A 288358-nucleotide genomic window follows, 5' to 3' on the forward strand; every position below is an offset into this window, starting at 1 on the left:
CCCATCATATGTCAAGGAGATAAACAACTATCTGACTTTTAGAAGGTATCTGAAGGCAGCCCTGTTAGGGAAGTTTTTAATGTTTGATGTTGTATCGTGTTTTAATATTCTGCTGGGAGCCAACCAGAGTGGCTGGGGAAACCCAGCCAGGTGGGTGGCGTATAACTAATAAATTATTATTAAACCCATCCAGGTTGGTGGCCATCAGCACATCTTGTGGAACCAAATTCCATAGTTCAGCTGTTGTATGAAGGAGTTCCAGAATAGGGATGGAAGGATCTGCCATTTGCCAAAAGTGCAGCATTTCAGAAATGGTGCTTACAACCGTGTATCAAGACCTTTGAATTCTCAGACAACCCCATCAAACACATATAAAGTCTCATTTGGCACGATGAGAAAACTAATCCTGTCCATTAATCGTCACTACAAAAATGTAGTGAGCAAGCACATCAAAGTCAATACAGCAACAGTCCAGGGCCTGCTTTTTATTTATTTAAAAAATCCCTGCACATAGAAGACAAGCATGCCAGGGAGAACGCTAAGCTCGCTGCATGCTAATTTTCTGGGCTGGGTGATTTTATTTCTCTATTGCATGTGAGTCCTTTACTCTGCAGAATGAACTTGTACAGCACAGCCCCAGGCACAAAATTATAATCCAAGTGAGAGCTTGGTCAAAGACCCATTGGTTTAGAGGATGCAAACTCCCATGTTATCAGTCTAGGCCTTCAGTATTTATTCTTGGAATTACCAATGGGGGGGCAGAAAAGAAAAGAAAACCTTTGTTAAATACTCTCAAAATTACAGAATCAGGGTCCATTTTACAAGTTCTTAGGAGGGGGGCAAAAAATGCCAAAAGAAAAAATGACAAGGGTTAAGGCCATATATATCCTCCCGGGCTGATTTCACACCTTGGCTTCGCCCTGCTAGTAAATCCATTTTATTTTGCTACACTTTTGGCAGAAGAATGTTCTAATAAGATTTCTGCTCTGAGAGCATAGACCACTGACACCCTGAGTATAAGATTACCTCCTCGCCTCCGACTCTTAAGAGCGCCGCATGTTAGCAGAGGTCAGGCACGCAGTCTTGCTACTGGCGAAGTCACAATGGAGGGCCATGGCTCGGGGCACAATTGTAAAGCTCAAAAGGGTACCCCCCCTCAAAAGGAAGGATAGATAACCTATTTACCCAGCTGTCAATCCTACCTGGTTGGGGTAGAGATTGAGAAAATATGTTCAATTTACACCTCAAGGAAAAATACAAACGCAAATGTATGTGTGCAGCACAGGATTTTTTTATGGCTTTCGGGAAATCTTCCATCCTATGAAGAATGGGGAATAATACAAGGCAGCCTTCTATCTTACATTCCCGTCCTCTATTTGAACAGCTACCTGACTCAAGTATGGTTTAAGGATAAAGAACCAGAAAAGAGAGAGCACGAACCTTTAAGCTGCCCAGCCACAGTTAACACCTGGGCAGCAGACTGAACCTGCATGTCACCTTGTCAGTTTTCCTCACTTTGGTGAGATGTATTGCATTTTAATTTAAATTACAATAATGACTTCTGCATTTTATGCAGATCATTGTCCTCTTTCTTTTGGCGATATATTATCAGAGTACAGACACCTTACATGTGTGGGGTTTTTTAGGGTTTTTTTTAACACTCCTTATGTGGGAACTGGACGGGATTCTTCGCAAATGCAAATGCCTTAGGTTTCTCAAAACCTATAAAGATACTACTCAACAAGGAAGGTTCTCTTCAGAGCACACCGGAACAAAAGTGAGTTGGTTCTCAAAGTTTCGCTTTTTAAAAATTTGTGGCTGTAAGTAAATCCAAGTGATAGCTGCCCTCCAAATCAAAAGTCAGCAATTATAAAAATCCCACAGTTCATCTTCTCTGTCTCTCCATCTCTGGCAGGCAGGTGGTAAATCCAAATTCAAATCCCAATTCTTATGTCCTTTCTACACAGTTCCACCACCAACCTCTCTCTTCTTCAGCCTCTCAGTGTTATCAAAGCTGTCCTCTTCTCAAGGCCACACCGGGACCTTTGGAAAGCAGGAGTCTGGTTAGTTTCCACAGCTGGTGCATCTGGCCTGTTGCTATACAGTTTCCAGGCAATAAGGTTGCCTTGCTTGCTTCTGGCATGGAATATGGCACGACAGAACACAAGATGACCAAACCCAGCCACTTCATCTCATGCCAGTAACAGTATTGTTCTTAGTGATGCATAAGTGATCACCATACAGTGATATAATTGTGGAGTTGGGTTGCACCTTGAGGGCTATCAAGTCCAACCTTCTGCAATGCAGGAATCCCAACTAAAGCATTCGTGACAGATGGCGATCCAACTTCTGCTTAAAAAGCTCCAAGAAATGAGAGCCCGCTGGCCTCCAAGGGAGATCATTCCACTGTCGAATAGCTCTTACCATCAGAAAGTAATTCCTGTGGTTTAGTTGGAATCTCTTTTCTTGTAACTTGAATCCACAACTATTAGGGGCTGGGGGATCTTCGGGACCCCCCCCCCAATAAAATATTTGAGACGGCTGCTCCCCAAGTTGATGGACATTGCCATTCAAATGGTGTGTGTGCATTGCATCATGTGATTGATTACGTGGGGCGGGGCTTACCTGGCCCCCCATATTTTATTCAAGTTGGCACCTCTGAATCCATTGGTTCAGGTTCTAGCCTCCAGAGAAGGAGAAAACAAGCTTGCTCCATCTTCCATGTGCCAGCCTTTTAGATATTTGAAGATGGCTATCATATCTCCTCTCAGTCTCCTCTTATCCAAGCTAAACATATGCAACTCCCTCAACCATACCTCATAAGTCTTGGTTTCCAGACCCTTGATCATCTTGGTTGCCCTCCTCTGCACACATTCCAAGTTGTCAATATCCTTCTTAAATTTCTTCCCTTGATCTGGACAGTAGACTTCTGTTGATGCAGTCTGGAATAACATTGGCTTTCCCCCCTGCTGCATCACACTGTTGATTCATGTTAAGTTTGTTGTGTATTTATTATTATTATTATTATTATTATTATTATTATTATTATTAAATAAAATTTCTATCCCACTCTTCATCCAAAGATCATAGGTTGGTTTACAGTATAAAAAGACAAAAATACATACTATAATAACAAATGAAAACAATATTCAGACAGTATTATAATTTACTAAATAATACCAAAAACCCTAGATCCTTTTCACATGTACTACTGGCAAACCAGTATGTTTCTACAACTGGTTCTTCTTGTCTAGGTGTAGAACCTTACATTGGTCCCAGCTGAAATTAATTTTGTTAGTTTTGGCCCAGTTCTCCAATCAGTTGAAGTCATCTTGAATCCTAATTCTGTCTTCTGTGGCACTGCATGTAACAAAGCACGAACTAAATATGCTCATTATTTACTGGTTTGCTGGATGAATGCAAACAGAAAGCATTTCCTTTCGATTCCAAAACACAAATCTCTCTGAAACATACCAGATTGTATTTTAATGGCTCTTTAGCCACTAGGGCGCAGTAATGCACAAACTACTTCCAGGCTTGCAGTATCCTTGGCAGAAACTAAGAAGCTTATAATGTTGCACAGGTTCCCCACACCCCCCCTTTAAAAAAAAATAAATCATTATTTCATTTGTAGAAGAAAATAGCTTACAAAGCAACATGCTGACCAAACTTTGTGAGTGAGATTTGAAAAAAAGTCTACAGCTATCCTCCCCCCCCCCCAAACCCACAATCAAACTTAAAAACAAAAGCACAACTTCTGGCATTTTAAAGACTTACAGATTTATTGTCGCATCAGCTAGAACAACACACAAATCACAGCCATCCTTTCGTTTGTCAGTTTATATTAATTTCATTTAAGGTCCAGCTCCCACCGCCTTATCTCTCATATCTACGGCCACCACGGACTTATTCGTTGTTGACGTGTTTTAATCCTTTTACATTTGTGTTACAAATACAGGATGTTAATTAAATACCTTAAGTTTATTCTTTGGTATCTATTGATTGGTCAGGGAATGTATTCTTTAGGGAGATTCAGGATAAGGGGGGAAAGTGCTTCTTTGCACAGTACAGTGGTACCTTGGTTTGCAACAGTCTGGTTTGCATACGTTTTGGATTACAAACACGTCAAACCTGGATGTTCGTGTCCCGGATTGCAAACTTTTTTTTGGATTACAACCCATTTTTTTGGATTACGAGCAAAAAATTTTTTGGAGGCCCCATTGGGTTACAACCTGTTTTGGTTTACAAATGGGCCTCCGGAACGGATTATGGTTGTAAACTAAGGTACCACTGTACACAGTTAAACTATGGAATTTTCTACAATAAAATGCATCGATGGCTGCGTACGTGAACAGCTTAAAAAAAAAGATGATTTGACAAGTCGATGGAACATAAAGCTATTAATAGCTGCTAGGCATGGTGCTTGTATATTGGCTCCAGTGTTATATGGTTGTATATAAGGTAAAGGTAAAGTCCAGTCGCGGACGACTCTGGAGTTGCGGCGCTCATCTTGCTTTACTGGCCGAGGGAGCCGGCGTCCAGCTTCCAGGTCATGTGGCCAGCATGACTAAGCTGCTTCTGGCGAACCAGAGCAGCGCACGGAAACGCCGTTTAGCTTCCCGCCGGAGCGGCCCCTATTTATCTACTTGCACTTTGACGTACTTTCGAACTGCTAGGTTGCCAGGAGCAGGGAAGGTAGCACTGAGTTAAAGTCACTCGGCGATATCTTTATTCCTCTGGTAAAACATATTGTGCAAGTGAAACATTGTTGCTCCCAGGAAATGCATAATAAGCAGATTGCTGGTAATTTTGTGGCACGACAGATTGCGGAATCTGTTGCGGAATGAGTTTCTCCCAGCACAACTGGTGCAAGGGTTTCCTCTGTTATCCACTAGCACAGGCATAGGCAAACTCGGCCCTCCAGATGTTTTGAGACTACAATTCCCATCATCCCTGACTACTGGTCCTGCTACTTAGGGATGATGGGGGTTGTAGTCCCAAAACATCTGGAGGGCCAAGTTTGCCTATGCATGCAGTAGCACAAGAGCCCCTGTGGGAGTGGATGGAGAATGTCGGCGCACATGTTGGAGATGCAAGGTGGTTAATGCAGATATTCTACATATCTTTTGGACTTGCCCTGAGGTAAGTAAGTTCTGGCTTGATGTTATAAAAGAACTTGAAAGTCCTATATGACTTGAAAATGTTTAAAAATACTTTTGTTAAAAAAACACCAGAAGAAGAGTTTGGATTTGATATCCCGCTTTTCACTACCCGAAGGAGTCTCAAAGCGGCTAACATTCTCCTTTCCCTTCCTCCCCCACAACAAACACTCTGTGAGGTGAGTGAGGCTGAGAGACTTCAAAGAAGTGTGACTAGCCCAAGGTCACCCAGCAGCTGCATGTGGAGGAGTGGAGACGCGAACCCGGTTCCCCAGATTACGAGCTTTTTTGCTGGGTATAGTGGGTGAAGAGATACCAAGGGAAGATAAAATACTGTTTATGTATGCAACAACTGCAGCAAAGAATTCTTTTAGCCCCAAAATGGAAACAAGAAGAAGTACCAACGAAAGAAGAGTGGCAGATGAAGATGGTGGACTTTGCAGAACTGGTGAAGCTGACAGGAAAAATCCAAAACCAGCATGATCAAGTACGGTATTCCGCAAGGACTGGAGTAAATTTATACGATATCTGAAAGATTATTGTAAACAATTAACATCACTAGCAGTGTTGTCTGAAGACTTGTAATGAGAAATTTTTTATCTTTATGTAAGTATTTAAATTTTGAGCCATTTTGAAATGAGTGTAATTAGAAATGGAAAACGTACAAAATGCAATGATATAAAGATTAATTGTGAAAGTCATGAGGCGGGAGAGAAGGAAGTCAATAGGCTCTAAAGAGCCAGGGTGGCGAAGCGGATAATGATGATGTGAATGTAGAATATTAATTGGAAAATAAATAAAAATTATATATTTAAAAAAATAGAAAGAAAGAAAGTCCTATATGGAGTGTAGCCTATATGGTTCAACTGATCAATATGATCCAAGTAAGAGAGGGTAGTGAGGATTATGAACATTTTATTTAAAAATGGATTGTTTTTTATTATATGTTGCTGCAATAAGGTACAAATACGTATCAATTTGTATGTGCTGCCAGGAGCACTTAGAGATTACTCATCTAACTTAATTTACTTAATTTTAATGGGATTTATGAAGTTTTGCAAAAAAGCAATGCCACCAAGTTAAAAGAACTAGATTTTGCAAACATCTTTCCTCTTGTCACTCTATTTGTGTTAATGAAAATTGTTTTCTCTTGTTGTTACTTTGACTATTAAGATACTATTGTGGTATTACCGTTCTGTCATGCTTAAAATGCTAAATATAGTGTTATCGCTGATGTATAATGCTTAGAATCTTAAATAAATAAATAAATAAGGGGTTGGTTTTTGTTTTTTTGTTTTTAAAAAGGAGGAACCATACTTCCAATTTTAGACAATGAGACCTAACTTGGCTAATATATATATATTTATAAATACAGTGGTACCTCAACATATGAATTTTTCGACTTAAGAATGAAAAAAGTGCCCACACGCCTACAAATTTTTCGACATCCGAAGGACATCCGTTGGCGGTTTTAGATGGGGTTTAACTCGACTTACGAATTTTTCCGAATTTTTTGTTTCCAATGCATTCCTATGGGGAAATCGCTATTTTCGACTTACGAATTTTTTGACCTACGAATGTTTATTCGGAACGGATTAAATTAGTAAGTTGAGGTACCGCTGTATATAACCCTTTTGTTTTCATTCAGCCAACATAATAATATCATATATGGATTTTAGCAAGTGTTTTATGCATTCTATTTTAAAGACATATAAAGAATTACAGTAATCCTGTATTTAAGGACATCTTCCTTGCAAAAGTTGGGAGAAATTGGTGGAATTATATTTGCAACCATCACATATTTTCTTATTTTTAATTATATCCAGTCTTTTTAGTGTGAGGTACTACTTGCAAGATACTTTATGTCGTCTTTCTTTCAAGATTATAAAGGAGCCAACTAATTGCTTTCCATTCATATTCTGGAATCTCTTCCTCTCGCTAGGCTCTCCGCATTTTTATGTGAAATTGTTACATTAACCCCCTCCCCCTTTTAAAATAATAATAATATATAAATGTCGTATTCGATTTTTATTTGTGGGGATTAACAATGCACACACCCCTCCCAAATTCTCTTAGTTTTGTCACAGAAAGCAAATCTCTAGCCGGTACGATTATAATCAGGAGGAAGTGTGTGTGTCTTCATCACCACCTGTAGCTTAAGGGAGATGATATCATTCCTGGATAAATTGGGGGGAAGAGCATCCTCTCACTCCTCCATTCTTGGCACTTCCTTTCCTTCTAATTTCCCCCTACTTCCTGCCCCTTCCTACTCCGCTCTTTTCCGTTCCTTCCTTCCTTCCTGACTGTCTTTCTTTATTCATTCATTCTCTTCTCTCCTTCCTGTTATCTTCCTTTCAGTAAGAAAAAGTTCATGCGGAATGGGTGCTCCAACTGCTTGCCATATGCAGCATGAAGAAGCGCTTGGAATATAACCCAGATTTTTGTCACACTTTATCCTTGGGACGGGTAGAAAGGGACGGGATAGGGACTTAGAGGTCGGTAGGAGAACATCTTTAGGATGAGAGAACTCCCCCTGCAAAGGACGTTGAGCTCAAAGAGTCCCGCTCTTTCTATGTGCAGAAAGCCTCCATTGCGCATCAATGTGAGGGTGTTGGCTGTGAGCCTCACCAGTTTCAATCTCTCAAACCATTATACAGGAAAATATTTTATGAAATTATTTATCATAGCAGCAGCGTACATGCACAACCACTTTTCCTCAGCTGTGTGCCAACCTGTAAGCAAAAGATTACCACAGGATGGCAACACATATATTTTGGGCTTTTACGAAACTGAATTGGATGCTTCTCGAATACAGTACCATTGCAACTGGTGGGGTAGGAGAGCTGAAAACAATGCCAATATGTTTCACATCTGGCAACCAATGCACCAGCTCCATCTGGTACGCAGGCTGAGACCCTACCTGCCCACAGACTGTCTCTCCAGAGTGGTGCATGCTCTGGTTATCTCCCGCTTGGACTACTGCAATGCACTCTACATGGGGCTACCTTTGAAGGCGACCTGGAAACTACAACTAGTCTAGAATGCGGCAGCCAGACTGGTGACTGGGAGTGGCTGCTAAGACCAAATAACACTGGTCATGAAAGACCTACATTGGCTCCCAGTACGTTTCTGAGCGCAATTCAAAGTGTTGGTGCTGATCTTTAAAGCCCTAAACGGCCTCGGCCCAGTATACCTGAAGGAGCGTCTCCACCCCCATTGTTCAGCCTGGACACTGAGGTCCAGCTCCGAGGGCCTTCTGGTGGTTCCCTTACTACGAGAAGTGAGGTTACAGGGAACCAGGCAGAGGGCCTTCTTGATAGTGGTGCCCGCCCTGTGGAACACCCTCCCATCAGATGTCAAGGAAATAAACAACTATCTGACTTTTAGAAGACATCTGAAGGCAACCCTGTTTAGGGGAGTTTTTAATGTTTGGTGTTTTATCGCATTATTATTATTATTATTATTATTATTATTATTATTATTCTGCTGGGAGCTGCCCAGAGTGGCTGGGGAAACCCAGCCAGATGGGTGGGGTACAAACAAACAAACAAACATCCCTTTGGTTTCAGATAGTACATGGGTAGAAGAGTCTACAAAGCCCGGGACACAAATTTTCACAGCCACCTAGTGGCTATGGTGGCTCATTTACCAGAAGTAATGTATTTAGCATTAACTCTGGAAATGTATACTCAATTCTGAGCAAACTGAGCCTCCTAGAGCACAATAAACACCAGGAGGCTTACTCTGGCCAGAACAAAGTATTCCAGAGTTACTGCTAAATACATTACTTCCGGTAAGTGAGCACCATAGACCTGGTGGGGTGGCCTGTGGCGACAGAGGTCTTATAGGCAGGACCAATAAGGTCACATGGGTGGGCCCAAATGGTTCTGGCTTAGACACTGAATAACTGTAGCTGTGGAAGTACTTGATGCCTAACTAAACCAAAAAGTGTCTCACCTAGTTTGAGAAGGGATCCCCTACTGCCACAATTCCTAGAGTGGGTCAATGTCACAACCACCATACATTACTCAGAAATAAGCCCCAATAGATAGCATGGGGGTGGCTCCCAGATGCGACTGGAACTTGAACTGGTTAGTCTTAAAGGTGCCACACAGAATCGCTAACAAGCCTCTCCCAAAAATCTTTCAACCCCATGGGAAAAAGATTATCCTCACACTCCCAACTTATTCCCTTCTGTGCCTTTCTTCCAGAATGTGGGCGGATGTTAAATGGACTAGGCCAGCTGGAGACTTGGGTCTCCAGCTGCTTTGGGACTACAACTCCCATCACCCCTAGATAGCAGGACCAGTGGTCATGGATGATGGGAATGCTAGATTGTGAAATGGAGTGTTCCACAATCTGTAGCGTTTACCAGGGTCTGGCACATTTGCGTTGCGTTGCTTTGCTTTCTGTGCCTGGCAACTCCTGGCTATTAGCAGAGTTCAAAGCCACAGCGGAAACTTGTGTGTAACTGCCAAGGCAGCACAGCAATAATTCACAGAAGCGTTGTCTTCTTAACGAGCTGAGTTTATTTACAAAAACAATAAATCTTCTCCCGGAGTGCTCAGTTCCATGACTGCTCCGGTCGGTGAAAACGAAACCAAAAAGAACAGCACACACAGACAAAGACCAAAAACCCGTATGTGAACTGCCTACACAGTGACCAGTGCGTCACAGCAGAGCACTTAACTCTTTAGGCTCTGATACTCTCCACAGGGAATTGTAGTCAGAAAGCAGGTGGAGACCCGATTTTGGGAAACACTGAACTAGGAGACCAAGGTTAAAAATCACCACTTATCTATGACTAACTAGGTTGGTGAATAAGGTTAAGCAGGCCTTTCCTGTGGTCGCATCCCAATTGTGTCTCCCATAGGAGGCTCATTTGACCTTCTTTTTTTAGATTCTGCTGCCTAGTAAAGACAACTTTGAGATTTTTAATGCTGGGTCCGATGTTTTACTGTCGAAGTTGGCTTTTACAACATTGTCAAGTAAGCCACCTTGAGAGAGTTTTCCTCGAAGAGGTGGCCTATAAATATTTTAAAGTCATAAAATAAAAGGAATCTCTGCCACGCTGTCTCTTTTGTGGCTTTAAAAAATTATGGTTTAACAGTTTGGATCATTTGTGGTGGCTTTATTGCATTGCTTGATGTTTGAGCACCACTTTTATAGTGACAAGGCCAAATGCATTTTATCAACAAGCGACATAAAATAAAACGTATACCAGGATGCGATGCACACCCGAGGGATCCATGCCAAATACAGTTCCTCTTTCAAAGGCATCCCTTGTCATAATGGTGTGGTAAAATATGTGCTCCCCACTACGTATCCCGGTTCCTTTGCTTCAACTTTGTGAACCTTGGTCAAAACGGCCCTCAAAGTTGTAAAGACGGAGGGAAAGACTATGAAACTATGTGTATCTCTGCACTAGGGGCTGAGCAATCCCAAGTTAACTTACCTATATGAAGAAGAAGAAGAAGAAGAAGAAGAAGAAGAAGAAGAAGAAGAAGAAGAAGAAGAATCTTTATTTGAATCAGCCACTAGCAATAAAATAAAATAAAATAAAATAAAATAAAAATGTACTGAAAATAGGTAAAAACTTAACTATGGAGAATACATTTTGGGGGTTTACATCAATAATCAAATAATAGATCTTATTCTAATTGCCCCTGCTAAAAACCTTGCAGTTTTTGCTGTCACCTGATCATCTTGATCTGCTAAAAGAAAGGACACAGTAGTAATGGTTGAGCGACCCAGCATGTACAATAATAGAGGGGTAATACAGTAACCTCACTCCTCAAATCTTTATAAAGAGTGCAGGCCAGAAGCACATGAGCCACTGACTCAATACTGCCATCTCCACAGGGACATAACCGTTTTCCCAGTTGAATTTTTTGAAATTGACCCTCACGTAAAGCCAAAGGCAGTACAGTATATTCAATCTTGCGAAAGTGAAAGCGCGCCTGTATTTTGGAATCGTTAAATTTTGCAGATAGTGTGCCCGAGTGTCAAAATGACTAGGTGGGAAATAGTCATACCATGGACAAAATTTCCTTATTGTGGCCAGATTATTCTGTCACTCGATATCATATAGGCGCTGTCTAATTAAATTATTTGCTTTACTGAAGCCCAGTGTTAGTTAACTGTTGAGGTGATAAACCAGAAAAGTAAAGCTTTTGGTTGACAATTTTAGTCCAAGCGCTCTCGTGAACTTACCTCTATGCACTTGGCCAAACTGCACTGGAGACATTCATCTCCACTGCCCTGTGTTACGATACCTGACTAGATGTGCTAGATTATTTTCTTCTCTGCGTGCAGCTGTGAATGCTAGTGGTGCCATTCCACACCCTCAGACGATCCCCCAACATCTGTGAGTGAGAGGCAGCTGCCATTCTCCTTGGCGGGAGCTGCAGAAGCTGGAACCGTGTGTGGAAAGGATGTCAGAGGTGTCAGAGCTTTGGGGGTAAAGAAGGCTAAGGGAGTGAAGTCACTGTAACAGGAACTGTTGTCTGCCTGTCCATCTGTCTGTCAGCATGAAGTTCTGAGTCAATAAATACCAGCCAAAAACGTGTGAGTCCTGCTGACCCACAATCCTGCTCTCTGTCTCTGGAGAAAATAAACAGGGGTTTTTGGGAATGCTAAAGTGTTGTGCCGTCTTCAGAGCTGCCATTGTATTTGCATTTCTCTCAAATAATATTCAGTAATGTTAAGTCCCAGCATCTTCCGTGAGTTCCTTAGTTAGGCTGTGATCCTAAACAGACTTACTAGGGAGCAGGCCTCCCTGAACACCGTGGAAATTACTCCGGAGCAAACATGCATAGGATTGCGTGGTAGGAGAGTATAGGATAACCCCTTCACCCACTTTTAAGATGAAATAGGAGAAGTTCCCTATCTATTCTGGAGGGGTATTTCCCTCCCTCATGCTTACATTGTAGGCATGTACATCTCATTTGTGAAAATTAAATTGTAGCCATGCTGCTGCTCTCTCCCTAGTATCTGGGGGCAAAATATAGGCTAGATAGTTCGCTGTTGTTGGTACCACTTCCTTCCAAACAGAATGAAATTGTGACTCTGATACATAGCTTAACAGACCTATTTCATTATTTCCTATGCATGAAATGGACTCATGGACCTCAACAACTCAAGGTATCTGGTTAGAGTAGTTCCACAAGCTATAGGAAACTGCCACGCACACATTCCACAATGCTCTACTTTCTAGTAAGGTCTGAAAATGGGACAATCATTCCGTGTTCCTTTAAAACCTGGGTCCTATGGCTTGCTGACCACAACATGCAGCAAAAGCAGCATCCTCCAAAGAAATTCGCAGTCTCCGAGGGATGGGGCAGATGCTCTCTGTATGCACAGAAGGGGGTGCTGTTCCACAGGGCCGTGTGCAGTTGGCTGCGTTCATTTTGCAAAAGCAGACAGCAAATCTGAACACCTGCCCAGCACCTGAATTCCATCATGCCCAGTATTTATTTGTTCTGCATTTCGCAAAATCCATCCAGGTAGCCCCAGTTCTGGCCCATTTTCAAGACCTGTCGAAAGTACATCAAGATTCCGCGGGGAGCATGTAATAGTGTTAACTGTTGACAATTCCAGTAACTGAGAAGAGAAATAATAATCAAGATTGGGGAAGGGGAATGAATTCCCTTTCTTTGAGAAAATAACAGATTCCCTCCATAGCCACGGTAGGGCCAATAACTGGTTGACGAAAAAGAGGAGGAGGAGGCCATGGATGTAATTTATTTATTTTCATGTTATTTAGTTGTTCGGAGTACTTTCTATTCAGCTCTGGAATCCTTGCAAGAACTGTGCAAATAGTATTGCTATATTGCAAACGGGAGGAGGGTCTGACCAAAGCCAGCTAGCAAGTTCATAGCGAAGGTGGGATTTGAAAACTACACTTTCAAGCTCACACTCTCAGTCACTATGTTGTACAGGGTCTCATAAGGAATACGAGAATTAGAAATCTTCGCCTCCAAGGATGTCAATCTCGAGCCATTTTCTGAGTACTAAACCATCTCGGTCACTGCCTTTAAAAAAATCTAGAAAGTGCTGAGCATGTAGGCAGGTTTAAAACAACAACAACTTTGTTTTAAAGGGTGGCGGAGCCTTCTTTGCTCCTAGGTAATCACTGTATGAACTCCATAAGGATATGGTTAAATTGAGTATTAAGATGGTTGCACTTTAAGAGGAGGAAAATATGTCAATCACAGTTTGCCTTTGACAAAAGGAAATTCCTTGAAACTGAGAATGGAGAGGGAGGGAGAATGTCTCCTCATGTGGGTGGCCAGGAAACTTGAGGCCACCCTAGTACGAGAAAGAGAGAAACTAAGAGACACGAGGATTGGGGGGGGGCGCGCTGGGGGCTGGGGAAGTCTCACCAGATTGAATTCTGCCCCAGTGCTGTGAGACGTTCACACCAGGTCTTGTGAGAATATTAACAAGGTTACAGGAGAGGGGCCTTTAGCCTCAGGAATTATTAGTGAGTATGGAACTGTATTTGCACAAACACAACCAGATGCAGGGTGCCAAATGTCCTACAGATGTGAAAGGAGCTGGAGTGTGCTACATATCTTATGAGCTTTATGTTGATCAAAACCTCAGTTAAGACAATCCACAAACAACGGGGGAAGGGAGGGGAGGGGAGAGCGAAAGTCCTCCTGCAAAAACTGCACTTACCGATCTATTACGGGGTCATTCCCTTCTAGAACCACTAATGTTGCCCCAGAGACCAGGCACGTTGTTTTCAGAATATGTCTGTTATTCATCTAGTTTTGGAAAGAGGAGTCTCTCTTATGTTCTTTTTCAACTGCTGTTCTGATCGTCCCAAAAACAATTTCCTACAAATTCAAACTTTTATGCTACTTGGGGTGGGTTGGGGTGGAGGGGGGGATTTGTCCTATGAAACCTGTCCATTGTCTGTTGTCCAAAATTAGTGTTACCGAAAATTGTCAATGATACCAATGTAAATATATTGTCAAAAGAATTAGTCTTCTATAGGATCTTGGCAGCACAGATAGTAATTGCACCACAATGGAAAGCAGCCCAAAATCTTACACCAGATGCTAGTTACCACTCACTCTGGAATACAGCTATAATGGAGAAAATCATGGATAATTTGAAATTTTGACAAGAACTTCTAGACAGTTTTTATACGCTTTGGCATTCCTTTATGACACATACAGTGGAACCATCATTTTCAAGACATCCCTCATTACAAGCCTGGCAAATATGTATTATAAGAAAAACTGCTCCCTTTCCCTTATGGGGTATTCCAAAGCCCATATAGAGTCCTTAAGTGGGTCCCCTATTGGTAGGAGAAAACAGAGGCCAACCAGAGAATATTGAGAAGCAAATAGGCTTTTGAAATTGCCCACCCTGTAGCTCAAGACCACCCCCCAAAACATCATACATACATCACAGAAGGAGGTGGTCTACAGCAGAAATCCTGTCTGCCAGGATACCTGATAATGGTCACTGATTGCATACCTGGGCAATCTGGCAATCTGGCCATCTTTTGTGATGGTTAATACTTTAGTTCCTGAGTCCAGGTCACAGGCTCACCCTGTTCATATACAAATATGCCCTTAAGACAGGATTTGTGAGCAAAGAGACAATGGGAATGCTTTCCCCCATTTGCCTCTCTTACCGCAGAAGAATATTTGAGGTCCTTGGGAGAGTCAAAACGGCTTCAGGATTTCTCTCCCGTACTATTTCAGAAACGTGGTTCATATATTTAGATATTTGTGCATTTATGAATATTTATTCTATATTCGAGACCTAAAAATTCTTATAGCATATGGAACTATACTAGAGGATCAAAACTCACAGCTGGGAAGCTGCTATCTGAATGTTACCTGATGCAATATCACCTACAAGAGCTTCAGGTCTCCTTGAATATCGATAAGGGACATTTAAGGGACTGGTTCTTTGGAACTGAAGCAAAAGGTCTTAACTATGATTACTTCTTCTCAGTGTTAACCAGGGTGCCACTTACTAAATCAGCACCAGGGGTGCCATTTGAATAAAATATGGGGGGGGGGGCAGGTAGGCCCCGCCCCACATAATCTATCACAAGGCACACACTATTTGAATGGCAATGCCCATTAACTTTGGAGGGGCCCGCCCCTTTTATTCAGGGGCAAAGAGACCTCAGCCCCTAGCAGTTGGCTCCTATGATTGGCACACTTTCGAGCCAGATATTTGACACACCTCCTGTATGCCTTGATAAGAGTCGCCTACACAGAACTATGCCAATTTTAAGCTGTATTTCAGTCATTTGCTGAACTTTATGTTTTAAAGTATTATATATTTTGATGTTAGCTGCCCTGAGCCCGGCTCTGGCCGGGGAGGATGGGATATAAATAGAATTTAGTTGTTGTTGTTGTTGTTGTTGTTGTTGTTGTTGTTGTTGTTATGTGGCAGCACCCATACTTTGGAATACTATTTACATCAGGCAGGCATCTTCACTGTACTCTTTTTGGCACCTGCTTAAAACATTTTTGTTCAGAGAAGCCTCTCCAGATAAGTAGAATGTCAACACATATTTTAATCTGTTTTTAGTTTATCATTGTTTTACTTATTTTTTTGTATGTTTTAAATAGCTGTTTTTAACCATTTCACTGATAATTTTATTGTGTTGTTGTTTTTGTAAACCGCTTAGAAGGTGTGTGGATTCCCCCCCCCCCAGTCATGTGGTATATAAATTTTATGAAATAAATAGATATAAATAATAATAAATAAAAGCTGGAGAGAAATCCCCAGGTGTCATCTCCTGCTTTTAGCTCTCGGTGATGAACAGCAGCTGTCTGTCCTAAACTACTAGGAAGCCATTTACCCTAGTGAAGGATGGTTCCCCACCTGCCTTCCATAACCGTTCAGAGAATCCACATTTCCATCATTTATTTCTTAAGACCTTTCTGGCACTGCCATTCCCAAGGATATAATTAAAATGTAAGAGTAGCCTGTAGTTGTTGCTATTAGATGTACGATAATGAAGGCGTTTTCATGATCTGGGAGGTAAACTAATCTATGTTTCGGGGGGGGGAAGCATGGGGTCCTTAACACCAGGGCTTTTTTCAGCCGTAACTCACCGGACTCAGTTCTAGCACCTCTCAGGTAGATGCCATTGCCACTATAAGAGACTAAGGGAGGCATTCATGGTGAGTTCCGGCACCTCTTTTTCTAGAAAAACAGCATTGCTGAACACTCTCTACCTTCTAAGCAATTACCGTACGTCCCTGGGTCTATAGTACATGACATTCAGGGGAGGGAAAGCTCAATGTTGTTATATATAACAATGTTGTCGCTGTCGCTGATGAGGAACAAAAACGCGATTATACATGCTTTTCAAGTTTGTTACCACTGATCCTTCTGAATTCTCAGATACCCCGGACTGAAGGTGTGCATCTGGGGAAGGAAAGAACCCCTTGATGTTCCAAGACATGGAAACACAATCCTTGTTGAGGCACAGATGTTTGCAATAGAGAACTTTCGCCCAGCAAAGTTCTGTTTTCAATCTACATATGACAGGAAACACAGATTTGAAATGAATAGAAAGAACAGAGAAAGCATAATGGATGATAAAACAACAGCATGTAGGAAAGATGTCCTTTCTTACTTCACTACCATGCCCCCCCCCAAAAAGAAGAAAATTACAGATGGAAAATGTAGAGAGAAAATCGCAACAGCAAACCAAATAGTTTTGCTGTCCTGATATTTATTGCTTAGCTTTCTCAGTTTACTTGCTAGCAACAGCAAACCGTTGTGACATTTCGCTGTGTAAATCTTTGTAAATATTTTTAAATGAACCTATGCGTTCAATTTCTCTGGAATCTTGAGGGCTGCAAGATGTGTCCATTCAGCTCTCTCTGAATCATTGTTTGTATGAAAGTAATGATCAGCTATGTCAATCATCCGTCACGCCTCTACTAGCAAACTTGAGTGATCAAGTGCCGATCGGTTTGGAAGCCACCCAAAAGCAAGGGAGTGGCTTCTACATACTTTAGGGACTCCCTGGCTATAGTATGCACAGTTCCAAAACGAAAGAGGTTTTTAAAACCACAAAACAGCTGACAAGAGTGCAATCCGTTGAAAACCCAAATAGCCATTTGTTTCAATCCAGCATTAAGGAAAACAGTGTGGGGTGGAGGCACTCGGACACGGAGCTTTAAAGAGCAGGCAAAAGGTAGGTGTGGATGGATGTCATACCTCAAATGAAATTTGGCTGCATAGCTGCTCCTTCTGATATTCTCTTCCCCTCGTTCCTTTGAACCACTCCCTTCCTCTTCCAGCCTCCGTTTCCCAAGCACCTAGGTCTTCCACTCATCTTTTCTTTGGACTCTCTGCATGCCCAGTCTTTTGGGTCAGAAAAAGTTCAGCCAATGGAAGACAGAGCTTCTGGGGATCATACCAGCTCAGACATCAGTAGATGTGACCCTTTGGTTGGAGTAACTGAGCCAATGACAGTTAGAGCTCTTTCTGATTACCAGCCCCTCTTGACAGCCAAACTCAACAAAATAATACCTACAGACTGTTTATATTCAAAAGCCAGTGACTACTACGTTAAAGGGGAAAGAAGAGTTTGTGCAACGTTCCAGTAATATCCAATTGTTGCACTGTGAAAACAAACCATTTTGTTGTTGTTGTTGTTGTTGTTGTTGTTGTTGTTGTTGTTGTTGTTGTTCAGTCGTTCAGTCGTGTCCGACTCTTCGTGACCCCATGGACCAGAGCACGCCAGGCACGCCTATCCTTCACTGCCTCCCGCAGTTTGGCCAAACTCATGTTAGTAAACAAACCATTAGTTAACCAATTGACAGCCAGTGTGGTGTAGGTTAAGATCAGTGGACTCGTAATCTGGTGAACCGGGTTCGCTTCCCCGCTCCTCCACATGCAGCTGCTGAGTGACCTTGGGCTAGTCACACTTCTCTGAAGTCTCTCAGCCTCACTCACCTCAAAGAGTGTTTGTTGTGGGGGAGGAAGGGAAAGGAGAACGTTAGCTGCTTTGAGACTCCTTCAGGTAGTGATAAAGCGGGATATCAAATCCAATTAAAACCAGCTAGAATTGAAATATTTTACATTGGTAAAGCACTTTTTTAGTCAACATGAAGAACACTGCATATTATTGTATAAAAAACATCACATATCCTGTATCGGTATTTAGGTGGCCCATCTATAATTGAATTATACAGCCAACTGCTTTAAATTAATGTATTATTACATTAGATCCTATCTGATCAGAAAGAATGTCTAACCGTTCTGTGAGTCTATGCACCTACAGATATCAAGACACAGCATCCTGCATTAAAGATTTTTTTTTAAAAAAGGTGGGGGAATAGCATTTAGAAACATTTATTGTCATTTTGAGGGGGGAGGGGGTCTCTCAGCATATACACCCAACACTATATGAATGCTGTGAGAATGTGTCATGATTTATAACAGGAATCATAACAGGGCTCATTTGATATTCTAGGTACAGTTTCTCCTGGCAGAAGCAAGGATGACGTCTCCAATTTCACTAGGGTACACAATTCTCAGTCCATGTGTAAAGTTATTCCCTTAGACCTTTATATATATATATATGCACTGTTTTTAAGAGTATTTGTGGCCGGGTTTTAAATACAGTTAATATACCGTAACAGCACAGTATGTTATCAACACATCAAATAGTCCATCTTTTAAAAGCATTAGGTCTTTGAGATGCATATGTGGAACAGAGGCTCATTTAATTTCTAAAAATAAGAGCCATTCAGTTTACAAAACCAGTGAGTAGACCACAAGCACCTATAAGCTCCTGGTTGGAAAATCCTGTCCTTCCTACACACTCTGGCCCATACACTTGTGGTGTATTTCAGATATTCATTGCTCTGTACATGAAATAGAATTATCGTGCCTGAAATATTTTGGATTTCATTGAACCTCCTGGTTCTACCATTAACTTTCTATTGGCAAAAAAATAAAAAATAAAAAAAATCCTAAATGTGTACAATTTTCAGGGCCAGCCCAAAGCATGTTGTTGCCAGAAAATCCAAATGGAAGTCTCCACCTACAAATGCTAATTAAGCTGGGGGCACAGTCTGCTGGGAAGTTCTCCTGTGCAATTATCAGCTGTGTTAATAAGCTGAGTTTGCCACTGTTGATGGGCCTAGTTCTTTTTTAACCATGTGTCTTGAGGCCTGACGCTGGGAACAGTTAAGGAGAAGAAGCCAGAAAATGGAAAGTGCCCCTTCTTCCAACCAAGCGATTCCAGGTTGTTCTATCAATGAGCCATTACATCTTAGTTTGCTGTTTCTTGATGTTAGGGTGGTACATTCAAAAGCAAATGTATTCTGGGACTTGATCCTAAATGAGGGCGTTGCTCTGGCCTACACTGCTGAGATCTAAGAAGACATAAGTCTGTCTCAGCAGTATTGTCACCCCAAATTCTGCATGCAGCATTAATTTAAGCTCCATGGCAGGGAATGGGAGATTGGGTGTTCTGCTGAGATTCTATCTCCTTCATTCTCCAAGCTCTTTGTCTAGCAATGTTATACTTGGTAGTGGGTACATGGACTGATTGGGGATTTTGTTGACACCCCACCCAGCTGCCTAACAACCACATTTTCTGCACTGTTTCAAAACTCAGAAAAATCTGTTTGACTAGAGAGAATGTATCCTGTTCCGTTAGGGCATCAGATTCACAGGGGAAGTGGACACAGGCTGATTTTATCTCCTCTGGGCAGGCCCTCAGTCAGGCTGAGTCAAGTCACACACATCAGGTCAAGGCAGGTCAATTACAGGTCTGAGAATTCAGGACCATGGATAGGTCCCAATGGGACCAGCTGCCTTGAATTCTTGCCCTGTACAGTGGTACCTTGGGTTATGAACTTAATTCATTCCAGAGGTCCGTTCTTAACCTGAAACCATTCTTAACCTGAGGCACCACTTTAGCTAATGGGGCCTCCTGCTGCTGCCGCCGCACAATTTCTGTTCTCATCCTGAGGTAAAGTTCTTAACCCGAGGTACTACTTCCAGGTTAGCGGAGTCTGTAACCCGAAGTGTTTGTAACCTGAAGTGTTTGTAACCCAAGGTACCACTGTATTGCTGCTGTAGAAGGATGTTAACTCAGCAGAGAACTGAAGCCATCTGAAGACTTATGTAGGCTGACAAGGCCTGTTCTATAGAGAATGCCTATGCTATAAGAAGGTATCCCTGGATGGAGCAGTCAGTACCTCCTCCTATAGCTGTTAAGCCCAACCAAACTTTACAATTTAATATCCCAATGTTCATGTTATAAACCCTGAGGATCATCTAGTCCAGGCATGTCCAACAGGTAGATCGTGATCTACAGGTAGATCACTGACCATCTGTGGTAGATCACTGGTAGATATTGGCTCCCCCCAAAGAAGCTGAACAACTGTGGCTCCCCTAAAAAAAGCTCAACATTTTACCTCCTCCTTGAAAAAACTCAACAATTTTGACCCGAAACCCAAAAAGGGGGATAAATCACTGCCAGTTTTTAACTCTATGAGTAGATCTCAGCCTCTTGGGAGTTGGCCACCCCCAATCTAGTCCAACCCCCTGCAATGCAGGAATATGCAGCTGTCCAGTATGGGGATTGAACCTGCGACCTTGGTGTTATCAGCATCATGCTCTAACCAACTGAGCTATCCACTCTTCCTTAGGCTGTACATTAACATTATAGGTACATCTTCTAGCAGGGTTGTGGGGAGCGATGGGGATGTTCTGCTAGAGGATCAGTGTTCAAACTTAGGGTGAGTGTGTCAGGAGTAGGGAGGGGAGCTAATAGTAGGGCTGGCGTCCCTGATAAATGCTTAAAGCATTTAAATAGAAATTGAAGGAGAACCTAAAAATGTGGGGAGGGCGGGGGCACGCCACCTCAGGTTGCTTGTAATTTGAGCCTGGCGTCTGCTGCCCCATGTGGTTTGAAGATGTTGCACTACTAAGCCTCCATATGTGTGCAATCAAAAGAGCCTTTGTTTCAAGATAAGTTTATTTCAAAATGGAAATTAAGCCTTTGTAATTCAAACTAACCTTAAAAACATATTGCTGACTGTGGTGGGGAAGAACATAGAAAAGGGGGAAGGCAATTAAGCGGTCAGTTGTATTTTTATTTAGGCTTTTACCTCTGAGTAAGTGTTACAGTCTGCTATGATGCAGGTGGGGTTGTGAGTTGTTGGTTTCAAATAATGCTGCTGTGGGTTCAATCCAAAGCCAATCACACACACATATTTTTTCTTCCATGAAGGAAAATGTTCCATTCCATGAGCATTCCTTGTTATTCACATGTGGAATTTCCCTACACATTAAGAAGGAGGCACTACTGTTTCAGAGTCTACACTCACCAGTTTTGCGCTAAACTGTGTCCGAGTCCAGTAGTGTTTTGCTGCTGTTCGGTACACCAGATTGCACAAGGTGACCTGGTCCACAAATCAGATTGCATGATCTGTCACTTTTTATACTCCACATTCTCAGTTTCTGCAGAGGGGAGGGGAAAAATTAGATTTCATTAGACAATGTTCTGAATGATCAGTTTGGATTGAACTCTTTCCCGGTTTCTTCTCCCATCGGTTGAGATCTCCTGATCAAACCCCTTTTTTGAAAGTTAGGCAGGAAGATACCAGGGCAACCCTCCTTGATCACAATCATCTGTCATCTTCATTGATAACTATCTAAATCTATCTTGTGTTGTTCTTTATATAAAAAACTTTTTCTAAAATGATCTAAGTAACAGAAACTTTACTTTCTGTCAGGGTTCTTCTTCTTCATTTACTCTAACATGCTAGCTTTCTGTGGGCAGGGGGTTTTGTTTTTCAAAATGGGGTAGCATCCAAACTATATATATAATGAAAAAGAGTGTGTGTATCTCTCTCTCTCTGTGTGTACTAGAGATAGGCAAGAGAACTCAAGGTGGGTATGATCAAGCCAACTTGTTTGCGGTGGGTACAGTCATCTGGGCAAAGCAGGTTTTAAAGCACTACAGAAACTTGGAGAACTGGTGGCCAGAGACTATAGGGAGATGTGTGCAGCATAGGCGTTAAGCAATCTATATTATTATTATTATTATTATTATTATTATTATTATTATTATTATTATTATTATTATTATTATTATTATTATTATTATTTCAAATGGAGGCCAAGGCAGTCAGCCTTGAAAACTGAGGGAATAGCTTAGTCGGCAGATGCACGAGATTCTTTAATCTCAGGGCGGAAATATTCCTGCTGCGTTGCGGAATCTCAGCCTCGGGGCGGAAAGCGGGGGCAAAGGAGAAGGAGGAGGAGGAGGAGGCGAAGGCGAAGGCAATGAATGACCTAGTGCGCACGCGCGGCGTCACGTGACCGTCCCCACCTTTCCAACATGGCGGCGCCCAGTTCTTGCGTCCGGGCGCTTCACCTCATACAGGTAACAGGGCTCAGGAAATGCAGAGAGGGAGAAACGGCGCTCCGGGTCGTGGTCCCTTCTTGGAATGAGAGAAATGCGGGAGCCGAGGGGCAGCTATCGTATGTCCTGCCCCTATGGCTGCGTTTTCTGGCGCTTTCCTACCCCGCTGCTTGGCGAGACGAATAAAAGGCTGAGGGGCACCGGGAGCCGCTCTGGCGGTAGTGCGGTTGAGGTTGGGGGCGGTGTTCTGGATTCGAATCCCCCACGCGGCCGCGGTGCTTGCGTGGCGAAAGTGGGCTAGTCGCCGCCTAGCGCCCCCGCCCCGCATCCACCTCACGCTGCCCTTCAGTGCCTTGGGATAAGAACGAGGCAAATGAAAAATGAAAAAGAGTGTGTGTACCTCTCTCTCTCTCTGTGTATAACATTTCTATACCACATTTTCCTTCCAGGGAGCTCAAGGTGGCGTACATGGCTCTCCTATTCCCCTTTTAATCCTCACAACAACCCTGTGAAGTAGGTTAGGTAGCTAAGAGATGGTGACTGGCCCTAAATCATCCAGGGAACTTCATAGCTGAGTGGGGATTAAACTCTGGTCCCCCAGGTTCCATGCTTGCAAGTCATAAAGTGGTATTCATGGTGCAGAGCAATTTATTTCTGACAGTTTTTGATAGATTGGTGGTAGTGGTGGTAGTGGGACTAGGAAGTAAACAGTAACAACAGTTCCTTCTGGCTGTTCAAAGTGTCTCCTGTATATAAGGGTGCAGTTGTGCAGGGGTTGTACTTACTAAGCAAAAGATAGCTTCATTGCAGAGGGTTGGACTTAATGACGATCGTGGTCCCTTCATATTCTACAATTCTATGATTCAGTGAAAGAACATTAAGAGCATTGCAAGAAAGAGCCCATCGTAAGGGACTTTGCAAAACTAACTTTGGTGCCTGTAAGTCTAAATGCCTAAGCATCTTTTCTCTTCTTTTTGTCCATTCAACAGCTAGTGGCTGCCTGAGTACAGACTGTTAGCATTCCCTTTTTCCTCCAAGTCCTCTTTCCCTCAACGACTCACAAAACACAGGCTGCAAGACTGCCACCTGGCCTTTTTTTAAACTGCACAAAGAACATCAGCAAATTTTGTTTTTTTCTCTTGTATTTTTATCCTCTGAGAACTGCCTTGAGACCTTTGAATTAAAAAATGGTATACAAATTTAATTAATAAATAATAACAATAGTAATGATAACAACATGATGGTGTTTTTAATTAGTCTCAATGCCAGGGACGACTGGAGAGTATTAGGATGGCTCATTAGTGCCTCTTTTCTATCAGAGAAGTGTATTTGGAGTGGAAGCCAGAAACCCAGCTGCACTCCAGCTACCAAGCTATAACCTATTGTTTTGTTGCTGGTGTTAGCAGACAGAAAGCCTCAAAATGGGGCATTTCAGGGGCAAGGTGTTGGTGGCATTGGATCCAAAGCTTTGCAGATACCCTGAGGGGCCTCTTACACCATACTGAAATGTATATAGAAAAAAATGACTGTTTTGTGCAATATTGGCAAAAACAAGGGGCTTAATTATCCCTAACTGCAATCTTTGAGATTGCAGGCATGAGCTCCAAACAAGGTTTCTGCTCTACATTGGCTGTGTCCTGAACAGGAACACACCTCTTTGTAGTTGGAATACACTGTAATACTTTGCTGTGATTCTCTGTTTGTTCCTTCTGATACAAAGCAAGTAGTTGGGTGTATGTCAGTTTGGGAGTGAAGCATCTTCTAAAATATAAGGTAGTGGTTTCCACACAGTCAAGGGACTCCCTAGGTACACAGAATTAGTTTGAAAAGAGAAAGAAACCCAAGAAATGGCCTAACAAAGGCTTATGGGTTTCCAGGACCTACAGAACATTGAGGGCAGCTGGCCTGTGGCCTGTCGGATGGGGGAGAGAAAGAATTAGAAAGAATAGCTTTTGGTAAGTATAGTGATTCTGAAGTGAGAATTACAAGTAAAGGGATCTGTGCCCCAAGGATTTAAAAAAAACCTCTCCCTGCATACTGTTTGTGGTAGTTTCAGTAGTATGTATTCAGCAGTATTCTTATTTGCCAGAAACACCCACTACATGTGCTATAAAGTACTAAGTTTTACAAATATCAGCCAGTCATGAACATGAGTCATCTGGTACTTTATAGCACATTGGAGGAAGTTTGTTGGGGGTGTGTGTAGAAAAATAAATAGCAGTGTCCTCCCACTCTAAACTCCTGAAACCTCCTACCCCCGTGAGTCTTAAATTACGAGGTTCCTTTTTCACACTGGTCAATTTCTGAACAAGAGCACTCCTGTTAAGGGGCTTGGAACACATTGGACACACCTTTAGTTGCAGGACCCCAATCCACTTGTCTCTTTTAATACTGAGCTTCAGTCATGTTATGCTTGTCATTTTGGAAACAAAATGGGGCCAGCCAAAAATGAGGTGGTAGTTTCTGCATTTTCAGAAGACAACTCAGTTAAAGCAAAAGTGGCTTCAAAAATTCATGAAAAGTTGAATGTGTCAAATAGGGAAGGCAGTTGCTCTGCTTCAGCCCTTGATGGTATCCTAGCAGTAACTATTAGGTTGCCATTATGTTAAAAATGTTCCTCGCACAACTTATATGACAAGGTTTCAGCAGTGGAGGAGAGGAGCAGTGTTTGTTTATTTTTCACTCTAGAAACCCTTATACAGTGTAGTGTTCAGGTTCGAGATTGGCAGATACAAACATAAGCCTTTAGTAGTCTTGCATCCTTAAAGGTAAAGGGACCCCTGGCCATTAGGTCCAATCACAGGCGACTCTGGGGTTGCGGCGCTCATCTCGCTTTATTGGCCGAGGGAGCCGGGGTACATTTTCCGGGTCATGTGGCCAGCATGACTAAGCCACTTCTGGCGAACCAGAGCAGCACACAGAAATGCCATTTACCTTTCCGCTGGAGCGGTACCTATTTATCTACTTGCACTTTGACGTGCTTTCGAACTGCTAGGTTGGCAGGAGGAGGGACCAAGCAACGGGAGCTCACCCCGTCATGGGGATTCGAACTACCAACCTTCTGATTGGCAAGCCCTAGGCTCTGTGGTTTAACCCACAGTGCCACCCACATCCCTAAGAGTCTTGCATCCTAATCTCACATAAATGTGCATAGAAATGAGTCATTTATTTCCCTAGGACTTAATTCCATGTAAGTGTGCTTAATCTTTCATTCCTAGTCCTAAACACTTGTTGCTAGTTTTCCCATCTATAAATATCAAGGAAACATCCGTGTTTATAGTGATGCAGTACCAAGGTGTTTGGTATTCCCCACTCTAAATCATTTTTTGTTAGCACACCAAGTGGCTTACAACCAAAATGTTTATCAATGAAAATTGAATTTCTGGTGTTTTCTCACATCCACGTGTAAAGCCAAAAGGGTTTTGAAGTCCTCTGTCTTCCATTGTGAAGCAGCTGCCAGGATCTAAAATAAAAATATACAAAATATTGATAAAGTTTGCTGTCCCGTTGTTAGCATAACTTCCTAGATTTCTCTGGCAAGCAGATGTTTCTATGCTTGCATGCCTGCTGGAAAACGCTCAAATTTGGGCTTCGTCAAACATGTTGGAAAAGGGAGTTTCAAAGTCACTGAAAATGAAAGCCCTTGTTAATCACACCTGATGGTACAGAGGCTACCATCAAGCAGTTGGCCTATTTGCGATAGTGGTAAGTCCCAAAGTGTTCTAGAAAGTATAGGTTAAAACAATCAGAATTGTGCATGATTGGCAATAGGAAGCCAGTGCGCACAGCAGATCATAAGTGTGTCCTGTTCCAGAGACTCACCCTGTGGTTGCTGCATTCTACACTACCTTTAGGTCACTGATTCTGCAGTTTGAAATGTTTAATAATGGGTACAGAAAGGGAATAAAGCTTCTGAGATGTTTCTCGGAATAACTTGCCAGGGAGTAAATTTCCTCTTCAGAACTTAGTTGGTTTACACTTCCAAACAGTATTTCTAGTTTCAAATATAGATGAAGTTTAAACCATTGTTAAAGATGTGCACATAGAAGGTTTTCTATAATTTCCAAATTATTTTGAGTGGTTTGTGGGCATGTGTAAGAAACAGACGTAAGAACAGCCCTTCTGAATTTAACCAAATGTCCATTTACTGTGTAATTCTTTGGATGTTAACTCTGAAGAAAATCCCATTTAGTTCAGCGCCACTTACTTTGAAGTGCCTTTTAAAATCATTTTATCCACAGCAGACAGCTGATGGCTTCTGGAAATCTTACATGAAGGGAGTTAAGAAATTGGAGCACCCTCCACATGCAGATACAGGCTTTGTATATTTATACAGGGATAGGATTCTCTAGGCTCTATTAGGAGATTTATGTATTTTTGTGAATTCCCCTTTAGTGTGTTGGAACCCACAAAATGGGTCACGCTTCTGCTTAAGTTGGGTCTTATCAGTGGTATCACCACTATTTTAATTTGTTTGATTGTTTATATTGTTTGGAAGAGAAGGGCAGAAGAGAGAAGAGGAGAAAAACAGGAGGAATGTGCAGAGGAGGGGGAGAATATTACCTAAGCATATGGTAAAATTTTGAAATGATGCCAGGGAAATATTGGAGATTGCTGATCTAGTATCACTTTTCCTTATTCTTTGCTTTCGGTCTTCACAATCTGTATTAAGTGTTTTTTATGTGGGTTTAAACTACTGCACTGTAATATGTGAATTGCCCTGAGTTTCCATTGAGATTGTGTATAAAATAGGATTTAAAATATGCAAGAATACAAATATTTTATAAATATTACAAATATTGTTTCTATTATTATTTCCCCGACTTATAGTGGTAATGGGTATTTGATGCAGTTAAATGACAAGTTTAAATAGATTTAACAATGCAGTCCTAAAGAAATCAAAAGTAAGTCCTGTTGATTTACTGTGCAATCCTAACCTTCTACATAAGTCCCATTGAATTCGATGGGCTTAGTCCCAGGTAAGTGGAGTTAAGATTGCAGCCTTATTCTCAGGTATAATATATGCTGAGCTTGTGTGCGTGATTTACTTGAGCTGCAGGCTGCATCCAAAGCTAGTCCTACTCAGAGAAGGCCCACTGAAATGCATGGACACAACTAACTTGCATTCGTTAATTTCAGTGGGGTCTGCCCTGAGTAGCACTGGCTACAACCCCTATGTTTGCTAGCAGATCCAGACTTCACATTCTTCAGTTCAAGGTAAGAGTTTGCACACAGGTTTCTCTCTCTCTCTCTCCCTCCCTCCCCCCCCCCCCCCCCCCCCCGCGCTCTTTCCTTCGGTCTCTCGGCAGTTTCTCTTTGTCTGACTGATTTGAAAATTCATAACTAGCAAACCAACTAAAAACATGTGGAACTCTGTGGCTCAAATTATAGCTAAGTAACAATAAGGGGGGAGTCTAAGCATGATCCTTCTCCATTTCCTGAGTTGCTGCCGCCTCATTAATCAGGGCTAAAGTGGTATAAGCGAAGCAGCTTGCGTTGTCGCTGGCCCAGCGGCTTCTTCGTCCCCTTCCCCACCCCCTGCGTGCCTTCACAGTAGGGAAAACTAGAGAGGGAAACCATCAATCTTTCTTGTCGCACATGTCAGCAGCGATCCGCTCCTCTCTTCCTGCGTCCTTTCTCTCTCTCCTGCTCGCCTGCATACATATGAGCGTGCGCACACAAACACACCTGTATTTAAAATTAGCTCTGCGACCCTATCGTTTCCTTACCTGCTCTCTTTAAACAGATGGATAGATCTGTAAACTGGAATCTTCTACTCCAAAGTGCAAACAAAATCCAAAGAAAAGGCTCAAAGCCAGCTAACACTGACTTACCTTGACAGTTAACAGCAAGTGCGCCATAACTGTATTTCAAAAAGAAAAGAAAAGATTGGAACAGTTTGTTTAATCTGCACATTAATGGCCATATCACTTTGGCTGCCTAGTAATACTAAGGTTCTCAAAATCTGTATGTTAGAGATCTTTTGAATATTCCTAACTAAATTCCACTCCATTTTTTTTTATATTGCTCATAAAGATGAATAAATAAGAAACGTGTAAAGGCAATAGTGTAGTTGACACCTGTTCCACCCCCCCTCCCCGTTTCTGTGCTTGTATCTACTATGATACAAAAATGTAAGCAGGCAAAGCTTTCTTCATGTGGAAAAAGTAGAGGGGAAAGCTTCACGTGCCGTATTTCTGTGTTAGATTGTTAATAGCTCAGAAGCTGAGCCAGTTAAAAAAGCAGAGTTGGAAGCCCAGTACAAAGACTGGGAAACCACCCAGTAAAAACAACTGACGCACCACACTGGAGGACTGTCGTACAATGGAAGTGAAGCTTATTGGTGTCTTCTAGAAAGACGCTCTGTCTTAAGCTATTCTGCCTCACAGGGTTAGTGTGAATACCACTTTTCCTCATTCTACAGAATTACTTTGTGGAGCTCATAACATATACAAGTGGAACCTGCAACAAAATATTGCTGTGCAGAGTGGTCAGGGTTCCAGCCAGCCAGCCAGCCAGACCACCGTTAATGATACTCCATTATATTTCTCTTCCATTAGTTTTCCTTTTCCCTTTCCACATCTGCCAGTCAGCCTTCCGTTAGTACCAAGCGTGCTCAACCCTACTCAGTAGGCTGTTTTGCAGCTCTCCGCTCTCCTTTAAAGTTCTTTTATTCTGCATGCATGTACTTCTGCAAACCTTTGAGTTTTCCCAAGCCTGTTGATCTTGTGGGTGGCTGGTGCCATTTTGCCTATATCAGGATCCGCACTCAGCAAATGAATTTGTTGTTCTTATGTAGGATCTTATGCCCCTGTTTCCAGCAAAGGTTGAGGTATTTTAAGACTGGTCACAAAACTGTACTATGCAGAATTCTGCAATGCTAGGGGATTTTTTTTTCTCTGGACAGAAATGGTAATTCTTGAGTGGCTGTAGTCTGAGTTGGCATCTCCTATGGCTTATATTTCTGCCCATTGGGAACTCTTGAGAAACATACTCCTTTTCTCTCTTTTTAATCCTTTACTAACTCCAGATCTTTTGAGCATGTGGCTCTGATGTCCTGACCTCAACATTTCAGTCAAGCACATTCCAGCCCTATGATTTCATGACACCAGACTGAACTCCCTGCTATGTTGCCTTCTGACTCTTGCAGGGTGAATAAACAGTGAGTGAAGCCTGTAGCAGGGCAGTGTGGCTTTTAGCACTATGATTTCAGAATTCTTATTTTTAATGAATATTATTTTAAGTTGAAATGAAACGCTTTGTGCAACTCGTATTTTATTATTAATGAGGTATCAAATGCAGAAAAACATTGTGCAATAATAACTGAAGCGTTACAAGTATTTTAAAAACCATCAGCACAAGGAAAAACTTCATTATTGCATCGTTTTGCCAAAACTATCAATAATCTACCACTTATATTCCCCTCATTACACAATTGTAATGGCGCGATTTATTAATCTGAGACCATTATATATTTATATTTCTTTCCCGCATGATTCATTTTATCTCCCCTGTGCCATAGCATGTGTCAAGCACTTTAATATTAAAAATGTGCCACCAGTATTTGTAATTTAAAGTTAAGTTTTGAATCCAGTTCCATTGATTTTGTCACTAGCTACTCTGACCATTGGGAGTTAATGTGGTATTGCTCTTTTTGAAATACACAATCTGTTTATTAAATTCCACTCTACTTGAACCTCTTAGGCTGGAGTTTGTGCCCACTCACCTGAAAGTACGCAGAGAAATCTGAGTAGACATTTGTAGGATTACACTGTTAATCAGATAGTGTGTCATTCAACCTCTTGGCTCCCGTTTGATGAATGGTTACTTTAAAAAAAAAAAAACCCACTGCTTTATCACTGCCATTTATTTTTCTAAGAGGCTTTCATTATCTGCTGACATAATATTTTGTTAACATTTTGTGGATATATCAAAGTAATTTCTTAGCTTATACTTTCTTTTATCCTTATAAAGTTTTATCTACAGTCAGATAACAGTACAGTTGTACTGTGTTGGAGCATATGTAATTTCCTTCATCCGTATCCAGTTTGAGCTCAGTATTTTTATAAAGGATATAGCAGGTTTGTGGGAAGATGAGGCACCTTGGATACAGATGTACTGTAACTATCGTGCACGTTCCTACTTAGGCTGTAACTACTTGCACTTAACGAGCTTTCTCTGCTGCAGCTCTTAATGACTGAATGAGTGAATTGTTTCTCCGATGCAGAGAGCCGGTCAGGGCCGAGATAGTGATAGTGAGGACATTATAGTGAAAATAAGATTCTCAGTTAGAATCCCTAATAGTAACTTCACCTCTTCCCAGCTTTAAACATCAGCACATGGAAAATGTTTTAAATAAAAAATTATTTCCAGTTGATTACAGGGTAGGGTATTGTTATTGGAGTGTTTGAAGTGGAATAGATCAGACCCTGGCAAGCTTGGGATGGAAGAAAGCAAATGTTGTAATTTAGCTAAACTGTGCATATGTGATTCTTTTAATCTCTCTTCCCCCTCGACAACAACAACAAATTAGTTGTTTCCAGGCATTTAATCATTTCAGTTGTTTCTCTATGAACTCTCTCTAACCAATATATTTTTAGTTACAGGTGGGTAGCCGTGTTGGTCTGCCATAGTCAAAACAAAATAAAAAATTATTTCCAGTAGCACCTTAGAGACCAACTGAGTTTGTTCTTGGTATGAGCTTTCGTGTGCATGCACACTTCTTCAGTGTGCATTTTTTGTTATTGCTGAAGTATCCATAATGGGTCACGGTATTCAAGGTGTAGTGTTTGATTGTGCACTTAGTGCAATAACTCCTTCATTGTCCCCCCCCCCCCGCTTCACATCATACTACACCTTTAATTAGCAAATTGCAAGTGTTCTGCATATTAAGGAAACCTTGCTGTTTTCTTCAAGATAGCAGATTTCCCTTAAAAAAAAAACCACCCAGCATTTTTCTGGTAGGAAAGAGGGTATGTGTCTACCACACAACACTGCCTTTTACTGAGTCAGCCTATTGATTCATCAAGTTTAGCGTTGTCTCTTCTGACTGTTGCTGACTATCCAGGGTCTCTGTCAGAGGGTCTCTCCCTGCCTCTTCTCTCTTTCATTCTGTGACCCTTTTAACTGGAGATATCTGGGACTGAACCCAGCATCTTCTGAATGCAAAGTGTGTGTGCTTTACCGCTGAACCACAGCCGCTCCAGCAACTGCCCACTTCTCCACATGGCAGATTACTTCTGAAACTGGGAGGGGTTTCAAAAGCTGCTGGTGGTATGGTGTAGGATCTGTTGCATTTACGAAGTAAATACGAATTTGACAGTGTTTCCTGAGGCACCTCTTAAGGGTAGGATTATGAGCAGAAGAAAGGGTACCCTCTTTCCGTAGCATCAAGTAAAATACCGTATTTTTCTGTGTATAACACTAGGTCCCCCCCAAAAAAATAAAGTCCAAAATTAGGAGGTGTCTTATACACAGATAGTGCCGAGGGTGGATTTTCTTAAAGCTGTCCCCCAAAATCGGGGGCGTCTTATACATTGGCGTCTTATAGACGGAAAAATACGGCATGCCCTCTGTCCTGATATAATTTGTGCTTTTTTCACTCCTATTCCACAACATTGGCTGCCACATATGGAGAATGCAACTCAGCAGGGTGATGATGTTAGACAAATGTGGGAATTTTTTTTCACTATCCGTTACAGAGGAGGTGAATATGACACTGGGATGCAGTTTTGTGTAGCAGCCCTTTGTATTTGGAGAAACAGTCTTGGAAGAAGAAGTATTACATTTGAACATGAGCTTTGGTTAACAATTGAAAGTGGAAAGTAAAATGGGCCACCCAGAAAGTTGCTTTCCTTTTTAGAGATCAGTCTGTCAGAGCTCACTTATGATTGATGATTTAAGCGGATTCTTTAAAAAGACAAATACCAAGTTATATCTCAGGGTTTGATATATATATAATGTAACTGTTTGGACTGCCATACTTTTTAGAGTTTCCTTCTTGAGTCAACAAGAATATTTGTCTCCCGTGGGAATAAGGGAGATGGTTAATATCCGAAAAACATTCTGGCATACAGAGAAAGAAAGGACTAGCAAAAAAAAATGAAATAACCAGAGCTGGAAATAATGACACTGCCATTACAGTTTTTTGAGGACATGACAACATTCTTTCTTGAGTGTCAGCTACGGTATTTCCTATGAAGGTTTTAGCCGAATAATCTCTTCAGCTGTTTTTGAAGTGTATAACCTGATGCTGTGAATTCTTACTCAGAAGAGATTTCCACTGTGTTCAGCAAGGCTTACACACAAGTAACCATGCTTAGATTTGCAGTCTTCGAATAGCTGTACGTAACTGGTATCGTAGCAAACCTCCAGTCTTCCACTGAGAAACAGCAGTGGTTTATGTTCTTTATATTTAAGCCTTGCAATTTTGTTCCTGTTCCCACCAGTCAAGCAGTTGGTTTAACAAAAACACAAGTCTTCACCACCTAAAGCTGACTAGGAGGTGTTTTTTTTTAAAAAAAAAATTAAACCATAATGTGTAAGTTATTATAGTGCTGTTGTGATGTTTTACAATATAATAAAAGTTTTTTTTAAAAAAGATAGGATGCTGATCCAGGGACTTACAGTCTAAATTTAGAGGGAGGGGTTATGCAGGTAAGCAAGATACAGAAATAAGCAAGTACAGATGCACTTACTAAGGCTTTGTTTCAGCTGAAGATGAGGGTTGTGGGCCCCAGTAAAAGACTATGTGGGGGAAGAAGTGTGCAGGGTTAAGAGGTGGTGCATCCAACACTATAAATCTGTATCACTTGTAAATTACTTATTTTTAATTTTATATTTTGCTTACACAAACCATTGACATTTTTGTTAACAACTTGCACATCACTAAAAGGTAGATTGCCAAGATCCCCAGCAATTTTCAACTGTTTGTCTATTATTATTATTATTATTATTATTATTATTAATTAAAAATGACTGCCTTAGAATAATACATCACAACTCTGTCAAACTGTGGAAGATTGAGCTGCTAGGGCACAATCCAATTTAAAAGCTGCATGGTCAGAGTCCTTTTGAAATGGACAGAAGCTCATATCAGCCTCCAAAGTGCTGCGATTGAGAGTAATTGTGTAGTTTACCGTATGCTCAGATACCCATACTGCCTGTATTTGTCCTATGTGTTTGCAAAGAAAGTTGCAGGTATGTACCTGGGAACTTTCATATTGTTTGGTTACCTGTGATTGTTTGCTCCGCTAATGATTAATTAAATTATGGCTTGGCTCCAGAATAAAGGTCTGAAAAGGATTTTCTCTGGGATTCAACCAACCGGGATCCCTCATCTGGGAAACTACCTTGGTGCTATCACAAGCTGGGTGAAGCTACAGGAAGAATGCAGCTCTGTATTATACAGCATTGTGGACCTCCACTCCCTCACCATACCAAGGGAACCAACAGTTTTACGCACGAGCATCTTAGACGTCACTGCTGTTCTCCTTGCCTGTGGCATCAGTCCGCAGAAGTGTTTCATTTTCCAACAATCCCAGGTCAGTATCTCCCTCTGGTTCTGCATCTGATTTCAGTGGACAGAGCATAGCTCCACTTAGACCACACATCTGTTATTATCTATATATGTGCTTTAGAAGTCAAAGCCAGGTTTGGATAATTTTTTAGGATACTTACTGTGGTCAATAGATAAATGAGATGTGAGGTTAAATCACAGAACTTACCGGTAATAGTTTTGCAGAAATTCCCCCCCCCCCCATCTTGCATCTAACAGATTGTACAAAAGGGAGAAACCTCCAGTATATTATTTGATTATTGATGTAAACCTCCAAAATGTATTTTGTATAGTTAACTATTTACCTCTGTCTTCAGTATGTTTTATTTTATTGCTATGGCTAGTGGCTGATGCAAATAAAGATTCTTCTGATCTGATCTGGGGTATATGCAGGTTAGAATTTTGAAAACCGCACTGCCTTAACTGGTGAGAGAAGTCTGTCGGCTATATTTTGAAATGAGACCTTCTGTGAGATAATTCCATTGGCTCGGTTGCTGATGAATTAACAGGATGTGTAAGGGCGTTCTGACTGCTCAGAATGTTTTGTTTTGTTTCGTCGAAAAGTCGGCATCCAGAGCTTAGGAACAGATGTTAATGGAAAGAGTGGAACAAAGTAAGCAGTACCATTGAGTGTTGATCAGATGTCTGAACAGTATGTGAGTTTGTCTGCATGAGTAGTATGTGAATGAAAAAATGAGAGAGCGAGGGAAGAGGGTAGGAATGAAGAGAGGTTATTAAACACAAGAAAGCACATTGGCAAATATGCATAACTCTCCATTTGCTAGTTTTTGTTTATTTAATTCCTTGGACACTCTTAGTGAGAGCCAGTGTGGTGTAGTGGTTAAGAGCGGTAGACTCGTAATGTGGGGAACCAGGTTTGCGTCTCCACTCCTCCACATGCAGCTGCTGGGTGACCCTGGGCTAGTCACACTTCTTTGAAGTCTCTCAGCCCCACTCACCTCACAGAGTGTTTGTTGTGGGGGAGGAAGGGAAAGGAGATTGTTAGCCGCTTTGAGACTCCTTCGGGTACTGAAAAGCGGGATATCAAATCCAAACTCTTCTTCTTCTTCTTAGTTCTTAGTGTGAAATTACAACAACCATAACAATTTCTAACAGCTGCAAAATTAATAACTGAATGGTATGTGATTGCTTTTAAAAGGTTTTAGTTGTTCTGAGTGTTTTGAATGGGCTTGAACTGTTTTTAAATGGTTTAAATATGCCTTTTTTAAACTTGAACTCCTTTAACCTTTTAATGTTTACCTCCCTGGACTCCTTTGGGAGGAAGAATAGGATACAAATGTAATAAATGCAATAAATAATAATCATGGTTTAAAGAACTGACCCAACACCCCTGAATAAAACCAATAAAGGATACAACTAAAATAACATCAGAACAAAAACCCTGCAACATTTGATTTCATAATAAATGTATTTCGTTATAAGAGAGGGAAGGAAAGTTAACTTATATGGGACAAAAAGGACTAAATGGAGAACGTCTAGCCTAATCCAGCCAAAAGATGTTATACACTAGAGAATAAACAGATCATCCAAACTGTACTGTATTGCCATAATGTTTCAAAACTTTCGTTTTATTTTAGAACTTAACAATGTATTCATAATATTTACCTGTTTACAAATGTATAAGGAGAGTCCTTTGGGAGCCACTGCATTGGTACTCAGCAGCAAAAAAAATCCTCTTTTTGAGTCCAAATTGCAAAATTGGCACACTTTCTAGGTAAAGGGTGTCACCTTCCAAAGTCTAGAGAGATATTCCAGGCATCAGGAAAATGTTAGTGTTCTTGTTTGCTCCTGTTGGCGAACATCAACCATCAGTCAATTGGCTTGATAAATGAGATCACTCAGCAACTGCAATAAAACCTTCTATTTAACTATTACTGTCATCTCCCATCTACATTGTATTTCAGAGATAGGGAATTGCTGGCCCTGGGGGCCTCCCCATCTGGTCTGTAGCTCCCCCCCCCCCCGTAGCAATTAGCTCTAATAGAAGACCATTTTCAAATGTACTTGCTGCATGGGGCAAGGACGATCTTTGTGGAGATTATCTGGGGAGGGAAAGACTATAGCGGATAGACAGCGTGGTGGCTTCCCAGCAGCTGAGTCACTGCTGCTTACCAATAAGGAGAGGGGCAAGGCAGCGGGGAGCTGGGAGTAGTGCAAAAGCTGCAGCAGAAGCAGCCTACTGCTACTGCTGGTGTGTTTGCACTGTGCTGACCCCCCTGCCAAATTGCCCCTCCCACTCTCCTTCCCAATAAGCAGCAGCGACTGTTGGGAGGTCAGGTGAGCATCACTGTGCTTTCCACTACTGCTGTAGTGTTAACCCTCCCAAGCTGCATTCTCCATGAAAATCTCCCTCACACAGCAATTATGCTTGTAGGCGTGGGGAATGAGAATCTGCATGTATGTGTGTTGTGTGTGAATGTAAGTGGCTGTAAGGGTGTTTGTGAGTAAGTAAGTGAATGAATGGTGTCCATTGTGTGTGATAGGTGGGAGAAAGCATGCGAGAATGTGTGAGATAACGTGTGAGTGTCCCTGCCCACTTTTGCATTTTGTCCCGCCCATCACTAGCACAGACCCCCCCCCACCCCCCATGTGTCTCTCAGGCTGGAGAGGTGTTGCCCACCCCTGAGCAGTAGGCCGAATGTTGAGCTTCAGTCTAAATTGAGAATTCACATGAAGCTTGGTGACTGACTGTGGGAATACACTTCGTGGGTTCCTTTGAACCCGCGATTATTTGTTTAATTTAATGATTATTTGTGTACTACTTTATGCAGTGTTTTTCAACCTTTTTTGGGCAAAGGCACACTTGTTTCATGAAAAAAATCACGAGGCACACCACCATTAGAAAATGTTAAAAAATTTAACTCTGTGCCTATATTGACTATATATAAAGTAATTTTTCAATTTTCCCCACGGCACACCAGGCAACATCTCGCGGCACACTAGTGTGCCGCGGAACAGTGGTTGAAAAACACTGACTTTATGTATACTTCCTCACAAAAGTGAAAGCAAAAGTAAGACTCAGTGGGCATTTTGCCACTGAGATCACTCCGCCTAAAAGTTTAGTTCCAGAGGTTTTTGAAGTTGTCAATGGTCGTTTATTCTGCTTCCCGCCTTTTGGGGGGGCAGCAACAGCGTTCCTATTGGTAAATTTATCGATCATGATGTCACACTTTGTTATCAATAAAAGGCTGTGGCTCCCCGTGTTGGTGGGTTGTTAAGTTGGGGATTCAGTTAGAGATAGACAGGATTGAACAGCCGTTCAGTTAGACGTTAGTCTTTTGTTGCTTATCTTCAGTTTAGTTCAGTTTAGTTTAAGGGGTTTTTGGGGCTGAGGGTTGGACGGGTTGGAAGCGCGCGTAGGTTTAGTTAGGGTCTAGCTCGCGGAAGATTTGGCGGTAAAGGTTAGATAGCCTTTAGACCTAGCATAGGTTTAGCTTGCGGAAGATTTGGCGGTATAGTTTTAGTTAGCCTTAGCATCGCGGAAGATTTGGCGGTGTAGGGACTTTTAGTTTAGGGGACTCTTAGAATAGCGGTAGGTCAAAGTCAGTGTAAGAGCCTATACGGGTCAGCCAAAGCCATAAAAGAAACATTGGTGTCTGTCTTTATTGGGGAAAAGGTTCTGATTTAATTTTAAAAATGTTAGGGGTTTCACTTAGTGCTTTAACTTTGCCCTTAGTTTAGTCGCCTTTGCTTTGGTAACAGTACAGGAGGTCGCAAGTGGTTTCAAGTTTAGTTTCGAGGCATCTATTCATTTCCGACTTACTCACGCACCTTCAGATTTTGAGGCTTGGCCGGCGCCCGTGCCAATACGCACGTGGAATGCTGGCCGCAGATCCCCGGCAACTGGTATCCCGTGTGTAGGTGGCCTAGACTTACACACGGGAAGCTCCAGCACCGAATCCCCGCAACTGACCTCAGGCCAGGGTTGTTGGAAGGTAAAATGTATACTGCCCTGAGGAAGGGTGAGACACACATGTTAAAATAATTTAAGACACAGTGCATTGATTTGCTTATTTAAAAATGAGGCCGGGGGGGAAAAACCCCCGCAAGGGTGGATTACAATAAACAATAAAATACAGCAACCGAACAGAAAGAAGCACCAGAGGACAGGAAGCACTACTCTCAAATACAGTTGTACCTTGAAAGTCGAGTTGTACCTTGAAAGTACGTTGACAGATTAGAATTGAGGACTTCTGGAATAACTGGATGAAGGGCTGCAGAGGAGGAGAGCAACTGTGACTGCCTTGAGTAGAAGGGAACACCTGAATCCCAGCAAAAAAATACTGAATTTTTGCCCAGTAAGATTAGCTCTAGGGATGCAACATATTGGATGATCACATCTTTGGGGAAATCAGCTAATGGACATAGCTTGCTTCCTAAGGGAAACAATAAATAGAGGGATTTGTAATGCTGATGTTCTTCCAAGTATTTTTAGCTATGCTGCAGGAAACATTTTCTGAGAAAGATAATATCTATACGGAAAACAGGCTTTTCCATCAGGAGACACGAGAGGTTTTGAGCTGCTGCATATTATGTCACTGCCACTGCCTTGGCCTAAGTTTCTAGCAAAGTTTTCATTTAGTTGGTATTCCGCTAGCAGCACCTTTTGCAGTGTAGTCCTGGGCATGTCTACTCAGAAGTAGGTCCTGCTGAGTATAATGGGATTTAGTCTCTGTGCATAGAATTGCAGTCATTGTCTAGGATTTGTCGTTGTGGAAACTGGCAAAGTGTGTGATTCGGACAAAAGAAAATCAACCACTTTTCATTACCGGTACATATGCAACCTGGACAGTACTTTAGCATTTAATTCCTAGGGGCGTTGGTTTTGCCATCCTTCTGACCACTATGAAAACATCTGGCTGTTGCTGTTTGAGGATTAGCGAATTCTTGGCTGTAGATATCTTCTACGGTATGGTAAAGGATGGGCTAAAGAAAGGAAGATCCTCTAGGCAGAGGAAAGTGGAAATCATTAGTACTGATTGCAACATGCAGTGAACAGTTGCCAAATTGGAAATAGAGTCCTAGTTTCAGGAAAGCCCATTAGACCACTAATCTACAAGAGTCATGGGTTAATGTGCATTAAGTACTTGTCCTGTCATGTAGAAGTAAAAAGGTTTCCCCTGAAAGGTATGCCTTTGCTGCTTCCATCACCATCACATGCCAATAGCACAATGCAAACGATCCCCCCTTCTCTCTTTTATAACCAGCCCCTCTGTTTCTGGGCCTAATACTAGCTGCATTTTGTTCTGATGTTCAAATCAGCAAATGATATGATTAATTCTTGCCCCCCAAACCAGAATCAGAAACCATGGTTTCAAGCGGGTTTCTGATTCCTGTTTGGAGGGCATATAATTCACCATGTCATGATTAATTGCAAACTCTGGCTATGCTAGCAAGGAAAAAGGGAGGCGGGAGGAATGTCTGGTTTGTAGGGTTCCCTAAAAGTAAGCCTTTGTAAACCATGTTGATTTCTGGTCGCATTAAAAATAACTCGGCAATACTTTATCTTTCAGTGAAAAATTTCAATTTTTAAAAACTTTTTCTTCTGGAGTAAAGAAAAAACATAGAACATTTTGAGATTGTATACAGAAAATTGTTATTGACAGAGGTAGGGATTTCCTCTCGTTCACGTAGTTTTCTTTGGTGGTGATAGCATGCATGTTGTATTTGTATTATAAACTTGCACGGTAACCTCACCAAAATGCTGGAGAGGGTGCACATCCACAGGCACATGCCTCCACCTGTGGTGGGAGTGCCCCAAAATCCAACTATTCTGGACAACAACCATACAAGAAATATGTAAAATAACCAAGCAAGTATTAGAAATCACCCCAGAATTGGCCTTACTAAACATCTTCCAAGACAATAATGCCCACTTACACCACAAAGAACTCATAACCCACCTACTTTCAGCAGCCAGAAACATCATAACCAGACACTGGACAGACCTGTCAAGAGTAAGCATGGACCAAAGCTATGAAATAGTATGGGAAACAGCCTTACTAGAAACATTAACCAATAAGCTGAAACTGACACGGGGACAAATAGAAGAAGACGCCTTCACCCTGGTATGGCTCCCCTTTATCACACACACAGCCCAACAAGACAATGACAAAAATCCACCAACAGCATACAAATCAATATGGCTAACCTGATCCAAAACACCCACCCACCCCACTCACACCTGAAAACAAAGACCACCACAGCCAACCACAAATAAACAACCACACCCTAGGCCAACCCCAACCTCTATCATCACCAAAGGAACACAAGTGAACAACAGAGAATCTGCACAAGCAACGCTGACATCAAACCCTACGTATATTAAGTAAAATAGAAACATCATCATCCGATCCCACCCCCCACCCATCTTTCCCCCCTTTCCCCTTTTCTTCCTAATGTCTCAACAAATGAAACTGATTTGTAAAAATGTTACATGGGGGGGGGGGGAATACGAGAGAGAGACATTGCACATACTTTTGTAAATCAAGAAAATCTTTAAAATAAATAAATAAACTCGCACGGTGTTTGCCATCTCTAAGATGGTAATTTTCAGAAGGTGCCTTCAGTCAGTTCTGGATATTTTGAGTGTTAATTTTGCTTTTGGTGTTTGAACAGCTATAGCTTTATGCCTCAACTTTCAGCTCAGCAGCTCTTTCTCACTATCTTAACTTGTGAAATCCTGTGCAACCTTTGGTACAAAGGCAGAGAGTGTGGCGCCCTCTAAACATTGTGGACTACAGCTCCCATCAGTGCCAGCATGCATGGCTGATGGCTAGGGATGGTGTGAGTTACAGTCCACAACATTTCGAGGGAACCATTTGCATTTGCAGATGAAGCTCAGCAGGTGTGGGTCTTGTCAGTATCTGGGTGAGGGACCACCTTGGAGCTCCATGTATGTTGCCTTAAATTCTGCGATAGAAGAAAGTCTGGATAGGAATGCCCTAAATAAATAAATTGCTTGGGGTGGGGTGCAATCAGTAGGTCTGATTAGGAATTGTTATGTCTTCTGCCTGGAGATTTCTCATTTAATGTAAGAAACCACCAAGAATGGAAGTCATTAAAATCCTTATTAAATCAAGTGTCTTATCAGTGGGGAAAATAAGTCTATTATTATCCCTTAACACGGCTGTGTTTATTTGGTTGATGGATTAAAATTAGAGGGGCTTTAATGTAAACTGATGCTGTCATGCCAGAGTGGTGATTGTTGCATGACCCTATAAATTGCGTCTTTTGTTGCTCTTCCTTTGATGTTCTGTGCCAGGGACTGCAACCTGCCAGCCATTGTTGAAGGACTCAGTGAAACAGTAAGGAGCTCTCAGTTCTTCTTTGGCGTTCCCTAGTGCTTGGCCATCTCCAACCCTCGGGAAACATTGCAGCCGATTGTAGTACTCCTTCCTGCTTCCTGAGCACTTTTATCTGGACCTCAGTGGTTCTCAGTGATGATGATAGGCAGTATGGGATGGGTGGCCACATTCACTCTTTCAACAGCAACCAGTGGCATGTAGTCCCAGAGGGCAGTGCACTCCTTGGCCCAAAAAGGTTAGCCACCCATTTTATTTTTTATATATAATTAAAGATTTATTAATTTACAAAAATACATGCATTGTCTCTTTTTTCAAGTTGCGTTTTTTACAGATCAGTTTCATTTGTTGTAAAAGAAAAGAACTCACTCTGAAACTCACTTTCAGGTGGTACCTAACACCAAGGTAACTAGCGCTAATACACCCAGCAACCTCACCAAAATGCTGGAGAGGATGCACCTCCACAGGCACATACCTCCACATGTGGTGGGAATGTCCTGAAATCCAACTCTTCTGGACATCAGTCATACAAGAAATATGCAAAATAACTAAGCAAGTATTGGAAGTCATCCCAGAACTTGCCCTACTAAACATCTTCCAAGATAATAATGCCCACTCACATCCCAAAGAGCTCATAACCCACCTAGTCTCAGCAGCCAGAAACATCATACCCAGACACTGGAGATACTTGTCAGAAGCATGGATCAATGGTATCAAATAGTGTGGGAAACAGCTTTATCGAAAAAAAATTAGCCACCCATTTTATGAGAACCTAAGAGCCTGCTAGACCAGGCTAGTGGTCCACCTAGTCCAGCATCCTGTTCTCACAGCAGGCAACTTCCTATGGGAAGGGCATAAGCAGGACGTGAGCACATCAGCGCCCACCACTCATGTGGTGTCATGGCTAGTGGTCATCAATAGCCTTATCCTCCATGAATTTGTCAAAATTTCTCTAAACCTATGTGGTTTCCTGTTTGACTTGATTCTGACTGTAATCTTTGACTAATCAATATTTAAACTTAAGTTTATAAAAGAGAAAACTGAGGGAGAGGGAAATGTTGTTTTCCGAAGGTTAAAGGTCTGAAGTGCAGGTTTCTTCCTTAGTGTATGCCTCCATAGTGTGAGAAAAGCAGGGTGGGGGGAAAAACAATGATTTTGTAAAAAATAAAATAAAAATTAAATCAGATTTTTAAAAATTGAAATTGGATTTTTAAAATAATATGCTTTTGGAGGAAAAATCTTTCTAAAGATAGTTTTCTATTTAAGTTACATTATAGTCCAAAGGCTATTCATCAGGAAATAAAGATTTATTTTAAGTTTTCCTTGTGTGCTAAAACTCAGTCTATTTTTTTAAAAAAAATGTTTAACCACATCAGTTAACAAACATGGATACACATGCTAAATGTTATTGTTTTAGTTAAATACATTGTTATTAAGGAAATGGTTGGTTTTTTCCCTTGCAATAAATTACAGCAGAAAAGTTGTTAGCTTATTAAACCTCACAATAATTTCATAATTATTTGTCTATGTATTTCTAATAGTATAACCAAATCAGTAATTTTTGATATAACTGTAAAAACTACTCTGAAAATTTATTATTCCAAAAATGAAACCTTCATCTTGTTGTAAGTATTAATATTATATCAGCAAGAATGAGACTTTCTGTAAAAAAATGATTTAAATCAAGTCTTACTGACTAGTGATTTAAATCGTGTTTTAAATCGATTTGATTTAAATCAAATCCACCCTGGAGAAAAGTGTAAAGGTACTTTTGCTATCATAAATCATTTGAAGTTAGCTTCCTCCTCCCCCAAGTCAAGCATAGAATCTCTCAGCTTTTCTTTCCTTCTTTAGCATCACATGCTGGAAACCAGCAGTTCTTTTAGAGAGAACTGAAGGTGGTAAAAAAAAAACCCATTGTGCCACTGTTGTTCCGGCTTTGCAAATATTTGAAGCACTAACAAAAACCTGCAGAATCTATGGACAATTAGGGCATCAAATGGGTGTGTGCATACCAGAGGCAATGCACACTCACCCCACAGTCTTCAGCTGTCTTTTAAGTATTGTCAGTCTCCAGTCTCCTCCTGTGAAACATCCATTCACTTGGCCTCTGCCAACCACTTCATGTTTTCTAGGATGAAGTGATAAACTGCTCCAGTTTGAGTTCTATATTTCGCGTGGACCAGCCATCCACAAGTGATGCGCTGTCCTTCTACAATGTGTTAATGTTAGCATTACCTAATGCATTGAGCAGTGGGTCTGGGCAGCAGGACCAAATATTTGGAAGGGTGTGTGTTCTGAGAGAGAGAGAGAGAGAATGATGCAGTTGTTCCAACCATATTTGGACCTGTTGTTGCATTTGAGATCAGCATTCTGGTTAACTCTGGTGGGCTAAAATGCAATTTCACAGTTCCTCTTGAAGCTGAGAAAATATACTTTGCCTGTCCCTTAGGGTAAAGAGATGGAGGTCTTTGTACAATTATGAGTCAGACAATGACTGAGAATAAAGGAACGAAGGACTGGGCTTTCAAGGCAGGAATTTATCCTCCGCCTCTCGCTTTCACTGTGTAGCAGATTTCTTGGCTCTAAAATTTTGAAGTACTGGGCTGCCCTGGAGAAAATGCAACACATTTGATTGTCTGGTGAAGCGCCACTTCATAGAATCATAGAATTGTAGAGCTGGAAAGGAACCCAAGAGACACCTAGTCCAACCCCCAAGCACCAACAGGAAAATGGGTGTGTATGGGAGACACTCTTCGTGTGTGTGTGTGTGTGTGTGTGTGTGTGTGTGTGTGTGTGTAAATTTTATGTTTTACAATTTAAAATACTCGTTTTACATCCTTAAGATATCAATGACTTTTCTTCTTCTCTTTCCATGGTTCATTTTACATATAATAAATCCCCGCATATTTTACAAAAACTATACAGTATTTCACTATTGCATCCATCAAAACTTATTTACACTGTTGAATTTAACTTAAAGCTGCCAGCGTTTTCAGCTGTACACAATTATTTCCCATATATTCAATAAACGTTTTAGAACCTTCTTTAAACACATCTTCTTCTTCTTCTCTTATTCTATATGTTAAGTCTGCGAATCGTGCATATTCTGTCAACTTAAGTTGCCATTCTTCTTTGGTTGGGACCTCGCTCGTTTTCCATTTTTGGGCTAACGAAACACGAGCCGCAGTAGTGGCATACATAAATAACCTTTTTTTGAAATTCCCTTTTTTCTCTGTCAACGGTACCATTCCACCATTCGTGCTCTGTAAGAAAATAAAATAAACAAATAACAGGAATCGGTGAACTAACCCACTAATCATACTGCAGCATACATAAATAACCTTTTTTGACACCTGGGAATTTCAGTCTGGATTATCCCCAACAGAAAGGACTCTGGGTTTTTTGGGGGGGGAGTACTTTGAAACATTCCCCCCCCAATTTATTATGGATCATTTCCCAATACTCTTTTACCGTTTTACAAGTCCACCACATATGGGGAGACACTTGCTCTTTGTCTTCTCCATGTGCTCATGTTGAGAGCCCCACTTCGCTCCTAAAGTGTATGAGAGCCCCATTTTCTTTGTCTCTTTGCCTTTTCCATGCTGTCTATTGTGTCGGAAACCTGATTCATTCACACCCTCAGTGTGCTGCTGCAACAACCCCATGCTTCATTTGGCCACTTCAGAGGGTTGCCTGGAAGTGAAAGAAAGAGGATATGTCATTCTCACCAGCTCTTATCCCCCATGGATCTACGTAGCACAGATCTGTACAGAAGTAGTTGTGTAATAACTTTAGTGTGGCGCTTCAAACGACCTTTCATTTTTAATGGCTTATATGCTACTTATGGGAAGGGTAAGTCTCCCAGTCAGCCCCTGGCACCTCCAGATCAAAACAGTCACAGGTAGTATCCTTGGGAAAGACCCCTGCTTAAGATGTCGGAGAACTACTCCTGGTCTGAGTAAACAGCATCGGGCTAAATGGACAAAGGGCTTGATTCAGATGTCACAGATTGAGCAAGGTTTGAGTGTTGAACAAGCTGTGCATGCTCATTCCCTCTTCCACTTCCTGGTTTGCAGTCAGCGTAGTTCAGGGGTCAGCAACCTTTTTCAGCCATGAGCCGGTCCACTGTCCCTCAGACCATGTGATGGGCCAGACTATATTTTGAAAAAAAAATAAGAACAAATTCCTATACCCCACAAATAACCCAGAGGTGCATTTTAAATAAAAGGACACATTCTACTCATGTAAAAACACACTGATTCCCTGACTGTCCGCAGGCCGGATTTAGAAGGCAATTGGGCCGCATCCGGCCCACGGGCCTTAGGTTGCCTACCCCTGGCGTAGTTGATGGTCCAACACAAGCAAACTGGTTATCTGTCACAGGAGTGACAGATCACACAGTTCAAGCATGGAGTTAACTGTTTATTAGCAAAAGCACAACCTCCACAGACTCGGTTGAGTGTCAGGCCTAATGACTTGAGCAGCTCATTCCCAGTGGTCTTCCTCCATGAAAATCAGTTGCCGAGACTGAATATCACCGCCTCTTCACCACAGTTTTTTTTCCAAGCAATCAGAGACTGCGCCTGTGTAAAGCCAACCTTTCCTCCATCCATTTCTTGCCTCTTCTGGTTCTGGGAGATGTGGGGAGGGCAGCTTGTTGCAGGTGGAGGGGGAGACACCCAGCCTGTCTCATCTCTGCCTCTTGGCCTCCCTCATTCCACTCTCCTGCTTCAGCTTCTGCCTCTGATTCTGGACTGCTCTCTGCCACAGACTCTCCCCGCTCACTAAGCCCTATTACCTCTTCAACTTCTGACACCTCCTATTCCCAGTCTTTTCCCTGTGACCATTCATCATTGCCCTACCACCACTCCCCAGGCTCTGAGCCTTCTTCCCCTGCTGGTTCCTCCCATCATTCCTCTGCGCCCAACCAGTCCATGACATTATCATAGAAAGACAGCTCTATATGTTCATAAACATGCTGTCCTTGTTTGCAAGTGGGGACTGCTACTAGGGCTGTGCTTTTGTGAAAACCCTTTGTACCTAATTAATTGCCTATCTTGATTTGTTTCAGGTGCCTGAGCATGCAGAGCTTGGCTGGATTCTGGGATGTCTTACAAGCATGCCACGCCTGCAGCACTTTCCACAATGGAAGGTGAGGTTTCTGCGAGTCTTTCTTAGCTTAGTTGGCAGGTGGGCTATCCCTGTTCAGCTGTTACACAGGTGAAGCCTTTAGGCCTGCCCTTGTCATTGCCTGGCTCCTGCCATCTTCTCTTGTGCTCATCGTAGCTGTCCTCAAATAAAAAATAAAGGTATTAAGCCAAGTGCATGTGTCTTCTTTTTCTTCACATAAATAGGTGAAGAATGCCAGCCAAATGAATGAAGGAACAGTTGGTCTGTTTACCTATCCTGTTCTTCAAGCCGCAGATATTCTCCTCTACAAGTAAGAGTCAGAATGCACAGCTCCATAACTTATAAATGAAGGCCACTGTGATATAACCAAGGGGACTGAATAGTTCAGGAGTTGTGGTGAGATTGTCCTTTTCATTCTGTAGTGAATCAGTGTCCCTTTCTCACTGACAGGTTATCTGGTGGACATTATGATTGTAGCTAATCTGTCATTGATAATCCATGAATTACCCGCTAAATCTAGTGGTTTACTTCAACAGTGGTGTTGTGTTTTTTTCTGAAACAGTTTGAGTGAGCAGATGTGAATGACCTCTCTCCCCCACACAACATTTTTATTTTTCTCTTTCTGTTGGAAGGTCAACCCATGTTCCTGTTGGAGAAGATCAAGTCCTGCACTTGGAGCTCACCCAGGATACAGCCCGGCGCTTCAACAAAAAATACGGAGAATTCTTTCCAGTGCCCACAGCCATTCTAAGTTAGTACGGTACAAAACCAAATGACTGCCTGTTGAGTAAAGTGAATTGGCTTGGGGAGCTTTTGAAGAAGAAAGAGAAGGGTGGAGATAGCCAGGTGCCAAAGTAAAGGAGTACAAAGGGAAACAGAGGCTGTCAAATGCAGCTTTTGAAAAAGTATGGCATGTGTTTAATCTTTGCTATTCCAGTACTAGGTGTTGCCCCGACTTCTTTTGCTATCCTTTTCAGCAGTCCTCCATAGAGTACAGTCCTACCTTGGAAGTCGAACGGAATCCGTTCTGGAAGTCCGTTCGACTTCCAAAGCGTTTGGAAACCAAGGTGAGGCTTCCGATTGGCTTCAGGAAGCTCCTGCAGCCAGTCAGAAGCTGTGTCGGACATTTAGGTTCCAAAGAATGTTCACAAACCAGAACACTCACTTCTGGGTTTGCGGCGTTTGAGAGCCAAAAAGTTTGACTCACAAGGCGCCCGTCAACCAAGGTACGACTGTATTATGCATTTCACTGTGCCCGTAGCATCTTCCAGACACTCTTAAGAAAATGGGCTTTCATATGTAAAAACAGGGATGCCTAATAAAAGTTTTCTGTAGGGAAGGAGGAGGGCTGGTTGGAGGCTTTGTTCTAGGGAAGGCTCAGTTCTGCGGGGCTTGAACCCACAAACCTGAGCTGTTTGTATAGGTCAATAGTATTATCCCTATAATGCAGATTGGAGGTGAAAGGCTGAGGCTTATAGCGGCTTGCCAGAGGCCACCTAGTGAACCATAGCAGAGTTGAGATTAGAACCCAGGGCTTCCCGATATGTCGCTTAGCCACGTAGTCACTCTGTTGCAGAGCTCTCTTCTGTAATTGCATTTTCTCTTGATTTTAGCCGAATCAAAGAAGATCAAGTCACTCAGAGATCCCACGTCCAAGATGTCCAAATCAGACCCTCAGAAGTTAGCCACTGTGAACATAACAGACAGCCCCGAGGAGATAATGCTGAAATTTCGTAAGGCTGTCACAGACTTCACCTCTGAGGTGACCTATGACCCTGCTCACCGCCCTGGCGTCTCCAACCTGGTCGCTGTTCACTCTGCTATAACAGGACTCAGCACGGAGGAGGTGGTACGTCAGAGTACTGGCCTTGATACCGCTCACTACAAGGCAGTGGTAGCAGAGGCAGTCATTGAGAAACTTGCACCAATTAGAAGTGAATTTGTGAGGCTAAAAGAAGACAGATCTTACCTGGAGAAGGTTTTATGGACCGGAGCAGAAAAAGCCAAAGAGCTTGCAACCCCCGTATATTCAGAAATCAAAAGATTGGTGGGATTGCATTAACCTCAAGGAAAAGCAACTAGTGCCTTTCATAATCTGAGTTCAGCCTTGGTTATCTTGACTGATTTTGGATCCATGAGTAACCGAATCATTACCTCAGGCACATTAAATGGACCAGGCTTGGAAATTGCAAAGAGCTAAATAAGCAGACATCCGAGCTAAAGAGTGCTTTTCTCCCTGCCTCTACCCCCAAAAAGATTTGAGCTGATGAAAAAAAACTGAATCATTTCTGCATGAGAAATGCAGCTTTTCTGTGACCTATTTGTTTTCTGGAAGGAACCTGTGAAAATTTCAGCCTTTGGTACATGTCCAGCCAAAGCCTGTATAGACTCCTCAGTCATTGCTCTGTGAACCTGAACACTCTGTTGATCAGAGTGTCTGTGGGGCAAGTGTCATCCCTACCACTGGCTCTGGCTGGTCCCCCTGGCAGTCTTAAGATGTTTTCTCACATTACATTTTGTACTCAAGTATAGATAGGTGGGTACTAAATGCATTCCATCTCCATGTTACAAGATGCATCGGTGGAGGAAATGCCATTCATCCCTATGTACACAAAATACACTCCTCCCATCCCAAAATACACTGGGAAAGGATCGGCTCCAGGCTTTGGCATGTTCGATAAGGGAAGGTTGAGGTTTCACGTGTGTGCCCTCAACGGAAATAGCGGGCATGTTTTTTGTACTTCTGTATCAGTACCAAAAGTACATAATTGCTCACCAACTGAATTCCTGCATCTTTCCAGGTTATGTTTGCGAGTTTAGTTGAAAAGTTATTTATCCAGTGCGAGGGAGAGGTGATCTAGCTTGGCAGCACAGTCACTGGCTTGTTGCTGTATTTTCACATGTAACAAAGTTGTTCCCAAGCAGGACATGTGAACAAAAGGCTATGGTCCCAGAAAAGTTTAGTGTTTACTGAGTTCACATGTGGCACCTTGGGCCCCGTTCTCCACCCTTTGCACTCGGATCCTCTCATTTAGCAGTGCTGGGTGACCCAGAGAAAATGAGAAATGAAGTTGCCACAGCTTCTTCCTCTGTTGACTCATCTGTGTGTCTGCTCCCATTCCACTCTAATGTAGGTGGGTAAAATGTAGAATCCTGATCATGACTGTAGGACAAATGGAAGCGATAGAGGGAGGGACAGGTAGGAGAAGCTGTGGCCTCTCAGAAAAAGCCAAAGCAGCAGCCACACTTTCTCCACCAGAGGCACCTCCACACTCAGGTGCTGGCCCGAGCAGGCTGCATCTCATCCCTCTAAACAGAGGCACCTTCAAGCCTTGCCCCAGAATCTCCAGCAGCCTGTTTTTGCCCCTTTTCTCAACCTGGTGCCCTCCAAATGTTTGGGTGAATCAGTCTCATGAGTTCCAGACAACAAGGCCAGTGTTGAAGGACGATGGTTATTGTACCCAAGTTGCAGAAGGAATAGGCCTAATGCCTCATGTGCCACGCACAATGTGATGCTTCCCCAGTGTGGTGTAGTGGTTAAGAGTGGTAGTCTCGTGATCTGGGGAACCGGGTTCGCGTCTCCGCTCCTCCACTTGCAGCTGCTGGGTGACCTTGGGCTAGTCACACTTCTTTGAAGTCTCTCAGCCCCACTCACCTCACAGAGTGTTTGTTGTGGGGGAGGAAGGGAAAAGGAGAATGTTAGCCGCTTTGAGACACCTTCGGGTAGTGAAAAGCGGGATATCAAATCCAAACTCTTCTTCTTCTTCTTCTTCTTCCCCGCTGGGCAAGAGGATGTTAAAAGTGGTGGCTTTTGAGAGGCTGCTCTGCTCTGCTCATGCCAGATGCCAGATTGCAACCAAAGGCTCTTCTGTACACTTAAAACTACTGTTTGGGTTGTGGAAGCATCTTCCTGGCTCTATTTGAAGCAATAAGAAAAATGGACAAGCCAAGCTAGCTTGGTGGGAGAATAATGCATTGACGCAGAATGAATTTATTCAGAATCGGGAAGAGCAAATGCTGTATTCTGTTTAAAACTTCGGAAGAGGGTAGAGTAAAACTATTGAAATAAATAATGAATTGTACGCAAGACTGAAAGAAACATTTATTGTTGATTTTTTTAAAATAAAATAAAATAGCAGTGTGTAGTAATCCACAGCATAAACTCCGGGGTAGGGGGGCTTCCGTTTGTCTGAATTGCTCAGCTCAGCTCGCCTCTCCTAGCTTTCCTGCAAAACTTGACAGCTGCCGGACACACTCTGCAGAGAGAAGACTGAAGTGGTGGCTCATAGGCTGTCACCGTAGCCTCCCCTTGGCCACCAGAATGCCATCCCACCACATTGGCAAAGACTACGTTGCGGTGCTAAAAGAGCGGGGGAATCTACGCTCAGAGAATCCTTCTGCACCAAGAAAAAAGAAAGAAATTCTGCAACTCTCTTTAAATCATATGACAATTTAAAATTGTCTCTTAGAGTACCCAGTTATCTAATATTGCACAACTTTACTTCTGCTAGTCATGGCATGGGTAAGAAAACTTCAGCCTCATCACTGATGTCTGGGGATTTTATTCATTTCTGTCTTGCCCCACCATCCTGTCTTTCTGGCTTCTGCGATATCAGCAAGCTCAGCGCCTGCCTGTCAAGCATACATTTGAGCTAGAAATTTATCCCCCTACTCCTCTTTTTTATGATAGCTGAGGTTTTCTGGAATTCTGCATCCACTGTCATGTTCTGTGTTTCCATGAAATCACAACACACTCCCCATAGCAAGAAGACTGCTTCTCTTGGTATTCATTGTGTGGGGGTGGAAGCCCTGCAACCTGCAGCCAGTTTTGTGTTCGTTTTCTTTGTGGGTAGGTAAGCTCTCTGGGGTGTAAGGGGTGTTAGGGGAGGGGTAGTACCTCAGGGGGGGACACTGTGCTCCTTCTGGGGTAGTTTGTTCCACATTTGGTCTCCACCTTGCACTCAGCTCTCACCTGTGCTCCTAGAAGCTGTCAGCATGTGACAGCAGCCACACTCCAGGAAACGACTTTAGTTGGCCAGCTAAACCAGATGGGGCTCAAACCCTTGGTGAATGAGAGACTTCCCCTGTGTCGGGGACTGGGCAGTGGAGGAATGGTGGGTCACCTCCCCAGCTTGACCTTTCCATTGAGGAGGAAGAACAGGACAGTTCAGATTTACAACAGGGGTTTGAGGGAGGTCACAGCTCAGAGGCAGATGAGAGGAAAAGTTGGGAAATAATGGGAGAGGAGGAGGAAGCAGCACCAGGAGGGCGACAGCTGACGGACACAGTGTCTATAGAAAGCATTCCAGACCGCCACCCCCCCCTCCAAGAACCTGGCGAGCCTTGAAAGTATGAGAGCAAAGAGCTCAAAGACAGAGGGCACTTAGCACCCATAGGAGAGACACTGAGCTTGACAAATGAGGAAGTGGGAGAGACGGGGGCTGGAGATTCACTCGGGACAACGCCATTATCCAAGACGCTGGGTTCTATAGGCTCTCTCTGTAAATACTGAATAAAAAGCGGACGGTAAGAAACATTTCCTTGTCTTTGTACTTTCCTGGGCAAGCAGCCGGGAGTTGCTGGCAAAAGCCTGACCCTGTATGCAAAGACAGGCTCTGGCAAATTGAGTAGATGGGACCAATAGTGGGTCCAACAGCCAAGGTGGCAGTTTTTGCCTGTACTGTAGAGGGAACAGGGGAAGCAGATAGGGCTCATCAACCTGGGAAGGAAGCCCATCTAGGAGAAGGAGTACTCTGATCCTAAACCTCTGCTGAATTGTGGGATACCTTCAGGAAAAGAAAAGGCTAAGGAGTAAACCCTACACAAATCCAGAGTACAGTACCTAAGACGGATTGATGGTGCCTTGTACATTTCCTTCCCGCAACTACTGCAGCTAAGCTGGTGCAAAGTGTATTGTTCTGCTTTCCTTTGGACCACATCAGCCAGGCTGAAAGAGAGGCCTTGCCATCTGGGCAGCCCAGGACCTCCAAACACACTGCTCAGGCTTGCACCCCAGGGAGGCCACTTTGGTGCTGCGAACACAGCGGTTTGACCACCCTCGGAAGTGCACTCCATTGTCTATCTACGCACACAAGATGCCAAGAACAACAAGGATAAACTCTGGTTCTCCGTAAGCTCCCATCTTTCCTGACCATCGACCATGCTGGCTAGGGCTTGTGGGAGATGGAATCCAGTAGCCTCTAGCTGGTGTGAAACTAGGCTTTATTTCACCCAGGTCAAAGACCCATTTTGGCGCGCGCACACATGCCCTTGTGCATTTGAGTACACACACAGAGAGACTGAGCCTCAATGGCATGCCTCTGGAGGCTTCATTTGGGGCCAAACACCAGGCTAGACCCCCTCGTGGCTATGGTACTGGCCTCTAGAGGACGCAGTTTCCCCACCCCTGATTTACTGCCGAGCATTGTGGTGGACTGTCTCCACTTTTACATACTGAAACACCACTATAGGTACCAAAAAGTATTACCATAACTAGGGCAGTGTTGTGGCACGGCACCTCTGTAATGATGGCTGTTGATGAAGAGATGAGAAAGGGTAACTCCTCTTCTTCCCTGCCTCTGCAAAGTTTCCAGTGTACAAAGGTACAGCTTCCTCAACCTTACAATATGAATTTGGCTGTAAGAAAGAGGTCTTGGTTGCAGCGCAGCTAGGGGGTGAAGTGCTGCTCGAGGTGGCCACCAGGGGGTAGTATAGTCTAAAACGCGGAGCTTTCTGAAAAGTCACCACAAACACATGGAAAAATTGAGAAATCACAGACAGCTCCGGAATGGTGCATAATCGCTCAGGTTTGGGCACCGTTTCACACATTACACAGCAACAAGCATGGGATTGCCACTGAGCGTACACTCCACGGGCAGCTGCAATACAAAATACTATATAAAGAAAATAAACCAAACCTAGCACACCATATAAGAGGCATATTTTCAAAGCACCTGCTTAACACTTTCCATTTTGGGGTGTATACCTGAACAAGGTAATGTCTGAAGCAGCCCCTAAGCATCCAGGTCAAGTAATCAGCCCCTAAAGGCACCCTGATCTGTGCCTATAGGTTTGCTGCATCCCCACATTTGGATTAAGACCAATGCTGACATTAATATTTTAATACAAAATACATTTTTAGAACCAGAGAAGTCAAACAGGGACATCCAGGGGAAAGGTGGTTTGTGTCTTGGGCTGCCCCACCTTCCCCCACGATGTTGTCGTCTTCGTCGCATTCCCACTTGTTACTTGGGATTTTTGCTATAATTAATTAAACATAACAATAGATTCTCTAGATTGGGAACTTTCACGAAGCAGAGAGAGAAGAGCAAAAAGGGAAAAATATTGTCCCTTTGGTTCCTTTCTGTTGCCCCTCCCTTTACGGTTAAAGCAAAAGCAAATAAACAAAAAATACTTGATACAAACACAGTTCGTTTCGGGACGATATCAATTTACAGTGAATAAGTGAGCAGCAAAATCATTTACATAACTGCAAAGAAAAACCATTTGAAAGGGATACAGTTCAAAGCAACATTGCATATATATATTTTTAATGATCCAGACCCAGGTTTGCTGGTGCCAGGTTTGGGACGTCTCCAAAGGACTTTATAAGGATCCCAACAAGCATGTTTCTCTGAACTGCTGGACACATCTGGGGATTGGGAAGGCGGGAGGGGAATTGGACCCTGGAATTATGCCCCACAGATTTCAGTACATGGTATTTAATTTGAGGTGAGTGCCCAGAACCGAAGTCTCTTCTCCAATTGCATTTCTAGTCACCGGGTCTTTCTTCTTCTGTCATACAGGTAGAGCGTGAGGCCCCTTAATCTCAGGGCCGTGGGTTCGAACCCCAGATTGAGAGAAAGATTCCTGCCTTGCATGGAATTGGACTGGATGACCCTTGTGGCCTCCTCAAATAAAATATTTGAGGGCCCCCCAAGTTAATGGACATTGCCATTCAATGGGTGGGTGGGTGTGTACCAGGTCATGTGAATGATTGTGCAGGGCGGGGCTTACTTGTCCCCTCCCACCAATATCTTATTCAAGTTGGACCCCTGGTCTGCAGTCTCATCTTCCAAACCAGAGGTTGCCTCTCAACAATTCGGAGCGAGAGCCGCCGCTCTTGATAGGCTTCGAAATGACACTTTCAACGCGCAGGACTGAGGATTTGGGGCCCTACTACGCCCACCCGGCACGTCGAGCCTATTTCGTTGTTTGTATTATACTGTCAACAATCCATTGATTGAGTGATTGATGTTCCCACCCGTCAGGGCGCAGAATTTGGGAACGGGAATAAAATAGTAGACGTGCTAGAGGGTGGCTCTCGAGGTCGCTGCACCTAGCCCATCGCTCCCCGCGATCTAGACGTCCTTGGCTCTCTGGACTTAACGGCGGAAGCGCCTCGGCTTCTGCCTCAAATCATTGATCGTGGGAAAGTGCATTAGGAGCGACGGAGCGCGCAGAGAAGACGAAGGCAAGCGCAAGAACCCGCCGAGCTTGCTTGCCAGAAGTGAACGTGGGGGGGGGGGTGCAGCTGGGTGTCTGCGATCCCTCTTCCCAGCTGCTCTCAGCCCCCCGAGACTTTTTCTCCCCGCTGTTTCTAGCTTGCTCCGATGCAAAGCAGAAAAGGAAACACGCGCGCACACAAGAGTTTCTCTCCCTCTCCAAGGCAGGTTATTTCTTTGGAGGGCAGCCACCAAATCCATTGTCTGCAAAGGATGCTTGATGGGTTGGAGAGTGGGAGAGAGAGGAGAGGCGGGGGGGGGGGATCACTTTGAAGTCCCCCCACAACTGTTGCAGCTCCAGTTCTTTCCCCACCCGGCTTGGGTCTCCAGATGCACGGAGAGAGATCGTTGCTTTGATCTCGGAAAGCAGCAATTCATTCATTCGTTCGTTTCGTTTCATTTGGGGTGGGGGTGGGGAAGAAACGTGGTTGCGTAACTGAGAGCATAATGGCAACCATGCAGGGGGATGAGGTCATTGTGGAGGGGGAGGGGAGGGGAAGAGAGCTGGGGAGCCCAGCATGGGTGTAGCCAGGGCGGGCAGCAGCTGCCCCCCCAAAATCAAGTAAATCAATAAAAATACTTGACTGAGATTCTGCCCCAACATGAAGCCTGTTTTCCCCAACATAAATCGTGGTCACGCCCATGGAGCTGGGGGGGGCTCTGTGGAGGGTGGGGTGGACTGGACAGGTCGGGGTGCAGCAGGAATTTTACCTAGTTCATCAGGGTTCGCTTAACCTTCTAGCCTGCTGTCACCCACCCCACCCCGAGCAGCAGACCCAAAGCCTTGAAACTCAGGTGCTAGTGATGGGCAGAACGGTGGGGAGAAAAGAATCTAAGCGAGAAGCTTTGGATTGAGCAAATCTTCTCCTAAGGAAGAACCCCGAACGAAGTTTCCTGCTCCTCGCTAACTTTTCTCCCTGCTCTGACCTCTGGCTTCTGCTGGAGCAGATGCTTTTGCCTGCCTGGAAAGGAAGAAAAACGCTACGAAGGCCAGCTTCCCCGCGTCCACTCCTGACTTATTATTTTTGCTGGAGTTAAAATCAATCAATCTGCGTATATCGTAATCGACATTAAAAAAAAAAGGTATAGAAACTTCATAAAAGAAAGTAAGAACTTTCCCCTGCTCTAGCCTCCTGCCAATAGAGCTTGTCGAAGGTTGATTTGTGATTAACTGGTGAGCGTGGTGTACTGTACAGTATTCCCCAAACGCAGCCAAGTTCGCTAGGCGGCGCTCAACAGCAACCTGTTCTGGCGGAACTGGCGCCATTTCCGGATGGAGTCTTTTATTGATTTATTTGGTTTGTTTTAATTTGAATAGCTATTGACCTTTTGGGGAGAGTTCGAGTTATCTCGATTAAAACTTTATTTCTTAAAACGTTTAGGAAAGTTACAGGTAGGTAGCCGTGTTGGTCTGCCATAGTCAAAACAAATTTAAAAAAATCCTTCCAGTAGCACCTTAGAGACCAACTAAGTTTGTTCTTGGTATGAGCAGTTATTTGAGGACACCAAGCAAAATTCATTGGAGCACGTTGGATTTTAAAAGAACAGCACCACGATTATAAATCCTTAACCACAAGTGTGATAAGTTAAATAACAAGTTCAGTTTAAAATGCCAGCCACGAATCCCGGCTAAAAAATAAATTGCACATGCGAATTAATAAAGAAAAACGCTCGGCTGTCATGAGGATCAGCACGTTTGAATCGAATTAACGTATTTCATGGGTATATTTCTATGCCCGTCTTTAACCCAGTGAAATGGAAACCTCAGCTCTGCAGATAAAGACGTCACTGGGCAAGCGAACTCTTCTCAAGCGAGAGCTAATGAAAGGGCCGGTCCACCCATGAGGCGACAGAATCCACAGGGGCAGCAGATCTCAATGTAGATCTTCACTCACCTCTAGTCTTCTCCCCTAGTGGGGAGTGGGAGGGGTGCCGTTTTGTGGTTCCCTTCAGGTGCCAAAATGTCTTGGGCGGCCCTGATGAATAGGCACTCCCAGCCAGGAAGGGTTTTCATATCGCATCCCTGAGGTACCCTCAGGGCAGATACCCAAGCTGCAGAACCCTGCACGTCAGAATGGGAAGCAGACCTGCACACCACCACCGCAGCCAAGCCGAACCCCCATTTTTGAATTTGAAGCAATATTTACTATTTCAAGGGCGGGGGGTGGTGGGGGCTCCATTAAGTCCAGAGTCTAAAATTATCTACTCCCATCGCAACTCATCCCCCGCCCCCAAGGATTTTCACCATCAAAGGCGGAGGAACCGAACCTTTATAACTTGCTCGCCGTGCGGCAGAGTTTGGTTTGAGATCACTTCAACCGCAGCGCGCCTTTGGGGCTGCAGCGAAGTTGTCCTGCGCGCCCCGGGTGCCTCCTGGTGGGATCTGCGGCGCTGGCGGATTAAACGCGGCAGACAAAGCAAGTCGAGGCAATTGCCTGAGCTCTGGGCTTCGGAGAAAGCTGCAGCCCAGGCCTCGGTTTGCAGGGGGAAGGTTCCTTCGATTTATCACACAAACGTATTATTCCGCCCTTTCTCCCAGGCCAGGGGTTTAGGGCGACATACTAGTATTTTCTCTCTTCCACCACCCAGGTTTCGCCGCAGTCAGCCTCCTCGGCAATTCTAACAGGGCTCTCCACAACCCAATTCTAGCCACTGCATCTATTTCCCATTTTTATTCTCTCTTCCTGCACAACTGCATGTTGACTGAACTTTTTTTTTTTTTTTTACGCTTCGACACTAAGATGGGCTTTGCACTCCTTCATGTAGGTCCGAAATGATCCGATCCTGGAATCACCAGCTCTTAAATTTATGCCCCTCCGGCTGCTTTTTCTTAACGAAAATGGCCGGGGGGGGGGCACCTCGAGGGTGTTACCAGCTATATGCGCCAGGGAAATGTAGGGGGCGATGCAAGATTCCACTAAACCAGAAAAATGGGAAAGAAAAATATTGTTCTGTTCTCTTTATCTAGACAGCCTTTCCTAACACCACAATCCGTACGACTAACCGCTGTTTCTCGCCACTAAAGGCGTGGATTTGTGTTGCTGGAGGGCAGAATTCTCCCGTTCTTTCGCCTGCAATGCGCTCTGCAGGGCGCGGATTGGATTTAAAGGATGGGGACTTTAGGTTTATTGGCAACACGGGCTGTCATAAAAACAGTTACTCCGCAACGATCCTGTTCACGATGGAGACTAAACACGCAATCCTAGTCTCAGGGACACCGCGCATTTTAGAGTAAGGTAAAGATAAAGGGACCCCTGGCCGTTAGGTCCAGTCGCCGACGACTCCGGAGTTGCCACGCTCAGCTCGCTTTACTGGCCTACAGTTTCCGGGTCATGTGGCCAGCATGACTAAGCTGCTTCTGGTGAACCAGAGCAGCGCACGGAACACCTTTTACCTTCCTGGCGGAGCGGTACCTATTTATCTACTTGCACTGCGTGCTTTCGAAGTGCTAGGTTGGCAAGAGCAGGGACCGAGCAACGGGAGCTCACCCCGTTGCGGGGATTCGAACCGCCGACCTTCTGATCGGCAAGCCCTAGGCTCTGTGGTTTAACCCACAGCGCCACCCTTACTTTAGAGTAAGGCGGCACAAACAAACCTGCAGCTTGCGTTTCCTTGAACTTCATGGGGCACTGCATACATCCTAAACTTAAGCGGCCTGGAAGCGTGAGGATTAAAGCGAGCGTGCTTAGTTCGTACTACACACGGTTCCGAATCTAAAAACTTGGAGTGAACTGGATAGTCATAGCTGATGAGGCTCAAAACTAGCCCGAACCTCGCCTGATTCTTTCACAGGCCGTTTTAAAGGACTGTTACTTTAAAGAGTGTGATAAGTTGCCAGACTGTGGGCTCGCGTAGGCAACGGCCAAACTCCAGGGATTAGATTTTAACGTTAGATTTTAACGTTGTTTCATTGAAATCAACGTTAGATCGCGGGTAACGTGAGCATCAGTTTATTTTTTAAATCCAATTTTGGTTGCTCGGCACAGATTAAGGAATTTAGGCGTTGAGGACCGTCTCGGTATATTTTCATCCCACTGCCTTGAAGCAATGTGCAGGAGACAACAGGACAGAGACACGCGTCTTTCTGTCGCACGCGCTTTGGTCTCGGAAAGAACCAGCAGTTACAGGTAGACACAGGCTCCATCTCGCGGAAAGCCCTATGAAAATGGGTGGGAACGGAGCAAAAGAAGCAGCGACTCCCGGGCACTTCAGGGAGCCCAGCTGGTCTCCCCAGTCTGTGCATTTGCTTGGGCAAGAAAGGGGGAAATAGTTGCGCTATTCTACCCTAGCAAGATCCATTGGGACTGATTTCAAAGTAATTGCGCGTAACATTGCGCTTTGAGGGGACGGTGGCTGTGCTCATAATACACCTCTAAAGCACATCCCGAAGCGCTTTCTTCCCCTCAAAGGATGCTGGGCATTGTAGTCCCCCCGTTACATTTCGCAGCAACTTTGAACATAGGCCTACTGCAGAACCCAGATTTCTTTGAGAGGAAGAATGTGCTTCAAAGATAGTGCATGTGTAAGTGGAGAGGTGGCTAGAACGGGGTGAAAGAGAAGCACCGAAAGAAAAGACGCTGGTTAGCAGTGGAGCACAAGCGTCATTAGAGGAGCGCATCAAAGGCCCTGGCGTGCTCTGGTCCATGGGGTCACGAAGAGTCGGACATGACTGAACGACTGAACAACATCAAAGGCCCGGAGAGCGGCAGCCAAAGCCCCTGGAGAAACTGTTTCACTACGACGCCTCGGCAGGCGAAGGAGTGTTTCGGGGAAGCAGCCCAGAAGCAACACATTCCCTGGAAGTTGTTGCGCGCCCGCGGCCAAACAGGGCTGCGCGGACGCGGCCACCAGCCGCCGCCTTCTCTCGTCGGGGCGGCCTCCTTGCTGGGCGCCCGGCTCCATTTCTCTCCCCGCGCACGCAGGCATCCTTCTTCTGCAGTGGCGAAACAGGCGCGGGCGCGGAGGGCAAGGCAGCTCCCTTTTGCGCGCCCTAGGACGCAAAGGGAAAGCAATCTCGCCGCCGGAGGTGGCGGAGCTCTGTGCCTCTTGCTCCTCGAGCGCAGGACGCGGAGAGCTCACAGGGAGATGCAGAAGTTGATCTCCCTGCTAGGGTGCCAACTTGAATAAAATATGGGGGGGGGAGGTAGGCCCCACCTCGATCACAAGAGGAGGCACACACAGCACTGGAATGGCAATGCTCATCAACTGGGGGGGGGTGGCCCCTTCAAATATTTTATTGGCCGGGAGGCAAGGGACCTCAGCCCCGGGAGTCCTGTCAAGCTAGCTGCTCCCACAGCCAATCGGAGTAGGTGGCATTTATTAACTTACTGGATAGGGGAGATCAAAGGGTCGGCGCTTAAGTCTGTAATTGAGCCTGCAGGGGTGATCCAATGCTTTTTGCTGCCTGAGGCAGAACAAGTAGGGCGCGGGCGCGCACACTCGAACCTATCCTCTTGGAACACAACACCTGCAGTAAAATGCACCCACACACCTCACAACCGCCTTTTCACCTCTCTGGCTACTATATAAAATAAAATAAAAACACAACGATAACAAAATAACAGTTCCGCGGTCATTTTATGACGTCCCAAACCAGCTGCCTAAGGCCCCTTCCTAATTGGAGGGCCGGCTCTGTGGTGTGGCGTGGCCCTGCTTTAGAGAAGACGGCCCTCTGTTGTGACAGGCTTGTCACGAGTGCAGCCCTCTCTTTTGAGGGTGCCTTATTTTGAGGGCTGCCCAGCCCAAACCGTTCTTGACATCCGCCTTTCTCCGGAGACAACGGAACGCGCCTCCAAGAGTTCAAAAAGAACAGGAGAATCGCAGCGCCTGTCGTGGCTGCAGAGACCAAATATGCAACTGCTGCCTCCCGCGTTTTGCTTGTGCTGCGTTAGCCAGCACGGAAGGGACCTGGAGCAAGCCTGGGTGGTGTGTATCGTGTGTATCCTGGGCTTCCCAGAAGACAATTCAGCCTCTCCGATGGCGTCCAAAGGAAAACAGAGCAACTACCTTTGGCACCAGCTTGGCTGCAGGAGTTGCTTGAAGGAGGTGTCTCTAAGGCGCCTTACAGACTCCAGCCCCAAAACAAGGAACCACGTTTCCGGGCCTCTACGAGGGGGAGACACAACAAACAGCCTCTCGGGAACCCCAGGCCTCCCTGCCTCGGCCTCGGAAAGGGCTTCGAGGGGACCGGGCTGCTGCCTTACGGAAGGCCGGGTCAGAGAGGCGCCGGGTCGGCCTTTGTTTGGCAAAGGGCCGCAGCGCCAATCTTGGGGTGGCCTGCGGTCGCTCGCTGCCGGTGAAAGGCGGCATTCAGGGCCTTCCTGGGCGGCGGCGTCTGCAATTGAGCACCGGGAGTGTCCGGCTCGGAGGGGCGGAAAAGTTTGCTCGGCGCGCTGCTGAACTCGGCCTGCGAGTGGGAAAAGTGTTGGTGGAAATGCTCCGGGGCCGTTTTTTGTGGACGGGATATGGAAATGGCGAGTCCGGAGTCTCCGGCGAGAAGACTGATCTGCAGCTCGCGCTGCTCACAACCAGGATGGCAATTTGAAAGCGCCATCCGTGGGGATGTTTTGCCATTTAAAGCGCTTAGTGGAAGGGGTGGGAGAAAAGGAAGAGGCCAATTGCTTTCTTCCCTTTTCTGCCCTGCATCTATTACAGTAACACTCGAAATGCGCCTTTCCTTCCTCGTGTTTTATTTATTTTTTAATGAGAACCGAAAACTTGTACCGATAAGTATGCACATCTTTCCTTTCTTAATAAATAAATAAATAATAATCCCCATTTCTAGATTCACATTCATCCAAATGGCCTCACAGTGGCTCAGAGCCTCTTCCACTGCATTTGCACGCCTGAGATTTAAATTGGCTTCCCCCCCTTAAAAACCAATTGATATTGCAGAGGTAAAATGCAAACACTGGTCAGAAGACTGAATTTTGAGTTTCTCTTCCTTGGCTTTCCATCTCACATTTTCATAACTGGTGAAACTAGAGTGAGAGAAGCGCTCTTCAAGGGTCTTGTGTGAAAATGTGTTACAGCACAATTCTTTGTGAACTTACTCAGAGGTAAGTCTTAAGTTCAACAGGGTTCCCCCACTCATTAGAAAATGTGTTGAAGTTTGCAGTTCTGAAGATGCCCAACTTTTGCAGGTGATGATGCATTCCAGGAAAACAGCCATTTAACGGAATGGCCAGAATCTCAGTCACAGCTCTCCATAGGCTCAAAGGGGTCAACTCTCCTCTGCCATCCCATCTTCTGCACAACTCTAGCAAATTTTAAGTGGGAGAGCTGCAGGAAGGGTGGACGGTGGAGGAAAGCATGTCATTTGGCCTTTTGATTTCAACATCAATAAGTTGTTTATACAAAATAAAAAAATTCCTTCCAGTAGCACCTTAGAGACCAACTAAGTTTGTTCTTGGTATGAGCTTTCGTGTGCATGAAGCTGTCAATTATAATTATAATGTCAATTTCGTGTACTCTGAAGCTGTCAATTATAATTGCATGTTCTCCTCTGGCTCAGCTGCATGGCAGTCCAACTGAGATCTGGACAGGATAGCACCTGATTTAGCTATCATACACTTTACTAGAGAAATACAGTATAAGTGTCTTCCATCTTCTGGTCTATAGTAGGTGTAGAGTGGTGAGAGTGGAAATGTAGTCTAACTTCAGGGAGGTCAGAAGAGCTAAAAAATAAAGTGGAGAAGAGGAGTGGAGCAGGAATTCCAGCAGTGCAAACCTAAGTGTTTTAACTCAGAAGTAAATCCCACTATACTCAGTGGGATTTTCTGCTAGTAAAAATGCTTAGTGTTACAGCCCCAATTTTTTATTAAGGGAGTTTAATTACTAAAGCGAGCATCTGAAACTGATCTTTAAAATCACTTGAGGTGGAGGGGAAGAGTGTGCTTCCTCACAAATTTCTACAGCTTCTCACAAGCCTAAGGATAATATCTACATGATAACAAACTGGGCCCTACACTATTTGACCCACATCAGTTGTTTTCAATTGCTATGCACAATAATTACTACTTGTATGCTGGCAGGTTTTTCAGAACAGGAATAATTTTCATGATTCCAATGAATTGTTACTCAGGGTGGGAATGATCTGAATCTGCAGAAGCTCTACAACGTGGACCGTTCTCAGAGCCTGGAAACTTGTGCAACATGTGCAAAGGCTTGCAATGTGACACCATCATGTGTGTTTTGCATAGGTTTCTGCCTATGCAGCAGGGCTTGTAGGTCATTGGATGGAGGTCAGTCATAACTGCCTTGGGAAGATCATTCATCCTGATAGGTGGCTTTTAAAAAATATATTTAGAAACAGTTTTTTTAATGGACTTAACAGCAACAACTGTACCTCATTGTTAGTTGCCTGGCCCTGTCAAAGCAAAAATGTTAAATATACTGTATTTTAGGAAATGGCCTGCTCTGTCACTCTGGTCTGTTGACATACAATGTTGCTGTGTACAATATGGAATGGTGAGGTTTCTTACTTCAGGACAAAAGTGTCCAAATCAGCTACAGTGTTTGCTTAATTTGAAATATGAAATGAAATCTCAAACTTGGATTAAAAACACAAATGAAATAGTACATTCAGAATTTGAAATAATATTTTGACAGCAACAGATGAAAGGCAGCAGTCTTATGCATGTCAACTAAAATAATAATAATAATAATAATAATAATAATAATAATAATAATAATAATAATAATAATAATTTATTTGTACCCCGCCCATCTGGCTGAGTACCCCAGCATAGAACCCAGCTGATAGGCCCCTTTTGCTCTGATGATGTCACATAATGAAATGAATGTGGGGGTGTCTTTATATTGAGTATTTCAAGAAACTGGATACCACTTAGAATTAATTAGTTAACTGAATAGCATAGCAGGAGCCTTCCCTTCTGGAATTTCTGGAGGCCAAATTGCAGGTGATACTCAATTGACTTTTGTGACTTCTGAACACCACAACAGTAAAGGGGAGTTTTTGGTGGCGGGTAAACTTGGCCAAAGAACAAAAACAAAAAACTTTTTTTCTCATGCCTACTTAACCATGGTCCTTCAAAGATAGATTACCCAGAAAGCATGATAGCATTCAGCCTCAAGCTTTGACAGCAGGTGCTTTGGAAGCCAGTCTAACTAAAAATAAGAAGTGTGTTTAAAAAAAATGGAATAAACAAAACAAAACAAATACAGTTGCGGGTCCTCTACTGAAAAACGCAGTGTGCAAATCTTTGCTACAGACGTAAGTGTGCAGGGAAGGGTGCTGCTGCTATCCAGACGGTGTCAGAAGTTAATGGTTATTTTAATAAAACCGAGATGTGCAGAGCCCAATCCGCTGAAGGTGGAGAGGGCGACGGGGAGAGGGAGACGGGGCAATGTGGGGTGCAGGAGAGAGAATGCACGGAACAGGGATCTCTTGTCAAGAGATTTCCTGCAAATGCTGCGCTGTGCTTCTCGCCATGGAGCAGCATTCATCAGCTGCAACATTCTCAGAACTGCGTTTGTGAAATCAACGTTATCACCACCAGAAGGGCGAAGAAAACCGTCGCAACTATTGAAAGCAAAGATGAAATTATACATTGTTGTCCCCGCCCCTTATATGAGCTTTCTTAGCTCTCCAAAAAGCAAGGAGGACAGCTCCATCATTTGTTTTAAAATAAAGGAAAAGAAACCAGTTCGACCTCTGCCTTCTCCCTTTATTCTTAAGAATGCAGCGCTTTGTCTAAGAGAGAAATTATTTCTCGCAAAAATTCAGCCTCAGGGTGCTGGATGCCCAGTTATCCAGCCACTATCTCAGCCGAACTCTTAGCAAAGGCGTTGCAGGCCCCAGCCTCTGGGAAGTTCTCCTGAACCAGCCCCATAGAAACGAACGTCGGTTACTGAAAGGCACCGAGGGGCAAGAGTGCTTCTGGCACTTTCTCTTGTACGCAGCTTAATTCGTTCTTCCAGATCCCCTAAACCAGAGTTCAGCGCCCCGCTGCCCTTTCTCGCTCTGCGCGACGCTGGCCTGGCCTCTCCCCAACAGCTCTTTCCATAAAAGACGCCGGAGAGACTTTCCACTGCGCGGCTTTCCGCTCGAAAACCTCTAAAACTTTACTGCGGAGAGGGATTGAAGGCCTGAGGGAAACGCCGTCGAGATTTCTCACTAATGCAGCCTGAAGCAGAGGGAGCCGCCGTTGCATTTGATCTGGTCTATAACGGAAAAGTACCGAAAGCGCGCTGGCGAAGCCTCCGTTCGCACTCGGCTCGGCCCTTACGCGCCACTTATGGATCACGGAGCTTTAGCCCGTGCGCTAGGCCCTCCGAACGAAGCAGCCCTTTGCGCTCCACTCTGGCCTCTCGCTTTGCTCAGCCTCCTTCCAAATCCATCCTCACCCACGTCTTGTCCAGCTCTCAGATGGTGACAAAGAGGGGCCGCTTGCCTTTCGCCAGCTGCTTCCACCGGCCTTCGGCTTCGACCACGCCGGACACCCGCTCCTGCCTCCTCGGAAAGCAGGGGCACCTGCCCGCGCACCCTGGGTGCCATCCGAGTGTGTGGCATCTTCTCTGGCCATGGCGCAAAGCAGAGAGAGAGGTCGCCTTTGGGATGGCGCTGCAGATCGCGCGGATTCCACCGGGGCCGTTGGGGAGGTCGACACAGCTAGAGAGCAAAGTTCAACCTAGAAACAGCCCCCTCCCTCGGGAGGGACGGGAGGGGTGCGTGCAATGGGGTAGGAAACTGCGCAAAAAGGCGGCAGTTCCCTGGCCTTTGTTTAAACAGTCCACCGCCCTCACCGCTTCGGCGTTAGGAGGTGGGGCTGCTGACAACAAAACGGCCTGCGGCTGATCTCCCCTCTGCGCTTTTTACTCTTCTGCGCAATCCCCTTACCCAAAGGTTCACTAAGCTTGAATAGGGCTGCCGGGGAGCTTGCCAAGAGGTCAGCTGCCTGTGGGTGAGGATTCAGAGCCCCTTCCCCACACGGGCGCAGGGTCCAAAAGGGCAAGTGCTGTAGCCTAAGAAAAGCAACCAAGGCCCTGTGGCACCTTGGGTACTTCGGGAGACCTTGATGAAATGGGTCCAGCCCACGAAACCCGTTCAGGTCGGGTCGCAGCGCACTACCCTTTCAGGGTGTCTCGGCTGTTTTGACTGCAGGCGGAGAGACGCGAGAATCGGACGCACAAACTGCTCCAATTTGCAAGCAGTTTTAAGCGAAAGCAGCTGCATGTAAGGCGACTCGGTCCCAGCCAGGTCCATGTAACTAATTGGCCGGAGTCGACCCAGGCTTTGATTTTGGCTGTCCGGTTAAGGAGGAAGTCGGGGGGGGGGAGCGGAACAAGAAAAGGCAGGCTGTCTGGTTGCCTCGAAATGAGATGAAGCTCATCGCGGCTTGGTAGGCTCTTTAACCTTTGGGCTGACGGAAACCGAATTAATGCTGCGTCTTGGACCCCAAAGCTCCGTTTCAAGTGGAACACCCTCCCCTTCCCTCTGTTATCCTTTTAAAAGTAATCCGTCTTTTGGGGAAAATATGGGGAGATTCTGCTTTGGGTCTGTAGAAACAGAGGAAGCCCCCAAACACCCCCCCTCTCCCATTTCAGACAATTATGTTTGTCCACAAAAGCGGAAAGACAAAACAAACCCCGGCCAAGTCCTCACCGACGCCTGCTGCTAAACCAGAGGCGGAGGGTAATAAAATCAAAAGGCAACCTGGTGGCTCGGTTTTTCTAAGCGCCCCCCACGCCAACCCCCGTTTCTAGTAACGCACTCAATCGAAGTTCCCCCTTTCCTGGAGAAAAACAGATAAATTTATGAAGGGATAGCTAAGAGAATAATTACAGGGGAAGGCCGTTAAATTTTATTTCGAATTCCCAAAGGCAAAAGCTGACATTTTATTGCAAACATCTGGCGGGCTTAAGGAGGCTGGCATGGGGTTGGTTCCAAACTCTTAATGCCGGTGTGTGTTTTAATTCGGAGCAAAAAGGCAAGAGAAGCCTAGTCAAAACACGCTCCCACTATCCCCAAACCCTATTTGCTCAGTTAACAAAAAAGGGGGGGGGGATTTAGCAAGAATCCTTTGTGAAGTTCTCTTGCGCACACCTCGCGGAGCTGCCTAGAGTGCTCTTGAGCTGGTGTGGTGGAGCGGGGCGCGGGCTATTGACCAATACAGTCTACTTGGGAGTAAGTCACTCTGAAGAAGCTCAGGCTCCTGCAGCAGATGAAAATGTCAGTCAATGCCCCCCACCCACAACCTCTTAAAATCTCACTTGCTAGCTGTCCTTAATGGAAGCTATTCCTCGATGCCCACCTCATCCTCTCCCCACCGGGCATAATGGAACTGATCTACTTTTACGGGGCTCTTATAGCCTAACGAGGACTGCCACAAAATAATATTTGCGACGCCCTTTGAACAACCCGAAGGCGCGACGCAAATAAATGCAGCATTCTTCTTCTTCCATGCAAGTTGGGAGGGAAGGAAGAGGGCGAGAGAACCTCCATAATAACTAGCTAATAAGAAGGAGGCACTGGGCTTGGGGGTGTCCCATAAAATTGCAGTCGGAGGCCTGCTCTTTACAGTCCTCATAAATGCGCCCCTTTGCCAGCAGGCGCGGGGATATCAACGTGCTTGACATTCCGAGGGCAACCAGAGCAATTGGGCTGAAATTAATCTCGCCTCTTAAACTAGCGCCGGGCCCGGCTCCTCCACCCGCTTTTAAAGACCATCTAATAAGGTAGTAAAGGACCATAAATCACAAGAACGCCAGCCCACCCCGCCGGCCGGCCCCGCTGAGCGCTCTACAGCTATTGCGCAAGGTCCCCTTACTTAGCCAAGCCTGGTACAAATCGCCCCCCCCCAACAAGTTCTCCCCCCCCCTTCTCCCGGATGGGCGAACTAACCCTCCCCTTTGTGGGAATGGGGTAGTTGGTGGTGCTACTACTTATAAGCGTTTTAACCGGCTTTAGTGCAAAACCCTCTTCTCCCATCCGTGGTTTTTGAAGTACATTTATTGAACGGTGCGCTTCGCTGCTTCAGCTTGGTTACGTAGAGGACGCAGCTTTCCCGGGGGCAGCCCGAGCCCCTGCGGGGGTCTACTCTGAAGTAAACCCTGCTGGGCGCAAGGTTGAGATGGGAAACCTGGATCTGCCCTGCAGCATCTCAGATCGCAGGTGGAAGCCAGTCTGATGGAATTATCCTTCGCACCAAATAAAATAAAAATGCTATGTGCCCATAGCATGCCAAGTGAAGCTCATTATGCGTGCAGCGTTTTCTTCCTGCTTTGTTTTTTTTGTGGGACTCGGGAGAAGCACACAGGCAAATGAATCCATTCCTGGGGTCTCTGAGCTGGTACTGCCCAGACACAGGCTTACCATCTCAGCGCGAAACGGGCCTAAGGGTGCGCAAGACTGCAACTCTGGGCTGGGGTTTCCAGGTTTCAAAAACTAAAGGTATTATCACTCCTGAGAACATGAAGCGGGAGAATAAAGGCTCTCATCAGATATAATCGCTCATCTAATCGGTCTGGGGTGTGTGTGGAGCGAGTGAGGGGTACTGTGATAGATGTTTCTCCTTTTGCAAGGAAGAAGAAATAGAAAATCCCATACAGCAAAGGCTTCAGGTGGCGAGATGGGAGCGATTGTCAGTAAACAGCTAATTAATCCGAAATTGATCCGAAATGACCGACGGCGGTGTTTACACATAGGCCACCACCTAAAAATTGGTGGGGGGACGGGACGACCTCTGGGGTCCTCCCAATGTCCTGGAACTGACCTCCGTCCTCGCAAAGACTTTCAGGAGGCAGCCCCGCTCTTAGGATGCCGCGCAACCTCGTGGCGGTCTCAAGGCTAGTTTATGCCATAATAAACGTGTTAGGTGCCACGGAGTTCTTACTCTCACTCCCGGATAAATGTGTTTCGGAGTGGAGGCGGGTCTCTCAGAAGTTAAACAACAGAAAGAAAAACCCGAAGGAAGGACAGAGATGGGCTCGGAATCGTGACCTTGGTAGGTGAGCGAAGTCTAGGAGAGCGATAGGGGAGGGGGCGGTGAGTTGTCAGTCTGGGTGGGCGCTATCTCACGCACATCCAATCCCATTTAATTATATGGGATTTACTTCCGAGTAGAAGAGCTGTTCGCCCCCGTATTTTATATACGCTCCAGATTTGCTAGCAATCACTGCAGCCCGCCTTTTCCTCCGCGGTTGCCTGGTCGATTTTGACTGCATCGTCTGACCACTTAATTTTGGATTAATTTCTGAAGCGCGCGCAAGTAATGCAGGCAGTGGAGGTCGAGTAAATATTTGTCACCTCTGGAGCCTTAAGGAAAAATCGACTTAAATATGTTTTCCAAACTGCGAAGAAACACCAAAGGAATTTAGCGCGCTTTTGGCATCGCCAAATCAGACTGAAAGAGGCGCAGAGTGGCCATAGTCGCTCATCTTCTTATCGCTGCGTGCATATTATTATTATTAAAACAAAATACTACTTGCACTTAGTTGGACGTCCGTAGCACAGATCCCTGAGGGCCAGCCCAGGTACCCTAGTGCAGGCCACTTGTTCTGGGATCGTGATGTGGGCGAATGAAGCGCATAGGCCATAAGGCAACATGCAAGAGTAAATGAGATTTGGTTAAACTCCTTTTCATTTCTATGCTTGCTTTATCACCAGTCATTAAATGGATAGGAACTCAATCCCGTTAGTTTCCACTTAACTTGCGTACACATCAGTGTGCATAGGATGGGGGGGGCAATTAAGGAGTCTCACTCAGCGCCCCCCCCCAACTCGAACCCTGTTTATTTACTTGCAAATCAGTCCAGGTGACTAGCACTGAATTGAATGGACCCATGTGCGTGCAGAGCATGCACACGCAAATATAACTGGCTCCAGTGAGCCTTTAATCTCCTGTAAATGTTCTTAGGGTTGCAGCATTGAAGTGTCATGGAAATCGAAAGAACTTGCACCCAAGATTAAAAAAAAATAATTGGCAGTGTCACTGCCTCTTCTGAGAGCGCTTAAATTTTCCTCACAAAGCTTTCTGTTACATAAACACTATCAAAATCCGCCGGTTTTACAAGGATTAAAGGTGAGTAGATAATTCTGTCTATTTTAAAGCCAGGATTTTGGTTTTAGAAAGGGCCTCCTAGGATACGAATGAGCAACTTAAAAAAAGCTAGCCAAAACGTTTAAAAATTCTTCATTTCCTTTCCCCAGGTAGCTCCTATTTTCCTTCGTTTTTTGTTTTAAAACAAAAACGAGCCCCTCAGCTATATTTGTCTACCCGCCCTCCCCAAGCATCTATTCCTCTCCGAAAGAGCCTTTGAATTGCAGAGTCCGCTCAAATACTGAGAGAATCGCGCGCACTGACGCCCGCCATTCCTTCCCTGACACGCCACGGTTGCTTTTGCGCGGAGGAGGACCCGAGCTTTCGCCCTCCTCTGGCTGCTTTGGCGGAATTTAGCCTCCTGCAAATTTCGTGCGATTCCAAGGCTGGCGAAAGAGAGGATATGAGTGCAAAAAACTGACGAAGAAGCCCCGCTTTCTTGGCATGGTGGGTCACCATAGTCGGGGGATGTCTAATCGAAAGAAAAAGACGGCGAGGGGAAGAGTTTGGTGCGCGCCCGCGCGTTATTTGGTGCTGTCAACTCCGAGCCAAGCAGCCCTCCCAACCAAGCCACCGCGAGGCACCGCGCCCGCCCGCGGGATACCTTACCTGATCTTCGCCGGGCTTTCCCAGCCTCCTCCCCGTCGGTATTTCGGTCTCAGAGGACCTGAAATCCATCCGAAGAAGGGAGGTTTGTGCCTTAGGCTGCATTTGGCCCCAGCAAAAGTCTGGTTCAGCCGGGACCGCAATGAGAAGCTGCCTAGCTAGCCCCGACGGACGCGGCTTTCTAGGTAGCTGGCTGCCTGGATGTCCCTGCGTCCTTTCTGCCGTCCAGAGCAGCAGCCTGCGAGCGTCGGTTATGACAACTTCGCCTTTGTCTGCTCTGGATGCAGGAGAGGCTTGGTGCAAGATTCGCGCGCGCGGCTGCCTGCCTCCCTGCGTTCCCTGCGTCTCTTTCTCTCTCTCCACGCTGTGGGATTATTGGGCAGTTTGTTTCTCTGTTTCTGTGTCTCAACATAGAAGGGCGTGTAGGGGGAATGAAATGTAGCAATAAAACAGAGCTGGACATTTTATTAAAAAATGACGTCTCCGCTTCGCTTTTGCTCAGATTTATGAACTGGGAAATTTGGTTAAAATAAAATAAAATAAAATTTCCTCTCCATAAAGAGGCCGATTCCAGCCCAAACCCCAAAACCAGGCAGCCCAAGCCTCTGCATGCTTTACTGGCAAGTAAATTCTGCGGGAATAATTAGGGTTTAATTCGAGGGGAAATGCACAAGATCGCAGCCTGCCTTGATTTCACTGGGACAGATTTTTACTGCCGGCTCCTGTGCGCTGATTTCGTCGGGAGGCATCCCCAAGCTAGAGAGTTTAGAATCGCAGCCTTCGCGACGGCCTTCACTCTGAGATCAACTTAAAAGTGGCTGTTACCTTGGGCTAGATCCTGCCCACGTCTTTTATCGCATCCACCTTTTTGTTGCTGTTTGCAGTGCTCTTTCTCCCCCATCCCCAGTAAACCTCTTTGAGTCCGTGGGAATGTGGCCTGTAAGTCTTGCAGAGCGATAATCAGAATTATGCGGATGGGTTATTAGTATGGTCAATACATGCCATACATTATGAGATGTAAAGAGGCGTAGAAAATATGTTTAGGATAGGATATAGGATAGGAAACATCGAATAGTCGTAGCCGTCATACCGAGATATAGAAATATATTGTGCCTCTGTTGATTTTTGATTCGGTCGTTGTGATTATGCATTTTGGACGCACACCTGAAATAGTTTTCTAAGGCCGAAGATTTTTACGGACAGTTCCTTCTCCCGTCCACCCATCAACCTACCAACATCGAAGTTTGGCTGGATTGAAACCAGTTTAAATCTCATCCAATAACGCCAAAAGAAGCTATTCGCGCGCGCGCATAACTTTGCACTCGGGCGGAATTCCGGATCAGGCTGCTTAAACAGGACTTCGCATGGAACTGCCAACCCTGCATAACGGACTTCCTTTTCCTATATATATTGGTTAGTACATTTTAGAAACCTCGCTGCTGCTCCCCCAAACCTCGCGGCTTTAATTCGCTTGAAGGAAAAAGTAGCATTTGCAGAAGTGGAAAACGAACCATCCTGCATGCGGTCCTCGGCGTTTTCGATTTTTCTCCGCATATTTGGGGGGAGCGGGTGGGGGAGAATCTTATGCAAGCTGCCAGGGATGAGGGTGGGTAGGTGGGGGCTACCATCTGGGGCAGGGTGGGCGGCTGGGCGCCGTCTCTGCTTGTTTTTGGAGGGAGAGAAGGGAGAGTGCTGCTCGGCTACCGTCCAGCAAAGGGTTAATTCCTCGCGCAGCTGCCCAGGAGGAGCCAAGCTGGGAGAAGCAGCCCGGGCGCTTGGCCCGCCCCTTCCTCATTGGCTCCGGGGCGCCGAGGTCCCCGGTCTGCGCGCCTTCCCATTGGGCAGGGGCTTTGCGGCTCTCTCCTGACAGGCGCGCACAGCCTGGTGGTGTTGGGGGGGAGGGGAGAAGAAAGTTCCCCAGAAGTTTGGATCAATCAGAGGGAGAGAAAGGAGGGGGGGGGAAGAGAGGAAAGAATGAAGCGCAGCCTGCAAGCGCCGCGACTCTGAGCGGCGCCGGCGATCCGGGCGGTCGGTGGGTCGTCTGCGCTGCTCCGCGGATCCATGTAGCGTCCAGGCGGCCGCTGGGCGCTCTCACGTCGGGGCAGCCGCTCCGCTTGCCTCTTGCTGGGGCCCGGCCTCGTGAACCAGCCAGCTAGCCAGCGTCGCCCTAACTCCGGCCAGCGCTTGGGCAGCTGCCGGCGTGCCTGCCCCTCGGGCCGCGGGACTCGCCAGGAACGCACTCACCCCGTCGGGCGGCTAAAATGAGCGAGAGGAGGCGCTCGGCAGTGGCCCTCAGCTCGCGAGCGCACGCCTTCTCCGTGGAGGCCCTCATCGGCTCGCACAAGAAAAGGAAGCTCCGTGACTGGGACGACAAAGGCCTGGATTTGTCCATGGACAGCCTCAGCCCCGACGGGCAGCTGCCGGACGCCGACGACCCCGCCCAGTGCCTGGACCTCAACGCCAACGGTGAGTGGCCTGGACGGGGTTGGATTTGGGGAGGGGGGGAAGGAAGGAAGGAAAGGGTCCGCGGACGCGCCTTGGGGCGGCTGGAGAGTCCTCTTGGCACGCGGCAGCCGTGGCCAAATGCGAGACCAGAGCCCGTCCAACGAGACAGACGTTCGTTTTTGCCTGTGTAGGCTTGACCTTCCGCCGACAGGTGTTGCTGGAGGGGGCCCGGAATAATGCCCGGATTTTTGGAGGTTCCTGGTGGAAACCATTCAGGCTGCAGCCGACGGAGACACCTTTTGGAAAGGTTAATTTAGCACAGCCTCCCCGCAGAATGGTAGCGTTGGAAGCGACCCACAGGGCCGTCTCGTCCGACCTCCTGAAATGCAGGAATCGCCTCAATTTTGCTTGTGGTTTTTAATAGCCGTCGGGGAAACTGTATCTCTTGAACCCTGGCCCGGGCGTCCCCAGGGACTCGGCCTCCCCACCCCTTGCCTTGCCTTCCTCTTGCTGCCAGGCAGCCCCTTCGCCCCGCCGGGACAGGAATAGACCGGCTGATGGCTATTAATAGCCAAAAGCATCAAGGCAAGCCTCGCCTGGCATCGAAAGAGCGCCCTCCGAAGGGCCAAGCGGCGCTGGGTGGGCGACGCACGCTCCATGCCAGCTCGCCACTGCCGGGCCTGGGAGAGATCTGGGAAAGGGGCGCCTCCTTGCGCGCTCCTACCGCGAACATATCCCAGGATGGAGATTCGGGACTCCGAGCGCGGAGAAGTCTGGGGTAGTTCACTCAGGGACGCAATAGGACCAGGCCTTGGGCCCACGGGCGGGAGCTGGGCTGCGGGTCCTGCGGGAAAGAGGCGCCGCGATTGGCAACCCAGCTTGGAGACTTTTTTCGTTCAAGCGGCTCCTCTCCAGAGTCCTTGGCAGGCGAAGCCAGCGCGGAGCCCGGCAGCGAGGATGGACGGAACGGGGTCTTGCGACGACCGCATCCCACCCCCTCCTTCCCCACAAAGCTCCAGCGGGTTCGGTGTAGTGTTAGCAAAGACTTATCTACTTCTTCACGTCGGTTCCTCTTCCTCATCCTGGTCTTTCAGGACGCATGCCATATATCTACTATATTTATATATTTGTAGCTGTATCTGTAGCTGTATTTGTGATCCGTATACATATGATTCTAAGCAGCCTTACTCAGAAGTAAGTCCCTACGTGTATGCATAGGATCGCAGCCTCCACAAATAATTACATGACATCCCAGGTGATCGTTTTGAATTTTCAGCTTTTTAACCGTTTTCCTTCCTGTAAATTATATTGTGTCTTCCAATGACACTATTGCGAGAAAGGGTTTTAAAAACGGCATTTGATGGAAATCCGCCCCCCCCCGGTTTGGCTGCATGTGTCAAATCACTTCAGTTATAATTCGAACGACGGTTGTTTAATTACTGTAAATATTTTTTTTTTAAAAAAAATAAGGACTTCAAAAGTAGGAAAGAGCTGAAAATCTGTAATTTCCCCAAAAGTAATTTTTCCCTGTTGCAGTAAAAGCGAAATCCCTTTTTCTTTGAGTTAAAACCTTAAGTCAATTCGTGTGCCTAGGAATATAAATACAGGACAGAATTACCGGTGGATTGTTTAATGAAACTGCCTGCTCGAAGTCAGTCCCTTGCTGGGAGGATCGAGAGAGCTGTCGAGCCTCCAGCGGGGCTTAGATTTCCACGTAGCCAAGGATCGAAGTGTCTTGCAAGTCCTTTTCCCGATTCCTACACTTTCCCTCAATGCGATGATGATTAAAAAACGAAACAAAATCCCTATTCTGACCTCTCCGCTGTAGCCGAAGCTCCGTCGGGGAACGGCTAGTAGCAACTCGCTGGGATTCGGCATGATTTTTGGATTTTGCCGTCCAGTCTCGGAAAAGCGCAATTCCTTGGGACGTTTTCCAGCCACTTCCTCGAGCAGTAAGTGGAGCTTTGCGCAGGAGAACTGCCCGGTCAATCAGTCTCTTAAATTATTATGGCTTTCAGTCGGATTTGCAATCCGCGGGCCTTTCCCACCTTTGCCTCACGGGTGAATTATTTCAACTCAGTAGGACAAGGCCCGTCTCCCAGGCCTGTTTCCGGAGGGCATCCTCTGCTGTGAATGGGCATCCTCCTTACCCCTCTTATTACTTCTGCTTCAAGTGGGGTGATTTTTTAAAATAAATAAATAAATTGGAGGGCTCGTCTTAATTACAAATGTCTTAATTATGCTCTGCCTTGGAAATAATTAGCGAAATTAGCGGGTGCGGGCGGGACAGCAACTTCCTTGCCCCTCGTTATAGGCCTAGCCTTCCAAGTCTCCTGGAACCGCATTTAATACCCCTTCCAAGCAGCCTTCGGAAAGAGACCTTGAGAAGAAAGGCGTTTGGGATTCCGGAGGCGAAAATTGATTTTCTGCAGGGGCCGCGAATCCAGACTTGGGTTTCGAGCGTTCTTCCACAAAGTAAAGAATATAGAGAGATCTATCTGGGGGATTCCTTCCCCGCCCGCCCCCAACAACCCCCCCCACCGCTTTACCCCACCCCCCACCTCTCGGAGTAGGGCGCACATTGTTCAACTGTTTGCAGTCCCGTAGAACTGAGATGTTTTTCAACTTAGCAGGACCGACGGCAATCCCTGCCCCCCCCAGGGGATTCATTTCGAAGGAACCCCCCGGGCTGAGGGTCGGAAAAGGAGAATTGCGAAGGGAAACGAGAGGTCGAGGCGAGGGGCTTTTGCGCAAAGCACCAAACCAGAACAGAAACAGCGACTAGCTGCAGCAAGAAGATAATTGTTACCAAAAAAATAAAATAAAAAACCACAAAAGGCAAATCGTTAGGGGGAAAGAGCCCATTGCAACAGCCGCCTAGATCCCGAGATTATCACGATCATTATTGACATTTATTTCTGACGCCAACTTTGTGAGCGGCGGGAGGGAAGTACAGTATAGCTTACTTAAACCAAGAATGGGGTGTATGGGGGAATTTCGCTGCAATGATAAAAAGCACAAGGCGAGACCTGGCTGTTGCTTTTTAACGAAACCCGCTCTATACACAAGAAGCGTGGCTGGTTTCCTGTTGTCTCTATGCAGCGGGCCACGATCTGCGTTCTGCGCCAGGCCTCAAATTCAGCGTTCATTGTATTTGCAGCCGTCCTCTAAAACACCGGATCATAGTTGAAAATTCTTAAAGAGCTTTGGTGCTGTTGCCGAGCCACTCAACCGAATGCGTCCTTGAAGAAACGTAAAACACGGCTCTAACTTCGCACCCAGTCTTTTCTCCCTCTCCTCCCCGTCATAATTTGTATTTCTCCTCCCGCGAGGGCTTTTCCCGCGACCCGTAAACCTGGCAAGTCATCTGTTTCCCGGTTCTTGCCGCTGCAAAACGCGCGGGGCGTTTGCGCCAAACTTGCGCCGGCCGAGAACTACTCTCTCTCTCTCTCTCTCTCTCTCTCTCTCTCTCTCTGTGTGTGTGTGTGTGTGTGTGTGTGTGGCGGGGGGCACATTGGGGCGACGGATGATTCTCTTTACCTAAAAGGGCGAGTCCAGTTTGGAAGAAGTTTGGCTGGCTCCTCGGTTTGTCTGGATTTCTGCCTAACCCAGTTTGCCAATTTCTCCCCGGTGAAAGCGACTACCGGTAGTTTAGCTGAAGCAGCAACCCTTTCGGGTAGGATGCGCAGTCAATCCGGAGGGCTCGGTTAATCCGAGGCACAGCCTTGGAAAAAGAGAAAATTGTTCTTGCTTCTCGGGGTCTTTTTCCTTAAAAAAAAAAATAACACTGGAGAGTCTGGAGGCATATTTTTCTTTAAATCGAGACATTTTAAAATATTTCTTTCTGACGTGCTAATCATCTCCCCAGTCGTTCTGTACACAGTCGACACTGCAAGAAGAGATGCCAGCGGAAACTAAGGATTCGGAAGTCTCTTCAGAAAACAAACAAACCTGGGAGCAAAACTATATATGATCTTACGTGTGCTTCCTTGCATTTTTCGGGCTAGTGATGGTGGGAGGGTGGGTACCGTTTTCCACAGCGATTCCACTTTCTATTAATCTCTCAGCCACACGCCACCTTTTTGATGTTGTGTTCCCCCCCCCATGTGCTTACGACCTTCTCCTTCTCCTTCTCCTCCTCCTCCCGCCCTCAGCGCCGCACATGTGTCCTAGGTGCAGAGGTTTTTCACACGTAGTTTATGCCCTCGACTGATGTATGCAACGATCTGGGTGGGTTTGGGGACACCGATCTGACACTGGCAGTAGAAAATTGAGTAGAACGGGGCGTCGGCGGCGGCCCTTTCTAAAAGTGGGCGCGCAGGGAAAAAGCTTGTGAAAAGGAAGGAGACGTTCTTCCCAAGTCAGACTGGGATGGTGGGGCAAGTGGAGGAACAGTCCCCCTCCAGGGTCAGCCAGTGGGGGTCCTCTTCGAGAGAGAATTTAGCCCTTTTGAATTGTGACAGCAGGAGGTCTCCACACACACCTCAGGATCCTACCCCGTTCCCAGATTTTCTTTCTCCCAGAGGAACCTGCCCCTTAGTTTGGGATCGGCTCCGATGAATCTGTGGCAACACAGCCCAAACTACAACCAACGTAAGGTGAGCGATTTAGATGCTTTATAGTTGTGCAATCCTACCCATAATTATCCCGAAAGTTTCATTGAAATCAACGAGATTTTCTTCCAGACGCATGCAAATTATCAGCCTGCTGGAATGGAAATTGGTGGGATTTCAAACAAATCCCCAAATGCTGTGTTTATTTTCATTAAGCTCAACGAAGGTATGGCTTCGTGCTTGGCCCGCTGGCTTGGAAGTATCCATCTCTGGATTATGTGCCCCTAAACACATTTAGGTCAGATGCACAAAATTTAAATCTAAGCATGTTTCCTTAACTGGGTGGATAGTTACTACTTTCTGTGCCAAGTAACTGTTTGCTAACCTGTTTCAGAGCCCAGCAAAAGTGCCAAAATTTGAGCAGAATTATACTCCCATAACATTCACCACGCTGTTGGAATAAACACAAAATAAAATAAAAAATTCTTTCCAGTAGCACCTTAGAGACCAACTAAGTTTGTTCTTGGTATGAAGGTATCTGAAGAAGTGTGCATGTACATGAAAGCTCATACCAAGAACAAACTTAGTTGGTCTCTAAGGTGCTACTGGAAAGAATTTTTTATTTTATTTTGTTTGGACTATGGCAGACCAACACGGCTACCCACCCGTAACTGGAATAAACACAGTTGGAGTTAGCTGGCTGTGCTCACCAGTTATATGTTGGGGGTCAAAGTTGCCAGCTAGGACCTATAGTTGATCCTATCCATATTTATGGTTATCAGGTCCCCGTGTTTTTAGTGGGTCTTGCTTCCTAGTGCCTTTGCCTAGCACCACATCTTAATCAGCCGCAGCCCAAGAAGCTTCAGTTTATCTGGGTTGCAGAGCAGGCTGTGAGTTTGTTATGAACAGCTGTCCATCATAAAATGTGGACTGTGTAAATGGTGCTGGCCATCACAGTGTGCATTAAAATAACCCCTCTAGAGGTCAGGGCAAGGCAAACGGGAAGATTTTCTCCCAATATGGTTCCCTTTTATCTCTTTTATGTTGATGATAACTCAGAGAGGGGGTTACATAAACCAGAGAACTACCAACTAGTCCATCTGTTTTTGTTAATATAGTTTTAGTGGTTGTACTTTTAGGTCCAATAATCAGAAAGAACAGAAGAAAATTAAACCTCCTCTTCTTCGTCTTTGCCCAACAAAGGTTTTACTTATATATTCATTGTGAGTTCACCTTATTTTTTTGGTTTCTTTAATGTTCTATTTGCATTTCTCAACTTCATTGTGAAGTTGTTTTGGTGAAGAGGGCTTTGCTGTCTGTCTTATTGCTGGGCAGCATCTCTCTGTGGCATAATGGTTCTCTTGAGAGAGCTGTAGGTCAAGTTTAATTTTACAGTTTAACTGAAAGGTCACAATGATAAAATGTCAAACAAAGGAGGTATGGTTCAAATGAATGTGTCTGTAGCCTAGCAAGAATATGCAGGGGTTTTTTGGCTTCAGTTTCTGAGCAGCCATTGCAAATTTTGAGATTTGCTTTGTGGCACATTTCTCCTGATTTTATTTTATATTTTATTTAAAAACAACAACCAAACTTTGTAAAATCAAAAAAATTAGCTACGGCCTTCAGGCAGTGGTGTAGCAAGGGCGGGGCATTGGGGGACGGTGTGCCCCGTGTTTCAGCCTGGGGAGGGTGATACTCTGCAACCCCCCCCGCAAGTGCGACTCCCAAGCCGCTGCCCGGCAGCCCTTCCGTGTGAGAAGCCGCCACACGGAAGGGGTGCCAGGCAGCGGCTTGGGAGTCCGGGTGGACTGCGCATCTCTGCAGCAGCCCGCAGGACTGTGCATGTGCGGATATGTGCAGTCTGCCCAGGCTGCTGCGGACATGCGCAGTTTGCCCAGGCTGCGCTCCGTAGCGCATGCGTCATGACGTCATAATGCATATGCTATGGAGCGAGGCCCTGCCCCCGGGGGGTGCCGCTTGGCTTGCCTCTGTCTTCAGGTTCATTACAGATGGTTCAATGGAATACATAATGAAACACTGTTTGAATTTCATTGGCCCCACAGATGCATAATAATAATAATAATAATAATAATAATAATAATAATAATAATATATTTATACCCCACCCATTTGGCTGGGTTTCCCCATCCACTCTGGGCAGCTCCCAGTAGAATATTAAAAGCACCATAAAACATTAAAAACTTCCCTAAACAGGGCTGCCTTCAGATGTCTTCTAAAAGTCAGATAAGTCAGTTTACTTAACATCTGGTGGGAGGGTGTTCCGCAGACGGGTGCCACTACCAAGAAGGCCTTTTGCCTGCTTCCCTGTAACCTCACTTCTCGTGGTGAGGGAACCGTCAGAAGGCCCTTGGAGCTGGATCTCAGTGTCTGGGCTGAATGATGGGGATGGAGATGCTCCTTCAGGTATACAGTATGTCGTTCAACTGGAATTTTCCAAGAACAGCGATCAGGATATTGTGGAAGACATTACCTGGTGTCTGAATTGGTACCTGAAGCCAGTGGAGGCTGGTCCACTATGGTGAATGGGGCACTGTTCCGCCAACCTTAATCAGCCTTCAGCCAGCCCTCACCTAATTGCCTCCTTACTTACAACTGGCCTAGAGACTCCTGCTTAGTCTCAGTGCTGCCCTCAGCAGGAAAGAGACAGGAGTCAAAGCTAGAACGAGGTGGCTCTGCCTCTCATTGGCTGAGCTTGCTCTTGCCATTGGCTCTTGCGCCACCTACTGCTGACATCCCTGTCTTCTGCCCTATCATTCCCAATGGACACCAGCCCCCCCCCCCCACAGCTGGAAGCAAAGCAACAATGGCACCCCTCTCCTCAACGCGAGGTGCAATATACCCAAGGCTAACCAAGGTATTCTGGACCTCTGCCATTCTAGCAGTAAAAATACAATAATAAAAAACAAGTAATGAACAACTTGCTGCCTTTTTGCTTTGAATTTCTTGGGGAAAGTGAAACCAACAACAACAACAACAACAACAACAACAACAACAACAACAACGTCTCCACCCCCACGGCCATCAGCTGTGTCTGAGGCTGTCTAATGGTAGGGTCAATCTAAGATGGCAAATTAATCAAGGGACTCAGTAGGTAAAGAATGAAACTCTTAATCTCAGGGTTGTTGGTTTGAGCCCTACGCTGGGCAAATGAATGAATGAATCGGTTTATTTTGGTCACTGACCCGATTGTATGCTGGGCAAAAGATGCCTGCATTGCAGAGGGTTTGATTAAACGACCCTCGTGGTCCTTTCCAACTCTGCAATTCTATGATTTTATGAAAATAACTTTCTAAAGCATGACTAGGTTTTGTAGGGTGAGGGTATAGTGAAAATGCTGTGGTTTGACTCGACTCCATATCTAAGCTAGGGAGAAAATGCTTTCATCTCTTATGTAACCAATGTTTTGATTGATCTAGGCTTCAGTATCTTTAATTCTGGGGATTGATGCCCCTAATTTTAATGCCCCCTTTCCCTATTTGACTTTCCAGTAACTGCTGCTAATATCCCTGCCTCATTCCAGAAAAGTTTAAAATAACACATACAGAAGGACCTAAAAGCGCACCATTTTATCGGCATAAGTCTCACTTCTGCTCCAATACATGCTGTGGGTGTTCCAGGCAAAGTTGTTAGGAATTTATTTAGTGAGATTTCCAGCCGTTTGGTCTCAATCAAACCCCAAGCCACAGCATCGTAATGGGGGGGGGGGGGAAGAAACCTCTGGTTTGAGCACTCTCAGGGATGGGAGGATCAGACCACTCCCTTTCCTCTGCCAAACCCAAGAATAGCTTGTGAAGACTGAGTAGCTTTTAGCTTAGCTCACATCATTGCTCCTGTTTCTGCAGATGTCACCCTTGAATTGACAAAGTAATGGACTTGCCCAACGATTTGATCATCTAGGGCCCTGTGTGTGACATGCAGTCCAATCTCGAAAAGCAGCCAGTTTTATTTCAGTGTAATTAATATATAACTGCTCTCTCTGCCAGATTGCCTCCCTTCAACCTTTCAAAAGCCTTCTCGGCCCTGTGTGGGAGTTGTAATATAAAAGTGTGTGTGTGCTTGTGTGTAACCCTAGACGACTGTCTAAGCAATCCTCATAATACTACAAGATGTGCCCAAATTAATCTCTCTTGCTCTTCAGCCTGACACCTCAGCTTCAGCAGCTGTGGGAGGGATATTTATAAAGTTGACTGCCATTCTGCTTGGCCTCTGACTCTTCCCCCTGATCCCAAGCTGGAGGCTGTTTGAGGCATAGCAGGTGGTTAGGGTGGCTGCCTAACAGTGCTCAGAGCCTATTTGTCTGTTTGTTTATTGCTCCCATGGGGAAGGGAAACAAGGAAGAATCTCCAGCACATTCGATCTGGGAAGTCAAGTTGCCCTCAGCACAGTTCTCCCCCCTCCCTTCCCTTCCCTTCCCTCCCCCGCTCGCTCCATTGCACACCGATACCCATTTTGGGAGGCTGTAGATGAATCGGAGCTGAAAGCACTAATTCAGTTAATCAGCACATTAGCCAATTAATTCATGAACTGCAGATCAAGGATGACAGGTTTTAACTGGACTGTCTCCCGTGATGATTAGTTAGCGCTGATGACAGTATAAGGAATCTATTTGACTTCCTTGGTCTCAAGTACGTTTGGCTGATTATTCCAAAGGTTTTTTTTTTTTTTTGGTAAACATTAAACTTATTGGGAGATTGTAATAGCCGTTTATTAGGTTTTAAATGCTGAAGTTGTATTAGACGCTTAATATGAATTAAATATCCTCATGTGCATTGATTGAGATGCACATCTAGTTAAATGATCTGTTCAAAGTAGGGCTGATTCACATAACTTTGGCGGCTGCTTATTTTGAACAGGTTTGCTTTTTCTTATTTTTGCGGTGACCCATTCTGGAAATAAACCCAAGGAAGGCTGAGCGAGTTAGCTTTTTATTTTCTAAAGAAACATTTAATAGTCTGGGACATATAAGGAGCTTTGTTCGGGGTTTGTACAACCGCCACACAGCTGAACATGTATGTGTAGTATCAAAATAAGAATCTGGAAAAAATAAGAATCTGACCATAAAGATATATAGGAGTTTAAAATATAGCTGCGGTCAGACCTCTCTTTGTATGAAGGAGGTGTGTGAGTCTAGGAGTATGATAGAAACTCAGTACAAATGGCTGCCCAAACAAGCAGAAGTCTAGGTTGGAAAGTAAGATGTGCTGATAAAATTGCACTGATGACCCAACTACCAAAATTAAAATGATTTTTAGGAAAATGTGGTTGCTTTTAAGGGGCATGTGAGTAACTGGAATGTTTAGGTAACTCACTTGCAAATAAAAGGGAGATGGAAAAAAATAAAGAAACATGTACTTAGTTTTCTGTGCACGGAGAATCAGGAAAAGGAGATCCTTTGTTCCCGGTAATTTCCTGAAGGCAGAGTTACGGTTGTGTGAAAGAGGGGAGGAGATAGTGAGAACAACTGATGCAACTTCTGCACCTCACTTATATCCCAGACCTTTTGCTTATGTGGTTCATGTGGGAATGTTGAGGGTGGCAGGAGAGGATATGTTGATTATTAATACCTTCCTAACTTGCGCTCGCAAGTTTCTTCACTTAGCAGAGTGCATTCCCCCTTTACGCAACAAAAAACTGGTTGCAAACTTGTGTGAGTTTCTTAAGACCAGGTTTCTTCAAACTCGGCCCTTCAGCTGTTTTTGGCCTACAACTCCCATGATCCCTAGCTAGAAGGACCAGTGGTCAGGGATGATGGGAATTGTAGTCTCAAAACATCTGGAGGGCTGAGTTTGAGGAAGTCTGGTTAAGACAACAAACAATTCCATCTGGCTTGCCCAGATTGAGATATGTTCTATTATTCCTGGTAAGACCCCTTTGAATCCCTCCTAAAAGAATAAAGACACCAGTCTTATTCATAAGTAACAAAAAGTAGTTTTACTCATGATCAGGCAGAGCACGGTGTGATCCCTGAAGGCAGGCTTTAGGCTTAAAGTTACAAACATGTACAAACAGGTTTACCCCATATGGGAGATCACCTGGGGGACAGCTGGCTGCTGGCTGGCAGGTGAATCAGGATGTTCGCAGGACGAAAAAGAAGATTGAAGAGAGGAAGGTGGCAGCATGACTTGGCCTTTTACCAGGTCTGGAAAGGTCACACCCATCTACTAGTCATATGCAAAGAAGGTTGCTCCAGGCCAGGAGGAACAGGAAGTTTCGACTGGCTGGACCAACATCCCCTGCATGACCACTCTAGCAAAACAAGGAATGTTGTACTTGACTGCTCCCAGTGGATTACATCCCGCAGTTCACTTCACTCACAACTCCGGCTTTTCATACCGATAGATGTGCTTGAAATAACAAATATAATGATGCAATAATAGTGCCTGTTGATGCTCTTAGAATCTTTGGTAAACCTTTACATCCCAAGAAATAGGCAAATGTCCTTGCTTTCCCCAGTTCTTTGTATCAGCTTTCGATTGCACCAAAAGAAAGAAAGACCATCACATCTAAGGAGCAGCATAACAATGACTGTAAGAGATGAGGGAAGCTGCCATATACCAAATCACACCATTCGTTGTTGGTTATTGTCTTCACTGATGGACGTAAGCTTTCTGCATGCATAGTATGAACTCTACTGCTGAGCTAAATCTTAAAGCATCACAAAGCCATTTCCTGCCATATTATTGGAAACAGGTGGCAAATGAACTTGTATATCTTGACTGCTGGCATCTAGTCATCTGAAAAGTTCATTTCACTTAATTGAACCCAAGAACCTGCAATATTTCTGTAGGCCTTGTTGAGAGTGTCAGGTGCTGTATATTCTAATTCTATTAAATACTCGGTGATTGTGAGCACTGGAGGAAAAGGAATACAGTATGGAAAGTGTTACATAGCTAATTTGTCCATAGACGTTTCCAGTTTTGAGCTTCATGATCAATCAAGGGGATGTTGTTCTACACAATGCTGCAAAGGTTCCCTGCCACCTCCTTTGATACTCTGATACCCACAGAAATTAAACTGGGGTTCTTGGGTGGAAGGATAGTTCATGTATAGGCAGTATATGTCCCAGTAACTTCAATCCTAAAAAAGCTCAACAACTTTGGGGTAAAATTGTAATTGCCTTCACGCATGTTCACTTCATCAAATCTGGCCCTCTTTGAACAAAGTTTGGGCACCCCTGAAAATGCATATGATTATCTGAACCTGGTTAGACTATCAAATAGGGAAAAGTCTGCCCGTTGGAAATTAAAATGAAACTTCAGCTCTCAGAGACTACATTGTATATATGGAAGGAAACATTTTCTGCAGCAAATAATACTGTACCAGCTGACACCCCATGGTTATTGAAAGGACTGTCAGCACCAACTACAGGATGTATTTCCCTAAATGTTAACTAACTAAGGACACAAGCAAATCATTTTCTGTCCCCTTGAAATAACTGGAAACGAAAAGTATTTAAATTTGGCCAAATTATCCCCTAAGTATTATTTTGTTTATGACTTGTGTGCCCTGTCCTTCCTCTAAGGAACTGAGGGCGACACACATAGCTTTTTCTTCCTGCTTGATTTTCACAGCAACCCACAGAGGTAGATCGGACAGAGACTGTGGTTGTTACAAAATTACATGGCAGATAAACACATCTGGAGCTGCCCAGATGTGAATCAGTATAGCAGCCTAGGCATGCGCCCCAAATTTGGTCAGGTTCATTCAACTTTGACCTCTGAGTCTTGAGAATGGAAGAAGCGCGTGTCTCCAAAAGAATCTGCATCTCATCCTCCTGCAGAATCCTCACTTCTAGGCCTCTGAAATTCCTTTTATACGGAGGAGAACTAGGCAGAGTCTGCACATGCAGCAGAATGAGGTATGAAGTAGGTGAGAATGTGGTTGTAGAATGCTTCCAGCAATACCACCCAGAAGGGTGCCACTTTCCCTGCATAAAAAACAACAACTATAAATAGTGATAATACACTGGCGTAGCCCAGGATTTTGCCTGCTAAATACCCGATTTCTATTTGCAGCAAGGTTTTATTTCTTTAACACAGTGAAGCATTAAAAATTGTGATTCACCCCTCTCCACCTGCAGTCCATTCTTCTGTTACCTCATTCTGTTGTAGATTTTTGGATTGCCATAAGGATGCAAGTAATAAGTTTTTGTGTGTGTGTGTGTGTGTGTGGGAGAATCCTACAAATGCGCTCAAGGCTGCAAGAGGTGTCAACTGATGTCTTCATTTAGAAAGATTACATGCATTTTAAATACCCCCCCCCCCGTTTCCGCACAATATTATTTTATTGCATCTGTAGGAGCAGGAAGAAGTGGGATTCAGAAGACATTCCTGTCTGGACTGTGATTTCTAAGCAAATCCAAAGAGGTTTGATTACAAGCAAAAGTCAAAGATTGACTTACAAATCATCTATCACGGCTCCCTTTCCTCACTTGGGCCTGAGTTATTATATCAAATATCAACACAACTTGGCCTCTTCGAGAAGCGGCACCCGGCCCTATTCATATCTGTCTTTGGCGAAACTGATGTTTTTTTCAGATGGAAAAGCTGGGAGGGTGCAAAGGAGGGGACAGTCTCAAAAACGCCAGAAAATGCTTTATTGCTTTGCAGCCTGTTCCTGAAGCCCCCTAAAGCACTGGTTTGAGTGAGTAAGAATTTATTGCATTAGGAGTTTGAAGAGTTCGGCTCTTTAGGGTTTATATTTTAGTCTTTGGGGTAGTAACATTTCTCTGTCCCCATCTTTTGTTTACAGGTTTCTGTTCTGCATTAGAAAGTTTATACTGCTTGATTGTATTCCTGTTTCTAAGGGTTTGAAGCAGCTTACAATGTAAAACAATTACCACTACTTGTTTTCAGTTGCAAGTTTAGTATAGGCCTGCTTCCATAGGTTACTGTAGCATTTGTGCTAGCTTCTCTAATAAACTGTAAAAGCTACAGATTAAGATGAATTTAAGTCAATTCACATTTTCTTCATTTTGTCTGTGTATATGCATGCATAGGTGGTCGCTAGAATATATCAAACTACAGTATACCAATGAAGTTTTTCTAGTGCTAGCAAATATTTTGGAAGTTGCCATGGTGCAAAGGAAAGGACAGGTTCCATTAGTATCCAAAATGGATTAAAAAAAAAAAACAATAGTAGTAGTAGTAGTAGTAGTAATAATAATAATAATAATAATAATTAATGACACATCTGTAATGCAGACGTGTTGTATTTACAAGTGTTTTGTTTTTAGTGCAGATTGCATTCTGGAGTTTATTTTTTAATGAAAGTCAGATAAGTATACCGATTGTGAATTTGAATTTGTGATATGAATTGGATCATGAACTCTTGCTATTTCTTGACCCCACTCAAATGGCTGCAGAGAGAATATGGCTTTTGGACTGCTATTCATAATCAAACAAGACATGCTTTTCCAGAATAGTAGAAAAATATGGTAGTCAACAAATTGGCACATTAAATACTTAAATTACGTTGTATCTATATTCCTTGGGGCCTAGCAATTAACTCAAAGTACATGAATTCTCTTTTTAAAATATTTTTTTAATTCGAAAATAAAAAGCTTACAACCACCATCACATATTCCCTGTTACATATATCATTTTGCTTTTATATCACGTTCTTAAAAGTTCTTAATACTTCTTCAAATACCACTTTCTATTTCCCTCCCTCCCAACTTCCCCTCACCCATGTGCGATCTTGTTGGTATTTATATTGTTGTTTCTTGGTGTGTTATCAGTTGTTTGTACTTAATAATTCTGTCCTTTGTAATATTATCCTCTACCCTTGCCAGTAATTCCTTTTATAATTATATTAAAATTTATTTCCATTTCCATATTTTTCCATATATGCCTCTTCGCACTCCCACTCTCTCTTAACTTTTTGCTTAGAGCTGCATCTAATTGAAGCCGTTAATTTTGCCATTGCCATAAATTCGCAAATCTTGGTTCTCCATTCTGATATTTCTGGTATTTTCCCTGTTTTCCAATTCTTTGCCACTAGTAGTCTCGCCGCTGCTGTCCCGTAGAGGAATATGTTCTTTTTGTCTTTGGGAATATCATCGGTTATTAAGCCCATCAGATATGCTTCTGGCTTCTTGAGAATTGTGCTCTTAAATATTCTTTTTAGCTCTTCATGGATCTTAGTCCAGAATTGTTTGATCACTTTACACCCCCACCACATATGATACATTGTTCCCACCTCAAAGTGTGGAATGATATTTTTTAAACCAGCAACTGTAGAAATTATTTTTTTGTTGATTATAGTACTAATGTAATTACCTGGACATAGTTGGGGCTTTTTTGGGGTGTGTGTGTGTGTAGGGGAACATTGTATTTGATTGCTTGTATTTGATTATATGTTCTTATATTCAACAAATAAAATATTAAAGTACATGAATTTATGTTAAGTCAATTCACATGATGGAAAAAAACCCAACCAGTCCCAAGAGTTATCTCCCGGCCCCATCCACACTTTACATTTAAACAATTATCACGACTTTCTCTGAAGAATCATGGGAACTGTAGTTTGTCAAGGACACTGAGAGCTCTTAGGAGACCCCTATTCCCCTCACAGAGCTACAGATCCCATATTTACCTGGGAACAAGGATTGACTGTAGTTCTTGGAATAAGGGTCTCCTAACCACTCAGTGCCCTTAACAAACTACATTTCCCAGGATTCTTCAGGGGAAGCAACGACTATTTAAACTGGTATAATACCGCTTTAAATGTATAGTGAAGATTGTGCCCATCATATTCAGTGCAGGCCCATCAAAATCAATGGACAATTTACTTAAGTGTATTGATTTCAGTGGTTCTCTGCTCCGAGTAGGACGTAGTGAAATCTAGATTCTGTCCATGCAGTAAAGTCTCCAAACATTTTATTTTATTTTGTGCACCATCCTAATAGCTACTTGGTGAAAGGCGGGTGGTTGTTGTTGTTGTTGTTTATAAAAAAAATGCCTAATAATAAAATAAATGTCTCAATTTCACAACTAAATCAATGTTTAGCATATGGTGGGAGTCATGCTTTTATGAATTTGTGCAATTGCATGGAAATTAATCTGGCCACAAGATGGAGCAAACAGTTTCTAGAAGTGTGTGAGGTGAGTGGGGAAAAAAATATAGGACCCACCATCGCATGCACTTACTAAGAATGTCTCTGTGGGGCAATCAGATACCCCTATTGCATGCAATTGTGTTCTCATAAACCATTACTGGGTTGTGTGTGAATTAGCCCAAGCTCACTTTGCAGGTTGCCTGTCTCACACCACCCATTCTTTCAGTTGTTTAAATTTGTAGCATGCTACTTTCCAAGGGTTTTAGCAGATAGCAGAACTTAAGTATAGACATAAGGATAACTTCTTGGTGGATTGATCACTTTGCAGTTGTAGGAAAGGGATCTCACAGTCAGCTTGCAACTTAGGAATGCTGCAAGGTAAGAAATACCTGTGTGCTGCCTTACGGTCAACGGTCCACAAATCGTGTCAAGCATCATTGCGGCCCATTTTGGCTTCCATCCTGTCAGCATTCGCCACTTGAGTTGGCTATTAGAAACAACAATGCTATGCTTCTTATTGCCTTAAGATAATAATAGAAAATAATAGATAACCCGAAGGACATTAGAATAATAATTAGAAGACAATTCACTAAACGTGAGGGGGTTGGGAAACCCAGTCAAAAGAAAACGAATCACCTTGTATGTAAACACCATGAAACTAAATAGAAAATTATTTCCAGTAGCACCTTAGAGACCAACTGAGTTTGTTCTTGGTATGAGCTTTCGTACACGAAAGCTCATACCAAGAACAAACTCAGTTGGTCTCTAAGGTGCTACTGGAAATAATTTTCGATTTTGTTTCGACTATGGCAGACCAACATGGCTACCCACCTGTAACTGGAACCATGAAACTACACATTGCCTTCCTAGGATAATAATAATTAAGCAACATTTATATTATTTTCTGGGAACGAAACCCAACATTCTGGGTTCTGTCGAATAAAATGCCTATTTAATTTCCTACCCAATTAATTTTCTACTGGAAGAATGATCTGTTTTTCAAGCAGCCCGACAGTACAGTGTTTTATGGCATACGTTTTCACGGGTCTCTGGAAGAGTCTCTGATTCATCATAGGCTCCTCCTGCTGGAGGGGGGAGGCATCAGTTTTTTGCAGTTTTCCTTTCCCTCTCCTGCAGCCTCCAGTGCTATCCCACCCCCCAGGATGTTCCAGAAGCTCCCCATAACACTCTGAAGTTGCTATTGCAGAGGGAAGACGGATTCTGCAACAATAATCTCTCCCTTCCTCCAGTATCCTGTTACTGGAATTTCACTCATAGGAAGCCTGGGTGTACAGCCCACAAATGCAGTTTTTCCAGACTTGATGATCACTGAAACTCTTTGCCCATGGAGTCTGGAAAAGCTACATTTGGGTTTATTTCTTTTTAATCAGAACCTACAATGATTCTGGGCATGTAAGCATACTTAGCTGGCATAAACTCTGTTGGACTCAGTGAACATGCATCAATGCCCTTCTTTTTGCATTTCTAACAAAGCTCTTCCAAGGAACTTTTATCCTTTCAAAATAATTGCCCCTTTCTTCTAAATTGCTGCAACTGCTTGCCTGCCTTTCATTACTATGTGGTGTGTGTTTGTGTGGAGGGGAAGACTGCATTGCGGGGTAGAATGACAAAACCTAGCCAACATCCCTGACATTCCCGGAGAAGGGCAAAGTGTGTTTGTGTGTAGAGTTTCTGCCCTCCCTCAACATCCTGCCTATTATAACGATAAAAATATTTTTGGAATAGATTTCTATATAAAACCAGGAGTCGACCAATGTGAGCTCTTTTTATTTATGAGGAAATGTTCACCTTTATTATGGAGACATTTTTTTCTAGCTACCACAGCTTGTAAACCAACTGGGTGCTTGCCTCATGAAGAAAAAAATGGGGGACATCGATTCTTAATTCCCTCCCAATTTCTGCATTGCTCTGCTCCTTCAGCTCCTAAGCTTTCTCTTTATTTAATTATTAACAGGGTTATCTAGTAGACCAGGGGTCGGCAAGGTTTACCTCGCCTGGGCCGGTTCACTGCAGCTGACATCCGTCCGTGGGCTGGATCGTGTATGTGTGTGCCTGCGATTTCTGGCATCTGCATCTTTAGCGCAGTGTGCAGGGACTCGCCGAGCAGGCGGCTCAGTTCGGGGGCGGCTCGTGAGCCTGTTAAACAGCCCTAATGGGCCGCTTGTGGCCCATGGGCCTTAGGTTGCAGACCCCTGTAGTAGTCAATTGGTTTAAATGCATTTCTCTCTTGTCTGGATTGAGAGCCAGTGTGGTGTAGTGGTTAAGAGCAGTGGACTCGTAATCTGGTGAACTGGGTTCGATTCCCTGCTCCTCCACATGCAGCTGCTGGGTGACCTTGGGCTAGTCACACTTCTTTGAAGTCTCTCAGCTTCACTCACCTTACAGAGTGTTTGTTGTGGGGGAGGAAGGGAAAGGAGATTGTTAGCTGCTTTGAGACTCCTTTGGGTATTGATAAAGCAGGATATCAAATCCAAACCTCTCTTCTTCTTCTTCTTCTTCTTCTTCTTCTTCTTCTTCTCATCCATACAAAATGTTCCCTGCACATAGAAAACTATCCCTTTATTTGTTTATAAATTAAAATAATTATATACTGCAAAATAATTATATACTGCCTGCTATGCAGGCATCTCGAGGTGGCATACACTAATGTCACTAAAATATAATACAAAGCACAATTGCATTTACAAAACACAATACAGATAAACAAAGAAGCAGTCAGTGAATGTTCTAAGAATGTCTGCAATGCCTGTTGTCAATAGCCAGCAAAGGCTGTTCTTGAAGTTGTTCCAGTTACAGGTGGGTAGCCGTGTTGGTCTGCCATAGTCGAAACAAAATAGGAAATTCTTTCCAGTAGCACCTTAGAGACCAACTGAGTTTGTTCTTGGTATGAGCTTTCGTGTGCATGCAGGTACTTGAAGTTGTTGTTGTTGTTGTTGTTGTTGTTGTTGTTGTTGTTGTTGTTGTTGCTGCTATTGTTATTGTTTTGCATGCACTGGAATTGTATTACTACTGGCACATGACTTACCAGTATCTCGGGGGGGGGGACTATTCTACTGGCACAGAAAATATCTTTTCCTAGCTTAGAGAGATGGCCAGGCCTGGCCTCTTTCCTCCTGCCATGCAAGTTTTTACTGTACAGAAAAGTGTTTAAGAAGGTTATTGATAAACTGGAATGTGTGCAGAGGATGATAAAGGGCCTGAAAACCAAGCCTTATGAGGAACGGTTGAGGGAGTTGGGCATGTTTAGTCTGGAGAAGAGAAGACCGAGAGATGATATGAAAGCCATCTTCCAATATCTGAAGGGCAGTGTCACATGGAAGATGGAGCAAGCTTGTTTTCTCTTGCTCCAAAGGGAAGACAGTAAGAGCTGCCCAGTAGTGGTATCAACTTCCTCGGAAGGTGAGGGTTTTAATTGTAGGTTTTAAAACAGGGGTTGGGTGGCCATTTGTCAGGGATTTTTTTAATTGTTGGGGGTTGAACTACATGACCCTTGGGGTCCTTTCCAACTCGACTGTTCTCTGATACTGTGTGAAGCTCCCCCATGTAGTTGTGCAGGCTAGATGCAGGTAGGCTACCTCAGGGAGAAGCAGGTAATAAGAGTTTTATAGGTTTGAAGGGAACTGAGGGGAAGGGAGTAGAGCATCTGATCAATATACTCTGAGCCTGTTCATCCCTGGTTTTGCTGGTGTGCTTGCTGGCTGATTGGTGAGGAGACCGTTCTTTGCTGTGGGAGAGGTAGAGCTGGGTTTCCCATGCTGTTTTCGCATTCAGTTTTCGCACTGGAGTCCGCTTTCATTCAGCATAGCTAGGAATGTCATCAACATAATAAACCATGCAAATAAGTCTGTTGGCTATTTTCTGAATGTTGGTTTCAACTCTACTGACTCGCTGAGTGTGGAGAAGGATTTCTCTCTGACCGTTTCTAATTAGCAGTGCGGCTCCTAAAAGGTGAAACTGAAACTGGTACGAGCGTTCAGGACTGTGTGTAATTAGCCACAGCCCATAATGTGATTGCTTTTGGCAATCTCCTGCTAGCTAAGACTAATAAGGGGAACTTGGAAAATGGCCGGTTTTTTGTTGCTGACAGAAAACGGACATGCAAATGATATTGACTCTCATCTATTAGCTGTGTAAGCTAGACTTGCCATATCCTGAAGAGCAAAAAAGCCCAAGCCACTGCTAGCCTGAGCTGGGGAAAGAAGTGCATGGGCATGTGGGGCTGCTGCGCCCATGAGCCTCCTTTCCCAGCTCGGGCTGGCAGCAGCCGCGGTGTGCAGAGCAGCTCAAGCCCAAGTCGCCTGAGCCCCCCAAACCCGGACATTTCCTTTAAAATGTAAAAATCCACCCAGATGGGAATTTTGGTCCCACAAAAGAGGACATGTCCAGGTATTCCCGGACTCTAAGCTGAACGTTAGATATTTTACTCTCTGACAGTTTTCACTTCCTGTTTACACACTTTGTTTTTGTGGTGCTTTTCATGGCCACAGACAATCCAATTTGAAACAGAAAACGGTACGGCTGTATCTGCGAATGGTTCACAAGGATTACTTGTTCTTCTGACCCGTCCGTTGCTATCTTTCAGAATTGGATTCCTGCCTGCCTTAGTTTACGTTGCCTTCTCTTTCCCCTTGACTGCCATCTCTCAAACTTGATCTGTGCCTGCCCTTGACCACATTTCTCTCCTATTTGCCTCACATTGACACCCAACACCCCATTGGACCTGATCCCTGGCTATTTGCAGGACTGGCTCCACTGTGCCCTGGCAGCACTGCACAAATAACTTCTCTATGTGTCTTTAGCATGGCAATTCAGATGCATGTGCCGCATTGTGCTCTCCAGCACCAGTTTTATTACAGTGAAGCTTCACAATATTTTAAACAGGCACAATAACTAGTGCTATTAAAGTAAGAAATGAAGTAGTCCATGCCTATGTGTCTGAGAGATCTGGGAAACTATTAAAATAAGTCATTAAAACAACACATGGGTCTAAATTCTTGAAGCACTTTTATTTCCTTCTATAAGTAAAAATATCAATCAAAAGTTTTCGGGGTAGGGATTTTCTGTGTGCTGGTCTTTCCAGGATATGCAAAAGAATTCTTTTCTGTTTGCCGTCAAAGAGCATTGGACAGTGTTTCTTTCCTCCCAGTCATACTTCTGTTGTTTTACTGTTCACATTTATTTTCTTCTACTATGGGGTCAACAGGACTGGTCTTTATAATGCTTATAAAATTCTGAGTGGGTGGTAGGAAGCCTGGGTTCCTAACTCATCTCCATGTACAATTCTGTAATAACACATAATAAAATAATAATAAACCAAAGTTAGAAGGTAACAGATTGCACAGGTTTCCAAATAAAGGCTTGAATAACTCATTTTAGTTACAAACTCAGCACTCAGTGTTTTAAGCTATACAGTCATACCTCGAGTTGCGTACACTCCATGTTGCGTACGTTTGACTTATGGACCTCCGCAACCTGGAAGTCCTCCCTGGAGTGTGTGTGATGCACGGGTGCGCAGAAGCATTCTGCGCACTTTGCGCATGCGCAGAAGCGCAAAAATGTGCAAACTTCCAGTTTTTTTTGGTTTTTTCCGGGGCGTTCGTGCTAAGCGTGTTACGTAGCGTGATCCGGAACGGATCGCGTGCGTAACACGATGTACCACTGTAGTCGCTATTATGTTTCTCTAGTTTAGTGATTAGTCATGAATTTGAAGTTATGTAAGTAATTTATACAATGTGCTGTATAAATTCTCTAAATCAGGGACGTCTCTGGAAAATAGGGACACTTTGAGGGTCTGACACATACAAATCCTGGGCAAAAATCTTGGCCAGCCAGCCAGCCCCCCCCCCCCACTACAGCTCTGCCTAACTTTGTGTGTGTGTGTGTTTGTGTCACCCTTCGCAGTCACAAGAATATCTAATCTGATCCAGTCAGCCTTCCAAATATATTTAGGAATGTGCTTCAGTTTTGGGCAGTGTGTGTGTGTGTGTGTGTGTGTGTGTGGAGTCTTTGGATGGCCAGCCTTTTAATAAAGCTGTGCCAAGGTTTTAGGCACAAAGAAGCCCAGTGAGAATTTCTCCTTTGCTCGACTCATTCAAATGAGTGGGCTCTGTGCAAAAACATTGCCATCTCCATACTATTTGCAAAGCAGATCTTCCCACCTGCTGATTTTGGTCTTTTTGCTGCCACCAGTTACAAGTTCTCCCTTGCTGGACAGCTTTGCAGATCGTTCAAAAAATGGCTGTGCCAGTGTGGCTGATGGCAGTACTAATGAAAAGACAATCATGTGTGTGCCTTTTGTAATTGCTTGTGAAAGTGTTTCCCATTCAGATAGGCCATGGAGGATGAGTCTGGAAGGGCACTAACTAACAGTTAGAAAACACAGGGTTGTAAAAATAGGTTTCTTTTGTGAGAAAGCAGTTTTTAAAATGGTTATGTTAGAGCATACTCTTGACCCTTCTGACACCTTTAAGCCCCCCCCCACTGGGCAAATAGCAGCTGTGGGATCCACTTAGAACAGGAAAGAGTTAATTTCATCTTTCTGCAGCCCCAGTCCAACCTGCCTCATAAGGCTACAGTTAACTCAACACACCCAACCATAGGCACATATTCTTGCCTAGTTTGATACTTCCTGTCCCTGCAGGGGGTTGGACTAGACCAGTGTTTTTCAACCTTTTTTGGGCAAAGGCACACTTGTTTCATGAAAAAATCACGAGGCACACCACCATTAGAAAATGTTAAAAAATTTAACTCTGTGCCTATATTGACTATATATAAAGTAATTCTCTTGAATAGGAATCAAATAAACAGATTTTTCCCACGGCACACCAGGCAACATCTTGCGGCACACTAGTGTGCCGCGGAACAGTGGTTGAAAAACACTGGACTAGACGATCCTCAGAATCACTTCCCATTCTACAGCTCTCTGAAAAGCTCTTACATTTTAACAGTGTTTGGAACGTGTGGTGTCACTGAATCCATAAAGGTCTGCATTTGCATAAAATATATTCAGACTGTGCTAGATCCCATTGACAGGAGGAAATGCAACAAAGCTTGCGGCCTTCTGAAAAACCCAGGAAATTTCCTTTTGGCCTCTTCCCCTGCTCCCCGCCCCCACCTGCGCCACCATTTAATGCACGAACAACGGAGAAATGAAAGGAAGTTATGGTGTGTTCTCTGCATCTCTCTCCAGGTTTGGAACAGGGAAAGGTTAAATGACGACGAGATTTGAATGGCAGCAAGCCATCAATTTTGGCTCCTAGGGTTCTTTTCTGTCCTAGCAGTTGTAGCTATTTTATGTGGCGTGCCATTTCGGCAGCGCAGAGAGAGAGATGCTGGCACTGATCTTTAACACATGTGGAAAATACGGCTAGGGAGTGAAGCGTATGGAAAACATATTAATCTTTTTACAACCAGGAGATCCATGTTTGCTTCTTTGCACTCTCCTCGCTGCTTTCGACTCCGCTGCACATTTGGAAGCTCACCCCTCCCCTCCTCTATGAAAAAAACAAGAGACAAGGGGCCCAATCCACCAAGAAGCTCTTGCCCGACTACTGTTCATTTTCGATGGATTTTGTTTGTTTGCGCAGGAGAACTTCCTGGCTGATCGTACTCATTCGCACTGTTGAAATGGATCAGAGCAGCATAAGAGGAAGGTACCAACATAAACAGCATCGCCAACCCAGATTTAACCCAAATTGCATGATTGGCTTGCATTAAAAGGAAAAAACAACAACCAGAATAACACTGTAAAATGTGCATGGTTAATATGAGTCTCCAGGTAATATAGTGCAAGCATAGTATCCAGGAAGGTTAAAACATCTCTATGTAAGGTTTTGGTTTTAAGATGGTTAGATTTTTCACAAAATTATGAGCTGGAAATGTTGAGGAAGATGGGTTTTGCTCTGAGTTTTTGCTAAAAAATATTTCCAGTGAGGTCTTTCTGTAATTTGGGAAACATTTCTTTCCTATTCTGGATTCTCTGATCTGATGCCCGGACACATGAGCAGCTGGACAGTAAGCGAGACCCTTCGCATTATCCTAACACCCAGTGGGATTTGATAAGACTGATCGGGCAATCCTATAAATGTCTACACTACCCAGAAGTATGTCCCATTGACTTCTGTAAGACTTACTCCTAGGGGAAATTGTAGTACTTACTTAGGTGCAAGCCCCAAGTGAGCTTGAGCTTGCTGGTCCTTGATTCTGATAGGATTGCATTATATCCCAATCTTAACACCAAATATATCAGATTGTACTGAATAAGAAGAAGAGCCCACAATATATTTTGCAATGCGAGTGGGAAATGACCATATCATTTCTAAAGGAGAGTATGGGCAAAGGAAATTATCACAAAATTTGTTGTTGTTGTTGAGTCGTTCAGTCGTGTCCGACTCTTCGTGACCCCATGGACCAGAGCACGCCAGGCACGCCTATCCTTCACTGCCTCTCGCAGTTTGGCCAAACTCATGCTAGTAGCTTCGAGAACACTGTCCAACCATCTCGTCCTCTGTTGTCCCCTTCTCCTTGTGCCCTCCATCTTTCCCAACATCAGGGTCTTTTCCAGGGAGTCTTGTCATGAGGTGGCCAAAGTACTGGAGCCTCAACTTCAGGATCTGTCCTTCTAGTGAGCACTCAGGGCCGATTTCCTTGAGAATGGATAGGTTTGATCTTCTTGCAGTCCATGGGACTCTCAAGAGTCTCCTCCAGCACCATAATTCAAAAGCATCAATTCTTCGGCGATCAGCCTTCTTGATGGTCCAGCTTTATTTATCACAAAATAAACCAGGGCTATTCACATCAGTGCTAGAAATAGGTTGGAGCTAAGGTGGTTTTGTTGCCCGCCCACCCGCCCCGGACCTTGTCCATTACAGTTTGTAAAATCAGGTAGGACTGGACATTTGAACCTTGAAGGTGGCTAATGCCTCTGTGAGTGAAGGTATGAACCCCAATAGCTTGAAGAAACTTAATTCCTATCTCATGGTTTCTGATAACTACCCCAGCATTTGGGGGCAAGCTATTGGAGTGGGTGGTTCTTCTCAGCTCCAGGTAGCCTGTGATGTTGCAGGTTGTTTTGATCCATTCCAGTTCAGCTTCATGCCTGGTTCTGGGATGGAAACAGCCTCGGCCACCCTGGTGAATGACTAGCCCAGTGGACTAGCCCCTGGACTTCTCAGTGGCTTTCGGTATCACCCAGCCTAGTATTTCTCCAGATCAGTTGCCTGGATGAGGCCTGCTTCCAGTTTTTGTGGATTTGAAGTCTCAGAATGTGGTGCAATTGCCCTCCAGGTTCCTTTCTGTCTCCAGGAGAGCCAGTGTGGTATAGTGGTTAAGAGTGGTAGACTCGTAATCTGGTGAACCAGGTTTGATTCCCTGCTCCTCCACATGCAGCTGCTGGGTGACCTTGGGCTTGTCACACTTCTCTGAAGTCCCTCAGCCCCACTCACCTCACAGAGTTTTTGTTGTGGGGGAGGAAGGGAAAGGAGAATGTTGGCCGCTTTGAGACTCCTTAGGGTAGTGATAAAACGGGATATCAAATCCAAACTCCTCCTCCTCCTCCTCCTCCTTTTCTTCCCTTCTACATGAAATGACTTGGGAAACTCGACTGGAGGTTTGGGCTGATGTGAGGACGATGCCTGCTTGTCTGCTTGTTACTGAGCTGTGCTCTGATGTTTTTGTTGTACATATGCATTGAATTATGGTATTTGTGGAGCTGGTTTTTTGTGGATTATTTTTACCGGCTTCTTTAAAATAAAAAACCTGTTGTAACTGTATTAATTGTACTCTGTCTTGGGACCTCTGCCACTTGGTGAGAGGTGACATAAAAACATTTTAAGCACATAAGTAAATGAATGAATGAATAGATGTCTTTTTGAACTGGATTTGTTTCTCTTTCTGATCTTTGCTCGTTTCCAAGCACAGTTCAAAATGTTGGTGCTGACCTTTAAAGCCCTAAACGGCCTTGGCCCAGTAGTAGTAGTAGTAGTAGTAGTAGTAGTAGTAGTAATTATTTATTATTTATTATTTATTCCCCAGCCACTCTGGGCGGCTTCCAACAGAATATTAAAATGCAATAGTCTATTAAACATTAAAAGCTTCCCTAAACAGGGCTGCCTTCAGTATACGTGAAGGAGCACCTCCACCCCTATTGTCCTGCCCAGACACTGAGGTCAAGCTCCGAGGGCCTTGTGGTAGTTCCCTCCCTGCGAGCAGTGAGGCTACAGGGAAGCAGGTAGAGGGCCTTCTTGGTAGTGGTGCCCGCAGAGAGGGGAAGTACCTGGATTCTTTGTGGTCAGCATTTTAACCAAGTCTTTATCCACACTTCCTTTTGTCTCACTGCTTCCCGTGCCTGGGGAAACTGCTCTTTAGTGCTCAGCCAGAGAAAACAGTGATTTGGGTTCCCCCCCAGATTCATCACTCATCATCACTTTTAATTTCTATACCGCCTTTCTGGCTTACAATACTCAAGGCGGTTTACAAGCTGAAGAAACAAAAAATGTACATCTTATAACAATCTAATGCAATACAAAAACATGATAATAAAACATAGCTTTAAAATAAGCAATCAAATAAAGTAACGCTCAACAATCATTAGAATAGCATAGAATAATAATACCAGCATATAAAAATTAAACAGAAACCCACTCTTAACAATTACAATAAATAATTTCAGAACTACAATCAATATACAACAACGGCATGCCACAGTATATAAAATAATACAATACAAATTGAGAAACAGAGACTGGAGGGTGGGGCAAGGCAGGTGGAAGAAGGCCTTGCCTGATGGAGTCTCTTGCCATTTCTTCCGATCTATGGCTAGAGTGGGGTTTCCCTTGGAAAGGAGCAGGGCAAGGGGAAAACTGCTCGGACGCATGCTTTCTAAGCGCAGCGCAAGCAGAAGTGTAGATAGAAGGTAAAGGGACCCCTGACCATTAGGTCCAGTCGTGTCCGACTCTGGGGTTGTGGTGCTCATCTCACATTACTGGCTGAGGGAGCCGGCGTACAGCTTCCGGGTCATGTGGCCAGCATGACAAAGCCGCTTCTGGCGAACCAGAGCAGCACACGGAAACGCCGTTTACCTTCCCTCCAGTGTGGTACCTATTTATCTACTTGCACTTTGACGTGCTTTCAAACTGCTAGGTGGGCAGGAGCTGGGACTGAGCAACGGGAGCTCACCCCGTCGCGGGGATTCGAACCGCCAACCTTCTGATCAGCAAGCCCTAGGCTCTGTGGTTTAACCCACAGCGCCACCCGCGTCCCCGCGGAATCCTTTTGCCCAAGGGACAGATGACAAAACATTCAACCAAATGTACGAGAAAACCTAAGCAAGCAGGGAATGACTTTGAATTCCCAAATCTACTCTTTAACTATGCAGTTTAACAGCAGGCAATATCAGAATGACTAAAAGAGCAACATAAATTCTGCCAGCTATTATGAAAGCAATAAGCTGTTCTGGCACTTTTTAAGTATTTTTCTTCTTCTGGGCAACAGTTAATTGAAGGATGGGTAATATATATATATATATATATATATATATATATATATATATATGCGCAATAATGGGGCGGTTCCATTTAGTTCCAAAAGAATTATAATAATAATAATAAATTCAACCAGTTATATAGAAAAGTAATAGCCGGCACAATTGGTCAGAGATTTATCCTCCTGATAGGTTGAGGGATATAGCGAATTCTATCCAATACTTCCCATTGACGCAACTGCAGAAGCATGCAATGTAAAGAGACCTGTAGGCCCAGAAAGAATTTGCATAGCTGGAGATTTCACCTTGTTAAAGACCTTTCCCGCCAGAGCTCAAAGCTGCTTCTAGCATTGTCTTGGCTCCAGCAGGTATTTTTGGCACACAGTCTTGCCTCATGTAGCTTTATGAGTTTGCTCTTCCCTTAGGCAGCAGAAAGTGGCTTGGCTCAGGCAGTGTCTTTTGGTAACTAGTAAGGAGCGATACATTAGATACATTATCATTTTTTGTGTGTGATATGTGTCTGTCTGTCTGTCTGTCTATCTATCTATCTATCTATCTATCTATCTATCTATCTATCTATCTGCAGGGATTTTCTGCCATTTGGATTTGATGCCCAGGCACCAACATTCCTGCTTTTGGGCTGCACCAAAACTCACAGGACTCTGAGAATCCCAACGATAATTTGTTGGCGAAGCAACAGCATGCAACCTAGGGGAGTGTTTCCTGTGCTCCTTGCGTGCTCCTGGCATGGGCTCACGTGTATGCAAAAGCCATCATGAGTCACAGATTCCCATATTAAAATGTTTGTTTTCAAGGTTAAATTTATACCGGGTGTACCACTATAAGCAGTTAAAATTACACTGTGGCCTTTAAATGTTTTTATAATAGAATTAACCTCCATTTAGCTAACGTACCTGAAGCGTTTTAAGAAGAAAATGCTGAAGTGCGTATTTAAACCCCGTGCCGAGGGGTCAGCTATGCAAAAATGTGCAAAAATGTATACCAAGCCAGTTGAGTTTGCCCATGCCTTCCTCTTTGATTGCCCTGTTACTATTTTGCTAGTTCTCCCTTATCTCTCTTCTCTTATATCTCAACACATCCCTATCTATGGCCCTCCAGTGCCACCACCCTCAACAGCCTGGAGCAGAGGCGCCAGGTTGTCCCCAAAATTGAGGGGTCCCAGCGTGTGCTTGATTCAGAGTGGGCCCCTCCCCTCCCCTCCCCTGTGATGACCTTTGATTCCCTCCCTTGTTCCCAATGTAGATCTTTATCCAGTGCTGGATTTACGTACAGTGGTACCTCGACTTACAAAATCAAGCCGTTCCGAAGGCGTGCTCGTAAGTCAAAATCTTCATAAGTCGAAGGCGCCATCTCAGAATGGGAAAAAAATTCGTATGTCGAAGAAACCACATTCAAAACTTCGTAAGTCGAGGTATCGTGCCGCCGCTTTCCCTTCGTAAGTTGAAAATTTCGGAGGCGGCGGCCATTTTTTCGCTTCCGGAGGTCATTCAGAAGTCGAAAAAATACGGAAGTCGAGGTACCACTGTATAAGCTAAACAAGCTATAGCTTAGGGCCCCACTCTCTTGGGGGTCCCCAAAAAATTTAAAGGAAAAAAAAACCTGGATGTACATTTCCAAAATAATAAGATAAAAAACAAATAAAATAAAACCTACATACAGCAACAGTGTTTTGTGTTGTGTAGGCTCCTATGATGTAAGTAATGGGCCCCGCCTGCTAGCCTGCTCCCTAAAATATCACTGGTTTGCTCATTTCTATATATAGGGTGCCTACATTCTGCATGTGCAAATGGCTTTAGATTCCTATGAGGTCCATAAACTACCATATAGCATATATTCAACACAAAAACAGTGACAATTTGTTGTTGACAAAGGGCAGCTGGACATAGAAAGGGCCCCATTACCTTCAGTAGCATAGGGCCTCATCAAACCTAAATCCGGCCCTGTCTTTATCCCACTCCCTTGGTCCTAATGTAGGTCTTCAGTCGCCCCTTCTTCCCTGGCAGGATGTGTGTGCTATTTTGTGGTTCGCCTCAGGTGCCCAAGTGTCTTGGGCTGGCCCTGATTCATGTTTCCCCAATGTATCCAGAGTTTCTACTCCAGGGGTAGGCAACCTAAGGTCCGTGGGCCGGATGCGCCCAATTGCCTTCTCAATCCCACCCGCAGACGGTCTGGGAATCAGTGTGTTTTTTCATAAGTAGGATGTGTTCTTTTATTTAAAATGCATCTCTGGATTATTTGTGGGGCCTGCCTGGTGTTTTTACATGAGTAGAATGTGTGCTTTTATTTAAAATGCACCTCTGGGTTATTTGTGGGGCATAGGAATTCGTTCATTATTTTCCCCCAAAATATATTCTGGCCCACCACATGGTCTGAGGGACGGTAGACCGGCCCACGGCTGAAAAAGGTTGCTGACCCCTGTTGTACTCTCTAAAATATAACAAGCTGGAAAATGGAGGCTCTCTCCCAGCCACTGAGAGACCAGGCCATTGGAAAGATGTCTTGCCCTTCTAGGACAGGCAAATTTATCTTGTGATCCTCAGATGATGCAGTCGGATTAGGCTTTATTAAACCTCCTGGGCCTTTTAGGACAAGGATTCAAGATTCTCCTGTTTTCCTTTTGTCCATTCCATCACTGCATGTGATCCTCACTTATTCAAGTGAGCGCAGGGTGTGTGTATTTTCTATTGGCTGGAGCAGAATCACAATTTCCTCTTTCGAGCGTCCAGGGCAACTGATATTTATAGACTTTTTCCTTTCCTCTTCCTGCTGAGCAGCCTCCCAGCTCAGTACTTTGAAGTGTCATCTATGTTTACCCACTTTTTATTGCATGTTATGGCTAACCCCTGCTGCTGCTCCTTTTTTTAAACCTGAGCCAAAACCAGTTTCTGGAGGCTGCAGTTGGAATTGTTATGAGAATATAGGCCTACTGCCCGGCAGATTTCAGACAACAGACTTTGCACCTGTTCTCCTAGTCAGGCTGAAAGCACCTGAAATTTAATGTCACTGCCCTGTGTCAAATGTACTGTATATGGTAATTTTTTAATTTGGGCTGTACCTCCAAGGAGAAATGACTCCTTTGTGTAAGTGATGAGCTATTTTCTGTTTGGAGTTGCCTCTTGCACCAGGAAGCACAAATTAGGGAGGCTTGCATTAATACATGAAGTAAATGAACTCCAAGATCCGCAAGCCTCTTGACAAATGCTTTTAAGATTGCACATGGCTACTATATATATTTTTCAATTCTGGTGATCATAGAATCATAGAATTGTTGAGTTGGAAGGGACCACAAGGATCATCTAATCCAACTACCTGCAAAGCAGGAATCTTTCGCCCAACGTGGGACTTGAACCCACGACCCCGAGATTAAGAGTCTCATGCTCTACCAACTGAGCTATCTCTCAGGGGTAATCTGTCTAGTGATTTCATTGTGGTTTCATTGTCCCTATGTAATTTGCCCTGGGACCTTTGGGTAGGGCTGCCATACATCTGATTTTTTTTTGCACATATACAGTATGTGATCTGTCCGTTGGAAATAGCATCCATGCGTTAATTTCTGAAAACTGGCAAAACTGTCCAGGGAAACACGAGCATATGGATATGGTGAATTTCCTAATAAATAGCTCAAAAACTTTTTCTTTCTTTCTTTCTTTCTTTCTTTCTTTCTTTCTTTCTTTCTTTTGCAAAAGAAGCGCTCAACAACCCTGGCAAAAAGGAAAAAGGAACGGTCACTTCTTGAATTATTGCAACCCAACCTTTGGGCAAAGGGGAGGCAATATGTCTCATAAATAAATAACTGGTCGGGTGGAAGCCGAGGAGCCCAACCGTAGGTGGAGTCAGTGCAAATGACTGGTGGATCCAGCTAATTCTGTTTTTGCCCCCATCCTCCTCCCTGCTGAGTTTTGCAAGGGCAAAACTGAGACTGAAGAGGAGGAAGCAGATTGCCAGGGCAGCTTGCTGGACTGGTTGTCAGAAAGGAGGCAGGTGGGTTTGGAGGAATCGAGATGGAGGTTGTTGGGGGCAGTGCCCCGCTTGCCCTAAACGGGCTACAGGTAGCCTCCACTGATAGTTCATTTGGACTTCCCTATGTGTCCCAGGAGACTGTTGTCTTTTTGGTGCCACGTCAAGCCTTTTGATCTGCTCAGGTGTTTCGATACCATTTATTTTATTGGTAGAGATTTTAAGTGGGTTTAACATCAGCGCTGTCGCAAATTGCTCTGCTGTTTCAAAATTTTCATGAGAGGTTCGCGACTTTAGTTTCAGACTGCTGTGGAAATCCTTTTGAGAGTTGAAGAGGAAGGTACAAATGTTTGCTCCCCCAAAAAAAGATTTGGGAGGGTGCGGGGACACCCCCCCAAATGCGTAGTAGCTGTGCCTGTTCTGCCTGAATCCATGGATCTTTCTCCAGCGCAGAGCAGAGGGGAATAATAATAATAATAATAATAATAATAATAATAATAATAATAATAATTCTGAGAAGATTTATAAAAAGGCAACTGTAACAAAATGAATTATTGTGAAAATAAGAGGTGTTTTTTTTATAGGGGGGCAATTTTGTCCTTGCTCAGGACACCATATTATTGAAGTCCATACCTGCTCTCTGGATCCATGGGGTGTCCCCCCAAAAACAGACCTCAGTGCTGGGTCCAGCTGCCACTCCCATCTTGGAGACAGTATGCAGCCAATATAGCCATCATGCCTGGCAGACACTAATATTCTTTTCCTCCTTGAATTAGGGTCTTTGAGATTTAGGGAATATATAGCTGTTCTTTCAGTTTTGCACAAGCCTATTAATAATCACCGCCGAAGAATTGATGCTTTTGAATTATGGTGCTGGAGACTCTTGAGAGTCCCATGGACTGCAAGAAGATCAAACCTATCTATTCTCAAAGAAATCAGCCCTGAGTGCTCACTGGAAGGACAGATCCTGAAGTTGAGGCTCCAGTACTTTGGCCACCTCATGAGAAGAGAAGACTCCCTGGAAAAGACCCTGATGTTGGGAAAGATGGAGGGCACAAGGAGAAGGGGACGACAGAGGATGAGATGGTTGGACAGTGTTCTCTAAGCTACTAACATGAGTTTGGCCAAACTGCGAGAGGCAGTGAAGGATAGGCGTGCCTGGCGTGCTCTGGTCCATGGGGTCACGAAGAGTTGGACACGACTGAACGACTGAACAACAACAACAATTAATAATCACTGTTCAGGTTTCTTGCTTTTTTGGGGGGGCAGTGGCATCTAAATCTTGTGTCTCCGCTTCAGTATCCTTATGCAGCTGCTGTTCCTTCCAATGGGGCTTGGGCAGGAGCAGTGCCAGATTTACATACAAGCTAAACAAGCTATAGCTTAGGGCCCCACTCTCTTGGCCCCCCCCCCCAAAATGAAAGGAAAAAAACACCTGGATGTACATTTCCAAAATATAAGATAAAAAACAAATAAAATAAAACCTACATACAGTAACAGTGTTTTGTGTTGTGTAGGTTCCTATTTTGTTATGTGCAAAAGGCTTTAGATAGCTATTAGGTCCATAAATTACCATATAGCAGGCACGTCCCAACAGGTAGATTGTGATCTACCAGTAGATCACTGGATGTCTGTGTTAGATCACTGATAGATCAGTGACTCTCCCCAAAGAAGCTCAACAACGTTGGCTCCCCTAAAAAAAAGCTCAAAATTTCTGTCCTGCACCCCTCAAAAAACGGGCCTTCCTCATTCCTAAAAAAACTCAACAACTTAGACCTGAACTCCTCAAAAGGGGGTAGATCACTGCCAGTTTTTAACTCGGTGAGTAGATCGCAGAGACAATTTGTTGTTGACAAAGGATAGCTGGGCATATAAAAGACCCCATTACCTTCAGTAGCTTAGGGCCTCATCAAACCTAAATCCGGCCCTGGGCAGGAGAAAAATAAGTGGTCCCTGCTAGATGCTTTCTTTCTTGATAAAATAATAAAAACAAGTCCTCATAATGCGCTCTTGCAGATCCACTTGGGTCAACATCAAAGCCTAAAAACTGGGTCTGGCCAGGTGCTGTTGTTCAGACAAAGGATCTTGGTTTCCACTGCAAAGGCTTTGGGTGGTCACCTTGCTTGGCACATGCTCCACATGGCTCTCTGGGTAAAAGAGCAAAGGAAGGTGTTTTCTGAGCACTGCTGTCTGTAGGACTTTCACCATCTCTTTTTCTTGTCAGGGCAAGGAAGGCACCATGCAGAGAGAGAGGGAGGGAGGGAGGGAGAGAGAGAAGCATGAGGCAGAGATCTGTTGCACAGGCAGGAAACTTGCTGCTTGCTGTTAAGAGTCGTATCCTCCAAGAACTCCGCTTTCCCAAGTGCCAGGAACAGGGGATACTTTGGGAGAAGCCCTTTGAGGTTCAGAGCCTGAATCACGGTGGGAAGAAATGTGTTCGAAAGTGGCAGGAACTCCTCTTCCGTAGGCTTCAAAGAGGAAATCACTTCTGATTGCCAGAGTCTGAAGCTGGTAATTTAATAGGGAAACTCTGCGTCTCCTATTGGGTTGGCGTTACTTCCCTGTGTATTGATTTTTTCCACCCACCCCCAGAGCCCGTTTAAAAAAATATATGCACAAGGATATTGAAAGCAGAAACTTCTGGTGTACGGTTTGGATGAAAGGGAAAAGGGAGGTGGGCGAGTGGATGGGTGGGTGTGGGGGGAATGTGGTGTGTGTGCCCACGTCAACTTTTGCTGGAAAAGTCACGTCAAGCCTATAAACACTGCAAGATGCAGAGAAGCCAAGTGTCCTGCTGTGTTTCCCCTGGTCTTTCCATCTGTGCCTGCCGGAGGAGGAGGAGGAGGAGGAGGAGGAAGAAGAAGAGAGGGCAGCGCGGGCGAGAGCAGGACCCACTTCTCTCGGAAAGATAAAGCAAACACACAAACCAGCCAAACCCACAGCTGGGTGCAAAGACAAAAATCTCCTGCCTATAGAAAACAGAATGAAAATTTAAACACTGCTCCCTCCCCCATGAATAACATTATTTGTTTTGCAGTTGTTATAAGGAAAAACTACTCCTTTCCCTTATGAGGCATCCAAGAGCCCGTATAAAGTCGGTTCCCTATCATTAGGACAAAATAACAGAGGCCAACCAGAGAATATTGAGAAGCAAAGCGGCTAGAAAGCCTGATCTTTATTAAACTGTTGCAACAGGTTCCTCACTCACCACATGCAGAGAGGGAGGAGAACCCGGAACAATGGTGCGCAAGCCCTTATATAGACTTTTGAAATTACCCACCTTGTAGCCCAAGACCCCCCCCCCCAAAAACCCCATCATACATACATCACAGAAGGAGGCAGTCTACAGCAGAAATCCTGTCTGCCAGGATACCTGATAATGGTCACTGATTGCCTTACCTGGGCAGCCTGGCCATTCTTTTGTGATGGTTAATACTTTAGTTCCTGAATTCAGGTCACAGACTCACCCTATTCATGCATAAATACGCCCTTAAGACAGAAGAGGAATATTTGAGGTCATTGGGAGAGTCAAAACAGCTTCAGGACTGTTCTCCTGTACTATTTCAGACACTTGGTTTATATACTTATATATGTGTTTGCCTTGTAAATTTATGAACATGTATTTTAAATTCGAGACCTTAGAATTCTTATAACCCAATTTTATTGATTCCACCGACACTTTAAACAGTTGGGGGACCCCAATACCTGTAGGAGTCACAGGAGCCAACTCCTTGGGCCCAAGGTTCCTTTAGCCCCCTCAATAAAATATTTTAGGGGGCTACTCCCCTCAAAGTTGATGGGCATTACCATTCAGGGTGTCACTTACCTGGGCCCCCCAATATTTTATTCAAGTTGGCACCCCTGGTAGGAGTGCTTCTTCCTAGACTGGCTTTCCTGTGTCTTAGGTTCTTCAGGGGAGGCTTCTAGTTGGGTAAACTTCATTAGGTGACAATGTGGGACAGAGTCTTCTCTGGGCTGGCACCGCCTCTGTAGGAGACCTTTCCATTAGGGGCATGTGTGACTGGAACCAACACAAAAAGTCATGTAAGCAGCAGGCCAACACTCATTTAAAAGGAATTTAAAAATACAAAATTGATCAGACTCTGTTCTCATCTCATCTCATCTCATCTAATATCTAATCTAATCTAATATGTTCTAGTCTCTTCTGCTTTTGTGCTTTGTAATGGCCTCTGTAGTTTTCATGGATGGTGCTCCCTCCCCCCAGTGGTCTTATATTGGATTTGTTTGTTTCATTTTTCTTCATCTACAGGGGTATCTCTGTAGATGAACGGCAGTCCAGAAGCCTGCTTTTGCTTCTTTAAGGCTGCCACCTTGCATAAACTTACCTTGGTAAAAGACTCACTCCATCTAACAGCCCATATATACTTTCATGTAAGCAAAAATAGGCTTGTGCCACAGGTATTTCACCAGGTCAAAAGCCCTTTAATTGAGATCGGGAGAGAAATGTTTTCCAGTGGTCCCAATTTGTTCAGTCGTTCAGTCGTGTCCGACTCTTTGTGACCCCATGGACCAGAGCACGCCAGGCACGCCTATCCTTCACTGCCTCTCGCAGTTTGGCCAAACTCATGTTAGCAGCTTCGAGTGGTCCCAATAGCTATACTTTAAAAACAAGTTGCCGCTCAGAATAACTTAAATAAATTGCCACCCAACGCCTTTGTGTGAAACGAAATAAATAATATACTTCTCACTGCCTAAGTCACCATTGTTCCTGATGTTCAGGAGTGGAGGAACCTTCTGAAAAGCAAGCAGCTACTGTATATGTATATACCGGTAGATACTCTATAAGCCATAGTCTTCCTCTTTCAAAACCGCAGATATGAAGCTCTAGGCTTTTTAAAATAGCCTCCACTTTGGGCATTGATGGATTGTGTGATTCCACCAGGGGGCAGTGGTGGCCACCAACTCAGATATGGTTTTAAAAGAGGATTAGACAAATTCATGGCGGATAAGGCTGCCAATGGCTTCTACCCACAATGGATAGGTGCTACATCCGCCTTAGGAGGTAGTATGTCCCTGACCACCAGTTGCTGAGAATCGCAAGTAGAAAAAGTGCTATTGCACTCCGTCAGGTCCTGCTTGCAAGCTTCCCATGGGCTTTGGCCATTGTAAGAGAAGATTTTACTTTCTTGGGCTCCATGATCGCTGCAGATGGTGACAGCAGTCATGAAATTAAAAGACGCCTGCTTCTTGGGAGGAAAGCAATGACAAACCAAGACAGCATCTTAAAAAGCAGAGATATCACCTTGCCGACAAAGGTCCGTATAGTTAAAGCTATGGTTTTCCCAGTAGTGATGTATGGAAGTGAGAGCTGGACCATAAACAAGGCTGATCGCCAAAGAATTGATGCTTTTGAATTATGGTGCTGGAGGAGACTCTTGAGAGTCCCATGGACTGCAAGAAGATCAAACATATCCATCCTTAAAGAAATCAGCCCTGAGTGCTCACTGGAAGGGCAGATCCTGAAGTTGAGGCTCCAATACTTGGCCACCTCATGAGAAGAGAAGACTCCGTGGAAAAGACCCTGATGTTGGGAAAGATGGAGGGCACAAGGAGAAGGGGACGACAGAGGATGAGATGGTTGGACAGTGTTCTCGAAGCGACTGGCATGAGTTTGGCCAAACTGTGGGAGGCAGTGGAGGATAGGGGTGCCTGGCGTGCTCTGGTCCATGGGGTCACGAAGAGTCGGACACGACTGAACGACTGAACAACAACAACAACAAAGAGAAGGATGCTGGACTGGATGGGCTGCTGGCCTGTTCTAGCAGACTCTTCTTGTATATTTAGGCCCTCCAGATGTTTGGAATGGCAACTCTCAGCCCCAGCCAGCATAGCCATACTGGAGGGTACCAAGTTGGGAAGGCTGTTGTAAGGCATGGTAAAAGGTAAAAGGGACAGGGGTGGCGCTGTGGTCTAAACCACTGAGCCTCTTGGGCTTGCTGATCAGAAGGTCAGTGGTTCGAATCCCCACAACGGAGTGAGCTCCTGTTGCTCTGTCTCAGCTCCTGCCAACGTAGCAGTTCGAAAGCACGCCAGAGCAAGTAGATAAATAGGTACCACTGTGGCGGGAAGGTAAGCAGCATTTCCGTGCGCTCTGGCTTCCGTCACAGCGTTCTGTTGTGCCAGGAGCAGATTAGTCATGCTGGCCACATGACCCAGAAATCTGTCTGTGGACAAACGGAAGCTCCCTCGGCCTGAAAGCAGAGATGAGTGCCGCAACCCCATAGTCGCTTTTGACTGGACTTAACCGTCCAGGGATCCTTTACCTTTACCTTTAGTAAGGCATAAGGCACCACCATAGTAAGATGGCTCAGGCTTGAGCCATGGCACCCAAGGGACCTTTGCTGTTGGATAGCTGAGCCGTTTCCTTTGGTAATTCCAAGCAGAGACGAATAACTTGTTTCCACCTTGGTCCCAATTTTTGCATTCATAGCTGTATTAAGTATCCGATAAAGTTGTGGCCGGTTTAATTCCCACACCCACCTCTCGCTGCCATTCTGCAGTGCTAGAGCTTGCAGTCATGGCAGCTATACAAATCAAAACAGTGCAGCCAATGGCAAACTGAGAGATACCTTAAGGGATTTCCAATCGTTTGTGTTGAAATTTTGCCCACTATGTGTTTGATAGCTTGGGATTTTTAAGGGTAGCATATGAAGTTGTTCCAGCTGTAGAAATTTGCTTGGTGTGAGTGTGTGGGTTTGAGTTTGATGGCAGTTTCCTTCACCCCACCCCACCCCCCCTTTTAACTTGCTCGGTTTGAAGAAGGAAGAATCTCCCCTGGGATTTGATTGATATGGATTTGGCAGCTGTAAATTGCTCACAGCACGCTGCAAAGTCTGTCCTGCGAGAGGTATGTTCAGTTCCATTGAGATTTCATGGTTGGGGAAAGGAAGCTTTGTAAGAGAACAGAGCAGATGTGTCTTTCAGCTGGCTCATGCCTGTGCCTTTTGCAGCGAGCATTTTCCTGGACTGCGTTGATCTCCTGGCAAGCTTGTAGAAAAGATGGCTCTGAAGAATCGTATTGAGGATGAACTTTAAACTTGGGGTGTGGGTGGGAATCCAGAGTGCTACAGAAGTGTTAATGCAAGCAGATTCAATGTTAGAAAACTTCCCAACAGTAGTTGCTCAGAACGGTTGTGCAGAATCTTGATACTCCCCTAGTGGCAATTTTTTTAAAAAAAATATACATATCTTTACAAACACAACATTGTGTCAAAGAAGTTAAAAGGAAGCTTGTTCTGACTGCAATTTAAAACTCTTTCAAGGCATTGCATTCTTTTGCAGAAGGTCATGCAAGGGCATTGTTAATACATTATTGTGTGTGACATGAGAGAAACAGCTAGATTTGCAAGATTGTGATTTCCCCGTGATGTGAAATGCAACTGTAAGGGCTATTATCTTTGCAAATATAACCGCAAAGCAACAAACACCAAGTTGTGCTCTGAGTGGGGAAGAGCACCCCTTTGTGTTTTTGGCATGTGTGTGTGGTGGGAAGGCACTGGTAGCTGAGGTGAACAACCCTTGTCACAATTGTTTTGTCAGCATGTGAGTTGTGGGTTCAGGGGCTACAGATGCAACACTTTCAGAGCAACACCCCCCTTTAAATTATGTTGGTTGTAGCTGCAATCCTGCTTTGGCAGCTGGGAAAGCTGGACAAATTCATTGAAGATGAAGGTAGTGTCTTGCTTCAGTGGTGGGTGCAGGAACTGGTTTGCTCCTTTTTAAAAGGTCATTTTAATTTTGCTACGTATTATATGTACACAGGTTAAAATTAAAGCATGTAGAGTTTAAAAAATCAGGTCCAAGCAGTATCTTAACAGGTATACTGTAGGAGCTTCACTGGTTACCAATTTTTTTTTTTGTGGTGCTGGTTTTTACTTGCAAAGCCTTGACTGGCCTGAGTCCAGGATGGCTGAAGGGTCATCTCCTCCCATGTGTAGATGTGTGGCGTCCAGCTGTGGTATGGTACAACTCATACTGCTTTTTAGCCTGAAGTTTTCCCCTAAAGCAGTGAACAACATCAATATTAATACAAAAGAAACACACAATGAAAGTATGATACATAAAAGACAACAATCAAAACAACATAAAATGGCAGCAGGATTTTCTTTTTCTTTTTTCGAAATCATTTTTATTTGGTTTTACACATACAAAGTTATACACAAATAAAAAACGAAAAACATATCCATATAAAGAGATTCCTTCGAATCTCCAGATTTCCTCCCACCCTTCCATGGAGTCCCCTTTTAAACATTTATTACTGCGTATTCTTCCATACTCCAATTTTTATATCAAACCGTATTGCCCATGGTAGTTGTTACATTACAAGCGAGATCAAAATCCTGCTAATGTTTCCATCTCCTCACAGTGGTCTCCTAAATAACTTGTAAAATTTCCCCATTCTTTTATAAAGTTATTGTCCTCTTGATTTCTGAGTTTTCCAGTCAGTTTTGCCATCTCGGCATAGTCCATCAGCTTGGTTTGCCATTCCTCTCTGGTAGGGACTTTGTCTTCTTTCCATCTCTGGGCAAGTAACATCCGGGCGGCTGTTGTTCCATACATAAAAAAGTCTTTTCTATTCCTTTGCGATGTCTGTACCTGTAATTCCTAATAGAATAGCTTCTGGTTTCTTAACAAAGGTTATTTTAAGCAATTTTTTTCATTTCGTTATATATCATCTCCCAGAAAGCTTTTATTACCTTACAAGTCCACCACATATGATAAAAGGTACCTTCCTTTTGGCAGCAGGATTTTCAACATCATGAAAAGAACCAGAATGTCCCAAGGAAGGTGCTGCATAGCAGAAGCAGCTTTTGAACTCTCTTCCATTTCTGATGTCTAGACTACCTGTGATCCACCTGGAGAAGGAACTGGCAAACCACTCCAGTATTTTGCCGAGAAAATTCCATGGACATAAAAAAGGAGAAGCTTTGAGAAGAAATTGAGAGTTTCCAAGGCATGCTCTGCTTCATGGGGTTATGGAGAGTCAAACATGACTAAGACGACCAAACAACAAATTTCTGATGTCAGGGGCTGGTTGGATGAGGAAGAGTGGTGGGAGCCACTTGCCCAAGAGCCCCTCAGGGAGGGCACAGAAGATGATGATGTAGAGCCTGGATCATGGTGGTGGGACATGGAAGAGCAGTCTGGGGAAGGGGCGAGCTGGGAGGTGCTAGAAGCATGGGGTCTGAGCAGTCAAGCGGGGTCAAGAGAAGGTGGTCTTCCAGGACAGTATTAGAGGCTGAGAGTCACAGTGTGAGTGAAGACTTAGACAGAGAGGAGTCAGAGGTTGACCCGGCTACACAGCAGCAGGACAATCCCAGTCCTGCTGGCTCTCCTTTCCCTCCGACACTCTACTCAAGGAGAGTCCAGAACATTGCTGAGCAATGGGCCAGACAGGCCCAGAGCTTGCCCCCTTGATGTAGCCTTTGTCCGCTTGGGAGGAATCAAAAGAGGATCAACTCTGTTGTTATTTTCTGTTAATAAAAAGCTAATTGTATTCCATGTCTCCCATGCTTCCCTGCCCTGTGCTTGGCCTGGGCTCACTTGACAGCTCCTTGACATCTGGCAGACTTGGAGAACGAGAGGCTCCTGTGCTCTTCTGTATTACTCAAACCTGGCGCATCAACTGAGGGGCTTGTTTTAAGTACCTGAGTGGAAAAGACTGGCTGGTTAGCAGCTGGTAAAGAGACATACAGCAGCTCCCTCCTTTGGGTGACTCCTCTTGCAGAAGCCAGATTGCCCTCAACCATGGAGCCATTCTCTGTTTTGGTCCTGCATTGATAGGATTCATTCCCACTCAAGATCTTCTAGATCTTCAGATTCTTGGATCATTTATTAAGATTTTTTCTTTTGAGCCAGGCTTTTAGCCCTCATAATTTAGAGAGTTCTGCTGGCTTTGCATCATTCTCCCTGCTGTTAAGATAATGCTGCTTATTCCATTTGCCTTTTGCTTTGGGCTGTTTTATTGGGGTTTGGTTTTTCTCCTTGTTGGCCATATTATTAGCCACTTTGAATGCTCGTTTGAGCTGAAAAGCAAATGATACACCCTAAAATCAATTCATAAAAAGCCCTTGCCCAAAGGCTGACTACCTAAGCAAAGATGAGATGCAGGAGAGAACAGGAAGGGATGATGGGAACAGGAAGTGATGTGAAATGGCCTTCCTCCTTGCCATAATGGAACCTTCATAATAGTTGTTGGAATTGTTGGCATCTGTCAAACCATCATAAGAGTGGAAAATAATGACAAGTTGAGGGAAGTTCCCTCGTTTGCTTTATGGAAACATTAAGTTGCCAAATGCCAGGCCACAGAATTTAATCTTATCTCCATCCTTGTCTTTAGCAGACGATGGAGGTGGAAGCAGGAGACGTGATCAGCCTTCTACAATCTAGTCTCTTTCAACCAATATGACTGTGCTGACTGAGGCTGATGGGAACTGTACTCCAAAAGTTCTGGAAGAGACCAGGTTGGTGGAAGGCTGACCTATTGGTAAAACCAGCGGTTGGTTGATAGGACAGATACCAAAGTGCAGGAGCAAATGTTCAGTTAATCTGTAGTCTCTTAGGGTTTCTGCCTTTTTATTTTTAAAGCTTTCACTTATTGATTGAACTGGTTTTTGGCAGCTGTAAATGGCATGCTGCAAGGCCTCTCCTAAGAGATGCCTTCAGTTCCATTGAAGACTTTGAAACCTCCCTTCCCCCAAAAGGGACTTTTGGCAAGGGAGAAACACACTCTGTGCCACTGGACACCTGTTGTGAGGCATATTGCAGTGTGCTCAACATATGTGCCCAGCTGAGGGCTGGCAAAGTGGGAGGGTGGGAAACTCTCAGTTGACTTCCTATGGGGATTGACATCTGTGTGCATTTAATTCTGTGTGGAGGGCTTGTGCCCTAATTTTGGATGCAAGTTTGCATTGGGAATTCAGTGTAAATTTAACACATTAACTGCCATGGGCTTTGCCCTAATATTGCACGGGTTCATGCATCTATAGGAGCCCAAAAGTGTTAGAATGCATTATGTAAACATTAGAACAGACTATATAGAGACATAAATGGGACGCGGGTGGCACTGTGGTCTAAACCATTGAGCCTAGGGCTTGCCAATCAGAAGATTGGCGGTTCGAATCCCCGCGATGGGGTGAGCTCCCGTTGCTCTGTCCCAGCTCCTGCCAACCTAGCAGTTCGAAAGCACGTCAAAGTGCAAGTAGATAAATAGGTACCACTCCGGCGGGAAGGTAAACGGCGTTTCCGTGTGCTGCTCTGGTTCGCCAGAAGCGGCTTAGTCATGCTGGCCACATGACCCAAAAGCTGTACACCGGCTCTCTCGGCCAGTAAAGCGAGATCAGCGCTGCAACCCCAGAGTCATTCGCAACTGGACTTAACTGTCAGGGGTCTTTACCTTAATATAGAGCAGGGGTGGCCAACTCCCAAGAGGTTGAGATCTACTCACAGAGTTAAAGACTGGCAGTGATCTACCCCCTTTTGGGGGGTTCAGGTCAAAGTTGTTGAGCTTTTTTAGGAAGGAGATCCCTGTTTTGGGGGGTTACGTTAAAGTTGTTGGGTTTTTTTAGGGAAGAGGAAGGCCCCATTTTGGGGGGGCAAAAATGTTGAGCTTCTTTGTGGGGAGCCAGTGATCTACCACAGATGTCCAGTGATCTACCAGTAGATCATGATCTACCTGTTGAACGTGCCTGATATAGAGACATAGAGGGAAATCTATATCTTTGACCCAACTGACAGAAATTATTTGTTGAATTCCTTTTCTCATGAGAAACAATATAGGATTCCATTCTTTCTTAGGCAGGGAGGTTGCTTAAAAATCCAGAATAATTAGGTGATGTTTCATCAGCAGAACATTTTCTGTCAAATGACAAAAAATTCATTTTGCCTTCTTGAACCCCATGACTCGAAAACAGCTTTTGATAGCAGTTTTTGAGCAAACAACTGTGTAATATATTTCAGTCACACCCACGTCTGCCTGTCTCTTGTTCAGTCTTCTCTGATCATAGGTCTACTACGGAAAGCTGCTGTTACAAATGAAAACTATTTGATAAATTAGATGTGGCTGAATCATGGCAGTCTTGAGCACATTATAGCTGCACTGGCATAGTGCCTAAGAGATTAAGCTACAAATGAGGGATTCCCCAGCGGAAACTCCATTCATTCTCCCATGAACTTGTAAGGCTGGCATTAGGTAGGCTATAACCTCTCTGTCTTAGTCTCCATTCACAATAATCCTGACCTACCAGCCTGAGCTATTGCAAAGGTTATGGCCTTATAAGCTATCTGAAGTGTTTTGACAATCCAAACAAGTCAGGTGGGAGGCACAGAAACCCAAAAGAATGCAAAAAGAGAGCAACCAGTTCTCAAAAGTGCCAGTGATGGATGTTCATTGTAGGTTTCTTTCTTCAAATGTAGACTTAGAGCTTCTGAAGCAAGCTCCTTTGGGAGCCAAATGGGCAACAAGCAGAGTTTGTGTGATCTGCTTCAGAAAGTCTAGGCTTGCTGCTCAGGAAGAAACTTTATTTCTGAAATGTGTTGAGCTACAATAAACATTAACGGGTGTCACTTTTGAGAACTAGCTTCTACCTTTTTGCATTCTTTGTGAAGTATTTTGAATGCTCTAAAAAGCCAAATACAGTACTGTTCTTTGGAAGTAAGGCCCACTCTAATCCTTGGGACATCTTCCTTAAAAAAAAATGAATTAAAAAATTATTTTTTTAAATTAAGGTTTATAGAGAAAAATACAAAACCTAATATCTTTTCCCTTAAAAAAAACCAAACCAAGACTTTTATCTAGATACAATAAATACACAAAAAGGAAGGGAGGGAGAGAAAAAATAGAGAAAGAGGAAGAAAGAATGAAGAGTAGAAAAGAGGTTAAAAGAGAAACACAGGAAAATAAGATTTGGAAAATAAAGAACTTCCTATTCTTCATTTGTCTGCTATATAAAAACAATATTCACTTTCTATAAACAAATATTATCTTCAATCCTTAAATTCATATATCATTATTTCTTTTTTCTTTTTCATGCAAAAAGTCTATGTGAGCTTTCCAGTCCTTAACAAATGTTAAAGAAAATGACTTTTCTCTGATTAAACATGTCAATTTCACTTTTGAAAACTAGGTTCTCATTTTTTTGCATTCTTTGTGAAGTGTTTTGAACACTCTATATAAAAGCCAAGTACTATTCTCTAATCCCTGGGACATCTTTCAATTGATATGAACTGCTTACATTTCCTGCACTTGTGACTCCAATATATTCTGTATGAGAGTCACGCATTTTGGTTGCTTGTATATTTGTATTCTTGTTATAGTGACATGGATAATGCTTGTTAGATGGTTTGCTCTCATGTTTTTCAAAGCGGTCGATAGTTAAGTCAATGAAACATGGGATGTGGCAATATGGGATGTGTCATTTCATATTGGTGTCCGTGATAATCAGATTTTTGTTTAATGTGTACAAATTCTCTAGGCTGGTGGAAAACCATTTCCTTGCGCTAGCAATACATTGCTGAAGTTCTCACTTCCTATCTGTGCAAACGACCAATAAAAGGAAAGAAAACTGAATACTGCTTGTCTGTTTTTATTTATAAGTAAAAGGACTGGAGGCTTAACATTTTATCAAAATGAAAATCCTAGGGAGGGGCCAGTGATGTTGCTTAGAGTATATACTATTTTATTTATTACACTTGTATACCATCCAATAATACTTTCAGTGCAGTTTACAAGTATAAAAACATGTACTCCACCTTTCGGTTCACAAGGCAACTCACAATAATAAAAAATGAAACTGCAAGACGAACATGGAAACGATCACACCAAGAAGTAGCAAATAGCACTATAATGGAATCCAATAACATCACATTATGCTTGGTGAAATAGAACTAGCTCTTATGGCTCACTTGAAAGCCTTAATAGAGGGAACCAGCTGGGCATCTCTATGAAAGGGATTTACCAACCCAGGGGGCCATGACCAAGAGGGCCCTGTGCTGCCTTCCATCTTACCAAACCTCAGAAGGCCATGGAAATATTCACAACAGGGCCATGGCCTCCACAAACATTCGGTGTTTGCAGAGCAGTTTTGGAAAATGGTTTAGCACAAGGCATTTCTTTCGTTCAACCCCATTGTTCTGTTTCCCCCTCCTTTGTTAGCCAGACTTTTATATCCTAAGACCCCTGCAAAAATCTAGGTGTCCCTTGAAATAACAATTACTTTCCCAATAATTCTTCCCATATGTTCGCCATCCTTCCTTATGCAGCTTTAGTGCAATGTGGTTATTTTCTCAAGGAAGAAAAAAAATCATTGTTCCAGAAATTATAATAGAGGAACAAATAACATATATTTGCAAAGAAAGCTCTGCCAAAAAAAGCCCAAAACCAAAAGCAACACCCATTATTTCTGAGATACTAAAAAGAAGGAAAACAAGCGTTTTGTCTAAAAATACCTAACTGCAAGAGCAACATATGTGGCATGACATATGAGTAACCAGAACATTATTTCTCTGGTGTTGAGTGAATTTTCTTTCTTTCTTTTCCTCCCATCTCCAGTTGGAGTGCTCCATTATTGTGCATCCTGAATACATTTCTTGCTATTTATATTTTATATTGTGGGCAATTTCATACAGCTGCTTTAAAACTTAACGAAAATTCCAGATGTCATGTTAGGAACAGAAAACCAGAAACCAGATTGTAAATCACAACAATAGAATGCATATAATAAAAGAGATGCCATTTCACTCGTCTTTCTTTATTTTATTTTATTTTTTAAATCCTTATGCTGACTTTTCTTTATGCCTTCCTTCTGTGGGGAATTTTAGAAATTGATAGTTTGATCTGGTGTGCTCTCTCATTTGTTTAGATTCAGAGCAGAGTACGGGCTCAGACACTGAAGCATTGGCTGAGAGGACATCCTGCTCGTTTGACACGCACTCTGACCTCACACCCAGCGGCCCCATCTCTCAACCACCTCCTACCTCATCCATGGAGGAGATCCAGGTGGAACTGCAGTGTGCTGACCTCTGGAAAAGGTTCCATGATATTGGCACAGAAATGATCATCACTAAAGCAGGCAGGTAAGATGAAGGCATCCCCTCAGCACAAGACTCTGAGTTTCAATGTGCAGTTGGCTTAATGAAATAGAAAGGTTGTCACAGTATCGTCCGTGCATTGTCGCAAACTCATTTCCCAAGGATGTCAAGGATTGAAGCTTGGAATGGGACTTTCCCCTTACCATAATGAGCGTTCCCCACATCAAATGGGGTGCGCCTTTTGCGTGGTCACGAGTAGACCCATTGGATCACGGTGGCAGCTCCTGGCAGTTGGTCTGGCTTCGCCTTCCCCAGGTTGGTATACCTGTGGACTCCACCTACTCTAGCAGCAGCCCAATCCCGGCTGGCAGAGCCGTCTCATCCATAGAGGCCGGTGGCGCGGCGCGCCAGGGCGCTGGGCACCCCAGGGGCGCCCCCGCGAGCCCGCCGGCATACCGGGCTCCCCCTCCCCAACCCGCCCCCGCCCCCACAGGCAGGCGGGCACTCGCGCGCCGGCGGGCGGGCTGTAAGCCGCCCGCCCTCGCCTCCCGGAGCCCCAGCTGGAGCGCTGGAGCGGCGCGGGGCTTTGCGCGACCTTCCAGCACTCCAGCTGGGGCTCTGGGAGGCGAGGGCGGCCGGCTTGCAGCCCGCCCGCCCGCCCCTCATCCTTCGCCCGCCGGCGCGCGAGCACCTGCTCCAACGCCACGCCCCTCACCCCCCGCTCGCCCACCCCCCCCTCCCGAGGGGTGGCCAGCGCAGGAGGGAGGCGGGCGGAGAGGCGGCAGGCTGGGGGCGCCGAGGGATCACTGCGCCAGGGCGGCTGATCCCTCTAAGACGGGCCTGCCGGCTGGGGAGGTGTTGCCAGGGGGATTGGCCAGGTAGAAGGAGGGATTATACAGTACACACAATAGAGCTTGAGTCATACTAAAGTTGTGGCCAATTTAACCCCATAGAACGTTGTCATGAGTCGTTATTTCCCTCAGGGGCTGCCCCGGGGTACGGGGGACTTCGCCTGGCTGCGCAATAGCCGTGCCTTAGCTTAACATCCATGCTGCTCTGGAGGCAGCCCTGCCTGGCAGTATGTTTCACAACAGAGATACAGTGGAACCTCAGTTTTCGAACGTAATCCGTTCCGGAAATCCATTAGACTTCTGAAACGTTCGAAAACTGAAAACTGAAAGCGGAAGCCTGAGTTCAACAGGGAAACTCTAAACAGAAGCTGTACCGGACATTCAGGTTCCGAAAAACGTTCGAAAACTGGAGCATTTACTTCTGGGTTTTCAGCGTTTGGGAGCCGAATCAGAGCCGTTCGAGAACTGAGGTTTGACTGTACCTAGGAAATATGAGGCATCACTGTATATAAAACCTTTCATATTTCATCTCTTAATCCTAGCTATGGCCATACCAAAGCAACTGTTGCCATATGGGTACGTGTTTAGGTGTGTATGCATTTATACATATGTGTATATTCATTCAGAAGGGTGATCGTTAAAAAGAATAACACTAAATTATTTTATTTATTTGTTTATTTTGTATACTGCCCTTCATCTGTAGATCTTAGGGCAGTTCACAGCACAAAAACACAAGATAGAAACAAACAAACAAAAAAGCATAATAAGAACAAGAACAAAACAATAACCTGCTTCCTCCAAAATATATATTATTAGTACTGGTGCCTTACCATTGGCCAGCATGAAACCTTTAGTGCTGATTTTAAAGCATTTCCAATGGTAATCTATATATGCCAATACAAAAAAACTCACGACATTTGGAAGCTTGTAGAACTGCAGCATTAAAATAATAATATGAAAACATCCAATAAAAGCAATTGGGTGATGATGCCTTCAGAGGCACCCAGTGGTCTGTTATCTTTTAAACTGGCATTGCATATTCCAGCCAGTTCCCATTTTAATTCCAATTAATTTTCATTTTTGCAAATAATCAGCACCTTGGACAGAGAAAGAACTCACCAGGCTGTAATAGTGTTCAGTCACTTAACACGAAGGAACGTTGGGGGGAAGAGATTCAGCCTCTTCTCCCCCACTGTTTGTTTTTCTTTATCTTTTTTGTTGTTGCTCTCCTTTAATTCCCTGAATTTCGTAAGAAGAACCAAGTGTAAGGAATGTTTGTGGCCTGTATTATGGTCCATGTGACACTGAGCTACTTCTCCATATGAACCCAATGGGTTTGGAGAAGTTTCAACAACCCACATCTTAGAAGCCAATTCTTACCTGTCTCAAGGCTCTCCTTTTCCCCATGAGTACAGGTAATAATCTAGTTTTTATCATTTGTTTTAGACCGTACATCAGGGGTCAGCAACCTTTTTCAAATGTGGACCAGTCCACCGTCCCTCAGACCATGTGGCGGGCCAGACTATATTTTGAAAAAAAAGAGAGAATGAATTCTTATGCCCCACAAATAACCCAGAGAGGCATTTTAAATAAAACCACACATTCTACACATGTAAAAACACCAGGCAGGCCCCACAAATAACGCAGAGATGCATTTTAAATGAAAGGATACATTCTACTCATGTAAAAACACACTGATTCCCGGACCATCCACAGGCCAGATTGAGAAGGCGATTGGGCCGCATCCGACCCCCAGGCCTTAGGTTGCCTACCCCTGATCTAGAGATAATTTTCCCCCTCCCTCTCTTACCCCAAATAAATTGACTGACGGTACATTCAGGACATTTCTCAGCCACACAGATTTGTTGTGAAGATAGAACAAGGGAGGACAGAGGCCAACATTACACCACCACTCTGAGCTCATGGCAGAAATGGTAAAATAGAAACGTCATGGCATGACTTTAAGCTTAGGGAATTCGTTGCAGCATTTTGGTCTGGCTTTAAAAACCTTCACCTCCTGATCCAATGAGTGTGATCTACACATAAAAGCAAGCTGTTGCACATGTGTGCAATGGATGTGGGTGTTGGGAGTGCACCTGATGCACAGTTTCATGATGCTCATCCAGGTTCTGTTGAATTAGCTGGATGAAACTGTGTGTGTGTGTGTGTGTGTGTGTGTGTATGTATAGATGCACCTCGCCCTATTGAGTTGCTAGTTGTGCACAAGACCAATCCATCCAAGACTTGGGGACTTCCTGATGATTCCATATAAGAAAAATAATTTGTGTTATATTATTGTTGAATGCTGATTTTGGAGTGTGTTATAGTTGCTGCTGTTCTTTTGATTAGGATTAAGAATTCTGCATATGAATTTTAATGTCCTTTCCTGTTTGTTGTTGGGATATTGTTGTACGTTGTTGCTTTGTTACTCTGGTTTTCTTTTCTTTTTTTCTAATGAAGAGTAGTCTATAAATGAGATGAGGTATATATAATACTTGAGTACAGGTAGGGTTGTATGAGGCCCTACTATTTTAAACTCTTTTAACTGCATACTTGTGCTGTGTTCCGGAATGTAATGGCGTTTGTGTGTGCCGGGAGCAAAACCATTGTGCCTTTGCACTGAACTTGCACAGTTGTTTGTGTAGATTGTTCACACTGGCTGCGTGAAGGTTACCTTGTCTTAGCCTGAAAATCTTAACCAATTGACATCTATGGGAAATCTCCCATGACTTAACTTAGGTCAGTTTTTTTTTTTAACTGGTTTTCCATCCTTTGAACTATGATCGCAGCTGGCTTCGTTCTCCCCTCAGAAATCTGTACTGCAGTGCTTAAAAATCTCTTGGGATTCTGTATAGTGGTGATCCCAGGCTCCAGGACCAGCTGGCTCCTAGCAGCTGCTTTTGCTGTCCTGCGCCCGATGCTTTCTGCATCCACGAAACTCTTTGGCATCTCACCCACTTTCAGGCATGGCGTGCCTGATGGATTTGTAGGACTTGTTGCCCTGTTAGATTACTTATCTTGTATGTCTTGCTGCTTTGTAGACACTTTGCGGACACAGGTCTCTGAGCAGGGGAGCTGCTCCTGCGTAGGGAGAGAGGAAATCAGTACCCGAGACTCCATTATGCTTACATGCCATTTCTGTGTCTTATTTCTCGGGTAAAACATTCATGTGAAATGAACTACTGGAGCCAGGGCCGGATTTAGGTTTGATGACACCCTAAGCAACTGAAGGTACCGTAATGGGGCCCTTTATATGTCCAGCTGTCAACAACAAATTGTCACTGTTTTTTCTATTGCATATATGCTATATGGTAATTTATGGACCTAATAGGTATCTAAAGCCATTTGCACATAACAAATAGGAGCCTACACAAAACACTGTTGCTATATGTAGGTTTTATTTTATTTGTACATCCAGTATTTTTCCTTTAATTTTTTTGGGGGCCCCCAAGAGAGTGGGGCCCTAAGCTATAGCTTGTTTAGCTTATACATAAATCCCGCACTGACTGAAGTGCTCATTTTGGCAAAGCAAATTTCATGAAAACCTCCCACCCCACAGCGAAATGCATCCAAGGAGCCCCTCACACTGTTGGAGGCTGTAGTGGAGAGCTGCTGCTCGCCCGCCCCGCCCCTAGCCAAAGCCTGCTTTAGCGGGAGCCGGGGGTGGTGGTGTAGGGGGCAAGCAGCACCTCTCCGCTACAGCGGAGAAGCTGCTGCTAGCCTGTCCCACCCAAGCCTGGCCAGCGCCCCCTCCATTTTGGCGCCCTAGGCAATTGCCTAGTTCGCCTAAATGGACGCACCGGCCCTGGCTGTGGCGGAAAGGTAAACAGTGTTTTCGTGTGCTCCGGTTTCCATCACGGTGTTTCGTTGTGCCAGAAGTGGTTTAGTCATATGACCCGGAAAAGCTGTCTGCAGACAAACACTGGCTCCCTCTGCCTGAAAGCGGAGAAGAGTGCCGCACTCCATAGTCAAATTCAACTGGACTTAACCACCCAGGGGTCATTTACCTTTACCTTGTACCTAGGTAGTCTGATACCTTGTATCTGGGTATCTGAAGAAGTGTGCATGCACACGAAAGCTCATACCAAGAACAAACTCAGTTGGTCTCTAAGGTGCTACTGGAAAGAATTTTCTATTTTGTTTCGACTAGGTAGTCTGAGTTTGAAGTCAGCAAACAATTCTTCTCCCATGAAGGGGCCTTTGAGCCATGCCTTGACACATGGAGCTACCTGTAGGCAGGCATTCAATGCAGTTTCATTTGCCCCAGTGCAAGGATATTGTACAGCTGTAAAAGGTTCAGAAAAGGACAACCAACATTATTAAGGGAGCTGGAACAACCCCACTATGAGGAAAAGTTACAATGCCCGGGGCTTTTCAGTTTATAAAAAAGACAAGATTGTTCACATCACTGTGGTGCATAAAATTATGTACAGCATAGAGAAAATGGGTAGAGATAAAAACACCCTGGAGCTAAGTGTGGGAAGTCAACTTCTAAGTATATTTTAAATTGGAAATTAATTTTAATTTTAGAATTGTTAATCTGATATTTGCTAAATTTGTTAATCTGTTTATTTTATTTTTTAAAAAAAACTTAATAAAATTAATTGGCAAAGAGAGAGAGAGAGAAAGAAAAAGTGAATAGAGAGAAGTTTTTCTCCCTCCTGCTTAATTGTAGCAGCTAGGTCATTCAATGGAGCTGAATGCTGAGACATTCAGGAGAGGCAAAATGAAGTGCTTCTTCACAACAGGGCATGGTTAAGATATGGAAATAGTTGCCACAAAATCTAGTTATGTCTACCAAGTTGGACAGCTTCAAAAGGCAACATTAATGGAGAATAAGGCTATCAATGCCATGGTGTCTATATATATTATAGTGCTGGAGGATTTTCAGCTGGGCTGCCTCTCATGGCTGAGACCTGTCTGACTCTGGCACCTTCAGTCTTGCTTCACCTTGTCTATTAGGGCTACTTCTGGATCAGGCCTCGGAAACCTGATACATCCTTTTAGCTGTTCTCCAGCCTCCTCTCTCCAATTAGGGAGACCTTGGCTGTAAATTGCAACTTCCTGTACCCATTTGACTTGGCAGGTTTAACAAGCCGGTGTGGTAGAAATGAGGCAAGGCCCCCAAGCCACTCCATAGTAATTTATCTTGCCTAAAGACTGTGTCCGGCTATGAAGCTAACCTCATCAAATAGACAAATCCTCTCCCTCAATATGGGGTTTTGGAAAGGTTCCTCCTCTCCCCCCCCCGCCCCCCACAGTTTTATGCTCTTAGCTTTAACTACCCAGAGGCTTTCTGGCAACAGCAAGATTTCCTTGTGCTCCTGTGAATGTTGCTTAAAAAGCAAGTTAGATGCAAATGCCGCCGGATACCTCACGCTTAAAAAATGCAGACTTTAAGGTGATGAAATGGAAGAAGCGACAGCTAGGTGGAGCAATAGATCGCAAATGTTCCACGGACAATTCCTTCTGTGCCATTCTGAACTGGTTTGGAAAGAACTTTTCCACAGTGCTTATTTCCAGCCCACAACCAACCATTTTTAGCCGATCTCTTTAGAGCCCAATAGAAAAGACCATTGTGATCAATGACACCAGAACATATCATTATGTCCTTTAATCATGTCCTTTCAAACTAGTACTGCACAACATTTTTGGGGGGGGGGGACAGGGGTCTATACACCTGGTGCAAAAGAGATTTGCAGCGTGGCAAACTTTTTCCTGAAACCCACTTAAATGGTTTGTTGATGACGGCGGTTTGCATCTGTTTCCTGTTATTTGCTGTCCCAATCAGCTATTTATTCAGTGCCTCGAAAATCCCCAGCCATCTTCCCTCTTTAAATACTGAGGTCAGGCATGCCAACTTGAATAAAATATTTTTTGGAGGGGGCAGGTAAGCCCCACCCCCATAATTGATCACATGATATGGTACACACACACTATTTGAATGGCTCCCTGACCCTCTCAAATATTATATGGGGGGGGCAAAGGGACTTCGGCCCCTAGGAGTTGGCTCCTATGACTGAGGTTATCATGTAGCCAGTTGGATTTACCTAGGTGCTGAGACCATAGAAGGCAAACAAAGCTTTTGAGGTTACTGTCCATAATCTTTGTTTGTCCACAGGCCCTGTTGTCGTTCAGTCGTTCAGTCGTGTTCGACTCTTCGTGACCCCATGGACCAGAGCAAACCTGTCTTTCACTGCCTCCCGCAGTTTGGCCAAACTCATGCTAGTCACTTTGAGAACACTGTCCAACCATCTCATCCTCTGTCGTCCCCTTCTCCTTGTGCCCTCCAACTTTCCCAACATCAGGGTCTTTTCTAGGGAGTCTTCTCTTTTCATGAGGTGGCCAAAGGCCCTAGTCAAACTCAACTGGCTATATGAAAACGTTGCTGTTTTTGGGATGAATGAGATATAAACCATTGGCTCCAAAGAGCTGAATCAGGCTGTAAATGAACTAAGAAAGGGATGAGGGGAGGGTATGCACTGCCAAGAAGATGGGGTAAGCAGCTATTGGGTAAAGATGGCATTGGGCTGTGTATGTGATAAAGGGGAGCCATACCAGGGTGAAGGCATCTTCTTCTATTTGTCCCCATGTCAGTTTCAGTTTGTTGGTTAGTTTTTCTAATAACGCTGTTTCCCATACTATTTGATACCATTGGTCTGTGCTAACTCCTGACAGGTCTCTCCAGTGTCTGGCTATGATGTTTCTGGCTGCTGAGAGTAGGTGGGTTAAGATTTCTTTATGATGTGAGTGGGCATTATTATCTTGGAAGATGTTTAGTAGGGCCAGTTCTGGGGTGACGTCTAATACTTGCTTAGTTATTTTGCATATTTCTTGTATGATTGTTGTCGAGAATAGTTGGATTTTGGGGCATTCCCACCACATGTGGAGGTATGTGCCTGTGGAGGTGCTTCCTCTGCAGCATTTTGGTGAGGCTGCTGGGCGTAGTTTCTGTGGTGTTAGGTACCACCTGCAAGCGAGTTTCAGGGTGAGTTCTTTTCTTTTAGCTGAGATGGATTTAAAGTGGGGTTTGGACCACATTCTAGTCCACTGGGTGGGGTTAATTTCATAGCCTATGTCATCCTTCCATTGCTTTTTGATTACATTGATGGGGTTTGTGGGATTTTGGAGCAGTATTTTGTATATTGTGCATACCATCCCCTTTCCATGTCCCTTTGTTGTTAGAAGGAAGTTTTCGAATGTTGTCAAGGGCCTAGTTGCTGCTGATTTTACTACTGGAATGTTTAAGAAGGCATGTAATTGGTGGTGTGTTAGCCAGGGCATTTGGATGTCCCCTAGTTTGTCTTGTCTTGTCTTGTCTTGTCTTGTCTTTATTTATTTGTTTGTTTTTATTTGCATTTTTAAAAACAGGAAGAGAAAGCATACTTTACTTCCTTTCCCCCTCCCCTCCCCTGTCCCACTTACAACTTCGTACCAAATATAGCCAGGGCCGGCGCGTCCATTTAGGCGAACTAGGCAATTGCCTAGGGCGCCAAAATGGATGGGGCGCTGGCCAGGCTTGGGCGGGATGGGCTACCCAGCCCCGTCTTGTCCATTGGGGCTGGTGGTGCGGTGCGCCAGAGTGCCGGGCCCCCCAGGGGAGCCCCCGCGAGTCCGCCGGCATACCGGGCACCCCCTCCCCAACCCGCCCCCGCAGGCAGGTGAGCGCTCACGCGCCGGCGGCACACTGCTGCCGCCCATGCTGCTCCCGGGCGGGCTGCGAGCCGGCCGCCCAGCCCAGTCTTCGAACATGAGCGGGGGGAGCCGCGCGGCCCCGCCGGCGGCCTCCCCCCGCCTCCATGGGTGGCCGGGTGCTTGCGCCGCCCATGCTCTCCCCCGGACTCATGGGAGCGCCGGAAGGATCGCCACGCCATGGCGGCAGATGTGCCTGAGACGGCCCTGGGGCTAGCAGCAGTTTCTCCGCTGTAGCGGAGAGGTGCTGCTTGCCCCCTACACCTCCCCGGCTCCCGCTAAAGCAGGCTTTGGGGGGGGGGGGTTGCCAGAAGGTGGTTTGCCTAGGGCGCAAGAAGCCCTAGTGCCGGTCCGGAATACAGCATGTATACATATACCAGTACCATATGACTTCCACCCTTTTCCTGGTTCCTTTGCTTTTCTACTACTCTGCATAATCCACATCTTTTTAATCATCCAATTTGTTATCTATTAAAAACTCTGTTTCAACTCTGCTGGATTTACTCAAGCCCTACTAAGCTATGTATTTGTTTATACTGGTTCTTAAAATATTCAGAAAACACGATTGATTCCTCCTTGTATTACTTATCTTTGTTTTCTCTTATCCTGTTTGTCAGACCAGCCAGTTCAGCATATTCAAACATTTTACACTGCCATTCTTCCTTAGTGGGTACTATACTTGTTCTCCACCTTTGTGCCAATAAGGTTCTAGCTGCGGTGGTGGCGTATAGTATTATTTTGGGGGGGACCTCCATTGTTACCATCCCCAAGAGGAAAATCTCAGGTGTTTGGGGGAAAGTTTTTTAAAGTATCTTTTAAAATTCATTACATATAGTTTCCCAATATTCCTTAATTACTTTATAGGACCACCATATGTGGAAAAAGGATGCCTCATTTTCATTGCACTTCCAACATATACCTTTTTCTTTTTCAGACATTTTCACCAATCTGGTGGGTGTTAAATACATAGCTGTCAACTTTTCCCTTTTTTAAAGGGAAATTCCCTTATTCCGAATAGGATTCCTCGCAAGAAAAGGGAAAAGTTGACAGCTATGGCTAAATACCATCTGTGGGTCATTTTCATCATATTTTCTTTTATCGCATAACATGCTGTGAAATTCATATTTATTTTCCACAACTGTTCCCATAATTCATAATCAATATTGTGACCGACATCTTGTGCCCACTTAATCATGCCTGATTTAACAAATTCCTCTTTGGTTTCCCACTCCAACAGCAGTTTGAACATTTTTAATAATACTTTTATATTTGTATCTAATAGGTCTTTGAGACTTTCATCCTGCCAAACCATTTCCCCTATCTATCTTAAACAATTCATTAATCTGATGTACCTATAGCCAATCCGTAACCAGATTTCTTAATTCCTTGAGATTTCTCAGTCTTGGTTCCTGTCCTATAAGATCTAAAATTTCACCTCAGCACTGCTTATCCATATTTGTTCTTTTCCTGGTCGTAGCTTGGTTTTGCTACGTCTAGTATCCCTTTAGTGAAAAAGAATCTGCTTCTTTTGTCTTTTAGCACTGTTGTGGCTTTGAAATTCAGGTGTCTACTGAGTATTATAGCTACTCCACAAGATTTTCCTGAGCCAGGTGCAAACCATTGTTGACTGAAGCTGGGTTCGCTCCGGAGTTTGCTTCCTTTAGGTGAATTGTGTATTTCTTGTAGGAAGGCAATGTGTGGTTTCATGGTGTTTACATACGAGGTGATGCATTTTCTTTTGATAGGGCTTCCTAACCCCCTCATGTTTAGTGTAATTGGTTTTAAGCTAGCCATTCTGCTTGTCTGCTTTATAGGATGATTCCCTACCAACCCGTCAGGGGTGTCCTGTCTCACCTTATATTGTCTATCCAACCTATTTTGTTGTGTTGGCATAAAGTGTGATGGGTAGGGGAAGATGGGGGTTAAAATGAGATTTGGGTTAAATGGGGGGGGAATTACAGAAAGTAGCCTATATGTAGTTATATAGGTGTTTGCTTGGGGTTATTTGGATCATCTGGCTTCCAACCCGTTGGTCCTGGGTCTCAGCTGGCATGGAGGGCCTTGTTTAAGAACAGGCCATCCTGCCTGTCATTTGCGACAGGGGAATGGTCAGTGAGAAGGTGTTAAGCGCCTTTGTGACACTTGTGTGGGGTATAAGGTTTATAAGCAATGTTGTCTGTGTTGTTAACAACATTATTAGTTTGTTGGGGTGTTGGGGTAGGGATATGGGTATTGGCACGCTCTGGCACCACCTTTGTGCTGCTTGTGTGTCAGATTTTAGCCTAAACAAAATAAAAAATAAAAAAATTCCTTCCAGTAGCACCTTAGAGACCAACTAAGTTTGTTCTTGGTATGAGCTTTCGTGTGCATGCACACTTCTTCAGATACACCTGTAACTAGATTTTAGCCTGTTTGTTAATTGTTTTATTGAGGTTGGGGGTATTGTTTTAGTTGGTATGGGTTCCTTTCTTTGCTTTTGATTTTCTTTTACCTATTGATTTTGTTTATTGCCTTTGTGTGGTGAAGGAAGAGACGGAGAGGTTGGCGGGGGGGAATTCACATCATTTTAATTCTTTTTGTTCAGTATTAGAAATAACTATCGTGAACACACTGAGGGAAAGAAGATTACTGGTTTGTCTTCTATGAGTGGTCATTTACCTTGTTGCTCTGATGTATTGCTGTGAGGGTGTTCATATGACCCAAGATATCCCAAGATAGAAGCATGTAGACCAAATGTTGGTAAGAACATAAGAGGTTTGCTGAATTTGGGCCCAATGTCCATTGAATCCAATATTAATGTTTCCAACTATAGTCACCAGGAGGCCTTGGGGACGCCTATAAATAAGGTGTAAAGGCAATACATGATTTTGTCCTGAGTAGCTGTTATTTTATGGTAGAATGCTTCTGAATATGGAGGTTCCATCTAGCTAACATGAGAGTGCTGGCTAAGAATCAAGGCTGCAGTTGAAACCTCACCTCAGCTACAAAGTCACCAGGTGACCTCAAGTAATCTGCCATTTTCCTTTTCAGCCCCTCTCCCAATTTACAGCAGAGATATATAAATAGTGCAGTGAGGATTCCTGAGGTAATCTGTGTAAAGCACACTAAATGCTATATAAATAGGAAGCATTTCCCCCTCTTATTACGTTTGAGCGGAAGGCATTGCGGCCACCACTGAAAATCATTTCTTGCTTCCATTATATAACAACACTGAATTGGCAGGATTCCAGTGTGGTCAGAGGAGGAGTTATAATCTCTTCGATGACCCCAGAAGCGAATATTCTTTGTCCATAAAACAGGGCTACTGTCTCCATTTGGTAAAATACCAGGGTGGCACTAGGAAAATAATGTCATTATAAATAGAAATTTTTTTTTTAAATAAGAATTTATTGGTTTTACAACAAACAACATACAAATATAACACCCACATTAACCCACCCCCAACTAGAAGTAAACAAATACACAAATACCAATAATTCTTCTTCTTATGCTGTAAAAAAAAAAAAATTCTTGGTCGAATCTTGGTACAGACTTCCCCTGCCTTTTCACCTTCGGTTCCAATCCCAAATATTACTTTAATAACATCTTATACCATCATAATCTTAAAAAATCCAAATATCTAAAAATTAAAATTCAAAAGCTTCTTTTTAACAAATCCTGTTTCGTAATAAACAATATTTTCCCATTCTTAACTTAACATAAATCAAAACATGTTATAACTTCATATTAATTCCACACAAGATTCTAATTCTTATCCCCTTATTTTCAATATGCATCATAACAAATATCTTCATTCACTATAACTGCTGTTAATAACAAAAATTTAAAATACCTCTTTTCTTTCTCTAAAAGCTTAAAGTCTTGACACACCGGTTTCAGGTTACCATAATACATTCTTTGCCTTTATACCTTAATATCGTTCACCCTATCCCCCTTCTGTCCATTTTCTTTGGTCGTCTTACTCCAGAGCTGCTCCTCGAAGTATCCTTTTTCTTTACATAACCACAGATCCAGACTAAATCCAAAATAGTCCTTGCATAGAACATCAGGGTGCGCACCTTTTCTCCCAGCCTCTCCGGTTCATCATCACATTCTTCTTTTATTTGTAGACATAAACATAAAGTTCTCACCTTCGCTCCCAAGCTCTCACCTTGGGAGTTAGATATAACAATTTTCTCCGTCCTGGGTCTGCCACCCCCAAAAGACGATCCATTACTCCGGAGTAGCCATACCTTTTCATCCTGTTGTTCAATCAGCCCCTTCAGTTCTGTGCCAAGGCTCTCCTCCAATACAGCCATTTCCTGTACAGTCTCCTCTGTGGGATATAGCTTTTTTGACATATGACAGTTCAATATTTCCAATTTTCGGTTGAGCAGTTCCAGTCTCAATAAAATAATCCTTTCTTCATGGGTCCTTTCACAGTTCATAACCAAGTCAAAAACAAAGCCGAGCATGGCAGAAGCGGGCATAGGTGTCAAATTGCAGTTTCGGTTCTCAGACTTCTCCATCTTGCCAGTAACTTTCCATTCAGTCCAAGTCTTTCACGGCCATTTTCCCTGAATCCAGGGCGCAAGAATCGAAAATTTTAAAAAGAGATACTGTCCTCCTGTTTAATCCCCAAAGGGAAATCCAAAAGTCTCACTTGTCAAATTTTAAATACTTTGTAGCCATCGCTGTAACAGCAGTCTCTTAAGCTGGTTATTTTCTATCTCCCGAGGGGAAAAAGGCAGGCTCCCTTTCCAAATGTCCCCCAGGTCGTCAACAAAGCACAAAAACAGATCCAATCCAATACTCACGACACCGGGATTCTTAAACTCCAACTTTGACAGGTAGAACGTTAACGCTCATCGCGGGGGCAACCGCCGCTTCGCGTCCCGGTTGGGGCATGTCCCCTGAAGCCCGGCTCCGTTTTCCCTTCACCCCCACTCCCCCTTTACAGGGGGAGCGAGGGAAGGGTTCGGAGCCATAGTGGGCATAGCCGGGGAGCCCAGGGTGCGGGACGCTCTTCCCGCACCCCATCGGAGCCCCGCTTTGCGGTAGCGGGGCTCCAACCACCGGGACGGACTGGGTCGCCTCGCAGCCGAGGCAACCCACGACCGCTCCGCGATGTCGTCGCCGCCGGAAGTCCATTATAAATAGAAATTGGTGTCAGGTGGCCATCAGTGGGATGGCAGCACACACTGAAGAAAATTAGATGTGTGAATTAGACTGGGTGCATCAGTCCTTCATTGAAAAAAGAATGCTGTACAGCATGTGTCATCTGCTCTCCTAACCAAGGGGTAGGCAACCTAAGGCCCGGGGGCTGGATGCGGCACAATCGCCTTCTCAATTCAGCCCATGGACGGTCCAGGAATCAGCGTGTTTTTACATGAGTAGAATGTGTGCTTTTATTTAAAATGCATCTCTAGGTTATTTGTGGGGCATAGGAATTCGTTCACACACACCCCAAATATATATATATAGTCTGGCTCACCACATGGTTTGAGGGACAGTGGACCGGCCCACGGCTGGAAAATGTTGCTGACCCCTGTCCTAACCAAAGGAAAGAGGATGAGATCTGGGGGGCAGAGGAGAGATGAGGAGGCTGGGTTATACATAAGGGGTGGCAGTTGTCCTCATCAATGGTTGGGGGCAAGTTGTATTTGCAACACCTAGAGAACACCCCGTTAGTTGTCCCTGGTATTATGACATTAGGGTGTGTCATTTTAGGGAGTGAAACTTCTTTTTTGCAAATTTCTTCAGTGAGGGGGTCTTGAGAATACATTGTTAGGTGTGCGGGATTCAAATCTGCTGTCATTTTTGTATTTAACTTAGTAAGCCTAAATATGAGGAAGAAGCACACAAACTGCTTTCGGAAAACCAAAGAATTTTAATTTTGCCTTCTGAAAAGGTCAGGCCAATTCTAAATAATATTAATAAATAAAAATAATATTAATCTATAATATAATTGCAAGTACTTGGCAACCGTTTAAAAGGATTTCTATGCAATTTCACACACATTTTCCTTATCAAGCAAAACTAAACAATTTTAATTTAACCAAAATACTTTTGAATTTCCAAGTCTCTTACAACATTTTAGCACCCCTCATTTTTTGATTTTGAAAAATTCAACATGCCCTAATGCAACATTTCTAGTCACAGGTGTGACCTGAGCACCCACATTGCTTCTTTTCTTCCCCGTTTCATCCTGGAGATTCTGTAAAAACTTGGAATGAGCGAGTGAATGGAGGCAAGAGTTTATTGGCATGTTTGCTTGAGGAGTTTTCTATGCCGAGAGTCCTTTTGTGTCCCTCGACTGATTGCAGAGCAGTGGTTTTCCACGTTTTAGCAGACTTCTCCCTCTGTCACCTTTACAATCCTGCCTTTTCTCTTCCTCTTTAAATGATGTGCAGATTGATTTTCAGAGAAATTAAACACTTTTTATTGGTGCTGGGTGGGTGGGGAAGGAAGGATTGCAGCCTCAATTTAATTTAATTTATGGGGAGGGAATGATGTGGTGATTGATGAACAGGGGTAATTATTGGGGGGGGTTGGACACACCTGATGTTAAGACACAGATGTTCTCATATTTATTATAACATGTATGTTTGGGTGAAGAACTGAGGAGAAACTGTGTGTTTGTGTGTGAGTGAGTGAGTATATGGCATGATACTGGGGAGAGAAAGAGATGTGGGGTGACTTTTTTGCACAGAGGAAATGAGTGGACTGAAGAAGAAGAAGAAGAGTTTGGATTTGATATCCCGCTTTATCACTACCCGAAGGAGTCTCAAAGCGGCTAACATTCTCCTTTCCCTTCCTCCCCCACAACAAACACTCTGTGAGGTGAGTGGGGCTGAGAGACTTCAAAGAAATGTGACTAGCCCAAGGTCACCCAGCAGCTGCATGTGGAGGAGTGGAGACACGAATCCGGTTCCCCAGATTACGAGTCTACCGCTCTTAACCACTACACCACACTGGCTCTCCAGACTGAGGGTTAATTAGGATGGATTCATTTGGACAATGAATTAGGAGAAATGTGGGGGTATGTCTAAGGTTACCAGACATCCCCATTTCCCGGGGACAGCCCTCGGATTTACAAATCAGTCCCCATACAAAATCCATTGAAGTTTAAAAGTGTCCCCGGATTCATTGAAAAAAATCTGGTAACCTTACGAGTCCCAACAGTCATTCACTCCCTGTGGATCACCCTCCCATTGGATGTCAAGGAGATAAAAAAACTACACAACTTTTAGAAGACATCTGTAGGTAGCCCCGTGTCGGGAAGCTTTTAATGTTTGATGTTTCATTATGCTTTTTACGTTTCCAAGCATAGTTCAAAGTGTTGGTGCTGACATTTAAAGCCCTAAATGGCTTTGGCCCTGCATACCTGAAACAGTGTCTCCACCCCCATCATTCAGCCGGACACTGATGTCCAGCTCTGAGGACCTTCTGACAGTTCCCTCACTGCAAGAAGTGAGGTTATAGGGAACCAGGCAGAGGGCCTTCTCGTTAGTGGCGCTCGTCCTGTGGAACGCCCTCCCACCAAATGTCAAGGAAATAAACAACTGACTTTTAGAAGACATCTGAAGGCAGCCCTGTTTAGGGAAGTTTTTGATGTTTGATGTTTTTACAGTGGTGCCCCGCTAGACGAAAATAATTCATTCTACGAATTTTTTTCGTCCAGCGTGTTTTTCGTCTAGCGAAGCAGCAATGACAGCCGCGCTTTCGCTAGACGAAAAAAAAGACGAAAAAAATCGTCTTGCGAGGCAGCCCCATAGACTTTTTCGTCTAGCGGGGCAGCCTCCCGCTAGATGAATGCCTTCGTCTAGCGAGTTTTTCATCTAGCGAGGCATTCATCTAGCGGGGCACCACTGTATCGTGTTTTTAATATTCTATTGGGAGCCGCCCAGAGTGGCTGGGGAAACCCAGCCAGATGGGCAGGGTATAAATAATAATAATAATAATAATTGTAGAACAATAAAATTTCTCCAAATTCTAATTAAACAGTGTCAGCCAAATGCCTTTGACATTCTTAAAAGTGGTCGGTGCACAAGGCGTCCCTTGTATGTCCCCAGCGTTTATTAGGAGAGAGTATGAGTTTTATCGCTGGTTGTATGATGCCTGTCTGTGCATGATAGATAAGGCTATATAAAACCATGTGAATTGTCATTTCAGGCTTGAGTGATATGTACCCCCATCTCTAAAATGGGTAGATGTTTTTTCTAAGAGGTTCATGTGCAATTACATCATCATACAAGCGTATCATGTGTGTTATGACCTGAAGCCTGTGGTTCACTTTCTTGATGTCTGTTGTGCTCTGTATGAAGGTAATTTCCTGCCTTTTGACTGAAGCTTGACTAGTCTTGTCTGAGTTATATCGATACCATGTGGGGATGGTTATTATTTAGTATGCAGTGGATTTCTAAACATGTAGCTAAGAAAGGCTCTGTGCGGCAAACGGAATGTGTTGGGCAGTGTTTCTACAAATTTATATCCACCGTGGAAGACCTGGTTCAGGCTCTGTGTCGCAGAACTTTTTTTTTTTTTTTTTTTAAGTGCAACTTGACATAAAACATTGCAGGAGGAAATTAGCCATTCCAAATTCAGGTTAGTTACGTTTAGTTACTGAGGAGATAGGTATCATATTGCCAAAATAGTGCAGTGCTTTATCATGTTGATAAAGAACATAGAAGCTTAGGTAGTTACTTTATACCAATTCAGACCACTGGTCCATCTAGCTTTGTATAATTGGTACCTACTGGCAGCAGCTCCTCAAGATTTCAGGCAGGGAACACTGCCATCCCTACCTGGAGTCTCGAACTTCCAGGGAATGGATCTTTCGCATGCAAAGCATGTGCTTAGAAAAGTTCTCAGCTTTTCCAATCAGCTCTCCACATTTCTGCAGGAACTTGTGATTTTAAAAAAAAAATCCTCATGAATTTTTTTCAGCATTTTAGTGCAAATTTCTCCTAATAAACACACTTTTGTTTTCAGTTTTGACTGATGTACACTTTTTGCAAGCATTTCCCACTAATATGATGTAATTTTGTACACTATTTTCACTAGTATACAGTGGTACCACCGGTTGCGGATGGGATCTGTTCCGGAGGTCCAGTCGGATCCTGAGGTTTCCGCAACCTGAGGACCGCTTCTGCGCATGTGCGCATGACAAAACCTGGTAAAATAATTCCGGGTTTGCCGCTTTCGCATCCTGAAGTTTACGTAACCGGAGGGTTACGTAACCGGAGTTACTACTGTACTAATTTTTCTGCACACTTAGCCCCTAGCAAATACATTTCTGTGATGGGTGCTTTAGTTGAGATTACTGCCTTGCAGGGGATTTGACTAGATGATCCTTTGGGTCCCTTTCAACTCTACAATTCTATGATTGGTTGGGGAACTTCATCACAAAATTTGCATAAATCTGAATTTTCGCAGGGTGGCTGTGTTTTTGGTCTTATAGAATCATAGAATTCATAGCATCGTAGAGTTGGAAGGTAGCACAAGGGTCATCTAGTGAAACCCCCTGCAATGCAGGAATCTTTTGCCCAATGTGGGACTTGAACCCACAGCCCTGAGATTAAGAGTCTCATGCTATTTTGGAATTTAATAGATTCAGCTTTAAATGGATTCCCTCCCCCTCCACCCTGACATGTGCTCTATCACTGAGCTAAGGACCTCCCCCTTAAGTGTGATGCTTAAATAGAGCGCTCTTCTTACCGAACGCTGTCAAGAGTCTCAGTTCTGAGGATTTCCTGCCACTTTCCGTAGGCAGAACTCACAGCAACAAAGTATGGGCACACAAAAAGACAAGGCACCTGGGGCAGGTGTGTGAATTAAGAGGCACTTTCTAGTGGGGAATGAACTTCACAGTTTTCTGGTAGAAACTAATACTCTGTCACCAAGCCCAGCCATAAGGCCACTTCCGCATCAGCAGGAGGTGGATTTGCGGGCGTCATGACCCAATCACGCGCATAGGGGCTGAGCCCAGCCCCTGCGCGATTGGTAGATTATTCCCGTGCCTCCCGCAGGCCGACCAATCTGGTCGGCCTGGGTGTGTGTGTCTTAGTCCCTATAAACTAGCGACGGGTGGGAAGCTCGCCCTCTTTGTCCCGCTTCCCCCAGCTGGTTAGGTTCACCCGCCCACCCGCCCTTAGATTTAGCTTCGACCTTGCTATGGACTTCGGTTGGTCGCCTTGGTTGGCTGGGGGGGGGGGGGGCTGGTAGGACTTCTTCCCAATTGGACTAGCCAAATGGGTTTTTCCACCTACCTCGTAGCTATCGTCACAGCTCTTGGTTTGGCGGTTAGGCATTGGAAAATTTCCATATGAAGTGGGGAGGGGAGGTAGCGTCATCAACTGCCCCTCAATTGAAGGGTATTCTTTTAAAGGATTCCGGGGGCGTGGCCCTGTCCGAAGCTTGGGGAGCTGAGGGCCTAAGGCACGCCCCTAACGGTGATCACAGGGGGAATTCCGGGCAAAGTTCATCACTGGGGTTCCTTGAGAGCCAGTGTGGTGTAGTGGTTAAGAGCATCAGACTCGTAATCTGGGGAACCGGGTTCGCGTCTCCACTCCTCCACATGCAGCTGCTGGGTGACCTTGGGCTAGTGAGTCACACTTCTCTGAAGTCTCTCAGCCCCACTCACCTCACAGAGTGTTTGTTGTGGGGGGAGGAAGGGAAAGGAGAATGTGAGCCGCTTTGAGACTCCTTAGGGTAGTGATAAAGCGAGATATCAAATCCAAACTCCTCCTCCTCTTCTTCTTCTTCTTCTTCTTCTTCTTCTTCTTCTTCTTCTTCTTCTTCTTACTGGTGGTTAACCCTTCACTGACTTCCAACACACGGGTTGGGGTCAGATATAGCTGATAGGGTCCGATGCCTAAGCCAATACTGCTCAACATCCGTAACCAATAAAGTTGTGGCCTTTACGCCCATTAAAATTTGCATAACGTGTCTGTGTCATTAATTCCTCGGGGAGGGGAGGGACATCGCCACGCAATCTGTAAGCCCCGGCACATTTCTGTCTCGACAGAGCAGCTCTCTTAGGCTCATCAGGATGACTGCATTGACCACTCTCCTCCTTCCTTTTCGACCATTTCTAGGAGAATGTTTCCTGCAATGAGAGTGAAGATTACTGGACTGGACCCCCATCAACAGTATTACATCGCCATGGACATTGTGCCTGTGGATAACAAGAGGTACAGGTAAGAGCTGCTAAAGAATGGGAACTGTTAACTAAGTGCTCCATTGAGAAACAGAGAGCCTGAGAGAGCAAGAGAGAAAGCTCAGCGTCTGACCCAAAAGGGCCAGAATTGCTTTTTAAAAGAGAAGAGAGACACTTGGATGTGGATTGGAGTGTGCCATAACACAGCTGGTTAAAAAAAAATAGCCTCCCCCTCTAATCATCAGTGCTTTTTTTTTCTTAAAAAATGTTTAGGCTTACTCTCATTTTCCTACTCATATTGAAATACTGCTCCTCAATGAGGCCAAACTTAGATTCACAAAATGTTTAGGGGTATGCGTACCCCTGCGTCCCCCCAGAAAAAAGCACTGATGATGATGATGATGATGATAGATGGCTATACAGATTTACAGCCATATGAATTTGGGCCCATGGGAGCATTAGGTCCACTAATGTAGACCTGAAACACACAATTCTAACTACGGTATAGGGAACTGGCAGACCTTAGATTGTCTTAACTGACTTTCAGGACTATTATAATTGAGAGAACGGGTATGTGTACCCCCTACCTCTATAGTTGCCCAATTGCCTATTTAGCATGCTCTAGCTGGGGTGAGGGTCTCACTCTGGTGTAAGCTTGGCTGAGCTCTGGCTCAGCTGGGAAACCCCAAGACCTGCCAAATCCAAACTCTCTCATCCCAGCGGATTTTGGGTGCGGATTCTGATGTTAGTAACTTTCACTGAATAGAAAACTTTCAGCTTGCTATCATCTTCATCAGTTATATATATGTATTTTTACTCACCCTTTTACTCACCACGAGATCTAAAGGCGGGTTAGAACAATTTAAATATACTATATTAAAAACCGTTGAAGCAGATTACGATCAAGATAACAGGGTGGACACTAAAATGTTCGTGGCCAGTGTCGCAGCACACCGAAATGGAGTCTGAACTAAGGATTTTCAGAGATGAAATCACAGGACCCCCGCCGTGTAAACTGAGAAGCAAATGGCATTTGCAGGTGCAGTGTGTGTTAGAAGAGTCATCTGCAAGTAATGAAATATTCCTATTATATCTCTAAAGGCTTTCATCTGTGGATTAGTAGGGTTAACCAATTAGTCTGTCCCATGTGCAAAGTTTTCTAGGGACAGTAATTGGAAAAGAGGATTAATAGAGATGCAAAAGTGAGGAACTGGTTCCAGGTATCATCTGGTTTCCATTAAAGCTGAAGCACACGGTTTCCTTCCTGTGCATATAATCTGAGCCTGAACGCTGTTGGGTGAGTGCAGAAGGAAAGCTCTTAAGGGGTGGGACTACAGGTGTTGTCTGTGCCTGCACTTTAAATAATAAAGCCTCCTTTCTCGCATCCTTGTCTCTCGCAGGTATGTGTATCACAGCTCCAAGTGGATGGTAGCGGGCAACGCGGACTCCCCTGTGCCTCCAAGGGTTTATATTCACCCCGACTCGCTGGCATCTGGGGACACCTGGATGCGGCAGGTTGTCAGTTTTGATAAACTCAAACTGACCAACAATGAGCTAGACGACCAAGGCCATGTAAGTTATGAAGAAGCACATTCTCTTTGTCACCAGCCTTTTGCTTCAGCCCTGCCCCTTTCAGATCTGGGCACTACCCACTACAGTGATGTATTCCTTAGCTCAAAGCCCTTCCTCCAAGCAGGGGCAGAGGAAGAGGGGGTCGGTTGGGGCCGTCCGATCCAGGGGTCACCACTGAGGGGGGCGCGACAAAATGCCAGGCGCCACTCACCGCGGGGCCTGCAGTGTGCCCGAGCCATGTGTCTCTCCTGGGAGTGACGCGGTGACTTGGGCGCCCGCAGGCTCTACGCTGCCCCAAACGGTCTGCCCGCTGCCTCCCCCTCAGCTGTAGGGCAGCTGAGTGGGAGGAGGCAGGCAGACTCTTCAGAAGCCCCGCAGAGTGTCCTGCCCTGCCCCGGCTCGGCTCGCCCCGTGGGCGGCTGGCCCTGCCCCTGGGCACAGGGTACACGTGCCGCCCCAGGCGCCCGATCGGCTTGCTCTGCCACTGCCTCCAAGATGCAGCTTCTGCTCTTCCTGCAGGGCCATAGGAAGACGGGGGCACAGTGTGTGTGTGTGGGGGGTGCCCCTATGCAGGCTTGGCCCAGTGCTCCTTTCCAGCCACCAAGGGTCATGTCGGCCGGCTGGACTCCCCCCCTGCATGGGTGGGAAGGCGGCTCAGTGAAGCCCCACTTTGCTCTGGTGGGGGTGGGGTCATTCCGGCAGTCAGGGTTGGGCTGGTGTTCCCCTGCCCAGTGTGTGCATGCTGTCCCACCCTGGACAACTGGCAACCAACGGTAAGAAGGTTGAGGGACTAGCTCCACTGGGGACTGGGTGTGGCTGCAGGGAACATAAAACATCTAAAAGATCTACACAGCGTCTCAGTATGTTTCTGAGCACAATTCCAAGTGTTGGTGCTGACCTTTAAAGCGTATCCACCCCCATTGCTCAGCCCGGACCCTGAGGTCCACCTCTGAGGGCCTTCTGGAGGTTCTCTCACTGTAAGAAGGCAGAGGGCCTTCTCGGTAGTGGTGCCTGCCCTGTGGAACGCCCTCCCATCTGATGTCAAGGAAATAAACAACTATTTGATGTTTAGAAGATATCTGAAGGTGGCAGTCCTGTATCGGGAAGTTTTTAATGTTTGATATTTTACTATGTTTTTTATATGTGTTGGAAGCTGCCCAGGGTGGTTGGTTGGGGCAACCCAGCCAGATGGGTGGGGTATTATTATTATTATTATCATTATTATTATTACAATAGTATAATTCTATCCTTATCAGGCTAATAGTTTGGGAGTCGTTTGTTCAGTACCCATCCCCAAATATTAGCTCTGAAATTTTTAGAATAGTGCATTTCAAGTAAATCTCCCTTGCCTTTCCTCTGTTTCCCCAAAGATAATCCTGCACTCAATGCACAAGTATCAGCCCCGAGTCCATGTTATCCGCAAAGACTTCAGCAGTGACTTGTCTCCCACGAAGCCAGTCCCCACAGGTGATGGGGTGAAAACCTTCAACTTCCCAGAGACTGTCTTTACCACCGTCACTGCTTATCAAAACCAGCAGGTAATGAAAAAGATCCTCTAGCAGCCCATCTGTTAACTGCTGCCAGGATTCGATCTGCTCTTAAATGGAAGCTATGCTCTCTGTGCCAAACTATGGCCCGTTAATTAATACATTTACAGTTGTACCTCATGTTGCGTTCGCTGCGGGTTGCGAACGCTCTGCGCGGTCTGCACATGCACATACCGTATATACTTGAGTATAAGCCGACCCGAATATAAACTGAGGCACCTAATTTTCCTACAAAAACCTGGGAAAGCTTATTGACTCAAGTATAAGCCGGTTCACCTTTGCCGCTGTGGAGGAGGAGGAGGAACGAGCAGCCCGAAAGCAGCCCTTTGGGCTGCTCCTTCCTGTTCCTCCTTTGCCAAGTTTGCATTTATGCAAGCAGTTCAGGAATGGAACAAGCTGCCTGGGGAGAGTAAAGTACTGCCGTTCTTGTACGCTTCTTAAGGAATGGTTGACTGGGGAGAGCGGGTGGCGGCACGAGTGGAGAGAAAGGGCTTCTTTCTCGCCACCCCCACCGCCCGCCTCACTCAAGTATAAGCCGAGGGCAGCTTTTTCAGCAAAAAAATGTGCTGAAAAACTAGGCTTATACTCAAGTATATACAGTAAGCATTCTGCGCAGGTCGCGCATGCGCAGAAGCGCAATATCACGCTTCCGCGCATGTGCGCTATCGCCGCTCAGGTTGCGGACTTTTCGGGGTACGAACGGGACCCCGGAACGGATCGTGTCCGCAACCCGAGGTACCACTGTATAAACAAATCTATCAGCAAAAATGTCGCAACAAGCCAAGTACTGTTACATTGCATGAGCAGAGCGGAGGTCTCAGCAATAAGTCAGCAGAGCAAGCGAAAATGACAGCATAAGTTAGCTTTGAAAGAAAAAGACAGGTGGTGTAACCCGACTTGTGGGGGGGAAAAACCCACACACAAATTCCACAGAGGAACAGAATTTGTCATAAATCAGGAACAGAAGGAGATTTGCAACATGGACAGTTGAGTTTACAGGCTGTCGATATGGAAATATTAAGTCTTTGGAAGAATTCCAGTAGGAACCAACCTAATATTAATGTCAAGATAGCCCAACAGCGTTTCGACTACATATGCATATTTCAAATCTTAAAATCATAAATACATGCTGAATTTTGCAGAAGACAAAGAAACCCTTTCTGCAACTTTATGACTTTAAGCTACTTACACAGCTATTTAAAAAATTGTTCGCGTTAGGAACTCAGGAAAAACACGGGGAAGTGTTCAAGGGTTGAGAGCAGGCTTTTCTCATAATGGGTATCTGTTTTCTTTTCCCAAATCCTTCACGAAATCTCTCTCTTGTGAGGTCAGCCAGCTGCAATGTAAGATGCACAGTGTCATTACATAGTATGTAGTTTAAAGCATATGAAAGCAGAATCTGTTTTCTTTACTTGGTCCCCTGACAAGATCAAAACTCTTTGCCCTGTACTGTAGATCCTACAAAGTAATGTATGCTGGTTCCAGTTTTAACACCATCAGGCATTGTTCAGCAAATTCCTGAACAGGACAGGCTAAAGTAGGAATTGGCGTCGGTGAACTTTGCCATTCTCCCAGAAACAGCTGACATGCGAAGGGACTGAGTGTACTTTGCTGCTTTCTTGATGCTAGAGCTCACTGTAGTTGAAAATATATATACAAAGATACGAGAGAGATGGAAATCTAGAAACACCAATTGCAGCTTTGAAGATAGAATGCTTTCCTGAGATTTGCTGTTTTTATAGCAACATAACTGTACCTCCTAAAAGCCGACACAGCATTTCAACACAAGGAGGAAATGATAAAAGGAGCGGAGGGAAGGATAAATATGGTTAGGTGTGAGCAAATGCAGTCTTCATTTTAGCTATAGATCAGTGTTTCCCAAACTTGGGTCTCCAGCTGTTTTTGGACTACATTTCCCATCATCACTGACCACTGGTCCTGCTAGCTAGGGATGATGGGAGTTGTAGTCCAAAAACAGCTGGGCTGCATGCAATTCTGGGCTGCATCAATAAGAGTATAACATCTAGATCAAGGGAAGTAATAGTACCACTGTATTCCGCTCTGGTCAGACCTCACCTCGAATACTGTGTCCAGTTCTGGGCACCACAGTTCAAGAAGGATACTGACAAGCTGGAACGTGTCCAGAGGAGGGCAACCAAAATGGTCAAAGGCCTGGAAACAATGCCTTATGAGGAACGGCTTAGGGAGCTGGGTATGTTTAGCCTGGAGAAGAGAAGGTTAAGGGGTGATATGATAGCCATGTTCAAATATATATAAAAGGATGTCATATAGAGGAGGGAGAAAGGTTGTTTTCTGCTGCTCCAGAGAAGAGGACACGGGGCAATGGATTCAAACTACAAGAAAGAAGATTCCACCTAAACATTAGGAAGAACTTCCTGACAGTAAGAGCTGTTCGACAGTGGAATTTGCTGCCAAGGAGTGTGGTGGAGTCTCCTTCTTTGGAGGTCTTTAAGCAGAGGCTTGACAGCCATCTGTCAGGAATGCTTTGATGGTGTTTCCCGCTTGGCAGGGGGTTGGACTGGATGGCCCTTGTGGTCTCTTCCAACTCTATGATTCTATGACCCAAGTTTGGGGAACACTGCTGTAGATGAAGGTGGCAGGGATGCCTAAAGGTCTCATAGAATAAGCGAGATGGGATTTTAGGAAGAGCAAGGGGTATTGATCAGGGATAGCTGATTTACAAGTTGAATAAACAAATACACACACACACACCACACACAATATACAATACAAGGTATGTGTGTAATTTAATTCTGAGTAAAATGCAATTGAATGCAACCCAGAATTTACAGTGACATAGAACTGTTAATTTACCATTTATGGAAGCAATAATTCATTGTGCGTGCTCCTAACTCGACTGCAAACTGTTTATCTGGGGGACAGTGTGAAATGGCATCAAGGACCAATGAAAAGAAGAGTAATTGTGGAACGATCAAAGTTATGCAAAGTGTTAAGGAATGAAATATTCTCCATAGAATCTAAATTAATTTACATTCTGTTACAGATTACAAGATTAAAAATTGACCGGAATCCATTTGCAAAAGGGTTCAGGGATTCTGGAAGAAACAGGTAAGAGAGTCCCTTTAACCACCCCTGATTTCCTTTGTTGTATCATCCTTCTCTGGCAAGGGTGCTGGAGCATGTCCCCCAGGCACAATGTGGTGCCTTGTGTAGTTAAAAGACCCTGGAATCAGCATCTGGGGCAGCAGATGGATTCACTTGCATCTTCAAACATTGCTGTGGTCAGTTTTATTTGTACCAGTCGCATTCGCCCCTCCCCAAGACGTGACTGATATCAAATCTAATGACACTCACCATCTGCTTTGCTCTGCTTTTTTACAATCAAGCAATATGCAAATGTTTTAAAATAAATAAATCTGCTGGCTCATTCCCCTCTCAGATCCTTGTTCATAGCCAATGCTATGTGCATGAATCGCTGGATCAAGTTATATGCTTTTGGGAGGGCGGTGTACAGAACAGATATAGGCTGTCGTGCTGCTTTAATTGCCCTGGTCTCAGAGGGTAATTCTGATCAGGTTGCCCCAAGCTTGATAGTTCTAGCTCTTCACAACGCTTTTTGAAACAGGCACTGATTTCCTAGCCCAGTGCTTGCTTTCCTCTTCACCATGCTATGCCATCCATCCCACTAGTGAGAGCACAATGACTGCAGCCCCGCTGCTTAGAATCTTGTAGGCTTTTCAGGCTCATAAATGTGTGTGGTCTTCTGCTATCAAGACCAGAGGATGTCCTTCCCTAACTTCAGACTACAACTCACATAGGCCCTGCTGACTAGGACTGATGTGAACTGCAGGCCCAAACATCTGGAGGGTGCTGGGTTTCCTCTCTTATTTGGGCAAGTCTGGGTGGTTTGGTAGTTCTTTTGGATTTCTGATCCAGTGAACATTGCAGATGGTGGGAAAGCTTGAAGGGTGTGTGTGTGTGTGTTGTGGGGGGAGGTCCAACTCTGGAATTTTAGGCATCCTCTCTCCCAGGGATCCATTCTGGACCAGACCCTCTAGGCTCCAGGCCCATAAGAAGCCTCCAGGACTTGGTACACAGTGAAACCCACATTGCCATGGATACAGCTCTCCTTGCCGCCTTCAAGCAAGTAGCGTAACACAATATGAGAGGTGGCGGCAAGGAAAGTCATAGTCTGAAGGCCAAGGAAGGCCTCATCAGTTGGTTCTGGTGTACGATGATGATATCATCACTGATAGGCCTATGAGTCCAATCAGAACTCAGTCTGGAGTTTGGATGACCTTCCCGTGCATCTGGGAAATTAGTCATTTCTGAAAATAATTTCTAGGATGGGCTGGAGGGATCTGTCCCTTCCCTGATGAAGCATGGATCTCAGGAGGACTGATAGATTCAATAACCTTGTTTGGGAAAAATTGGGAAGGGCCAAGGAAGTTTGTGTAAATAAATTAACTGCATCCAGCAGGTCTGAAGGTGACTGTGAGTGATGAGAGTGGTCCATGAGCATGTGGCTGGGTGGCTGAAGTCCAGCATCTGAATGAGACATCCATAAGGTTTTTGCCTGGTGCGGTCGGACTCCCCCCCCCCCCTTGAAAACTCTGGGAAACACAGAAACTTGTGGCTCATTAACATTAGGTACAGGGCAGGAAATTGCTACATGGCTGTGGCTGTGGAGAGCTCAGCGCAGCTTTCTGCTGACGTCAAACGGAACTGAAATCTTTAAGGTATTACACATTTAAGAAAGCTGCCCTGGGGGGGCTTTATTGCAGGAAAGCCACACAAATAGTTGTGAGCGTTAACGAAGATCCTGCCAAGATTTTGTTGCAGGGTTCAGCCAACGGGATGCTGTAATTCTCGGAGGCATTCTGCAAAGAAATTGCACACCGAATGCACTTGGGTGGAGGGAAAGGCAGAATAAAGCTGTGCTGAAGAGGTTTTCTATTGCATTACATACACATTAATTTTGTTCAACAGCCATTCCCTCACCTGGAGAATCGGGGGACTATAGCAGGGTAGCATTATTATTATTATTATTATTATTATTATTATTATTATTATTAGAATTTATATACCGCCCTATACCCAGAGGTCTTAGGGCGGTTCACAGAACAAAATCAAAATATGAAACCACAAAACATATAATTAAACTAAAAACCCATTACACCCCCCTCCCAAAAAACCCCACATTTTAAAAGAGCATAGGATGTCAATCAAACCAGCCAAGAACATGGCAAGGCTCTTTAATGGAGATCATACTACAGTTCCCAGGATTTTTGGAGGCTGTGGGAGAGCCATGGCAGCTTAAATGCTGTAAAAGTGATATACATTTCAAGCGTAGACAGCCCCACTGTGTACTTTGAATTACTCTTGTCTTCTTTCTTTCGCCACAATTTTCAGTGTCATAGTTGGCCTTGCACAGAACCAGCAGGGGGCTCTGTGATTATTCTCAATTCACCCAGATTTTTTTAAAACTACTATTATTTGTTTCTCAACATCGCCATACAAGGGTGTGTGGGGGTGTATTAGGGTTACCAAATGTCAATCAATCAATCAATCAATCAATTTATTTATTGCATTAGCCATATGGCCATAGCACATAGTAAAAGACCAGGCAGTGGCCTGGTGCAATTATACAAAGAATGCTACAGATACAGTTAAAACATTGGAGGTAAAATCATGCTGGATAATACAAATAAAATAGAGAACAATGGCAGGGCATGACGACAGTGTCCATGTCAGAAAGATACTTAGGACTAAGGCTAAGGCAAGTTTGCCAAAAAGGTGGTCCTGAGTTTCAGGGCCTGTATTGTATAGATGGCCACTCCACGTGAAATCAAGGGGTTGGCATCCGCCAGTAAGTATTTCATGCGGTCAACATCCCTGGTGATAGTCAACGGGATTAGAGGGAAAAGCCTAGGTCTTATTGAGACATATAGTGGGCAGTAGAGGAAAAAAGTGAATAAAGTCCTCTATCTTTCCATTGTTGCATGGGCAGAGTCGAAGATCCAGAGGAGTATTGGAAAATACACCCTGTAAGAATGCTGTGGGGATGGCATGAAATCGAGCTAGTGTAAAGGCCCTTCTTAGCGTAGGATTTATCAGATCACTCAAATAGTGGGCCAGAGATCTAACTACCTTCACGCGGGGGAACCACGTGGAGAGTCTGGCCGCATTAGATAGTTCTTGATCAAGGGCAGCGTCCCTAGCAAGAATCCAGTCGAGAGTCGTCATAGTGATCCATAGTTAAAAGTAGAAGTCAGCAAATGTGTCCTCTTTTTTGCTCTTCAAAACATGGCAACCCTGGTATGTATGTGTGTACATGCATGTACACACACTCCCTTTCTCATTGTAATTATATATGCCCTTCCTTTCCGGATACAAATCCTCACAAGGCAGCTTACAAGTAACATGAAAGACACGTAAACAGAACGCCGGTGAACATTAACAAACAAGCGATCAGAAATATTGTCGTGTGGACAACAGAAAGGGATGTGCCTTGGTGTATAAACAGTGGTGCCAATTACACAGAAGGCATTGAAAATGCAAGCGACCAAATTATTTGTTCAAGTTCAAGTACTTTATTACCGTCACAGACCAGCATAAGCAAAACTTCTAAATAAATAGCATAACAGTATGAATCTAAGCAAATAATTATTAAATAAATGGGAGCGAGAACCAAACGTAGATTTAAACATATGCATAGAATACTTAATTAAGCATAGATAATGGGTGAGTAAAAATTTGTACGAAAACTTAAAGATCGACTAACACAGCTATATGGGGTGGGGCTTCAGAAGTGCGGATCTAACAATATGGGGCTTCAGTTTAGGATTGAATTGTAGCATAGACCATTCTTTGTCAAATATCTATCATGGCAGCGCAGAATCTGGTGACTGATTATGTGACTTCTGGGCTCTCATCCTGCAATAATAGGGAGATGTAATCATAGAATCATAGAGGTGGAAGGGACTGTGAGGGTCATCTGGTCCAGTCCCCTGCAATGCAGGAATCTTTTGCCCAATTTGCGGCTTGAACCCATGACCCTGGCATCATGCTCTACTGACTGAGCCATTTCAGTGCTATATAAAAAAAATGTGCTATATAAAAAAAAAAACAGCCACAAGTTAAGTTTCACAGTTCTAATGTCAAGGAAACTATTATTTGGAAAATGTTAATGTGATGGCGTCGAACATATATTCCCAGTGCCCCTAAAGATTACTTGAGCCAGTGCATTGCATCGTGAAAACCATCCTGATCTGGCCTATATGCGCCCCACACACTGTTCAATGGGAGTAGGGGGAGGAGGAATGGGCATGTCAGTCAGCCTCTCTACCTTCTCACTGCTTGTGTTTCCCAGTTTTCAACCCATGATTTGCAAAAGCATAGCAAAGCTTTAGATTAATAAAAATAATAATAAAACACAGTAACATAAATGCAGGATGTTAACATATAACCCCAGTCCTACATTGGCTCCCAGTACGTTTCCGAGCACAATTCACAGTGTTGGTGCTGACCTTTAAAGCCCTAAATGGCCTCAGCCCAGTATACCTGAAGGAGCATCTCCACCCCCATTGTTCAGCCCGGACACTGAGGCCCAGCTCCGAGGGCCTTCTGGCAGTTCCCTCACTGCAAGAAGTGAGGTTATAGGGAATGATGTTTTATCGTGTTTTTAATATTCTATTGGGAGCCGCCCAGAGTGGCTGGGGAAACCCAGCCAAATGGGCAGGTTATAAATAATAAATTACTACTACTACTACTACTACTACTACTACTACTACTGCTACTACTACTACTACTACTACTACAAAAGTTTCAACTGATCAAACACTAAAGCAATTTTTCAACAATCAAAATGCTGGCTATTAAAATCTCTAGTGTTTGATCAGGTAAGTTACCTCACGGGGCTTGTTGTTGTGAGGGTAAAATGGAGTTGTGGATATAAAGGCAATAAATATCCATAATTACAATTGCAAAAACTTGCATCATCATCATCATCTTCATCATCATCAATAATTGAAGCAAGCAAGCTCGGAATCTGGGGATTGCGTCTCATCTGAGGGGGATCAGCAGCTATCCTTCCCCACTCTGGGAGTGCACCCATGGCTTTTGCCTTCTGTTACAAACTTCCCTTCGTTTGAAACTCCATCAGGACTGAAAAACGAGTAGCATACAATCAAAAAGGATTACAATATTGGTATCCTCTTTCATCAAGCCTTTCCTTTTAGAAATTCTCCCCCCCCCCACACACACTTTATACTGGGATAACTGAGGCCTTCCCTGCCTCACAGTGTCCGGGTTTTGTTTCTTTTTATTAGCTACTGCAGCATTCACACGGTGTAACGTTGCCATTAAAAGCATAGTTTGCTGTCCATTTATAAATACTGAGTTAGGCATGCTGATTCCCATTGGTGTCAACGGGCTTAAGCATGCTTAGCTGCGCACTGGATTAAAGCCATGTTTTTATTTGCTCATAAATTCTACCAACCCTCAACCCTCCCCCCTTTTTTGGGTAGAACCCTGCACAACCCTATAAAACCTGGCTGAATTAATTGGTGGCTTGGGAACACCAACAGAAATGTACTACTCCACAAAACAAACTTAACCTAGTGTGGTATAGTGGTTAGCTGGGGTGCTCGACCTGGGCAGGAGGGAGGGAGAGATGGAGGGAGAGAGAACAAGAGGTTGAAATTTCTCCTCTAGCATATTAAATCCAGCCAAGCTGTGGTATTATCTCTACTAGATATCTCTACTTGAGATAGTGCCGCAGCTTGGCTGGGTTTAATATGCTAGGGGAGAAATTTGAACTCCGGGTTCGAGTTAAATGAGTTGTTTCAAAATAGGGAGACACTAGGTAGCCAGTGTGAACTACAGGCTACAGTTGGTGAGTAATCAACATGGCACAAGCAAAGTAAGGAAATAATTCTACAAAATGCATTCAATGTGGCTTGAATATTTCTTACCCTAATCATCAACATCACCATCGCTATCTGTGCTTTTTTTCTGGGGGTACGCATACCCCTAAACATTCTGTGAATCTAAGTTTGGCCTCATTGAGGGGCAGTATTTCAATATGAGTAGGGAAATGAGAGCACCCCTAAACATTTTTTTATAGAAAAAAGCACATTACCAATAATAACCCCCGCCTTTTTTGCCTGCGCCTTGAGAAACAGAAATGGAGTTTGTTTTTGTTTTTGTTTTGGGGATTTTTACGCCACTCATTTGCTCCGGTGCATTTTGTCTCTAGAGAGATGAATGTGAAGACCAGAAGAAATAAGGCTATGAATCCTTACAGAGAGTTGTCATTCATCTATCTGGTTTTAAAATACAGTTGTTAGGGTGCTCTTTTCCAGCCCCTTCCCTAACGATAGGTCATCTTCAACCCCCCCACTCCTGCTCTGTTCCCCTAATTTGCACCACCTCACTGTTCCCTCTGCTGCCATTCCCTCATTAGGGATATTTTGCAAATAAAAGCAGAAAAAAATATTACACCAGCTTACTTTTCTGTATGTGCTTAAAAATATAGCCGTTCTCTATCCTTGACTTGGTTCTGTGAGAACCAACCCATAGCTTAAGCTGAATACTGGATATTGTGATTATTCAAATGGTATTGAAAGTGTTAAGCTGAAAGGGACAAAGTGTATGTGTGTTTTACCAAAGTGTATTCTTAATTTCATATAAAACCCCAAATTCATTTGGAAAACACTCTACGACATATGTCAAAACAAAACAAAACAAAACCTCCCCAACTTTCACAACAAATCTTTGACAGATTGCTCTCTCTTTTTTTAAAATCTTATTTATTGATTTTCCAATACAAATCTCCAATTATCAATCAAATTACAATCCAAATTAATTATACAATTCCCAATTAAAATAATTCCAATTAAACCATTTTTTTTTTACAATTTTTTGGACTCCCCATGTCTCGGACTCCGACAGATTGCTCTCATGGCCACTTTGCCTTGGAGAGATGCTACTTTCCATCAGAGAAGGCTTGGCGTTCTCAAATAAGAAGTGAAACTTTTAGATATGCAGTTGCTTTCTGACAACTGAGATTGGCGGTGTACACTGGGGGTGGGGAAAGCTTTTCAGATCAGCTAGGTGGGGTGGAAAATGTAGCAAGATATTCCAGATGCTAAGGAATGGGCTTCTTGCAAGAACACTCAGAAGACAGCAAAAACACTGTATGCTAGCAGATGCGGTGGGGGGAGGCTGGCCATATGGAAAGAGTTACTGAAACAAAGAGATACGTGGAACATCTTTTCCCATTTTGGGGAAACAATGGGGTCATTTAATATATGACCTATTAATAAAATGTAATGGCACTAAAAAAAAAAAAAAAAAAAAACTAAAACCCCAAAAGAAAATCAAACAAGAGACAGTAAATTCTGAAGACCTATTAAAGAGGCTAGGTTTAAAAAAAATGAAATGGAGCCTATACAGTTTCCCCTCTTTCTCCTTCCAGTCCATCATTAACGACAGAAAGAAAAATGAGAGTTTGTGATTGAACAGACAACATTAGTCCGCAATAGGATTGGGGGGGGGGGAGGGCAGAGAATGGGAAAACTGAGCTGACAGGCAGGCAGGCAGTCCGCTTGGAACACAAGAGCTTCGGTCTTGGTTAGGAATTCAGATCTGCAACCATTTCATCAAAGTCTGATATCATCTTATGAAACTCGTTCTCCATGCAGTAGCAGCCCATTTGGCAGGGTAGAGACATGGAGCCATCTTCCTGGGACCGGTGCCCTTGGAACTTGCCAAGGTGGGGGCAGCAGTGAGGTCTGGGCTGAGTGGAAGCACCCAGTTGGTTCTGCTGGTGCATCTACTCAGCCCCAAATTTGCCCCTGCCCTGCTCCATCCCACCACAAGGTCCACTACTGCTTGAGAGTAACTGAGGTTCATGAAAACATGGATACCCGAGGTTAACTTTAAAGTACCCTTGGTGGTAGGGTCTGAAGTGAGTTGTCAAGAAGAGGAGCATTGCTGGATCAGGCCAGTGGCCCTTCTTGTCCAGCATCCTGTCCTCACAGTGGCCAACCAGATGCTCACAAGTAGGTTCTGAGCACAACTGTACTCTCCCTTTCTGGAATTTCCAGAAACATTACTGTCTCCAACAGAGGAGACATTTCAGTCCAACATTCCCCGACCTTGTGGTCTTGTCCAAATGTTTTCTTGGACTACATTATATCTGTATGCTTATTCCCTTGCTATAGTTAAGGTTTGGAAATCTGAAGTAAGCCCCTGCCCTAGATCTGAAGCAAAGTGGGAGCTTGTTTTAAGTGATCCGAAACGAAGAGGCCTCTTATCCGAAGGAGGTTCTTTTTTAAAAAATAAGAATTTATTGGATTTTAACAATAAAAATACACAAAATACAAATACATACACTACAAAAACTACACAAAATACACACAAACAACACTTATTTACTCATCCTTATCTTCTTTATAATCCTAAGCTTGGGACTTCCTCACATCCTCTCTTTTGCGTTCATTTCTAATCTTCTTTAGTAACTTTGTAACATTGTAAAATCTACTTTCTTACATCTAATCTTAGTCTTACAATTATAATCAACATATCTTAAATCTTATTCTTATCAAATAAAACATCAAATTCCACATCTCAACTTCTTTTGTCCTCTCTTCACTTACCTTTATTATGCTGTAGCCTGTATTTCTTCTGATTCCAATTTCAAATATATATAAAAAAAAACATCTTAACAAATACCTAAATGTTTCCTCCGTTCTCATAATCCGTTTTCCCTCTGGTTTCGGAGTACCGTGGTCAGCCTTTATAGTATCCCCATTAATTCATACTTTACCCCACCCCCCTCCTGTCCATCATCACCCTTCCCATTACCTTTCCCATCCCCCACAGGTCTCCCCCCCCCAAAATTTCCCCAATCCAGTTTCTTCTTTTTCTATTATTTCCTTCATGTTCCATTTTAAACTTAGTATTCCTTGTTGTAGCTCCTCCAGAATGTAGCATTCTTCTTGATAAGTAGTTGCAATAACCTTGTCAAAAAGTGTCTTTTTTGTGGTGCTATAGCCTGTGCTGTTGTGAGACTGCAAGGTGGAAACATCTTCTGTTCTTACACCCAGCGACTTAGCAGCTAATAAACCAGTGTTTTTCAACCACTGTTCCGCGGCACACTAGTGTGCCGCGAGATGTTGCCTGGTGTGCCGTGGGAAAAATTTGTTTATTTGATTCCTGTTCAAGAGAATTACTTTATATATAGTCAATATAGGCACAGAGTTAATTTTTTTAACATTTTCTAATGGTGGTGTGCCTCGTGATTTTTTTCATGAAACAAGTGTGCCTTTGCCCAAAAAAGGTTGAAAAACACTGTAATAAACACTGTACAGCAACTTCTCGTCTCTTAAACTTGCTATTACAATACAGAGTTTTGCCAGGCGCTATATATTTTAAACATTCACACTTCCGGGGTGACTTTGGAAAGTCAACTGAGCGATGGCATGCATGTTCAGGAAATCTTTTTAGCTGCAGCAACACAGGCTCCCTTAAGAGTCTCTAGGGGCCTGAGTTGCTGCAGAAATTGAACGTGAGCAGGTTCTCAAATTTAATGAGCCATAAGAAAGCAGGCCAGCGATAGGAAATAAAACAAAAGAGGGATGAGCAAGTAATGGAGGAAGGTTAACTGGTCTCCCCTGATTCCTCCTCACTTCTCTTGCTGTTTCTTTTCCCAGTCCTCCTTTAGCTTTACGGTCAATAATGAAGGCTGTTAAGCCAACTCTGAATTTGGACTCCAGCTTTGCTATAGGCCTTGAATGTGGCCCCTGGCTCATCACCTTCTGCCTCTGCACCTTCTGCATGTGCTGTTTAATTTTTTTATTTATTCATGTTCCTTCCTGAGGTTTTCCCAGTTCAGAGTCTGAGGCACAGCTTGGAAAGATCAGTTTTCTGATCAAAGAGACAGTGCCAAATTAATCACTAAAGCCACTTCTCACAAAGGAGCGGATGATTTAGAAGCCAACAGGAAAATATGAAGGGGAAAACCTGTATCATTAAAAACGTGGGTGATAAGAAGAAGAAAAAAAAGCACAGGTGTGCACAACATAGCAATTCAGAAAGTTGCTGTTGACAGAGAGAACGATAAAGCTGAAATAATCTCATTTATTAAGGTGGCTATACTACTCACTGACATTTCTCTCTCTCTCTCCCTCTCCCCCTCTGTTTTCATTTCACAGAACTGGCCTGGAGGCCATTATGGAAACATATGCATTCTGGAGGCCTCCCGTGCGCACGCTCACCTTTGAAGATTTCACCACCATGCAAAAACAGCAAGGTGAGCCATTTTATAATGGGCACCAGAATGGTGGCAACGAAGCAACTGCAGAGCCGCTCTAATGGGCATATGGTGTCCAGCTGAATCCCTGATAGTCCTGTGACTCTTGACAGCCGTGCAGAGATATAAACCAGAAAAAGTTCAGCTACTAGTTTCAGAAACAGGGGAGGTTTCGTAACAGGGGCACTTTATAGCCATCGCAAAGCCCTCTGTATGGCTAGTTCATATTTGGGCCAACACCCCTACTGTATGGGAGAGAGTGGCACATGTGCTTTGAGTTTGGAAGATCCCAAGCTGAAGCTCCCACTTAAGCAAGATTTCAGGCGAAAGGCCTAGGAAAGGGCTCTTTGCTTGAAAACTTGGGAGAATTGCAACCGGTTGGAGTAGGGCAGGGTAGGGGGAACCTGGGGCCCTCCAGATGTTGTTGGACCCCAACAACACTTAGTTGTTGGTGTCCTTCTGTCTCGAGAGACAATGGAGTGCTCCTCAAAGGGTGAAGACAAATTGAAGGCTGGGCAGTGTGTATGGAGGTCCTGGGCTGCCCAGGTGACAAGACCTACCTCTCGGCCTCACTGATGTGGTCCAAAGGAAAGCAGAGCAATACGTTTGGCACCAGCTTGGCTGCAGGAGTTTCTGGAAGGAGGTGTCCCCCACATGCGCACTCCACCCCTGAACGGAGTTCGCATGCGCAGAATTCCGCACATGCACACTCTGTACCGGGTGCCGTATAAAAAAATTGTTGCCCCCAGTACCCTCTGGGCTTGCTATGCCTCTGTACAAGGTGCCTTCCAACCGTCCTAGGGACTCCACTCTGGATTTGTGTAGGGTTTACTCCTTAGCTTTTTTCTTCTCCTGAAGATATCCCACAAGGTAGCAGAGGTTCAGGGTCCTTTTTCTCGATGGGCTACCTTCCCAGGTTGACGAGCCCCATCTGCCCCCCATTTCCCTCTACAGCACATGCAGAAACTGCCTTCTTGATCATTGGGCCCACTATTGGTTTTGTCCGCTCAATCCGTCAGAGCCCGTCTTCACATGCAGGGGAAGTCCCTAACTGACTGAGGGGTTGAGCCCCATTGGCTACCCTCACCTGGTTTATCTGGCCAGTTGAAGCCGTTTCCCGGGGTGTGGCCCCTCTCAAATGCGGACAGCTTTTAGGAGCCACAGGTGAGAGCTGAGTGCAGGGTAGGGACCAAAGGTGGGCAAGCTACCCCAGAAGGAGCATGATGTGTCCCCCATCAGATACTACCCCTCCCCTAGCACCCCATACATGGGAGTTGTAGCCTGACAATATCTGGAGGGCCATAGGTTCCCTATCCCTGGAACAGATAATGCTAGGCTGCAGGAGCCCATGGTCTGAATCAATATATGGTTTCTTCCTAATAGAGAAAGAGGATGTCTACTTAAATGAACTTACAATGAAAGATGTCTGGTCAACGTAATGGTTGTGGTGGGAACGTCAATGCATTTTCAGTTCAGCATTGGGTTTTCTTGTATGCCGCCGACTTCTTTCTCTTTTCTGCCTTCCTTAATCCTTCCCTTGTTCATCTGCCAGTTGAGATGAAGCTCCTTGTTTGTAAGTTTACTGTTCCTGCACCGCTTCCCTGCTGTTTTTTTCCATCTCCTTGTCACTGCCAAGGAACATGGAGCACTGATAGATGATCCCTGCCTTTAGCAAAGGCCAGGGCTGAAATAAACCTTCGCTGTTATTTTTTCCTGGGAAAAGTGGCAACATTTCCAGTGTGCTTGTCACAATATCCCCCCGGTGGTTTGCATTCTCCCAGGCAACTGTGCCCAAGGGTGGTCTTTTGAGAGATCACCAAGAGGTTCTGCCCCAGAGCCAAGGATTGCCTCCTGGGTGGTGACCAAGAAAGCAAGGAGGAGCTATACTTCCCTTGTCCATAAACTTCCGTCAGTTCCAAACCAGCCCAATTATCATGGTTTCCCTTGAAGAATCCTAGAAATGGCAGTTTGAGGTAGGTGTTAAGAGTTCTCTAGAAGAGAGCCATGGCTCCTTGTATGGATCTAGACCTCTCAGAGTTTGTTTATATAAAAAGTTATGCCCTGCCTTTCTGCCTTGCGGGGCAGCTCACAATCACACAAAAACTGTTAGCAAAAAATAAAATGGAAGATAAAACCAGTTGAAACAAATAAGGAGCATAAACACCAGCAACCAAAGTCCAACAGTGGCAGGAAACCTAATGCTTTTAAAAAACAACAACAACACGCTGTCTTGTGCTAAATTTCATCAGAAGAATTTACTGGAGAGAGGGAATGGCTATTAAACCAGTTGGAACTCCCTGCCTATTGATATCAAGCAGGCACCTTCACTTTACACGTTTTTGGCACCTGCTAAAAACATTATTGTTTAGTCAAGCCTACCCAGGTGCTTAAAAAGTTGAGGTAACTTTAATCTCTTTAAGTATTTTTTTTTTTAAAAAAACTTTTGTGTGTTTTAAAGTACCCTTGTAAATTGTTCTTGAGTTTCTTGTTTTATCTTTTGTAAACTGCTTTGAATTTTTTTTAAAGAAACAATTAAGTAGTGTATAAATTTTATGAAATAAATAAGTAAAATAGCTAGTCCCCCACTTCATCCATAGTGCTTGAACTATGAGGGCTGGGTGGGCAGAGGGGGCCATTACATTTTGTGACCTCTTCTTAGCTCCTGTGTTCGAAGGCTATGGGGGGCTGAGGGTGATTCACGATTTGGATAAAATTGGGAGGAGTCAGCAAGTGCTTCTGAGGTTCATTAAACCCCGACTGTTCTGATATAATTTAACTACTGCCTCCTCAATCCAAAGTTTATATAAATGTATGAGAAGTAAACTTCTGTATCATGCTGTTTTGTCAGATTGTAAGACCCATCCAATGCTTCCCCAAAAAAAGAATGTTTAGGGGTACTCTCATTTTGACTCAAGAAAATCTCCATTTTATAGTTCAAATTGGGAAAAATAAATACAGTAAATGGACAAAAGTGCAAAGATTCACAAAAGGTTTAGGGGTAGGCGTCCCCCTGCATCCCCCCCAGAAAAAAGCACTGCACACACCTATCCAATTTTCAGAGGTATTTCCTGGGTGCTGCTGAAAATCCTCTCTCACCCAGTCCTAGGCTCTTTCAAGAAATTAACACCAAACCCATAAACATACCATCTCTGTTGCTGATTTTCTTCCATTAATGCTATATACAAAGACCTCAGGGACCTTGGATGTTAGTGATTTGCCCCTAGGACTGGAATATCTGGTATGTTCTGTTTGATTGGTCAAAACGTTGTAAATAATAGTACTTTCTTCAACTTACATGTGTGGCCAGGCTAATTAGCAGCCCTCCCCTTTCCTTTTTCTAGACAGATTATGGTGTCAATATAGAACATCATAATGGCATGGGAGTAAAAAGTTGACACCCCCCCCCCCCTCAATATATTTGCTCTGATCAAATTGAGAATGCCCCATAGCTGTTTTAAAATAAAACGTTGGGAGATCAGATCACACATCTCCCTCATCCCATGTAGCTACTATGAGACTGTGAAAGGTAGCCCTGTGCCTAAAGGCTTTGACTCGGAGCCTGGGGCATGTTTTAGCCGCACATTTCTTTGTGAGCATCCTTGGATTATCAGGCCAAGGGTGGCATTCTCTGCTCTAGTGATTAGATGGACCACTAGGCTTTGAATCCATAGCTTCACTGATAACCTTCTGCCCCAGCGGTTCTCAAGTGACAGGTTCATATCAGCCGCAGCAACTGCTGACATAGTCAAGTAATATAAGGAAAGGAAAATATTTCATGTATTTTTAGCTTCTTTAAATGCAATTTGGCAGCTGAAAAACCAGGAAGCAAGCCAACACCATGTGACCGGTGAGCTCCCTGCAGACTTACTACCAACTGTTGCCTTGGCTGCTCATTCAGGATGGCATCAACTAAAATTTGTCCCTAGTTCAGGACCCATTTGCTAAAGTCATAAATGACTTTACACCTACAGCTTTTATGGCCTTCATTTTGTGTGCAGCTTTCCTAAGAGACCCTCAAAGATAGCTAAGCTCAAGCAAAACGGGAAGTTTTAAAGGCATAAGGATTTGACACCCTGGAAGAGACAGGCGGTTTTGCATTTTTCCAGCTATGTAAAACAACGAACCCAGCAGAACCAACAGCTAAGAGCAATTTAACAATGCTGCCTAAACCAGCCCACATTGCTAGCCCTGGAAGCAACCACCTGAATCTTATAAGGAACCGACTGAAGACCTGTGGCACTTTGCTAAACAAGATGCCTGCACTAGAATCAGGCTCAACACAATGTTTGCCCCCCCCCTGGACTCCTGCTCATATGTGGAAGATTATGTTCTTTGTGACTAACCTCCTTATGATTCAGCTAGACATTTCTGACCACCGTGCAAAACATGAACTCAGTGCTTTCTGAGTTGCTGAACAGAGAGGTTCAGGACTGATCTGTGGACTCAGGGGCGTAGCAAGATAAATTGGTACCCGGGGGCAAAAATTTTTTTGTCAACCCCCCCAGGCATAAATTTCGTGTCAACCCCCCCCATTGACACCCCCCCCGCAAAAATTGTTTTACGTTATTTCATATTTTCTTACAAAGGAATAATAACAAGAAATTAAAAAAAAACTTTTATTTATATCCCACCCTCCCCGGCCGAAGTCGGGCTCAGGGTGGCTAACATCAGATACATAACATTGGTATAAAATCAAACAATATTTAAATTACCTGCTAAAAACATCTCAAAATCAAATTAAAGTCTAATTAGATGGCTTTCTACAGGGTTAGGGTTGGGAACAGTAAGTGTTCTCTGAACTGAAATTTCAGCCTTCATGACATAGGAAAACAGCCAAGTGAACAGCTATTTTGGTGGAGGAGGGTCAAGATATTAACCAATATGCATGAAATTTCATATATAGCTATATAATCCCTAGTATAGTAAGACAAGACCTTCGGAGCAGGCATTTTCAAAAAAATAATTAAAAAAAATTTCAAAAAATTTTCAAAAGAAACTCCCCCCCCCCCCCAAAAAAAATTGTCCCTTGATAATTTGTCACCCCCTCCATTATGGAACCCGGGGCGGCCCACCCCCTCGCCCCCTTGCTACGCCCCTGTGTGGACTCATCAGCATTTTATAGGCTCTTCAACATATATAAATCATTATTATTAATTACATTTATATACTTCCCTTCATCCAAGGATCACAGGGCAGTTTACAATATGAAAACACAAAAATGCACAACATGGTAACAACAAAAACAATAGCCCTCCCCCGTTTAAAAGGCCTTTTTAAAAAAATGTGTTTCATTGGTTTTCAGTTGCAATGGTTGCTTAATCAGCAAAAGGCCTGGGAGAAGAGGAACATTTTGCCTGGTGCCCAAATATATGTAATGAAGGTGCCAGGGGAGCCTTCCTGGAGTGAGAGCATCCCACAAGCAGGGAGCCACAGCAGAAAAGGCCCAGTCTCATGTTGTCACTAAGGCCTGGGATGATGATCACAGGGTCCTGGTCAGCATTTGGGGGAGAGGTTATCCAAATTAACCCCTATAAATAGCTTGTAAAATAATTGTTGCTTTCCGTTCATGCCACTTCCCTTTAGGAGAATTAGGTCAGAAAGTCAAAACTGATTTCAATAAACAAAGACAAGCAGGCTGTTGCAAAATAAAATAAAATAAAAGAGATTACACACTTCCTTCCATCTTCTGTGCTTTTTACATAACTGTAAGTCACAGCCCACAAAGATCTCAGTCATTATAAATGTTTTGTAGTTGGCTTATTTATTTCTAGAGGGGCTTAGGAGGACATTAGCAGGATTATGCCGTGAAACAATGTGAGAAGCACAGCCCAGACGACAGATTTCGGCGCGTCCATTTCACTAAGGAATTCTCCTGCGCAAGCCTTTATTTATTTATTATTGTCTATATTTTTCTCATCTTCTAGAAGCACTCAGAGCTGCAGACAAAGTAATCATAAGATTCAGCAAACAGTTTCTTGAAACAGTAAGAAATACAACCGCCACTTTAAAAGCAACAACTGTGAAACTCCCAAAGCCTATTACTGTAGCAGCAAAGCCTAAGAAATGATACGTATTAAAACTGGCTACAGTAAAGCTATTTGTGTTACACATTAGAAAGTCCCTTTGGTGGAAGAGACTCCAGGATCAGTTCCAGGAGGACCCCAAAACACCACTCTTGTTTCTTCACAGGGAGTGCTGCTTCTCTCTGCCCATGTTTTTGTAGTTACTTGCAAATGCAGGTAACTACGAAAGGGCTGAAAATTAATGCTAGGCCTACTCAGATTATACCCACTGAAATTAATGACCATGACTAAATTAGGTCTACTAATTTCAATAGGTTTTCTCTGAGTAAACGTTAGCTCCAACAACGATAAATGTGTCCCCTTACTCAGATCTGTTACTTGGGGGTTGTGTGGGGCTAAAAATCTGAAAAACCTCCCTGGCTATATTAACAGACATTTTAAAACGCACCCTAATATCTCCTCTGAAGGCAAAATGGGGAGAAAAATTGGGCAGTGATTTACCAGGAACAGATGCCAGAATATAGGTTTTTCCTCAGCATGAATAAGAGTTGGACTGGATGCAGGAATGCCAGCTTAGTTCCAGGGCATGGCCCTGGCACCTAAATTTTTGGGTGTCTGGCTCTTTCATGGGTGCCCGGGCACCCAGGGCCTCAGGGAGTTGGCACCTATGTCTGAGTAGCATTTGTTGTGGCCCATATACTGTGGAACCAAAAGGAACGCGGGTGGCGCTGTGGTCTAAACCACTGAGCCTCTTGGGCTTGCCGATCAGCAGGTCGGTGGTTCAAATCCCTGTGACGGAGTGAGCTCCCGGTGCTCTGTCCCACCTCCTGCCAACCTAGCAGTTCGAAAGCACACCAGTGCAAGTAGATAAATAGGTACCGCTGCAGCGGGAAGGTAAACGGCATTTCCATGCACTCTGGTTTCCATCACGGTGTTCCGTTGCGCCAGAAGCGGTTTAGTCATGCTGGCCACATGACCTGGAAAGCTGCCTGTGGACAAATGCCAGCTCCTTTAGCCTGAAAGTGAGATGAGCGCTGCAACCCCATAGTCGCCTTTGACTAGACTTAACTGTCCAGGGGTCCTTTACCTTTACCTTGTACCTTACTGTGGAACCCCACCCTGCAGAGCACTGCAGAGGATTCTGGAAATTATTGGATCTTCCAGAGCAATGCAAAAAAAAAAAAAGATAAAAAATTGGGCCTCACATTTTCTCCGTGTGAAATAAGAATGTGACTTATGTAGAACATGCCTAATAATCTCCAGTGGCTGCACATGGAAGGGAAGGATAATAGTTGGTGAGCAAGTGACCTGTGGGTGTAGCTTGTCCACCATTATTTTTACAAAAATGATGTTATTATTCACACATTATGAAACAAAGAGATAAATTGAGACAGCCAGGGAATTTGATAAAATGTCTTTGCAGCAGGGGACTAAATCAGAATCAAGTAATACTTATTACTTAGTATTTCTAAGCTCTAAACACAACCAGAAGCTTGTTTCTAAGATGCCAATATGCCTACTCTATGACTACAGGATATGACCATTTTGCACAGGGTTTCCATTTCAGCCCCGTTCCGCCCCCTGTTCTGTCCTCATTCTGTCTTTTTTCCGGTCAAAAAGGACCTCCACATTGGCGATTGCTCATCAGTTGGACGAGTCTAAATATTGCCGCCTGTACTAAAATTGATTGTAAAACCAGCTCCTTGATGATATTCTCATTAAGAAATCCCTAAAAAGCTTCCAAGGAACCCTGAGGTTCCCCAAGCAATGATTTTAACTGCTGTACAACAGCACATCTTGTTCTGTGTGTGACTGCTTGTTTGATTTTTAAAGGCTTGCTCATCAATAACATGACTGAGCAATTAAGTAGCGTTTTGCCAGAGCAGGACATCGTGCCTTTCTCCTAAGAAAGCTGTCATCTCTCTGGCTGAAAGAGATCAGGAAAATGACAGATACGAAAGACCTTTGTTTTACAGAAAAAGAAGCACCTAGCTGGCGTAAACCAATAACCAGGTTCCACCCAGATTTTTTTTAAAAGCCAAAATAATAGAGATACACTTCAAAACATAAGGGCTCTGGAAGAGTTGAACTCTTTACGAATCACGTCACCGGACACTGAGGTTGGCTTATTCTTGGGACGAAGCAGGTTTGAGATTAATTAAATGCACATGGCAATGAGATGTTACAGGGTTGGACTGGGGAGAGCCAAAAAACTATTAAACACTTTAAATGTTTTGGGGGTATTTTGAAACCAAGTTGAACCCTATCCAGATTCTCATTATTAAAAATATTGGCTCTGCTTCTTGACTTTAATGAAGAACATTTAGGGGAGGGGGGAAGAAGAGTTCCAGTAACTCTGTACTATGTCATTTTCCAAGAGTGCAGAAGCTGTTGCTGGCTCCTAGGCACAATTCTTTTTCTCACACAACACAGATAGGAGATGCTAACAATGGCTCTGTGGGTAGAGGGGTTTGCCAAAACTCATTAACCCCAGCCCCAGCCTTACATATTTGCAGCAACTAGTTTAGAATCCTTCACTTGAAGCACAAACAATTGAGAATAATTACTGTCCTCAGGTAATTCTCAGCTTGTGCCAAGTCCGCAAGGAGCAGGTTTAGTTCTCCACCCCTGTGGCATCCATGAGTGTATTGAGCCCTTTTCACACTGCGATGGGAGTAGGACCAAGACAATGGGTAGTTTTGCCTCCAGCAGGGGATCTAGCAGCCGAAATCAATGCACCCTAAGGCTCGCCCCAATTTTATCCTCATAACAACCCTAAGAGGTAGTCCAGGCTGAGAAAACCATGGCTGGCTCAAGTTCACACTGTGGGCTTCATGGACTGAGCAATAATAATAGTAATAATGATAATAATTTATTATTTATACCCCACCCATCTGGCTAGGTTTCCCCAGCCACTCTGGGCAGCTCCCAACAGAATTATTATTACTATTAACAACAACAACAACAACAACAACAATAATAATAATAATAATAATAATAATAATAATAATAATAATGTGATAAAACATTTAAAACTTCCCTAAACAGGGCTGCCTTCAGATTTCTTCTAAAAGACAGATAGTTGTTTATTTCCTTGACATCTGATGAGAGGGCATTCCACAGGGCGGGTGCCCATACCGAGAAGGCCCTCTGCCTGGTTCCCTGTAGCTTCACTTATTGCAGTGAGGGAACCACCAGAAGGCCCACGGAGCTGGACCTCAATGGTCTGGGCTGAATGATGGTGCTGGAGATGCTCCTTCAAGTATACTGGGCCGAGGTATACTGGGCCGAGCAAGGACTTGAAGCCAAGTATCTTTAGCCAAAGTCTACGGTAATTCTTTAGCCGTTCTGGCTCTCCAAAGCACATTGCTGGTCTACCTTCTGCACATACATATGCCTGTCACAGTGATGGGTATTTCGCAAGTGTTTTATAATTCCCAGGTTATATGTGTAATAGCTCCAATTTGTGACCTTCTGTAATCATCTGGTGGAAAATTCCATTGACGGTGTGTACAGGAAATGTGGGGGGCTGAATGCCAGTGACTTCCAAATCCAATACTCAGCATTCTGTGGATAATTGCCTGAGGAATGTCAGCCTGAAGGGAACTGATAAGGCATCAGCTACTGCTTTTGTGAACCTTGCTGATTCCGCTGGTCACATGGGATTGCACCTGCTGGGTTTGATGAGGTTAGAGGAGAAGGCATGGATGGTTGCGGTGTAATTTCTTGCATTTCCACTGGTGTGCAGAAGGACAGGAAAACTCTCTCAGTCTCTACTTAGCGGTTCTCTAGCATTGTCCAGAATGGTGCTCCCCATTGTGAAGTTCCCTTTCCTGGATCTCAGGCTTGACGTAGACAATAACTTGGAAGTGGTATGATCGGACACAGCATCCTCCACAGTGCACATGCTTCTTTCTTTTGTATTTCTGCTTTCCTTCTGCCATACAGAATTTTCAGGTTTTGAAATGCTAAAAAGCCAGCAGCTTAGCAGCCCTGCACCCCACAAACTCTTGTAAACACAGGCAACAGTGGATTGAGTGTATGCCCCATGGTTTGCAGTAGACCATTCTGATAATGTTGGTTTCTTTCAGTTCCTCATTCCCCACACCCCCCAATATTAAGCTCAGTTTGCCACATTTCCACATCAGTTTGTGATTATTACATTTTTTAAAAACAAGCCCTTGTGAAAAGAAACAGTCAGCATATCAGTATGTATTTCCCCAAATATGCACATTTTCCTATGCAATTTTGCACAATACACACTTTTTTTGTAAGCTATTTTCCATCATTAGTTCATTTTTGTATGCCTTTTTTTGGTTGGGGACTGCATGGCAAAATTTGGAGAAGTGTGGAAGGATAGCGGCAGGGTTCTTTTTCTAGAAAAAAGAGGTGCACAGAACTCACCACGAATGCCTTCCTCGTTTACTTACAATGGCAATGACACCCAGCTAAGAGGTGCTGGAACTGAGTTGTGGCAAGTCCAGCTGAAAAAAGTCTTGGTTTTTTGGTTCAAGTATTGTATAAGGTACGGTGAATTACATTCGCTCACATTAAAAATGTGAACAAATTCAAGTTTCTCCTCCTTCCTTCACCATGAGTAACGTTTAGTCTTTCCTATAACTGTCAGAAACTAGTTCCAACCCAAGAATACCATGTTGTTGTGTTGTTGTTCAGGTCGTTTCAGTCGTGTCTGACTCTTCGTGACCCCATGGACCAGAGCATGCCAGGCACCCCTATCCTGCACTGCCTCCCGCAGTTTGGCCAAACCTCATGCCAGTCGCTTCGAGAACACTGTCCAACCATCTCATCCTCTGTCGACCCCCTTCTCCTTGTGCCCCCCATCTTTCCCAACCATCAGGGTCTTTTCTAGGGAGTCTTCTCTTCTCATGAGGTGGCCAAAGTACTGGAGCCTCAACTTCAGGATCTGCCCTTCCAGTGAGCACTCAGGGCTGATTAAGGATGGATAAGTTTGATCTTTTTGCAGTCCATGGGACTCTCAAAGAGTCTCCTCCAGGCACACCATAATTCAAAAGCATCAATTCTTTGGCAATCAGCCTTTCTTTATGGTCCAGCTCTCCACTTCCATACATCACTACTGGGAAACCATGGCTTTAACTATATGGACCTTTGTCGGCAAGGTGATGTCTCTGTCTTTTTTAAGATGCCTGTCTAGGTTTGTCATTGCCTTCCTCCCAAGAAGCAGGTGTCCTTTAATTTTCATGACTGCTGTCACCATCTGCAGTGATCATGGAGCCAAGAAAGTAAAATCTCTCACTGCCTCCATTTCTTCCCCTTCTATTGCCAGGAGGTGATGGGACCAGTGGCCATGATCTTAGTTTTTTGATGTTGAATACCATGCTCACTGATTAATTTATCTGTGGCCAACACTTCACAGAGCACCTTAGTACGGATTCCTCTTTTGATGCTCCTGAACAGACATGTCATTTCCTATTTTCAGTTTGCTTCTTCAGGGCTTAATCCTTTACTTTTGACAGCTTAACAGGACAACAAGTCGCAAGGTTCAGAAATTCAGAGGTACTAGAAGTATCTTAGGTGCAGTGTTTTGAACACAAAGCTAGCTGAGTCTTGTATGCAAGATAATATACTGGAGACTTTATTAGAGGCAGCAAACAATTCACTTACCTCCGTGCAGTATCTGGTTTTCATCCATGTCTTTGATCTGCCAGAGTCATCTGAAAAATATTTTTAACAAACATCATTATGAGGCCAATTTCCCCATGCCATTATGTCAAAAGCCAGATACAAAATCAATATGCTGGGTGTGTGTGGGATTGACTTGTCACTAACAAAACATGTAGTAGAATCCTATCAGGGGTGTGCGAAGAATTTTTTTGTAGGGGAACATTTAGTGCCAGAGGTGCCAGCTTGTGAGGATGATTGGGCAGGGGGTTGACATCATGACATCGTGCATGTGAGCTTTGCACCTCCCTCCCTAAGCCAGGCAGAAGCTTTGGGAAGGTGGTGCCAGGGCTCCGACAGGCTTTGGGAAGGTGGCAGGAGGGCTCTTGGACCCATTGGAGCAGGGGTGCCAACTCGAATAAAATATTGTGGGTGCGGCAGAGCGCACCGTCCCCGGCAGCATGATCCCGGTGGGGCGCCATCGCGGCTGCCCTCCCCACCTCGCTGGGCTCCACGCCCCCAGAGCGCGCGTCACACCCCTGCGGAGGTTGTGCCATGCCCCCAGGATGCGTGCCAGCCCCGCCTGCTCTCTGTCCCCCCTGGTGCCAGAACATGAAGCTCCTCCACTGATTGTGGGGTCCCAGGTAAGCCCCCATGGCACATAATCTATCACATGAGCAGTGCACACCCACCATTTGAATGGGAATGCCCATCAACTTTGTGGGGGCCCAGCCCCTTCAAATATTTATTGTGCCCCCATGGACCCTAGGAGTTGTCTCCTCTGCGCTGGAGTATCATGCCTCCCTCCCTAAATTGGGCAGAAGCTTCCCTGGCTTTGGGGAAGGAGGTGCCAGGGGAACATTTAGTCCCCCTAGCCTCCCTAGTCACTCATGCCACTGAATCCTATGCATATTTACTCGGAAGTCAGTCTCATTGTGTTTAATGTAGCTCACTCCCTGGTGTGTCTATTTAGGACTACGGCCTTGATCCCAGCATGCAAGCATGTGAGCATGCACAGCTCCACACACAAGTCGGCTGTCCTCTAAAAACTCCAGAGAATAACTTTTGCGTCGTTAGAGGAAGGCCACAACCCTCTTGAGGAGAATAGGTGCATGTGACCTTGACTATATTATACCAAGGAGTGTAGAAGGGACATAAAATGTTCTTTTCTATCCAGGGGCCGGATTTAGGTTTGATGAGGCCCTAAGCTACTGAAGGTAATGGGGCCCTTCATATGTCCAGCCTGCCCTTTGTCAACAACAAATTGTCTCTGTTTTTGTGTTGAATATATGCTACATGGTAATTTATGGACCTAATAAGTATCTAAAGCCATTTGCACATGTTGCTATGCAACCAGTCCATGCAGAATGTAGGCACCCTATATATAGAAATGAGCAAACCAGTGATATTTTAGGGAGCAGGCTAGCAGGTGGGGCCCATTACTTACACCATAGGAGCCTACACAACACAAAACACTGTTGCTGTATGCAGGTTTTATTTTATTTGTTGTTGTTTTTTATCTTATATTTTGGAAATGTACATCCAGGTTTTTTCCCCCTTTAAATTTTTTAGTTTGTTTTGCTTATACATAAATCCGGCACTGTTTCTATCCTACTTTTGTTTACAGTCTCTGGGGTCTTTTGCCATCATGTGCTATCTGCAAGTGAAAAACACCTTTGATTAACAACGGACCCCATGGTTGGTTCCTTGTCCTCGGTTCTGGCTAGGGATGAGCAGGAAATCAATTTAGCTGTCACTGAAAGTTGAATTTACACTTTATGAAACAGTATGAGAACTAGAACACAGCCAACCTATGAAATTTGCACTTATCTGACATATACTATGCATTTCATTTACAGAATGCACATATAAAGATGTGCATATACTTGCATATATTAGTTCAAATAACTCTCAGAAAAACTGCATTATATTAGGAGAAATGCTTGTAAAAATGTGTACATTAGTCAAAACTGCATGCAAAAATGAGCTTATTAGAAGAAATTCACAACTACAATGGTGGAGAATTTTCATACGGATGTAAAAGGAAAATTCACGAATTGCTTCAGAAATGTGAAGAACCAGATTTAAGATTAGAAAAATTGGGAAATGAGAGAACCAAATGGACAAATTCTTCAACCCTACTTCTGGCCTCAATGTAAAATGAAGCAGATGGGTGGAAACAGATGTAGCATTTTAAGCATGATGGGAATTTTGGACACATCTTTGCTGCCATGAAAACAAATGCCATGAAAACATTAATGTGTTTTGAACTACTTCCACACACTTATAAAGTGACATCTGTCTTCACGTTCCTTCTAGTTATCCCATATGACTTCCTCAAAAAGAACACGGATAGAATTTGTCAGTTGACCTGTTCCTCATTGGTTTGTCACAATAAGGAGGCTTTGTGATGCATTCTAGCATTTCCAAGTTGAGATTCTTTTGAAGGGCAGATGCCAAAACAAGGAGAAGCTGCCCTCTGCAAGGGGAGGAGTAAATCTGTCAGATGTGAGCCCAGATTCTGACCACTTTGCAAGGCAGTGGACCCGTATGGCGCTCATACCTGTAGTTAATTGTTAATTTTGTAAAACAATAATTTTACAGCAGACAAGAAAAAGGGATGGAGGAGATGACAATGCAAATTCATTAGGCATGAATTGCTTGGTGGTTGTTCTGCATTATGCCTCAGAAATGTTTGTTGTCGCTTTTGTTTTCCAGGGGGTAGCACAGGAACTTCTCCAACAACCTCCAGCACAGGGACACCTTCCCCCTCTGCATCCTCTCACCTTCTCTCTCCATCATGCTCACCACCGGCCTTCCACTTGGCCCCCAACTCTTTCAATGTCGGCTGCCGGGAGAGCCAGCTGTGCAACCTAAACCTCTCTGATTATCCTCCATGCGCAAGAAGCAACATGGCCGCCCTGCAGAGCTACCCAGGGTTGAGCGACAGTGGATACAACCGGCTGCAGAGTGGTGGTGCGCCTGCCACTCAGCCCCCTGAAACTTCATGCCTCAGCGGACTCCATCTTTGATCTCAGGAATGCCGGCTCCTTCTTCGCTGCCCAGCAATGGCAAAATGGAAGCTTACGGTGGCCAGCTGGGGTCATTCCCGACTTCGCAGTTCCAGTATGTCATGCAAGCCGGCAATCCTGCCTCCACTTCATCTTCCTCACAAATGTTTAGTGGCGGCCACATGCAACAGAGCTCCTACAACGCCTTTTCCCTTCACAACCCTTACAACTTGTATGGATACAATTTCCCAGCTTCTCCGAGGTTGGCAGGAAGCCCCGAGAAACTGGCCAACACCCAAAGCACTTTACTCTGCTCTTCGCCTTCCAACGGGGCCTTTGGAGAGAGGCCATATCTGTCGACAGGAATGGATCATGGGATGCATGTGATCAGCCCTCCCAGCAACAGCCAACCCCCAGCCAATGCTTGCGATAATAGACAATATGGGGCTGTACCAGGGTCCTCTTCACAAATGTCAGTGCACATGGTTTAACTGGTGCTTGGAGTCACCATCCCTGGTCGACAGTGAGCGAGGATCTCGTCATTTCTATTGGAGATCTCATCCCTGTTGCTTTTCAACTTTTGAAAAAGGACTTGTTTGTGAACAATGAATGGAAACACAAGCCATCTATAGCTAAATCCCAAAGAACCTGATAGCAGCAGACTGGAATCAAGACCGTCATGTAACCGAGTGGCTTCTGTTTCTAATGGATTTTTAAAAATAAACAAACAAAGAAAATGGCATTGTTTGCAGAAAACCTGGGGTGGGGTGGGGAGACCTATATAGTATATGCATTAACTATCTGAACTTGGTGCGAACTGTTCACAACAGAGGAAGTCCGGTGTGGGTGTGCTGTTCCTTCCATGTTCCCAGCTGCAAGCAACAAGACTTCGTTTCCTAGATCTGCACTGCCAGTTAAAAGGCCCTGTAACACCATCATCTTTCCCCATCTTGTCATCTACAGTCATTAAGTTGAATCTACGGCTTTCTCTCACCCACTGTAGGAAAAGAACATTGTGTTTGAAGTGCAGATTCTCTTCCTTGAGCATTTTTGTGTGTGGTTCTTGCTGTTGGGAAGCCTTCCACTCTCCCTAGACGACAATAATTTTCCTTACAAAAGCATGTCATCGAAAAGAGGGCGAGGGAGGATTTAAACCATTAAAAGGGTTTTCTTTAACTTTGCAGGGAAAGGCTTCTGTTAAACATGCTGGTAGCAAAGAAAAACGCAGGATCTCTGCCGCACAGGATTCGGTGTTGAAAATGTTGCGCAAGGGGAAACGGTGTTACCGTATTTTTTCATGGATAAGACACCCCCCATGGATAAGACGACCCCTATTTTTTTTAAACCCAGAATTAAGAAATCAAGTTGTTTAGATTTTTGTGGGGGGGTCACTTCCGCCAATCGCTCACCTGCCTGCCCGCCACTGTCGATTGCTTGCCACTGCCGTTCGCACACCTTGCCAAACCCACCAATTGTCTGCCCTCTCGCCGCCACCAACAGCCCACCCACCTACTTGCCGCAGCCGCCAGTCACCTGTCCAATTGCCCCAGCCACAGTCAATCGCCAGCAGGCCTTCCCGCAGCCATTAATCACCCGCCCAATTGCTGCTGCCAATCTCCTCCTTGCTACTGCCATTAATCACACGTCGCCCCTCTGCATTCTCTATAAGATGACACCCAATTTTTGCTGCTTCTTTTTTTTTTTTTAGCAAAAAGCATCGTCTTATACACGGAAAAATACGGTAATTGTACGTTCAGTGCCTTTGAGCTACTGATAGCCTAACTAACATTAGCAAAGGTATGATTAAAATATATATCACTCAGAGGAGTCAACTGGAAGGGAAGGAAGTCTCCAGACTGTGATAATGTCAAATGACAAGTTCTGTAAGAGGCTAGGCCTGTTTTGTGAAAGTATGCAGCCTAATCCCAGCCATCTTGCACGTACCAGGGAAGTGGCGGAAGCTAGTTATTAACACCAGGGGCAAGTCTTCTTATTCCCTGTCCAGCCTGCCGATTGGAACATCAAGTCATGGCCGATTTTCTTTCTTTCTATCTAAAGTACTGTTCTCTTCTGGTTTTACTTTTCCTTCAGCTCTTTTAAAAGTAAGCAAACAAGTGATGCTGAGCACGCGCTAAGAAGTTTTGAAGTCGTGTGGAAGTCCAAACGCCGAGCAACAGAATACAGAAACTGCAGTATAGAGATTTGTTTGATGTGTTGTAGATAAATGTATTTATGTCTCTAGTGTGTGGGGGAGGGAAGGGAATCAATATTATGAATATTAAAGAGGGTAATAAATGGGTATGTAAATATATATTAAGAAAGAAAATGTATAAAGATTTGCCCTCTGCAGGGGACTCTGTTTGTAGGTGCCAAGCACATAACTAATGCAAAATAAACCTTTGTTCCTTTTGTGTTTTGTCTGTCTGGAAATAATGCAGGTGTCCAGTTCCAGAGTGCTGGGATGGTTCTCCTTTTTATTTTTAAAAAGACAGCTTTAAAAACAGCTGTCAAACACCTCTATGGTTGGGTGGGTTTCATACCATTCAAATGGACCTCTCAAATGGACCTTCTCTGGGCATATTCCAGCCAAAAAGCAGAATTATCTTCATAACAGAAACTCAGATCAGAGCAATTTACAGGGTTGAAAAAGGCCATTAAAATGATATTTTCTCTTCCAAGACAATCTTCTGCATGAAGAATGGGAGCTGTGCATTAGTAGATGTGCGGTTGCACAGTTCCTATTAATTTCACTGGGGATTGTACAGAAGAACTGACAGCGCACCTGTTATTCCTATAACTGGGTGGATGGACTAGCAGATAGGCCAAATCATAGTCATTTATCTGAAAAAGTACAGGAAAGCTGGCGTTGGGGTGGGCAATCAGGAAACCAGTTAAGGCAACTGCTTTCAAAGAAATAAGAGCAGCATCTAAATTGAAATAATTGTAAGAGAGAAGATTGCTGAATATTTGGATTTGAATATCCATTCTATACAGTGGAACCTTGGCTTAGTTGACAAACAAATCGGCTCTTGAGCACTGAAAACCTGGAAGTAAGTGTTCTGGTTTTCGAACGTTTTTCAGAAGCCGAACTTCCGGCGTGGTTTCCCCTTGAGTGCAGGAAGCTCCTGCAGCCAATCGGAAGCCATGCCTTCGTTTCCAAATGTTCGGAAGTCGGCCGGACTTCTGGAACGGATTACGTTCAAGAACCAAGATACCACTGTATTATAATTGACTCAGCACTTGGTAATAGGTCTACGTTTATAACATGCACTTTATATATTTTAAAGCACTTATTCATACTGCTTTATTGTTTAGAAAATGGCAAAGTGGTGTACAGAAATCATAAAGCAACAGATGACATTTGAAACAGCATAAAGCCAAAATACAAACATGCATAACAAAGACAATATCCACTCCAGCACAATGTTCTCCATAGCTGGTGATTTGTGCCAATTCAGTGTAAATGTCCCAGAGATGCTTGAGCAAACAGATATCTGAGTACATTGGTACCTCAGGTACGTACTTAATTGGTTCCGAGTCACTGTACGTAACCCCAAAAGTACATAACCTGAAAAATTTGGTTTGCGCATGTGCAAACCGGAAAAAACGAAAAACGCTTCTGCGCAGGTGCAGACCATGAAAATACTTCTGCGCATGCGCGAATTGCACGCGCTTTGGGTTGCGCTTCCGGGTTAGTGGAGTTCGTAACCCAAAAAGTACGCAACCCAAAGCGTACATAACCCAAGGCAACACTGTATGCTGAAAGCACGGAACAGTCAGTTCACTCCATATTTCCAAGGGAAGGTTGTTCCACATGGTGGGTGCCACCACCTAAAAGGCCCTTTCCCGAATAGCCGCAAAATGGGTTTCTGATCACTGTGGCACTTCCAAGAGGTTCTGAGAATATGACTGGCTAACAAGAAAAAGATATCCAGCCACCAGGAATTAAAGTGAGGAATGGAAGGTTTTGGTGCTATGACAACATGTCTCCAGCCCCATAGGAACCATAGGAATCCTGGGAATCGATTCCGTGTGTGGGAAGCTGTGTCTGTGAAGGATGCAATATAAGGGTAAAAATGTTAGGGAAAAAGGGTGAAAATAAAATAATTGACACACATGCAGTCTTGTTGTGGTGCCGATTCTGGAATGGAAATCTAGACTGGTGACCCTTGCCATGTGTTTGCACCAGCTAAATGCAGCCCGTACCTACATGAGATAAGTAATAATATTAATTATTAATAAAAATTTTATTATTTATACCCCACCCATCTGGCTGGGCTGCCGCAGCCACTCTACACAGCTTCTGACACATACAAAACCATACAAAAACATCAAACATTAAAAACTTCCCAATACAGGACCTGCTTTCAGGTGTCTTCTAAAAGTTGTGTGGTTCTATATCTCCTTGACATCTAATGGGAGGGCGCTCCACAGGGAGGACGCCACTTGCTGAGAAGGCCCTCTGCCTGGTTCCCTATACCTCACTTCTCGCAGCAAGGGAACTGTCAGAAGGCCCTCGGAGCTGGATCTCAGTGGATGTCATGTCAGAGCACCACATAGAAGCATTTTAGCGAGTATCACCTAGGACGGCGGGTGGGGGGAGAAGAAATTAGTTCATTCTCCAGTTGGGAGGGTAACTTGTACTGCTGGGATTCTTGCAGAGAAGGCTGGAGTAGCTGAACCTTAATTGAACTAGTACTTACTAGCTCATGTTTTGACTGTTTTGGAGATACTGAGTCTGCATTCTGCTTTATTCATTTAAAATAAGCTATTGGATCACAGTGATTCCACCAAAAAAGAAAGTAGACCAAGTGAAGGCTGAATCAACGCACCTGAAACTAGGAGATAAAATGGCAGGTGCCCAAAGAGAATCTTCAAGCCCAACCTTTGTTACAGTAGATGGAAACTATAGTAGCTGCTAGAGATGAATTCAAGGGGCTACTTGGTGCATCATTGCTCATAAGAAGGGTTGTGAACAAACGCATTGTGTCAAAGGGATGGATATAAAGATAACTTCTCTGTGCTAATATTCGGTTCTGCCTTCTCATGTTGCTTATTCATTTAATTCAGGGGTCTCCCAAACTAAGGCCCGGGGGCCGGATTGGGCCCAATCGCCTTCTAAATGCGGCCCACGGACGGTCTGGGAATCAGTGTGTTTTTACATGAGTAGAACGTGTCCTTTTATTTAAAATGCATCTCTGGGTTATTTGTGGGGCATAGGAATTCATTCATCTTTTTCTTCTTCAAAATATAGTCCGGCCCCCCACAAGGTCTGAGGGACAGTGGACCGGCCCCCTGCTGAAAAAGTTTGCTGACCCCTGATTTAATCCATACAACAGCCGCCATGTTTAAGTCACCCAAAGTCTTCATCAGTTACTCAGTGACACAGCACCATGCCCTGCCCCTGCTTGGATCCCAGCTTGGCATTTCTCATCTCAGAGGTCCTTGACACTGGATCCCAAAGGACAGCTGCTAATGTTCTCACTTAATCACACGTTGTCCTTTCGCCCTCTGCAGATGCTAACCACGTCTTGTGGCAACTGCCACGGGAATACGGCCAACCCCAACAATAGACTTAATTGGATTTTGAATGACACACATCAACCTGCTCTCTCTGTGTGATTTTAGCAGCAAAAGACAAGTCCACAGGAAAGGGTTAATCATCCCATCCCCTGCTACTGCTACTTGCAACTTCACTGCCAGCTCCTGGATGTTAACACTGACTAGACTTCATTGCAGGGTGGTGTACACCATCTTATTTTATTTTAAGACGTTTATACTGCTTAATCATTTCTTAATCATTGTGCATTTGCAAAAAAAATAGAAAATGAAACAATAAATGATCACAGGGCGGTTTGCACCAAAAAAATACAAAACGAAACACAAAATGAATAATAAAAACAAAAACAATACCATACCCTCTGTTATGTACTGAGTTGAATAGGATCCAAACTGCAGCAGGCTGATTGGTCCTAGAACAATAGGATTGAGATTGCAGCAGTCTGACTGGTCCCAGAACAATAGGATTGAGATTGCAGCAGTCTGACTGGTCCCAGAACAATAGGATTGAGATTGCAGCAGTCTGACTGGTCCCAGAACAATAGATTGAGATTGCAACAGTCTGATTGGTCTACAGGAGCCACCCAATCCAGCTCCAGGTGGAAGTGAATCCGCATTCGATTGGCATACAGGAGTATCCCGGAATTAGCCAATCACGTGGGGCCCATTGTGTAAATAGTGTATATAAAGCAAACATTTTGGGGGAACTGCACTCCTCACTACTATGAGCTGAATAAAGACTCCGAGTATCTTTCACCCTCCCTCCCTCCCTTCCACAAATAAATTTAAAAGGACGTAGAATGCCCATCAGCCAAAGACTTGGTTATAGAGAAACATTTTCACAGATATGCAATGAAGGCGCCAGGTGAGCCTTCCTGGGGAGAGCATTCCACAAGCAGGGAGCCACCACAGGAAAGACCCATTCTCATGACCCTATCCTCCAGACCTCTTGCAGATGAGGCACACAAAGAAGGGACTCAAATGATGATGATGTTGATGATCATCATAGGGTCCGGGTTGGTTCATATGGGGGGAGGCGGTCCTTGAGATATTGCGGTCCTGAGCTATGAATCCTGAACCAGGTCTTCTATTTTTCAATGAGACCCAATATTCTCTTAGAAATGCAGAATGACAGACAGCAGGGTAGTGCAGCCATGGGGAAAGTCATTTAACTGGTTTCAGGAATGAACAAGCTTTTCAAATGGTGTGGCTGGCATCGCTGAAACTTGTTGACTGCAGTGGCTGAGTGTCAATGTCAGCTTCCAACGTGTGAACCCATCAGCAGAACGACTATAAGCTCAATTCCAGGGGGAAACCCCATAGCAACAGAGTTTATTAGTCTGTTGGATAGTTAATTTCCTAATTTCACCGGGGAGTTCGAACTATGTTGTTCCAAATCCTGGAAAGTGTTCTTAAGGGACCAATTCTGTATGTGCGGGGAAATGGCCGGGGGGGGGGTCTCTCTTCAATTGTTCCATGACAAGGCAACATGACTAAAGACTCCATTGAGCCTCACTGTATATGTCAGTGTATATCTTCAGTTGCAGTTCAATTGAAGTTGAGTGTAATGCCCAGAAATACTCTCCATTCACCCAGCTGTAATATCTATATTTCCCCTTCATCAGTTGCTGCTACAATTGCACCGCTGGGAGATTCTTAAATTCAGTTTTCTGCTACTATTATTCATTTCCCCCCCCGCATTTTAACAGCTAAAATAGAACATGATTATTTATGATGTCTAAATATCTCGCTCTAATGCTTCTCCCAGGCTAGGAAAGGAAACGGGAGCCATGAAGATTTCAGTGAACCACAGCTGCCTATGGCGCTCCCACCAAGCCCCATACATCTATGTGAACTCTGCCTTCACAGGCAGCTCTGCCATTTTCTCTAAACATACGCGGAGACGTTAGGATAAAGGGAAAAAAAGCAGCAGCAGCAGCGGCTGTCTCCGCTATATCTTATATATAAATGTTTATAGTACTTTGATAAATTGCCGATCCCTTCACAACTACCCAGTTTTACTTCACCTTTAACATTCAGTGTTTTGTCACATCAACTGATGACAAAGTAACTACAAGATAAGGGACGTGGGTGGTGCTGTTGTCCAAACCACTGAGCCTCTTGGACTTGCCGATCGGAAGGTCGGCGGTTCAAATCCCCACGACGGAGTGAGCTCCCGTCGCTCTGTCCCAGCTCCTGCCAACCTAGCAGTTCGAAAGCACGCCAGTGCAAGTAGATAAATAGGCACCACTGTTGCAGGAAGGTAAATGGCGTTCCCATGCGTTCTGGTTTCTGTCATGGTGTTTCGTTGCACCAGAAGCGGTTTAGTCATGCTGGCCACATGACCCGGAAAGCTGTCTGCGGACAAACACCGGCTCCCTTGGCCTGAAAGCGAGATGAGTGCTGCAACCCAGGGTGGATAAAAATCAATGATTTTTTTTATTTATTTAAATCAGATTTTTTTAAATTTAAATCAGATTTTTTATTTAAATTGGATTTTTTAAAAATAAAATGCTTTTTGGGGAAAATATATTACCATCCAAAGGTTATTCAATCATGAAATAAAGATTAGTTTTTTAATTATGTAGAATAAGGCTGTATATGTTTATTTTTTTGTTAAATAAATTCTATTAATCCATTCATAATGTCATTTATGCTCTTCCAGTTTTTGTAAGATTATTGGGCAGTTTCTCTGCCTACAAGATTATCACAGATGCTTGGTTCACTTTTGCAGTTCTCAAAACTGAATTTGAATCAGCAGAGATCACATGCCTCTTCTTCACAGCAAAAATGTTATAACATGAACAGAGTTGAGAAAAAGACCTTAATCCTATTGTTCTACAAACCTATGAATACAGAATCAACCTCTTCAGTGTTAAGTTTCAAGAAGTTCAGTGAATAGAATAGAAACAATATTTTTCTGATTGTTTGGAGTGGAATGGATCTAATAAATCTATTTAAATTGTTATTATTAAGGTAATATTATTTTCTCCTTCCTAAGTACAACAGAAAAGTTGTCCAAATATGAATGATTAACTTATTAAACTGGGGATTAAAAAACCTAATATGAAAAGTTGTTATTCTAAAAATCTTCATCTACTTGCATATTAAAGTTATACCAGCAAGAATTAGTCTTTATGTAGAAAACTGTGATTTAAATCAAGCCTTACTGACTAGTGATTTAAATCGTGATTTAAATCAGTTTGATTTAAATCAAATCCACCCTGCTGCAACCCCATGGTCGCCTTCGACTGGACTTAACCGTCCAGGGGTCCTTTACCTTTGCCTTTTTTTTAACAATACAAGAACAGAAGGGAAAAGGAAGAAATGCAACTGTTTGTCAAACAGAGCTGAGCTGAACCTAGTTACCAAATTCTATGTTCATTCTCATGTGTCTGCGTGTGTCGTATTTTCAGCCATTTTCAACACTTGCAAACATAGTGTTCAGTTGGTTAGAGCGTGGTGCTGATAATGCCAAGGTGGCAGGTACAATCCCCGCATGGGACAGCTGCAAAATTTGCAGGGGGTTGGACTAGATGATTGTGGGAATTATAGTTTAGCCAGGCGCTGGTATGCCACGCCCTTTTATCAAGATAGAATAATTAATATATAAGTGTTGGCATACCACACTTAATTAATCAACCTACAGAGCCTCAATTGGCACACCATATGGCTCTGTGGGCATTGTGGGCACCAAGTTGGGAAACACATGTTTAGGCAGAGCAGAAACAAAGGAATAGCTGGAAAAGTACTGGGGGATCATGAGGTGTTCAGCGGGAGGGGGTGAGTAAGTGAGAGGAGAGCACGTACACAATGACGATGTCATATGGGTGTAGCCAAAGGAGCAGCTTTCCATATTTGGTATTAGAAGGTACACCATACCTTATTTGGGTCTTTGGAGTTCTCTCTGTATGTTAATGTTTAACCTAGCTGTGAGTTTTCAATAAAAGGAGCCCCCAAGAATGCCTCATGGTGGCCTTCCCTTCACATCATCCTGTTCAGTTAATTTCCTACAATCAACAATATCTAATATTAGTTTTAATATCTAATATTTCATAACAACAGATGATCCTCAGGGTCATTTCCAACTCTACAGTTCTATGATGCTCATCCAAATGGGTTCTGGTTACGTTCTTTTGGCTTCTGCTGCTCATCCACTCTATACATTTAAACCAAACAGTCCTGGCTTCCCCCAAAGAATATTGGGAAGTGTAGCTTGTCAAGGGTTCTCAGGGTTGTTAGGAGACCCCTATTCCTCTCACAGGGCTGCTGTTCTCAGAGTGGTCCAATAATTCATTTGTACATGAAGCTGCCGTCCTGTGTAACTCAGTGTAACTCAGTTGGATTAAACTGAGCTACACTGATATATTTCAGGATGGCAGCTTCATTTACAAGGAGGCACCTGCTACAGGTCGAGGTGCCACAGGAATTCTCAATTCTTCCTTACAGTATAACTACAAGTTGTTGCTTAATAGAGTCTTTGTGACGGTAAGCAAAAGAGTCGCAGTTGACTCTTCCCAGGCCGAGCGGTATTCTTTTCATACAGCTGTTGCTTTGCTAGCTTGCTATGCAGCGTCAAAGCCACAGCAGCACAGCCCACCACAATATTGGCACCATGGCAACATTTCTGAACCACCTGCTGCTCAATTGCTTCCCCATTCAGGCTGCCAATGGACACCCAGTGGGGAATAATCCGCTGATTTGTTCTGCTCTGGAAATACAGTAATTATGAACTTGCTAGTTGTTAAGAGATGCTGAGAAATGGCTGCCAATTCTACATTAAAACATCACCATTAAAAAAAAATATCACAGCAAACATGCTAGTTTATTCTTAAGTGATTTAGGCTACAGTCCTAGAAATACATACCTGGGAGTAAGTCCAAGGTGAGAACTGGGCTCTTAAATTTCTGCTACGTATGTATTGTTGTTGGCACCCGTCTATCTTGGGAGACAAGGGAAGAGTGGCCTTTGAGGTTGAAATCAAATTGTTGGCAAGTTACAGTGCCTGCTGTGGCTGTAGAGACAGTTACAGGAGAGACATGTGTTGTTGAAGCTGGGGCAGATGAAGGCATTTGTGCTGCTGCAGATGCACCATGGCATTTCTTCTCTCTGCACTCCTCCCGGCGGTCATTCCTCCTCTTGGTCACTGCTATGGATGCACAACCTGACTGTCTCCAAGCACTGCGGTCATCTGCAAGGAATTCCCACACTGCAGGGTTGATGTTATCAGCTTTCATGTTAGGTTTGTAGGCATCTTTGTAACACAGAGTTGGTCTGCTAACGGACCTGGTGCCTGAGGCCAGTTCTTTGTAGAGCACATCCTCGGGGGATACTGTCACCTTCCATTCTGTGGACATGGACCAAGCCAGTGCAAACATCGCTGAGACTGGAGTGTGAACATGTTGGGAATGTAGGCTTGAGAGAGCACATCTTTGTTTGAGACTGTCTTTCCATGTGATGCCCAAAATCTTCCTGATGCTCACGACTGGATATACCGTACATGAACATAACTGGAGGTGGTATGTACAGTTGATAACTGGCAACATAAATACTTCTACCAAAAGAGCAGCTTGTTTTTTTTTGTGGGAGGGGAATTAATCTGAAGGTGTGAGGGATTCAGGAAAAGCCAAATGACAAAACAGTCTCTTGAGAACTGCCAGTATGGGCATGGGCAGTGGTGTAGCAACAGGGGGGGGGGGGGCAGTGCGCCTCCCCGTGCCACATCTCCAGGGGTGGCAAGGCATGTGGTTTGCCGGCAGTGGCGCCAGAGCCGCACGGACGGCCCTGGGATTCCCGCTCACGGCTGCAGCTGCATGCAGAGGAACCTGGCACCACCTGCACGGCGCTGGAGCGGCGCCACCGGCAACCCGCTATGCAGCGTGCATGCGTGACATTGCCATGCACGGTGCATGTGTCATACGCAGTGATGCTGCGCATGTGCACCACGTAACAACACCCTGCCCCCCGGGTGCTCAAATTATTTTCTGCTCCGGGTGCCTGAGCGGCTTCCTATGCCAGTGGGCATGGGAAATATTTTGAGACCTTGGTGGTCCCCAATGTTGGTTTTAGTCACATCGTCATAAGTTGTTCTATTAATGTCTTGTTTAACTTGGCCCTCAAATGTATGTTTCTTTTCTAATATGACTGTTACTCACACCTTCTTCACCACACTGACTGTTCGCCATGTCATATTTTTGTGTTTTGAAAAACCAACACTGAAAGGAGGCAAAATTTCCTCTATTGTGAAGATAAGCAGGCAACACTGGGTTATAGAAAACTAAGTCATACTCAAAGCAGGGGAGGCCCAGCGAGGCCCAGCCCCTCCAGATATATAGGGGGGTGGAGTGCTGAGCTGTCCTCAGCCCCGTAGAGTTGGCACCTGTGCTCAGGAGTCTTGGAGAGGATCTTTCTCAAATGCGTTTTGAAAGTTCAAGTACTAACAAGTTTCTACTGGATCACCGCTATCCACATGCCTAATGACATTCTCAAAGAATTTTAAAAGGTTAATGAGAACCTTTCCAGAATGCAATATATATATATATAATTGTGCTAATAAATTTTGGATAGATCTTGGGCAAGCTGCAATTAACGAAAAGGAAAAATGCTTTGGGGACCTTGTAGGGCAGTAACCTAGGCAAATGAAACCACTTATGGAGGGTCAAATTCCAATGATGAAATGTGTTTCACATTTTGAAAATATGTGCTGTTGTGATGCATGAAGTAGTAAATAGGGCATTTGAGATGTTTCCAAATTGGCCACTTGTTAATGAAGCAGAAGTAAAATGCCTTCCTAAGGGACTTACCTCACAAAACACCAGGACTACCAGTGTAGTGTACTGGCCAGAAAGCTAGATTAGAACCTAGGAGATCAGGGTTCAAATCTCCACTTAGCCATGAAACTCAGCTGGTGACCTTGGGCCAGTCACCGTTCTCAGACCGAGGGCTTTTCCACACTTAAGTTTCCTCTCCTCTTTCCAGGCATGGTCTGCACTTTAAAGCTTCTGGTCCCTACAAAAAAAAACCCCGCTCTTTAAAGCTGAATCAGAGCAAATGGCCATTTGAGTTTTCCACAGAAATTTGACTTTTCCCCTTTAAAGAAGCAATTTAAGTTTTCCCCTTTAAAGAGCGGGTTTTCATGGAGAAAGCTCTAGAGCAAAAAAAAAAAAAAAAGGCACCCAGACATTGAGCTTTTTTTTGGGGGGGGGGTAAATTTTATTAGGCTATAGAGAAAAATACAAAACATAATATCAAATTTCTTTTTTTTGTGCCACTTTCTATTAACAAACATTATCTTCACTCCTCAAATCCAAATGTCACTATTTCTTTTTCCTGCAAAAAGTCCATGAGAGGTTTCCAATCTTTAACAAATGTTAACAATGACTTTTCTCTGATTGAACATGTCAGCTTCACCATTTCGGCTAAGTCCGTTAGATTTAACAGCCATTCTTCCATTGTTGGTAATAATGGGTCCTTCCATCTTTGTGCATATAAAGTCTTGCTGCCATAATCATATATTGTAACAAAGTCCCATAGACCTGAGACACTGAGCTTTAAAGTGGAGACCATGCCCAAAGAGAGAGGAAGGAAAGGTCAGTATGGATGAGCCCCTTGTTAGGTTTCCTAGCTCCACAGATACCCTATAATCAGAAAATGTGTTGCTATAAGTCAGTTCCTTAAGAAGAGCAAATTCACAGGAATCAGGAGTATCAGTAGCTCTGTTGTCAGAGATGCATCAAAAACAACCACAGCTCAGTGACAAGAGTGCTTGCTTGGAGAGAATAAAAATCTAGATCTAAACCTTGGTGATTCCTTTGATTTCTAGTAGCAGGGGCTCTGAATGACATCTACCCAAAGCCTTGGAGAGGTGTTGCTAGTTAGTTGTTGTTGTTCAGTCGTTCAGTCGTGTCCGACTCTTCGTGACCCCATGGACCAGAGCACGCCAGGCACGCCTATCCTTCACTGCCTCTCGCAGTTTGGCCAAACTCATGTTAGTAGCTTCGAGAACACTGTCCAACCATCTCATCCTCTGTCGTCCCCTTCTCCTTGTGCCCTCCATCTTTCCCAACATCAGGGTCTTTTCTAGGGAGTCTTCTCTTCTCATGAGGTGGCCAAAGTACTGGAGCCTAGTTAGTAGACTGTGTTTAATGAGATTAGCCAGTATTCTGAAGTAGCTTCTCACATTCATCCCTAGCATATTCTTCTTTCTTTCTTTCTTTCTTCTTTCTTTCTTTCTTCTTCTTTCTTTCTTTCTTTCTTTTTCTTCTTTCTTCTTTCTTCTTTTTCTTTCTTTCTTTCTTTCTTTCTTCTTTCTTCTTTCTTTCTTCTCTTTTTCTTCTTTTTTCTTTGGTGATCACTCATAGCTGAGTAAGATTGTTTTCCATAAACATGGTTTTAAAAGTGAGTCCGTAAGTGGAGGCCAATTCTGGATCCACACGTCCTTCCACATTGGGGACATCGTTTTCCAGGCGGGAGTTGATCACGGTGAGAGTTTGCCAAGTGTGCCTTCCTCTTAGCGCGTTTCTCCCTTTCGTCCTGAGTCTGAGTGTCTTCAAAACCATGACACCTTTGGTAAAGGCTGTTCTCCAATTGGGGCACTCGCAGCCAGTGTTTCCCAGTTGTCGGTGTTTATACTACGTTTTTAAAGATTTGCCTTGAGAAAGTCTTTGAACCTCTTTTGTTGACCATCAACATTACGCTGACCATTATCAAGTTCGGAGTGGAGTAGTTGCTTTGGACGAATATCAGGCATCCACACAACATGACCAGCAGCATATTAATAACCCCCAGAGCTATAGAAAATAGAATCATTTGATCACTAGCGGTTTCAAACCAGAGCTGAAACAAAACCGCAACAACATTAAAATTCAAAACAGCAAAGTTAATATAAAACAAACGTCTTTGCAGGTAGCCTATAAAATAGCGGTTGCTATTTTCAAATTTATCAATATTATCAAATGCTGATGGCTACATGTCAGATGCTGCCAAGCGTTGACAGCGTGAATGTCCAAATGCTGATGGCTTTGAGCAACTTATAGCCAGATGCGGACTGAACATTTGGAGAAGACTACAGGAATGATGTGGCATCAAAATACACAAGTGAAAATCTGGAGGAGAAATTGAGGGGATGTGAAATTAGCTTCATCTCTATTTCAAAACCGCTGGTGGGAATATTTAGCTAATATACAGTGGTACCTCAATTTACGAATTACTTGACATACGAATTTTTCGACTTACGAATGAAAAAAGTGCCCGCATGCCTACGAATTTTTCGACATCTGAAGGACATCCGTTGGCGGTTTTAGATGGGATTTACTCGACTTACGAATTTTTCGTTTCCAATGCATTCCTATGGGGAAATCGCTTTTTTTGCCTTACGAATTTTTCGACCTACGAATGTGCATTCGGAACGGATTAAATTAGTAAGTCGAGGTACCACTGTACCGAGAGCTGGACCATAAAAAAAGGCTGATCGCCGAAGAATTGATGCTTTTGAATTCTGGTGCTGGAGGAGACTCTTGAGAGTCCCATGGACTGCAAGAAGATCAAACCTATCCATTCTGAAGGAAATCAGCCCTGAGTGCTCACTGGAAGGACAGATCCTGAAGCTGAGGCTCCAATACTTTGGCCACTTCATGAGAAGAGAAGACTCCCTGGAAAAGACCCTGATGTTGGGAAAGATTGAGGGCACAAGGAGAAGGGGATGACAGAGGACGAGATGGTTGGACAGTGTTATCAAAGCTACCAACATGAGTCTGACCAAACTGCGGGAGGCAGTGGAAGACAGGAGTGCCTGGCATGCTCTGGTCCATGGGGTCACGAAGAGTCGGACATGACTAAACAACAACAACACACCTTTTCCAAATATCCAAAGCACTCCACATGCATTTATTGAATAACGAGGTGCCTCACAGGGTTGTTGTCTACCAGCTCAGCATCAGGATCCTCATGTTGTAGGAGGGACTGAAGCTGAGAGAGGGAGTTGCTTGCTTTGGAGAACCTAAGTTTGTTCAGAGCCAAGGCGAGATTCAAAGCTCCAGCAATGTGCTGATTTACAGCCTCCACTGCAGCAGTTGAAGCTTCTTACAGTGGGCAGTTCAATAGGCCGTGTGTTGAGTTAGATGGAAGAGTGAGCAGTCTGCCTCGGGATGGCTTTCTGCCATGAAATGGCTATCAGTATTTTACCTGAGGGTTCCCTCTGGCCATTATTAGGGATATATAAAGAGAAGCTGAGCATCTGGTTCTGACACTGACAGATTCACACGCTGTTTCAAGCTAAAATGCCCAAATGTTACAAAGATAAACCATATGGAAATCTCCAACATTCGGGGCCATTAATGGTTGTTGTTTTTTTTTAAAGGCAACTGTGATTGATGGAGCAGCTCTCACAAGTCCAACATCAATGAAAATGCAACTTGATCTTTTGAACTTAAGAGATTTTTCTTGGGGTTTTTTTTTTTTTTGCTTCTTCTTCTTTTTCTTTTTTTAAAGTCCCATAAAACGATTTTTGTTCAGACAAAAGCTGTCTGGAATGCATGGCCTTGTCATACACATTTTAGTCAAAACCTTTCCTTCCCTGCTCTCTTCCTAGGCAGAGAAGCATGCTTCTTTTAAAGTTTTGTGTCTTTAATTCTCACCGGAACCCCAGCACCTGCGGCTTCTTATGGTCTAGAGGTGGCCTACAGTCTGAATTGGGAATGTCTGGACTGCAGTTTCTGTGCCCTGGTTCACAAGGGATACAATTCCGGCTTTCCGTCTGGGGAAAATGGAGCACAGTTGCAGCTCAGTTCCACACCGGTTGTACCTCACAGAGGGAATCTTTGCCATGAGTATTCTGTTAAGAAGTTGCAGAAGACCCTGAAATGGTTGCGCACTAATGGGGTCCACTGGTCAAGTGCAGACCCTCCAAGTGTCCCTATTTTCCAGGGACAGTTCCAGATTTACAGAAGCCATCCTGGTTTCTGGTAAATGGCACCTGTCCATTTATTCCTACATTTCCTGCAACATAACCAATTCCTGATCCATGAGAGGACCTCTCCATACCTTCCAACATTTCTCTGATGAAAATAGGGATTTCCTATTCTAATTATTCTTCTTGTTATTATTATTTACACCACCCATCTGACTGGGTTGCCATTATATAAAGACATACCAAAACATTAAACATTAAAAAACTTCCCTTTACTTTAGATGTCTTCTAAAGGTTGTATAGTTACTTATCTCCTTGGCTCGGGGGGTCGCATAACTCCATACCCTCCAACATTTCTCTTATGAAAATAGGGATGCCCTAAGGAAAAGCAGGACATTCCGGGATCAAATCAGAAACCTGTAAATCCAGTAAATACGGACGCTTGGAGGGTCTGCATCTCTTATTCCTTGACTGGTAAAGTTTCTCGGGAGCCTTTGGTACTTTGAAAACCTTTTGAAAGTTCAAGTGCAGCATGTCAACCAGGTCACCTCTATCTATATGCTTGCTGACACTCTCAAAGAACTCGAATATGTTTGTGAGACAGGACTTGACCTTGCAGGAATGACTATGGCAAGGTGGCGGGGTGGGGTGGGGTGGAGGGCAGGGAATATGACAGAGAACTTTGACAGACTTGAGATGGATGCCGGAAGTTTCCTCTCTGGGAGCTGCTGTTCTGCTGCCCACTTCAAGATCTGCTCTTGCAAACGCACACAGTGGGTGAGTTGGCGACGCCACCAGCCCTTCTCTCGCCAGCTGCTTCTCCTAGCTGAGAAGCATGCATTCAATTAGAGGACTTTAATTAAAATTCTTTTCTGGAGCATCCTGTTTCCAGTCCCTGCTGTAAATTCAAGATGACATTCTCGGGTCTAACAGGTGGATGAGATTATTCTGAAAGCCACCAGATGAGGGGAAATGGAAGCAGATCCGGAGGTACAGCTACAAGAACGTAGAGACAGGGTAATGGGCAGAAGGGCTGGGTATGTGTGTGTGAGGAAGGGATGTTGTTCGTGCTTTCTAAATAGTCCCCAACAGCTATAGCCTGCACTTTCCACAATTCTCCTTTCAGAGCAAAGGAGAGTTTTGAGAATATTCCACCACCACCCCAACACATGATTTTCTAGAACTTAAGAAGATCTCTGCTGGATTGGGCTGGGGGTCCATCAGAACAGCAGGCCAGAGACTCCTACTGAGATGGCAATCAGGTGATGAAGAAAGTAGTACAGTCGTACTTTGGATCCCGAACACCTTGGTACTCGAACGTTTTGGCTCCCAAACGCCACAAACCCAGAAGTGACAGTTCCAGTTTGTGAAGTATTTTTGGAAGCCGAAAGTCCAGCACGGCTTCCGTGGCTTCTGATTGGCTGCAGGAGCTTTCTGCAAACAATCAGAAGCCGTGTTTTGGTTTCGGAAACTTTTTGGAAGTTGAATGGACTTCCGGAACGGATTCTGTTTGACTTCCAAGGTACGGCTGTCTCTCTCGCCTCTGATATGTCTCCCAGAAACTGGCATTCAGGGGTCTCCTGCCTTTGAACATATGCTTTCCATTTAGGTGTGAGGAGTAAGCGCTATTAACACACCTGTTCTCGAGGAACTTGTCTACTCCAGGGCAGCCCAACTTTTCATACCAAGCAGGCTGCAAGAGTACTTCGACACAGGACACAGGGTCCACACACTGCTGCACCTCCAATCTCTTCTCCGCCTTCGCTGATGTCCTCTTCAGGCTCCAGGGCGGGTCTCCCCATGAGCCATGAGATCTCCCCAGCTCTCTCCTTCCATTTCCTGGTATGAATTAAATGATTGAATCATTTCCCAGCGCTGCATATATACATGGTTGCTCACAAGTCGATCGTGTACAAGTCTGTGTGTGGGTGGGGTGCCTGTCCTTTTTAAAAAAATGAATATTATTAAGGTTTATAGAGAAAAATACAAAATTTAATATATTTCCCCGTTTTTTAAAACCAAACCAAGACTTTTATCTAGATACAATAAAAACACAAAAGGGGAGGGAGAGAAAGAAAAGAGATAGAGAAGTAAAAAAGAAATATAAAAAGAGTATAAAAAAGAGGTTAAAAGAGAAAGATAGAAAAATAGGATTCAGAAAGTAAAGAACTTCTGATTCTTCATCTGTCCACTATACATAAAAAAACTCACTTCATCAAACCCAGCAAAGCCACTTTCTATACACGAGCATTATCTTCAGTCCTCAAATCCAAATATCATTATATCTTTTTCTACGCAAAATGTTTATGAGAGGCTTCCAACCTTTAACAAAGGTTAACCACGACTTTCCTCCGATTAAACATGCCAGTTTCGCCTGTCCTTTGTGAGTTCACGGTTGATACCGCCATGTTATTTTTCTTAATATTGGTGGCATGGAATTTTTGGCAAATAAAGATTTTGATTGAACCATGGGAGAAACTGAAAACGAAGGAGTCTGGTGGAATCTGAAATTTGGACGGACCCAAGCTCCATGTCGATCTGCACCTCTGTTTCAGAGGACAGTGTGACTATAAATCCTCTGAAGGGGTGCAAAGCCATTGACACTATTTATTTCCTGCCTCCGCGACAGATCATCAGTAGCCAGGGTGGCCGACTGCAGGAGAGCGAGCATGACAGGCTCAGCTGGACTCCGGTTGGTCAGACACGCCTCATGTCAGCAGCCCCATTAAAAGATGAGAGGATCCAATGTTCAACCTTCATTCCAAGTCCAGCAGTCTATTTGCAAGTCAAGTTAAGAGGCGTTTGTTATAAGGCTTAATCTTCTGAAATGGAAGAGCCTGCATTTCCCAGCTTGCAAAAAACGAAACGAAACACCGTTTTCATTGGGCTAGAGGTCATAAAAGACAAGAGAGGCTACCTGAATCTACCATTGCTTCAAGCACCCCCCTTCCCTTGTAATCGTTAATATTTCTGCTAAGACCTTTTCCGTGACAATTTTCTCCTTGAGAAACTGCAAAGCCCTGCATCTCATTTGTAGCGGTCTGGCAGGCAGCCTTAGCTAAAACCTGCAGAGGAAAACAACAGCAGCTGTTGCCATGGTGAAACCGATAAGGATTCCAGACATGATAATACATTGCGTGCAGTTGGCAGAGCAATCCTATGTTCGGATTTCCATGGGTGGAAACTGTGGGGGGGGGGAGGAGAGGCAAGAGAATATGCTGTAGTTATGTCTGTGGAACACCTGCTGCATTCAAACCATGAAGGTGAGGGAACATGGAAAAAGCTTGGCAGAACAGGGAAGTTTGTTGTTGTTCAGTCGTTCAGTCGTGTCCGACTCTTCGTGACCCCATGGACCAGAGCACGCCAGGCACCCCTATCCTCCACTGCCTCCCGCAGTTTGGCCAAACTCATACCAGTCGCTTCGAGAACACTGTCCAACCATCTCATCCTCTGTCGTCCCCTTCTCCTTGTGCCCTCCATCTTTCCCAACATCAGGGTCTTTTCCAGGGAGTCTTCTCTTCTCATGAGGTGGCCAAAGTACTGGAGCCTCAACTTCAGGATCTGCCCTTCCAGTGAGCACTCAGGACTGATTTCTTTAAGGATGGATAAGTTTGATCTTCTGTCCTAGCACAGTTTTCCTTGCTATCTGTGGGCACGCTGGAGGTAAGGAACTGGTTTCGATCTACACTGACCTCTCTAACATTATTTCCCCCTATTAGAACGATATTAGATCTGTCGTTCTAAAATGACAGGGCACACTTGTTAATGAAAACGTTTCCACCTTGGGGTTTTTCCGTCAAAAGTAAGTAACACCCGGCCACACCATTTTGTGAAGCGCTGTTTGTTACCCTACTCCTGGTCACTGGTTGCTCTGCTCCACCCTTTGGTGTCATATTTTAATTTTCCCTCCATCCCATCGTGTCCTTTATTATCCGGCCCTCGAATACCATGGGGTGGTGGTGGTGGTGGTCAGAGTTTGAATGCAGTAAAAAAAGGGGGGGGGTAAAACACTACATAGGGACATATGAGCAGTGTTTCACCAATATAGCAGCATATAACGATAAAAAATAAGTGATAAAAAGACATTATGAATGTAAAAAGGAGGAAGTTGTGTGTCCATTGACTTTATCAAAACCATTCCTTAACCCTTCATTAATGTTAAATGCCATGAGTGTAGATCTGCCCCTGGAGTAGATTCTGCACCCACATCTCTACTCTGTTTGGGGGACAGAGTGGATTAGCTGGCAAGGGCTTTCCCAGGTGCCCAGGTGCTTTTCTGTCGTCCTCTTTGGCAAAAGTGACAGTGCTGCAGTTCTGACGGCTTCAGGAGTTTTCTGCCTCATGCGGACGCCGTTTGGCAGACGAACCAGTGCGTACCAGATTGTACTTCAATGATAGAAAAGAATTTGGAAATAGTCAAGGCCATATACCCATTTAGACATGGAGGCATTTTGATTTTGATTGCTTGTTTGTTTCATAAGATTTATACACTGCTTGATTGGTTGGTTACAAAAAGATAAAAGATCGGGGGGGGGGGGGAATCCACAGCCCTACTTTTTAAAACATACAAAATTTAAAATACTAAAACAGGTTAAAATTACCTCAACTTTCTAAGCATCCAAGTAAAAGGTAAAGGGACCCCTGACAATTAAGTCCAGTCTGGGGCTGCGGCACTCATCTCGCTTTACTGGCCGAGGGAGCCGACATACAGCTTTTGGGTCATGTGGCCAGCATGACTAAGCTGATTCTGGTGAACCAGAGCAGCACACGGAAACGCCGTTTACCTTCCCGCCGGAGTGGTACCTATTTATCTACTTGTACTTTGACGTGCTTTCGAACTGCTAGGTTGGCAGGAGCAGGGACTGAACAACGGGAGCTCACCCTGTCACGGGGATTTGAACCGCCGACCTTCCGATCAGCAAGCCCTAGGCTCTGTGGTTTAACTCACAGAGCCACCCACATCCAAGTAGGCATGTCTAAACAAGAATGTTTTTAGCAGGTGCTGAAAAGAGTACAGGGAAGGCATCTGCTTGATATCAATAGGCAGGGAGTTCCAAAGTTCAGGTGCTGCCACAGTAAAGCCTCAGGTTCCTAAAAATGTGAAATGGGTATTATGCGGCCCCTGTAGTAGTGCCAATTCTGCCGATCGAAGCAGTTGAATGGGTACATGTCCTCTAGAAATTGTGTTTCGCTCATACAGGGAGATCTCCTTGCTTCTTTTCTGTTTTCCAAATAAAGCCATGTATGAGAAATCCGTTGCCTCCTTGCACTGGAATTATTCCTTTCTTCCTATTGAATCCTGCCAAAACAGTAACTTGAATTTGTGAGCTGAAATGGGTTGTGGTTGAAAACCCATTAACACATCTAAATATGAATGGAAGAAATGGCACGATAGATTTAATTGCAAATTGAGGTGTGTAATGTTTTACCTTCTTAGCTGCATCCAGGTGCTACAGAGGGATTAACTGGACTAAGGTTTCTTGAAACTGAGTTCTGAAGCACCTGCCCTCTCCAGCTCTCAGCTCAGCACTCATCTCTTGATCCTGGTTCTTTTCAGAGCAAAAAAAAAAAAGGGGGGGGATAAAGTGATTTAGGAAGAGCAAAGACCCTGGAACAGATGCACCAGCAAGAGATGTGACAAAATGTCATATGGAATGTCCCTGTGGGCTGGGAATTTGGCCCCGAACATGGTGGATCAGTCCCGAGGATGGCATGTTCCCCAAGGGCAGGGCATGCTTTGGTGACAGCTGTGATTTTTATGGTCCAGCTTCGATGACAGTTTGGGAAGGGAGGGGTCAGTTCAGCTCTTTTCTGACAGGAATTAGGTTTGTCATCAGATGCTAAAACCTGTCTGATTTATGGCATCAGCCCGTTCTGTTTTATCACGTTAAGTCCTAGGTATTCTCTCTCCCTGTTCCCCGTGGAAGGAAAGGTGTGAGGTTTAAGATGCTGACATGATAGACCACCAAAGCAAGGCAAGGGATAGGTCACAGAGAACATAACAACCGCGAATACAAAAACATCTACCAAGCACTTCACCTCCATGTCGAGAGAAAAACTATCCCAGCAACCATTCATCCTTGGTCATTCCTTAACAACTCCTTTGGAGGGGAAGTCACAACGGTATAAATAAGGAAAATATATAGACACATATAGGTACACATATATAGAATGTATTGTAAAGAATGATAAAATGTGTAACTGAATGTAATATTGCAAGATAAAACAATAAAATGTGAAAAAAGAAATAAATAAAACAAATTTCTTTCTCTCTTTCTTTCTTTTGTGTTTTAATTCGTTGTTAATTAAATATTTTTCTGTGATACAAAACAAACAAATAAACAAGGGTACATATAGCACATCCACTTTCAATTCAAAGAGTCTTTTTCACAGTTAGTTTACATTCTGCATGAGGCACTATTAAAATAATAATCCTCCCAAATCTAATTTACCCAGAACTATTTTTCTAGAAAAAAATGGTGCTGGAACTCACCGTTAATGCCGTCCTTCAGGAGTGCCAACTTGAAAAAAATAATTGGGGGAGGGCAGGTAAGCCCAGTCCCACATAATGAATCACATGACACAGTGACATCATTTGAAAGGGAATGTCCATCAACTTTGTGGGGGCTTGCCCCCCCAATGTTTTATTGTGGGGGCAGAAGCCCTGACAACCCCTAGGAGCTGGCTCCTATGCCTCCCTTGTTCTCTTATAAGGGTGATGATGCCCACCTGAGAGGTGCCAGAACTGGGTTCCAGTGAGTTCCAGCTGGAAAAAAGCCCTGAATTTACATATTCCCAACTCTCCCAATCTGGATTCCCCCAACTCAACTCCATAAGTGGCAGAAAACATGACATTTATTTATTTTCTCACACGAAAGGAAACGAATAAACTCCAAATTCCTGCACCTCCCCTACTCAGATGGAAGATGGGTAATTCGTAACATAGAACTATACTACATTGCTAGCCAAAGACGAAATGAAACACACCTGAGCTTTTAGCATGCAAGAAAGCAACTCAGAAACAACTGTCCAAGTGGAATAGTATGTTGACAAAGCTGCAGCCACAAGAGCAGGTAGTTGAATCCTTTTCTGTGAAGTAGGGTCAAATACTTTTTTTGCCCCGGGGCCTTTGAGCTCTCCAAACAAGTTGCCATGAAAACAGGCCAAAGTTTTTATTTTTTAAATCCATATCAGTGAAAAGAAAAGAACTCACTCTGAAATTCACCTACAGGTGGTAGCTAATGCCAAGAAAATTAGCGCTAATACGCCCAGGAACCTCACCAAAATGCACATCCACAGGCACACACCTCCACATGTGGTGGGATACACTAAGTAAAATAGAAACATAGTCACCTGACCCCACCCCACCCATCTTTTCCCCCACCCACCTCTTTCCCCATTCTTCTTCCTAATGTCTCAACAAATGAAACTGATTTGTAAAAATGTTACTTGGAAAAAATACAAGAGAGACACTGCACATACATTTGTGAATCAAGAAAATCTTTAATAAAAAACACTATTAAAAAAAATCTATGAGAGATCCGAAGCGTTAAATAGAAGGGGTGGCAAAATAACAGCAATGCTGTTATGTTACTTAGAAACCATTTATATTTAGGATTTCTGGGAAAACTGAAAGCAAAGAAGCAAAAGTTTGGTATGCTGTGATCCATGGAAGAAGAGAGACAACCAGAAGTCAAGCAATGAAAACTGGAGGGGTGGGGAATGTAATTTTCTATTTAGCGGCTCCCTATAATGCAAGGCAGCAGTTAAGAAAAACCTGCTTTTTGCACACACAGACACACATTTGCAATAAGCGTAAAATGAGCCAGAAGCAGCACCGAGCAACTTCCAAAGGTCATTTAAAAAGTGACATCACCAGTACAGACTGTGCTTGGGGAAGATTGGAATAGAAGTCCCTGGCTGCTGGAGATAATTCTTCAGAGGTCTGCCCTGAAAAACAGTAATGGTCAAAGGTTACTCAAATATTAGAAATTGTTGGGTGTGCTGCCACTGAGCTGAGTCTGTAAGATAACTTGAGGGCTTGAGTCCCTATAGCTGGCAGTCTGGGTCTGCACACCAGCCGGCAAATGACGGATGACAGCATTGCTTTCTTTGCATCAGCAGGGGGCAGTCATCATGGGTGGAAAAACTAACTGAGCTCCATCTAGAGGAAGGGAGGGGTAACTACATCCTGCCTCAAGTATACAGGTGAAACTCGAAAAATTAGAATATCGTGGAAAGGTTCATTTCTTTCAGTAATTCAACTTAAAAGGTGAAACTAATATATGAGATAGACTCATGACATGCAAAGCGAGATATGTCAAGCCTTTATTTGTTCTCATTGTGATGATTATGGTGTTAATTTGAGAACCCCAAATTAACATTTTCAACTTTGGGGTTTTCATCAGCTGCACGGCCATAATCGTCACAATTATAACAAGCAAAGGCTTGACATATCTCGCTTTGCATGTCATGAGTCTATCTCATATATTAAACTCCAGTAGCTAATGAAAACAATTGCTTACATAAATGGACTTTTCCAACATGTTCTAATTTTTCGAGTTTCACCTGTATGTTTGAGATGCCAACTTTTTAATATTGCCATGCAAACAGTACCATTTCTATATTTGCACGTGCCACAATATCTGCTTATTTGTCAGCGGTGCTAAATAAGATGCAAAACCACAAACATGGGCTTCAGGCAGTCATCTCACCCTTCAAAATTCCTCAGATGAAAATAGGGACATTCTGTTCTACACCAGTATTACTGCTTGAGTATTTCCTCCTGGCCAAGTACAAAAGCTATTAGAGGAAACACACACAAAGCTGCAGCATTTTAAGCACGGAAATCTTTGAATTTATGTATTGCATTTAGGCAGTGCCTTTTGGAGGAGGTACGCAGGGGTACGCATACCCCAAAACATTTTGTGTATCTTTGTACTTTTGTCCATTTACTGTATTTATTTTCCCTGATTTGAACTATAAAATGGTGATTTTTCTTGAGTCAAAATGAGAGTGCCCCTAAACACACACACACACACACACACACGGAAAAAAGCACTGCATTTAGGGAAGCCTGAGAGGAAAAGAAAACCCTAAATACATAAATTAATAAATACAATGAACTAGCGCTGATACTAGTGGGGGGATGGTTACTGGGTTATTGTTTTTGGTTTGATTTTATATGTTGTGATTTTGTTTGTGAACCGCCCTGAGACCTCTGGGTATAGGGCGGTGTATAAATTGAATGAATACCGATGTAGAATAGAATGTGTCTCTGTTTTCATCTGAGGAATATGGAAGGGTATATCATCAAACCTTTCACTCTCACACAAATGGAAAGGGCTCCTGGTCAAACTGCAGTATGATAACAGACTATGACACCTCGCCAAGGTTCCTGGTGCTTTTACATTCTTAAAAGGCTGAAAGGTATCAGGGACCAAGCCTGCTGAAAAGTGATGCCCACGACCCTGGGAAAGTTCTTCCCCTTCATCCGCTTCTTGACACTGGGGGTCTCCTTTGTAATGACCAAAGCCCCTGCCACACAGAATGCTGCCTGAAGGGATTATGTTGCCATGTAGGAAAGTCTCAAGGGCTGTTTATTTGAGTCTCCTTCGCGCACACCTCCAATGTATGGAGGGGGACAATGCAAACATGCCTCCCACCCCCCAAAGTGAGAGGCACTTCCAGACCAGCGCTGCCAAGCAGGGGGCCCCAGGGGGTGTTGCCTTGTAAATTTTCAATGAAGGCGATGGGCCCCCTCAAAGTTTTGCGGTGGCTGTGCATGCACATCATGGGACGTGCTTGTGTCATGCACCCGTCCGCACGACGCATCAGCATGTGTGATTAAAAAGAATTTTTAAAAACCCAGGTTTTATTACCGATAGCAAACAAAGTCGTTCTTAGTATATGCTTACGTTTGTCCAAGTTGGAATCAGGAGGTGAACACCAACACATCCTAAGATAGGCTAATGAAACTGATTTGGAGAAGGAGGAAGGAAGCAAAGCCTGAGAACACAATCTATATATGAACAAGTAGTTACTTAAGGAACCTTTTAATGAGGATGAAAGAGGAGAGCACAAAATATGGTCTGAAGCTCAACATAAAAAAAAAAAACTAAGATCATGGCCACTGGTCCCATCACTTCCTGGCAAATAGAAGGGGAAGAAATGGAGGCAGTGAGAGATTTTACTTTTCTTGGGCTCCATGATCACTGCAGATGGTGACAGCAGTCACGAAATTAAAAGATGCCTGCTTCTTGGGAGAAAAGCAATGACAAACCTAGACAGCGTCTTAAAAAGCAGAGAAACCACCTTGCCGACAAAGGTCCATATAGTTAAATCTATAGTTTTCCCAGTAGGGATGTATGGAAGTGAGAGCTGGACCATAAAGAAGGCTGATCGCCGAAGAATTGATGCTTTTGAATTATGGTGCTGGAGGAGACTCTTGAGAGTCCCATGGACTGCAAGAAGATCAAACTTATCCATTCTGAAGGAAATCAGCCCTGAGTGCTCACTGGAAGGACAGATCCTGAAGCTGAGGCTCCAATACTTTGGCCACCTCATGAGAAGAGAAGACTCCCTGGAAAAGACCCTGATGTTGGGAAAGATGGAGGGCACAAGTAGAAGGGGATGACAGAGGACGAGATGGTTGGACAGTGTTCTCGAAGCTACCAACATGAATCTGACCAAACTGCGGGAGGCAGTGGAAGACAGGAGTGCCTGGCGTGCTCTGGTCCATGGGGTCATGAATAGTCGGACACGACTAAATGACTAAACAACAAGTTACTTAAGGAAGAATAAGCAGGGTTGTGGGAATAGGATGCCCACCCACCAATTGGTTTAGGTAACATTGCGAACTTTATTGCTGTACTCCCAGCACTTAGAAGGCTGATGCTCTGAAAGCCCAGAGACCTGGCAACCATGTTGCTCTCTACGTTTTGCCCACCCCCAACATTGTTTGATGTACTGATGAAGGCTGTTCACTTAATCGGCGTTTGACACAAAAACACTCAGTTCCCACAAAAGCTATAATTAGCATAATGACTGGATCCAGGTTTTCAGTGATACTCTGTGTAAAGTCAGATTTGGCCGGGTTTCCATCCATCCAGGGCACTTCTATTTGCTAATTCTAAATTTTCATCCTTTTTAGCCACCCATGTAATGTGCCAATCTGGAAAGTTTTGCAAGACCCACGTAGCTGCCTAAAGAAGCGGATAATGATCACACAATCCGGCAGAGAAAATTGATTGGGTCAAAGGGAATAAATGGTTGTTTGACAGATCAGACTTTATACAGTCAGATTTTATGCTCAGATGGCTTAAACCTGAAGGCAAGTGTTAGGTATAATTTAGTACTGGGAGCCTAAAATGCTCAGAGAGAGCCTAACCACTCTGTTCTGCATGTCAAATTAACAACCCAATAGCGAGCTTTCCCTGCTAAATGTTCACTGTTTGGCAGGCTGCCACACCACAAAGCTCCCTGTACAACCTTCTCAAAAATGAAAACGTGTTATTCTAAGGCAGCTCTGTGAATACACATTCTGTCAGAACTGGAAGGAAATATTTGGGGTAGGCAGGCTGAGAAAACAGTAAGGTGTTGGGTGTCAAATTTGATTTAAACGGGCTGCAGCTTAGCACACTGGCACTAGAACACAGCTGCATAGGCCAGTAGGCCTCAGATCTCGAGTGAAAGCAGACAGGCAAAAGGGTACCGTGCTGTCTTTCATTCATATAGCGTCACTTCAGAGAAGCATCTCACGACCAAAGTCTCTAGCTTTCAGGGACGCAAACAGCAACTGACAAAGGCTCAAAAAGCAGCAGAAAGCATCTAGAGAGCCAGTGTGGTGTAGTGGTTAAGAGCGGTAGACTCGTAATCTGGGGAACTGGGTTTGTGTCTCCGCTCCTCCACATGCAGCTGCTGGGTGACCTTGGGCTAGTCATACTTCTCTGAAGTCTCTCAGCCCCACTTACTTCACAGAGTGTTTGTTGTGGGGGAGGAAGGGAAAGGATAATGTTAGCCGCTTTGAGACTCCTTCGGGTAGTGAAAAGCGGGATATCAAATCCAAACTCCTCCTCCTCCTCCTCCTCCCTTCTTCTTCTTCTTCTTCTTCTTCTTCTTCTTCTTCTTCTTCTTCTTCTTCTTCTAAAAGTAAGACATTGCATAGTTTCCCCCCCTTTCTTGAACGTCTACTATTTCTTGTATCCTTCACTTTACCATCCATCTAACTTAAAATTGCAATCCCTTCATCTCCTTGTTCAAGGTCATCTTGTGAATCTCATGCAAATAGTATACATTATTATTATTATTATTATTATTATTATTATTTAAATTTGTATACTGTCCTTCTCCTGTAGGTCTCAGGATGGTTCACAACATAGAAATACAAGGGAAAAAACCTCAAGGTATGCAAGTTCTCCTTGATTTGACTATGTACATACCCTACGACATTTCTCTGATGAAAATAGGGATAGCCTATTGTATAATAATAATAATAATAACTTTGCCCATCAGACTGGGTTGCCCCAGCCACTTTGGGCGGCTTCCAACATATATAAAATAATAAAACATTAAACATTTTAAAAACATCCCTGTAAAGGGCTGCCTTTGAATGCCTTCTAAAGACTGTATAGTTACTTCTCTCTTGCATTGGCAGCTGCATAACTCTATACCAACAAACATTTCTCCAATGAAAATAGGGATGACCTAAGGAAAAGCGGGACATTCTGGCATCAAATCAGAAACTGGGATGGCTTCTGTAAATCCAGAACTATCCCTGGAAAATAAGGACACTTGGGGGGTCTGCATGCTCCCCACCTCCCCAAGTAGTGAGAAGGTACAAGGGCAGTGCTACCTGGGCATGGCTTTGGAGGAGAAACCACTGAAGGCATGGCATTTTTTTTTACTTGCTTTCTTTACAACATACAGGCAGAGCCTAAGTGAAGGCAAGCAGTGTGTGAACACTAACCAGGGAGCAGATCAGGGCGGACAGATTTGGGTAACAAAATGGGAGGGGATGTGGTTCAGGCAGCCCATCAGAACCACATCTGCTAATATGCCATGAAACTATGCTCAAAACAGCACAGTGGTGGTACGGTACCTCAACTAAGGCAGTCTTTCTCAAAGTGGGCAATACTGCCCCCTGGGGATGCTGGAACCACCCAGGGGAGCGGTATTGCCTTGGGTGCAATTGGGGGGCGTTGAATAAAAACAAGGGAGCAGAGTAATGATGCTTGCCACCAGGGTTGGGTGCTGTCATGGGACAGCAACAATGTCTCCCAGTGAATCCAGTGGTTGTGCTGAAGGCAAGGGGCTTTCCTGGGCCAATGGGAGGCAAGCTGCAGTGGTGCCTCCCATTGAACTAGGGGGGCACTGAATAATTATTATCTTTTTCTGAAAAGGGGGCGGTAGGTCAAGTAAGTTTGGGAACCTCTGAACAAAGCTATAACATACACCTCTCCATGGTGCTGGTGGGATTGTGGTGAAATGGGGTCATTCTTGCACATGTGGTGGAGTTGTCCCCAGGTGAGCACTTTCTGGTCAGTTACATTTAAAATCAGTGATGCCTGTTACTGAGCTGGCCCTTTTGTCCATTTCACCAGATATGTAGGGCAATCTCTGTCTTACTGTACAGTTGTATCTTGGAAATTGAACAGCCTAGTTCTTGAACGTTTTGACTCCCGAACGATTGAAACCCAGAAGACACTGTTCCAGTATTCAAACGTTCTTTTCGAAGCTGAATGTCCAACATCTTCACATCTTCTGATTATCTGCAGGAGCTTTCTGCAGCCAATCAGAAGCCGCGCTTTGGTTTTCAAACATTTTGGAAGTCAAACAGACTTCCGGAACGGATTCCGTTCGACTTCCAAGGTATGATTGTACTGGTAGAATCGCTGCTGGCTGCAGCCTGTCCACAAAATGCCCATCAGTGGAAGTCTCACCTCACATCATAGAGTTCTGCATGCAGCGGCACAGACTGGACATTCTGTTAACATCTAGCTTCCCTTTGTAGCACGTAATTCCAGTTACAGGTGGGTAGCCGTGTTGGTCTGCCATAGTCAAAACAAAATCAAAAATTCTTTCCAGTAGCACCTTCTTCAAGAAGTGTGCATGCACACGAAAGCTCATACCAGGAACAAACTCAGTTGGTCTCTAAGGTGCTACTGGAAAGAATTTTTGATTTTGTTTTAGCACGTATTTGTTACATAATGTAGGAGACCGCCTGAGTTTTATACAGCTTTGGGGGAAATCATTTTCTGTGTTTATACCAGGGCAACCTTTAGTAGGGAGTAGAAGACTCTATAGCCCAAATTCTTGCTTTGATTTACTTGAGTTGTTTGGAAATAATCCACATATAATATTAATAATAATTTATTTAATTTATATAACGTCCCTTGTCTGGTTATATCTTTGTATTTTTTATGATGATGATAACTATACAGTGGTACCTCTGGTTATGTACTTAATTCGTTCTGGAGGTCCGTTCTTAACCTGAAACTGTTCTTAACCTGAAGCACCACTTTAGCTAATGGGACCTCCTGCTGCCGCTGCGCCGCCAGAGCACGATTTCTGTTCTTATCCTGAAGCAAAGTTCTTAACCTGAAGTGTTATTTCTGGGTTAGCGGAGTATGTAACCTGAAGGGTATGTAACCCAAGGTACCACTGTACTAAAAAGGAAAGAAATAAATTTTCTAACAATTAGTTCTTTTTTAAAAGAAGACAACCTTGTCCCATTTATAAACATGAACTTTTAAAAATCAAATCTCTGATCAGGCATTAATTCAAAGCAAAGCCATAGTGAAGGAGGGTGCAATAATCAGACAGAGAACTCTCAAAAACATGCAGAAATATGGGCCAGGAAAGTCCCCCCCCCCCAAAGAATAAATTATGTGTGCAAAAAAATCGTACTCTAGCCTCTCATAAAGAAAAGGCTGTATTGGAGAATTTTCAAAATGATTTGCAACGCTGAACTCCATTTTGAATGTTTATATAAGGCCCTTCTCTGGCAGTACCTCAACCACTGGGTCAGCACTGGCATATTTAGTAGTGAAAAATATTGTCTTAAATTTCACAGAGCACAGGAATATGCAATGCTGGCATACTGGCCAATTTTCAGCAGAGCTGACTGGGTTCTCATCTAACATTTCCTTGCTGTTCCTAATTTCTATGCCATCTGCTCTGGTATGCGGTGTATAGCAAACAAGGCTCTCCATCATCACCCCAATTTTTACTTTGTAGGATTCTGAAATGCATTTCTTTACTTTCACACCATATTAACCTTTATATGCAGAAACCCGGAGCTGCAATAATGTAGAACCTACCATATTTTTCTGTGTATAAGACTAGGTTCCCCCCCCCTAAAAAATAATGTCAAAAATCAGGGGGTGACTTATACATGGGGGCATCTTATAGACGGAAAAATGCGGTAAGTTCCATGTCCAGCACTGGCATTTTCTGATGTTAACATAAGACACTAGTATACAAAAAAATCATAATATTCCCCCCCCAATGAATGTTCTGCAGATATTCTAAGACCAACACACCTTCTTTTCTGTTTTTGTCCTCTTTTGATGTGAGAAGAGAGAAAAATCCAGGACTGTTGCATATGGATTGTGAACCTGGGTGCAAAACCAGCAGTAGGGGTCATGCCAATTGGCTCTCACTCTCCCAGTGATGAACCACCTTTAGTACTCCATGGAAGCTCCATTGAAATACATAAGTAAACATTTCAGCACCAAAAGTGCTTCTTTCTCCCTTCACCTCCCACCTCCGCACAGAACCACGACCCACACATTTCCTTGTTCATAACAGGGCATTTGCGTGTCGAGGACCCCAAACCAAATAAATTCACACCACAGACATAATTTTGGTTTTGATTTTTTTGGCATGATTTTGGCCACAACTTTATTGATTTACAAGACACGTAAGTGGTTGCTTAGGCATTGGTTCAGACTATCTGTCCCTAAGGACAGAACTGACATTTGTCAGTAAAGGGGAAAACCTTCCAGGTAGAGAAAGTGAGTGGGAATTACCTCTCCCCTCTTCCCACAGGCTCCTGGCCCCCCCGACCGGGGGATACGGACAAAAGCATATCGAGCCCCTGGGTTCCTTTAACGGAAATCCCCACACTATGAAGAACGTGGAGGGGCAAACGAATATGTCAACAATCCCCTCCACCAACCAGCGAAATAAGAACCAATGCCTAACCGCCAACCTTACAAGTTGTGACTACAGTGGTGCCCCGCAAGACGAATTTGTCTATGGGGCTGCCTCGCAAGACGAAAATTTTTCGTCTTTTTTTTCGTCTAGCAAAAGCGCGGCTGTCATTGCCGCTTCGCTAGATGAAAAACCCGCTAGACGAAAATTTTCGCAGAACGAATTATTTTTGTCTAGCGGGGCACCACTGTATTTGCTACGCAGTAGGCGAAAACCAGATGGCACCAGCCAAATAGCCAAATGGAAAAATTCCTACTAGGCCCCTGCCTCAAAAGCAGACGACCCCATGACAGGCATAGCAAGGTCAACACAGAGGCCTAAAATTAGGGAGGGAAGGGCAGGTGATCCGAAGCTAGCAGTCAAAGAGGCGGAACACTCTGCGAGCTAACCTTTTATAACAAGCTGGGCTGTCCATCATCAAATGGCAACATATAAATCTCCCCAACAACACCCAGGGCCCAATCATAACAGTGGCCATCCAAACTAACCCGGCCAGCAAATTAAGGGGAAGTTTGCAGGCCCCCACCGCAACACGTGCTCTCCATGAAGGAGAACCTGCTTTGTGCCTTCAGATTATTTGCTATGTCTATGGATGTGCCTGAAGAATCTCCTTGTCCTATTGTGTTGTGGATATGTCAGTTTGTTCATGTGGTGGAAATAATTAGTTCTTTGAATGTCGTGGGTTCAAATATTCAGTGATGCTTTTAAATCTTTGTTGTATTTATTGTATTGGGTTTGGGCAATGGGTGTGTATATCTATTCCCTATAGAAGTGCATGAAACTGAAAACTTATGACCTCTTATAAGGCATAATTTCCATATGAGAGGTGCCGGAGCATAACTTTATCTGGAAATAATGCTCATTCTCTCGCACATGAAAGTCCTCCCCCCCCCGCCAACCATAAGTGGACCAAAAACAGTTTCTCAGTGGGGAGAACATGGCATTCACACCATGTTTAACACCCCTTCAGGATAAAGGACTGTCCACTGTAAAGCAGGACACATGGTTTTCAAACATTGGAATTTCATAAGCAGGACCGGATTTAGGTTTGATGAGGCCCTAAGCTGCTGAAGGTAATGGGGCCCTTTATACGTCTAGCTGTCCTTTGTCAACAACAAATTGTCACTGTTTTTGTTGTTGAATATATGGTATATGGTAATTTAATAAGCACAAAACACTGTTGCTGTATGTAGGTTTTAATTATTTGTTTTTTATCTTATATTTTGGAAATGTACATCCAGTTTCCCCCCTTTACATTTTTTGGGGCCCCCAAGAGAGTGAGGCCCTAAGCTATAGCCTGTTTAGCTATACGTAAAACTGGCACTGTTCATAAGCTCTGGTCTCATTTTAAAACAGGTAAAATAATGCCTAAATGCATTAGAGAAGCAGCCCTACAGGGTGGGGGCTGTGGGAGGTGGGATGCTTATGGTATACAGACCTCAAACTTTGCAGTGACGACTGACTGAAATATGGTGCAGACAGAGGGTTTGTTTGCTTGCATATTCAGCCAAGTGCTTTATGAACATTTCTCTGCTGAGGAATTATTAGCATGCTCTGCATGAGTCTTCCTCTAGAGAAGGAGCCTGTGATAACTACCAAGGAGAGACTCAGGCCAAGCCATAATTTCTTTGCATCTTGCAGTATTACAGCTCTTTGAGTGTGACAGCCACACCATCTGCAGCTGCAACCTTTTGCCACAAATAGCACAAAAAATTTCCCCCTGCCTTGGTGCCTGCTATGTCATTCATCCTACCTATGTCCCGCTGTGGTCCCAGCAACCCCCCCTCCCTCAGTCATATTCCGCCTCCTCCTTCACCACCGCCTATCTCTATTCCTGCGAGGCTTATTTTGAGTTCATTTCTGTGAGCTATTAATCACCGGCAGGGCCGGTCATTTAAAAATAAAACAAATTACTAGCCTGCGGACGTGACAAGTAATTTCCAGCCACTGAACCGCAGGGCCAGATATTTTCACTATGGCTGAAAAGATTTCTTGTACACGGGGAGAGAGTTCTGTGTCAGCGTTTGCATAGAGTTTCCATGTAAACTGTGTCATTTGCCAAACGGAGAGAGGGATGCATGGAAGGTTGATGGGGACACAGCCAGCTCTTGAGCGGTTGCTAAAAGATGACACTTTGTGAGCTATGTTGATAACCCTCTTTGGGAGGAACTGCAGAAACGCAATTAGTGGTGCTAAAATCTATATCAAGAGAAGTGTATTTTTATCTCTCAGAATGAACTTCTAAGTCTCACATTTCTCTACAGGAGAACAATATCTTTGTTCCACAAGAAGTAAGAAGGCCCACCTGCAATGGGAGGTATCCTTACAACATATGATGATTCAACCCAGCCAGGGAAAAACACCAGTGCTGGCTCTCTGTTTTTGGAGGGCTGTGGGACAATGTGTCCTCAGAGGGGCACCTCTCTCCTCTTTCCAAGGTACTGCTTTCCACTCATATGCCTGCCTCTCTATGCCAACCTCCTGGATTGAGGGGCACAAGGGAACTGGTGGAAGATGCAGTTGCTGCCTAGGCTTGGGGTGGACACCTCAGCAGGTCATCAGTGGTGTTAGCCCCTAACATTGTCAGATTAAAAAAGGTAAAAGGTAAAGGACCCCAGGGCGGTAAAGTCCAGGCAAAGGTGACTATGGGGTTGCGGCTCTCATCTCGCTTATAGGCCGAGGGAGCTGGTGTTTGTCCACAGACAGCTTTCTGGGTCATGTGGCCAACATGACTAAACCGCTTCTGGCACAATGGGACACCGTGACGGAAACCAGAGTGCCCGGAAACGCTGTTTACCTTCCTGCCGCAACGGTACCTATTTATCTACTTGCACTGGCGTGCTTTCGATCTACTAGGTTGGCAGGAACTGGGACAGAGCAACGGGAGCTCACTCCGCCGTGGGGATTCGAACCACCAACCTTCAGTTCAGCAAGCCCAAGAGGCTTAGTGGTTTAGACCACAGCGCCAAAGGAGAGATGGGTGACTGTCCAGTGTGCTGAGCCTGTGGGGGGGGGGTACTAGGCTCAGGGCAGGCATTTGTCATGAGCTAACTCAACTATTGACTCAACAGCTGAAACAAAAAGTCACACTGTTTCATCTTTTACTGGTAAAATTTACAGAACTGACCCATGTAGTTGTCAGCACGGCATTCATGTTTGGTTTTTATTCACGTTGAGTTTGCCCATTCAACAAATGGTGTGTGTATGTTAGCGATTATATAACAGGGATAAAATATGCATTCAGTTTGTTCATGCATGCAAACCAAAGTTGGGAAACGGTTGACAAATGCAATAAAAAAACAACAATTAAGGTATTCACAAGCTGAACAAATCGAAGGGATGCTGAAGATGATTCTTTCCTGGAATGCCATGTAGTCGAAGACCAGTTTTGGAAAATTCAGCGTTCCAGTAAGACAGACTGACCTTGGGTATTTTACTTCATCGCTGCAGAATTGAAATACTGGAATTGCCTTTCTTCTACCGATGTTGGGGTGGTGGTGGTTCTTATAAGATGTTACTATTAAATACCTGGGGAGAAGAGAAAATATAAAAGGGGAGAATGTTGGGGCTGGGGTTTTAGAAGAAACTGAATGGGATAACTGAAAAAATAAATTGCTTCAAACATTCCTAGTATTGGCCCAAGACTGTTATACAGGAATTTAACAGGCATATAGGATTTATTCAAGTTTTGCAAGGTGAAAGAAACCTGGACAGGCATTATACCGATATAAATTTTGTAAGTATCAGAGTGAGATGCTACTGTAAAAGGATAAGGACAGGGAAACTTTTAAAGACGTACAAACATTATATTGAAGCCCTAGCTGTACCTTCAAAAATCCCGAAGGGGAAAAAATGTGATTTAATATATTTGTTCTTGTGTTTAAGGAGAAGAGATATTATTTCTTGATGGAATGGAAGAATAGGAATAAGAGATTGTACTGAGCAGGAAATCATGACATGTTCAGAAAGAAAAGTTAAGTTTGGAGGATCTTATAGCTGTAAAATACAGCTGGTATTATTAGATACATATAAAGCACTTATAAAAGATAAAAATTTCTGAAATAAACAAAAAACTTTCAATGGGGAAATAAGCCAGGCAGATGACTTGCATATAAATATTTTTTTTTCAAAACAAGAAACAAATCCCCACAATAAAAAGAAAGAAAGAAGAAGAAATATCTCACGGATATAGAAAAGTTAAAGCAGTTCCTGAAACGAAACTCTCACATTTAACCTCTGGTTAAATGATCTGGATTAGATGAGTTGGTTTTGGAAGCTGAAATGTTAGAGGCTACTGAAATTGTTTAAAATAAAATAAAATATGGATGTTGCTCTGCTTATTATAAAACCTTTGCTGATATATTGATAAAACTTTAAGGAAGACAATTAACAGCATACTGAAGAGTTTTATGGCTTGCCATGAGTAGTAATCCCTAAAGAAGGAAAGGATCCATCACATGTTTACATTTTGAAAGACCTCTCTTCTTTCTTAGCACTGATTATATATATATTAAAAAACGGTAGTATTTTAGCAAGGAGACTGAATAACACCATGTATAATCATATAGATCAAGCTCAAATTGGCTTCATTCACTATAGTCACATGAGGGATAATATTTTAGGGTTGCAATATTCCCAAAAGTGAAAATCCAGACAAAATTGTTGTGGAAGACGAAATGATAATCTTACTTTTAGATGCTGAATGTGTTTTTGATTATATTGAGTATCTGATTTTATTTAAGGTTTTAATTTGGCTTAATCTTTAGGAAATTGATTCAGTCCTAAAACAAAGCAAGGATTACTATCAATGGGATTATATCTTTGCCCTTCAGTTTGACAAAAGTGTCCTTTTATTTGTGGTTTTATTTGGTCTAGCTCTGGAGCAGTTAGCTGTAAAAGTTACAGAAAAATGACACTAAAATTTGTGCCAGACTCAACAAGAATCTGGAAAATCGCAGAAGTTGCTCTAAGAATTAAAACAACAACAATACAATCATTAGATCAGTTAAAAAAGCTGGCAGTTAGATTATTTAAAAGGTATAAATGAAATACAGTACAGGGAAAACAGTAAAATATTGGCATTAATATGGAGACAAACCAGTGCATAGTTTGGCTATAACGGCGGAGGAACCAGTATGAAACCTCAGGACAAAAATAACAAAAGGATTAAGGATTTCTATATTAACAACTACAAAATGTCGTACAAGGCTGTTATCATTCTCAGTAGACTATGAGAAAAATAATATCTTTTTCAGATAGGATTGCTCATTTAAAAATTATGATAAAGCTGAAATTTCTTCTTAAGTTCTTACCAATTACAATTATGATCCAACAGATCAAGCAATTCCCGCAACTCATTTCAAAATACATTGGGGGCGGGGGCGGGGGGGGGCAAGACCTAGAATTGATGTCAAGTCAAATACTTTTGGGGGGATATTGGTCACTAATGTAAAACTACATCACCATAAATAACAACTGCACAGACCAGATATTCAAGTATAATGCTCTATTACGTGCAATCTTGTCAAGTAACAACAGTTTCAGAGCTACGCACGAAGTAATTTTTTAATATAAAATTGATTGAAAATAAGGGACCATCAAGGCAAAATCCTGAAGCGGTCTGTCACCACTGAAATCAGTTTGTGATGATCTAGAAATAAATATGGGGATTTAAAAAAAAATGTAAAAAAAAACCATTGCATTTATAATAAAAGGATTTAATGTATCTGGACTGGATGAGAACATGTTCTGAGATTTAAAAAGTTTAAACAGAATTAATCTTCCATGGCTTGAATTCTTTCAAATCAACATCTTTAATAAAACAAAATATAAGAACTAATCAAGATATACAAGATAAGAAGAAGAAGAAGAAGAAGAAGAAGAAGTAGTGGTGGGGCAGCAATCTAACCTAACCTCATATATTTCTACATCTATTTTATATGGTAATAAAAAGAGACAACAAATGGAGTAGTCAGAAGAATGTGGGAGTTCATTTGCCTTAATGGCTAAAATAGTGTCTTTCGTAAGTTAATAGGCAATAATCTATTTCTATTAGCAAGAAGAGTCTAAGTAATTTAAAGTTCTATTCATACTCTCAGAGACTTATGATGCGTATTATATATTAGTATTGTGTTTCTTCCCTGATAAGATGCATATTTGCTTATGTTCATGATTATTTGTGTTTATTTTATTTTAAAAAATAAAAAATAAATTATCAAAAAGGATGTTTCAGCTACACTTAACTATTATTTAAAAAATGAAGTTTTCAACTCTACCTTAGTGACTAAGCATTTCTCATTCCATTATAAGTTCGTGACAATTAGCCCCTTAAAGCCAAAAGGCAGTTTTGATAACTTTCTTCTACATATAGATAGATAGATAGATAGATAGATAGATAGATAGATAGATAGATAGTATGGGCAAATTTACCTCAGACTTCCCATCAAAAATTTATCTCCCACAATGGTCGTTTAACGCCTTCTTGGTGAGTGGCAGTTGCGGCCTGCTGCGGCACCTCCTCTTTGCCCACCCACACCCACCATCTTGGCTGTTCCCATGTGCCCCTCAGCCACCATGCAGGCTCAGGGGTTCGCACCAAACCTGTACATTCAAATGGGCCAATCCATGGTGGCCCGGGGGGGGGAGGCTTAGCAAGCGGACCTGAGGAAGGCAGGCTTCCCTCAGGTCCACCTGCCATCTATTTAACCCGGCTGACCCCTCAGCACAGCACCCAGTCAGCCGGGAGCATCACCCTCCCTTCGCCTCCCTTAAAATAGTGTTTCTCTGCTCTAACCATCTCCTTTTCAGCTAGGAGTACTTTGCTGTGGTTTTTTTATGGTTGCCGTATTTGGAGCTGGGAAGGAATTTCCCCTGCTCCGCAGGTTTTGCCTTCCCCATAGCGCTAGTCACAACTCAGGTGATTTAGTCCTTGGGTGGAATTCTATAGTCTTTCATCCAATAGGAGTGTGGTGAAGTGGTGACCCACCCACCCCATGTTCTCTGTGGCGGCGACAACAGGGTACCCCGTTAGTGGGGTCTGGAGCTTCCCTCGGCGTTTAGGGGTCATCCATGTAAACCTGCGTTTTGCAATGGATCCACCCTCCGAATAGACTCTGTCATGCCTCAGTCCCCCAGTGATGGGGCTGAGAGGGATGCATTGTTGTTGTTCAGTCGTTCAGTCGTGTCCGACTCCTCGTGACCCCATGGACCAGAGCAGGCCAGGCACGCCTATCCTTCACTGCCTCTCGCAGTTTGGCCAAACTCATGTTAGTAGCTTCGAGAACACTGTCCAACCATCTCATCCTCTGTCGTCCCCTTCTCCTTGTGCCCTCCATCTTTCCCAACATCAGGGTCTTTTCTAGGGAGTCTTCTCTTCTCATGAGGTGGCCAAAGTATTGGAGCCTCAACTTCAGGATCTGTCCTTCCAGTGAGCACTCAGGGCTGATTTCTTTGAGAATGGATAGGTTTGATTTTCTTGCAGTCCATGGGACTCTCAAGAGTCTCCTCCAGCACCATAATTCAAAAGTATCAATTCTTCGGCAATCAGCCTTCTTTATGGTCCAGCTCTCACTTCCATACATTACTACTGGGAAAACCGATGCATACCCAATGCCTATGCCAAGGCTCCCCACATCTGAAATTAATAAATCCCAGGCAGTTGTCGTGTTCGTTCGTTTGCCACTTTGCAGTTAGGCATGGCAGGTGGCAGGACTGCAGCTGGACACGCAACCACCTTTTCTTCACATCCCTGGGGTTTGCCCCAAGAATGCCGCAAGAAATTCAAAACTTCAAAAATAAAATAATTGATATATGAGTTTGCTAACTCGCTTTTGAAGGGGCTGAACCTTGAAAGTTGACAGCAAGCAAATATATACATAGCATGCTACAGAAGCAGGCCCAAGATCCCAGGAGACTTTCGCATTTCACAAAATCTTTACGGTGCAGCCAAAGATCATCACCAATCGTACAATAGAGCAATAAAAAATGGTGTGTCACTTGAAATGTGCTTTTTAAAAAAGCTGATAGCACAACCCATTGCAATATCCGATATCTTTTAAAAATAATCAGAGTAATAAGAACGATAATACTCAATGCAAAAAAGGACCTTACTCATTTACAATTTAACTTGACACTGCAACAACAGCACTAACAGTCCCTTACTATGTGACATTCTTCATCCACCTTCATTATTCCAAATCATGCTGGCAATCAATCATGTGAGATTTGGTCCATTCCTTTTTTAATAGGCATAACTGCAACTAGAAAGCTAGCTAAGCCAAATATGATCCTATGGGTGCCGTTTGTTGGCAAGTAGACCTACCTAATCCCCTCCTATCTAATCCTTTTGGTCCCTCAACCACTGTGCTATAAATTTCGGTCTAGCGCAATTATACAGACCACACTTATTCGTATTTTATTTATTTTTATTTCATACAGTTTATATACTCCTTGATATTTAAAAACCCTTCCAAACTGCCCTGGCGTAACTGCCAAAGGGAAACAGTGGAATGGTCTCCCTCAGGAGGTTGTGGACCCTCCTTTCTTGGAGGTTTTTAAGCAGAGGTTGGATGGTCATCTGTCATGGATGCTTTAGCTGAGATTCCTGCATTGCAGGGGGTTGGACTAGATGACCTTTGGGTCCCTTCCAACTCTATGATTCTATACTTTTTCAGCAGGGGGCTGGTTTACTGTCCCTCAGATCTTGTGGGGGGCCAGACTATATTTTGGAGAGAAAAAAATGAATGAATTCCTGTGCACCACAAATAACCCAGAGATGCATTTTAAATAAAAGCAAATATTCTACTCATGTAAAAACATGTTGATTCCTGGACTGTCCGTGGGCTGGATTTAGAAGGCAGTTGGGCCACATCCAGCCCCCAGGCCTTAGTTTGCCTAGCCTTGTTCTATACGTCTACCTGTATGCTTGTCCCCCAAGAGACAAATAGCAGCAGCATGAGACAGTTAAGTGTGAAAATTGCGTAGGGAAAAGAGTTAAACCCCTTCCTCCTCCAGAGTCCCTATTTGATTCCTAGTCCCTTCCCAGAACTGCTATTAAAAACTATGGAGATCATGGTCTTGGATCTCTTATGTTGTGTAGTTGTGCCCCAACAACTACAGTTGTAATGCTAAGGACTGGGTTCTGCAATACAGTACACTGCATTTGCCTTTGAAAATGACCAGAGGATTCTGCTGGTGCAGAATTCCTCTGTGCATTTCACAACTATCAGTCATTCATCACAGTGGGGGCATATGAAGGAGAACTTTCTCGTGGATCGTGCCAGTGAACTAAATATCTGCTGATATGCGGCATCTTTTAACAGATACACACCACACCACATGGATACTGTCAGTGCCTGGATTATTCATGCTCATATGAAAACATGAACAGAAACATTGGACTGTATGCAAACAACTCTGAAGATGAGAATGGGAAGAAGTTGGGGGGGGTGGAGAGAGAAGAAAAGACAAGATAAGCATTTATGTCTCCCAGCTGGAAAGTTCAGCTGTTGAAAGGAGTCTTTGGCTTCAAGAAAACTCGCTGAATGAAAGCTGACAAGGCAATAAAATCCAAAATTATGATTTTTCTCTTTCAGCTCTACGTCTAACAGCTGCCCCCCATGTTATTCCCAATGTGGTTCTGATTTAGGGATCTGCCTCAATCTGCTTACATAAAGGTGACAATTTTATTGCACTAGATAGCACTGAGCTGTAGGTGCACAGGCTCCGGGTTTGTCTCTCACCAGTTTTCAGTGGGAAACTTTAACACATGCTTACAGTCGAAACAAAATAGAAAATTCTTTCCAGTAGCACCTTAGAGACCAACTGAGTTTGTTCTTGGTATGAGCTTTCGTGTGCATGCACACTTCTTCAGATACACTGAAACAGAAGTCACCAGATCCTTAAATAACATGCTTACAGTAGTACTTAGCCCTGCATTATTTGTCACTTCCTTTGTCCTTTGTTTTAGCTTTCCACCTTAAATTTATTTAGGGTATGTTCACAAATCGGCAATCCTCTCAGCAGTTAAGCACTTGTTTCAATTCTTCTTCTTCTTCTTCTTCTTCTTCTTCTTCTTCTTCTTCTTCTTCTTCTTCTTATATATTTATACCCCGCCCATCTGGCCGGGCTTCCCCATTTAGCAGTACCTCCCAAGTTAAAATAGTTTAACCTGCAAAATAAAAACCAGAAACAATTGGCAAGAGATTGGGGGCGGGGGATGTAGTCAGAAATGTGTAAAACAGAAAGGTGGAGCTGGAAAAGCTGACCAAGAAAGCTAAGGAGACATCTAGGCCAGGCATTAAGCCCTTTGGAATAGGCAGTGGCGGAGCTTCATGCTCCGGCACCGGGGGGCGGAGAGCAGGTGGGGGCAGGGCTGGCGCGTGTCCCGGGGGCATGGCACGCCGCCCGCAGGGGCATGGCGTGTGTCCTGGGGGCGTGGTGTGCTGCCTGTGGGGGCATGGCACCCAGCATGGGAAGGGGGGCAACCGCGATGGCACCCCACTGGGATCGCGCTGCCGGGGGTGGTGCACTCCCCCCGCACTCCTCTTCTTCCGCCAGTGGGAATAGGAGCAGGTTGGAGCCTTAGTAAAAAGGTAACACAATTTGCTACTATTTCATGACATGTGCCCCTGCCTAATGATAGGGCTGGTCCTGCCCCCTACAGCTGCTTTGTAATGGATCCCAAAATTAATTGGAGGCATCCCCCCACTTATGTGCAATTGACTCGTGCATGACCGCATATACGCGTGGTGCCAGGATATGATTCAATAACTCAATTCAAACCTAGAAATGGAGAGAGAGTTGGAGAGTCTTTGTGGCTTGTGAGGAGACCTTCCCTGGAGCCCAAAGAGTACATCTGTGAGGGCAGAGGAAGCCCCAAAGAGACTGGAGGTGCAGTGGGGCTTTGTTTATGCTGCTCAGCCTCCCCACCCACAAAAATGCAAACGCAACAACTGTTAGTGAATATATAATCGATTATGATGTCATTCAAAATGTACGAATAAGCCACTTCACAATGATGTGAGCACTGATCCACTAGCATGATCCCCACTGGTATGAATATTTCATTGATAATTATTCGCTGATGAAGACTTTATTCCAAAACAGTTGAACTATTCCGGATATACTGTCCTTTTGAGACTTCGGAGTGACGTCTTCCTTTGAGACTTTTGCGAGATGTCTTCCTTGGCGTTCCTCGCTATTCATTGTTTTGTTTGACTCTGATACATATAACAACTTGTAGTTACGTGCATATTTTGTGAGATGTGTTGTATGATATATACATCATTTAGAAGTGGCTTATTCGTACATTTTGAATGACATCATAATCGTTTATATATTCACTAACAGTTATTAGCCAGTGTGTTGCATTTGCATTTTTGTAGATTGTTACATTTTGCAACACAGGGGGTTGTTTGTTCAGCCTCCCCACCTAGCAGCTGACACATGGGGTAGCGCAGCAGCCGCAACTGCTTTCCTGCTTTCCTGCACAACCTCCAGCCAGCCCCAGAGCTTCAATTCCAGTTGTGGATATTTTTGGATACAGTATTTTGGGCATGGATTGGAGAAAGAGTGGCAGAGAGGGCATTTGAAGGGTGTTTAGAGGGTGCTCCCCACTTTACATGATTTCACCTATGGGCACAGGGTCCCGGAATGTAACCCTTGCAGTTTTTATGCCTGTACAGTTGTACCTTGTGTTGCATTCGCTGCGGGTTGCGAACGGCATGGGTTACGAACACGCCGAACCCGGAAGTAACGGAACGGATTACTTCCAGGTTCGGTGGGTCGCGCATGCGCAGACGCACGCAGTAATGTCAAGCGCATGCGTAGACATGCCAAATCACGACCCATGCGTGCGCAGAAGCAGTGCTGCAGGTTGTGGACTGCTCTGGATGTGAATGGGGTTTCTGGAACGGACCCTGTTCGCATCTAGAGGTACCACTGTATATATGAGGCGCTTCCCTAAGAATATAAAACCAACAAACTAATTTCCTTTTTATTTATGTTCTAAATCTGCCTCACAAACGAGGTGAACATTTGCACTGCACTCTGTCCGGGGGCCCCTAGAGAAGACATGCCGCTGCAGAGGACATGCTATTTTGTGTATGTGTTTGAGAAACCCATTGCTGGGTAACTGCCTGCTCTGTCCTCATCCTTTTGCTTGCGGGCTTCCTGCTCCCTTCATTTCCGTATCTCCTGCGCATTTGTCAGCATCCTCTGTCCAGATTAAGCCATCCTGCCTACCCAATACCCTTCCCCACAACAGCACACAGCTTTCCCAAGCATCTCTAGACCCTGTGTGAAATTTTTCCTTGCACCAAGAGGGATCTCCCCCTTAGGAAGTCAGCCTAGTACATGTTCTAGAAAACGTGTGGTTCTTCTATGACATCACAGCCATTCTGCCAATGGGCTGGAAGGCGGGCTGGGAAGTATCCAAAACAATAATTGCATTCCAGAATTTACAATACTCATGAAAGGAACTAAAGTCTCATATGGCATTTAATTAGTTTAGCTGAATCAACTGTCCTTTTTGTAATTAAAATGATTTTACCAAAACAAAATGGTGCATAGGTTGGGATTATGCCTTTCTTTAGAAAGCTCAGCAAATGTCAGTTAATTATTTGTCACCCGAATCTAATACTTTCCACCCCGTGCCAAGTCGTTTTCATGCAATCCACATGGTGGATGTGGCTATGAAATGCCTTTGCCAGCCGTCACTTCTGAAAATCACTAGAGCTGGATCCATCTGCCTTTGTTTACCTAGCAACCAGAGTCGTGTTGCTAATGTGAAGGTCGCCCCATATGAACCTATCAATCATCAGGCATACCATTTCAGCCCCACATTCATATCACCATTTAATTCAAGAGAGGTGATTTAACTCTCTCCTGCATGCTAGTGGCTGTACATATCTATATTTCATAATGAAGAATTCTGAAGCTGAACTAAACAGAAGGGAGGAAACCCCCACAAAATGATTCAAAAAAGGGGGAGGCATGAAGAAAGCCAGATGTAATTCTTGGGTATTGCGTCCCTGTTTTATTCCTTTTGAAACAATGCTTTTTCTGTATATGCCATGCTGAACTGCAAGAGTGGTAGTGGGTGGCACTGTGGTCTAAACCACTGAGCCTCTTGGGATTGCCGATCAGAAGGTTGCCAGTTCAAATCTGCACAACTTGGTGAGCTCCTGTTGCTCTGTCCCAGCTCCTACCTACTTAGCAGTTCAAAAGCACACCAGTGCAAGTAGATAAATAGGTACTGTTGTGGTGGGAAGGTAAACAGCATTTCCGTGCGCTCTGGCTTCCGTCATGGTGTTCCGTTGCGCCAGAAGCGGTTTAGTCATGCTGGCCACATGACCCGGAAAGCTGTCTGTGGACAAATGCCGGCACCCTTGGCCTGAAAGTGAGATGAACGCTGCAACCCCATACAGTGGTGCCCCGCTAGACGAAAATAATTCGTTCTGCGAGTATTTTCGTCTAGCGGGTTTTTCGTCTAGCGAAGCGGCAATGCAAACCGCGGTTTTCGCTAGACGAAAAAAAATGTCTTGCGAGGCAGCCCCATAGACTAATTCGTCTTGCGGGGCAGCCTTCCGCTAGACGAATGCCTTCGTCTAGCGAGTTTTTTGTCTAGTGAGGCATTCATCTAGCGTGGCACCCCTGTAGTTGCCTTTGACTGGACTTAATCGTCCAGGGGTCCTTTACCTTTTTTACCTTACCCCCATCTCCCCAGGAATACCAAAGTTGCCTTCAGAAGGACTTCACATTTTCAATGAATACTTGCAGGGGACAGATCAGCTGTGATGCTACCGCCCCACACCCTATATGAAGACCCAACTGCACTTCTGAATGGGTCCACCAACCTGCAGCACAATCCACTGCAGGTTTACACAGAAATAAGATGTCCAAGGCTTATTCTTCACTAAGCGTGGACAGGAAGTTTTCTTCTGTGTGACAGACGTCAAAAATTCCCAGGTAATTTAGCATATCCAATATGCTAGATGGATATGCCAGATGGGTGGGGTAGGTATGCTTTATTTATTTATTTATTTATTTATTTATTTATTATAGCAACTTTAATTTTCTGCTATTAAGTTATGGTGATCACCAGATCTCCATTCTCGGCTATGGTACTATAACCACATTGCTATTTTTCTAGAAAAAGAGGAGCCAGAACTCCTCCCACCCCACCCCGCCACCCCAAAGAGAGGTGCCTCCCAGAGGCATCATTCACCTGCAGAGTTTGTAGCCCGGGCTGCTGCAACAAACAGCTGTGCAAGCCTTTGGGAGGCAGAGATGCAAGAGGGCATCAGAGGAGGGAGGGAAGGAAAGAGGGACAGAGGCCAGTGTTGCCTGCGGCACCCTTGGGCATCATTCAAGGCACCCCAGGGTGCCACAGCACACTGGTTGAAAACCACTAGTCTAGAATACCAAGTAACTTGACCACTCTGGCTGACTGCAACGCCTAATGCTGCTTCTCCGAGCAGGAGAAAGAGGAGACAACATAATTGGGGGAGAGAGAGAGGATGTGGGGAATATGATAATAACAGCATGGAGACATCCAGCTTGAGGGCATTAATGCTGCGAACCCATCCATCGTAGGCTCAGGTTGTACATATGCATAAATATATGATAAAGTTCCACAGTCTCCCGTGTTCCTCATTCTGAAGGAAACACAAACCCTGGGCAAACTCCTGAAACCCCTGGAATCTTGCACCACTCAGAGATTGGGGTGGTGTGCAACAATATTCTTAATGTTTTCAAATACTTTTATTTACAGTATTTATTTTTAGTTACATAGCTGCTTTGATATTTACCACCCTTGGGTTCCTTTGGGAGGAGGGGCAGGATAGAAGTTTGTTTGTTTGTTTGTTTATTATTAATCATATTATTTTTTATAATATGATTCAAAAAATGAATGGCTCAGACACATAATCCTTCAGTGCAAGAGGAGGTCTGATGCAGGCAAGAGTCAGTCAAGTTGGCACTGCCAAATTCCACAGATAAATCCATTTACGGCAGATTCCTCCTCCATCCCTCGTATTTTATTTTGGCTGACGTCCTACCAGAGTTCAGAGAACTTCAGTCTTGCTTCTCTGGGGTATCCAACAGGGTAGGGTGGCATGTAAAATTAAAAATGAATCCATTTCAGTTGATATCTCCCACAGCTGCAGAAGAGATCCTTTGGAACATGCAGCCAACTAACTGGGCTTGCAACTTTGAATAAGGGACTCTGTTCAAAGCTAGGGGGGAATCAAGTTGAGAAATGTCCAACTGCATTACAGTAATTGAATTTCTCATCACTGAATTTCCTCCCAGTATTTCCCCATTCCCATTAAACGAATCTGCTTAGCAGCTGGAACTTCTTCCTATGGTCTTGCTTTGCTCCCATTCTACTGGGTTTTCTTTTTTTTTTTTTGCATTGCCTCCCCCACCCCCACCTCTGTGGTGCCACCTTAACCCGCTCCCATTCTTTCCTGTCAGTTCTCTCCCTCCTCACCCACCCTACATTTGCTCTCTTCTCATACTTTTCGCCAGATCTCTGGATTCAGAATTCATTTTTATCCCTCCCCGGGGAAATTACTTAATGTTTTGGCTCTCACAAGCAGCTTGCGAGAACTTCAAGGCTTCGCTGTTGAATATATGTGAGCTGTGTGCACCAGTAACTCAGAGCACAATCCCTCCTTTTCTTTCCCCTCTTCCTGCCTTCTCGAAGCAAATGTGGGTGAAGAAAGCGTTGAACGATTTCAGTTTTGATTTTTGAACACTTTTGTCCGAGTTCGCTTTTCAGGCTGAGAGTTGGTGTCTGGGCTGTGGGAGAATTTAGACCTGCGAGAGTTTGCATTAGGTTTCCCCGCAGTGGGAATGTTTTCCCATTCATTTTATAACTGAATCAAGAAGTTTACGGATAGCATATGTTTGGCAACGTGCAGGCTGTGTGCGTAAAGCACAATCTGATGAATGGCAATGAACTGTTGGAGCAGGGGGATGCCTGCGTTGTTGCCCCGGAGATGGAGACTCCATAATCAAAAGGCAGCTGTGGCAAACACAGGAAATTGGCATTAGCTGGGGAGGAAATGGGAAGTTGGCAATGAAGGCAGCATTTAAGGGCTAGAAACAGCCACTCCAGGGAAAATCCTGCTGGAGTGTATCTGGTTCCCAGGAAACTGAGCAAGGGAGAAAAAGGAAATACAGTGGTACCTCGGTTTAAGAACAGTCCGGTTTAAGAACGATTTGGTTTACAAACTCCGCAAAACCGGAAATAGTGGTTTGAGAACTTTACCTCAGTCTAAGAACTGAAAGGAGTATGACAAGGCTGTATATTGTCTCCCTGCTTATTTAACCTATATGCAGAATTCATCATGCGAAAGGCTGGACTGGATGAATCCCAAACCGGAATTAAGATTGCCGGGAAAATATCAACAACCTCAGATATGCTGATGATACTACCTTGATGGCAGAAAGTGAGGAGGAATTAAAGAACCTTTTAATGAGGGTGAAAGAGGAGAGCGCAAAATATGGTCTGAAGCTCAACATCAAAAAAACTAAGATCATGGCCACTGGTCCCATCACCTCCTGGCAAATAGAAGGGGAAGAAATGGAGGCAGTGAGAGATTTCACTTTCTTGGGTTCCATGATCACTGCAGATGGTGACAGCAGTCACGAAATTAGAAGACGCCTGCTTCTTGGGAGAAAAGCAATGACAAACCTAGACAGCATCTTAAAAAGCAAAGACATCACCTTGCCGACAAAGGTCCGTATAGTTAAAGCTATGGTTTTCCCAGTAGTAATGTACGGAAGTGAGAGCTGGACCATCAAGAAGGCTGATCGCCGAAGAATTGATGCTTTTGAATTATGGCGCTGGAGGAGACTCTTGAGAGTCCCATGGACTGCAAGAAGATCAAACCTATCCATTCTCAAAGAAATCAGGCCTGAGTGCTCAGTAGAAGGACAGATCCTGAAGTTGAGGCTCCAGTACTTTGGCCACCTCATGAGAAGAGAAGACTCCCTAGAAAAGACCCTGATGTTGGGAAAGATGGAGGGCACAAGGAGAAGAGGACGACAGAGGATGAGATGGTTGGACAGTGTTCTCGAAGCTACTAACATGAGTTTGGCCAAACTGCGAGAGGCAGTGAAGGATAGGCGTGCCTAGCGTGCTCTGGTCCATGGGGTCACGAAGAGTCGGACACGACTGAACGACTGAACAACAACAAGAACTGAGAACTTTACCTCAGTCTAAGAACGGAATCCACATGGTGGAAGGGCACCGGCGGCGGGAGGCCTTGTTAGGGAAAGCGCACCTTGGTTTAAGAACAGTTTCGGTTTAAGAAGGGACTTCCGGAACGGATTAAGTTCGTAAACCGAGGTACCACTGTATGGGTTCTGTTTAACCCCCTTTACCCTCTGCTTAAGGTCAGAGAGAGTCCCAGACGAAGAACTCAGCAATCTCTAACAAGTCCTACCTCAATCCCCTCCCCGCTCCGCCAGACAAACCTTAATTTATTTGAAACCCATCTTTGAGAGTATTAATATGTGGACATGTCAGCTCTGACCGATTCCCTTCTGCGTTATTAACATAGTATTTAAAAGCCTTAAGGAGCGCTCAACTGATTTACTCTGTTCAAAGTAAACAGGCATTTCATGGAAATGTTAGAGGCGGCAAGGGACCCTTTTCTGAAGCAAATCTCCCCCACCTCCTTTTTGCTAAAGTAATCTTTCTCAGATTTAAATCTTTAGCTCTTCAGCTTATTTTTTTAAAAACTGTAGCTCTTTCACCATCTCCTTAAGATACCAATGCCAAGTAGTTGAAACACAGTATAATTATATTACACATTTACATTGTTGTTTAAAAGTGTTGAAAGTGCTTCTTGTGCATTATCCTGCAATCTTCACAACAAGCATTTATGGTAGATCAAGAATTATTAACCCCATATAGCAGACAGGAGCAGGGTGCTGAGGCTGAGAGAGAAGGACTGCTGACAGTGTTTGTGACAGAGGTGATATTGAATTGGCTCTTCAAGACCAATCCAGAGAAATGCAGGGGGGTAGCCCAGACACTCAAAAGCTAAAAGGAGCTGCAGAGAAATTATTTTATTTATATTTCACTTTTCTATTAAAATAATAATCAAAGTGGTTTACAATAGGAAATGAGCTGGCTGCAGAGGCATAGGAAGATCAGGTGGTACCCGGTGCAGAAAATTTCTTGTCATCCCGCCCTCCCCAGCTGAAGTCGGGCTCAGGGTGGCTAACACCAGATACATAACATTGCAATAAAATCAAATATTAATTAAATTCCCTCCTAAAAACATCTCAAAATCAAATTAAAGTCTAATTAGATGGCTTTCCACAGGGTTAGGGTTGGGAACAGTAAGTGCTCCACTGAACTGAAATTTCAGCCTTCACGACATAGGAAAACAGCCAAGTAAACAGCTATTTTAGTGGGGGAGGGTCAAGATTGTCGGGGTTCGGGTGCTGGAGCTCCTCGTGCACAAACTTAAGCTGCCCATGCACGAGGTACCAGTAGCGGGGAAAAGCGGCCAGCGTTCCACGTGCTTACGAGCACGGGCGCCGGCCAAGTCTCACAATCTGAAGGAAGCTGAGTAAGACGGAAAATGACTCCGAAGGTGTGTGAGTTCTTGAATGCCTTCTAACTAAAATAATGCCTCAAAAACTAATGGATGCCTCGAAAACCAAAGGACGCCCTGAATCTGAACCATGTAAAGCAAACCAAGGACATTGCGTTGAAATTAAAATTCTTAAAACCTTTACCCCCTTTTCCCCAAATGACGACAGACACTGGATCTTTCTTTTTTGGCTTTGGCAAAACCCGCGTAGGCTCGTCTTCTGGCCCTAAGCTAAGTTTCCCTGAGCTCTAAGTCCCTGCGCGCCAATTCTTCCGCGATACTAAATTAATCTAAATCTAAGAGAATTTTTTTATTTACGGCCATAGGCCCATACAAATAAAATCTAAATCTAAATCTAAACCAAATATCTTCCGCAATTCTAACCCTAGGCTAAACCTAAAAGTCTAACTAAAGCTAAACCGAATATCTTCCGCGAACTAAACCTAACTAAAAGCAAAAACCCTTCCAACCCAACCAGCCCACTCCCAAAATCCCTTAAACTAAACTTGACCTGAACTGAAAGAACTAAAGAAGAATGTAAAATGAACGATTGACTAACCCAAACTGAACGTGCCTAAGCGGGGAGCCTCAGCCTTTTTATTAGGGAACAGATGTGACATCACGATTGACACTCCAACCAATAAAACCACTGTTGCTGCCCTCCAAAAAGGCGGGAAGCAGGTTTAACGTTCATTGATAACTTCAAATATTGCCGGAACTACAAAGAAAAGGCGGATTAATCTTATTGGTAAACCAACTATTCATTCTTACTTTCACTTTTGCTTTCACGCGTAAAGATACAAAAGTAGTTCTCAAAAACCCATCAAAGCAAATGAAACAACCGCGGATCTTTTGACGGATCCACGCAGCGTATTCCGACACAAGATATTAACCGATATGCATGAAATTTCATATATAGCTATATAATCTCTAGTATAGTAAGATAAGACCTTTGGAGCAGGCATTTTTTTAAATGTTTTTTTTTTATGAACCGCCCTAGTAGGGCAGTAATTGTTCCTTGATAATTTGTCACCCCCTCCATTATGGAACATGGGGCAGTCCACCCCCTATATCCCCCCTTGCTACGCCCCTGGCTGGCTGTGTTCACACATATACTAAACTATGGTTTGTTTTAATCATGGTCTGTTTTATTTATTAATCCTGGTCTGTTGTGCCAGCCACAAGTACTCTTGCTGAAGAAGAAGAAGAAGAAGAAGAAGAAGAAGAAGAAAGTCCCTGCAGCTTGTTTCACTAAAGTTTGTTTTGTTCTTCTGACAACTATACAATAGTATTCCTGACATTCTGAATATCTTCATGGTGATCCCATGATGGCATGGCCTCACTTCATCACCAACAACCGTACCATTGGCTGGCTGCAAAAAAGAGAGCGGGGAATTCTCATTGGAGAATGCAGCATGCCCCCTTAGATAGTCCAGCTTCCCGGCTTTCCCCCCACCAGAGATGCATCCAACTCTCTCTCACTGCCAGAAATTCTTAACCCATCAAAGTAAAAGGATTTTTCTCTGCAGGACCTGTGCCTCCTGTTGTTGATATTCGCATGCATTTTCTGACTGAAAAGACGAATTTGTAGAGCTGAAAGAATATGATTCCAGATTTCCTAAGGACACTCAACACATTCCACATGTGTACCAAGGGAAATTGTGCACAATCCACAGCCTTGTAAGCAATTCACACCTCTGGGCCTCCTTCAAAGCCTTGTATGGGATATATCTTTTTAAAGTAATAATCAAAGACCATCCACAAGCAGAACGCATGACCTGATGGCCTGTTGGTCTGATCCCACAGGACTCTTCTTATCACCCCAGGACTGAGAAGGTGGAAACGGCCTTCAAGGAGCTGCAGGGACCAGATGTGCCAGATATATAGGAAGCCTTGGACAATGCAAAGTTCCTCTTTGGCATGTGAGAGAAGGCAAGGCCTGTTAGGTGGTTAGCTCATATAGTTTGTTCTGCCATGGAGTTGCAGCCACGTCTGGAAGCTGGGCCCGTTAAGGGTGACCTCATTTATGAATGCTGGGGAAAAAGCAACACATTTCTTTCCTTTTACTTGTTCTCTCTTTTCTTAGGCCATATAAAAGAAAACCCAAAACCCCAAGAGGGAGAAGAAGGTATATTTTCCAGTCACAAGCAGGTTATCAGAAGCCAACTGGCCCATTGAATGACCGGGGCTGTGGAGCTTTAATTAACTGTATTGCTTTTTCCCTTGCAAAATATGTAACACACACACACACACACAGAGAGAGAGAGAGAGAGAGTTCATAGGGATGAGGGGACTTGGCTTCCAAAGCAGGCTTACCTAATTAGTCTGGTTGGATCATGAGCCGGACTGAATCACAAGTCCATGTCTTAGTCCAAAGTCCTGCAGATCCTTATAAGAGGTGGTCCAACGGCTGCAGCAGTGCTCCCTACCCTTTCACAATGGTAATAAAATACTGCAACTCCCCTGGGAGGGAGAGGACTTGAATGTGTGCTCTTGGGGACATTGTTTGTCTTGGCATCTCTCTGTCTCGTGATACAATGGAGTGAGCCTCTGGGCTGAAGTCAAACTGCTGTGGCTGCGGAGACTAGGAATTGCATTCCAGGATGAAATCAGAAGCTGGGGTGGCTTTTGTAATGGTAGGACTGTCCCTGGAAAATTGGGACACTTGGAGGGTGTGCAACAGACCCGAACTTCATACTGCCCTCCCCGCCATTCCCATTTATTCACTGGTTCCTCTCGGCTTGTACTCTTTGAAGTTCAAGCCCCTTTCAATCCAACCACATCAGAATTTCCCCTGGCATGCACTCTGTGCTGAGCAAAACACAATGGTATTTAACTTTTTAAAATAATACCTATGCCAGTATTACTAAGTGAGAGCCAGAGGCCATCCCGAAACCAGAGTTCAATTTGGTAGAAGCGCCTTTATCTGGCTATGTCTGATTATTATTCCCAGAATATACCAAGGTCTAACCGTAATGAGACCACTCGCTCTAGTTTTCTTTCAATTGCACCCCTTGTGCTTTCCACTACCTACTTTTCTGCGGATTTAATTTCTGTTTAAAAAATTAGTTTCCATCTCAACCGCCAAGGTATACAAAATATGAGCTCAGCTCCCAACCAGGATCAAGCTGGAAAGGAGATCGTCTGTTTTGTTGTTCTTCGCAGGCACCCTTTAAAAAGAAAGAGGTGTTGCCGTGTAAGGGCCAGGAACACACTTGCCAACCATCAGTAAATTTACAGACACTGGCAATAGTGCCTTAAAAAAATTGCTGTCCTTGAAACCAATAACTTAAATTACTGGTGGATTTTTTTTAATGGGGGAAAAAACACACACACAGTGTATGAAATTTGCAAATATGATATTAGAAATATGTCATAATTTTAGAAAATGTCTTCAAAATTGTAATAGGAGGAAGATAATAATGTTGTAGAGAGGCTTTCAGAATTGGGGTGGAGTGTCTTGAGGCCAGAACAAATATTATATTCCTTCTGATCCCCGTCCCAGCTGTAACGTGCCGAATTACTTACCACATAGGTCACCACAAACCCCCTATTTATTTATTTTTCATAATTATAGCCCACCTTTCTTTTTCTTGAAAGAAAAACTCAACTCAAGAAGTATAAGATGAAATTGGCACCATTAGCACAATAAAAAGGGATTCAATGTCTTCCCTGATTGCTCCACAGTGGCAGGCCATGAAGAGACCCTTGGGGTGGGGGTGGGGTGGAATGCAGCCATGAGTACAAAACCTCACTGCATTAAGGTGGCAATCCACAAATCATGGTACGTGTTCTATCCAGGACACTATTTTAGGGAACACCCCCATTGTCATGGGCTGGTTGGATGCAAAGGGATGGTGGGAAGAACTAGCTGGGAAACAACCAGGGGAAGAAGACTCAAAGCCCAGGGAGTGGTGGTGGGACAACAATGTGTGGTCAGAGGGAGAAGACTGGGAAGAGGAAGTTGCAGAAGCTAAGGAGGTAACAGGGCTTAGTGAGCTGGAAGAGTCTGTAGCAGAGAGAAGTCCAGAATCAAAGGCAGAAGCTGAAGCAGGAGAGTTGGAGGATGGAGGACAAGAGGCAGAGATGAGTCAGGCAGATGGAGAATCAGGGGTGTCTCCCCCTACTGCTGTGACAAACTCCCCTCTGCTGCTGCCTCCCAGAATCAGAGGAGGGCTGAAATGGGTAGAGCAGTGACAGGCTGCATGCAAATAGTCTCCAATTGCTTGGGGAAAGCCCTGGAGAGGTGAGGACTTGGATGGCTGTGGGGAGATGGGACTTACAGTCTTGGCAACTGATGCCTGAGGTAAGACTTACTGGGGATGTGCTACTGTGCTAATTAGGCCTGGCACTCAGCCAAATCTGTGAAGATCATGTTTTTGCTAATAAAGAGTTAACTCCAACTTTGAATGGTGTGGTTTACTGCCAGCTCGCTCTGTGACACTCAAGCAGAACCTGTTTTAATCTGAGTCACTTGAGTGCAGATATATGCATATGGGATATAAGTTGAGCAGATAATGTACAGAATAACAGACCATTGTTCACCAGGTTTAATGGAGAATGTGCACATAATCCTTCCATGAAGAGGGAATAGTGAACACTTCCCAGTCAACATACACAATCTCTTGGGAAATGTACATAACTTGGCTGTGTTTTGTACAGTCTCGGGCCACTATGCATAACCTTCAACAGGCTTTGGGGAAAGAACATATCTTGATTGCATTTTATACATTATATGGGCAAGATGCACATTCCTCAAGAGAAATGCCCCTTTTTTCTGTTTCTTGCTCAGAAGTGTGCAGGAAACTTCTGTGCCAGGGGAGCCAACTTGGGCCCCAGGTTATGGGTGCCCAGTGTGCATGACGTCATGATGTCACATTATGACATGAGGTCATGAAGTCACACACGCACCCCAGTCTCAGAACCTGACTTCCGGTGGCACCAAAAGTCAGGTTCCTAGACCTCAGAAAGCATCTCTGAGGTCTTGCGAGGCCTCAGATATGCTTTCTGAGGTCTCTCGAGGTCTTGGACAGCATCTCTGAGGTCTCATGAGGCCTTGGATGTGACTTCCGATGCTTCGCGAGGCGCTGGAAGTTGCGTCAGTGGCCCTGCGGTGTGGGTGCTCAGGCACCCAGAGGCCCTATAGCTGGCTCCCCTGATCTGTGCTGCTTCTGGCCTGCTGCCTATCTTGCACGGCCCACAACATCCCACTGACCTCAGTCAGGCAAGCAGCAGGAAGAAGGAGGACTCTAGATAAAGATTACTTATTCATTCATTATTATTTATTAAATTTATACCCTGTCCATCTCATCCCACTGCTAACTGGTTTTGGACCATCTGCTGGTGGAGTTGCACCAGTAGTGTAGGTATACTGGCATGGGGTTGCACTAGCGAACCCGCAAAGTTGTTTAGCTGTTAGAGGCATCTCTGGAGATGCATCCACTTCGGCCGTATCCTTAAAGCCACCGCACCTGGTGTAACTGGAGTACAGGATTGTGCATCCCTAGGTTGCTTGCAATCCTTTAAAACACTTACCATCGGACTAACCCTGATGAATCCAGGGATCATGCCAGAGGGAACAGTATAAAGAGTTTCATCCTTGAGGTGTGATCAGGTTGAACTCCTATGCACACTGAGGTCCAAAAACACTTCGTAAGGACTCTTTGGTAGGCAATTTACAGCTAATTTAATTATCACTTTTATATTAAATAGATGCAACAGTTAGCTGGGTATACCACAATTTTCTAATTTTGGACCCTATTTGTTTTTTTTCCAAAGGCCATTCTAATGCCGTTAGCAGATGGATGCACATTATTGCAGTAGAGGGAACTGGAAACTCTCCATATACCCAGCTATAAATATTTTCCTGACATTTATTATCCTCACTTGAGTTCAGGTGCTAAAATACTTGGACTGAAAACATGACTGTAGCAGAAAAAAGTAGATATTGTTCCTAATAATTTATCAGGCAAGGATGGAGATCAAACGCAGCGGGGAGGCGGACTCCCTCCGTTTACAGAGGTTACTGAAACCTTGAATCAAATTAGCCAAAATTTAGGCCTGCTTCTTGATTCCAAGACCCAAAACCACACAGAGCTGCTCAGATAATACAGCAAATCGCATCTCAGGAGCTGTAAAAAAAAAAAAAAGGTTCTGCTTTAAAAAGCCTCCAGTATAAACTTGCATTTGTGGTCACGTAACCCAGTACTGTACTGCCAGCTGTGCAGGATTGTAAACTCACCGTTCTGTGCCTCTGGGTTCTGGTTGCCCTGAGGGAAGTATAGGGATTATGTTAACCAGGAGATAATAGCCCTTATAAAATCCCTCCAATAAAATAAACTCAAGGTGTATGTGTCACAGTGGATTACGAGACTTGTCTTTCCAATTTAAAAATATATATTTTCAGTCTACTGAAAGTGGAAGGTTTGAGCTTCATAACAATATGTCAAGGGTTCTCATCGCCTCCAGATCGCAAGTGCTAGAAACAATTCTTTTGCACAAGCTATGAATCTCCTGTTGTGTAAAAATTCACCATCCTCTGTTATATTTCTTATTGGTTGTGGGAGTCGCATGATGTAGATAGGAAATGGAAAGCTTAGAGGACACATCAGTTAGGAAGCTGGACAAGATCTTTACTGGGTCTCTCCAAAGCGGGTGAATGGGCCATCAAGTGACAAATGCCGTTCGATGTAAGTGAAAAGCAGGAGCATGAACAACCTTTTTTGGGCTGTTGGGCCAAATCCTTATCTGCCCCCAGCCCCGCAAGTCAACTTTTAAAGGTGGGCGAAACAGCCCATCTGTCACTCACCTGATGTCAGTATGATGTCAGAAGGCTGGCAGGTGGTTATCCTGCCCACTTGGGAGATGCTGCACAACAGTGACTTTGACAAGTGCCCAACACCCGACTGGCTGTCGGGCGTTGAGAAAGCACTTTGCAAGCCCTGTCCTCAGCCTCCCTGGTGTACCGACTCTCATGGCGGAGTGAAGAATGGGAACTCTTAACAATGTTTCTGCCAAAGGCTTTAATTCGGACATCAGATTACAAGGCACAGGGCCAACTGGGTCAAGCAGATAGACATGACTAAGACATTGTTACAACAAGGAACATGCCCCCCTGCACCTTCCTTTTGATGTGTGGGGTGGGCAAGCAGTCAGTCGAATAGGCTGGCTTTACAGCGCTGATGTTGCCATGTCTGTGGAGATTGGGCAGTGTCAGAACTGGCTCGGCATATATGGAACTCGCAGAACTGACCCCGAAACTCCGAGACCAGAGGGAGGAAATGGTGCAAGAGGATTGGAAGAAATTCAAAGATTATTTGAAACTACGTGAAAAGATAGACATTTGAAATTGAAATCAGAAGGACATTCTAGGCTACAGCATTGTTAGAAGTTAGTTGAAAATAGGATATAAGAAGTAGTTAGAATTATGATATGTGGATGTTATTAGGATTATAATAGAGTTAAATATTAGGATTATAATAGAGTTAAATGTTGATTAAGATTTATAATGATAAGATCAGGTGAGAAAGAGGATTTTATAATGTTACAAAGTTACTAAAGAAGATTAGAAATGAACGCAGAAGAGAGGACGTGAGGAGGTCCCAATATTATGATGATGATAAACTTAGTTAGAATTTTTGTATTTTTTTGTATTTTTGTAGTTTTTTGTCTGTGTTGTTGTTTGTTTTATTGTTTTATTGTATTTTGTATTGTTTGTCTTATTAAAAAAAAAAGAACTGGCTCGGCATCAGATGTAAATCCAGACTTACAAGGACTCTGGCCATGCAAAAAAAAAAAAAAAAAAAGCTCAACAACTTTGGCTGCCCCCCCCCATGAAATAAAGTCAAACCATTTTTGCAGGAAAAAAGAAAAATCAATGGGGTGTGTGACAAGAAATTTTCCGCACCAGGTACCAGCTGACCTTGCTACGCCACTGAGCACAACCAATCGACTGCTTGATGTGGCAGCAAGAAGCCTGATGGAGGGCACAAAGTTGGTGAAGACTGACCTTGCCCAATCCCCTGCTCCATGCAAGATCTGAAAGGCAGGATCTGCAACAACCGATGGCATTGTTACACTCCCTGTAGCTTTACCCATGCTGTCCACACAATAATACCAGTTGAAAAAGCTGAAAATTGTATTAGAACCAAGGCCTGGCTTTTTCTGGTGCTTGCCTGGGCTTACCAATTAGCAATGGAAAGGAAAGTGAATAAAAGTAACTAAAGTAACTACTCTGGAGTTTGGAAACACGTCAAGTTCCACTATGCCAACAAGAAATGCATATCTATCATGAGATATCTGTCTATATGTTGTTGTTGTTTAATTCAATTTCTTCCTCACCATAAGATCCCAGGGCAGGTTACAACAATTTAAAAATTCAATATTGAAACCAGTTTAAAACAAATTACTGTCATATGAATAGGATGGGTCCTAAAAATGTGGATCTAGCCTTTCGTCCTTTCTTTGTTCTAGCTCCAAACATAGCTGAAGAAGACCTTTCTGTTTATCTTAGCATCCCTGACCAGCCTCAGCTCATTTTGTTCATCGTTATTATTTTTTTATTCCTCACTGTTCAGGAGTATAGCCTGCAGATGAACTGTTAAGATCTAGCCTGGGTTGTACTAAGGCCAAATGACATGCAGACTGTGAAGTACAGTAAGGTACTGATTCTCCATTTGGAGGGCCGGGGGACTGCCAAGAATTAGCATTCCAGTACATTGACACATAATGAAACATATAATAGCGTAACCTTGAAAGCACCCCGATGAATAAACTGTACAGGAAGCACAAGAACAGCATCTTCATCTCACATTGGGAAGGGATTGGAAGTCGCCTTTTAAAACATTATGCTTTCACCATGGGAAATATTTCAAAGGGTCAGCCCTCCTGAGTATCAGCAGTATATATGGCGTGTAAAGGGGGAAAAGGCTACCCCTACAGACCTATTTGTTAGCAAGGCATCAATTAAAGGAGATTTTAGCAAGTTCAGCAGCAGCTTGGGAAAGTAGGCCTCTTGCTGTGCCAATGACTTTTCCTGGCTTTTTCTAAGTCCATATCCTGCAAACATTTATTCTACATTGTGTGAACAATCCTGTTCTCCACAGTGCATGCTACTAAAATGAGGTCGTTTACTGCCTCACTGTCCTTTTCTTCTATAATGCCTCACACCTCTCTATCTCTTGAACTACTTCCCTTGAAATGCTTGGCTGGCGTGGGTAGAAGAAGCACCATCCAAAAGCTGAGAGGGTGCAGGAGGTAATGAACCAATGGGAGACCCTGCCGCCTTTCACCTGGGAAAAAACCAGCAGGAGGGGAGCAGGGGGTCTCCTAACAACTCTCAACACCCTTGAACAAATCACAGCTCCCATAATTCTTTGGGGGAATCCATAACTGTTTAAAGTCGAATCATACAACTTTGAACGTATGGAGAGAAAGTGCTTTATTTGGGAGGTTTGGAGAAAAATAACAGCCTACCCCTGCCCTGCCCCTGTACCAGCCAGCACCCCTATAAAATTAATGTTATCCCCTTCGTCATCATCACCACTACTCATTTCCCATTGGTTCATCCTCCAAATCAAGTCAACCTCTGCGACAAACTCTCCTCCATCAAAAACTGTTTTCTATATTGTTACACACCTCACCAATCTCCAAGCAATGCAAGATTCCATGGGTACCAGGCTCACTTACCAGGCCCTGTGTTTCCTTTTGGACAATGCGGCACAGCAGAGACTGTGGTGTCCTTATGATATATGGTTTATTTACACATATATGCAACCTGAGTCTAGATAGAGAGAGTCCCCAGCATTACATTCCATGAGGGCCTGTTGCTTTGTATTATTTCTTTCGTTTTGTTTCTGAATCACTTCCTATGAAATCTCCCTCAGGATGCTCTTTTCCTCATGGGAGAAAACAGGGGAGCCATTAGCAAAAAAAAATGCTAATGCTATTCTAGGTTGTATCAACAGAAGTATAGTGTCAAGATCAAGGGAAGTAATAGTAACACTTCATTCTGCCTTGGTCAGACCACACCTGGAATACTGTGTCCAGTTCTGGGCACCACAGTTTAAGGAGGATATTGACAAGCTGGAACATGTGCAAAGGAGGACAAGCAAGGTAGGTGATCAAGGGTCTGGAAACCAAGCCTTATGAGGAGCAGTTGAAGGAGCTGGGTATGTTTAGCCTGGAAAAATGGAGATTGAAAGAAGATTGGATAGCCATCTTCAAATGTCCCAGCGGCTGTCACATGGTGGAGGGAAAAGCTTTTTTTCTCCTGCTCTGGAGGGCAGGACTCAAACCAATGGCTTCGAGTTACAAGAAAGGAGATTCTGACTAAACATCAGAAAGAATTTCTGACAGTGGAAATGTCTCCCTCCTCCCTTCATTGGAGGTTTTTAAGTAGAGGTTGGATGGCCATCTGTCATGGATACTTTAGCTGAGATTCCTGCTTTGCAAAGGGTTGCACTAGATGTTGCTTAGGTTCCCTTTCAACTCTACAATTCTCTGATTCTATGACAGTAACCCTGAAACAAGATGCATGTTTCAATGGGCGATTACCATCTCATTGAGTCTCTGGAATTGTTGTAAACCATGACATTATTTTCTAAAAGCTAAATGACTAGACCAGGGATAGCTAAAAATAGTGGAGTGAGAACTGAAGTGAAACAGTGCAGGTGAGGAGCCCGTCAAATCAGATTACAGTCCTAGACACCAACTAGTGTGCTGCCACTCTCCTTCTCATAGAATCATAGAGTTGGAAGAGACCACAAGGGCCATCCAGTCCAAACCCCTGCCAAACAGGAAACACCATCAAAGCATTCCTGACAGATGGCTGTCAAGCCTCCGCTTAAAGACCTCCAAAGAAGGAGACTCCACCACACTCCTTGGCAGCAAATTCCACTGTCGAACAGCTCTTACTGTCAGGAAGTTCTTCTTAATGTTTAGGTGGAATCTTCTTTCTTGTAGTTTGACTACATTGCCCCATGTCCGCTTCTCTGGAGCAGCAGAAAACAACCTTTCTCCCTCCTCTATATGACATCCTTTTATATATTTGAACATGGCTATCATACCACCCCTTAACCTTCTCTTCTCCAGGCTAAACATACCCAGCTCCCTAAGCCGTTCCTCATAAGGCATCGTTTCCAGGCCTTTGACCATTTTGGTTGCCCTCCTCTGGACACGTTCCAGCTTGTCAGTATCCTTCTTGAACTGTGGTGCCCAAAACTGGACACAGTACTCTAGGTGAGGTCTGACCAGAGCGGAATACAGTGGTACTATTACCTCCCTTGATCTAGATGCTATACTCCTATACTTCTCAGTTCAATGGTGCTCGTACAGGAAGACTTCATGGTCCATGTTTGCCTAAGGCTTACAGCATTACCAACTATCTAGAAGGTGCTTTCAGGTGGCATGCTGATGGGAGGGCGAGTCAAACACTTTAGAGACACTTAGGTGAACAGATTCAGCTGTCTTTGCACCACTTCAGTTAAGATGCAGCAATCAGCATGTCATCGTGTCAAGTATAGAGAGCATCAACTAAGTAACTTGACAGGCAACAGGTGTGGGGCAATAGCTTTAGCCTCCCTCCAAATACTCCCAGCAAAGACATTATTTTTTGCTTTGCAGGGGAGGCTCACAGGCATGTTCAGATGCATAATTTCTTGATACGAACAAGGAATTTGCTGTTTGCCATGGGTCCCCCTCTTAACAAAGTTAGGCTTTATTTTGCTTGCATGTTCTCTCCCACCTGGGTTTTGTCAGAATTCTTCTAGTACTTGCAACATCCCATGAGATTTTTTTTTAAAGGATTTGCAAAGAATGCTTGAGAATCCCAGATAATTTTTATTTATTTTTAGGAAGATGTTTCCAGTGTTGTTGTTTTTTTGTGATGTTGCTGGCCTGGGAAGAAGGGCAGGATATTATTATAATTATTCCTGTTTAAACACTTCAAGGCCCTCTTAATATTCCTACTGCCTGAGTTAATGTGTGCTTGCTCAGAAGTGTGTTCATCTGAGCTGAAGAGAGCTTACTCTCAATTGAGGAACGAGAAGGAAGCTTCAACTGTTTGCCTTGCCTTTGTTTCTGTCATTCGGTGACCGTAGAATCTACTTCGGCAAGATCAAGGAACTCTCATTCACAGATAGTATATGCCTCCAGTTCTGCACCTGGGACCTTAGCATACAACATTTAGATGGTTTAAGTTTTAAACTATATCGCTGCACCCAGCTGAAAACATTTAGGGAATCTAAGTGCTCTTGGGAAGGCCTCCTTTAGAACAATCACATCATCCTGATAACTGAACATGTGGCACACAGCAAATCTGCCAAAATGGAGTCCATTAACCTTTGAAAAGTACTAAGGGAATATAAAAAAGCTAAAAGCATCATGCTGGATTCAAAATACCTTTTTCTTAAAATGAGGAAGTCCGTGTCCATTGGCTCAATCTCCTTTCCCCAGAAGCTATATGGAAAACTTAAGGCCAACCTAATGCCTCAAGTTTTGCTTTATTGTGAAATGAAATTACTGTAGGTATGTTTCTGTACTTCAGGCATAGAGATTTGGTTTCTTCTCACCTGACCTCACACATTTTTATTCAAAAGTAAGTACGTCTGCACAACTCCCATTGAGAACAGGGTCATCTTCCACATCTCTAGGCTATGCTAGTGGTCAATTTACCAACTGATTGTTTGATTACTAAGTTCCAGCCCGCTGTTCTTCTATGCAATCATGTGATCAGCCTTCCTTGTTGGGTGAGGCAACTACATTTCTAGATGCGGTTTTTTTGGGTGGTGCACAGCACTAGACAACCCCCTGCACTAGTGGGGAGGATGTGAGGGCCAGGCCAAGGGAAGGGAAAGGCAATGACCTTCCCCCTCACTTTTCCTCCATGCAGAGAGCATCTTAACATACATATCGGGCTATGCAGAGGTCAAGTTAACAACAGCAACAAATAGTATGAACACCAGGAATTAAAACATATATTTTAATCTTGTATCAGAACATGACAAACACAAAAGAGCACATTACAATGCAATCATGGTCAAGAATTTGGGGAGAGAGAGGCATTGAGAATAATATGCATAACTTTCTTGTTGAAGTCAATGTGATTGAGTTGGGGAAATCAGAAATTCGACCTGAGTTACAGCCTAGGTGTCTAGCCAGCCAGCTAACCATAGTGTGCACACAACAGTGTTTCTGTTCCTCTAGGGCTATTTTCATTCTTTGCCATCAAGTACTCAAGAAATAGAAGGGGAAATAGCTTATGGTTGTGAGTGTAGTGAATGCTTTAGAAGAATAAAGAGAAATTTAGGATATATATATATTTTTAGAAGTTATCTTTTTATTTCACCCTTTAGCAATAAGCTTCCAATGATGCTCTGTTTAGCACAATATCTCCAGAATAAATAAACTCTTCCCACTGCAGGCAAACAAACTTTTCCATCAGGTCCACCAGTTGTTGTTGGACTCCAACTCCCATCAGCCCCAGCAAGCATGACCAATGATGAGAGATGGTGGAAGCTGTAGTCCAGCAACATCTGTTGGGGCATAGGCTGCCCACCCCTCTTTTACATAACCTTGATTTTCACTCTTTCACAATGGACAATAAGACGTTTATGGATTGTTAGCATCAAATGCACGAATATTTGCTAAGAACAGCTACAGTGGTACCTCAACTTACAAATTACTCGACATACGAATTTTTCGACTTACGAATGGACATCCGTTGGCGGTTTTAGATGGGTTTTACTGGACTTACAGATTTTAGATGCGGTTTACTCGACTTACGAATTTTTTCGAATTTTTCGTTTCCAATGCATTCCTATGGGGAAATCGCTTTTTTCGACTTACAAATTTTTCGACCTACGAATGTGCATTCGGAGCGGATTAAATTTGTAAGTCGAGGTACCACTGTATTTCAAATTTCAGAAGCTTGTGCTTATTTACAATAGAAAATAATGAAAACAATACGTTTTCAGTACGCCTGTGGAGTTAGTCCTCACAAATAGGCCAGGGAGATAGTCATTCAAGTCATGACAAATAAAATAGATATAAAAAGAGAATTCATGGATGCAAAGATCCAAGTTTGTGGCAAGTATTATTTGGTGAGAGATCACCAGCAGAGATTTAAAATCACAAAATATGCAGCATAGAAATATAGATTGTTATATCTTTAAAATATGCCTTTGTGAGTTCCAAAACTTCCCTCTTCCCCCAGCATAGGTAATGACCACACGTCAGGTAAGTTAAAATTGGTTTACTTACAAACTCATCAAAGGTCAGGTTCATGTGCTTCAGAACACAGACAGTCAAACGTGCCTTAGTTATTGCAGTGGTGAAAGTTCCTAAACTATTGGTATAGGAACTCAAGTGTGGCTTGTAAGAACCATGCAGTCTGAGCTTCAGACCTCATCACACATTGAGCTTCTAAGGTAGACTGGAAGTGGAACAAACGTTTGATTACCCAGTTCCTCCCAAGGTGAACTAAGCCTGGCAGGACAGCTTACTTTATGGTCTTAACTTCTTCATGCATTAATTAAATCTAATGACTTAAGCATGTTGGATATATGAGGCTAGCTATCCCACAAGCTTCTCCTTTAATCAAATAGGAAAGGTGATTTTTTTAAAAAAGATAATGAACTTGCAGCTCTTTACCTGTAAACCTGCACTTTTAGGATTGGATTCCAGGACGTTATTCAAAAGAGCACTTTTTGGATCCATGTTTATTCTGCAGATGCAGGAATGAAAAACTACGAAGCATTATGGTCAACCCAACTCTACAGTCAGGATACTTCAGGTTCAGACTTTCTCCCGTTGACTAGCCAATCCATAATACCTACTGCGATTTCAAGAAAGTAATATAGTAACCTGTCTCGTTCCGGGGGAAATATGACCCTGCTGCCTCCTTTTATATTCTCTTGAATTATAACATTTTCTTCTTTTTTCATCTGGCTTTTCATCAGGAGACTTAAGTGTTTTTCTTTCTGTGCACACAACTGTGCAGGTTTTTCATTCATTATCTACATTAGGCCCAGCAAACAGAGAGCCCATCTGCGATCCTTCCTTTCACCTCCCCTAGGAACCTCTTAGGAGAAGATTTTTCTAATTTGGAACAGATCCTCCTTCAAACGGACTCTCCTTCAATTGCTCTTACCAGCATCTTGCAACATGCTGGAACAGATGTCATCATATGCACATGCCATTTGAGAAACAAATGAGGAACCAAGCAAATACTAGCAGCACCCAAGGGTGCAACCACTAAAATTAAATGGCAGTGTGGCAGGCAGATTGAATGATATTTTAATCAAAGGGGAAATGAAGACATTTCCACCATGTTGTCTTGCTTTTGCCTTCTCCCCTAAATCTCCTGCCTTCCTTCTCCATGTTGTTTCTGTGGTGTATTGCTCAGTTTATTGGTAAATCTGGTATGGAGCTATCCGACCCCCCCCAAGCCGTCTGAAGGCAGCCCCATATAAGGAAGTTTTTAAATGTTTAATGTTTTATTGTGTTTTTATATATGTTGGAAGCTGGCCAGAGTGGCTGGGGCAACCCAGTCAGATGGGAGGGGTATAAATAATGAAATTATTATTATGGAATAGGAAGTTCCTATTTTCATCAGATCTGAGGGACCCAGGTGGCGCTGTGGGTTAAACCACAGAGCCTAGGGCTTGCTGATCAGAAGGTCAGCGGTTCGAATCCCTGCCACGGGGTGAGCTCCCGTTGCTCGGTCCCAGCTCCTGCCCACCTAGCAGTTCAAAAGCACGTCAAAGTGCAAGTAGATAAATAGGGACTGCTCCAGCGGGAAGGTAAACAGTGTTTCCGTGCGCTGCCCTGGTTCGCCAGAAGCAGCTTAGTCATGCTGGCCACATGACCCGGAAGCTGTCTGCGGACAAACACCGGCTCCCTCGGCCTATAGAGCGAGATGAGCACCGCAACCCCAGAGTCGGACACGACTGGACCTGATGGTCAGGGGTCCCTTTACCTTTTTTACTATTTTCATCAGATAAATGTTGGAGGGCTCACACAGAACAGTATTCTTTACAAAATGTCCCTTGAACACAGAAAACTGGCATGTCAGGGAGAAAATTCATATTAGAATTCAATTCCATGACATGATCATATTCTATATGGAAAGGAAATTCTTTTTCACCTGTTTGACTCATGTCTGTGATATGCTGCATGACTCCAAATCTTACCTCATGTGGGCCCATTAGCATCACTGTAAGTAAGATACAAGATTGTCACAGAGTAAAAGCCACCGTAAGTCAAGATCAAAGACACTCAAATACTAAACACCGTTGTGTATCATATATTGGATATCAAAAAATACTTTAACAGAATCACCTACAGCTTTAAAACAGTGTCAGTATCACCTATTAAAATAAATTGTCTTATGTTGTCCAATACTGGTCAGCAAACGTTTGATAAAAATTTGTAGAGGATAATTTTGGAGGCCAGATTTATTTCAGCTCTTGGTTATCTGCAGGGCATGATCTAATTTAAAATCATAATAATAATAATTATGATGCTGCAGAGGTCCTTTAAATGGCAAGTGCTCTGGTGCTTTCACCTCATTCCAAACAACCCACAAGTTTCTCTTCTTTTGTAGGCAACAATACAGTTAGGGAATTTGAAACTTAATGATCCTACCACAGCCCCTCTCTCCTTAGAGGGGAATGTATGCTACTTGACTTGCTTCAAGATGCAGCAAGCCTGCCGTGCTACTTTGGGGAGCCGTCCTGCTCTTTCTGCTTCCTGGGCCTATCAACATCTATCCCTGATGCCACTTAACTGTGCTGCCCACAACAACTATGCTACATATGCCAATGTGTGAAATCTTGGTGCACCACATAAAGGAATGAAACAGTCTCAGATTGAAACGGTAGCTTTCTGATTTAGAGGTTGTACTGACCCCTTTGTCAACCTCCCCTATAAAGCTACCTGAGGCCTGCTGCCATCACCACACCTGTGGCAATGAATTCAGTAAGTTGGTTATGCATTGTATCAATAACTTGTCCTCCATCTGTCCTGAATGTACAGCATCAGTTTCATTTGGCAAGTCCACATTCCAGTGCTCAGAGAGAACAAGAAAATACTTCTTTCTATCCCATGTCCAAATAAAAAATTTCTGTACTGACCCCCTCAGACACATCAAGGCAATCCACATTTTCCATATTGCTAAGGACACAACCCTCAGACCTGTAGGTGATTTTCTTTGTATATTTTCCCAGTGTTATTGTCTCTGTGGCTATCACAGTCTTTTATACTCTATTTAAAATGGTTCCAGTAATCCATCCTCTGCTGCATTACCTACAAGCCATAACTCAGCCAGTGATTTCCAGCTGTCCATTCACATCAGATGTGTTTTGTGCACAGCACACATCTGGAACTGGGCGTCCATGTATTTCTTTCTAAAGAAATAATGGGGCCATGTGTTCAGCAACAAAGTTCTCCAGCATTAGATTAATGGGCATCTCTAATTAGGGTTGAATCAACTAAGTTCCTAAACTAGAAAGAAATGCTTTTGGAAAGACAGAGTCATAACCTGCAGCATTCCACTGGAGAACTACACCTCCCATAGGCCTCTGGGCTTTTGCATCCCAGCATGCTGCTATCTGGTGTGCCAGGGTGATGTGTCCCTACATGCAACCACTGTTGTTCCATCCCTACTTGAAAGGTACCGGTAAAAAGAGAAAGAGGAGAAGTGTTTTGGGGTTTGTTGCAGGCAGGAAGCTATTTTGCGAGACCACAAAGGCTGGTAGGGATAGGATGGGGTTCAAGTTTTTTGCCTGGCTCACAAATATAATATGCAATATTCCTGATTTGTCAGAAGATCTAGGATTATCTTCATGTTTATATGAGTTAAGCTTGAGGGAGCTCAACCATCTCTGTTGTTGTTGTTGTTCAGTCGTCCAGTCGTGTCCGACTCTTCGTGACCCCATGGACCAGAGCACGCCAGGCACGCCTATCCTTTACTGCCTCTCGCAGTTTGGCCAAACTCATGTTAGTAGCTTCGAGAACACTGTCCAACCATCTCATCCTCTGTCATCCCCTTCTCCTTGTACCCTCCATCTTTCCCAACATCAGGGTCTTTTCTAGGGAGTCTTCTCTTCTCATGAGGTGGCCAAAGTACTGGAGCCTCAACTTCAGGATCTGTCCTTCTAGTGAGCACTCAGGGCTGATTTCTTTGAGAATGGATAGGTTTGATCTTCTTGCAGTCCATGGGACTCTCAAGAGTCTCCTCCAGCACCATAATTCAAAAGCAACAATTCTTCGGCGATCAGTCTTCTTTATGGTCCAGCTCTCACTTCCATACATTACTACTGGGGAAACCATAGCTTTAACTATACGGACCTTTGTCGGCAAGGTGATGTCTTTGCTTTTTAAGATGCTGTCTAGGTTTGTTATTGCTTTTCTCCCAAGAAGCAGGCGTCTTCTAACCATCTCTAGTCATTGGTAAACAAGGTGCTAGCAGCTACATTCTTTTATATTGGATACTTCCAAATTAATAATGGGCATTCAATAATACCCTAGAACTAGAGTGATCATGCTGGTATTACATTGTTTGCATTGATCTTCTAGACATGAGTGTTCCCCATGTTCAAGCCAGCAGCAGTTTAGTTTTACTTGCTGGAAAGGAAGGCTTCCCTCATGAGTTGAAAAGACTTAAAGGGGGAATGTACCCATGTGGTTGTGGGCATCACTTGTGAAGAATGGTCCCAATGCCACTTAATTTTGATGTTCCCTTCATTCTTTACCCTGATTCTGGATTTTATTTAAGGATTTTAGGGATGATTTCAGAATCCTGTTTAGATCCATCTGTAGCAGGTACTCCTAAGGTCAAGCAACACAGGTTACAGCACCACGGAAAGCTCCAAGTGAGAAACTTGCACCAACAAAGCTTGCACATGAACTGTGGCTTTTGGAGTCCCTCCATTTATCCCTCCCAAAGTCTATCTGTGCGTATGAAGAGTGTTAACCCCTGAAGTGACAACCCTCTCCACACATCTACCACACCCACCTGCTTTGCTACCTGGGAAGAAGAGGCAAGGCACGATTTTTTTCATCTTTTAAAATTTTGATAGCTTCACAGTTTTCACTAGCTTTTAATTCCTTCCTTCCTTCCTTCCTTCAACTCCCCCCTTTGTGATCTGCCTTAATGACATGCAGCCTGATTCTAAGCATGCTCACCTGGAAGTAGGTCCCAGTGTATTCCTACTTCTTGAGGCTTATTCCTATGTAAGCACATGTAGGATTGTAACTTCAGAGTGGAAAGTCAGAATATAAATATTTGGAATGAATGAATACGTCACTGAAAGAGAGGTTAATCTTCCAGTTCACCTTCCCTTGCTTTGCTCTCATGGCTTCACTTTCTTGGAAATGGGACAAGTAGCAGAGCAATGATCTGGTTTGTACATTCCACCATCTCATAATACGGAGAAATTCCCAGCATAATACAGAGAAATTCCCAGCATATACAAACTCCATGGACAATGTCTCATTTCTCTTGTATCCAGCTACCTATCAATGCTTGGTTCTCCAGAAGATGGTCATCAGCTGTGCACATCACCAAGTAGCAGGCAAGAATTTTCTACCTAATAAACCTAGCATTTGCATAGGTCTCCCCAGTGGGAGCTAACAGCGCATATTTGGCATGCAAATGGTCCCAGGTGCAAGTGAGTAATAGAGGTGGTGGTGAAACCACTGCCTTAGACCTTAGAAGCTCACCATCACCAGTGTGGGCAATGCTAGGCTTGGTAGAACAACATTCTGAATCAATTGTGAGGCAGCTTCATATGTTTGGGGGAAGTCTCCAGATAGAGGAGGCCTTATAATCTAGTCACAGTGCAGAAACTGAAGCAGGCTAAATATATTATACTTGTGATGGGAATGTTACGTTCAGCCAAGTTCACAATACAGATAGGTTGTTTTACAAGCTAGCCCTCAGAGGCAAGTGGCCAGACTGAGCCACCAAGATAGCTTCCTTCATATATCTGGATACTTAAAAAAAATAAATCTTTATTGAAAGACAAAAACTTGATGGTGTGTGTATATATAACTTTTTATCTTGCAATAAAGAATATTTTTTTAAAAAAATAAAATACCCAGATGTATGAAGGAAGAGAGAGAGAGAGGGAGGGAGAGAGAGAGAGAGAGAGAGAGAGAGAGAGAGAGAGAGAGAGGGAGAGAGAGAGAGAGAGAGTTCATGGAGATGAGGGGACTTGGCTTCCAAAGCAGGCTTACCTAATTAGTCTGGTTGGATCATGAGCCGGACTGAATCACAAGTCCATGTCTCAGTCAAAGTCATGCAGACCCTTATAAGAGGTGGTCCAATGGCTGCAGCAGTGCTCCCTACCCTTTCACAATGGTAATAAAATACTGCAACTCCCCTGGGAGAGCACAGGGTAAAAAAAAAAAGACCTGAAAAGGGGGGGGGAGAAGAAAATAAATAAATAACACCCATATACAATACAAAACAAAAACCAGCTTATAAACATTAAATGATTGTTATTGTAGTTAACCTACATTTAACCTGATACAGTGTTTATAAAAATTAATTCCAAGTATCGTTAAATTTATCTCAGTACTTTAGCACTACTCAAACTGATTACAAGACAATACTCATTGCATACCCCAATGCTGCTAAAGACACTCTCTGTATGTACCAAGGTGCCTCTCATCTTACTGACTGTGCTCTGCTGTCACTTCATTTTTGGGGGGAGGGGAGGTGGAAGTCGCCCAAGTCGCTCCTACAATATGAGAAATTGATGTTAAAATATTGGACAAGCTTAAAATCAGCCTGAACGGAGAGCCATGTGTGAAAGTAATATCTGAAGTCCCTTCACACAAAATGGACGTAGTAACCAAAAGGGAAGGGCGATGGGATTCAAAACACTCCCTGGCTAAATAGCTTTCATCAGATAATTATGAAAAACAAGCATGGCACATGTGTGAATAGTTTTGAGGCTACGAAAGGGAAAGAGAGTGATTCCAGAAGTTACAGAATCAGCAAAAAAAGACACCCCACCATAGTTTAATGATGCTAAATTATGTTTTCCATGTCATTATTGCAACTGATTGCACAATTCCTATTCCAAAAGCCTACTTACAGGGGATCAGAGCATGACCTTGACCAAAGAGAGGCGTCTCGGTGGGGTAGTTGTGGGAAGAGCAGAAAAACTCAGTTGCAGTAAATCACTGGGACCAGGTGGAAGTGCAGAAGAATCAAAGCACCCAGGGTGAGAGGAGCAGAGACCTTGATCCAGCCACACTTTTTGCTGAAGAAATGATTGATTCTGATTCAGGGTGAAAGTTCAAGCATTCTTATTTGGAAATTAATTCTGCTGAAGCCAGTGTGACTTACTTTCAAAGCGTCTTACAACTTACTTCCCAACTGTTATGTAGGTTTTTAAAGAAACCAGAAGTCCTACTGATTTTTCAACCTGAAGGAAATTTGAACAGGGCAGCCAACAACCTATTAATATTTTAGGATGAGCTGAAACAGGGATCCTCTTTTTCAGGAAACCTTATGTGCCCTTAGGGACGCGGGTGGCGCTGTGGTCTAAACCACAGAGTCTAGGGCTTGCTGATCAGAAGGTCGGCAGTTAAAATCTCTGTGACGGGGTGAGCTCCCATTGCTTGGTCCCAGCTCCTGCCCACCTAGCAGTTCGAAAGCACATCAAAGTGCAAGTAGATAAATAGGTACCACTCCAGCAGGGAGGTAAACAGCGTTTCCGTGTGCTGCTCTGGTTCGCCAGAAGCGGCTTACTCATGCTGGCCACATGGTCCGGAAGCTGTCTGCGGACAAACGCCAGCTCCCTCGGCCTATAGAGCGAGATGAGCGTGCAACCCCAGAGTCGTCCGCGACTGGACCTAATGGTCAGGGGTCCCTTTACCTTTACCTTTTTATGTGCCCTTACAAAAATCAGCCCCTTGTTTCAGGTGTGTTTTAGGGGGTGCATGAACCTGGGCACAATTTTAAACTTTTGGAACATGGAGAAAGGATATAGAAAAGGGTTTATGTTTGGAATAATAAAAAAGAGCGGAAAACTTCTCTGCCTATTACAGTGGTACCTCGCAAGACGAAATTAATTCGTTCCGCAAGACTTTTCGTCTTGCGGAAATTTCGTCTTGCGAGGCACCGTTTCCCATAGGAACGCATTAAAATTTAATTAATGCGTTCCTATGGGAAAAAAGTCAGGGAGCGCCGGTCGGAAGGGGCGCCGGCCGGCACCGGAGCCGCGCGGCGCCGCATTTTAAGGCTGCAGCGAGCGAACTGTTCGCCCGCTGCAGCTTTAAAATGCGCCGTAGCTAAAAAGGCTTACCTTTTGGCTCCGGTGGGGGGGGGGTTCCGAGTCGCATCCGCCATTTTGGATCGACTCAGACATGCGCAGTCGATCCAAAATGGCGGGCGCGACGCGGAAAACACCCCCCCACCGGAGCCAAAAGGTAAGCCGCGCCCCTCCCGACCGGCACGGCGCCGCGTTTTAAGGCTCCGGCGAGCGCTGCAGCTTTAAAACGCGGCGTCGCGCCGCAGCTAAAAAGGCTTACCTTTTGGCTCCGGTGGTGGTGGGGGTGTTTTCTGCGTCGCGTCCGCCATTTTGGATCGACTCAGACATGCGCAGTCGATCCAAAATGGCGGGCGCGACGCGGAAAACACCCCCCCCACCGGAGCCAAAAGGTAAGCCTTTTTAGCTGCGGCGCGACGCCGCGTTTTAAAGCTGCAGCGCTCGCTGGAGCCTTAAAACGCAGTGCCGTGCCGGTCGGGAAGGCTTACCTTTTGGCTCCGGTGTGTGTGGGGGGGGTGTTTTCCGCGTCGCGCCCGCCATTTTGGATCGACTGCGCATGTCTGAGTCGATCCAAAATGGCGGGCGCGATGCAGAAAACACCCCCCCCCCCACCGGAGCCAAAAGGTAAGCCTTTTTAGCTGCGGCGCGACGCCGCGTTTTAAAGCTGCAGCGCTCGCTGGAGCCTTAAAACGCGGCGCCGTGCCGGTCGGGAGGGCTTACCTTTTGGCTCCGTTGTGTGTGGGGGGGGTGTTTTCCGCGTCGCGCCCGCCATTTTGGATCGACTGCGCATGTCTGAGTCGATCCAAAATGGCGGACGCAACGCGGAAAACACCCCCCCCCACCGGAGCCAAAAGGTAAGCCTTTTTAGCTATGGCGCGATGCCGCGTTTTAAAGCTGCAGCGCTCGCTGCAGCCTTAAAACGCGGCTCCGGCGGCTCACAGTGGTACCTCGCCAGACGAATTCGTCTTGCGAAAAACAGCCATAGACGAATTCGTCTCGCGAGTCAACTAAAAACTCGCAAAACCCTTTCGTTTTGCGAGTTTTTCGTTGTGCGAGGCATTCGTCTTGCGGGGTACCACTGTAATCCCAAGAAGCAAACATTTTATTAAACAGAATGAAACAACATAGTTCAGATACAACCAGCCTTCATTATCTCACAAAATGTTTTCAGATGCAATATGTAGTCAGTGATGAAGTTCCTTAAGATATCCTGTTATTTACTTCCCACCATTGGGAAAATTATCAATTTATTACTGTTTCTGTTTTCTGTTTTTAACCTATGTTGATATCCCAACACTTAATAGTGCAGTATTGAACACAGCCACGAAAGGTAAGTAACAGTGCGATCCTAACCAGGTCTACTCACAAGTAAGTCCTATTGAATTCAATTGGACTTTCCTTCAGGGAGATGGAGTTAGGACTGCACTTAAAGAATCAGCTCTTGCTTGCCTTTCCAAAAGGACCTTTGGTTGCAGAACCCCGTAGGTGTCCTTTATTGACCATCTTGCAGTTTTTCCTAAAACACTGGAGGAACGTTGGCAGATTTGGCCAAATCGTTCCTTTTGTGTGTCCAGATCCTGCCACTCATAAATCTTGTTGGATTGTATCCTCAGGATTTGCCTTGCTGTTTTAATTGCTCAGTCATGGAAGAGGCTTTGTAGTAAATGTGCTCTTTGGGGCAGGCTCTACCATTAGGCAAAGCCAGGCAACGGCTTCAAGCAGTGGGTGCCGGGGTATGAAGATGTTGCAGGACAGAGCTATGCATACTGCATGGCTCTGCCCTCCAGCTAGCTTCCCCCCTTAGGTGCAGCTGTAGTGGTGGATGCTATCTGGTCCCCAGTGCTGATGTTAAGATTCAGCTGCCAGTTCTCTGGTCCCTACTTCTAGCAACAAAATATCTTGGACTAGCCTCAGTGGCATAGCGTGGGTTGCCAGCACCCGGGGCCATGCAGAGGTGGTGGGAGAGAGGGAAACGGACAAAGTACCCATGCACATTCAACTACCTTGCGGCACCTGCGTTACCCAGGAGATTGCAACCACAAAGATAAGAAAAGAAGAATTGTTCCGTTGTCTGGAGAGGTCACTTCCTGGTTCACATGGATAAACCGTTTCCAACAGAGCCCTGCGACAGAAGCACCTAGCTGTACTGGGGCAGCACCGGGTGTTGAAATTTTGCACTCCCTAACAATTTTGCACCTGCGGCAGCCACCCCTATGGCTTCCTCCCATGCTACGCCACTGCCTGGCACTATTTAGGGTTATGCTTATCTGTAGAACAGATATCTTTTCATTTCTAAGCTATAACAAAATGTGTGTAACATAGCCTTTTTTATTAAAAAGAAAAAATCTAGGGCAGTGAAAATTATCATGGAGGAATAACTATGTTGGATTATTTTTGTTATGGCGTTGGATTTTATTTCAAATACTGCCATTTCCTGGAAGTTGCGCATGTACGCATGCACACAACCCCTCTCCCTACAAACACCAATGACCTATTTGCTATTACTGCTAAAACAGGTTGACCACCAAGCACATAGCTGTTTTTGCAATGGCTCCAGCAAAGCCGCTTATATTGCATTTTATCATTAAAGGTGAGAAGCAGAGACACCTGCAAGGTGATGATAATATTACCTGGCAAGGAAGAAGCACGAGGTGCAAAAGTTTACAGAGTTTATGCAGAATTGAGGGAGCGGGGTAGAAAGCGAAGAACTTATCTGAGGAACTTTGGTGATATACATGTCCCACAGCCTTAAAGTGACTGTATTCTCCTCCTTGCTAGCTGAGGTGGCTCAGAAAGCAGCATCTTCTGTGCTTCTCCTATTTCTGTTTCCAAGCTGCCATGAAGGGGGAAAGGAGGCTGGGCCAGACTGCAGCAGGATCCCTCCTCTCCTCCATCAGTCAAGTTACACCTCTCTCCAGCTGTGAAAAAGAGAGAGACTGGTTGTTAATGAAGGGTGGAACATCTATATTAACACTGAATTTGCCTTTTCTGGTGATTCAGCTCTCCAGGGTAATGCTTACAATGGGCAGTGGAGCAGTTAGGAAATTTTAGACTCAGGATAATTGCCTCATGGCTGGGTGGTGGGGTGCAGAGTGAGGAAGCTCATTAGATAGTAATGTTCATTATTGAACATACCTGTACTTCTAAAATGTGTAGCAAGCCAGCCCTACTGCCTTTGTAAGCCTTCTTGCTTGTTTTGCTGAGTGAGGTCCTGCCCCAATGCCCTACCCTGACAGCAGCGCCATGCATCCTGCTGTGATCCCAGTTCATTTTTGACTGCCACTTCATCACAGCAGATGTGAAATATCAAGTGTGCTTGTCCTTATAGTCGGAGATGTACAGTGGTGTAGCATGGGTTGCCAGGGCCCGGGGCTCCACAGAGGAGGGGATGGAAATGGATGGAGTACACATGCGCATTCAACAGCCTAATGTCACCCGCATCACCCAGGAGATCACAGTTGCAGAGATAGGAAAAGAAGAGTTGTTCCGCTTTCTGGAAAGGTAACTACAGTGGTACCTCGGGTTACAGACGCTTCAGGTTACAGACTCCACTAACCCAGAAATAGTAGCTCGGGTTAAGAACTTTGCTTCAGGATGAGAACAGAAATTGTGTGGCCGTGCAGCAGCAACAGCGCAGCGGCAGCGGGAGGCTGCATTAGCTAAAGTGGTACCTTAGGTTAAGAACAGATTCAGGTTAAGAACAGACTTCCAGAACGAATTAATTTCTTAACCCGAGGTACCAATGTACATGGTTCACATTGAGAAGCCATTTTCAACGGAGCCCAGCAACGGAAGCACGCAACTGTATTGAGGCAGCACCAGGTGTTGAAATTTTGTACCCCTAACAATTTTCCACCCAGGGCAACCACCCCTATGCCCTCCCCAAATGCTATGCCACTGGGGATGTTTAAATCCTCTCTTCGTTTTTGTAGAATTTTCTGCTTTTCCATCTCACAATCTTGGATATCCACAGAAACTCTTCAGAGCATCTCAGCTATCTTTCCTCTTAGGAACTGTGCTGTGTAAATATTCCACATGCATGGGAATGTGCACCCCAAATATCACACCCTTCAAGTGTCCCCATTTTCCAGGGACATTCACAGAATTACAGAAGTCATCCCAGCTTCTGATTTGATCCTGGAATGTCCCATTTCCCCCCTCCAGCACCACCACCGCCGCTGATTTTGGGGAGGAGGATAAACCGGTGTTTGTAGCTGGCGCTGATTCTTGCGGTTGTGCCATGCTATTGTGTGAGTCGGCTGACTCCCGCAAGCGTGTGGCACTAAAACACATGTATCCCAATTTTCATCAGAGGAATGATGGAGGATATGCAATATGGGTGCAGTCTAGCTTATTTATCAAGTACACAGTTAAATGTCATATTCCTTAACACACACACACACATTGATTTATGCAAGATTTTCTACATGCAATCAATAGGGCCCTACCCACCAATGGAAAGTAAATCAGGCGGCATGTGATACAAGGAAGGTTTGGGCTACTTACCGTAGGACCTGTACTTCTAGTGGATTTCATCTGTTGCCTGGCCACACAGATCTGTTTGGATCTCATCATAGCCTACTTGGGATTTTCCATCCAGAATAAACCAATGTCATCTTAAAATTCATGGTTTTTAAATTATATTGCAGCTATTCCGCAGCCATTTGTCTCCAACCATTGTAATCAGCAGAGCTATCCTTCATTCAATGTTTGCAGGAAAAATGATCCAGAAAATTGACATTCCTCCAGACTTCTTTGCAACTTAATAGGACTCTGATCACCCATGAAAAATAAGTCATGTTTTATTGCACTTTTTCCTAGCCTTGACCTTTACTCCTCAAGTGTATCACATGGAAAGTGAGGTGGAAGCAAATTTCAAGGACAAAAGGCAGGTAATAATATTAAATGGCCACAATGGGACCAGCCCAATGGATTAAGCAGACTGCAATTGCCCAGTGCACCTGAATGCACATTTAGCTGTCACCTTCTCACAGACTGTGCTCTTGGTCCCTCTGCACTATATTTCATGGTCAAATTCGGGTGCTGACATGGACAATTTAGTGTCTGAGTTCTTTTTTAACACAGGACATGGTGTTGTAATTACATGCTCCAGCGCAGGGTCTACATTCCAAGATAACAAACACTGTAAAAAAAGGAAACTTTAATAGAGTCTAGTGCCTTTTTCCCTGGGCTTAGAGAAGTTGTAAAGGAAGCTATATGTACTCTTCAGTTGTCAGGGAGGACCTATTGGAAGCATCCATCATAACCTTTTTAGGTACCCTGTTCTGCTGGGGCCTGCAGGGGAAGTAGAAGTAGAATTAGGTAAGGTTATATCAGGAAATGTCTCAGTAAGCAGGGTCATGTCAGGTAAATTCATATTCAGGAGAATGCATGAAGAGCCCAGCTGGGGCAGGCCCAACACCCATCCTGCATGGCAGCATTTTATAGCCATGGTGGAAACACACAATGAGCGTTCCCCCACATCAAATGGGGTGCGCCTTTTGCGTGGTCACGAGTAGCCCCATTGGATCACGGTGGCAGCTCCTGGCAGTTGGTCCTGGCACCGCCTTCCCAGGTTGGATACCTGGTGGACTCCACCTACTCTAGCAGCCGCCCAATCTCAGCTGGGGAGGTGTTGCCGAGGGGATTGGCCAGGTAGAAGGAGGGATTATACAGTACACACAATAGAACTTGAGTCATACCTGGGAAGCGGCCATTGGATTCAGAGCTTCCCCACCCTCCACTCCCTCAATTGACGCTTATTTTGCAGGCTTAACCACCTTTTTTCCACAGCCACACAGGCACACAGGCGCTGCTATGACAAGGTCGCTGTTGAAGGGCTGGAAAGGACTTTCCCTGCATTGGCAGGTTTCGCCTTCCCCGTAGCAATTCGTCACAACTTTGGCGGTTGCAGGTCTTGGGCGGAATCCTTTAGTCATCTATTTGGAAGAAATTTAAAGACTATTTGAAACAGCGTGAAAAGATTGATATTTGAGAATGAAATCAGAGGACATATGAGGTTACAGTTATGAAATTAGTTAGTTTAAGATAGGAGATAAGAATTATATATTAGTATTTTATTTTTATAATGATTAAGATGAGATGAGAATGATGATTATACAATGTTATGAAATTACTAAAGAGGATTCGCAATGAACGCAGAAAGAGAGGATGTGAGGAGGTCCCCTAATAATGTTAGTATTATAAGGATAGTTAAATAAGTGTTTGTTAAGATTTTCAGTTTTGTTTTTTGTTTTCTTATGTATTTTTGTATTTGTATTTTTGTCTTTTTTGTGGTTTTTGCAATGTTTTGTTGTATTTTGTGTTTGTTGTATTATTAAAATTTAATAAATTCTTATAAAAAAGGAATCCTTTAGTCATCTACAAGGTTGGGGGGCGTGGGGCAGTGACCCCCGCCCCCATCGCGGTGACGATAACAGGGTTCCCGTTAAAGGGGTCTCAGGGGGAGGCATTGACCATACACCCAGAGGTAATCACTGCCCTCCCCCTCCAGCGGCGGCACATATGGGGGGCGGGCTATCTGCTTGAACATATGTTCTCCAGAGCTAGCCCACTCCCCACTCATGCTGGATAACCCTGAAGTTACCCAGAACCCTGGCTGGGGGGCTGGGAAGGATAAACGCCCAATGCCTGAGCCAAGGTCTTCCTACATCTGAATATTAATAAAGTTGTGGCCAATTTAATCCCATAGAACGTTGTCACGTGTCGTTATTTCCCTCAGGGGCTGCCCAGGGTTCGGGGGACTCCGCCTGGCCGTGCAAAACCCCAGAAAACATCCAAAGGGAAAAATGTTTCTCAGAGATGCTGGAAAGAATGATAGTTGTTGTTGTTGTTGTTGTTGTTGTTGTTGTTGTTCAGTCGTGTCTGACTCTTCGTGACCCCATGGACCAGAGCATGCCAGGCACGCCTATCTTTCACTGCCTCGCACAGTTTGGCCAAACTCATGCTAGTCGCTTCGAGAACACATTGCCCCAATGCATTTCAGCTGAAAAAGAGCCCTTTCAGGGGCTTATCTCACATGTTTATTTTTTTGGCTGCTCAAAATCCATCTATTTTAAAGACTGACCAGGATTTGCCCTTTTTTTCTCATCTCCTTCCATGGCTAACCAGATGCCTTTTTTATTTTTTATTTCATAGATATACAAGTCATCTTGCAAAAAACAAAACACAAAACAAAACAAAACACCACCGAAACACCATAATTTTCCCAAGCTGATACCCCAAAAGTGATAATAAAAATGAATGAAAGCCCTAATCAACATTAAAATGAAAAACAGATAACAAGAACAAGAAGCAAAAGCAGTAAAAGGGGCATTGCATTTAGCCAGCAACTCAGTATAAAATTTAAACTGAGCCACAAGAGCAAGATAATAAAAATAATTAAAAGGAGTCTGAAGAAAGGCCTAGCTGAAATAGAGGATGGAGGGGGCCAAACATATATCCTGAGAGACCTAACCTTGGGACCACCACTGAAAATGTTCCCTCTCTCATGCCCACAAACCAAGCAACCACATTTCCTGGAGGGCACTCATGCAGAGCTGATCTTAAGTTAGTTGGGTGTAGTGGTGCCTCTTCAAGTAAGTTGGGAAAGGATTTTGAATTGGGACCAGAAGCAAATGAGTACCCAGTGTTCCCTTTTTGCACAACTGGGGTCATGAAGTCCAAACATATGGCACCCACCAGTACAGTCGTACCTTGGTTCTCGAACGGAATCTGTTCCAGAAGTCCATTCGACTTCCGAAAACAGTCGAAAACCAAGGCGCAGCTTCCGATTGGCTGCAGGAGCTTCCTGCACTCAATTGGAAGCCGCAGAACCTGTGTTGGACATTCGGCTTCCGAAAAACGTTTGCAAACCGGAATACTCATTTCCGGGTTTGCGGCGTTTGGGAGCCAAAATGAATGCATGCCAAGGCGTTCGACAACCAAGATACAACTGTATCTGTGTTGCTGTGTTCTGCACCAACTGAAGCTTCCAAGCCACGTTCTAAAGGCATCCCCATGTAGAGTGCATTTCAGTAGTCCAGGCTGTATTTAATCAGGGTATGACTAATTAATGCAAGGACCTTAGTCACAACTATCATATCTGCCATCACCCCCAAAGGAACCAGGAGGATCCCAAACATTCAAATTTGGTATTTCAGTAGGAGTGCAATCCCATCCAGAACTTACTTCCTCACCCACAGTACCTCTTCTTGTCTGAATTAAACTACAGCTTGTTCATCCCCAACCACCTGCAAGTGTCTAACAGTGGGAGGAGGGTATTTCAAAATCTGGTTTGTAAATAGTATATGTGTGGTGCTATTTTCTTAATTTGTAGATATTTTAAGGAAAGTGTATATTACGAAAAACAGACGAAATATTCAGTAGCAGGAAACATGGTGTGGATGGTGGTGGGTCCCACTTGACCCCTTGACCGCTGAGTCACTGCTGCTTACCAGGAAGGAGAAGATGAGGCAGCAGAGAGACTGGTGTGCTGCAAATGAGTTGGTGGAGCCAATCCATCTCTCCTCCCAGTACGCAGCAGTGTGACTCAGCTGTTTGGAGGTGCAGTGTTGCCCAGTGGCGTAGCAGCAGTTGCCGGTGCCCAAGAATGAGTTTCAAAGTTTTACTGCAGAACAGTCTTAAAACTAATGACATATAACACAACACAATGCAATACATTGCACTCAAGTATCAGGTAATGCAGTTCAGTCCTTTAAGTCCTTTAATACAGTGATCCGAGAGAGAGAGAGAGAGAGAGAGAGAGAGAGAGAGAGAGAGAGAGAGAGAGAGAGAGAGAGACTCAATTATGTTGTAAGCTCCTTCTCCCAACACACTAAGCTGGCGATCTCTCTGCTGGCTTCCCACAACACAGAGATATTGAGCTTGTCAAGTATCAACTTCCTGCTGGCAAGGAACCTGCTCATGTTTCCAGAGATGTGTCATCAGGTAGCCTGAAATGGAAAAAACACCAGCCTTTCACTTTCACCTAGAGTCGAACCTCTCACTTAATGCAAATTTCTCTGCTTTGCAGATACAAACCTTTACATAAGTTTTAACTGCAAACCATGAAACATTACGTGTTATGCACATTAAACTTTTAACTTTAACATTCCATCCCTTCCCATCCCTGGCCTAGACTGTTATACCATTCTTCTTCTATTGCAATTAACCTGAATGCTTCTTCTCATGGGGCTGTCCATTTGCTGTCTCGTGACACATTGGGCAGACCCACAGCCCACTTTATTCCTTACATACCCAACAGTTTCTTTCACATTTAAGAATGGGAGTCAGCATGAAGTTAGGCATGGAACTCAAGTAGGATGCTCAAAATGTGATTACAGAAGAACCCAGATCAAAACAAAACCACAATAATTTTTTTAAAGAATAATAATAATGTAACTTTCTTCACCCCAGCTCCAAACTAGGCTTTGCATCTGCTGATTTTTCCTAGCAGGATGTAGTGCGTTAATTATTGTTTATAGGCCTGCTGTAAAAATTAGTTGCCCTTGTATAACAAAAGCCCACAGCCAATATTTTATGGACAAAACCCACAAAAAAAGGAGTTTGAACTGATGGCTTACAGGGCAGGAAATAACAATTAACTGGCTTCTCAAGTAAGGCTGTTTGGTTTTACACCATTGTGTGTTTTTCTAGTTCATCATGAATTGACTCATTGAGATATATTTTGTGGAAATGGCCTGAAGAACCGAGAGATGGGTCTTTAAAAAACATTGTCAAATATATCTTCTCATAGGGAAGCCTTTGGAATTTATGTCACAGAACATAAAATCTGCCTCCATGGGTTGCATTTATTAACTGTACCTCTCTGAGACCCTAAGAGCATCGATTTACACCTTTCACAGCTTGGAAAGAAAAAAAATACACCGTTGTCAGAAGACTATCTGGATAAATTAAAATTGACACAATGCAGGGAAGTCCTGGCCAAGTACATGTTGAACCATCCAGTCTGTCCTTCTGATGATCATTGTTTGACAGCGTTTCGTTTATTTGCCTACTGTAAAGACACCGAGAGTCTGTAATTCTGGTGTTTCTTACAATTCTGTGGGTCGTAAGACTAGATAAGCAAGAGGCTTAAAGTTTTCTGCATGAAAATCTGGTTTGGCTTGATTTGGTACAGCCAATTTTCGACCTAACGCAGAGAATTGTTGGTTGAGACCTAGTAACAGGAAAGCAGCTCCTGTCCATGTGTCCAACTGCTTCCTCCAAGAACAAATAAAAGCCTCTGGACTGGCTTGTTAAGTGGGTTACAGGTAGCCTGGCCTTGCTGAGACTTCCAACTCGGATTACTACAAACCATTTAGGAGCAATGAAGCAAAAGACTGTTAAATTATTATGACTAATAACTTCTGCAAGGTTTGTTTTGGGGGTTTTTATTTTAAAAAAGCGTTATAAGAAAAAACTGCTCCTTTTCCCTTATGGGGTATCCAAGAGCCCATACATAATCCTTAAGTGGGTCCCCTATCGGTAGGAGAAAATAACAGAGGCCAACCAAAGAATATTGAGTAGCAAAGCGGTAAATAAGCCTGATCTTCATTAAACGGTTGCAACAGGGTCCCCACTCACCACACGCAGGGAGGGAGGAGAACCCAGAACAACTCAGTCAGATGGGCAGGGTAGAAATAATAAAAATTATTGTTATTATCATATTATAAAGTAGTTGTGTTCTGTGCTATAAATTAAGCACTGCTTGGAGCCAGTGTGGTGTAGTGGTTAAGAGCGGTAGACTCGTAATCTGGGGAACCAGGTTCGTGTCTCCGCTCCTCCACATGCAGCTGCTGGGTGACCTTGGGCTAGTCACACTTCTTTGAAGTCTCTAAACCCCACTCACCTCACAGAGTGTCTGTTGTGGGGGAGGAAGGGAAAGGAAAATGTTAGCCGCTTTGAGACTCCTTCGGGTAGTGATAAAGCGGGATATCAAATCCAAACTCCTCCTCCTCCTCCTCCTCCTCCTCCTCCTCCTCCTCCTCCTCTTCTTCTTCTTCTTCTTCTTCTTCTTCTTCTTCTTCTTCTTCTTCTTCTTCTTCTTGTTTTCCAATGTATTCCTTAGCAGTTAAAAAATATGGTGTGGTGTCAGCAAATTTTTATTCTGATAGTGTGTCCCAGCAAACAATATTTGGGAACCGCTGCTCCAGTTGATCATACTCATTTTACCTCTCTGTAAAGTGGGTACAAGGCATTTCCAGTACCATACTGCCACCTGGTGGGTCATGCATAGGTTGAGAAGGCTGACGCAGATTGAAAATACGGCCTGAAGGGAGAGGATTAAGCTTCGCCTCTCCCTCTGGAGCTTTTTCATTCAATTTTGCAGCCTCGTGATGGGTATTTTATTTTTAAGAATTGGGAGGTGGCTGCTAGGGATGGAGGAGAAATTCAGTTCGTTTGCATTTTAATGAAAAACTACCTATTTTGTACTTTCCAAAACAATATGTGAACCGAAACACAGCTATCCTTTGAAACTGACAATTTTCTGAATTATGCAATGTAGTTTTCCACTGAAACAATATATGGGGGGGTTGTCATATTTTAAGGGGAAATGTGCTGAAAAAGAATATATTAGTGAAAATGGCATGTAAAATTCTTCTAGACTTACCTTCAACACCTTTTAATGGAAAAGCCTTTGTTTTGTTTAGGGGCCTATATGTTAATTACTATTCTTTATAATTCACCGGAGTCTTCTTTGCATAATATATTCCTTATTTATTTACTTCATACAATTTACAAACCGCTTGATTTGGGGCGCTCCCTAAAAGTGGTTTGCAAAAAGATAAAACCACAAAATCAAGGAAAGAATCACAACCCTACTTTAAAACATACAAAAGTAGAACCACTGAATTGTAGCATTGGACGGGACCATGAAGGTCATCTAGTTCAACCCCCTGCAATGCAGGAATCTTTTGCCCAACATGGATCTCGAACCCATGACCCTGAGATTAAGTAGTAGAAATACTAAAACCACCAGGTGGGCGTATGTGGGGCAAGGCAATTTCATAATAAACTGGTCCCAAATTGTTAAGGGCTTCATATTTCCAGTGCTTTTTTTTCCAGAAAAAGAAATGTTTAGGGGGTACTCTCATTTTCCTACTCATATTGAAATACTGCCCCTGAATGAGGCCAAACTTAGATTCACAAAATGTTTAGGGGTATGTGTACCTCTGCATACCCCCAGAAAAAAGGACTGCATATTTCTATCACATTCGGTTACTTTTGTTGTTGCTGTTGTTCAGTCGTTCAGTCGTGTCCGACTCTTCGTGACCCCATGGACCAGAGCACGCCAGGCACACCTATCCTTCACTGCCTCTCGCAGTTTGGCCAAACTCATGTTAGTAGCTTCGAGAACACTGTCCAACCATCTCATCCTATGTCGTCCCCTTCTCCTTGTGCCCTCCATCTTTCCCAACATCAGGGTCTTTTCTAGGGAGTCTTCTCTTCTCATGAGGTGGCCAAAGTACTGGAGCCTCAACTTCAGGATCTGTCCTTAGAGTGAGCACTCAGGGCTGATTTCTTTGAGAATGGATAGGTTTGATCTTCTTGCAGTCCATGGGACTCTCAAGAGTCTCCTCCTTCGGTTACTTACTTTTGATCATTCAGGCTGCACTGTCAGCTTGAGGCTTACTGCATCTCCTCTTGATTTAGACTGCATGGGAAGTATAAATTCCCCCTGCCCTCCAATTTGGGGTTTGGCCCTCTTGGTGGGTGAGTTTTGCGTGACTTTTGCATCCTCTCCCTGGATCGCCTAGCGCCACCTGTTCGAACTATGAACATATAGCTCTTGCTTTGTGGTTCTGACATACTCGGAGTCTGGATTGTGTTAGGTCGATCTGTGTGGGCCTGATAAAATGTTTATATATGTAACCTGATGACAGGAGACTTGCAAACATATGCAGAAGCTTGGGTCAATTGTTTATTCTGAGCCCTGCCCTTTTGCTGATATGTTATATGGTATAATTTAGGATTAAATGGTGCAACTTCTGTTCAGGGACAGAGCAAAATCATGATAGGTCCTGGGATACTGGGCTGTAGTGGGGGCCCTTTTCTGACCCCCCCCCCACTCCAAATACGCTCTCTTGAAGAGCAAGAGAGTGTGTCAAAGAAACTAATGTGATGAAACCTGCCCTCCAGTTTATCAAAAGTTTTCATTCCTCATGAAAGAGGCTTCTGTTTTTATGCCGCCGCCTCCTCAAGGCAGCTTAGAATTTCTTTATATTTTTGCTGGATGCAATATTCAGCTTACCTTATTGCTGGGAGGTAACAGAGGGTGTCGTGTGCACTTTTATCTTTGTTAATTCATCTACCCACTATTCTGCAGTCCCCTGGCAACCTGTGTTTCCTGGTCTGAAAAAAGTCCCAAGGGAGAGAACGGACCTCACGAGGTCTTCCACTGGTTTTTAATTAGCAGGGTTTCCCAAACTTGGGTCTCCAGCTGTTTTTGGACTATGATTCCTATGATCCCTGCTAGCAAAGGATGATGGGAGTTGTAGTCCAAAAACAGCTGGAGACCCAAGTTTGAAAAACACCGAATTAAAACACAGGAAGCCAGGGAGGCTGGCTACTAAGCACTTGAACTAGGTTGTGCATCCTGGTTTTGTTTTTAAGAGAACTTCTTCCTCTGCCTTGTCTTAAAACAAATAATTCCACAAAGAACACACCCTTCCCAGTCTTGATTCAAATCTAGGTGTCCATAACTTTGGCCTGGCCTGGTGGTGACTAGAATAAAGCATTTTGCACATGCAAGGTTTGACTTGTAGCTGGTCGTAATAAAAGTATTGTGATGTTGCTGCCGTCTGGGATTTCTCTAACAGGCCAGCACAGCTGCTTGTCTGCATCCCTCCCACCCCAATAATGTTCCTAACTCCTGTCCCTGTGTTGTTACAGTGGTTTATAGCGTGGTTGGTGAATTATGCTCCGCAATGCGGACTGCAGAAGATCAAGCTAAATCCATGCTGGCAAACATTAAATCCCAGCTCTCTCACATACATTCCCCCACCCTCGTTTCAACACAGCAAAGCAATATTTGAGGCAAGTTCAGATCCTCGCTCGGTTGAAATAGCAATTTTGAGGAAATTAAAATCATTTCAGACGAGCCAGGGGCATCCTTTGAGAACGAGGAAATGTTTTCAGCTGAGACAGCCCTTCCATCTCTCAGGACTCCCGAGTGTCATGGTCATCTTTGAATCTGTGTGAAGGGATTGAGATAATAGCCAGAGCGGATAAAAACACTTTTTTTTTGTTCATTCGAAAAGATATCTAGCCAGTGAGTTCCTTGCTCTGCCTCACCCAATTCTGTGCCCTCCCCAAACCCCACCATGATGTTCCTTTTCTTGACAGACATGTTTGCCGAAGGCGGCAAAGGAATCCCCTCCTCTGCAACCCTCAAAAACATGCACTTCATTGTACTCAAGCTCTGTAACCGCGCCGAGTTGATTTATGAGGGGTGCATTTCTTCCAGTGATCCCTGCTGGTACCGGACTCGCTACTTCCTTTTATGTGTCTGTGTCAGAGGGCAACTGGCAGCCAACTGTTTGGAACCGGTTTTTCAAAACACTGCTCTGAATTATTGCTGCTTTTACTGCGGCGCTCGGCTTTTCTAAAGCTGTGAAGCCCTAAGCTGTGCTTACACGGATGTAAGCTCCACTGAAAGCAAGAAGAGTTATCTCCAAGTAACGCTTAAGAATTTAATTTGCTACTCAGCTACATGTGTGTGTGTGGAAGCCCACAAATGTCAGTGGGCTCAAGGTCCAGCAACCGATCACACGGCCTACTTGGATGTTATATTTTGCCTCCAGAAGGCGGTTTCCTAGGGATGCCGACCCATAAAAATGTTAAGAGTGGGATGTTTCATTTGTACAGTTTGTTCAAAGATTATCAATTCAGCTGGGTCTAACAAGATTCCAGGATCCACCTCGTGGGATTGGCTTTGAACAAGTTCAAAGTGAGTGTTTCCAGCTGTTCTGCCCCAACCCCTGCCTTTGGAAGCCTCTGGAAGAAGTTGCTGCCTGAACCGGAGCTGAGCTGAACCATTTTGACAATTGAGGGTGGGGGCACAAAGAGATAAATTTCTTAGAAATTTCCTGCAGCGGGGGGATATAGGATTGGCTTATCTTAGCCAAGACTCGGTGAGGTGATTGAGGGATTCCTCCCTTCCTCCCTCCCTCCCTTTTTCTTTTTTTTAAAGTTAAAGGCCCATCAAACCCTCTTCACTCATAATATAACCTCCAACATTTCTCCAATGAAAATACAGTCAACACTTCGGTTGTAGAATGTACAGTGGTACCTCGGGTTACATACGCTTCATGTTACAGACTCCGCTAACCCAGAAATAACGCTTCAGGTTAAGAACTTTGCTTCAGGATGAGAACAGAAATCGTGCTCTGGCGGCGCAGCAGCAGCGGGAGGCCCCATTAGCTAAAGTGGTGCTTCAGGTTAAGAACAGTTTCAGGTTAAGAAAGGACCCTCGGAATGAATTAAGTACTTAACCCGAGGTACCACTGTAATCCGTTCCGGAAGACCGTTCAACTTCTGAAACGTTTGACAACCGAGGAGCTTCTTGCACTCAAGTGGAAGCTGCGCCGGACGTTCAGGTTCCAAAAAACTTTCAAAAATGTTTACTTCCAGGTTTTTGGCATTCGGGAGCCAAAACGCTCAAAAACGGAGTCGTTCAAGAACCGAGTTTTGACTGTAGAGACATTCCCTCCAACATTTCTCCAGTGAAAATAGGGGTGTCCTGTTCCATACCCTCCAACATTTCTCCGATAAAAATAGGGATGTCCTAAGGAAAAGCAGAACATTCCAGGATCAAATCAGAAACCAGGATGGCTTCTGTAAAACTCGGCCTGTCCCTGGAAAATGGGGACAATTGGAGGGTTTGCAACAAGCAACTTGGGTTTCCATGCAGGTTGACATCCTTTGTTTCCCGGGGGCCAGGGTGGAAGAATGTAGGGCACAGGCTGTGGGGAGAGCACAGGCATATCTTAAGGGAGGGAAGGGAACCCAGAGCCTGCAATTGGTCCAGCCGAGTGAGTGACGTACATCAGTCAGAGCAACGTGCAGCAGGAACAAATTGGGATTTTAATACAGTTTTTGTTTTTAGAGTCCAGCCTGCATTAAAGGGGAGTTGGGGTGTCTAAAGGGAGTTGTGAGGGGCCTCCACAGATGTAGTAATGAGCAACGGGTATTATAGCAGTGAGGGGAAAGTACTTCAGGTATGGGGAAGGCAATTCCATCCTCTAGGCTGTGTCACTCTGGCCACCTTTCTGCCTTCCCCCCAAATCCCAGGTGTTGCTGATAAACGCCAAGTCATCCAAAAGGAAGGGTGTGTGTGTGTAATCTGTTCCAGGAAGGGAAGGCTGACCTGATGTGTGTAACAGAGATCTAGTTAGATTAAAGGGGAGGTTTTAAAAGCCCAGCATTTGCTAGAAGAAGTGGCATAGGACTCTTTGTACACAGATTTCAAGCTTGGCAACACTTCATCGAATGGTCATGCGATGTCAGGTGGTCACACAATCATTCAAGGAATTGCTGGTGGGCCTGGAACCTTTGCGCAAAGGGCTGTGCCGAATTGACAAGGATCATTTCTCAGCTGTTCCACCCACTTCAGCATTAACCATTTTATTTCAGCTCTATTTCAGTGATGAAGTGATTTATTATTTTTTTAATCCACGGAAGGGAATTGAACTGGACGCAATTCTGTTTCCCCCCCAAGAAGTCCTGCTGGGAAGACCTTTCTGAAATTTGGGGAATTCAAAATGGCTGCTGTTATGTATGCAGGCATCGTAGGCCAAAGCCAGGCTGTATGAATGCAAAGGAGCTCAGGAGCTTTATCTGCATAACAAAAAACAGAGAAGATTCTAAAACGCTCCAATGAAATTGTTAGCAGCAGACAGTTAGCCAATCCCTGCTGAGATTCCCTGTTATGATTCACTAATTGCAGCTTTAAGGCGACCTATCACAGGGCCGGCTTAAGGTATATATACTGTTATGTATTGAAGTTCTCACCTTGGCCACCAGGGGTGTGTGTATATAGTTTATTCTGCTGCGGTTTTCACTCAGGTCAGCTTATGCAAATGAAGGATTATAAACTGACACTCAGGGATTGGATAGCTGCAGAATATTGTTACTGTTGCGTTGTAGCTGAGTTCTATATAAGCAGGTGGCTGAGGCCTTCAGCTCAGTTCTGTTTCCAGCCTGCAAATAAACAAGAGCTGTTTGGAAATCGCTGTGTCGTCTGCTGTGTCCACCCACAACTTAACATACACTGACCCCTGTTTGTCATTCTTGTTCTTGATGTTCCAATAAATCCTTCTTGTTATGGATTGAAGTTCTCACCCTAGGCCACTAGGGGTGTTGTGTATATAGTTTCACTCTGCCTACTATGGCTGCAGTTCTCACTCAGGTCCACACATGCAAATGAAGGATTGAGAGTGTCGCTCACGGATTGGGTAGCTAGAGAGAGAGTTGTTACTGTTGCATGTTACTGAGTACTATATAAGCAGGCTGGCTCAGCCCTTCAATTCAGTTCTGAGAATAAAGAGAGTTGCTTGGAGAATCACTGTGTTGTCTGCTATGTCCACCCACTATTTAATAATTTTAGAACTGAATTTCGATCTTGGGCCATGCCTGAACCCAGCTACACTTCAGGTGCTACCATTGAAAACAGCTGTCTTTTGGCCTGTCACCAGGGGCCACCATTATAATGGACAGTAGAGCATTTGGACATAAACAGAAAATACCACACACTTTCACAGAGCAGGTAGATCATTCCTCTGGGCACTCGTTTTATTTGAGAGGTACAGTATTAAATACTCCTTCAAACATTGTAGGGGTCTTGTTAAAAATATAAAATCACAGTGTGCCATTCTCAGCAACCCTATAAACTGGAAATACAAGGGGGAACTTTTTTCCACATTTTGGTTTTCTTTCTTAAAAAAAACAAAACATAAAAGAGACTGGCAAGAACCCAGGATGCTTTATCTGAAAGCAGATGCAAAGGTTTAAAAATCATATTCTGCTGTCTTTTGGGGGGGGGAGGGTAAAACAGACGTGAACAGTACAGTCCTGTATTTGTCTATTAAGAAGCCATCACCACTGAGTTCTTACTCTCAAGTAAACATGCTGATACCTGTAAATCATTGAAATGCTTTGTTGAAAGAAAGTGGCGGGGAACAATTTCACAAAACTATTTCCCCTTCAAATTACTGTGCTATGTCAAATCCATGGTTTTATGGTTGAAACACTGCTTCTCTACAGCCCTAATAAACTGCTACATGACAGCTTTCAGGTATTTGTAGGCCCCATCCTGCCTTCTCTTAATATTCTCTTTTCCAGGTTAACCAAACTAAGAGCTTTCAACTGTTCCTCATAGGACTTGGTTTTCAGACCGCTCTCCAACATGGTTGCCCTCAGCTGAACATGGTCTTCTTAAAATGTGGCAGCCATAACTGGACATAGTGGTTTGCATTGTGCCTAGGACACATTTGATCAAAACGATGGTTTTAAATCATGTTAACAGACTATTATTGCAATCTAGCCGGTCATTTTCCTGCAAAGGGCCCATGGAAATGAATGGGAACAAGAATACCATTGATTTCCAGTTTATTTCCATGGACCTTTCACAGGAAGAGCTGTGTGCCGAGTCTCCATGCCTTCCCAATTCATTTCAGCTTGATCAATTCTTTTGCCTACAGCTGTAACAAAGTTAAAATAGCATACTAAAGCCTTCAGTCAGTCAGGTAGTGATTCAAGATGGTGGCGTGAACGGTAGCTTTTCACATTGGCTCTGTGGTTTGTTTTTTGTTTTAAGTTTACATTTATTTATTTTTTAATGGTTTCCCCGTCATAACTTATCTTTTGCTGACCTCAAGCAGAACAAGCTATGCCTGCTGACTCTCTGCCTTTCCTTTTGTGATTTAAAGCACTCCAAAGTCTATTTACTTAAATGGCTCTTAGCTGTGTAGGAGACCTTGCTAAAGCTAAGGGCGTTCGCTGTTTGGGGTACACAGTGAATGCTTCTGTTGAGTTATTCACATGCACAAGTTGTTGACCTTAGCAAGCTGTTCTCCTCGTTGCATTTTGTTGATCCTCACCGAGATTTACCAACAGAGATTTACTAATTGAGAAAGAAGGAAAAGCCCCATAATAATAATAATAATAATAATAATAATAATAATAAGTCATCATAAAAAAGAGACCACTGAGAATGGATGAGGTTTTGGGGTGATGGGTGATTTGAGTGAACTAATGGAAAGTTATAGACCTGTAAGACCATAATAATGGGCTCTTGAGCTCTTGAGTGGTGGATTCAGGAACACGAAGAGGCAAAAACCATGCAGGGTTCAGCAGGATTTATTTTGAGTTACATATGTAAAGCAAAAGGCACAATCCAAAAGTTGGACTGAGCACTGAGAGACTGGCGCGTACTCCTTATAAAGACAATACAGAAACCGAAAATAGAAACCGAAAATTGGCTCAAGGTTCACATGTTCCCTAGGAGGGTAACCTCCCAAAGCCTCCCCAACTCGCTCTCCCCAGTCTGGGAATGTCCTGGCAAGCCTTGAATATACTTGGCAGGCTTCCCAGAAATATAGCAACATCACCTAGCTTGTGAGCACACAGATCCGCTATTGTATGCTGAAGGTTGAACCTATTCATAAGGCATGTGTGTGTGCCTAATCAGCAAGAAAGCATAACTTTAATTAACCGGCAATAATACTTGTTGCATTAGATAGGAAATACAAAAGCATAAATCAATAATACCCATGCAGGGGGATGAGTCTACTAACTAGGAAATACCTTACATCTTAATGGACTGAATATAATGTTAATACAGGTGGCAGGAGCCAACTCCAGCTGCATTCCTCCTGTCTGCTCAGAAAGCGCATGCATCCCGTCCAAGGCTGAGAGCCCCCCTTGCTCACACAACTCAGAGCTGCCCCTCTCCCAAAGACCCATAGGAACAATACACAAATATGCAATCAATACATACCAATACATGTAAGGGTAAGGATACACAACTCCAACAAGCCTGATGCCTCCAGTATGATCAATCAACAAGACCAGCTCTTAAGCCCATTAAAGGCTAACCACAATTAACGGCACATTCCTTAAAAGGGGCTTTCCGTCCCCCTCTCTCGTGATGGTGTTTCTATGGTAACAGCCAAGGTGCTATTTCTGTATTAACAGGCCATTGTTTAATTCCAGACCGTACACCGTTATCAAAACTTTGAAGCTGCTGGCTAGTTTTGGCTGATTTCCCAGAAATAGTTGAAGAAGCAACATTAGGCACATTCCTTTTCCAAGGTCTCTGCCTCTAAGAGACTGTCTCTCTTAATATTCAGCAATACAGATTTTAAACAGGTTAGAAAAAGCAATTAAGGCATTTATAATCAATATGGGATATTTAGCTATTTGAACTGTCCCCTTCAGACCTACCTGGCCCATTATAGATCTAACTGAAACAAAAGGACTTTGCTACTAAGGTGGAGGAGGTAGTGGATGTAACATTGAGTCATGCATTGGTAGGCAAACTAAGACCCGGGGGCCGGATCCGGCCCAATCACCTTCTAAATCTGGCCAACGAACGGTCTGGGAATTAGTGTGTTTCTGTTGGAGATTCTACATGAGTAGAATATGTCCTTTTATTTAAAATGCATCTCTGGGTTATTTGTGGGGCCTGCCTGGTGTTTTTACATGAGTGGAATATGCCCTTTTATTTAAAATCCACCTCTGGGTTATTTGTGGGGCATAGGAATTCATTCTTTTTTCTTCTTCAAAATATAGTCCGCCCCCCTCCCCCAACAAAGTCTGAGGGGCAGTGGACTGGCCCCCTGCTGAAAAAGTTTGCTGACCCCTGGCTGAGTGGAATCCTTTAAAACTATAATACTTCACTCTAGGCCTGTGGTTCCCAACATGGGGCTCACGCCCCACAGGGGGGCAATTTGATTTTTAAGGGGGGCAATTTAAGAATGAGTTAGACTAAGTTAATGGCCTTTTAGGCTTCCTCCACATGAATAGGAGTTCACTTTTTGAATACAGTAATAAGAATTATATGTCACTGGGGGGTGGGGTGGCATCAGGATTTTAGAGATGCTTAGGTGGGGCATGACCAAAAATAGGTTGGGAACCAGAGCTCTAGGCTGTATTGCTCCAGTTCACTATGATTTCACAGGTATGGAGTAAGAGGACAGTCAGAATCTCAAACCCACTCAGACGCCAAGCGATCAAAGATGGAAAACTGCACAATTAGCAGTTTTGGTAACTGATCCTTCTGTGTAACTGATCCTTGAACCACATCAAACTGTTATTCATTTCTGGCAACCTATTGTGGAAGATGTAAATGAGGAGGACTAAGAAGAGCTTGGAGGATTTTGGATCTCAGTCTGGAGATGAGATTGCCTCACTCACTGATGTTATGGCAGAACAGTGCCTGCTAATTGTTAAGACTCCCAGCAATATTTTGGAGACCGTAAGAGTTATAAATGGCAAATTAACTCTCATTGGTGGATGCAGAGATTAACCTGGTGAGATGTGTGATATTTTTGTATCTGATTTTTGTTGGAAGCCGCCCAGAATGGCTGGGGAAATCCAGCCAGATGGGCGGGGTAATAATAATAATAATAATAATAATAATAATAATAATAATAATAATAATAATAATAATAATAATAATAATAATCTCCTTACAGACTTGAGAGCTAGAGTGAATCAAGAAGACAAGCTATCCACATACCCTTTGGCTCCTCCGGATGAGGCCCATATCTCAAAGTCCCAGAGTTTTATGGACCATGAAAAGGCAGCAGAATTAAAGGACCTGGGTTTTAAATGGAATGTAATTCTAATTCCACATCAGGCAGACTTTGAGATATTACCATTGCCAAATGGGGTAGTGCTGAGTTGGTGGCGGAAAAGCAGAATTTTGCATAACTTAAACGAACTGCTGAATTTAAGGATCCATTCTAGAAATCTCATAACTGCTCATACGCTCTGGCCATACCTTATTTAAAAAGATGCATAATTTTCAACACTCCAGTGTTGGCTAAAGAAATATTTGCTGTCAGGTTCCAGCTTGGCAAGTACAGAATTAGGGTTAGGAGGCCTGATAGTTGCTCAGCAAACAAGAGCAATTGGTTTTCATCAGGTGATGATGACATGCCTATGTCTGTTGGGTAGAATGTAAATGTTTATATTTGAGAAATAATAAAGCATTTTCCATTTAACTCACTGTATCTAGTAGAAGACATTGGTTCGGTTTAGAGACTAACTGTAGGCAACCATGTTTGTATCCAGATTATTTAATATCAACCTAGTTATTGTTCAAGAGAAACTTAGTACTTACAATGTTCAAAAATGCAGAAATTCAGTTTAAATCCAAATCCAAATATTTTTTTTATTTTTTTAAAAAAATGCAAGCATTTTTATCTCCCTTGAAGAGAATTATAAAGTGTTGCATCCAATGGCTCAGTAGTGTAGATGTGGGGAACCTTTTGGCTTTCCAGATGTTGCCAAACTGCCACTTGCATCAGCCCCACAACTGCAGTAGTGGAAGCCAAATAGTTACTGGTGCTCTTCCGTAAACACTTGAGGAAGAACTTGCAGAAAAACTGGCACAATGAAACAACATGTACTTATTTATTTGTTTCACAAAACACAGATTTTCAAATTATAAATAAACCAGACACATAAACCATCCTAGACTGACTCAGTGTTCATCTTCTGAGGCCCTTCTTCGTGTGTCTCCTCCACATGAGGTCCGGAGGGTGGCAACATGAGAACAGGCCTTCTCTGTTGTGGCTCCCCACTTGTGGAATGCTCTCCCTAGGGAGGTTTACCTGGTGCCTTCATTATGTATTTTTAGGCACCAGGCAAAAGTGTTCCGTTTCAACCAGACTTTTGGCTGATTAATATTCTACAGCCTTTTAAATATGTCTGTGGGAAAAGAGAGTTATTGCTTTGCTGTTTTGTTTTCATTATTTACTTATTTTTATTGTGTGTTTTCTTTTGTGAACTGCCCTGAGATCTTATGATGAAGCACAGTATAATAATAATAATAATAATAATAATAATAATAATAATAATAATAATAATAATAATAATAATAATAATAATAGGCAAAATATTGCCACAAGAGAAAAACCAATGTATGGTTGTGGTAAGTCATCACAGAAGGGGAAACCAGACTTTATTGGCAGAGAGATTCAGAATCTAGATGTAACTGTAGTGCAGAGAAGATGCTTCCCCCATGTCTCAATCAACACACAATTCAAATGTTGCAGGGACATAGAAGGCAGCCTCTGCAGAAGATCTTAACTAGAAACCAAGTTCTACATTCAAACAGAAAATCTGATAGGACTTCTCATGGTTCTTCTTGTTCAGCTGGAGATACATCTGAGGATTTACCTTCACTATTCCCTCTGGAAGCATTTTAGCACGGGAGTTAACAGCTTTCCCATGAATGGAAGACACCTTTTGCACATGGAAGGACATCTTTGGATCCGACCCAAAGGTTCTGGTGTAGTGGAAGACTTTGAAGTTCAGGAGGCAATAGCCACATCCCCAAGGAGAGTCAAGAATGCCGGCAGCTGCGCTGATACACACCCACCACATAGCAGCAGTACACAGCATAACAAAAAATTAATTAGAATCAGCCGACAGTCATAGAACAGTGAGCTGGCAAAGGGTGGGGTAGTGGTTATTAGCATGTTGGAATTTAGCTAGGGAAGTTCACGGCGATGATCAGCCACATTGCATGGCGGCAATTCAATGCACAGTTATCCGAATGCCATTAAACCAAGTGCTGCCTATTTCTCACTGCACACAGGTTAAAGTTGAAAAACAAGACATTGAGCTTTAACAACATATGTGAAATGCAGACCATCTTGCAAATATGTCGAAACAAAGTAAAAAAAAAAAAAATCCTTCCAGTAGCGCCTTAGAGACCAACTAAGTTTGTTCTTGGTATGAGCTTTCGTGCGCATGCACACTTCTTCAGATACACGGATGCACAATATGTGCCACTATTATAACTGCTAGCATGAAGTGGAAACCCCATCAAAGGAAAGAATTGAACAGTCTCTCACTACCCTATTCTCCGACTTCCTCCAAGCTAATCTTCCGCTAACAATAAGGACTCTTGATTCAGATAGGTAGCCGTGTTGGTCTGACGCAGTCGAAATAAAAAAATTAAAAGAAATAGTCCAGTAGCACCTTAGAGACCAACTAGGTTTGTTCTGGGTATAAGCTTTCGTGTGCATGCACACATCTTCAGATAAGGATTCTTGAAAGCCTCATTATCACCTCATTCACTTGCAGAATCCACCCATGCTCCAGCAGGCAGGGTGCACGCTCCTGCGCTAAAACAAAACAAAACAAAACAAAACAAAACAGAAACAAGTCCTGGAGATGTCTCCTGCACCACTGGTGGTACCCTAGCGATGAACTGGCCTTTTGCGGCGTGAGCTTTTGTTGCAGAAATCCCCTCAACCCCTTCCTGCCATTAACCTCTTAGAGGAAGCAGAGAGTGCAAGTCCCAGACTTGGTTTCCCCAAAATACCCTCGAGCAATTCTGCTCCCCCACCCCCCATGTTTTGGTGACTCGGGCATGCAAAGGAATCTTTCTCTCGGTTGTCATTCTTCCGCCGAGCTCTTCCCCTTCCAGCCGAACCTCCTGACGTCTTCTCTGCTCATTCCAAGTGACAGCCCAGCCCGGGAAAGTATTTACTCTGCGTTATTGGTCCGCTTTGTTTTCTACCTCCTAAGTAAACCCACCAGTATTTATAGCCCTGCCTCCACACTTGTAGTATATATTAGCTTTTTATGCCTTCCCTGTCACCTGTTGAAATGAGAACTCGAAGCCTCGGCGGCCCTTCCCTTACATTGACTTAAATCACACCAGATGTGGGCCCTTACTGCAAGAGGAAGACTAATTGATTTCGCCAGCCACAGTACACCTATTGTTTTTTGACACAAATAAACACTGTGGTGTGTGGGGTTCATATACTCCCCCCCCTTTCTTGCCACAAAAGCCAAAGGTTATTCAATTAAAGGAGTCCAGAAAGTGTGACTAATAGTCCATGGGCAGAGTGTATTTCTACTGTAAAGAAAGGGGGTGGGGTGGAAATCTCCCTACTAGAACAGTGGCCTCAGCGGGCCTAGCCATCGGTGATGGATGGCTGGTGTGTGCAAGACATTATTATTTGTTATGTGTGTGGGGGTAGATGGCAGGCGCATTGGGCAGTACACCTGCTGAGCTCCAAGAACCAAGAACAGCTGTGTGCATTGATTTAGAAGCTTGCTACTTGGGGCTGCAGGAACGAATCAAGCAACAGCTCATAAAAAAGAGGGTTTTATGATTTCCCCCCTTCTTTCTACAAACAAACGGCCACATCATATGTTTTTCTAATGCTGCCATAAGTCAAAATTAAATCTCAGCCCAAGGTGTCAGCTTGGTACCATGTCAGAATTGTAACGGCTTATTTTAAAGGTCATTATGTGTGTGCCGGCGAGAAACACTGGAGGTTGGGGTGGCGGGGGTGGGGTGGGGGCAAGTTTCGACACAAGGGTGCCATTTCATTTCACTTCAACTCAGCCCGGGCACTTAGGAGCAATTAGCTTTGCTGCTTTAAAAAAACACAAAAATGAAATGAGAGTGTTTTAACTGGTGATTTTATGCTAATAACAACCACTAATTCAAACGGTCAAAAGAGAAAGTTCAAGCTGCAAAAGCACCGTGCGCCGTGCACTCTGGGGCCTCCTCGTACCCCAAGGGTGCCTCATGTCAAACGCGCCACGGAGCACTATGCACTGTGTCATGCAACAAGTGAGGACCGAGCGTGGTAAAAAGAGAACATGCGCTTCAGCTTTCACAATTGTGGTCGAGAGAGCTACCATCTCCCTTTCCTCTCCATTCATGCAGGCAAAAGCAATACATAACTATAGCTATGGGTATTTGCCAGCGCGAAACTTGTCGCTTGATTCCATTACTTAGCCTATTTGTCTAGGCCTCCCGGTCAGATATTTCCTCTGCCTCAGAACTGAATGCCCAGTAAAAGGAAATAGAGGGTGCCCAAAGGTTCAAAGCTTTGGATATTGTTTGCCAATATCTAAAGCTGGAGGCTGATGTAGATCTTCACTCATCCTTTCTTCCCTGGTGCAGGGCGGCAACATTTTGTGGTATGCCTCAGGTGCCAAAATGTATTAGGCTACCACCGGTGGTGTGTGTGTGTGTGTGTGTGTGTGTGTGTGTGTGTGTGTGTGGAATCAGCTGGCTGGCTGGTGAAGAAGAGGGCATGGCCCTAGCAGCCCAGGAGACTTCACAATGCCCATAAGCAGTGCTTTTTCTGGGGGGTGCTCAAGGAGTACCGGCAACTCCCCCCCCCCAAATGTTTAAAGTGTGGCACTTACTGCAACAACTTCATGGCGAGTACCTGCACTTTTTCCCCTGTATAAAAAAGCACTGTTCCTAACTGGCTGACAAGTGTCCAGGAGAGGCTAGCTATAGGAGAAGATCAAGGAGAGAGAGGAAAGTGGGTAGTTCTATCGATGTGTTCCACATTGATCGCTCCCCACATCAAATGGGGGGCAACGTTTGCGTGGTCGCGCGCAGCCCCTTGAGCTCCTAGGCGACACCTGGTAGTTCGGCCTGTCTGCGTCTTCCCCCAGGAGGGATACCTGGGGTCTCTGCCTACCCCAACTAAGCGTCCAATCCCGCCTGGGAGAGGCATTGCCAGGGGATTGGCCAGGTAAGGGGAGGGACTGCCTAGCTCACACAATAGAAGGTAGCTTACCAGGAAGCAGCAGTCGGGCTCCTGAGCTTCTCCCACCCTCCACTCCCTCAATTAACGCTTATTTTTGCAGGTTAACCTCTTCTCCACATTTACGCAGGTGCTGCTATGTCAAGGCCGCTGTTGAAGGGCCGGAAAGGAATTCCCCTGCATTGGCAGGTTTTGCCTTTCCCGTAGCAATTCGTCACAATTTTGGCAGTTTCAGGCCTTGGGCGGAATCCTTTAGTCATCTTCCTAAATGGGGGGGGCGTGGGGTGGTGACTCCATGCCCCCAGTGTGGCAGCGATACCAGGGTTCCCGTTAAAGGGGTATTGAGGGGAAGCATTGACCATACGCCAAGAGGTTGTCATTGCTCTCCCCCACCAGTGGCGGCAAACAGGGGGCGGGCTATCTGCTTGAACATATGTTCTCCAGAGCTAGCCCAATCTCTGCACATTCTGGATAACCCTGAAGTTAGATAGTGCTTAAAAAAGCAACAACTTTGCCAAAAAAAAAAAAAGGTCAACAACTTTTGTGTCCGGATTCTCACTCTTTGAAATCCTCTGTTTGCTCCATTGATCTCCTTCTCTTTCTTATGGCCCCCTCCAAAAGAAATCAGCAAAAGGGAACATGCACACATACAGCCATGAGAACCATTGAGTTGTCTGGACATGTCATTTCCTGGCTCACCCTGAAAAGTGACGTAAGACAATCCTGCAGCGTAGTTCACAGTGCATACTGCTGTTTTGGCTCATTACAACATCTCTGCAGTGTTGCTCATAGCTTGTATCCCCACGTTGCAGACTGAGCTGATGTCTAGTTCCCTGTTGTGCTACTATTGCAGGTGGAAGACTGCTGAGTGAGAATAGCTTGAGCACCCTTCACTGCAGCCCACTGTTAATGCTACAGGCTGTTTGGATTCCCAGTCAATCCCCGCATCCCCAATACCTCTCAGGTTGCTGCAAAGGTCAATCTCCTTAAATTGCGCCCTCCGACTCCCCCCCCCCTGCTTCTCAACTAAATCCAGCATGCAGTTGCATGCAGAAGCTTCATGCATGCATGCATGTATTTCTAAAAAAGAAAGGGGGGTGTACTTGAATAAAGACAGAAACTCCTGATTTTGATGCAATTTTTCCCCAGATACCTCAGCCACAGGTTTAGCTAACACACACACACACAGAGAGAGAGACGGGTGGAATCTACACACATATACAAAATGTTCTGAAAATGCTTTTAAAAAAAACATTTTAAAAAATACATTGAATTTTCCATAAGGCTCACCATCGCCATCTAGTGACCCATTATATATTGCACTTAAAACACACTTAAAACTTTTTATTTGCAGCTGTATAGCTGAGTCCCTACACAGGAGACAGGGCAACATTTTCTTGTTTGGCTCCACTTGTATAGACTGAAACATCGTTTTGTACAAGAATGAAATAGAATGTCACAAGTAACTACAAGGGATAATTGAAAAAAGGCAAGAATGCTTTAACACTTGCTTTGAAGAAGATAACTTAAAGGGTGTGTGGACAAAGTCCATTCATGCTTTATCCACTTTGATATTCAAATTTATTTCAAGCGTTGCAAGATGAACACCAAGTTCACATCAAAAATCAGCTGGCATCACTTATGATTCTGGTGTACTAGTCTCCCATTCCTTTGGTGCGTCAGGATTGATGAGTCAGGATCCACAACAAGGTTGCACTCTGACATACAGTGCATCAAACAACCATGGCATCACCACAATTTTCTCTTTCTTTCTTTCTTTCTTTCTTTCTTTCAGCATGTGGGCTTTTCAAAAAGAAAAACAAGGAGAAAGAGACCGGACACAAGGACACAAAAAACACTTGTATTTTCTTTTTCTTTTCTTTTTTTTACTTCATTTTCTACTGCATATGAAACAAAAGAACAATTCTAACAAAAGACCAAAATCAAAAGATGAAAAACAAAACTATAAAAGAGGCACATGGAATGAGTACAGCTGCACACGGGTTAAAATAACAAAGCCCAAGTGAAGGTTATCTACATTATCAGAATATCAAGGATAGTTCCTCCAGATTGGCCAGCTTTGTGACAAGGATTACCTTGGCAAGGGTTCTCTGTATATGTCATAAAAGAACGCCAAATCATATAAAGTGCCTGGAGTTTCTAGTCCTCGTTGAAGTCTCAAATTATGTGTAATTTTCTCTATTACAGCTGTATTCCAGAGTGAGTGGTACCAACTGTCCAGTCTAAGGTTTTTAGGAGAGCACTTGTGTTTTTAACACAAGGGAATTTCAACAGGACCAGATTTTCTTACCTCTGTATGACCAGCTCCATGAAGCTGCATCAAGTTGTTTTGGCCTGGAGGGGTGGGCAGTTTTCAGGGGCAAAAATAGGTGAAAAGTTTGGGGCAGTCGTAGCATCTACTTTGCCTTTATTTTATTTTATTTTTTAAAAAACAGCATAGTCCTTCTTCCCCCATATGCTGCCTCTTTCATGGACAGGCAGGTGAACAGCTGTCTGCTTGTTGCCCAGAAGTGCTCTTATCTTTGCTGTAGGGAAATGGCGGTAATAATAGTATTATCATTTTATCATTTATATGCCACCCATCTGACACTGGGTGTGCCCGACCACTCTGGGTGGCTCCCAATAAAATACAAGGTGTAAACATTAGGAAGAACTTCCTGACAGTAAGAGCTGTTCAACAGTGTGGTGGAGTCTCCTTCTTTGGAGATCTTTAAGTGGAGGCTTGACAGCCATCTGTCAGGAATGCTTTGATGGTGTTTCCTGCTTGGCAGGGGGTTGGACTGGATGGCCCTTGTGGTCTCTTCCAACTCTATGATTCTATGATTCTATTCTATGACCAGAAAGTTCGGTGAATGGTCACAGAAATCAGACAGCGAGAAATATTCAAACATACAATTGGCATCGGAAACCCACGAAATGCTCACAATTGTGTACGGAGATGAAACTGTAACTCGAAAGACAGTGATTTAGATGTTTCCGTGAAGGGCGGCAAACTATCGAAGATGACCCTCCGTCTGATGAGCAGAATGGCGGCAAATGTCAACAGCGTTCTTGAGTTATTGATGCAGGATCGGCGTTTGTCTGTCCGAATGATGGCAGAAGAATTGCATATTCCGCGTTAAATCGTTACTGAGGTTACTGAGTTGTCCCACCCTCCATATTCTCCTGATCTGGCCCCACCAGATTTCTTTCTTTTTCCAAAACTGAAATCTGCACTGAAAGCACACATTTTCCAATATTTCATACATCCAAGTTGCTGTGACGAAAGAACTGAAAGCAGTATGAAAAGAAGTTTCCAACAGTTCTATGAACGTTGTCAATGGTGCATTTTATCAAAATGTGCCTACTTTGAAGGTCTGTAAGGCAGGGGTCGGCAACCTGCGGCCCACGGGCCACAAGCGGCCCACAGGGGTTGTTTAAATGGCCCACAAGCTGCCCCCAAACCGAGCTGCCTGCTTGGCAAGTCCCCATGCGCTGCGCTAAAGCGGCACAGCGCGGAGCGGGGACTCACTTCCGCAGCACCAGAAATCGCGTCTGTGCAGACACCGGAAATTGCACCTGCGCATACGTGTTCTGGCCCATGGAGCGATCTCCATGGGAGTGAACCAGCCCAGGCGAGGTAAACGTTATCGACCCATGCTGTAAGATATGTATATTTGAATATTTCTCTCTGTCTGATTTCTGTGACCATTCAGTGAACTTTCCGGTCACACCTTGTATTAAAAAACACAATAAAACATCAGCCATTAAAAATGTCCCTGAACAGAATTGCCTTCAGGTGTATTCTAAAAGCTATTTATCTGTTTGACATCTGATGGGAGGGTGGTTCACAGAATGGACACCATTACCAGTAGAGAAAGAGAGAGAACCCTTCAGGGGAAGAGTACAAAACTTTTTAAAACACAAAATATTTTTCCTATTTGCCCCCCCCAAAAAAGTAGCCCTCCTGCTTTTTGCCACCCCCATAATTCCCTCTTCTACAAAACTGTTAAAGGTACAAGATGCCCGCTCTCCCCTTCCTCTGATCACTCAGAAGTCGGGAAACAACAGTAGGAAATAGACATGGATAGTTAAAAACTTAAAAGGGGGGCCCAGCTTGCCGTTAAAATTATGCTCCGTGTTTGAGATGTCGAAAACCGCTGTCCGTTTGTGTGCTTCTGTAGAACCTGCTCAGAAAGGAGCTAAGCTGCTTCCTTAAAAATGCTAGCTTTTGGAGAAGCTTACATCCCTGCAAATAAAAATCAGACCTGTAACCAGAAATTTTATGGTGAGGGAGCCTAAGGGTACACTGGGGGGCCATTGTAAGTCAATATGAAACAGCAAAAACCTAAATATACATCTGATATGTTTAAATTCACTTTTTATTACTTTAAATTGAATTACGTTTTAAGTGCCAGGTGCCCAAGGACTCCATCTAAGCCCTAAATTCTTGAATGACCACAAAATGATTCCATCCAAAGGAAGGAGGATGCCTCAGTCCACCGATGCCTTATCTGACCAAGCTGTTTTTTTGCACTTTGCAAACATAAAGGGACAGTGATAACATTCAATCCAGCTATACGCAGAAGCAGAAAATATATCATTATGAATTCCTTTTCAGCATTTGCGTATGGAAAGAGCTGGGGATTTCAGCTTAAGGAGAGCAAACACGAAGGATAATAGGGTCGGACATGAACTTGGTAGTAGAGCATATCACCCAGCTATGGCTTTTATTCAGTTTGTAAAATGCCTAAAGCTTTCTTTAGTACATGTGAAAAGGATCTAGGAGTCTTGGTAGACCACAAACTTGACATGAGTCAACAGTGTGATGCAGCAGCTAAAAAAGCCAATGCAATTCTGGGCTGCATCAATAGGAGTATAGCATCTAGATCAAGGGAAGTAATAGCACCACTGTATTCCGCTCTAGTCAGACCTCACCTGGAATACTGTGTCCAGTTCTGGGCACCACAGTTCAAGAAGGATACTGACAAGCTGGAAGGTGTCCAGAGGAGGGCAACCAAAATGGTCAAAGGCCTGGAAACGATGCCTTATGAGGAACGGCTTGGGGAGCTGGGTATGTTTAGCCTGGAGAAGAGAAGGTTAAGGGGTGATATGATAGCCATGTTCAAATATATAAAAGGATGTCCTATAGAGGAGGGAGAAAGGTTGTTTTCTGCTGCTCCAGAGAAGCGGACATGGGGCAATGGATTCAAACTACAAGAAAGAAAATTCCACCTAAAAACTTCCTGACAGTAAGAGCTGTTCGACAGTGGAATTTGCTGCCAAGGAGTGTGGTGGAGTCTCCTTCTTTGGAGGTCTTTAAGCGGAGGCTTGACAGCCATCTGTCAGGAATGCTTTGATGGTGTTTCCTGCTTGGCAGGGGGTTGGACTGGATGGCCCTTGTGGTCTCTTCCAACTCTATGATTCTATGATTCTTTGATACCTGGGTTTGCAAGAGATTAACCTATGCAGTTCTATGAAACCCCAAAAGAGCACAAAGGCAAGATTTGGTTCAGATCTTGATTCCGTGTTTCAGAAAGGGGGTCTTAGGTCCAAATCTGATACATGCATTGGAAATCAGAGGCTTCACACGTCTCCCCTCTGACTAGTATGAAGAAATGAACAAGTGACTTTAACTTTTTAACTTTTGCATGGAATTCACAGGCTTAGAAGCTCCTTGCAAGCCTGCCAAATATCAGACAAATATGTACAGAGGCTTCTGTACTGGAAATCTTTACAGTAGGGGTGGGGAACTTACCGCCCTCCAGTTGTTATTGGGATACAACTCCCATCATTTCTGACCATTGGACATCCTGGCTGAGGCTGACAACATCTAAAGGTGGATTCGTTTTTATAAGAAAAGCACAAACACAAAAATAAACAGGCAGATGCCTATATACAGTGCTTTTTCCCCCTTTAAAAATGTTTAGGGGTACTCTCATTTTGACTCAATAAAATCACAATTTTACAGTTCAAATCAGGGAAAGTAAATACAGTAAATGGACAAAGATTCACAAAATGTTTAGGGGTAGGCGTCCCCCAGCACCCCCCCCCCAATGCATCATGATATAGATATAGATATAGATATTTGCAGAATTGAATGAAATTTGCAGATGTAGTTGCCCTTTTTTTCATAATGATAGGTGTTGTGGGATGTTATGCAAGGGGAGTCTTGTGGTGAAAGTTTCATCCAATTTTTTAAGGGAAATGTTGTGGAGGTGCCCCTGTGTAAGCAACCTGAAAAATTTCAGATGAGGGATTAGGAAACTATAATGGATGAAAAACTGAGTATTTTGTTTTGTACTCAGTTAACACCAACTATCTTCATGCTGGGAAGCGGGTGGCGCTGTGGTCTAAACAAAAGAGCCTAGGGCTTTCCGATCAGAAGGTCGGCGGTTCGAATCCCCGTGACGGGGTGAGCTCCCGTTGCTGGGTCCCAGCTCCTGCCAACCTAGCAGTTCGAAAGCATGTCAAAGTGCAAGTAGATAAATAGGTACCGCTGTGGCGGGAAGGTAAACTGGTTCACCAGAAGCCACTTAGTCATGCTGGCCACATGACCCGGAAGCTGTACGCCGGCTCCCTCGGCCAGTAAAGCGAGATGAGCGCTGCAACCCCAGAGTCATCCGCAACTGGACCTAACGGTCAAGGGTCCCTTTACCTTTACCTTTTATCTTCATCCTTCTGAAAATCTGTGTGATTTGGAAGTATAAAAAGGACCCTGTAAAAAGCTAGAGCTGTTACTTACAAAAGGACAATCCTCCTCTTTCTAACAACAACAATACTTATCATTATTATTATTATTATTATTATTATTATTATTATTATTACCCCACCCATCTGGCTGGGTTTCCCCAGCCACTCTGGGCAGCTCCCGAACAGAACAACAACAACAACAACAACAACAACAACATATCAAACATTAAAAACTTCCCTAAACTGGGTTGCCTTCAGATGTCTTCTAAAAGTCAGATAGTTGTTTATTTCCTTGACATCTGATGGGAGGGCGTTCCACAAGGCGGGCACCACTACCGAGAAGGCCCTCTGCCTGGTTCCCTGTAGCCTCACTTGTTGCAGTGAGGGAACCACCAGAAGGCCCTCGGCACTGAATCTCAGTGCTGAACAATGGGGGTGGACACGCTCCTTCAGGTATATTGGGCCGAGGCCGTTTAGGGCTTTAAAGGTCAGCACCAACACTTTGAATTGTGCTCGGAATATCCATGCCTGACATTTTCCATCAATGGAGACTTTGGAGAGCAAATGTAACCATTTCTGAAAGGCAGTCTGAGGCTGCCTGATTCTGTTTGCACCCACCAAATCTCCAAGGCAGACCTGAGGCATCAAGGGCTTCTTTCGTGAAGTCTTGCTTCAGCTTAAACAAAGCCTCAATCACTCTAAGGCAGCCCTCATTTTGGATTCAGGTTTTGTGTGAAGTGGATGTACATCGTTAAAATATGAGGACTGGTCTCCTTTCATTTAATTCCAGGGGCTTTGCTCAATTTGGGCAGGGGGTGTGTCAAAGGTTTCCCAACGAAACAAAAAGGCGCAGAAGTGCCAAAACAATTTTGAAAAGGGGGGGGGGTATTTTTTTCTTTGTTTAAAACTTTTAAAATATGTTTTAAAGCTGGCAGCATGGCTGATAACTTTTGTTGGTGTTTCAGCAGCAGAGGGCTCCGAATGCACTGGTTCCACTTTGGAAGCAAAATGAGGTAAACATCTCTATTCTCGATAGAATGGTAGAAGCCTCCCTCTATGCACTTCAATAATTGGCACAGTTAATCATTTGGAGAACACCTCATAAACGGAACAGACATTCAGATCAAACAGACATATGAAGAAGAAGAAAAACCCTTGGTTGCTTTCGCTATACTAAGAAACGAGCCACTGCTATCAGTCAGTCATAACTTTTGAACTTTGCTTACACCCCCACATCGTCTAGGCTCCTTCTCTGGCCACCACCTGGACCCCCAGATGCTTATTTTTCTACCCAGGTGGCCTTGAGTAACATTGCAATGGAATTTGCTTCATTTAGCAGCGTGGGGGCATTGGGTGGTTTTTGTGATGCTGTGAACAGGACACCTCTACCAACAGACAAATCTGCCAACCACGTCAATTCATTATTGAATCCATTCCGCGAAGCACATTAATTGAGGACGACAAGATAGATACCGGTTCCTGATTACAGAGCTGCACCCAGAGGCATTGAACACCACCCACCCAAGATGTTCTGGCAGTGCTAGGTGCACAGATTATCACCATACTGAAGAGCCATTTCAGAATACAAATCCCTTAACGGCCCCAATCTGCAAGATGCTTTTGCAGCTTAGCGTGGTTACAGAGCACAACTTTCTTCCTTTCTTTTTATTGCTCTTAGATGTAGAAGAGGGAAAAGCCATTACTCACTCTGCAGGATACAGCACTTAAATGCCTGGAGTTGTTGAAGGGGTCTGGTCAGCATCAGCCGATTTTTCATTTCCTTTCAATGGGGACAGTGTGGTGCTCTGAAATCCCCAGAGCCTGGCAGCATGAATGCAGGTATTGAATTTTCTGGGAAGAGACAATTAGCACCAAACATGTGACAGAGACATGTTCTTGTTAAACTCCCATTCATTTGAAAAGGGCTTAAACAGAAGTTCATTATCTCTGCTACTTCTCCCCCGTTTACAAGAGAGTGCTAGCCTTCTAGACCGGCGGAGTGGTTGGGCATAGGAAGTGTGAATGTCAAATCTTTGTCTTAGAATTGTTCGGTTATTTGCCTTTTCCTGAGATTTGTCAGTGCTCGGTGTCTGCAAACATCATTAAGGGTTCGGGCTGTCGGTTCATTCAAACTTCACCATGCAACACAGAGACATGCTGGCTAAGGCAGGGGTGGGGAACTTCTGGCCCACAGGTCTAATTACGCCCAGCAGGAGTTCTAATTTGCCCCACGAGTCTGCTTTCCTGGAGCTATGACCACCTATCCCACCCCTGACATCATGTGTCTCTAAGCACCCAGCAGCTGACAGAGTGACCCAGTCAATGTCCATTTCCATCTCATCATTCCACTGGGGACCACCATGACAACCAAAGAATTCTCTAGAGCAGGGATTTCAAACAGGTTGATCGGGATCGATTGGTCAATCCACGGGAGGTTCCGGTTGATCGCTGTCAATCGCAGGCTCCTTTTCCATTGCTTTTGCCTAAGAGCAGCTGGCCCCACCCCCTCTCCCCACCATCCATTTTTTGCTGGAACATAAGACAGAGTTTTCGCTGTGAGGCAGATTGTTTCCATAGCGATATTTTGGTGAGCGACTAATTCCCTTCCCCAACCCCCCCCCAAAACAAAACGTTCCTCCCTAAAAAAACAACTTTGACCTGAACCCCCCCCCAAAGGGGTAGATCTTCACTAGTTTGTCCCCTCCATGAGTAGATTGCAGTCTCTTGGGAGTTGGACGTCCTTTTCTAGAGAATTCAGGAACCCCTCCAGTTCCAAAAGTTTCTGGATGCAGACCATCCTAATAGGTCCCCTACCCCTGAATGAGAGAAGGAGGAACTGCCACCACCATTCTAAACCTCACCAAGAAGTGATCTATCAATGACGGTCGGGTTATTTGAGCATCACTATCACTAACACTAATGAGGGTGAAAGAGGAAAGCACAAAATATGGTCTGAAGCTCAACATAAAAAAAAAACTAAGATCATGGCCACTGGTCCCATCACCTCCTGGCAAATAGAAGGGGAAGAAATGGAGGCAGTGAGAAATTTTACTTTCTTGGGATCCATGATCACTGCAGATGGTGACAGCAGTCACGAAATTAGAAGACACCTGCTTCTTGGGAGAAAAGCAACGGCAAACCTTGACAGCATCATCTTAAAAAGCAGAGACATTACCTTGCCGACAAAGGTCTGTATAGTCAAAGCTATGGTTTTCCCAGTAGTGATGTATGGAAGTGAGAGCTGGACCATAAAGAAGGCTGATCGCCGAAGAATTGATGCTTCTGAATTATGGTGCTGGAGGAGACTCTTGAGAGTCCCATGGACTGCAATAAGATCAAACCTATCCATTCTGAAGGAAATCAGCCCTGAGTGCTCACTGGAAGGACAGATCCTGAAGCTGAGGCTCCAATACTCTGGCCACCTCATGAGAAGAGAAAACTCCCTGGAAAAGACCCTGGTTTTGGGAAAGATTGAGGGCACAAGAAGGGGACGACAGAGGACGGGATGGTTGGATAGTGTTCTCGAAGCTACCAACATGAGTCTGACCAAATTGCTTTGGTCAGTGGAAGACAGGAGTGCCTGGCGTGCTCTGGTCCATGGGATCACAAAGAGTTGGACATGACTAAATGACTAAACAACAAACAACAACCATCACTAATACTGGGGCACTTTCCCTAGAGGCCAGAATCCTACTTACTGAGCATACCAGACAGTGAAATCCCAAAGAAAGCCTCAACTGTATTCATGTTTTGAATGCAACGGCAACAATTCTCTATGCACAGAAATGGAAAAAGGAGAGAACACCCTCAAAGGAATAACGGCTGATGAAAATCTTGGAACAGAGATGGCAAAACTGACAGCACTGATAAGAGACACAAATTTAGAATCCTTTAAAGAAGGCTGGAAATCCTTCCTAGTCTATTTTAAATGTTATTTCCCATATGTGAAGACCATGCTGTGGTTTGAAGTGTAAGAAAATAGCAGAATATATTAGGAAACATTTTAAAGAGGATGAAATTAGATAAAAGAGAACCTTAAAATGCAATTGTATGTAATTTGGGTTATAAACATCCATGTTGGGTGAGTGGGAAGTCACCAGTTTTGTTGAATTGGAATATACGGTAACTGTTGAGTAACAAATGTAACTTGGAAAAAATAATAAAATATTATATATATATATATATATATATATATATATATATATATATATATATATGATGAAGAATGAATTAAAGGAAATCTGTTGTGATGAAATATCATGTGGAGTTTGGCCCAATTTTTTGAGAGACGTGGACACCTGTGCCCGACCAAAGTTCAGGATATGCAGAAATTTGTGTGGAGGGAAATAAGGATGTCAACTGTGCATTTGCGTCCATGTCCAAGGGTTATTAAAACCACACAATGCACTGCTTGTTCTCTGATCTCATGCAAAATTCCTTCTCACCCTTCTACTGGAAGGGACCAATTGCACCTGGGACTTCCTAAGTGCAAAATATGAACACACCATATACCATCATCTCATGCACAAACACACTGCTGTGGTGTCACATTGAGAAAGCATTATCTTTTCTATCATGGGGAACCCTATTTTCAGGCACAGAACTTAGCAGTGAAATCCAGACCATGGACAGCTCCCATTGGGCCCTGCTGGCTGGAGATCTCCTTCCTATTGCAGCTCTACAGGAGTGTTATCTCAGCAGAGAGCTGAAGTCACCTGAAGGCTGGCTTTATGTAGGCTGACAAGGAACCTCATCTGATTTTGCATCTGCTAGATTCTCAGAGGTTGGGGAGGTAAAAGTGGTGTTTGAGATACATCTTCTGAGTCTGAGGATGACGGTAAAACCATGCCCTCAGGAGAAGGCACTGAATGTTCTTCCTGAGTGTACCTCATTCTCCTTGGGTCAGGGACCATAGCAACAAAGCCTTCTGGAGGCATGCCAACTTTGGAAGGGTCATTTCATGTTTACTTGGGTATGAAATTTGCTAAGAAGACAGGGATATAAGCATGGACATTTTTGGCTTGATTCCTCGAATATTCTGTCGTCTTCGGTAGGGCTTGACGCTTGCAGAGGAAGTGGGCACGGTCAAGTCAGGTCTCTTTGGGGCAAACTGAGTCAGGTCACATCTCCTTAAGCTGAAGCCAAAATTATGGATAGCTCCCAATGGGCTCAGCTGGCTGCAGCTCTCCCCTACTGCAGCTACACAGAGGGAAGTTGTCTCAGCAGAGGGCTGAAGCCATCAAAAGTCTTATGGAGACTTATAAGGCTTCCCCTGAAGTAAATATTAAAAAGAAAGACAGAAGTTCTCCCAAGGGAGAGATGTGGAAAGTGGAATTTCCCAAGGATTGGTATTAGGACCTGTGCTTTTTAACTTGTTCATAAATTATCTAGATGTCATGAATGAGACAGCTCCCAGTGAAGGTTTGCAGCCAGCTCTCAGTGAAGGTTTACAGCCAACTAGAGAAAGCAGCCAGGAACAGAGAGAGTTGACTGTCATGCAGGATGAACATCGGCTAGTGCCAACTCCACCGCCCCTTGGAATGCCGGCTGATAAGGGAATGACTGAGAGCGGACAGGAACCCAGCCAAAGCTCTCGGGAAATTCCAACAAGTGCGAACAGAGAAGGAAGAAGTCTGTAAGAATGGGAAGAGATTGGAGCTGATCCAATCCCTCCTAAGAGTCTGCTAATGGGAGGGCTGTTAGACAGGAGGCAAAACAAGAGTTCAATATCTTCTGCAAAACCCGGAAGGGGTCTTCAGGAGGGTCATCATGATTGATGAGGCTGGAGGCTGTGTTAGAGCCGCCTGGAGCTGTTTGTTTTGACAATAAATCATTCTTTTTAATTAACTATGCTTACTGTGTGATCAAGCCGGGGACTGGACTCCTGGCACTAGAGTTAGAGGTGAGTCAACAGATTGTGAAGAGTTTGAAGAAGACCTCTCCAAACTGAGTAAATGTGCTATAAAATAGGAAATGCAGTTCAGTGCAAACAAGTGTAAAGTGATGCACATCAGGACAAAAAAAAAATTAATTTCACATATATACGCTCATGGAGTCTGAACTGACGGTGATCTTGGGGTCTATGAAAATTCAAATTCCATGCTAGGAATAATCAGAAATGGAAAATGAAACTGCTGATATCATAACGCCATTATGCAAATCTATGGTGCGACCACATTCAGAATACTAACTCATCACAGACCTATTTCCATATCTAGAAATTAATCAATCTTACACTGTGAATTGCAACCACAGCTGTGATGCTTTACTGGTCTGGAAGCAGGAGGTCAAGAATTAACATGGTGTCAAGGTGACCAGCAACCAGCACTTCACTGCATACTCAGTTGTTGCCAAATTTCTATACATTCCCACCACTTGGTGGGCATTTATGTTTTTATTATTACATTTCCATCCCTCCATCTTTACTCCAAGGAGTTCAAAGTGGTGTACATTCTCCCCTGCCCAATTTTATCCTCTCAAGAAACCCTGGCCCCAAGTCAGCCAGTGAACTTTACAGCGAAGTGGGGACTTGAACCCTGTTCTCCCAGGTCCAAGTCCATAAACCACTATGCCACTCAAACCACGATGCCACTCTTGCCTTAAAGCTCATTGTCTTGACCGACATAGCATGAGATAAGCTGCTGAGCCTCCAGTCTTAAAACATTTCCCCCCTTCGTGTGATTCAGTGGCTACCCAGAGAACAAAGGGCAAATCCTGCACTGATATGCTACACCCCAGAAATGGTTCATCTGTATAACCAACAAGAATTTGGTCAGGGTGAATAAAGTGTACCTTGAGAAACTCTCATTTGCAAAGCTGTACATAGGGAGCACGATCTCAAGAGGGTGGCCATGTCATCTTATGGGTCCCACCTGTCCTTCAGTCAGCACAAATGTTAATGACTTTTCATATTCTTTTCCTAATATCATTCACACCTCTGCACCTAATGCCAGGGCTTCTGTCACCAATTAGATGAGATTAGGCAGGGGGAATAGCCTTGCACATACTGTACATGACAGGAGTCTATTCCTAGAGCTGTAGATCCCGTCTAAATAGAGCAATGCTGAACTCAGGATGGAAACAAAAAGCAGCTCATGAGAGTCCGCTCCAGCATGCTCAGCAGGGGGGTAGGAATTATCTCTCTGAGGCTAAGGATATGCTGTGGTGCTGATAGTTCTAAAGAGCATGCTGACAACAGGAGACTTTCAAACCCACCCAAGCCATTTCTGCACTACGGTCCCTGCGGACGAGCACTTCTTGTCTGTTTGTTTTTCGGTTGGATTCCTCGTCTGCTTACACTTGTGGCGAGAGCAACAATGGGAAACATATGAGAAAGAACAAGGCCCATTCGAGCAAATCACAGTCACCTGAGGAGATTGGAAGGACAGTCCTTAACTCCAGCCGTGATCCCACCGGGAGGAAACTTGGCAAGAAGGAAGTGGCTGGCCGGCCGGTTGCCTGTTTAGACAAGCCAAATACAAGCTAAAGCAATAGCATTTCCAACAGTGCAGGTGGTGTTGGGTTGGTTCCTGGTTGACCAAGATACTACTCAGACTAAGCTGCTGATAGCAGGAGGGAAGGACTCGGGGGGCTCCATTTGCTGGGGGAATCAGGAGGTGGTCTGCAGGGAGAAAAGACAAGGAAAGTGAGACTCCCCAGATGGAGATGGTGTTCCTAACCAACAAGTCCCATGTGTGCTGATATGGGGAATGGGGGAAGGACAGGAGGAGAAGGAGAAACTCCTTTTATATCTCAACTGCCCAGGACTGGTTGGATTCTCATGCCTGTATTCTGTATTACACTTATTTATATATGCATGTGTGTACAGATATGGCTATTTTACACACAGTCAGTACCACTCTTGCAGCAGAAAACAGCTAGCACAACTATGTAGATGAATAAATGAATACCTCCCCCCCCCAGTCTGATTTTTTAAAGAAAATCCTAGCTAAAATTGCTGCAAAAAGGACCTTTTCAATCCTGATGAAACCTTTTGGAAAACAGGTCTTCTGTATTTCAGCCCCAAACCAGTTGCCAAATCCTGAGCAAATCTATGGATTTGCATGTGTAACCCAAAGTAGGGATGAGTGAGCTCCCCAACCCTAGCTCCTGACCAAATTAGAAATAAACTAAGATACCCCTGGGGGGGGGGGACCCGAGGAAACGTGTCAACGGCTCATAATGTTGTTTGTGTTAATTGAACACCAAATCAACCTCGCCACCCATTTGCACATCCACACCCACATTTTCACGATGTCAGGCTCAGAGGATGAGGGGAAGGGTGAGGATGAGCCGGCTATCGAACCACCGCTGGGTTTCATACCAGGGATGCTGTACCAGAGCTCTTAAGAGGCCAAATGATGCTACCTGACTCTCCACTCCCTGCAGTTCTGGATTGAGCCTAGGGTGGCCACCTGGGTTGCTGGCAAATCCCTTGGCAAAACCACTGCCTGGATTTTAAAGTGCAAAGGGGAAAATGCATTTTAAATCTAGCTGTGCTGCTGCAAGCCAACGGTTTTACGGGTGCCTCCGCAGCAGTAGTTAGCCCAGGTTGGCTGGCTGCCATTTAGAAAGGGGGAATGGAACTATGCAACGGGCCTGGCCAGCGATCCTAGCCCAGAGGAGAGTGTGGTCACTCAGCAAGGGGAAGGAAGGATTGGTGGGAGGGGCGTGGTCAGGGCAGCAAAGAGGCTCTCTTACCCAGGGTCCCCTCAAGCCTGGCAGTGCTTGTGGCAGGGGGAAAAAGTTGTTGTTGTTGTTCAGTCGTTCAGTCCTGTCCAACTCTTTGTGACCCCATAAGACCAGAGCACGCCAGGCACGCCTATCCTCCACTACCTCCCGCAGTTTGGCCAAACTCATGTTAGTAGCTTCGAGAACACTGTCCAACCATCTCATCCTCTGTCGTCCCCTTCTCCTTCTGCCCTCCATCTTTCCCCACATCAGGGTCTTTTCTAGGGAGTCTTCTCTTCTCATGAGGTGGCCAAAGTACTGGAGCCTCAACTTCAGGATACATATACTCAAAGCCAGTTTAGTCTGCCAGGCTCTGTTCATGTCCCTTCATCAGCACAGCCTTCTCATCTTCAGCATCTGGACTGTGGAACTCACTGCTCCATGAGATCCATCTGATTACTTATTTATACACTTCAGGCATCAACTTAAAGATGACGCCTGATGCATATTTTATAAAAATGCCTTCTGAAGTCAAATTACCTATGGTTTAAGCCTTTGCTGCTGGTTATCTGCTTTTGTTTTAATTGTTTACCTGAGCTGATGTCAGAATTGGTGCTGATATCCCCCAGGCCAGGGCTTTTGAGGAAACCTTTGCTTGCCTTGTCTGGATTGGCTTAGGGTTTCATGGCCACCATGACAACCATGGTGCTGTCTCAAAAATAGATTGGTTCCCCTTGTGGCAGGCCACACCTATTGTATTATGTTTTCCGCTGGGCAGGTAACAGGCTGTTATTAAGATTGAGGTTATGTGCACATTCTCTGTGAGGCCTGGTAGATGTGCACCATGGCTGGTTTTTATGCACATTAACCGCTCAAATTACATTATCCCTATAGAAACATCCCACCCCCACTCACCTCTCCCCCCTCCACCTCTCTCCCCCTTTTCTTCCTAATGTCTCAACAAATGAAACTGATATGTAAAAAAATGTTACTTGAAAAGAGAGAGAGAGAGAGAGATTGCACATACTTTTGTAAACCAAGAAAATATTTAATAAAAATACATTAAAAAAAGAAAAGAAATTACATTATCCCTAATATACAGACCATCATTGAAGATCACTAGGGACTCAGCTATACAGCTGCAAATAAAACGCTTTAAGTATGTTTTAAGTGCAATGTTCGTGACACTAGATGGCAACGGTGAGCGTTATGGAAAATTCAATGTATTTTTTAAAAACGCTTTAAAAAAGCAGTTTCAGAATGGTTTTTAAATGTGTGTAGATTCCACCTAGTGCTCACATGGAAACCAACTTTCTTGCATAACAAGCTAACAAGCAAGCTCTTGCAGAGCTTGGGACCAAGTTTAATTATTGCAAAAATTCTCCAGCATTCCTAGTCAAGAGCATAAATTTGTCCTCCCAGGCTACCTGAGTTCTGCATCTTAGTCCATTTTTAACTGCTTCTTTGTGGCTCATTTTATTACGATGGACTTGTTTTGCTGTGCTACACTCATTTTTATTACATGGGTTTAATTGTCCGTATTTTACTGTGAATTGCCCTGGGAGTCATTTGGCTGAAAGGCAGTATGCAAACAAACATGCAGGCTAAATATTACTGTTGTTTCTTTAATTGTTCTTATTCTATTTGTTTGTTTTTTAAAAAACGTAATTCTTCCTTTGTCCTCAAGACTCCAAGGTGGATTACAACAGCAAACATAGAAAACAATCAACATTGTTGCTGTTTTTTAATGTAAAATACTACTACTACTACTACTACTACTACTAATAATAATAATAATTTATTATTTATACCCCGCCCATCTGGCCGGGTCTCCCCAGCCACTCTAGCTATACAATGAAAATGTAAGCAAGCGGTCAATTTCCTGAGACCTTTGCATCCCTCTGTATTAAAGAGACAAGCTGTCCGGAACGTCCTGTGTGTAAACGAAAAGGTGCAGGATATAAATTATACTGTAGAAGAGCCTAGCTACACTTTGTGCTCATCACATAAAAGGAAGCCGTATATAAAGCTGGACTCTGCTGTTGAGAATTTTTGAAAGCTCCCCCAGAGACAGGCAGAGAAAGCTGGAGGGGATCTTGGGGACGGGGGTGGGGGGCATATTGCTTGTAATGACTGCCAGATCCTTTTCAATAGACTATATACAAGGTCTGCTATCTTTACACTAGGTTTTACCACTTATATTTTTGGATGTGTGTGTGTGTGTGTGTGTGTGTGTGAAAAATGCAGAGATCATTATTTCAGCTGGAAGTTTTTTTCACCTCATTGCAGCATTACCCTTGGAACAATAACCGCCCCTGCCAATCTGACCCTGCTCCATCTATAACCGGTAATAGAATATTTTGTGTGTGTGCTGTCAGCTGCTAATATTTTGCTTCTTAGTGAAGCAGGCACTGGATACTTCTCTGCGACCCGACTTGCACATTCCCATTAAAGCCAAATTTGCCTCCATGGCAACATCTGTGTTATGCTGAGTCTAGTATCTCCCTGTGTTTTCAGAGCTAGACTCATCTATCATCG

General features: G+C 44.1%; 2 protein-coding genes across 3 annotated transcripts; both read left to right on the forward strand.

Annotated features, from left to right (window-relative positions):
- The first annotated feature begins 22493 nt into the window (after positions 1-22493).
- Positions 22494-49217, forward strand: WARS2 (tryptophanyl tRNA synthetase 2, mitochondrial). Of its 2 annotated transcripts, none has more exons than XM_033173467.1 (6): positions 22494-22566; positions 33831-34088; positions 46502-46582; positions 46785-46870; positions 47193-47311; positions 48174-49217. In XM_033173467.1, exons 1-6 carry the CDS (start codon positions 22522-22524, stop codon positions 48620-48622), a joined length of 1038 nt encoding a protein of 345 aa, XP_033029358.1. In that variant the 5' UTR covers positions 22494-22521; the 3' UTR covers positions 48623-49217. The 2 variants fall into 2 exon arrangements, with proteins under 2 accessions (XP_033029358.1, XP_033029359.1); XM_033173468.1 differs by lacking the exon at positions 22494-22566 and adding an exon at positions 27669-27762.
- Positions 49218-72693: 23476 nt separating this feature from the next.
- TBX15 (T-box transcription factor 15) lies at positions 72694-171335 on the forward strand. The gene is given in 9 exon segments (XM_033173460.1): positions 72694-73198; positions 119168-119381; positions 138958-139059; positions 140420-140591; positions 141962-142129; positions 145164-145228; positions 155341-155438; positions 169820-170101; positions 170104-171335. Coding segments are annotated over 9 exon segments (1806 nt in total). The 5' UTR covers positions 72694-72993; the 3' UTR covers positions 170604-171335.
- Positions 171336-288358: the final 117023 nt, after the last annotated feature.

This window comes from Lacerta agilis, chromosome 16 (assembly GCF_009819535.1).
Source record: "Lacerta agilis isolate rLacAgi1 chromosome 16, rLacAgi1.pri, whole genome shotgun sequence".
Classification (NCBI taxonomy): Eukaryota; Metazoa; Chordata; class Lepidosauria; order Squamata; family Lacertidae; genus Lacerta; species Lacerta agilis.

What these genes read in the sequence shown, in the direction of transcription:
- WARS2 (XM_033173467.1), top strand. Translation starts at nt 22,522, where the DNA reads ATGGCGGCGCCCAGTTCTTGCGTCCGGGCGCTTCACCTCATACAG. An exon ending in GGGCGCTTCACCTCATACAG is followed by an intron (nt 22,567 to 33,830) that starts GTAACAGGGCTC and finishes GCTTGGCTCCAG; the next exon opens with AATAAAGGTCTGAAAAGGAT. An exon ending in AGCACTTTCCACAATGGAAG is followed by an intron (nt 46,583 to 46,784) that starts GTGAGGTTTCTG and finishes TCACATAAATAG; the next exon opens with GTGAAGAATGCCAGCCAAAT.